The 284,336-nt window shown below is 39.0% G+C and overlaps 13 protein-coding genes and 1 long non-coding RNA gene across 43 annotated transcripts; 8 read left to right on the top strand and 6 right to left on the bottom strand.

Moving 5' to 3' along the window:
* Nucleotides 1–1,344: 1,344 nt before the first annotated feature.
* On the bottom strand, nt 1,345–4,842 carry thumpd1 (THUMP domain containing 1). The gene is made up of 5 exons (XM_028017807.1): nt 4,267–4,842; nt 2,946–3,126; nt 2,775–2,860; nt 2,443–2,605; nt 1,345–2,346 (listed from the first exon to the last, which is right to left on the bottom strand). The coding sequence occupies exons 1-5, from the start codon at nt 4,471–4,473 to the stop codon at nt 2,024–2,026; spliced, it is 960 nt and encodes a 319-aa protein (XP_027873608.1). The 5' UTR covers nt 4,474–4,842; the 3' UTR covers nt 1,345–2,023.
* A 428-nt stretch (nt 4,843–5,270) lies between these two features.
* eri2 (ERI1 exoribonuclease family member 2) lies at nt 5,271–13,164 on the bottom strand. The gene is made up of 9 exons (XM_028017804.1): nt 12,964–13,164; nt 11,806–11,870; nt 11,621–11,701; nt 11,390–11,517; nt 11,148–11,310; nt 9,948–10,048; nt 9,109–9,190; nt 8,935–9,023; nt 5,271–7,721 (listed from the first exon to the last, which is right to left on the bottom strand). The coding sequence occupies exons 1-9, from the start codon at nt 13,053–13,055 to the stop codon at nt 6,351–6,353; spliced, it is 2,172 nt and encodes a 723-aa protein (XP_027873605.1). The 5' UTR covers nt 13,056–13,164; the 3' UTR covers nt 5,271–6,350.
* Nucleotides 13,165–13,417: 253 nt separating this feature from the next.
* Nucleotides 13,418–25,011, top strand: rexo5 (RNA exonuclease 5). Of its 2 annotated transcripts, XM_028017802.1 has the most exons (19): nt 13,418–13,514; nt 14,633–14,902; nt 14,983–15,109; nt 15,194–15,305; nt 15,917–16,024; nt 16,341–16,429; nt 16,650–16,765; nt 17,762–17,900; nt 18,348–18,442; nt 18,511–18,613; nt 18,708–18,793; nt 19,968–20,076; nt 20,231–20,356; nt 20,446–20,583; nt 20,692–20,784; nt 21,512–21,869; nt 21,969–22,174; nt 24,055–24,161; nt 24,260–24,449. In XM_028017802.1, the coding sequence occupies exons 2-19, from the start codon at nt 14,649–14,651 to the stop codon at nt 24,312–24,314; spliced, it is 2,421 nt and encodes an 806-aa protein (XP_027873603.1). In that variant the 5' UTR covers nt 13,418–13,514; nt 14,633–14,648; the 3' UTR covers nt 24,315–24,449. The 2 variants fall into 2 exon arrangements, with proteins under 2 accessions (XP_027873603.1, XP_027873604.1); XM_028017803.1 differs by lacking the exon at nt 13,418–13,514 and having other exon boundaries at nt 14,649–14,902; nt 24,263–25,011.
* On the bottom strand, nt 24,802–36,469 carry parn (poly(A)-specific ribonuclease (deadenylation nuclease)). Of its 2 annotated transcripts, none has more exons than XM_028017805.1 (26): nt 36,350–36,469; nt 36,028–36,105; nt 35,866–35,945; nt 35,679–35,746; nt 35,127–35,208; nt 34,912–34,972; nt 33,730–33,898; nt 33,407–33,469; nt 33,293–33,331; nt 33,168–33,210; nt 32,986–33,066; nt 32,459–32,515; nt 32,049–32,126; nt 31,914–31,957; nt 31,072–31,114; nt 30,909–30,984; nt 30,708–30,818; nt 30,284–30,353; nt 30,131–30,186; nt 29,719–29,805; nt 29,559–29,633; nt 29,311–29,488; nt 29,074–29,195; nt 27,976–28,042; nt 27,746–27,900; nt 24,802–25,771 (listed from the first exon to the last, which is right to left on the bottom strand). In XM_028017805.1, exons 1-26 carry the CDS (start codon nt 36,366–36,368, stop codon nt 25,725–25,727), a joined length of 2,049 nt encoding a protein of 682 aa, XP_027873606.1. In that variant the 5' UTR covers nt 36,369–36,469; the 3' UTR covers nt 24,802–25,724. The 2 variants fall into 2 exon arrangements, with proteins under 2 accessions (XP_027873606.1, XP_027873607.1); XM_028017806.1 differs by having other exon boundaries at nt 32,986–33,063.
* A 1,163-nt stretch (nt 36,470–37,632) lies between these two features.
* Nucleotides 37,633–53,010, bottom strand: LOC114145190 (ADP-ribosylation factor-binding protein GGA3-like). Of its 3 annotated transcripts, none has more exons than XM_028018650.1 (16): nt 52,825–53,010; nt 49,870–49,954; nt 49,425–49,500; nt 48,468–48,566; nt 47,718–47,841; nt 47,485–47,585; nt 47,328–47,408; nt 47,117–47,254; nt 45,835–46,018; nt 45,548–45,718; nt 45,393–45,460; nt 45,185–45,297; nt 41,112–41,260; nt 40,650–40,819; nt 39,932–40,042; nt 37,633–38,916 (listed from the first exon to the last, which is right to left on the bottom strand). In XM_028018650.1, the coding sequence occupies exons 1-16, from the start codon at nt 52,865–52,867 to the stop codon at nt 38,803–38,805; spliced, it is 1,827 nt and encodes a 608-aa protein (XP_027874451.1). In that variant the 5' UTR covers nt 52,868–53,010; the 3' UTR covers nt 37,633–38,802. The 3 variants fall into 3 exon arrangements, with proteins under 3 accessions (XP_027874451.1, XP_027874450.1, XP_027874452.1); XM_028018649.1 differs by having other exon boundaries at nt 45,808–46,018; nt 52,825–53,008; XM_028018651.1 differs by lacking the exons at nt 49,425–49,500; nt 52,825–53,010 and having other exon boundaries at nt 45,808–46,018.
* A 1,283-nt stretch (nt 53,011–54,293) lies between these two features.
* On the bottom strand, nt 54,294–61,926 carry ears2 (glutamyl-tRNA synthetase 2, mitochondrial). The gene is made up of 10 exons (XM_028018652.1): nt 61,581–61,926; nt 60,627–60,782; nt 59,807–59,996; nt 59,555–59,705; nt 59,114–59,435; nt 58,582–58,690; nt 58,259–58,412; nt 56,924–57,054; nt 56,716–56,851; nt 54,294–54,925 (listed from the first exon to the last, which is right to left on the bottom strand). The coding sequence occupies exons 1-10, from the start codon at nt 61,765–61,767 to the stop codon at nt 54,830–54,832; spliced, it is 1,632 nt and encodes a 543-aa protein (XP_027874453.1). The 5' UTR covers nt 61,768–61,926; the 3' UTR covers nt 54,294–54,829.
* A 2,165-nt stretch (nt 61,927–64,091) lies between these two features.
* mslnb (mesothelin b) lies at nt 64,092–133,470 on the top strand. Of its 21 annotated transcripts, none has more exons than XM_028018421.1 (163): nt 64,093–64,180; nt 67,101–67,198; nt 69,969–69,987; nt 70,147–70,180; nt 71,808–71,930; nt 72,157–72,356; nt 72,450–72,553; nt 73,598–73,710; nt 73,860–74,054; nt 75,334–75,408; nt 75,514–75,746; nt 77,078–77,159; nt 77,260–77,403; nt 77,536–77,738; nt 77,824–77,927; nt 78,849–78,967; nt 79,061–79,269; nt 79,915–80,012; nt 80,143–80,165; nt 80,255–80,276; nt 80,377–80,404; nt 80,494–80,572; nt 80,655–80,801; nt 80,884–81,092; nt 81,674–81,774; nt 81,884–82,002; nt 82,084–82,254; nt 82,334–82,365; nt 82,999–83,096; nt 83,415–83,437; nt 83,532–83,553; nt 83,656–83,683; nt 83,767–83,851; nt 83,950–84,096; nt 84,569–84,780; nt 84,877–84,980; nt 85,361–85,479; nt 85,565–85,735; nt 85,812–85,843; nt 86,326–86,423; nt 86,784–86,806; nt 86,904–86,925; nt 87,028–87,055; nt 87,139–87,223; nt 87,322–87,468; nt 87,938–88,149; nt 88,246–88,349; nt 88,737–88,855; nt 88,938–89,108; nt 89,185–89,216; nt 89,699–89,796; nt 90,157–90,179; nt 90,277–90,298; nt 90,401–90,428; nt 90,512–90,596; nt 90,695–90,841; nt 91,311–91,522; nt 91,619–91,719; nt 92,100–92,218; nt 92,301–92,471; nt 92,548–92,579; nt 93,062–93,159; nt 93,520–93,542; nt 93,640–93,661; nt 93,764–93,791; nt 93,875–93,959; nt 94,058–94,204; nt 94,606–94,817; nt 94,914–95,017; nt 95,408–95,526; nt 95,622–95,789; nt 95,966–96,003; nt 96,456–96,553; nt 96,872–96,894; nt 96,989–97,010; nt 97,113–97,140; nt 97,224–97,308; nt 97,407–97,553; nt 98,023–98,234; nt 98,331–98,431; nt 98,824–98,942; nt 99,025–99,195; nt 99,272–99,303; nt 99,786–99,883; nt 100,244–100,266; nt 100,363–100,384; nt 100,487–100,514; nt 100,598–100,682; nt 100,781–100,927; nt 101,329–101,540; nt 101,637–101,737; nt 102,128–102,246; nt 102,342–102,509; nt 102,686–102,723; nt 103,176–103,273; nt 103,591–103,613; nt 103,708–103,729; nt 103,832–103,859; nt 103,943–104,027; nt 104,126–104,272; nt 104,744–104,955; nt 105,052–105,155; nt 105,546–105,664; nt 105,760–105,927; nt 106,104–106,141; nt 106,594–106,691; nt 107,010–107,032; nt 107,127–107,148; nt 107,251–107,278; nt 107,362–107,446; nt 107,545–107,691; nt 108,161–108,372; nt 108,469–108,569; nt 112,265–112,383; nt 112,479–112,646; nt 112,823–112,860; nt 113,313–113,410; nt 113,728–113,750; nt 113,845–113,866; nt 113,969–113,996; nt 114,080–114,164; nt 114,263–114,409; nt 114,879–115,090; nt 115,187–115,290; nt 115,683–115,801; nt 115,884–116,054; nt 116,131–116,162; nt 116,645–116,742; nt 117,103–117,125; nt 117,222–117,243; nt 117,346–117,373; nt 117,457–117,541; nt 117,640–117,786; nt 118,256–118,467; nt 118,564–118,667; nt 119,675–119,793; nt 119,907–120,062; nt 120,191–120,405; nt 121,024–121,109; nt 121,401–121,528; nt 121,610–121,735; nt 121,814–122,004; nt 122,098–122,186; nt 122,765–122,889; nt 122,981–123,108; nt 123,193–123,310; nt 124,068–124,280; nt 124,355–124,525; nt 125,245–125,388; nt 125,493–125,557; nt 125,656–125,785; nt 126,629–126,714; nt 126,794–126,923; nt 128,038–128,228; nt 128,313–128,403; nt 128,503–128,632; nt 128,723–128,913; nt 129,805–129,960; nt 130,036–130,172; nt 131,032–131,165; nt 131,277–131,371; nt 131,551–131,794; nt 132,995–133,465. In XM_028018421.1, exons 2-163 carry the CDS (start codon nt 67,147–67,149, stop codon nt 133,084–133,086), a joined length of 17,007 nt encoding a protein of 5,668 aa, XP_027874222.1. In that variant the 5' UTR covers nt 64,093–64,180; nt 67,101–67,146; the 3' UTR covers nt 133,087–133,465. The 21 variants fall into 21 exon arrangements, with proteins under 21 accessions (XP_027874229.1, XP_027874225.1, XP_027874240.1 ...); XM_028018422.1 differs by lacking the exon at nt 112,265–112,383 and adding an exon at nt 108,957–109,075; XM_028018423.1 differs by lacking the exons at nt 112,265–112,383; nt 112,479–112,646; nt 112,823–112,860 and adding exons at nt 108,957–109,075; nt 109,158–109,328; nt 109,405–109,436.
* Nucleotides 133,471–137,776: 4,306 nt separating this feature from the next.
* On the top strand, nt 137,777–146,091 carry LOC114145071 (bifunctional apoptosis regulator). 2 transcript variants are annotated; one of them, XM_028018447.1, is made up of 9 exons: nt 137,777–138,191; nt 139,626–139,925; nt 140,398–140,496; nt 140,874–140,964; nt 142,292–142,464; nt 142,659–142,803; nt 142,979–143,158; nt 143,823–144,019; nt 144,900–146,091. In XM_028018447.1, exons 2-9 carry the CDS (start codon nt 139,633–139,635, stop codon nt 145,090–145,092), a joined length of 1,371 nt encoding a protein of 456 aa, XP_027874248.1. In that variant the 5' UTR covers nt 137,777–138,191; nt 139,626–139,632; the 3' UTR covers nt 145,093–146,091. The 2 variants fall into 2 exon arrangements, with proteins under 2 accessions (XP_027874248.1, XP_027874247.1); XM_028018446.1 differs by having other exon boundaries at nt 137,778–138,169.
* A 1,082-nt stretch (nt 146,092–147,173) lies between these two features.
* Nucleotides 147,174–159,923, top strand: txndc11 (thioredoxin domain containing 11). Its single transcript, XM_028018445.1, has 13 exons — nt 147,174–147,526; nt 150,028–150,124; nt 150,295–150,414; nt 151,528–151,625; nt 152,166–152,295; nt 152,450–152,543; nt 153,708–153,820; nt 153,924–154,127; nt 155,601–156,303; nt 156,737–156,924; nt 157,737–157,849; nt 157,947–158,027; nt 158,795–159,923. The coding sequence occupies exons 1-13, from the start codon at nt 147,402–147,404 to the stop codon at nt 159,276–159,278; spliced, it is 2,550 nt and encodes an 849-aa protein (XP_027874246.1). The 5' UTR covers nt 147,174–147,401; the 3' UTR covers nt 159,279–159,923.
* Nucleotides 159,924–161,972: 2,049 nt separating this feature from the next.
* Nucleotides 161,973–174,481, top strand: LOC114144345 (zinc finger protein 3 homolog). Of its 2 annotated transcripts, none has more exons than XM_028017063.1 (12): nt 161,973–162,199; nt 165,312–165,459; nt 165,644–166,041; nt 167,649–167,808; nt 169,305–169,357; nt 170,131–170,278; nt 170,372–170,458; nt 170,573–170,647; nt 171,098–171,184; nt 171,539–171,607; nt 172,783–173,025; nt 173,368–174,481. In XM_028017063.1, the coding sequence occupies exons 1-12, from the start codon at nt 161,984–161,986 to the stop codon at nt 174,150–174,152; spliced, it is 2,469 nt and encodes an 822-aa protein (XP_027872864.1). In that variant the 5' UTR covers nt 161,973–161,983; the 3' UTR covers nt 174,153–174,481. The 2 variants fall into 2 exon arrangements, with proteins under 2 accessions (XP_027872864.1, XP_027872865.1); XM_028017064.1 differs by lacking the exon at nt 161,973–162,199 and adding an exon at nt 163,003–163,222 and having other exon boundaries at nt 171,077–171,184.
* Nucleotides 174,482–174,594: 113 nt separating this feature from the next.
* On the top strand, nt 174,595–190,429 carry LOC114144346 (zinc finger protein 2 homolog). 3 transcript variants are annotated; one of them, XM_028017066.1, is made up of 6 exons: nt 174,595–175,499; nt 177,734–177,867; nt 178,536–179,488; nt 179,571–179,754; nt 180,468–180,596; nt 184,277–190,429. In XM_028017066.1, exons 2-6 carry the CDS (start codon nt 177,750–177,752, stop codon nt 184,954–184,956), a joined length of 2,064 nt encoding a protein of 687 aa, XP_027872867.1. In that variant the 5' UTR covers nt 174,595–175,499; nt 177,734–177,749; the 3' UTR covers nt 184,957–190,429. The 3 variants fall into 3 exon arrangements, with proteins under 3 accessions (XP_027872867.1, XP_027872869.1, XP_027872868.1); XM_028017068.1 differs by lacking the exon at nt 174,595–175,499 and adding an exon at nt 175,506–175,812; XM_028017067.1 differs by lacking the exon at nt 174,595–175,499 and adding an exon at nt 175,506–175,899.
* A 581-nt stretch (nt 190,430–191,010) lies between these two features.
* gaa2 (alpha glucosidase 2) lies at nt 191,011–206,151 on the top strand. Its single transcript, XM_028017062.1, has 21 exons — nt 191,011–191,160; nt 191,634–191,744; nt 192,354–192,917; nt 193,856–194,001; nt 195,095–195,260; nt 195,447–195,543; nt 196,868–196,987; nt 197,169–197,287; nt 198,359–198,490; nt 198,565–198,675; nt 199,891–200,004; nt 200,605–200,689; nt 200,779–200,896; nt 200,997–201,130; nt 201,729–201,880; nt 202,457–202,605; nt 202,691–202,832; nt 202,919–203,017; nt 203,717–203,881; nt 204,043–204,189; nt 204,501–206,151. Exons 2-21 carry the CDS (start codon nt 191,649–191,651, stop codon nt 204,561–204,563), a joined length of 2,919 nt encoding a protein of 972 aa, XP_027872863.1. The 5' UTR covers nt 191,011–191,160; nt 191,634–191,648; the 3' UTR covers nt 204,564–206,151.
* Nucleotides 206,152–215,303: 9,152 nt separating this feature from the next.
* Nucleotides 215,304–233,455, top strand: LOC114145041 (MICAL-like protein 2). Of its 2 annotated transcripts, none has more exons than XM_028018364.1 (16): nt 215,304–215,682; nt 217,593–217,641; nt 219,707–219,848; nt 219,931–220,118; nt 220,780–220,904; nt 221,678–222,346; nt 223,890–224,095; nt 227,113–227,176; nt 227,663–227,772; nt 227,875–227,939; nt 229,314–229,437; nt 229,529–229,628; nt 230,455–230,528; nt 230,609–230,723; nt 230,947–230,993; nt 231,538–233,455. In XM_028018364.1, exons 1-16 carry the CDS (start codon nt 215,540–215,542, stop codon nt 231,612–231,614), a joined length of 2,298 nt encoding a protein of 765 aa, XP_027874165.1. In that variant the 5' UTR covers nt 215,304–215,539; the 3' UTR covers nt 231,615–233,455. The 2 variants fall into 2 exon arrangements, with proteins under 2 accessions (XP_027874165.1, XP_027874166.1); XM_028018365.1 differs by lacking the exon at nt 215,304–215,682 and adding an exon at nt 217,376–217,513.
* LOC114145042 (uncharacterized) lies at nt 216,123–217,226 on the bottom strand. Its single transcript, XR_003595598.1, has 2 exons — nt 217,129–217,226; nt 216,123–216,920 (listed from the first exon to the last, which is right to left on the bottom strand). It is a non-coding gene; the product is annotated as an uncharacterized LOC114145042 (long non-coding RNA).
* Nucleotides 233,456–284,336: the final 50,881 nt, after the last annotated feature.

Raw genomic sequence — 284,336 nt, 5'->3', positions numbered from 1 at the left:
TTCTGAGGTATTTTTGGCTTTAAAATGCCGTGTTTGATCACGTTTAATAACAATAATTAAAACTTCTCAATGTTTGACATCGTCTAGCAGAATGTTTTTATGTCAGGCTACATGGCTGCTACATCGATGAGCTGCTCTAAGCTCATCGATGGGGATATGCTGTTTGCTGCTGAGCAAAATCATTTTGAGGCTAAAACAAACATTATTTTTCTAAGTTACTTCTGTTAAAATCATTTGAAGGCTCAGAATCAGTCCAGTACCAATCCACATTCTCAGGGGAGAAAGACTCACCTGGTATAAATAACATTTTTAGCTATTGGAGTAATGCTTAAGAGAAATTTATTTTATCAAAAAAAAATATCATAAATATCTGTGTTGGGCTGCACTGATTGCAGTTTTCTGGCTGATCCCCAGTTACTGGTCTTTAAAAAGCCTGACCTGCCAATTTTGATTTTGGCTGGTATGAATTTCTTGTTGCTAAATGTAGCAAGAAAGTCACTGAGTTTGGAGCAACAGTGCGGTGAATATTGTTCACTGTAAACGTTCAGACCTGATCTGGTGGGTCTGTCTGTCAGTCAAACCTCTCACTGTAGAGCAGACGAGGACAGAGACTGATTTATAAACCTTTACTGACAAAGATAAGATCAGGGGATAAGATGATCTTCACATGTAAGAATCGGCCAATCATGATCTTCACATGCAAGTATCGGCCAATCATGATCCCCCAAAATGAAGGAAATCAGCACCCAGAAATCGACTGGTCGATAAATGTATCCTATATTATACTGTACATGTATATAATGTAAACAGCACTGCCAGAGATGCAATAAGTTTTTAGCAGGTGTGTGAATGACCTAGTGGACGGACTGCTGATTGCAGCCAGTCCACATTATTACCAGAACTAGACGGCCCCAAAACCAAATTTTGCGTAGGGCCCCATGGAGGCTTGTGCCGGCTCTGGTGGAAAGTGTTTCCTTTCAGCCGTTACAACGGTTTAATCAGCTATCATGTAGCAACATGTTTTTCTGAGCCGCCTTTAAACGCAACTCAAGTGCGCCCACAGGCCCCAGTTCTACACCTGTGGGTGGGGCAGCGCGGCCCGACTGTTAGAAACATGGCAGAAAACTAGCAAAAGCTGACAGTTCCCCCCTGACAAACCGAGTAAATTGTAATGCTGTCGAATTCAGACAATGTCAGCTAAATGATTACATTCATGCCAATATCACCTTAGGCTTGTTAGCAAGAAAGGCTACTAATTTTGTCCATATACGTTCTTATCTCACTTAAGCCCCGGCGTTTGTCTTTGTCTTCTTTTGAGTTTAAAATAAGAAAAACATTAAAGAAGCCAGTCAAACACAGAACTTTAATTTGAGAATTAAGAAAGAACTACAAAGGGTAGACGGGTAATTCTTGTAATCTACATTTGTAAAGGTACCATTATGTAATCCTCCTGTTTACGTGTGATGTGGCCCAACCTGCAGTTATCTGAGTAAAAAGATCTAAATTAGAAACTGAAATTCAAAATATAAAAGGGTCAAAGGTGCAACATTTCATTGCAAGAAACTGGACACTTGCCCTCATCAGTGAAGTTGCTTACAAGTCTGTCATTTGTCTTCATATATTAATTTTTAAAAAATGTCCCAAAACATTAAGTTGCATTATTATTTTTCAGACTATTAACAACCAGGGCGTTTTGATTACGACGGAATATTTGGGCCATGCTAAGACAATTTAAAACAAATTTAAGAGAATAAAGACATCATGAGAGTAAAATCATACGAGAATTAAGTCGTAGTATTGTGAGAATAAAATCTTATGATAATAAAGTTGAAATGTTACAAGATTGAAGTCATAAGTTGTAATACTATGACTATATTCTCATAATACTACAATAATTTATTTATTTTTTTTTAGAATGGCCCTAATACTTCGTCGTATTACACAACTGTTAACAGTTAAAAAAAAAAAAAAAAAATCACACTTAAACATAAAGAAACTGGCTGATTTCTTTGAGTCTGAGCTCTTATTCTCCGCCACCTTCGTCCTTATGAACCTCCTGCTCTTCGTTCTGTGCTCCAGTTTTCTCCTCATCTTGTGCAGCTTCCTCCTCCTTGTCCTTCTCCGCCTCCCCTCCGTTGTGCTCGTCTCTCTGTTCGGCCGCGTTCGCGTCGGTTTTCGTCTTGGCCGCGTCCTCTTTTACCACTTCCTGAACATTGTACTTCCTGTACAGCGTATAGTCTCTGGCCACGCTGACGCAGCACACGGCCTTGATGACCTCCACGATTATCGTCAGCTCGGGGTTAGTCAGGTCCACCTTGTTTTTCGGGTTCAGCTTCCCAACGAGGCCTGCGGCGGCGGTGGTGGAAAGACCCAAAGAGAATTTTCGTTTTTAAAAATCGGAAAACTGCCGATTCCAAGACGCCGCGGCGGCTCTGAACGCACCTGCGATGGATTTGATGATTTCCTCTCTCTTGTTATGGCTGCTGTTTCGGGCCTTGAAGGCAATCTGGTAGGTTGCACTGTGTGGCGTTCTGAACCAGGGCTCTAAGAAGATAGTCAGGTATTTCAGCATGTCTTCCTGGAACGCCTTGCACGTTCCCGTTACCTGTAGCAGACAAAACGAAAGATCAGACACAACAAATCAAATGACAAAAAGAACAAATGACGGCAGACTTTATATCCAACATAAAACTGTGCAGAAATTGTTCTTCATCTTTCATCTAACTTCTACCACAATCAATATATTCAGATTAGGGCTGACGGCGTCTTCTCACTGGGAGCATCCGGAGGATCACTCGTGACTTCTTTTTCTTGGTGGAGTGGAGGTCAGACAGAATGTGATGAACCAATTTGTCAGGTTCTGTAAAAGGAAAATAAAAAGTCCCATTAAAAACCCTTCTAAAATCTAAAATAAAACAAACGTTCACCGTTTATAGAAAGCATACCCAGATTGTGAGTTCTGATGAAGATGACATTGTTAGCGCCGCTCTCCAGGGCCTGGAAGCGCCTCTCCCGTTTGCCTGCAGACGACTGAAGCTGTGCGACTTCCTTCTTCAACGCCACGTCTACATCTTCTTCTTCGGCTTCTTCTTCCTCACTGCTGCTGCTTCCTTTGTTGTTCTGAAGCTGCAAGTTGAGAGTGAAACTTTGTTCAGGCTGAAATAATCTGTCTTATTCATTACTTTATCTGTGTAAAACAAAAAAACGGCCTTTCAAACTTTGGCAAAATATCCTTCACTGAAATGGAAACACTTTTTTCGCAAAGTGTTGCTCACAGGTGTCACGTGATCAACAGCCGGATGTCACTACTGGCAGAAACCACAAAGAAGACAGGAAGTAGTTGTTTTTTTTTTTCGTTTTTCAGACAATGTGCATCTGACTCCACCACTGCATCGCACAGTTCATGAAAACTCTCTCATTCCAACGTGTTGAAGCCATAACTCTTCTGTAAAATTACTAACTACAATTTCCCCAAAAAGCTGCATATGCAGCCACTCCCAAGTACAAGGAGTTTGTCGCTCCAACGCCTGACTAAGACACCGATGTTTCCTCCGATGGTTAAATTATGAATATATCACATGTAACTGTTTACATCCATCGCTGCCATGATTTATAGTGACTTAGCGCATGAACAAGCTTATAAACGTGATTTTAATTTCATTTCTAATTTAATGGTAACGCCGCAATAGCAAAATTATGTTTTTTTTCTTTCAACATTGGCAAAGTATTGACAAAGATTTGTGCACATTTGTAAACACAGCTACAGATACCATGGTCACCGAACCAGCTTTTGACGCATTGGGCAGTTGGCGTAGGGGAACAGCCCTGCTGGAAAATGAAATCACTCTTCAAGAGTGAACACTTTTTCCTTCCACTCAACTTTCCAGTCATTTTTTTTAATGGAACCATAATCATCAAAATCGACAGAAAAACACTTATAATATATATTGAGATTCATTTCGTACAAATTTACTAAAATTACATTTCATTTGACCTGATCATTTGTACAAGCAGGTGTTGAAAAACCTCAAAAGAAACAATAGCAGCATCAGGGAATAGAAAAGTGGACTGAACTGGATCCCCGTTTAAAGGATTTTCTAATCAAGTCTGATCTGGTTCAGCCCGGGGGGGAGAATAAACAGCCAGCCGTGTTGTTAGCTCACCAGCAGAGGGAGAGCACGCAACAGGGACCGAGCATTTGAACGTGCAGTTTCGCTTTCTTTAGTAGCAAACCGAACTAAAACGATTCACCACAGCTAGTCTGACCTTCTCTGGTCCGTAGAGCTTGTCCGCGTACTCGTTGAGCAGGTTGAAGGCCTCCGCGGTGCACTTTCTCTCGTTCATGTTGCAGGTGATGAGGATCCCCTGCATTCCCACCTCCAGCTCCCGGGAGCCCTTCCACCGCTTGCCCTGCTGACCGGACACGTAGCGCTTCTTGCTCCGCTTTCTCGACTCGTTCTGCGCGGCTGACATGTTATCGACGGGCTGCCCCCTCCCAAACCCCCCAACAGACGCGAGGTGGAAATATTTTTAACCTCCGCTAGGCTCTCCACCGACAAGGCTACCGTCAAGGTTCCGGTTCTTCTTCTCCTCCGGGTTTGAAGCTCCGCAGGCTAACCGGACCGCAGCTTCCCACCGGATCTTTAGGGTTCAATGAGAAAAATGGATCAAACACGAGCGGGTTTCCGTTCTCGCACGTGTTCAGGTTAAAACCGTAAACTAGCTGGATCGAGTCACAACATTGCACGTTTGTTGGTTTGTCCTCTACGGCGTGTCAGGAAGGACGAAAAGACTCATCGACCGAAGCAAGAAAAAAAAAAAGGCGAACAGGAAACGGGACACCGAGTAAGCTGGGAGGAAAGTGAAAAAACTTAAAATTAAAGTTAGTATGAGTCAGAGCTGGGTAGAGTACCCCAAAATATTTTTTATATAGCCATCCAAGAAATACTCAAGTAAAAAAAGTATTTGGTAAAGTCTACTCAAGTACTGAGTAACTGATCAAAATATCAATTAATATGTAAAAATTACATAATCAGATGGACTAAAATATGAAGTTGAGTGGAAATTTTGTTGTATTTTATGGACCAACTATGACAACCTGGTCTTTGTTCTCATATAAGATGGTGGACATTTTATTTAATCTAACTGGAAAACCAAGTGGAAGAGATTTTATATCCTCCAATAATTAACTATAGGACATAAAACTGTTATTTGTGTTAAAGACAAACAAATATTAGTGACTGAAACAGACAAAACTGCTTTTTAGTATTTTTTTTTGTTTTGGTAATTTTATTTTCATATATCTTGTATTAAAAATCATCAACATGTGCTACTTGTGTTTTAAAATACATGACTTCAAAAAAAAAAAGTATTTATAAGCATAAGATTTACAAAGCAACATACTTTTTGTCTTTGGCCATTTTGGATATTTCTTGTAATATAAAAATGTTCATGGTTGCATATAATCTACACCCCTTTTCTAGAACTGGACAATATATGGAATAACAATCATTAAACTTTCAACTTGGGCAATATTACAATCACAAAAGCCATTTTTGGAAGGATAATACAGCTTCATAACCCAACCATTTCCAGACAAAGACGTCAATGACTTTCTTATCTGTTAAGGTGTTTTTCCAGATTTACTTTTTCAGATTTTTTTACTTTTAAAAAAAAAAAAGGAATAAAGCATAGCTCTTTCATAACTCAATCCTGGTCTTAAAAGACGGGGTCCAGCTGGACTGCTCAAGGTTTTGACCCTGCATGCAGTCTGTATGCGCTTGGGTTTTTTGTGTGTGTGTGTGTGTGTTTTTGGGAACTGACAGGACAACCCACCCGCTTCTCCACTGTCCAACTGTGATATCTGCTGTGCTCTTCCTAAGCGTCGAGCTCTAAAGAAATGACCGCAAGAGGATTAATACTTTTTCACATTAGGCTTCACAAGCACAAATATGTGCTTCAAACCAACCTGGTTTTTATATTTGCCTTTATTAAAATATTACTTAATTTTTTTTCTGGGTTCAAGTTATGTTTATCTGTTATTGAAATGTGTTTAGTGATCTAAGACACTTATGACAAAGCACTGTGAATGTTCACTACAGAACTGCTACAACTCACTCTGGTCATCAAAAAAAAAAAAAGACCAAAGTGAAAAATGGCTACAAAATAACATTTTTAACCAAAATTATTAGTTGCATGTTTCTCTAATATTGTGCAGCCCTATTGCTTCTGTCTGCAAGGTTGTTTTTTTTCTTTTGTAACTCAGAAGTCCTCATCTTTTGGCTGGTAAATACTAGTGGCACAGTGACTGAGGAGCTACACAGAGCATGCGCAGCTGCTCCTCCGCCCGTTTAGCAACTTTTTCTCTGCGGCCGCCTGTATGGAAGTGCAGAGTTGACCTGACAGAGTGAAGACCCAGCAGCAGGGGGAGCCACAGAGCTGCTCTTCGTGAGCGCAGACTCCCATTTAAAGAACCCGCAGCCTCTCTCTTTGCCCCCCGAGCAGCGAACCGGACAGCAGTAGAACCCCCGGCCGTGATTCGGACCGCCGTTTGACACAACCTGCCGCCTCGCACGGCGACCACAGGCGCACAAAGGGGAGGTGACCTTTGAACCCTTTGCTGTGAGAGCCCCACTGAGCCGTTTGGCACAGGAGAAGGGTATGTTTGTTGGCAAAGAGGACAGGATGCTTCTGGGTGGATGCAAAGAGCTATACGTAGCAGGACGAGGAGTTTTTGGATCAGTATAAATAGTAAATGAGGATTTCAGAGGTTTTCTGTGTTTCGCAGTGGTTGGTTTGGGTCTCGTGGTGGATGGATTTGGAGTGGAAGTGTTTTCAGGCAGAAAGGGGTTGGTTAGAACTGGAGAGACCTCGTGGTTTTGATTATTTTTATGGCACGTATCTAACCTTGAATGTCCATTCAGTTTGCTCCAATTAACAACTTTCGGCACAGCAAAACATTTCTCTGACTGTCTGCATGTCGATTGGTACGGTTCTTCTCTTGAATGATTAAAGACTTCAACATTTGAATTGACAGATTTCCACGCCATCGATGAATCTCGAGTATTATTCGGTACGTTTGGGTTTTCTGTTCTCTCGCGTTGTGAAGCAAGGGGTGCTTCGGGTGAATGATCCATTCCGTCCCACGCCTGACATCTGCCGTCGTCATCTGAAAAGTAGCCAACCTCGCAACCTGAGATTGTATCCGTTTCAGTCTGATCGGATATCAACACCACGTCATCGTAAGAACCGCACCGCTCATTCGTTTCCACCAGAAGGTCTCGCTCCTCTTCGTCCACAGGAGATGTTTTGACGACGTGAGGTAGAGAGGAAATGGAGCCAACAGTGGTGGAGAACAGAACATGGCTGCTGCTTCCGTTACCGCATGGCGAGCTGCAGTTTGACGGAACTGTGGACAAAAGAAGACGAGGAGCAACATGTGCTGTCACCAATTTGTCGGTTTGTCCCTTTAGAGGTGCTGGTGTTGTGTTCAACAGTGTTTTTGGTGATATTAGGCTGTGACACGTTTGACCCGAGCTTGAACTCGGAGGCTCCCCATGAGGAGGACGTTTTTGACGAGCTTTCAGTAAAATATTGGACGATGATGAGCTCTTGCTGCTGTTGAGGAAATCTGCCTTTTTCCTGGCATCATTCTGTTTTTCTTGCATTCTTCCTGAAGGAGGGACGTTTTTGTTGAAAAGGGATTTGACCATCGATGGAGTCTGTGGGAAAATAAACCAGATAATCGGTTAGTTAAAAAAGAAATTCAAAATATTCTCTTAAAATTTCAGCTCAACACTTATAATGGTGCAAGTTGTCACATTTAACCTCAAACTTTAAAGTATGTTATTGGGACTTGATGTGATAGATGACAGACCAACACACAGTTGTGGCTAAGCCTGTCACAATAAGCAATTAATCAAAAGATACAATAAAAATGAAGTCAATAATTAAAATTCTCATGATTCATATTTTTTGAGTAATTTTGCTTACAGAAATGTTATAATCCATTGTATTTATGGTTTGGGTTGTATATTTTTTTATTTCTGTTTTATTTATTACTTTGGTTATCTTTTTATTTTGGATATTTCAAACATATTCCAACTCAGGTGCCCTGTGTTCTCTACAAAATGAAAGTTTATTGGTTTTTGAGCGGGCAAACTTGCATTATTATGCCGTCAACATATCATTTGAAAATAGTCTCAAACCAACAAGCTTATCGTTTACCGCAATAACTTGTGGGACAGTTTATCGTCCAGAAAGATTTGTTATTGTGACAGGCCTAGTTGTGGAGAATTATGAGTAATGAGGAAAGATGTTGTGCGTTTTATAATGGTAAGTTTACTCCGATACCCCCGAAAAAAATCCACTGCAACCAATTTATTATCCTAAAGATAGAAATATTTAAATTTTAAATCTTTTTCACAAGAATGTCCTGGCCTGTCTTTAGAAATTATCTCATCAGGAAACAGTTGGTGTGTGTACTTTAAAGTGTAACAAAACCCCCTGAGAAAGAATAACCTGTTTGTAGACAGTTTTTGGAAAAAAAACAACCAAACGTCCATCTAAGAGGGCGGAGCCAAGAAACACTCAGGTGCGTGGCCAGGTGTGGGATGAACAGGTGATGCAGAGCTGTGGTCATTACATATTTTGTTCTGTGACAAATTTGAATGTTGACGCTCACAGATGATTTTCAAAATAAAGCTTTTAAACACACTGTACTATTATCTCCCAGTGTTTTCTTTCTGTTTTCAAGCACAAAACTTTAGAAAGAGGAAGATTATTCTTCATCATTTTCTGAAGTCAGTTTATTGATTATTTCAAATTAAAAACATGAGATCACAAGATTTCAATATTTCCCACATAGAAAAGCCTAAATGCTAAGGAATCTGAGGAGCCTGGGTTCTTTCAGGACGTCATTGGGGGCCCACTCACCCGCTCCAGGCTCCGGGTGGTCTTCAGCACACATCCGTCTCTCATCATTCTGATGGCCAGCCGAGCTGTATTTCGAGCATCATCTAACCCTGAAATGCAAAGAGACACGAAAAGAATGTCGAAAGGACGCAAAAGTTTGAAAAGGCTGAACTAAAGAAATGTCACTTTTGGTACCGGAATGTTCTCTCCCAGAAAACTGTATCCCCAAATCTTGAAGTGCTCCGTTCAGGCCTTTGGGTTTCCGGCTGTAGAAGAGCTGGAGATGAAGAAAGAAGTGAAGCGCAGTGACATAAATAGATAAGGTTCAAATTCATCTATTCTGTTATAATGCATAAAAAATAGGAATGCAGTGATCCACTTTCCACTTCCAATACTGACACAGATATCTGAAATTTATCTTTGGCCGATTCCAACCCAATACAGACAAACAGGGCTGAATTGACTTGAAACTTTTTTTTTTCCCTCCAAACAACCATAAATGTACTGAATTACAAATTTATTTGATAACCCTGCACCAGTATTTCACTTAAATACACCAATAGTTTCACAAGCTTGGTCAAAAATAACTTTAATTTGTTCAGTCACTGTTGGGATTTTAACAGCCATCGTAAAATAAATAATAAGGAAACTGACAAAAACAATAGGTTGATTAAACTGCAACAAACCTTCCTTCTAAATGACTCAGAAAGTGAAATTTTGAGTTTTCAATCTAATGTAAAATAAACAATAAAACATGATGTTGCTCAGAGCACAAAGCATAGAATTAGATTGAATAGATCTGTCCTGATGGATCAGGCACACTGTCACTGATCCCTGATCCAGAATTTTCTTTCAATATCAGGACAGAAACAGAGATTAACATCGGATCGGTGCATCTCTAATAAAATAATAATGTTTTACCGCATAGTTCAAGTTAATATAATACACTTCATATCTGCCGCATTAACCGGAATATTATAAGAAAACATCCCCAAACAGTGGGGACGTTTTGGAATGGATGAGCTGATGGTTACCCTGTATGTGCTTCTCAGGTCTATCCAGCTGCTGAGAACATCTGGTTTATGAAGCTGTTTGCGTTTGCACTCATACTGCAAACAAACGCCAAGATCCCAGTCTGAAAACACAACACAGATGATTCCACTTTAAATGCTTTTAGCTTTATGAAAGATCGGAGACATTTTCAAAACACAAAAATGTAATTGCTAACAGTTTAATCATAAATATAGTGGTTTTAAAAGGCATGTTACATTTCACTGTTTGGTTTTGTGATTTTCATAAGAGCTGCGAAAGCTGGCATTTACAAACTTTCTTGGGAATAAATATGTTGTGAAATTTCCTCCTTTTATGTAAAGCTTTATGCAAAACAGTCGCAGCAGTATTTTTAATGTGATGATGCCTTTTTTACCAGGAAAGCTGAGTGCTTGATATTTTCTATACATTTTATTTTGTACTTATTTTCATTTACGCATTTCATTTTTGTTGATTAACTTCTTTTAGGGTAGCCAGAGTTTATGTAACCATAACACACCAATAATAACAACCCTCTATTACTAAACTCCAACAGAGAAGAAGCAAGTGCCAAAAAACATTTTTTAAATCACATTCTGATGTAAAGGTGTAAGTGGAGCCCCCTAGGGGTCCACTAAAGTATAGGTGGATGATATTTTTAGGGATAGAAAATGAAGTGTGGAAATACATTCCCCCCCATATTTCCTTTTCCATATGTAAAAGAAATATTTTAGATTAAATGTCATACTTCTCTCTAATGTGTATGAAGCATATATATATATATATATATATATAAATAAATAAAAAAAAACAGAAGCTAGGTTGGAGACAATGAAGAAAATAAGAAGGATAAAACTAAATGGGAAGAAGGAGATGAACTTGAAGAGAAAATAACATGTTAGAAAAGAAGGAGAGAAATAATGCATAAAAACAGAAAACACACTTTTTTGTCAAGATTTAACAATTAAAAAACAGAACAGAGAAGGAAATACAAAAATAAGGGCAGAACTTTAGACAACTGGGTAAAAGACACAAAGTTTTGAACTAAAACATTTTTCCAAACTCCATTTCTAATTTCCTTTACAACACTCTTCCCATTCTTGCAAACAAGAATTAAAAAAAAGGAAAAAAAAAACTCAAATCAAATTCCATATTATTTCAGATGGTCCCAGCCGGCCCAGGTGTCGTGACGAACCGACTGTTACCTGACCAGGTGAGGAAAGTGCAGAGTTTCTGGGACTCGTCGGAGGCAGAAGACGCCTGCTGCTTGTTGGGAAACATCACTCCCTTCTCCAGCCGCAGGTTCTGCACCCAGCGGTTGAACTGAGAGAGGCAAATCTGAAGGGGAACACCGGCTTCTACTTGCACCTATTTAGCGAGTGAAAATCAAGCAGTCAGGCGTGTGTGCGAGGATGTTTCTGTATGTAAAAGCATCCGGCGTCACTACCTGTGTGATTCCAGTAAGCTCAGTGCAGAACTCAGAGAGAACAGGATGCTCCTGAGGTTGAACGTACGTATGAAACTCAGACTCGACCTCCCCTGAGGATGTGTCCAGTAGGACAGCAGGGAATTCAACTGCAGGGAGGAGAAAAGGAGATGGACTCAAGTCCACACAAGCAAATGCAGAGGAAATCAAATTGTATCAAATCAAAGTGATAAAAATGCAACCAATACTTACTGATTTCCTGACCGTAGTTATTTTTCTCTCTCCAACAAGTAGACTCAAAGTCGATCACAATCAAGTATGAAAATATCTGATCTGGAAGAAACGAGCATTCATATAAAATAAATACATAAAAACAGTCAAGAAAATATGCTTGCTTGTCTACAGTCTGGGCAAATGAAGTTTAAAATAATACTCACTTGATTTCACTGGTTTCTTCAAACCAGAGGCGGACTGACTTCGCTGCCTCAGTAATCCCAATCTCCTTTTGCAGGAAAAAAGAATTAATAAAAATAAAAAGTAACTACAGAAATTTAACAGAGATTTATGTACAGTGAAGTATCACAAGGCAGGTTTATTTAAAAAATAAAAATAAAAAATCCATATACACAACAATTCGATGTGATTCCTAACATTTTTTTAAAGCCAAAACAGAAAATGTAAGAACAAGACGTACGTTACAAAAACGTATGTGAAAAAGAAAGATGATGTAAAATACTAAATTAAAACAACAAAACAAAAAGCTCACAACTGATTAGATATGCATGATATACCCAACGGAAATTAGAACTACAATATCATGAGAATGTGTGTACAACAAATTGCATGCATTTATTTTAAAATTCATTTATGAAGTCCTACTCTTAACTTCTATTCTTGCACGTATAAATTTACTTTGTACTTTAGTGAATTTTATGTTGTTTTTTTAATTATCTGCACCTTGTGTGCTTTTTGGCCTCAAAAAAACAGATTTTATTTTAAGGGACTTCCTGGTAAAATACTGGTTGAATAAATACATTTAGATAAAAATTTGCTTAATAATAATTGATCATACCAATTCAAAATCTAATCCGCTGAAAACAAGACCACACACACACACACACACAGTTTCTATTATGGTATCTTCAGTCATACGTTTCTTCATTCACGTTGTATTGATAACATGGCAGTATTACACTTCGTATGCCTTTAAATTCAGCTCTCGCTGAGGTTTCTGACGTGCTCTGTAAGTAATTTAATTGAACCCTAATTTCTAACCCTACAGTTTTGGAAATAAAAAAGAATGATTTCTGTGTTTTATGAACACAGAAATCATTGTTCGTTCCATTTGTCCTTGAATAAAACAGACAAAATTATACCCTCATGTGTCACGCTGAGCAATTACAATGCTGATTCTGTCAACAATAGCAAAAACCCAATTGGAAACATACCATAAAATGAACAGTGCACTTTTTTGAGAAATAATATTAATCTTTAATGACCTTAAAAAGTAGGAAACCTGAATATTGGAACTATGCGGTGACGTTTCTTTGTCAAATTGTGTTAGCTTTGGGGGGCTAATGAGCTAATTCACTTACTTTGCTAGTTTTCTTGTGGCCATATCGGTCATTTGATGCAAATACGTTCCAAATTGTATTATCGCAACGTAAATAGAGACTTCTTCCTGCATTCCATGAAAACTCAAAAATTGCCGCTGTTTTTTTCAAACAATAAGTAATCATTCTGAGCTCGATTAGTTTGTTCTGTAAGGCAGCGACGTCGAACGCAGAGCTGCAGGGAAACAGCCGAAAGTCTGAAACATGCATTTCCGGTAGAGCGTTTTACTTCATAATAAAAGAACAATTGTTATCGTAATTGTAAGATTTATGCTAAAAAGAGTGAAAACATGGGGAATATTTATTAATCTGAATACGACAAAAGAAAGAAAAAACTTGATTAACCGTCCGAAAATCTTAAAATCATCCAGTAAAAGCAAAGTGGAAACCCAATGGTAGTTTATTCTGAAAGGCAGTTTTAAGAAGTTGTCACCACTCACCCCGCCCGCCCCCTCCCCTTGGAACAACATCCAGTAACGTGCTCTGAAAGTGTGTTTCTGTCCCTATGGTCTCATCTGGACCCGCAACATCTGGTAATTTACGCTCGGAACTACTTTTATGCGTGTTAAACCTATTTAAATTCTACGTTTCCCTTTAAGGTTCAACATGTTTCAATACTTTTAGCCTATCGTGTTTGAGCTGAAAACGAAACACACGGACTGTTAAACCAATGAGCCTTTGAATGTTAACATTATTTTATATAGATAAAGGCTCGTATCACGTGGAAAAGTCCTATGATGATTGCTATTGTTTAGCAGTGTGATGTTTTTCTCAGATCTTCATTATTCCCCTCTTTACTTTTAGCTCTGCAATGTCAGATTAAAACACTCAATGATCAAAATTAGGCAAACAATAACAACGCGAATTTTCAAAAGTAGCGTGTTTTGAATGACTTGGTCAGTCTCTCCTATCTTTATGGAGGAAATATGGCTCAGGCTTACAGCATTTCCTCAGTTTGTAAAGGTTTCAATCAGTTGCAGGTCTGAATTTCGCAGCACCTTAATTCGATTTTTTTCTTTCCAGTCACTATGTTGTAGATCTGCTGCCGTATTTTCGAATCATTGTCCTGCTAATGACCCAGTTAGGACCCAGTATCATCTGTTGGCTATCTAACAGTTCTTTATCAGCTCAGTGACTGTAAGGTGACTGAGACCTGTAGGAGCAAAACAATGACTGGCAAATCTTCCAGATGAGACATATTTGTTCAAAAAATGTCCAGCTGGACTCTCCGACTTTGGGGTGAATTTTCATACTATTGGGGGAAAAGTGCCATTTCAATGCTATGGGTAAATATTACAATCATTTTGCAGTTGCGTTTAACCTACAACTTGGTCAAACATGTAAAAACAACCTTAATTTGTTCAGTCAGTGCCATCAGAAGTATAACAGCCAATGTCAAATAAATAAACTGAAATTGATAAATAAAAAAAAAAACAGCCTACATTGGTCAAATATGTAAAAATAAAAGGCAACAAACCTTTCAAATGGTTCAGAAAGTGCAATTAATAATTCTAAACACTAAAGTGTGAAAAGCCACAAAAACTGTTCACAGTTCTGCTAACCCACACTAGAAACCTTCCAACCTTCTTCCGTAGTCGCATTCAAACCATGTGCATTTCAAACGCTCTTTTACGCATTTCCTCCACTGTAGAAACATCGGCCTGAGCATGGAGTGCTCCTCGTCTTCAAACGTCCCGGGCGGCAAAAAGAAAAGACAAAACGAAGCGCCGTCCGCTCAGGAGGACGTCAAAAGAAGGAAGACCGAGGAGGAAGGCGATGAAGACCTCCAGCGTCGGCCTTGCGGTTCGGCGAAGGTGTCGGTGCCGCTCGACCGCCTGCAGCAGCCGATCACCGCGGCCCAGCTGATGGAGCTGCTTCATTTCGCCGCTCTGGGGAAATCCAGGGGCGTCAAACAACCGAGGTGGCGTTTCTCCCGTCGGCCGCGTCTCTCCACTCATTCACGATTGACTCATGCCGTTTCCGTATTCCTGTCCACATCAGTTGGTGTCGTCTCCACCATCAGAGGAAGGTCAGCCGTATAAACGTGGCGATCGTGGACGGCGTGACGCAGAGTCTCTTCTACAACCACTACCTTTCGATGGAGCACCTCCGGAGCAGCTACACCACCGTGAGGAACTAGGCGGGGCGACGACAGAGGTTCTGATTATACTGTCGACGCCTCACTTAGTTTATTTTTATTTGTTTCTGACAGAGAATTACATTCACTCCATCATCTGACGATGTGGCATCCGACATCTTCAGCCTTGAAGTCCCTAAGGTGGATTTTTTATCTCTTGCTGCGCCAGAGGAGGCGTTTCATGAAGGTGAGGGGCGAAGCTCCAATGTTGTTGCTTTGGATACAACTAGTAAACAACAAGACGTGCTGTAGCAATTTGTAAAGCATCAATTACTGTTCTACGGAAGGGGATTAGGGATAATGGGGAATAAACAAAAAGTCTCAAGATGACAGTCAGAAGTCTAAGAAAAACGTCAACATTTTGAAATTAAAGTCGGAATTCTGAGATAAAATTCTGAATTCTGTGAAAAAAGTCAAAAGTTTGAAATTAAAGTGAGAATTCTGTGGGGGGAAAAAATCAAAATTTTGAAGTTAAAGACACAATTCTGAGAATAAAGTCAGAATTTTTAGATTAAAGTTAGAATCCTGAGAAAAATGTTCAAATTCTGAGAAAAGAAATCAGAATTCAGATTTTTTTTCCCCAGTGGCCCTAATATACTTCCATACTGTTCAGACTTTTTCTTATTGATCACCATTTCAAACTTTTGTTACTGTATGTAACCATCTTTGCGATAACCCTTTGTAGTATTTATTCACATCTATTTATTTCTGTTATGATGTTGTGTTTCAGGGGGGGGTTCAGTAAAAACAAAACCAAAAAAATGATCAGATGAACTTTGTGTGTTTTTGTTTCTTCAGCTCTGAAGGATCACCCAGTTATCACTACGTATGGCACACAGAGGAGGGGGCTGACCGCATATCTGCTTAGCCAACAACAGATGATAAAAAATCACTATCCAGTCAAGGGTAAAAAAATTTGTTTGATTTCTAAATTTGTAAAAATTCTGATTTCCCCCCCTCATAATAAAACTTATTAAAGGAATAGATGGTGAATCAGTTTTATTCCAGCTGAATCTTTTATAAATAAGCAAACCTCCACATTACCTTCCACTCTTTTGGGGGTTTTCAGTATTACGAACTTACTCTGTGTTGTTTTTAAATTGTATTGATGTGGCGAGTAAAATGCTAAGCTAGTTTTAAATTCATCCATCCCAATGAAACAATAAGTTTTTAAAGTTTTGCTTTTGAACATAGATGTGTTCTGCACCTTCATTTGATCCAGGACTTCCAGGTTTCGAGGACTTCCTGTGCACAGGCAGCGATGTCAGTGTAACTGATGACAGCCCGCTGTACGGACTAGACTGTGAAATGGTGAGTCCGTCTGTCCGCCCGTCCTCGCAGTCTGTGAGCTTGGACAGGGGTTTTACAAGTTTTTTTTTTGTGGTTTTGGGAAGTGACGGTCTGACGGAACAACCTCTCCCGCTTCCCCGCTGTCCGACCGTTAGCATCGCGCTAGCAGCAGAGTTGAGCACTAGACTAATGTAGTGCTTCAGTCTTCATATTGTCCACTCTGTTTCTCGTTGTGTTTCAGTGTCAGACAACGAAAGGAAACGAGCTGGCTCGCGTTTCTTTGGTGGACGGTGATGGGAACTGCTTACTGGATGAGCTGGTGAAACCTCAAAACCATGTCATCAATTACCTAACGAGGTATGCTAGCACGCACACACACACACACACACACACACAGTCGTGTTTTCATGTCTTGTGGGGACTTAATACTGACTTCCATTCATTTTCTACAGCCTAACTTTAACCATAACATACCTAACTCACAAACAGCATTTCCCCTCATGGGGGACCAAGAAATGTCACCACAAAAGCAGTGGTCCCCGCAACCGCCATTGTGAATAGAAATAGGTCCCCACAATGACATAAAAGCCTGCTTCACACACACATACACATTTAAAGGTATACATTACCTCTATATATCTTCATAATAGGTCCTCACAATGTAGTATGTGTTGGAAAAAATGACCTTACATAGTGAGAAATGCTAAAACGCACACATGCTCTAATCAGACTCTCAGCCTACCGTAAGGTGTATGCAAAGATCTGTACAGGTGCATAATTGTGACTAATCATATAGTGTTTGTCATGGCTTACATTTTAATTTCCCTTCCATCCATCCATCCATTTTCTGTTCACCCTTGTCCCTAATGGGGTCGGGAGGGTTGCTGGTGCCCATCTCCAGCTACGTTCCAGGCGGGAGGCGGGGTACACCCTGGACAGGTCGCCAGTCTGTCGCAGGGCAACACAGAGACATACAGGACAAACAACCATTCACACACAACACACACCCCTAGGGAGAATTTTTAGATAGACCAATTAACCTAACAGTCATGTTTTTGGACTGTGGGAGGAAGCCGGAGTACCCGGAGAGAACCCACGCATGCACAGGGAGAACATGCAAACTCCATGCAGAAAGACCCCGGCCGGGAATCGAACCCAGGACCTTCTTGCTGCAAGGCAACAGTGCTACCAACTGCGCCACTTTTTGAATTAATAGTCTTTTTGAATGGAATCTTCAAAAAGATTCCATTCTTTTGGAATCTTAAAAGGTTATTTGGTTTGTTTATACCAAATAAACAAACCAAAAGGTTTGTTTAGGTAAAAGGTAAAAGGTTATTTGGTTTGTTTGATCAGGTTCTCAGGCATCACTGCAGCCATGTTAAGACCGGTCACCACCACGCTGCGGGACGTTCAGGCAAAGATCAGGACACTGTTACCAGGTGACGCCGTTCTGGTGGGCCACTCCCTCAACAATGACCTCAAAGCACTCAAAGTAAGTCACTAAGATTGTTACATGATGTTCAGACTCAGAGCATGTAAACGTTTCAGCACCAAAGTCTATTTGATTGTAATTATCAACCAAATTCAGTTTGGTTTTTTTTCGGAACCTATAGTTTCTTTACAGTTTCCATCTTTTCTTAAGGCTGGTTTATTGTAAGTTTAAAGATTTCTATACTTTATTGGTAGAATTTGTACATTTGCTTCAGGAGGGAGTTAAAGAGCGCAAACATTTTTACCCAACTGTTTCGCTTTGTCTGCGAGTCGCTTTCTTGCTATACTCGGCAACATTTAAGAAAACTAAAATAAAATCGATATCGGCAGGTCAGGCTTTTTAAAGATCGGTAATTGGCCAGAAAAGTGCAATCAGTGCATCCCTACAGAAAAGATTTCCAGAAGGTTGTGGTTTTAAAACCGTTGTGATCCCCGTCCCCGACGACAGCTCATCCACCCTCACGTGATCGACACCGCCCTGCTGTACAGGAAAGAACACGGGCAGAAGTTTAAGCTGAAGGTTCTGGCCGAGGCGGTGCTGAAGTGAGTTCCCGTTCAAGCGTCTCGGCGCATCTGTCGCACAGTTGGTTATTGTTCCGCCCGCGTCTCAGGAGGCAGATCCAAACCGAGGACCAGAGGGGTCACAATCCCACCGAGGACGCCTTGGCAGCGCTGGACCTGGCCCGGTACTTCATCGGAACGGGGCCGCTCCAGGTGACGGGCCGCTTTTCGCAAACAGCGCAGACCAGGTCCAGGTCCAGGTCCTTTACAGACGTTAAAACCTGCGGCTTGCTGTTCACTCTGGCAGGTTGTGGAGCTTCACCTGGAGGAGCTGTGGGGGTGGAGCTTAGAGGAGTCTCCCAGCTACACACCTGAACCCACACCAAGTTACAGGTGAGCGGAAATCTTTACAGCTCTTTGGGTCGTTGACATTTGTTCTGTTCTATTCGGTTTTATGTATATAGTCCTATTTCACAACACGTCATCTCCTGGGACTTTACAAGAAGTTAAGTACATCTCTAATGACTCGTAAGAATTTGAATTAATATGAGGTACAATGACTTTTAATTTCCCTTGTGGGATCAATGAAGTATTTTTGAACTTGAATTAGAAAAAGTCATTTCAATCCAGTCAAACATACATTTCAATAGATCCTAGATATCAAACAGATGTAGTCAAGTTCAGTTTATTACTGAAATTGGTCCAAAAAGATTTTTGTTTACAGGGTTTGTATGGGGGGTGAAATCCTTGAATCTTAATCAGGCGTTTAAGTTTTAAGAAGTCCTTTTTTTATTATTATTTCTCAGAGAAAAGATTGGTTACAGAAAGAAAAGTGATTTTTTTTTTTTTTTTAAATATTGGGTTATTATTTAATTTGAGCAGGAAGATAATTTACCTCAACACAAATCAATTTGTTTAATGTTGTGTATTTGTTATTCCTAATGCCTCAGTGACTTGTTGATCTAATTGAAATAAAGCTGGTCTGATTTTTTATATGTTAAAAGTTGTTGAGAGTTTTTGTTAGTGTTTTGTTCTCAGACCAGTCAGGTGTGTGGGAGAGAATCTTCAAAACATTACATTTTGTTAATATTTTAGTTTCATTTTCCCTGCTGTCGAATGGAGAATACTATCACAATACATTATTAGTGAGAGTAATACATGTCTCATAATAGTGAATTGAAACGGTCTTTTAAAAAAAAAAAAAAAATTCATTCGAATTATTTTTATCTCCAAAGTGTAGCTTTGGAAAAGTTTGAAAACTCACCTTGAAAAATGCTTCAACTTTACGGCAGGTAAAGCGTACGAACGCTGTAACTATGGAAACCCAGCAGGTTGGATGTATTCTATTCTGTTTTATTCTGAAAATAAACATTGGCACAAAAAAGTGCTTTTTTTTTCTCGCCTCATCTGTAAAATAAAGCGTTTTCATCCTGATCCAAACAGGAGCTGTTCCTCTCTCTGCCTCAGTAAACGAGAAAATCAGTGAAACTTTCTTATGTCATATTTTTGCTTCAGTTTTTAACTTTTTTCTCCCCCCCCCCCTTCCCTCCCTTTCTCTCTCACGCAGGTTTGCAGACATTTTGCAGAGCCTCAGCCGCCCCGTCGCATTTCTGGGAAAGCGCGCCAACGTTGATCTGGACCTGTCCCACCAGCGCTGGTACGGATCTGACAAAGAGGTGAACATTTTAAACGGTTATAGTTTCTCCCCTCTGAATAACCAACAGCCTCTTTAGTTTAGCTTTTATCAAGAAAAAAACCCAAAAAACCCAGACGTATTTAGTTGCTTTGACGACCTCCACTAGTACTGTGGTAATCCCGTTCCTTCTGCAGATGCTGTCCTCCTTCAGGAACCAGACGGGTCACCTGTTCCTGTCTGTCCTTCGCTTTTCGTCCCTCTCGGACCATCTGAAAGGAAGCTACGTTCACCGTCACCACCAGCAGCAGCTGTATCACAACGTGAGCTCTTCGCCGCGCTCTGTAGACGTTGTGGTCGTGCAGGCGGTGTAAAACGGTCCCAAAGCGTGCGTGTGCGTTTTCATCCGCAGGTTTCTGCAGTCTTCCGGGACATGTGCACCATGTTTTCAGGGCCGTTCCCAGCCAACTTTTCCAAAAGGGAAGTGAGGCGGCTGTTTGGTTGCTGCGGGCCGGTCCGCAAAGTCCAAATGTGGAACACAGGAGTCAGGGTGGGTTTCACGTTTACGTTTGTTCTGTCATCACATAAAGGGAAAAAAGAAGAACGACTTTCACTGTCTCTGGATGAGGTTCTTCTTCTTGTTATGTTTAATTTCCAGATCCACGCTAAGGTGGAGTTTCAGATGCTAGAAGGAGCGATGCTCGCTTTAGAAGTTCTGAATGGGCTCAGCGTGTCGGGTCAGACCATCAAGGTAGAGCTTCTCCATTTGCTCTTTCTTATTCCTCTATTGTTTATGTATTGAAACTTAATGTCTGTTTGCTATGACAGCAAATTAGGGCCATTGTAGATTTGAAAAAGAAAAAAAATGGAATCAATTTCTACCAAATAACTTAAATCTTCTAGAAAAAAACCCAAGTAATTTCTGAGCTTGAAAAGTTAAAAATTTGTTTAAAAAAAATAATTGAGATCCGACACATTTTCAGGAAAAATGTGGAAATTTTAAAAGTTTCAGATCTTCACTTTTCTAACATTTTTAATCTGAATTGTTTTTTAGGTTTTGGTCAAGCAAATATTTTGCTTAAACTCCTAAATTCTGAGGGTTTTTTTTTTTCTGGAGAATTTTCGACTTTTAAACTCAGAAATTTCTTGGCTTTTTTAATAAAATTTCCCAGATGAATGTCAAAATTGCTCCTTTTTTTCTAGCTAATTTTCAACTTAAGCTCAGAAATGTGCATTTAAAAAAAAAGAAAAACTTCAATGTTTTAAGCTCAGAAAGTTTCTTGTTTTCTAGAAAATTTCTGAGCTTTCTTGGCAGAAATGTACTAATTTCTACCTACAAGTCCTTGTTTGTGAACACAGTCTTGACCAGTAAAGCTGATTCTGATTCCACGTAAGCCTTTAGACATGGCTGTTACACTCAAACCTTTGTAGAGATTTCTAAAAATGTAGTTTTTTTTATGTGTTTGTAAATTTTCCAGGTGCAGAGGCCTGTCAACGAGTCAATGCTGGACTTGGATCTGAATCTGGACGCTCTAATGAGCGACAGAGTTAACGCCAATCAGCTTTACGTCAGTAGACTGACTCAGGACGTGGCTGAGGGACGGAACGTTTCTGCTACGGTTAACGGCCGTCTGTCAGATGGAAAACCATCGGGTTTCCATCCCGGCAGACAAACGAACGGGCCGCTACAGACGGCTAAAGTAAACGGCACACAGCTGCATCCCGGCACCACCGCACCGGACCTGAGCGAGGAGAGTCTCAGAAAGGCATTCAGTCCCTTTGGGTCAATAAAAAGCGTCACCCTGCCCGGTGTACATGCAAGGCATGCACGCATTGGTGGGTTAACGACGTGTAGTTCGTTTTTTTTGTTGTTTTTTTTTCATATTCACGAGACGTTTTGCAGAAATGTACAGCCTGACCGTGTGTGTTCGACAGAGTTTGAGAGTTCTGATGGCAAACGCGCGGCACTCGGCTCCTCGGAGGACCTGCTGAAAAACGGGTACCCAATATGGCCGTCTATGACTCCACCACACTTGCATTCATGGGTTGGCATGGCGACATCGAGGAAGACACAAGACGAAGAGGAGGACGCCGCGGACGAGCAGAGACCCGACTCATTTAACTGCGGTGGGATTCAGAGGGTAAATTTCGCTTTGTTTACCTCAGAAGTCAGAACTGAAAACTGAGAATTAGGACTTAAGAATTTTTCAGTTTTAATTCCAGAAACCAATATGAGGCTAAATGCTGTTATATCATTATTGTTTAAATTTCTAAAGTTGTATCAATATTTTTAAAGCTGGTGTGTGAGTTTTAGGAAAAAGTTGTTTTCCACGTCTTTGTTAAAGTCGTCTCTATGTCCTGACAGTATGAGAAAAGATAATCCACCAATCAGAGCAAAGAGGCGAGTCCTGTCAATCATGCTCATGTGCACGCTGCTCAAAGTGCGGAGAAACGACTTATCTTTACAGGAAAACCGTTTATCTGCCATCATTGGTGGCCATGCTAACAAGCTAGGTTGATTGGCCGCGCTAAGACCCTCCTCCTGGCTCTGATTGGTTGTTCCTGATTGAGCTGTGTATTTCTGTAGTTACCTTGAATTTTTTCACAGATTATCCCATCTACTACTTTCATGACTTAATGACATATGTAACAAATGTTAAAAAAATATTTATTTATTTTTTATTAGAAAAGTTGCATACCACCTGTTCATAACGTCCTCCTTTAATTATGTTCCACAATAAAACCCATCATTCACCCGTTAATAACTCTTAAATTTATCCATTATTAGTTGTAGCAATAGACTTTATTTGATAAATATTTATTTTAGATGTAAAAAAAAATAAAAAAACTGCAAAAATGCTGTAGGCGAGCCTAAATCCACACCAGTCGCGTGCAACGTGACCATGTGATAAAGTTTAGCCTCCCTGTTTTCCCAACCGCGTCATCAACCCAGCTTGCACTGCGTGGGTGACAAAAAGGCAACCTGCGTGGCTGAAAATTGTAACTAAACATTTAAAATTGTTCAGGTAATTTATTTATTTATTTTTAAACGTCATCATGGTCATAAAGTTGGAAGCGCTACTGTTCATACCTTGATGCTACCTTGATGCTAGCGATGGGCGCCAGAGACGGTGGAGTCTCCGTCCGATGAATCAGCTGATAGTTTTGTCCAGGAACACCTCCGTGTTTCACGTCCTTCGCTGTGTCCTCTTCGTAACTGACTAAGGCTCCTAACTGAAGCGCAGTTTTTGACTTATTGGTATAGTGACTTGTTCTTAATAAAGAAAACTAACTTAAGCCACTGAGAGGCTGCCGAGTGACACTTCGTTGACCGGTGGTCCTCCTGGATCCAGTGAATGAGATCATTTATTGATCTTGAGCTCTCCAACAAAATGCGAAATTGTAAATTGCACACTTATAGTGTCAACTTAGTCAAAAAAAAAAAAAAAAAAAAAAAAAGGCTCACGTAATTGCCGCAACGCACTAAATCAACAACAAACAGCAACGACGACGGTCAAAAACTGAGCGCTTCCGGCCGCGCATTCAGCACACCTGCTGAGAGGTTACCTGTGACTCCGTTTAACCACACGATGCCACCTACTGTGACTTTCAGGTATTGCACCAAACAAAAACACACGTAAACCCCCCAAAATACGGTTTTGTGTTGGTGTGAAACCTCCACTTCCATCTTTTTATCAACCTTTATTTATAAACGTATAAGTTTGAACCAAATAAAAATGCAAACCTTAATCAAAGCACACTCTTCAATCGATCAGCACCAGTGAACAACAATGTGCTGCTGACAGGCGAGCATGGATCATTAACATGAAATGGGCGCGACAGTTTAGTCGAGGTGAAAACTGGATCCAACCTGAAGGTCAGGTAACCAGTTTGAACTGTAAATGATTTGGGATTCAGTCCAATTTAATGTGAAATGCACATCAAAAGTAGAATTTATTTTTTTTATTGGTGTATTTATCGTGTTGAGCACATCATTAAGGCTCCGCTTTGTCTCATGTAGAATCAGGAAGTGAGTCTCCTGAATAAGCTGGACCGCCGACTGAGTAGAGTCTTCAGCTCGCTCCCAGACGGGACCTTGTCTGTGGTGCTGCTGCTCGGACACAACAGGTAAAAAAAAAAAAGAATTTAAATGCATATTGCACAGATTGCATAAAAGTTCCCCTCAAGTTTAATATTTCTGAGCATCTCTTTTGTTCTTTTTGCAGCAGAGGTTTTGATCATCCCGGTTTATGTTTGTTGGAAGTCAAAAACGGATTTTAAAGGGAACAAAGAGCAGGTCTAGGAAACGCCCTGGCAACTCCTGAACAGCTTTGGAGCGAAAATCGGCAGACTTTGGAAGAACCTCAGCAAAAGGAGCAGATCTTTGTCAGACCATTAAACATCACGGGGACAGAACACGTTGTTTTTTAAAAAGCTTTTCATGGGTTGAAGAGGCTGTAAAAAGTCTTAATGGCATCACATCTTTAAATCAATTTTAATGTACAAAGTCCTATAAAAGGCTGTTTTAAAGCAATACTAATTAATACATCAGCTATGTTTTAAATAGCTTAATTTTAAAAATATTTTAATTATTTTTTATTTAATGGACATTTAAAAAGGTTTAGGCAATTTTTATTTTAAAATAAAAAAAAAACTGAAGGGATTGTAGTTGTAAAAAAACAAAACAAATGGAAAACATTTTAAACCTTGAGAAAAAAAAAATACATTTTTGTTCCAAGGTAGAAAAAATGCTAACAGAAACAATTACTAAGAAACATTCTTTAATTTTTTCCCTCTTTTAAAAGCAAATGTAAGGATTTTTAAACTCAATACAAAAATGTTTTAAATTGTACATCTTTTTGTGCTGACAGCATACTTTTGACATCGTTGCAGGTTGACACAGTTACAAAACGTTGAACACAAATGGAAAGAGAAACAAAAAAGAAAAAAAGAAAGCACCTTTCATGAAGGGTGAAAATGCCACCAACAATAAATATCACAATCTCAATTATAAGCTCACATTTGTCTGATAAAACTGAAGACGACAATTTTCTTAAAATGAGAGGAAAAAAAAAAAAAGTTTGACTACGTTAAAACTAAATAATCCTGATGGGATTTGTTAAATGGCATTTCTATCTCTTAGGAAAACAGACTTACAGGAATACAAACACTGGGATAACGGACACTCTCTCACACAAGCACAAATAAATTCACTCACAAAAAAAAAAAAAAAAAAAAAAAATATATATATATATATGATTAGAGACATCTCTCAATAAAATTTATGAATGCATTCAAAGTGCCAAATGGCTGTGGAGGCAGATTCCAGTCTGAACACATCAGTGAATAAGTGAAACTCTCTGCACCTTATACATGTTTGAGATATACATCGTCATTTCTGAGGAGGTGCCTGCTCCTCTGGTATAAGATCAGAATATGGCAGCTGCTGTTATGGCTTGTTTTATTTATATTTTTTTGTTTTTTTTTTGCTTTCAAAACTTGTGTTAAATGTCTCGGCTGGTAGCTTTGGACACTTTATCCATAAGTGCTGAATGAGAGCATGAAGGTGGGGCATGCAGCACTCTGTGCTTTATGACCCTGGAGGAGCGTGCACCATGTGTTGAGGAGGAGAGGCCGACCAGGGGCGGCGGCCCAGGGTGGCGGCCCGCACGGGGCGGCTGCCTCCCTGTTCTACCAGACTTCTGGGACTTCGAACAGGGAGGTTGTAGAATCTGACGCTGGAACCAAAGATGGAGACAGGCTCACGTTAGGAAAAAAAAAAAATCCATTGAAAAATCTGAACCTTTTTATTTCCCACAATTTCAGTGTCAAATTTTATGTGTCATGTGTTTTCCAGACAAATACCATAATTTTATAGCACAATCAAGTAATAAAAATGCTATACATCATATACGACTTCAAAAAAATTTGACTTTGTAATTTAACACCTTGAAATTGGGCCTCCGTCTCTTTAAGAAACTCCTGCTCTTTCTGAAACTCCGCCTTCAGGAAGTCATCACAACATGGCTCCTCTATTAACCCTTTAATGTTTTTACCAGCGTTGCTCTGAGAAGTGCACAAAGTCGGCCTTCTATCACCTGAAGAACATTTCCAGGATTAAAGGACTAATGTCTCAGCCAGATCTAGAGAAACTAATTCATGCGTTCATCTTCAGTCGTATTGATTATTGCAACAGCGTCTTCACAGGTCTGTCCAACAAATCAATCAAACAGCTGCAGCTGATCCAGAATGCTGCTGCTCGCGTTCTCACTAAAACCAGGAAGATAGAGCACATAACACCAGTTTTAAAGTCCCTCCACTGGCTCCCTGTAGCTCAAAGAATAGACTTTAAAATACTGTTGTTAGTTTATACATCACTGAACGGCTCAGCAACACAATACATTAAAGATCTGCTGTTGTTGTATCAACCTTCCAGAACCTCTCAGGTCTTCTGGTTCTGGTTCTGCTCTGCATCCCCAGAACCAGAACCAAACGAGGAGAAGCAGCTTTCAGCATCTATGCACCACAAATTTGGAACAAACTTCCAGAAAACTGTAAAACAGCTGAAACACTGACTTCCTTTAAATCTAGACTAAAAACCCACCTGTTTAGGATTGTATTTGAAACGTAATCAATTACAAATTTATTGATGGAACTTGACTTAATGTCGTGTTTTGATTGTTGATTCTATGTTGCTTTGTGTTTCTGTGTTTGTAATGATGTAAAGCACTTTGAAATGCCTTGCTGCTGAAATGTGCTATACAAATAAAATTTGATTGATTGATTTTGATTGAAGTAGCTCCTATGATGAGCTCAGCAGATTGGCAGCTCCACCAGGTGCTTGCTAATTGATGCTTGCTAGTCCGAAGGAGCCGAGTGAATGAGTCAATGGGCTGCTCTGTGAGGCAGAACCTCCGCAACTGCAGCTCTTAGGAGGAGCTCCGTCCTGGTAGGCGGAGCTAGATCCACCCAGGCGTTTTGTACAGATGAATAATTGCCACAGAAGATTAAGTAATTTCTCAAACATGCATGAGAGAATCAAAGCAATACTCCAGGTATGTTTTTTGATGAGGGAACAACATGCTGTAAAACTAAAAAACAAAACAAAAAAACGGTCGACTTTAATTAATACTGCGTCTTTAAAATCAGTTCTGTGATCGATGCCTTAATTTCACAGAATTCCAAGACATCAATATCAGTGTTTAGTTTTGCATCTGAACCAAAGCCAATTCAAGCACCTTAGAAGTAAATGATGCTTTCCAGACTGGAACCCTGGGATAGAAATGATGGTTTCCTTGGGAGTTGCAGGCTGAACACAGGCGTTTTTCAGTTATTCAACATTCTGAATATTCAGGCTTCTCTTTTCTTTAACTTTTAAATAAAAGCTTCATTTTTATTTGTTTTTGCAAAGCAGCAAGTGATATTTTAAATCTAATTTATACATTATTCCAAAATTGTTTGTATTTTAGTTTGCAGTTTCCTATAAATGTTTTATTGGAGGAACAATTATTTACAGTAATTGAGAAATTAGCCTATAGATTCTTTTAAAAGAAAGGCTAATTGCAGCCAGTCTTTGATTAATCTACCCAACAACCAGTCTGCAAAGATGGAGCCCTAGTTATCAAATCCAATACGCTTCAAGTCAGAACATCTACCATGAACCAAACTACTAACCCCGCCCCTTCAGGTAACTACAGCAGTGAATAACTCACCGTCAGACTTCTTCTTGCTTTTTTGACTTTTCCTTCCCGGAGCTGTTGGGGTTTGGCGCCAGGTGGCCGTCCCATCAGCATAGCTGCCTGAGTCGGCGCCTTCTGGACTTTTAGCATCTGGGACTGGGCTTGGTTCGGCCGAATACGAAGAATTTCTGCAGGAGAAAACGAAACGTAAAGCGACAGCAGAGAGAACCTGGACAGCACAGAGGAGCCATCCCTCCACCTACGTCATCTTCAGCCAGCCTTCTGACGTCTTGCTCTCCACGGCTTCAACGCTCGCCTGACCGCCGACATCTGGAGGGAGAAACGGTGCAGGCGAGCTTAGATCAGGAACCGATACACTGCACTTATTACCGGTGAAAAACCCAGCAGAAAGTGAGCTAAGAAAACCTTTAAGGCTTGATTCACTACATTTCCCTAGTGAGAACACTGAAAAACCCCACAAAATCTCACCAAGTATTATTTTGTTTCTTGTGCAAATATCTTTGTACACTTGGATTAAGACAAAACTAATTTACAAATAACTTTTCAGTTTTCAAGTAACTTTAAAAGTGCCAATTCCACTGGCAGGTTATTTCACCTAAAACACATTCTTCCCCATGTTATAAGTGAAATAATCTGCCAGTAAAACAAGTACTTTTTCATCAATATTAAGGAATTATTGACTTAAAATGATCTCATTTTTGCTGAAAAGTTAACCGTAAATAGTTTCGTTTTATTTTAAGTGTATTAAGATATTTGCACTAGACAAAAATACTTGGTGAGATTTTGTTTTTGCAGCAAAAAAAAAAGTTCTCCGTGAATAAACTGTACTTAATCCAAAAAAAGAAAACAAAACAAACAAAAAAAAATCAATGTCTGATACGCTCTGCCAAAATTAGCCTATTTGTTTTTTTAGGGTCAAGACTAGCTAATCAGCTAATTTTCATTAGCTAATTAAATGGTTCAAATATTTACGCCCATCAATATGACCCACAAGTGACAGCCGCTAACAAAAAACCCGATCAGAAAACAATCAGCTTGGACACTGAAAAAAAAGACCATTGTGTTCAAGTTGTGTTAAAGGACATAGCAAAGCTATTGAAGCCTAAAATAGCATCTCAATGCTCAACATTTTGCAGTTAGCACAAGATGTCCCCAATGCGAATGTCAGCATCCAGTCCACATTTTTAAGGAAGAATTTTTTTCAAAGTAGCTACATAACCTGGTAGAATAGCATCTAAATGCTAATAACAGATTATTCAACCATCCTGTCTCCCCCGGTTACCCTAAGCACAGCCCCATCTGTCCTGCCCATACAAATACATGCATATTCTCTCACACACCATCATATTTGATCTTTTTGCTGCCAGTGCTGTCGGGGAATGAGTAGTGGTTCCAGCCATCCCCGCTGACGCCGTCGTCGCCGCCCTGCTCCCCCTGAGTGGGACTGATGCTGCGTTTCCTCCTAGAACAAAATCAGAAAACCACAAACTAAAAACATGCATGCACCACAAGCTACAACCCAGGAAGAAAAACAAAAACAACAAAAAACACTGAATGATGTGTGTGGAGAAAGCCACCTGGAGAACCCAAACCCAGCAGACGCAGTGGAGGAGGGGTAGTGGTGCTTCACCCAGCCGTCATCCCCCCAGGTTTTAGCTGGCTGGCCGAGCTTCTCCTTCTCCTGCTGTTTCCCCTGGATGTAGTCTGCGTACGTCTGGATCTTGTAGCTCTCTGCGTAGCGGCTGGTGTTCATAGCTGGTGGAACAGAGCTCCTATTAACGCCCAACGGCGGTACATCTCTCCGGCCTGGCTGCGCGAGACTTACCGATCTGCACCTGGTCTGTCTGACTTAGAGAGACGAAGGCTGAGGTGTCGTCTATCCACGACACCTGGATGTTACCTGGGTGCGTACGACAAACAAAAAGCAGCATCAACAGAGTAGAATCGGATTAAAAGCAGAATACATACACATTCTGATACCATACCAAAGGCACTGAAGAGCTGGTAGAGGTCACTCGTCTTCCACTCCTTGGGGAAGGTCACGTACAGGACATGGTCTCTCTTCGGCTGCACTGTTGAAGGAAAATAAAAGGGGAGTTAAGGATTTGAGAACGGTTCACTTAGAAAATCTACTTTTTAAAAATACTTTACATTGCTAAAACAATTTTCAGACCGACACCAATGCTATTTAAAGGCCAAAATCTAAAAACCCTAAAGTTGGGGGGTGGGAGGGGCCCGCAAGACATTGTGCAATTAGACATCAACTCCAGTCTAGTTTTTCACCCTTACACTCACCTCCTCAAAAACATCCTACCAAATACTTACAGCTGAACCCACAATAGAAAAAGAACAACTAAAAAGAAATTAGAGAAAGTTGCGTTTCGGTAGTTTTCTTACAATCTGGTCCGGTGATGTTGAGGTAGGGTATGTCGATAATACGCATCAGAAAGAGCCTAAGTAAACAAAAAAAGAAACAAACTCATTTTAAAGTTGCAAAACAAGAAAACGTGATCTTGAGCATTTAATAAAAAAGCAAATAAAAGCGCTTACTTGTTGAAGAAAGGTTCAACTAGTTTCGATCGGGGGGAGATGTGAGATATCGGCGGCATCAGGAAAGAACCTGCAAAAGAAAGTAGAGAAAATTCAAATGTGTGTTTAAAATCCAAATCTAAATAGTTGAGAGTTTACAGACAACCTATTATCAATAGGCTCGTCACCATTTGACGGTAAATTGTTCCTGAAATTATTGCAATAATCAATAATATTGTTGTTTTGAGAGATTTTAAGTAATGTAAAGGTATTGCCGTAATGAAGCAAGTTTATCATCTCAAAGATCTTCATTTTGTGCACAACACTTCACACTGGAACCAGAAGACATTTTAAATATCTATAATAAAACCAACCAAGAACAACAAATGAAATGGAAATAAAGCCCACACACGACCAAAAGTAGAACTGAAATTGGTTGTTTTACCCAGGTGGTTGGCCATGGAGACGAAACACAGGCCGGTGATGTAAGCGTCGTATCCGGCCTCGTGGAGCTGCTCCTGGGCCGTGTCGTAGCTGGGGAACCCCTCGGCGGTTTCTATTGGCGATGAAGGCGGAAAAACGTCCAGCGGTTGACTTTTGGGGTCATTACCAGGCATTTCAGACACTTCCCAATGGACTCACTCACCAACTTGCGGTGGCTTGAATGGAGTTTCTTTCGCTTGTTTTTCGAGCTCTGCCAGAGACGTGTTGTTGATCAGCTCCTGTTGGACAGACGGAAGGTCTTTGCTCAGAAAACAGATTCATCACAGCTGACGGAATCAGAATAGTGAGGTGAGGTTGGTTTGCACCTTAAATGGCTGAGTGGAGGCCATCAGTTTTGTGTCTAGAAGTCTACAAGTGGATAAAAAGCAATCGATAAATCACCCAAAACAACAACAAAAACACACACTAGGGCTGGATGATATGGCTGAAAAATGTACCACAAAATAAGTGTTACATATTGGTTGATAGACAATTATCAATTAGCTTTTTGATTTAAATAGAGGTGGACAATAACGGTGGGCCCCATAAATTATGACATCTTTCTTATCAGTCTGATATCATAAAGAATAGCACCATAACATGTTTGGTGGGGTAAAGTTTTTTTTTTATATATATATAAAATCAAATGCTTGAGTTCAAGTTACATCAGTATAACTGGAGAAAACAACTTTATGAATTTTTTTTTAATTCCCTCATGTCAGAAAACTGTAAATTTTCATAAACATAAATAAAAAGTTATTGTGCGTGCCTAGTTTTAAAAATATAACATCCTGCAAAGCCGGAGGCGTTTGACTCAATTTTCTCTCCAAACCGTTTTTTTTTTTTTAATTTTCATGCAGTCAACTGAAACTGCTGCTGCACAAGTTACACAACAGGTTGTTGCTAAGTAACCACAAATTACTAAAGTTGTTACCAGGTAACCAAAGAGTGAGCGAGTTAGTTGATGCCTTGCTTAGCTCGCCGTGAAAGGTTTAGGTTGCCTACATCTCCCAAAAATGCAGTGCAGTTCTGGATTGGAGTTCAGTGAATCTATCGATACTGATCACGTTTCTATCGCGACATTTATTGTTACTGATTTATCATCCAGCCCTGGCAAAAACCAAGTAGTTTAATACAGAAATGCATGTTTTCCTAAAAGAAACATTACCTTGGGAAAACACACATTGCAACTTCTTTAAAGTCTTGAAGGTCCTTAAGAAAAGAGTAGGGACACAATCAGACAGGTTAGAAGTTTAAACAATTCATGCAACACGACAGGAATGGAAAAAGGATCGCTTTTTACCTCTGGCAGCGGACAGTAGAACTGGTGGATAGTGTGCATCACATCCAGAAGCATGTTGTGGCCAACCACCAGTTTACCCTGAAGTCAGAACCGCAAACCATAACATTAACCCAAGCAAAAAACTCTGCATTCTTCCTTTTAAAACTAAAGATATTAAGGGTTTAATCATATTTTCACATTTATTCATGTTTACGGATACTAATACAGTGAAGAAAATAGAAAAACTAAACAATGTGGACAGTTTTGGAGGAGAGGGGGTTCGAAACATTAACTGACATTTATAACAGCAACAATAAATGAAATTTATAGCGTGAAGAAATTTATGACGATTAATGCTAAACGATATGATAAACTTAAAACTGCCATTAAGCATCAGGTTTGTATGGGATGAAATGAAAGGAGTGACTCACAGATTTAGAAATGGCGTGGATGACCCTGGAGAAGCCAACAGCGTTATTGAGCTCCTCCTGGTGGGGAAAGAGGAGAAATGCGGGACAGAGACCTGTTAGAAAAGCAACTTGTTCCTCAGCTTTTATATTAATGAGACCACATTAATACAGAAAACTAAGCATCTCATGTTAGGGGTGGGCGATATGGACGACTTAAAGTTTTATCAAAAATATTGTGATATATTTTATTGCTTGTTTTTTTTAAGTCACTGTAGAGCTGTGACTGCATCATAGCCTCACAAACACAAATACTGCTATTGAGAAATGTTCTTATGTCATCATCTTTTTATCATATTTTCACATTTATTAAAGCCCTCATTGAACAGTAGGGAAAAAAAAAACAAACATTAAAACTACTACGGAAAAAAAAAAATTTTACAATTTTTTTTAAACACTGTTATTTGGAATTTTGTGCGACAATGATATTTATTCTTGAAAGAAATCGTGATGCATAATAAATGATACAATAAACATAATAATAAACTCACCTGCTCCTTCTCCAGTTTCTGTTGCTCCCTCCTCTTCCTCTCCTCCTCGTCAACTTTACTGATCTGAATGTAGCGCTCCTTCTGCCGACACGACCAGCTGAGTCAGCAACTTACATCCACAAGGCATGAAAATGGAATAAATAATAATAAAGAAATAAATAAAATATCTAATGTATGCGTACCTTTTCTGTTTCCAATGTTTCCACATGAAGACCTTTGGGAAACCTGGGATGTCGAGACAAGACAAACGTCAATTGTCTATGAAGAGGCAATAAAGAAAAGTTAAAGCATGTTCAGTAGCACTCACTTCCAGCTCAGTGTCTGGTATATCAGCTTCCTCTGGAATCTGAGGAGGAAAATATATACATTAAGATGATAAAAAAGGATAGGAATGGCTCTTAGAGAAAAGAGGAAAAATTACCCTGTACATGGGTCCAAGTTCAGAGTTTTCCCATTTCCATTGAAAAGCCTCTCAACTTTCTCTCTGATTTAAAAATGCACAGAAATGGACAGAAAGAAAGATGTGAAAGACTTTAGATAACATCTTCCCACAAGGTTCAAAAGCTCACAGTAGGATCCCCAGCTGGTACTGCATTTTGTGAGTAAATGTCAAAAGTAGGGCTGGATGATACGGCTGAAAAATTTCAAAATTAAAACACACTGCCAAACTGGTGGCGTGACTTTTCATGTTTCATCCAGTTTCCGCCCCACTCTGTGGGAGATCTCCAGAGCAGCTCCACTTACACCACTTTGTTGATGTAGTCTTTCTGTTCGTCGGGTACGTGTGCGGGGACTTTGGAGGACGATGGGGAGATAAAGGAAGGCGTCCCGAGACCGTTGGCGTGCTGGTTTCTCCGTTCCTCCGTCTGCTCTCTCAGCTGAGCTTCCTCGTCTTGATTTAGATACGGGATTCCTGAGAACAGCAGAGAAAAGCGATTAATACCGAACAGGGAACTTCTGATTTACGGCTGCCGTAAACACCAGCAGCCGTCCTCTCCTGAAAGGGGGATTCTGCGGCATCAAAGTGAAATCTGTATTGAGAGGAACTTGTTGGATAATCGTTCGCTTTAATCTAAGCAAGAGGAGGAAAGAACGCCCTGCAGACGCTTTAGTCGAATTACGTTTGTTTAGTAAGAAACTGTTGTGTCTTTGAACCGTGAGAGGCCTTGCATGCACAGGAGAAATGGAAAACTCCACGCACCAAGGCCCAAGGACACAAGGTCAGAGTTCAAAACCCAATTTTTGCTGCAAGTCAACCATGCCAAGAACTCCACCACTGTGCAACACCCATTTGTAATCAATAATCTGCCACAAATAGTCTTAATTCAAACAAAAAAGTGTTCTATACTACATTATATCAGAGACAACAATAAAGTGAGTATTTTAAGTAGTTTTTTTTAATTATTTGACTTCAGTGAAAAGCTTTACAGGCTTCTACAATTATAAAAACAGTTAAGAAGCTAGCATCAGAGAGACATGTTTACATGTTGGGTCATTAAGGCGTGAAAAACACTTTGCTGGAAGAACCAACAATTCTATTTAGAGGCTAGGAAGACGGCTTGCATTCGGTTTGGATTTTATAATGTTTCAGAGAATCTTAAAAATCCCAAAGAATGATCCAAGTTTTAAAATCAGTAGGATTGAGAATTTATAAACCTGACCTTTTGATTTTCCTTTTTAAGAATAGACATCTGCTTTGTACTGAATTCACTTTGATCCATCCCCCATCCCAAAACTTAGAAATACATAAATATATGAAGATTCTTTAAAAAGACTAAACAGCAGTAGCTTGATTTAGGAAAAACCTTTGAACTTTTCTGATTAGTAAGTTGTTGAGGTTTTTTGTTTTAAGTTTTAAAAGGCCAAACGTCTATAGTCAATAGAAAATAGATTTTTGTTCACAAAAACAAAAGTGCTCTTTCTTACCATGACCAAACACCTTGTTGAAGTCAAACCCCTGGCTCGCCAGGAAGTCAATACTGGAACTCTGGAATGGCAAAAGAAAGCACCAAGTATGAATTTTTCATAAAAAAAAAAAAAAAAAAAAGAGAGAGAGAGAGAATATCAGTGACGAGCAGAAAAGCCATTTACATCAGAGGTCAAAGCTACGAGAGCCCCAACAACAGAAAAGCCACGCTTACTTGACAGATGAACTTTATATCAGGAGACGTCCGACTGAATGGTTTCGGGAAAACATAAAAATTAAAAGGCTTCGTAATGTACCTGCGAAAAGAACGGAATAATTAACAAAAAGGTTTATATAAAATAAGGAGGTGTACACAAAAAAATTGACAGCCTCAATAAAACTGACTGTTTTATTGAGTAGATAAAAACACCAAAAATTCACAATTCCATACTTTTGCAGACTCAAATATCCATGGATATTAGTCTCTTTATCATTTTATAAGACATTAAATATCATACCAATGGACAGAGGGGACAGTAAATGGGTATAAAGGTTCATGAATGGATATGCAGAGTGGCAGCAATAAGATAGATGGATAAACTTACATATCGACATTTTTGTTTCTGATGGACTATATTTGATACAGTCAAACACGTTTATATACAATACTCATATGCTGAAACAAAAGGAAAACTCTGCATTTGTTTAGCAGACTACCAACATAATCTGTTCCAGATGTTGTCTGTGTGATCTTTAAGTGTGTATTTATGCAGAAGAGGACACTCACTTTGACTTCGCAGAGTCGTATCTGAATGTACACAAGCCAAACTGGAACATGAGAAAGTCCATGGAATGCTGGAGGGTAAAAGCAAAACGTTGCATAAAAATTTTATTATTAATGAAAAAAAACAAACCTCAGCGTCAAACAGACGTGTTTACAGCACAGTTCTCCTCAGAAACGGGGTTTTAATGACCTTTTTCAGCTTCGTGTATCTCTCTTCAGGTGTATCCAGCCCGTTGGTCAATGCACTGACATTAGGACCGTCGCTTATACCTGAAAGAAAAACCGTAATTTCACACATGTCGTGGTGGCTTCTTGTAATTACGTTTTAGCCAGAAAATGCGGAGACAGTAACCTGAAAATTCTCCATCAATGGCAAGGAAGTCAGCCTCCTCTATGGCGCTGTACACCGTGCTTAAGCAGTCTTTAAAATCTGGGGAAGGATAAAATGGGTTAACGTTTTAAAAGCAGCGGTCTGGGGGAGTTAGCAGGCAGCTGAGCACATTTGATGCTACCTAGCATGCTAGCTACAAGCTGAAACACATATACTGCGTTTTTGGTTTTTATCTACAGCACACACATACTGTGCTAAGTAGCATAGTATGTGTGTGGGCTACGGGTTTTATGGCAAGCAACAACGGGATAGTACTAAAACCAAAGGCGGGCTGTCCGCTTACTTTGTCGTGTAACCTCCATCCCTGCAGAACGACGGCGGCTAACCTCAGCTAGGCTTTGTCAAGTGGCTTTTAACTGCTCAACAAACACTTCCGGTTTCTCACCACGTTCCTCGCAGCCTCGTGAGGCTCGTTGGGTCCTATTCCTATATAATTTCTTTTAATAATTTTTAGTTAAAAAAATGAATAACAAAGCTGAATAATACTTTATTCATATTGTCGGTCAAAAGTTGCATTATATAAGGGACCACAGATTATTCGGAAATAAATGTAACTTTTCTTCTACTCTTAAATTTACATTTATAAATAAGCAGGGACAGCCCAAGTCTTTTTGAGGCCCTAAGCAGATTTTTATTTGAGCCCCCCCAACACCACCACGTCACACCAGATGCTGTATCATTCCTAAGCTACTCCATATCTACATAGTTTGTAATCAGCTTACATCATACCAGTGTTATTATGGTTGTTGATTTTGACCCTACAGGAGCAGCGATCTGAAAACAAAAATGTGAAATTCAGAGTGGTATTTAAATATGCCATATTATTTTAATTATTTGAAAGTAACACCAGCTAATAAACACTGTTTATTAGTGTAAACATTTAGTGTTAAAGCTAAATGCTTTAACACTGAATGTTAAAGCATTTAGTGTTTTAACAGTAAACAACTTAATAAGCAAATAAGTTCATAAGTTTGATATCTTATATTTCCCCAAACGGTGGCAGCAGTCAACATCAGGAAGAGATTAACCTAGTATTAGTGTAACAACTCTAAAAATAATTTAGAAATTGTTTTTTCATGTGTAATAGCATTTAGTTTATTATTCAATGTTATTTTGTATATCTTTAAACATATATAAAATTATACCAGCTTGGTACTCTTGGGAGCCCTAGAAGCTGCTTAACTTGCATATGCCCTGGGCCGGCACTGACAATGAGGGTTGACTTTACTTGACTTTGTAATGTACAATGTACAAGAGAATTTATTCCATATTTTCATATCTCTTGAAGGTTTTCTTTTCAGTGTTGATGTCAATGTCAATTTATTTATAAAGCACTATTTATACAGCAAAAGTGCTGCACAATATTTTTGAAATACTGTGCAATATTCCTGTATGCAATATACACTTTGAAATGGTCAAATGATTCAATAAAATGAGACTAATATCAGAGATTTTGGATGAAAAAATTAAAAAGGGAAACTTTATATCAATAAAGAATCAATTTGCAAATTTTGTTACAATATCAGACTGCATTGGACAAAAAAAATTCAATAATTAAACAACAACTGATGGCCTATTATGCATTCATCAATAATCTAAAGTTTATAGAAGAAAAACAATGCACTGAGCTTTAGATTTGTAAAACCACTGCCCTTTCATTGGCAAATTTCAGCTTCACCACACATGTGATTGCCAATAAGATAATACTACGGTGATGACAGCAACAGTGTTGTGGTTTGGCTGCAAATATTTTAAGCAGTAAAAAAAAAAAAGGAAATAAAGGAAATGAGTTTACACAGGGGTAAAGAGTCACAATAATTACCAGTTCTGACACACTTACAGAATTTCACAGTTTTACCTCATTTTCTATTTTTTTCAGATTTTTCATAACTCTTAATTTCTTAAATTTTATATGGTTTTACGGAACAAATGATAAGAAAGTAACATACTTTCCCACCATTATGAAACACCAGAATTTCTCAGTAAATGCACTTTTTGTAAAGAAGGGACATGAAAAAGTTTTAATGTGCACATCTATAACCAGTTACTTGTATGTATACCATATTAAAAGAATAGGTCAAAACATGAAGCAACAGCCACAGCAGTAGCAGAAGAATTCACAGCTGGATAAAAAAGCCCATAGAGCTCATAATAACAACAATTAAGGCATTTCTAAATTTTAAAACAGCTTAAACAGTTTCTATTATTGCCTAATAAATATTGATGGTTGAATTTTATTCCAGACTTGTTTACAAAGAGGTCTAATGTTCATCAAGCAGTAATTTAAACAAGGTGCAGACATTCATAAGGCTAATAAAACACCATGTGGTTGAGGTTTTGCCGCAGCCTGTGAACTGAGATGCGCCGTCTTGTGGTCTGCATTCCAGATGAGCTACATATAATTTGTTTTGATTTATATCAATCTAATAAAAATCTAAAATCCCTACAAGACAGGTGAATAGGAAGCCACAGATTGAATTCAACAGAGCGTTTTTGTGCTTTCAACATAACAAAAAGCAGTGACTGTACCTTTAACACCTGAGAACTGAAGCACTAAACAGTTGAAAATTCATCGCTGCTGCATTACTGTACTCCACATGAACCTCACCCTCACTTTAGTGGCCTTGTTCTTTTCCCAGCTAGTTCATTTTGCTCCCTTTGCCTACATGTTTGAATTTTAGCTCCAGGTTCAGCAGAGTGAGATTCTTGAGTTTGTGTAGTTTTTTTTTTTTATTTCTATTTTTGTCCAGTCAAAACTGTCCAGTCGGGAAAGGTCTCAATTTCTCCTGCTTCAACGAGCCGCCGGTCACCGTGCGTCAGGGTCAGCTTGTAGCGTAGCCGAACTTTACGCTGAAAAATAGAAAAAAGAATTTAAAAAAAACCAGACATGTCATAATTGTATAAATTCACACACAAGAAAAATATTGGTTGGAAAGTGACAAAACTTAATTTTTCCCCATATTATAAGATTTTAGGAGACTTAAATCATTCAAACCCGTTACAAAATAAATTTGCTTATTGGAAATACACCAATTTCAAAGAACAAATCACGTTTTTCAATGAAAAGGTTTTTGCATTAGGATGAGTTTTTTGGCTGTATCAAAATGAGTGTATTTAAAAAAAAACTGCAACGAAAACATTTTTTTCGCATCCCACGAGTCATGCTACCAACAACCGGATGCGACTACTGGAGGAAAAGACAAAAAAGACGACAGAAAGTGTTAGGAAGAGGATGGCGCGCCGTGTTTTCTTTTCTTTTATTTGACTTATTGCGTGAACAAACTTATTCACGTGTGAGTTTAATTGCATTTGTCAATTAATGAAAACAGATTGTCCACAAAGTTTTGGGCACATTTGGATTGGAAACGCAGATATACTTTTGATTCAACTCAAACATCCAGGCTTCTTGGGTGCAAATCAATCATTTCCCCACTGAGTGGCAATAAAGGTTATTTCTGCTCTTCTAATTCATTTGCATCCTTTTGCTAAAGCTATAATTTGTAGACAGGGTACAAAAAAACCCCCAAAACATAATATGTATACAAAACATGGAACATTAAAAAGTCTAAAATATAACTTTAGAAAATTGGTGCTATACTGTAATGACATTACAGAGAGCGGACATTTCTCCAAAACTGACTGGTCAGAAAAGCTGGCAAGGACCTGAAAGGAACACAGAAGACATGCCACAGGAATATTACGACAATCTGTCATATTCTCTGAATCTCTCTCCAAAAAAAAAAAAAAAAAAATCCAGAAGACTGAGAGGGTAGTAAAAAGAAGCATTAAATTTTAATTTGTGTACCAAGTGTTTGTATACTTTGGGTGAGTGCAAACAGAAACAAACAGACTCTTTTCTACTCACACTTTCAGGATTGGCTAACAGCAGGACTTGTGAGACTGCAGGTGGAGGCAGCAGAGGGTTGTAAGGAGGAAGCCGAGTCTGGGAGGCCGGCTGAAGCTTCACCAGCATGCTCTGAAGTAAGAGTTAACGTCACAATCAGCAAGATTCTCAGTTCAGGAATAAAGATTAGAATATGGATGACCAAAAAGAAGTAGGACAAAGAAAAATATTCTAGGCAGTTTTAAGACTTTTGCTGCATTTATTTATTTATCCAATCCTTGTACCAGTTGAGTATATTGTGCAGTGTGTGCTTAAAAAAAACTGAATTTGGACAATTGTAAGACAAAAGACACCATAATAAGAAAGTTGAAACATTTTCAACATTTGTTGCTGTCACGGAAAACTTTCACGTTTCGCTGTTGTGTCAAAGCGCTGCGGTGAATTAGGTCACCCTCCGCGAGACAGAGAGAGGCTTTAAGATCAAAACAGGTAGTTTGATTAATCTGCGTTATGTAATATTAACACAATGCATTTTTCATATTAATCAGATTAAATGACAACCCTAATTTATACTCACCTAAACTAACCGAACATACATGGTAAGACAAGGAACTATGTCAGAGCAGCTTTAAAGACTCAACAACAAAGTAATGTATTAACTCATTGAGAACTACAAGATTTTAAGCTGATAGACCCCATCGCCATTTTGGATTTAGTGTGACCCGTTTTATTTTTTTACCATAGGGACAGCGACTTGAAACACGAAATCCTTCACGTCGAGTGCAGATGTGTTCACTGCAGACATGACGGCCACCGCCACACCTGGATGACCTGTCGGACAGTCTTTGGCAAAATGGAGGGACACGTGGATCCCAGCCGTGTTGTACAACGTGACTGGCTCCAGTTGACCTACAACACATAAAAAAAAAGAAAAAAAAAGACAGATGAAAAAAATTCTGAAATACAAAAACTGAACTTGTAAATTACTGAAGTCACTAGGTAAATATTGTACTGGCAAAAGAAATTAATTCTGGTGTTTTTTACAATCTTTTTACAATTTGGATTTTGAAACAATAGAGCAGTCTGTGCTGCTTCGCTTTGTATTCAGGAGGAAGATAAGATCATTTACACGTTTAAACCCTAAACTCTTTGGACAGTTTTAGTTCTTAGCTGCAAACTGTGTAAACCGGAGGAGACGTACTGAATCTGATAGTTTCTAAAGGAACAAAGATGTCCTTCAGCGATGGAGATGGATGGCGGCTCTCCTGCAGTATGAGCGGTGATCCAAAGTCTTTATTTGGTTGCTTATGCGATCCCGATCCAGGGAGCTGCTTAGTCGGGGAGTTTGACCTGATAGCACAAAAGGTAACAGTAAAGATCAAAGCAGAGCATGTGATATTGCGAGTGGAATTACTCATTTTGTTCATACAGTATACACTTTTGTTTTTGCATGCTATTTGTTAACTAATTCTATGGTCATTTTTAAACATGAATGTTATAAAACTAAAAATGAGACATTTGAAAATGTTCTGCAACCAGTCTTTGTGAGTTTGAGTTATTTTGCAAAGCAAAAATGGGTTTAAGAATAAGTCAGTTTCCAAATGTGTAAAGCTGGTAGAGACATAAGCCAAAAGATGCGCAACTGTAACAGCAGTGCAAAGATGTTCCACAGAGGGATGACTCAGTGGGACTAAATACAAATCCATGAAACACATATTATTATTTTAAATATTTATAAACCATAAATCAATCAAATTTTATTTGTATAGCACATTTCAGCAGCAAGGCATTTCAAAGTGCTTTATATCATAACAAACACAAAGTCATGCAACATAGAATCAACAATAAAAACATTCCATTAAGTCAAGTGCCATCGTTAAATTCATAATTGATTACGTTTCAAATAAACTCTATAACAAGTGGGTTTTTAGTCAAGATTTAAAGGCACTCAGTTTTTCAGCTGTTTTACAGTTTTCTGGAAGTTTGTTCCAAATTTGTGGTGCATAGATGCTGAAAGCTGCTTCTCCTCGTTTGGTTCTGGTTCTGGGGATGCAGAGCAGAACCAGAACCAGAAGACCTGAGAGGTCTGGAAGGTTCATACAACAACAGCAGATCTTTAATGTATTGTGTTGCTAAGCCGTTCGGTGATGTATAAACTAACAACAGTATTTTAAAGTCTATTCTTTGAGCTACAGGGAGCCAGTGGAGGGACTTTAAAACTAGTGTTATGTGCTCTATCTTCCTGGTTTTAGTGAGAACGCGAGCAGCAGCATTCTGGATCAGCTGCAGCTGTTTGATTGATTTGTTGGACAGACCTGTGAAGACGCTGTTGCAATAATCAATACGACTGAAGATGAACGCCTGGATGAGTTTCTCTAGATCTGGCTGAGACATCAGTCCTTTAATCCTGGAAATGTTCTTCAGGTGATAGAAGGCCGACTTTGTAACTGTCTTTATGTGGCTCTGGAGGTTCAGTTTCAGAGTCCATCACTATTCCCAGGTTTCAGGCCTGATCGCTGGTTTTAGTTGTAATAACTGAAGCTGTGCATTGACTCTAGATCTATAACTCTAGATCGTTCCTCTTTAGGTTCAAAAATAATAACTTCAGTTTTGTTTCTGTTCAGCTGGAGAAAGTTTTGGCACATCCACACATTTATCTGTTCTAAGCATCTGTTCAGTGATTGGATGGGCTCTGAGTCACATGGTGACGGTAGCTAATATTATTTCCTGTCATAACCTGAGCTAGTGGGAGCATATAAATATTGAATAAAAGGGGCCCTAGGATTGAACCTTGGGGTACCCCACATGTGACATTTGACCTCTTTGATAAGAAGAGGTCAATTGAAACAAAGAAATCCCTGTTCTTTATGTAGGATTCAAACCAGTTAAGCACTGGACCGGAGAGTCCGACACCAACTCTCCAGTCGATTCAGTAATATGTCATGGTCAACAGTGTCAAAAGCTGCACTGAGGTCCAACAGAACCAGCACTGTCGTTCTCCCACAGTCCGTATTTATATGGATGTCATTGAACACTTTTACGAGGGCGGTCTCTGTGCTGTGGTGACCATGGAAACCAGACTGGAAGGAGTCAAAGCAGTTGGTTATCGTTAGGAATCTATTTAATTGTTTACACAGAGTTTTTTCAATAACTTTGCTGATGAATGGGAGGTTGGAGATCAGCCTGTAATTCTGCAGTAGTTATTTGTCCAGATTGTTCTTTTTATCAGTGGTTTGATTACTGCTGTTTTCAAAGCCTGGGGGAAAACGCCTGATGAGAGCAATGAGTTTACTATTTGGATCAGATCAGTAGCAATAACAAGCAGGACTTTCTTAAAGAAATGTGTGGGTAAAACATCCAGACAGCAGGAACTGGAGCTTAGTTGACTTATAATTTCTCCTAGGGTTTTATGATTAAGGAGTTGAAATTGTGTCATTTTTCCTGTGTTTTGTTTGGTCACAGCATTGGTACTGACTTTATAGTGGATGTACAGATTAATCCTCCGATTTTTTTGCATTTTCTCTGAAAAGAAGCTGGAAAACTTGTTGCAGGCTGCATTAGATTGAAATTCAGGTGGTAACATCATAAGAGGGTTTGTGAGCCTGTCAACTGTTGCAAATAAAGTTCGAGCATTGTTAATGTTTTTGTTTATGACATCTGCAAAGAAAGCCTTTCTTTATAGATGTCATAATAAACGTGAAGTTGAGTTTCACGCCATTTTCGTTCGGCCCTACGACAGAGTTGTCTTGCAGATTGAACTGTTTGTGCATTTCTCCATGGAGATTTCTTCTTACCAGACACAACCTTTAATGGAGGCAATGTAATCAATGATATCTAAAACTTTAGACTGAAAATCATCTACCAACCTATCTACATCATTACAACTATGGAACTATTCCTTCCACTTCACATTTATTAGATATTCTGTCTTTATCCATCACTACAAAATGTGAAAGGTTCAAGATGTGTGAATAACTGCCCATGGGACTACAACAAAAGCATTTTATTTCTATTTATACTTGGCTGTTAAAAGCTGATGTTTAAAGCAACCTTTATTTAGAAACTGACAACTCATTGGTTTATGAAGTGGAACAAATGTCTGGTAAGGAGAGATTTGAGAAACAGAGAGAAAAAGAGAGGAAAATACACCATCACAAAGCATTAGGTAGGGTTGCACAGTATCAGAAAAGAACTGGTTGCAGCACTATTGCTGGATGTTGAGATCACAATTACTCAAATTAATCAGGTGATTCATTTGTTGAGTCACCCACCACTGAACTGTCTCAAATTTATAGGCTCTCATTTGTGTTGTAAGATTACATAAGCTTTTAAAGGGGCACCGTTATGCATTTTACAGTGCCAGTGTATAGCACAATCAAGTAACTACGTTAACGTAAGTTGTTATAAAAATGCTTTATATATCAAACATGACTATAAACAAATTTGACTTGGTTATTTACACTTTGAAATTGTGCCTCTGTCTCTTTTAAAGCTCCCTCTCTTTCTGAAACATCACTCCTCCATTAACCCTTTAATAACCTTTTCACCAGCATTGCACTGAAAAGCAGCTTGTATAATTGCTGCTGACTAGACTGAAGGAGCTGAGTGGGGGAGTTGTGCGGAAGGGCTGCTCTGAGAGGCGGAAGCTCAGAAACTGCAGTTCTGAGGAGGATCTGCGCCTCGAAGGCGGGGCTAGGTCCAACCAGGCCATTGGCACAGCTGAATGGTTGCCATGAGAGATTAAAAGATTTCTCAAATGTACATAAAAGTATTAAATCAACACTCCAGGTATGTTTATGCTGAGGGCATAACATTATAACATGATGTAACACTCAAAAAACTAGGTTTTACGTAATACTGCCCCTTTAAGGGTGATTAGCAGTGTTATTCTTCCACACTTACATTCTACATGTAGGCCTAAAAGTTCAGTTTTGGTTCCAGAGCAACTTTGTCCACATGTCTGCTGGGATTCCTACATGGCTTATAGGAAATGCCAATTCAATTCAATTAAAAATAATTGTTATTGATCCCAAAGGGAAATTAAATGTTGTTGTAACTCATATTATCCGAGGTTCTTCTAGTAGCTGATGTAGAGGATGATGTCTGTGGGCAGGAAGGAGCTCCTTTAGTGGTCTGTATTACAGCACATTTGAAGAAGCCTCTGACTGAGGACACTCTGCTTTTGGTTGACCCTGCTTCTCTAAAAATAAAACAGGACTCCTTAGAGGTCTCTGTCAACAATGACTCCAGGTATTGTTGACAGTCTTTTCTTACCAGGTGTTCGTCCCGTCTGATGAAACATTGTTTCCATCACCTCCACGGGCTCTCAGGAAAATTTCTCTCCCTCCATTCTGATTACCATTAGTCATCTGAAAGCCTTTGTCAATCTAAAAAATAATAGCAAACACTTTTGTTATGCCATCTTATAATAATAGAAAGATATGCTTAAATCTTTATCTTTAGACTTGTATTGAGATTTCACCTGCATTAGTTCCTCATAATATGACTTTGGATTCTGCTGGATTTGCTTTGTGCCTAAATCATCAAACTCTGTAATTTACACAACATGACTATAAATAAGGCATTGTCTTCCTAATCATCGATATGTTGCAATAAATGCTTCAAATGACATCTTACCAAAGTCCTGCTCTGGTGCTGGAAAAAAGCTGTCCTCCAAATGAGAGTGGAAAACAGGCGAAGAAGATACAAACTGAGGCGATGAATCAGCTTTCCTTTGGATCTGTGGAGAGTCCAGAGCTGACAGGTCGATGAGATGATAGCTCTTAATCTCTCTGCGGTTCGTCGAACCTAAACAAACATGAAAACAAAGTCTGTAGATATACAACAATGGCAGACCCAGGAGTACCAGTAACAACAGACACCAAATCAGGTCTTACTGATGCTTTTGCTTGTCACTTCCTCACTTTTACTTCTTGATCTTCCCAAGTTACAGGTTCCTTTCGCCATCACGTCTTTGTAGGCATTCACTGCCAGGGTCAGCTCGTCATTCGCCGCCAGGATCTGCGCTAGAGCCGCGTCGTCGTCCGTCGTGTCGCTGGCCAGCCTGAACAAGCTGGGCCGCAGTCGGTCACATCGCTTATAGAGCTCCTAGTTTATCACAGAGATTTAATGTTACAGGCAGGAGAGTTATACACACAGAGAGAGAGACAGACTGATCCAGGACAGACACTGAAAGTCCTGTTATATACTAAACAAATAACATCCGACACTGGGAAGGAAGGAAAAACAAGAGGAAGAAAGCAAAGGAGGTAGGACAAAAGAAAGGAAATAAAGAAAGGACAAATAAAAGAAAGAAAGAACAAGAAAAGGATGAAAGCAAGGAAGGGGATAACGAAACAAAGAAGGAATGAAAAAAGGAAGGAAAAAGCCAGGGGTACTATGCCTGTCAGTCAAAATATGATTCAACAGTAAATCAATTAATCGCATGATAAATTAAAATGAGCTGAGTAATTTCCATTTGCATGATTTATTGATTTTCTCTTTTCTCACTTTCTACTAAAAACTGCATGATAAAAGTCTTCAGTTTGGTGCTTTGGTCTCAACTAACGTTTTTTTGAAAGACAATTCTGTTTACAGATACGTCATTCTTCCTTCTATTTGTCGTTTCTGTTGTTTTGTTTATTTATTTTGGATATCTTCCAGTTTAAATGTTCATTAGACTTTAAAAGTTTATTGATCTTTGAGAATGCATTATTGTGCCATTTATTACTTAAAAATGGTCCTAAAACAATGACACTATCGTTTATCGTGATAACTACTGGGACAAATTATATCCAGCAAAATGTGTTGCTGTAACCGGCTGAAAAATCAAAATCAAAATCCCATGCTTTACCAGAAGAAGCAAAATGAACTTCCTCGGCAGACGCCTGACCCCAATCCTTCCGAATATTTATGGTCATCGGAAAAATGATAAAATCCAAAACATTCTTGAAATCACAAGACGCTGGAACAATGACAGATCACACAGGGATATCATGAGACTGAAGTGCTTTGGCTACATGTTTGTATGAAAAAAAAAACTTAAAGCTGCAGCGTGTAACTTTTGTAAACATTGTGTTTTTTGTTTGTTATTTTGCCTATTTGACAGATAAACTGAATAAAATAAAAACTGAGCGTCTTCGCCTTCCCTGCCTTGCTGTTCCATCTGGATCCAGATTGAAACCTGGACCAGTTCCTCCAGCGTACCTTCACGTCGTCGCTGGGCTGTAATGACGTTCCAGTCACTATTTGCTGCTCCAGTATCTCTCTGAGCTGCTTAGTGCTGCTATCCACCTCCGCTAGAGTTGACTCGCGCTTTGCCACTTTCTCAGCCCTTTCCTGCTCCTATAAACACACACCGATAGCAATCAGTTCAGACAATCATCAAGCCAGCCAGAAGCACCACCTCACTCCTCACCTCTTTCATTGTGCTTTTAATGAGCCTGTTGGCCGTTTCCAGGTCTTCTGGACGGCCACTTTTCAATAATCTTTCTAGGAGCTGATAAAGAGCAGACATATTAGCTACATGAACATTCAAAAGGCATATACGTAACTATACATTGTCAGACGCTCACCTTGGCTTTATCCTCCTGATCAAAAACGGATTCTGTGGTTCTTTGAGGGGGAGGAGCCATGATTAGTGTGTCTGGTAGTTTCGGATCCATCTTTACGATACCTAAAATCGGAGAAAAAGTAAAGCTTACATCATTTCAAAGATAGAAACATATTTAAATGAAGTGATTTATTTATTTTTTTAAGCCAGCAATCGTAGTGTAATGATTTCCTGTGTGTTTGTGTTCTAGGTCACCTTGTTTCTTCAGCATGTTATACGCTTCCTGAATCTTTGGTTCTTCTTTGAGCCACAGGGTCCAGCCATAGAGGACCTCTGTCACTCTGTCTTTAACTTTCTGTGGAGTACAGGTGCCAAGATACTGTAGAAAGAAACAAAGTAAAATAAAGATCCAACCTGGCATCTTTTTGCAATTAGATTTGGTTTGTCAATTTCATGCAACTCCTCCAGAAAAGCCAGATTTGTGGAGTGCAGCTCCTCCCAAGTTACCATGGATCTGCCATTTTGACCTACTGTTACAGAACATCAAACCAATTTAAACACAAGTAAACTGCTGTCAATCATGCCCCTGTGCTATGATATAGCTTCTCCCACGAGAGAAGAGCCTGTAGTGAATATTAAAACTAGTTAGCATGGCTGTTAGCAGAGCACACCATGTTTAAAACAAGGATTACATCTTTTTTTTCAGGTGCTTTAAAGGTAAACCAAATAATCTAAAGCAAAACTAGCTACTTTAATGGTCAAATGTGGTGTTAAGAACTACTTGTCTAAATCTTCAAAGCTCATAGTACCAATAAAGCAGCTCACATAAAAAGAAATGCATGCTGCTGCAGAGCTTGCATCTGATAAATTCTTAGCAAGAGAATTCTAAAAAAAATATATACATATATATCAAATATCATAGGAGGCTTATCACAGAAATTAGGATTCATAATGTGAATCACAGCTGATTTCAATACTGAAAGATAAGTCTGTGGCAAGTGGTACCTTTGGTGTTAAGATTTTAATAAGCTCATTTAGAAAGCGAAACTTGGCAGCCTCGCTGTGGAACCTCTTTCCACAGTTGTTCATGCATGCCTCCAGAACCTGGAAAACACCAAAAAAAAAAGGACAGAAAAAAGTGAAAATGAAAGAAAAGAAACAAGAAAGAATCAGATTTTTTTTCATCGCTAACTTGCGGTTAACCACCCCTTACATGTCAGATGATATGAAGCGCATGACCCTTGAGATGTTGCGTTTCATGGCAACTTACTGACCGAAGCCCTGCGTAGGCTTCACAGTGGGTCTGAATGCAGATTTAATTGCCGATGTCTCACATTTTCACGTGGTTAAATTGTGAAATTACACATTTTACTCACAAGATCACCATCCCTCCCCTACAGTTAACACAAAGACAACTGCTCTTTAAGTGAAGTGAGCACGTCTTTTATAGTAACTTTAAAAATGTGATGTCTAAGATGGTCCACTATTTAAACGGATGAACACTATATAAACCAAACAGGACCAGTTTGTTTAGAGATTAAAAGGGGAAGAATTTACATTTAAATAAAATAAACAAAGGAATTTTTAAAATAGGAATTTAGCAAAGATAAATACCTTTTTTGGTATTAAAACATGCTACAAAGTATCAAAAGAAAGACAAATTTGGCAGATTTTGGTTGAATTAAAAAAACAAATTCTAAAGGTTTGTTACTGACAGAGGCAGTTCCCCTAGAGACATAAAACACACTGCATCGTTTTTTTATTTTCATTTTAACAAAAATCTGAATGTCAATAAGTATTTATACCCTTACTGATAACCTTTTTTAGAAGCAATTATTGGCATTAGAGCAATCAAACGCTTTTAAACATTTGCTGAAATAATAATAGAAAATTACCATAAATCTGCCTGTGGGATGAATAATTGTAAGCCTACTAATCTGAGTAAAGAGTTTGAGTACTAACAGTGAGCGCCTGCAGAGCCTCCTTCTCCTGCGGGGACTGGACTTTATGGGCAAGAAGACGCAGAGCTATCTGAGGCCTGAAAAAAAAAAAAAAATAAAACATGACATCACATTGAAACAAGTCACGTAGCAACTCTGTGCTTAGAAATTGCAATATATGCAAAAGAGAAGTGGGATCTGAATTCCTAAAAGACAGGAGAGGTCTCTGAATTTGCATTGTGAGAAGAGTTCCCTCTCTTTTGACAGTTGCACCACCTCTAAGTGGTGCAACAGAAACTATGGTCAAAACCTGTGAAGAAACTGTTTCCCCAATGCCTTGGTGGCAAGGAAGTAACTACCAAAAGCAACTGGTCTGCCCTCAAAACTCAAGCTGGTGCCTAAAACCAGCAGAGAGGCTCTGAGGCTAGCTAAAGTTTAAAAAATGAGAGGTAAAGAAAACTGCTTACCCATCGGTCTCTTGGATGACCAGCTTGTAGAAACCTTCGATGGAGTCCCACCTGTCCTCCTGATTATGTGGATCTGTAGCTTTGTCTGATCAAATTAGACAAAATAAGTGAGTTAAATACAAAAAGACGACTACTTACTGAGCATAAAAGACAAATACAGATGCGTTTTACGACAAAATTCTCCAAGCAGCGTTCTGTCTGTTAGCGCACTCGTTTCACCGGGTGGAAAACGGATCATCATCCTGATTTAAACCAGGGAAGGTTTGTGTTAGCTTTCTTGTTTAATACTCGGATTTAGTGTAGCCGATTCTCTTGATTCTTCTAAACATTTTCCAACATCCCTGTCAGATTATTTTATAAACAGAGACGGATGAAATGTCAGTGCTTAACATCATGTACTTAATAAAGCTAACTAAAAATCCCTTAACCAAACAGAGCTTATTCAATTTTCTTAAATCAAAAACTCAGAAAAGCAGTGTTTGAGGAAGTAAAAGTGTGCACAAATAATCAGGGAGTTGTACTTTTGGAGAGAGAAAAAAAAAAAACTAAACAAAAAGGGTGTCTAAAAAGAAACATTTTAAGTCAATTGACATGACGCCGGCTCCGCCCCCATGCGGAAGTAGAGGAGTCTGTCAAAAAATGTCAAAAAAATTACATTTTTTGAGTCATTTTTGCCTTATAAACTAACACTGAGGCAAAGACGGCGGGCAAGAAAATTCTGTAACTAGTCCTACGTCAGGTCTGTAAGGTTATTAGCGGGAAATAAGGGAGACATCAACGATAAAGCCCAAGAGGAAAAATGAGGGACAAAAAAGTCTGATTGGATGCAAGTGTGAACTCTGCGGGACAAAATGGGTGAGTAATTACTTTAATAGTACCGGCTTGTGAAAATCTGCCTTCAGGAAAATGCTTAGAAATAAACAGTAACATGAAACGGTGTTTAAATGCCGATATAGCAGTTAGCGCAGTCTGTTTTCATGCTGCCATAGAGCTACCGTTTTAATCTACACGCACAAAATCCAGCATAATTACCTTCACTTATTGATCTGGAAATTATTAGATGTTTAGCATTGTTATTTTAATTTAACTGAGTTGTGTTTATTTGACGCTTAGCCGTTAGCCGTTAGCATGAAGCCTGAGCCGTTACGAGCCCTGAGTGGTTAGCACGGAGCTATCAGTAAGTTTCGTTATGACAAAAAATGCGATGTTTACTACCGGTTACCTTCGTGGTGCAGGGCTGCAGTCCATGATCGATTTCTTGCGTTATTCCAGACTCCTTTTTATTTTGGAAATGTAATAAATTGTATTCCGCCCTCTGTATGTTCTGGGTGACGGTTGCTGGAATTGCATAAAACCCACTGACAACTTCGACCGTGATTTTCTATTATTTTCCTCAAAATCTCTCTGACTGCAGCATCTTTTCTATGATGGATACTGTCAATATTGTACTGTACTTGGAACGCTGATTGGTCGGTTGCTGACAAGTGCCCTGGAATGATTGGGGGAGGATTGCTCTGCGTCAGCATGGGGGCGGAGCCGGCGTCATGTCAATTCAGTTTGTCTGCATTGGCCGATACAAAACCTCAGATATCTTTATTGGTATCAGAAGAAAATTGATCGGTGGGTAAATATTTCTAAGTATTCCTCGGGATGTTCACAAGTGTGTTTGAAATATTACGACAATATGCATGAATCTTTTTTTTTTTAGGCATTAGTGGAAACAATTGATTGTTTATTTAGTCTATTGAATAGGAATAATGAACAAGAGCATTACTCTCAAAGTAAAATATGCTTTCTACCAGACTCCAGCTTTCAGAGGTTTACAGTCTTGTCTTGTACTCCCATTTAAGGAGTTCAACAGAAACTCCATCCAATGAGAGCCATGACTCAAAACCACCCATCAAATCAATGGCATTTAAGTGAGCTTATTCACAAATAGTCTTACGTTTTGGGAGAACTTTTGATCCAGTACTGTTTACATTACGAAATTAAGGCAGAGGATGACAGTTTATACTGGGCCTGTCCACTGGAGGTTTCTTCCTGTCAAAACGCAGTTGTTCCTTTTTGGTGTTGCCACAGGCTTGCTTATTATGAGGGATTGCTGCAAAGTTAACGGCTGAATCAATTAGACAATTTTTTTACTGCTACGGTATGATAAACTGAATTTGACTGCCAAGTATGTGATTCTATTCATATGTGTCCATGTTAATAGAAACTGTATGATTTGACATTTTTGTGTATGAATTAAGATTCGCTCATTTTTGGTAAAGTATTACAAAAATTCCTGTTAGACGAAAATGCTCATCTAAATCTACATAATACCGTTTTGAGTGTTGGTTCGATTTAAATGAACCAAATTGAATTAAATTAACTTTTAAAAAAAATTCAATTGTTTCGCAAACTAAGTTCAGTTTCTATTTAGATATTTTAATCTGAGGACTGAATGAAGGCATTCATGAGTTTCTTCACTAGGTGTATTTAGTTACGGTAAATATGGTTTGTTTACTCTGTAAGCTGTGCTTACTTATGCACAAGTGCAGGAAACTACTGAAAACACGTTGAGTGGATTCCTTGTCACCAGATATTAAACTAATAACTGAATTTGTTAGAGCTCGCGCACAGTCGGGTGGGGTGTCAGCTTCGGAACAAAACCGCTGGAGCGCTTCTCGGGCACGCGCGAGACCTCAACAACTTCCTGTCGAAGCGAAAAGTTTGTACTAAGACTACTTTTTAAGAAAAACAAATTAAACTGATGCAAAGATAGCCAGACACGGCCGAGCATTAACCCGTACATAAAATGAGCTAGTGGGATCCCAGAGCTCAAATGCTGACGGTTAGTATGACGTTCAACAGCGGCAGTTAGTGGGAGGTAAGTGACCAGATGCAAGCTAAGAGCTCCTGCACGAGCAGCTGAAAACCACAACTTAACTCTTTCTATCTTTATTTTTAACTTACTGAGCCACGACTCAAAGGTGTCTCGGCTGTCATCACTCGCCATGGCCGCCCAAATTCCTCCGCCGGTCGGGAGACAGCTGCTGACCTGGGAGCGTCTGTCTGAGGGTTGAAGCGGAGGTGTCAAACAGTCGCTTGTTTATGGTGACATGTGACACTCACGCACCATCAGTCACACTTCTGCCGCTGCGACCAAGTTAACCGATACACCCTCCAACAAACTCCACCCTATTTTCGATTTAGACGAAAATGCTCGTCTAAATCTACATAATACCGTAAAGCGTTCCTGTTGTTTTAAAAACAACAACCATATTCTTCGTAAGAAGGTTTAAACCTCAAAAAGTGTATTTCTGTATTTTCTTTAAGTCTAAACAGAAAGAAGCATATTTGACGTGAAAAAATATTATGCCCCTAAACTTTGACGATACGTAATAACAAAAACACAGTTTGCAAATTAAAGCATTTTTACTCTATATAACTTACAGATTACTGTCTCGGAATACAGCAGAAAGTTTAAAAAATATATATATTGTCACCTTTCTAAAGTAATGGCAAAAATACTTTTGGCAAAAAATGACATAAGCCAATCTTTTTAGGAAGTTGACAATATAATAGAAATATTATTATACAGTAGTAATAGCAGCAATAACAGTAGTAGATATTTTTTGTGATATGCAAACCTGAAAGTGTGACATTTGTGTTCAGCCCTATTTAATGATAGCAATAAATAACATCCACACTTTCCTAATATATGATTTTTAAAAGTCATAGAAGTAAACAGAATCCTCCAGTGTGCAATATAATATCAGTATAAATGAAGCGATGTGGAGGACTTTTAGCAGAATATTAGTCAACAAACAACATGAAGACCAAGAAAGACCACAGGCAGGTCAGAGAGAAAGTTGTGTAGTAAAATGTTAAAACAATGAAATTTTAGTTTCACATAATCATATAACATGTCTCCAAAATAAGGTTGGAGTTGCTTTAAAATAATAAAAAAACATATTTGAAGCTTTCAAAGCATGCCATCATTTGTACAAAAGGGCTTAGTAATCCTAATTCATGTAGATTTCTGAATTTGTAGACAGCAACAAAATTATCTCATTATTTTGGCCTTTAGAACAGGAAGGATTGTTTGTGTTACTCTTGAATGGCATAAAACAAGAAAACTTTAATCTGATTTAAAGCCAAAAAGTGAGAAAATAGCACGTTTTTTTTTTTTTTACTTTTACAGAAGATGTAAATACTTGGCATGCATCTGGAATGTCTAGCATGTTTTGAGATAAGAGCTTGAAATGCAACTACTGATACTAGCTTTTTTTGTTGCTGTTGTAACCTGATCAGAAACTTAAAAAATAACTAAATAAAACAAAAATTAGATATATATATGAAAAAAGCAACCATTTTTGGAGCACACAGAGTCAGAGTGGAAAACGTGACACAAATTGACGCCCGAGAGAATTTCCACAGAATGAATCCAACTGAAGCATTTTCTTTATTATTTTACTCTTTTTCAAAGTTTTTCACAGTGCCAGTGAACCTTTTCTTTATCTGTAATTCACAACTTCCTGTTCCTCTGTGGTAATAAATATGATGCAACATCTAAAAAAAGACGAGAGACTGTTGCATTATGTAGCCTTCAAAAGCCAGAAAACAGTCACAATAAAACCGCTTGTCATTATTCTTGCTAATATTGTCAAATTAAAACAAATTATTCCATCCATTTCAAATCAGTGGAGCATACACACGTTATTTTTCTGAAGTAAAACATTTACATAAAAAAACACCAAGGTACTTCCCATGCAGGTGTGCATAGTCTTTTTCTAGAAAAAAAAAAAAAATATATATATATATATATAAGACACCTGACAAAATCAAACATTTATAATGTTTAATCGGCTGAGTCTCTTTCAAGTTTGACGGAGTAATCAAGTTTGATGCAAGTTTTGTATTTCTCAACATACAGAACAGTTCGCCAGCTGAGTAAGACGTTATCTGTGAACCATCTTTAACAGGAATCTGGAGGCAGCAGAAGCTTCTGGAATCGATGTCTGATCTCTGCGGGGCCCAGAGATACCATCATCTCAGCAACACTGGGTCCTTGCTGCAACGCAGAGGGCAACAAATGGAGGCAAGTTAGGTTTCCTCAGAATACCAGACTGATTATGAAACTGAATCAGAAGCAACTTCCTCATTCAGTAACCCTCCTGAAAATGTGCCGCTTTACAGTCGCCACAGAGTTTATGAAGCGCTTTGCCATCTTTATAAAGCAAGACATGACAATTCTGCTTAGTCATGAAATAGATGGAAATAAAAGAAGTTACATAATGTATGTTTTTTTTTTTTAGTTTTTATGTGTCAGCTCATGAAAGTGCTGAAAAAATTTGAAATATGCAATTTTAGAAGAATAATAGCAGAAATGAAAGCCCTGGTCTGTAAAAAGTCTAAATGACATCCGAAGTCTCACAGGGTCAGGGTTATTTTCAAACTTAAATGCAAGGTTCACAAAGAGAAAAAATATTGTTTAAATTTGTAACAATCTCATTTTAGAGAGATTTTATATGCAAATCCATATTTTTTTTATTTCATTTGAAATTTGTTCTTGTTTCAGAAACATGCAGAAGCCAGAATAAAAGATTGCTTTGTAAAATACAGACTTCTGAAGTCAGATTAAAATATCGCTCTTGTTGCGGTGGTTTTAAATATGGCTGTGTGATAAAACTTCCTGCTGCCAGCGAGAACTGAGATGAAGCAAAGCCCTGATGGTGTCAAAGATATACCCAATAACATTCCAAAAATCACGCCATAAGAGCTGTGCTTTTCACGAAATATATTTTCCAAAACAAAAGCACAAGCTTCAGACCTGACACAGTTTTATTCTAGTCTACCAGACTCATTGTCAGACCCTCACTACTTATTGCTTACATAGAGTGGAGTAAAAACTTCTTCTTTTTTTTTCCCCCGAGGACTGGAGTTGGTGACCCCTGGTCTATAGAGACTACATTTCATTTCAACTTAGAAGAAACATTTTCTGAGTACCAAGTTGGAAATACTGAAGTCAAGATTACAGCTGGCAGGTCATTGGCAGCCCTGAGGTCAATATCAATACTGCAGCTGTGAGGAGGAGCTTTGTCCTCGAAGGCGGAGCCGGGTCGGACCAGGCGTTTTGCACAGCTGAATGGTTGAAGATTGAGATTGAAGGATTTCTCAAACATGCATAAAAGAATCAAAGGACGACTCCAGGTATGTCTCTGAGTGTTCTGGATATCTGTCCACTCAGCAGACTTCCCCATGACTGTGTGGTCTACTGACCCAGACTGAGAGACCACTGAAAGGCTGACGAAAAATTTGCAGGTGTTTTGTGTTCATCAGTTGATTAGTGTGCGACACCACCAGTTTCCAAGAATGACATTCTTCACAGTATTCTAATTTTCTGAGCCATAATCATTAAATTACAAGAAGCAAAGGCTTGAAATATATGCGTGTTGATTCTAGATAAAATGTACGAGCTTCACTTTCTGAGATGACGGGGAAGAAATATTGCACTTTTACGCAATATTAAATTGTTTTTTTTAAATGTACCACTATAGCCAACAGGCAAACAAACTTTCAAAAATGATCTTTTCTTTTTTCTTAAAGATAAAAAATAAAATCTTTATATTCTTTGTATTCTGAAGAATGAATGCAGAGTATTTTAGCTCATCAGTTAGATTTTAGACTTTACTCATAAGACTGACAAATGACTCATTGGCAGAAAGTGTGAGACCTATGCATCATGTGAGTGAGCAGGTCTCTGTGGTGTGGGTCTTATTAGCCTCAGTTTGAATCAGCCAACATCTGTTAAACATAACATAACACACGCATTTTAGAGCTCAAAGCAACGTAGACTGGTACCTGCAGGCCGCTGAGAACCAGGCGCAGCATCTTCATCACCTCTCTGTACTTGGTAGCTTTGGTCTGCTTAGGCAAACTCTTTAGATCTTTGGTTAGTTGGTCCACTGACAGCTCCTCTCCCTGCTCTTCTATTAACCTACACACACACACAAATATTCATAAACTTGACAAAACACTGCTGATATGCCATAAAGACCTGCTTTCAAACCTCAGAACTAACGACGCAATATGAGAAGCCTCCTTGGTCAGTGCTGCCACCTGCTGGATGGACAGGGAAGGGCGCACCCACAGATAGGAATAGGTTGGGCTCACAAGCTCCTTCATGGAAGTTATGTGACCCTGTGGAAGAGAAAGCAATACATTACTACTGAAGATATTACTTTAGACATGCAATGTCTTGAAAAACAATTTAAATCGGAAAATAAACTATATGAAACTTCATGTTGATCTATCTCATAAAGTCACACTAAGGTTATTTTCCCACTTGATACTCTGGTAGCCTAGGTTTGATTGGGGGCCAAAATTGCGACATTTGCTGCATTTTCAGCTGGTGCAATTTGCTTTCACACTGCACTGTGTCAAACAATCCAAACTTATTGAAAGACCTGCTCCCCTCCACATTCTGTGGTGGCACTGCACCAAGAACCACCGAAGGAAATGACACAAAGATCTCATAGGAAGGCCAACGCAGCTTCCTTCTTCACAAAACGTAAACAGAAATGGACTACAGTCAGATTTTAGCAGTTGCAGGATCTCTCTTTCATATTTTCTAAAAGACCACTAGCTACTTCTCCTGCTAGTGCATTAATTGTGGCTCTATTGACCCAGAATGCCCTGCGCTGTAGTCCACTTCCTGCTTTTGGACGGCCTTCGGTCCACTTGCATCCACACGTGCATTTGAACTGCGCCTCAGTTCACTTCAACTGAACCGCGGTCCAGGTTTTTAGGTGGATCAAAGTTCACTTTTTTGCTCTGAAGCAGAGTTTACAATTGCGCATTCACATCTCATCAATCAAACCGCACTTTCAGGACAAACAAACTAGAATTTGATTTAAGCGGACTAAACAGGGCTGGTGTGAATGCACCCCAATGGACAATAAAATTTGTGATTGTACAAGAGAAAATTTAGAAAGTTACGGGATGTGAATATTTTCACAAGCCACTGTCAAAGTCAAATAAGCTGGTGACTTTAGTTACTGTGATGAAGACAGATAGTGTTGAAACATTAGCCTTTACAAATTTTGCACAATAAAACTGAAAACTAAACTGAACTTTTGCAAGTTCAACGTTGTTCATTGAGGTAGCTGACACACAAAATCCTGCACAACAGAGGGTTTCGGAAGATGCAAAAAGCTTTCAGTTTCTCAAAACATACTGCTTTTTTAATAAAAAAAAAACACAATACAAAAATTAACAGACAACATATATGTGAACATAAAGGATTAGCTTATACTACAATGGAAACAGATAAAATAGCGTACTGAATTGCACCAGGCCGTGGTGTACCGCTCAGTAGAAATAAAGCAAATGTAGCTGAGATTACCTTACGGAGATGTAGCACACGTCTAATATAATCTCCTTCAAGCACTTCTTTATCCTGGATCTCTGCAGCGTAAACCTGCTGGATTTGCTGCTGTAGATCTTTTATAAGCACACAACACTTCTGCTCATCTTCAATTCGCTGCTGCAGATGAATTCTGTCCAAAGTCCCAAAGAGAAACGGAGAGCAATCAATTTATGATTCTTCAGAAAAACAATAACTTCCGGTTGAGTAATTTCCAGAATAAGTTTCATTTTAAAAACAGTCTTTGTAATATGGTTGGATGGATTTAATACAGATTCGTATGAAGTTGATTTCTCCCCCACCTGTTGAACTCTGGTAGCTTCTCTAGGTCTAACAAAGCAGAGTGAGTTGTGATCTTTGAAGGATTAAACTCAGAAATCAGTTCCTCTAACCTCCGTCCCATTCGATTGGCTGTAAAACAAATGACAAATAATTATTATTACTTAAATTAAGTTAATATTGACAGCACTCATCTTAAGCTTATTGCTACTGGGGTGATCCTGATCTGATATTGATATCAAAAACCGATCCGATATCAGCCAAAAAACAAGTATCGGATTATATCGGCCTGCATCTAAAATCTCAGCTCCAGCATTTAATCCACCCTAGCATTTCTACCCATCAACACTTATATCCCGCACGCAGACTAATTAGTTAATAATAAATAGGTCCGTTTTTCTCTTACCTATTGTTCTCTCAATAATATCACTTGATCATGTCTTTTCAATATCGTTATTGGGCAGTACTCAAAGCTGCGATATCGATATCGTATCAGAAGTGAAAAAGTTGTATCGGGACACCCCTAACTGTTACATGCTGACCTTTGTCACTTACAGGTAAATCCAGATCCACAGTTGGTTGTGATATCCAGCAGAGCCTCAGGGAGAACCCCATCCCTACAGAAGTTTTCAATGAATATGTCCCCCTGCCTCTTGGACAGCTTGCTGCCGTCACTATTCATCAGAAGCGGCAGATGTCCGAAGGTGGGCGGTGTCCATCCCAGCGCGCGGTACATGAGGAGATGCTTGGAGGTCGAGATGAGCCACTCGGATCCTCGTAGAACGTGGCTGATCTTCATGTAATGATCGTCTACGATGTTGGCCAGGTGGTAGGTGGGGAAGCCATCTGCTTTAATCACAACTGGATCGCCCTCCACCTGAGGATAAGAACAAACAGGTTGAAGAAATGTACTTTGGTGTCCCCCCAGGTCCAGAGTAACGGCATGCTGCCGTTCCCAACCCACACCTTTCATGGTGAATTCCCCTCCAGACCGACCTGGGCCACCTCGTGGCGGTTCCACCCGAAGATCAGGTCCTGGAAAGACTCGACGCCAGCTTCCAGTCGAAACCTGACCACATGCGGAGCTCTCTGAGCCAGCTTCTCCTGGACCTGGTCCGCTCGCAGGTGACGGCATCTGTTGTCGTAGCTGTAGACACAGGCAAACACTCAGTTCTGTGCAAAAATCCTGCAGACGTCTTTGATCCATTTTGGTTGTTCAGGAACAAATTTTCGAGACCGTTTAGGTACCGTGGTGTCTGGCCGGCCCTTAGAGCCTCTTTTTTCAGCAGCTCCAGCCTCTGGGGGCTGCAGAAGCAGTAGTAGCCATGACCACTCTCTACAAGCTTCCTGGCAGTCTCATTGTAGAGGTCTAATCTTTGGGACTGCAGGTATGGACCCCGGGGCCCTCCCCGACGAGGACTCTCATCTGGTGGAATACCTGCAGGTGGAGGTAGACACTAGAGACTAGACTATCCTTTATATAGTGATAAAATAAGGGTTTAAAATGGTAAAACAAACAGAAATAGATTCCAAAGTTAATGTTTTTAACTGTCTTTACCATATTGTACTGGTAATTAGAGTAGATAGCTTTGCTACAACAGTAATCTAAGGGTGTTTTCACACCTGATCCTCTGGTAGACTCGGTTTAATTGGGGACCAAAATTCAGGGTTTCCCCCTAATGTATTAGAAGTCTGGTGGGCCACTAGGCTACACTTACTTCCCCACCAGGCTAAGTGTTGTTTATTTTAAAAAGGGGTTTTATACACCAGTAACAGTGACACTAAAGCTTGATCAAGCTAGGTTTATAGTTGACACACTGAACTGGGTGCGAGAAGGTGTGAACCAATTGTGCTGCACCTGCTTGTGTTGACCTAATAAGCTATTATTTCCAAATTATGATGCTTGCTCGTCAACCTCTACATTTTTTCAACTTTTAGCATTTTTTCAACACAAAAATCTGACTGCCCTAGCGGCCCTACCACTGGGCTTAGGTTTTCATTTGTTATATTTTCAGCTGCTTCGCTTCGTCTGTGTCAAACAATCCAAATTCTTTGAAAAACCTCTTACCAGCCCACTCCAACATGTCCTCTATGGACTCTGCTGCTCCTGGAACCAGCCTGCTCTGATCCGTGTCCTCCAGTCGCAGGATGAACTCGCCTCCATATTTCTTAGCAAAAATATAATTGTAGAGAGCAGTTCTGAGACCTCCAAGGTGCAAAAAGCCTGTAAACCACAGCAATCAAGAACCAGACCTAGATAAGTAGATCTATAAGCAGGTGGTTATAAATTAAAAAATATAGTTCTTAAATCAGACAAAAAGAGGTTTCCATAAAAGAAATCTCTCATTTTCCAAACAGACTGGAAGTCTAAATTCCCACATGGTCATAAAACATACAATGCACCATGCTTTTATTAAAATAGTCTACAAACCTATTAAATGATTACATTTTCCTAAGTAAATATCCATCTAGCTAAGAACTTCAGAAGTACTTAGCTAATTATTTCTTGATGAAAGACAATAACTTAACTAACGTTATTGCCTTTAGTTACAAATTAATTTTGAAGATTTGGACAAAAAATTGTCTAATGTTCTACTTATTGTAGAAATACATATTAACACATATAAACCCACTAATCCGCACACACGTAAATATAGTCCATCTGCAGGAAGAATTCACAGCGCTTCACTTTTGGCACATTTTGTGATGTTACAGCTGTATTCCAAAATGGATTAGATGTGTCCCCTCTCCCGGCCAAAAAAACAAAAACAAAAACAAAAACTACACACATAACACCACATAATGTCAACAAATTAATTTTAGAATAAGGGTGTAAACTAGCATGTGGGAAAAGTGAAGCATACTTCAACTCTTGGCACAATCTGAAACTCCAAGTTTTACACTTGAACATTACAAGCATGTTGTTTAATGCGTGTATGCTTTACGACACACAAAGAGGATGATTAAGTAACTGCTATTACCTCCCAACATAGAATAACTCCACGTTAACTGAGGACCTTACCTGTGGGGCTGGGGGCGAACCGGACCCTCACCTCGCCCTGAACAGTGGAGCACCATCGGTACACAGCGGCTGAGTTTACCTGGGGCTCAGCCCGTCTGTGTCTGACTGCTGTAACAGACTGAAACCCTCTTTGAAGAACAGGACTCCGCAGAAAACACCGTCTGCAGGTCTTCAACCACACCAACATGGCGGCAACACGGTTTAATTACTAACTAACAACCAAAAAACACACATTGCGAGAAAGAACATGATCACATTTTAGCAGAAGCTCCCATTTGGCTTCTACTTTCTGTCAATGTTTGGGTCAAACGTGACTAATATTCTTCTTCGTGTGCGTAATACGACTGGAGAAACCACTAATGTTCCTAACACTGCCATCTAGTGAGCGGGCAGCTCTCTTTATGGCCAAGTTCGTATTTTTCAGCTTCTCCCTTTAGAGGGCGCCAGAAGGCAAGACAACACGTTGCATTAGTTTCTTTGTTGAGAGATATGGAGAAAAAGATTCATCTATGCGTTGCGTTCCTGCCATATTCTGAGTGGCATGTTCACTTTAAAAGCCCATAAAAGTGTTCTTAGAAACTGCTTTGTTTTATATTATACTACATTACATTATATTTATTTTTAAAATCTTTTACTGTGTTTTATTATTTCAGGACTTCTTTCATTGAGTATCTGTGCCTTCTACTCCAGTACATCTCTATGTGTTATATGTTGCATTCATGTCACACATTGCGTTTTTTGTTTTGTTTATTACTTTGAAAGTACATATTCAAGTTAATTGGCTCAAAAGACGACTCCATGTGGTGACACTGGGGTTCAAAACATGCATTGTTTGCAGCACTGTTGAGTAAAACAGTAGGTAGCTGTTGTACACTCCTGGTTGAGGAACTGAACGGTGCTCTTTAAGACGTTCAACACTTGGGATATCATCACATAACCCATGGCTGCCTCACAATTCCCTACAACGTTTTCTTCTAGCCTGTGTGATGTGTGTTTCTTGGTTTAACACTGAAAATCGTGTATCATTTCCCTTTCACTTCACAGCTATGCACCACTTTGCGTTGGTCTGCCTCACGAAATCAACGTTAAATGACATGTGACGAGAAAGAAACTAATGTCTGTCTCCTGTTTTTAGAACAGGAGACAGACATAAAATGTCAGAATGTAATTCTGACATTTTACCTACAAGGGACAATATAAGGAAAGAAAAAAATCTTTAGGCTTATAGTTTTCCAATGCTAAGAACTCTAGTATGTCATAAATTATGAGTTTATGGATGCACCGAAATGCAGACTGGAGCTGGGAGCATGCTAACTGCTTTAATGCAAAAAAAAGGATCCAAAAAATGTACAAAAAACCACAGGAACCACAAGGAGCCAATGCAGAACAAAAACCAGGAATCCAGTAGCAATAAAAAAAAAAACAAGATTAGACACAGAGGAACAAGCAAGGAGGTACTGAGAATGAGTTTTATATTTACTGGGGAGGTTGATTACTGAACAAGAAACAGACAGCTGAAATGGGTTGCAGGTGTGAGGGGAGAGAGCAGAAGGGAAGCTAGGGCCAAGGGAGAGTACACAGGGGCGTAGGAAATAAATCTAACCCTACAGAATAGCCAGACCAAAGAAGCATGCTTGAACTAGAGTAGCAAAGAATAACTAGACACAAGACATAAACACAACTATGAACACCAAGAAGGACTGAACAAAAAGTAAAACAGAAACCAGACTGATCAAATGATAGAACATGAGGAAGACAGAATAGTCAAACCTCCAAAAAACCTCAAAACAACCCAGAACATAACGCAGTGAGCCACTATTGACCATGTCAGGAACCGTGAGTCAAAAGTCTACTGTAATACAGACCTCAACGTATTAAGTCGTGAGAGAAGAAAACCTGTTAAACTTGATTTGGGTATGCTCGCAATGTGGTGTGCATGGGTGTGGGTTTGTATATGTGAATAAATTTAGTTCCCTCAAATGTTGGGGTTAAACACATTTTCTTGCAGCCCTAACAGAGCATGCCTGCATTTTTCCGTGATATGTTTGCCTTTTGATGAAAGAACAACACAGACTTGTTTGAAAAAAGAAAGGCACATAGCTCGATAAAGGCATTATCCATCACGGTCACCTGTGATCAACGTCAGACCAGCTCACCTTTATTTTGGTGTTTCTTGGAACTGCAGTGGGGGTGGTGACAGATTACTGTTCAGCATTCAGAATAAATCCACGTGAAATTTGTTCATCTTTGAGTTTTCACATGGAATTAAGTTTTATTTTTACTTTAAACAAAGCTCAAGTAAATAAAACAGTATAAAATTCTGCTGAAGAAAACATGAAACATGAATCTCTTTTTTTTTTTTTGCTCACTTTCTCAGTAGCACTGATTTGCTGAAAAGCCAGCTGTGACTGCATCGTCACACTACCTTGAATCCTAGTTTGGCTCTTCCCCCTCGAGCCACGGCCGAGGCAGCCACCTTCCTCACCTGTGACATCGTCACAAGGCAACACACCCTGCGCAATTAACACAGCAGTCTCAGGTATCAGGAGGGAGAGAGAGAGACGCTCCACAGCACCTGGAGGACTCAACATACAAACAAGGTAAAAGATTTCACTCTGATTTCAGGGACTTCTTGTTATACTTTATTTCTCTGCCAGACATTTTCTTAAAGGAGAGATCAATGCATTGTAAACCTTTAGGGTCCACAACATACAGTTGAGCGTCTTTTAAATGTGATCCATCTTTCCAAAAAAGAAACAAGAGAAATGCTGATTCATGCGTGGTTCACACCATCCGGACCGGTTATGAAGTGAAAGATTAAAAGCTCATGAAGAGGGGGAAAAAAGGGAATTACAAAAGCAGCGACAATCTGATCCTTCATTGCTTGCTTCTCATATATAAATGCAAACAACGCCGTGAATTAACCGGCTCTGTTAGCGCCTTTCAACATCAATGGCAGTTTTTCCAAAAGTTCTATTTATATGCATGTCTATTTGTAATGGGAACTTTGTAAGGATAATTACATCAGTTTTATTTATTGCTGTATGACTCATTAGTTGTCAATCCGAACTCTCATGTTGTTCTTTTAAACATCATAATTCATTTTATTTCTTTTCTACACATTTGAAAGTTTCTCATAACTTTTAATTAATATGTTTGTCTTTACAGAGAATTTAGTTTTTTGTAAAAAAGAAAAAAAAAAAAATCTATATTATTGTTTAAAGTAGCAGATTTTTTTTCACCTTTCAAACTTGACCTTTGAACTTGGGGGAATTTCTCTTTTAAATAACCCGAGTGATGTTTGCCCTTTCTCTTCTGTATTTACAAATGTTTCACGGAGCGATCCTGAGCAAACACCCAGATTTAAACCTGCCTGTCATTTATCCTCACGGGCTCAACACAAGACGAGCCTTTTTGTTTTCAGAACTGCTACATTAATTGTCTATTAGACAATTAGAGAAAGTGGGGTTATTACAGTGTAATCGCTTTTACAATTAGAGAAAATTAGAGAAAGTCACAAAAACCAAACAAACCCACACGTAAAGAAAATTTGCCTTAAAATTCAAGATTTGTGGTCTCGCCACCCAGTGATTTCTCTTCAGAGAGACTGAGACATGTTTGTGCGACTGCACTCACAAACTATTTTAATTGGTGTCATTATGTAAGCCTATTAATGGACGCTGGTAAACTGTGGACATAATCTCCCATTTATGTCAGATTGATGTTAATTGTAAATTAAATACACAATCAGTGTAGTGTTAGTGAGTGGTTCAAACTGATACCTATTTAAAGGGGCTTAAAAAAAGAGAAAATATTCGACATTAGCACAATTAATAAATTATTGATCACATGTTAGCATAATTGTTATCTACCACCTCAATCTTTTTCATATCTCTTGATGTAGACATTGTGATGTTTAAAGCTAAGTTCTGTGCCCTCAGAAAGGGTTGAAACATGGAGAAAGATCTGAAAGGGCGATATTTGGAAGTCCTAAAAGAGACCTGAGCAATAATTTTGACTTTTTGTTTGGTATATTTTGCTGCAGTTTTTTAAACGGTTCTAATTCATCAACATCATGTATTTTCTGGGGGTAAAAACAAATTATGAGGGAAGAAATTTACTCCAGGAAAAAAAGACCATGGTGTGGAAGTACTACTCATTTTTTGATGTGGTTTTGTATAAGGAAGATATTTCTAAGTGGATTATTTTTTTAAGCTTGTCTTTTGAGTTGAAAATAGTCGACAGCTTATACCTTAAATTTTACTGTAGTAGAGTAAAAACTCTGCAAAAGAGCCAGTAAATACTTCTATCAAAGTAATAATTTTGGGGTTTGTGTCTACAAGTTATAACCTAAACACCTGGTAGTAATTAAAACACAGCTTTCTTTCTTTCCTTTCTCCAAAGTGAAGAAAACACAGAGACCGGTGTTAGCAAAACTGAAGTGTAATTGCTTTGACAGAAACATCAGCGTTTGTTTTACTGCTGAAAATCAAGGCTTATTTATGGCTGTTGGGAGCTTCCGTCCCAGATTTAATGACTGAACAAGATGTTGGATGAAAACAAAAACCCTTCTTATGCAGCCTTATTTTGTTCCAGCTGTTTTAAACTCCTTAAGAGTTGTTTAAATGTAGATATGGTGAAACTTAGGCCAGTAGCTATTTTTTATTTATCATTTATTTGCGGCCGTACGTTGAGGATATGCACAAAGTTAAAAACAAATAATATGAACAACAAAAATGTTTCAGTTCCATGTAAAAAAAAAAAAGAAGGTATGTTTGGGGTTATTAGTCAATATTTAATATGTAGAACAGTCCAAAAACATATTAAACACAATTTTGGTGGAAAACCTTATTGTTCAAGCTCAAAACATTGAGAAGAAGTTGGTCCCCACCGGTTAATTATCCCATAAAACCAGAAAATTAAATAATAATTCAAATTTTATTCTCTGTTTGCCCCACGCCTCCACTGCTTGCCTTCAAAATAACTCAGATAGTTTTTATCTTTTTCTGACAGACGGAGAACCAAGAGAGACAATAAACGCGAAACATTTTTACAAAGATTTACTAGATGTCCCAACACCCATTGTCAGAGAGCTGAACGGTGTAAAGTTTCAGCATTCTTTCCACAGATCTATTATTGTCTCTGAATGTGTTTGTTGTGGCGTTAAAGGCCTCTTTATGCCACATTGACTGTAAAATATCTGATTGCCACTCCCCAGCTCCTGCTCAAAAGAAAAACGCAGGTATTAAGGTGAAAGGACAACGACAATGGATGGACAAAGCCTTCAGGACGGCTGTCATTTATCAGGCTTTGAAATAGCTTGATAAAACCTCAAAGTCAACACCTTGACTTTGAGGTGTTCCACCTCTGTCACTGTGCTGTGATGTGTTGAGTTTAGTAAAAAAAAGTAAATAGTGCATGTTTTAATAGCCAAAGGCCGGTTTCTAACCCTGTAAAATCAACAATTGCTTTTCAGAGAATAGTGACTCATTGTCATCTTGTCTCTTGTTCTCTCTCTAGTGATTTTCAACACAAAGCCCTCTGATCCCATGATACTGGTCACATTATGAAATCACGCTACCTATTCCTGCTGGTTTACCTCGTTGGAGCCACCACTGGTAAGAGCAGGTTGTTTGTCTTCAAGCAAAACACAGTCAATCAAACTTTACAGACATACAAATAAAAAAATCTGCCATGATTTGTTCTTCACATTCTATTTAAAACTCAAAACAAACAAATGACTCATTCTAACACAGTATGTTGTTTTTGTAAAAATAAATTCCCCCATTAGTAAAAGATACAGTGTTGCGCAAATGTTTCGATCCAAGATGGTTCCGATGAAATGGCTCGTCAGTCTTTGCTAAGGTCGTAACTCCAGTTCCTGAAACCACACAAGACACAAATCTTGTAGAAGCGCTCGCGGGGTCAGTACCAACTCGCTGGGTAAAAAGGGTAAAATGCTCATTTGGTCCCATTTCTTAAGACCGTGGGAGGGTTGCATGTTTTTTTTTTTGAGTTCGGCTGCTTCTTGGTTCACCCGTCCTTTAGCTGTTGTCTCTGACCAACAACTAGAGGATTTTGTTGAATCTGCTAAAAAAAAAAGGGGGAAATCAAAACTAGATGAAAGTGAGTGAATGAAGGCTAAATAAAGAAGTGTCAGGCTTAAAAAAACCTAACCCACAGTAAACTGTATCTGAAAGTCATACCTTTAAGAAGTGTCAGGCAAAGACCTGTGGCAGAACATTAGAGAAATGAAATGAAATAGAAATTTTAAATTTTTTTTCTCAAAAATCAAACTTTTGATTACGTTTCACCTTGTTCTGCGTGTCTTTCTGCTCTGAGTACAGTGTCCTGAAATATGTGGCCGTAACAGGAAGTGAGTCCATGTGTTTGTACACAGAACATATCTGATGTAGAGATGACACTGTTTTTTTATGTTGTTTTTTTTTAAAAATCTGCTCCTAAAATGTTTTTCTAGGCTCTACAATCTTTTTTTCTTCTGCGCCTATCCGCAGGTCATTTGGTCGTCTCCTTGATGTCAATCTGCTGTCTCAGATTGAAGTGTGCCTTCTCCAAACGGATTTAGATCAGGGTTCACAGAAGCAGGTTCAGAATAGTCCAAAGTTTTGCTCTTAGTGTTTCTTGGCTTTTTCTACCGGTGTGTTTTGGGTCATTGTCCTGTTGGAAGACCCATGACCAAGCTTTAGGCAGCACGTTTCTCTCCACAATTCCTTGATAGTCTTGAGATTTCAAAGGTCCCATTGTGCTGCTTTTGAGCTTTGACCAGGCCATTGCCTTCCTGCGCTAGTCCGCTCGATTCAAATATCACTTACAGCACAGTATGGGCTTTCTCCTGTTTACAAGGATTCCCTCTGGTACAATTTCAACTGGACCCATCAGTGAACCGAAGGTGAAGTTGTGAACGATGACGTTGATGTTCTGAGCTCTTTTAGAATTGTAGTCTGCCTGTGCCTCCAAAGGCGGTGGAGGAAGTGAACAAAGCTGTTCAGTTTGTGTTGACCACGCTGTCAAATACTGAATTAACATTGACAGTTTGGCTCAGCACGTCTCTCTTGACAGCACAGTCAAATTCTGGTAAGCTTCTTGCCGTTGATTCTGGGCATTACATACGTCACGGGCGAACGTTATTGATTGGGTAAGTTTTAAAACTTCAGCAGAGTCCACCATGCCTTCAGGAAGCAATCGTTTTTCTGTAGCAAAGAGTCCAGAAACTTTGGATGAAGCAAATCGCGCAGAGTAAGGGCCTGGTCTGACCAGGCTACCACCAAAGTAGGGACAGTCTTCTTCTCTTGCTATGCTTCATTTTTGCATTTCTGACCGTCAAGCCGGTGAAGGTTGCCAAAATGTTCCAGTTTTGTCTCATCCGTGCAAAGGATAATCTCTCAGAAGCTTTGTAGCTCATCATCATCCATTTCCAGTCGTGCTTTCTCTTACGACTTTCTTCAAAAGTGGTGTCTTCCTTTATTGTCTCTCTTGAAGTCCACATTGGCTCAAACAATCAATGGATGGCGTTCACCTTTAAAATCAATTTGACCGTAGCCAACAACACCATCAGCAGGCCTATGGACTTTAAACATCTGGATAATATGTACAACTGTAGTCAAAGGAGCATGAAGCTGCTTGGAGACGCTCTTATAGCCTTTACCTTCAATGTGATTCTCTATCAGTTTCTTTCTAATCTCTTGGGAGAACTCTCTCCTTTGGTGACATGGTGTGTACCACACTGAAGCCAACAGCACAGTGATTACTTATCACCCTTTGGATACACAGACTGACTAATTAGAAGCTTTAAGACACCTGCTGTGCTAATTAGAGGACACACCTTAGTTTCACATGTCCCTTGGGTCAAATTATCTTCTGTTTCTTTTTTAGAGGAATCATCATTTTTGCCCAGGTCTTCTTCTTTAGTTCAGCTGTACCACTTTAGAAAAGCAATGTCTTATTTTCATTGGCCAATCTCCAGTAAATTATTTTTATTGTCGCTTGTCAGTTTCAAGTTACTTCAGTGGCCCTTGTGTGTTTTCTGGTCATTAAAAAGGGCATACCAGCAACTTTGTCCACCTGCGTATATTTTTAATAACGTGGCGTCGTTTCTCACTGGATGATCACAACATAGCTGATTCATATCAATAACATTATAATACATTAAGTTTGAGTTTTCATACGAATGGTCTTCACTTTGCCTTTCGTTGGGCAAAATCATGTGTCTGTGAGAGATTTGTCAGAATAACCTAGCAACACAATTAACCAAAAATCCTTTATTATAAGAAGTTTTATTTTTATTAAATAGTTCTTTGACAAAATCGAATCTGTGAACATTATCTTGCGTATAAAATCTAACCAAAAAACTCTATTTCATTCTATCAGGAAATTCAAGGGCACAAGGGTAAGTCTAATTTCTTATCTTGAAAGCACATAAAAAATCTCTAGCTAGAGGAGCATTAAATGTTCTTTTAGATTTGCAACTATATCAGTCTGTTCTAAGTGGGATGAGCTGTGACATATTTCAACTCTAAATGTTTTTATCCATCTATTTAACTTGCAGGACTACAACATGTGGGGCAGAAAGCTGCGGTCAGGTGAGTCAGAAACCAATGAGTTCTTCACTTGTGTGGTTTTTCAGAATAAAAAGTGAAATCTGTTTTTATGGCAGCCACCAAATCTCTTCATCTTTACTATGGGTGTTTAATTAGTTATTTCAGGAGATATATGTCTTTTAGTGTTTACTAATAATTAAATGTTATTTAGGTATCTAATCAAAACTTAAAGTTACTTCAGTTCAGTTCAATGTTCCATCATTGTTCTCTCAGGATTTATGAGTCAGAGCTGTTTGTTTTCTTGCAGCTCATAAATATTTGTGAACCTAAAGCTTATTTTATCCCCAATTTCTTCTGGAGAATAAAAGTTTAAGATCGGACAAAGATAACCTAAGGTACACAAAAAGCTGTCTTCCACTGATGATTTCACTTAAGAGAAAAAGAAATCCGGCCAACCTTGCTCCACAAAAAAAGACCTCTTCGTCTTGGTAACTAACGAGTTAACTGTCATCGTCCACATTAAAAATAAAGCTGAACTTGCACCTGTCCTACCACATATAGTAAGCTATTTAAATTTAAATAGCTTACATTTAAAAAGAAACTCATCATACTCCACACAAATTCAAGAGGAGATGGAAAAACAATGTCATCTCTTTATATCAGACTGGAAAGGGTTACAAAACCATTTCTAAAACAGCCTTTTCCAATTATTTACGTTATTTAAACCAGTTGAAACCAGTTTGATCACCTGAAACATTTAACTGTGACGAGAGCAAAGCCAGAAGAAATGGGCAAAAGATTTTTTACCGCACTGTAATTAATGATAAGGTGAGGAAGATGCATAAAGTGCACTCAAACTCTAATAAAAATAAATATATGTGTGTCTGTGTTTGATAAGGAGTCCATTTTTGAAGTTCAAACTCATGTGAGGATGTCGTAAGCAGTTGGCAAACTGCCCCAATCACATACCAACAAGATTTTTTCAAAGTGACAGGATCGTCACTCATTGAACTTGATAAACCTTTTTTTTTTAAACCAGGATTACTGGCTTAGTAGTGAACTCTGACAAGGTGAACTCTGAATTTCCAGTGTTCACTTCCTCTTCGTTGCATGAGCAAGACAAACCTGTTCTGGAAAAAACTTGTGGATGATTTGACAAATCAAGAACACAAACATAATCTCCTAGAATAACAGTTCTGCTGGGAACATCTGTAAATCGACTGCTGGAGAATCTCCTGGCTCCCCTAAGACTGTACACACCCCCAAAAAAGCAAGAATCACGGTGAACGCTACTTGAACATGATTAAGAGGAAAATGCATTTATTCTACTACTTATATTTAATATTTTACATGTTTTTCCTGACATTTATGGTTCTTGTGGTTCTCATATATTCTGAGAAATATTTAAGAAATATCACAAATCAAATCAATCATTTTGATTCGTAAATGGTTTTATAACCATTTAAATTTTAATTTGTAGAGGTTTTTTTTAAAAAAAAAAAAACATTGACTCATTTTCACATACTTTTTCTGATATCAATAGCAAATAGCATGGGTGATTTGTTGTTGTAATGTGAAAAACAAGTCAAAATTCAATAGATTTAGCAGGGAACGGCATAAAGCTGTTAAATGTTGTAACCAAAATGTCCTTTCTGTTAAATATCCCAAGGAGGCGGACGCGACCTCCCGCTTCCTGCAGTGTGTCGGCTTGCTGTCCACAGACACAGGAAAAGACCACATGCAGAGGCTGAAAGTGATCCTTGAGGCCACAATGGACGTGTACACCTTCATGGTATGACTTCTACCGACACGCAATGCCAAAAAATGCTGCACGCATTCCAGACTGACCAGACCAGTTGTTACTGTTATTGTTTCTGCTTTTTTTTTTTTTTTTTGACAACTTCATGACACTTGTGCTTTCAGACTGTGACAAACTTCTAGGAAAGAGACTTACGGCCTCTTTCTTGGAACCTTTTCAGAAGCCTGTAAACTTTAATCCATTTTAACTGTTGTTACAGAAATCCAGCATGACCGGCGTGCCGGTCCTGAGCCTGGAAGGAGCTTTGAATTTCAACCCCGGAGCAGATCCTCTCCAGAATGAAGCCCTGGTTCAGATGTGGCTTGAGGTCAAAATCAAACCTCTGCTGGGTTCCATCACCAAACACTTCCTGTCCTGCCTCAGCACAAAGAACTTCAGCTGCTCCACTTATCAGACTGTGTACGTCTTTATTTTTTTAATTCTCAACTTTATTCTTAGTTTTGATCGTAGCTGTTTGGAAATGTCTTTTGATATTTCTGTCTTGCCTTTCAGAGTGGGAGAGCTCAGCCAATATTTTTCAGAGATGAATCCAGTCAGACAAAAGTGGATCTACACATTCTTCATGTACCCCTTCCTGTCTGGAGAAAGAGTTACAGGTACATAAAAGCAACATAAGAAAGAAATGCATATAAAAAGAGAAAAAGGCAAAAAGTTGTCAAAATGACCAATTAAAGTCAAAGTAACGTCTAAAGTTACCAGAAAAACATAGGACGCTGCATTAGCAGAACAAACAAAACGCCCAACACCAACAACAATGAAAAGAAAATATTTTTGCGTTATGACTCAACCAGCTTTACACTTGTAGAGAGTATTGTCTTTTACTAGCTAAAGTTCAGTTCTGTTTGCTGTTTCTTGGTCTTCATCATGTTGTTTGATCCCTGATGTTTTCCAGCTAACCTCTGAAGCCTTCGCAGAGCAGCTGCGTTATCCTGAGATTAGATTCAACACAGATGGAATCCAGATTAGGTTACGCAGGACGGCATATTGGGACCATTGTAGACGGAAGGAAAAGAGATTCGGCTACTGCCAAAAAACTCAAATTTTGGAATTAAGTTCAGAAAGTTTCGAGAAAAAATATTGGGAGTTTCTGAGTTTCAAAAAATCCAAAATTTATGAGAAAATAACTCTAATATCTTGAGATTAATGTCAGAAATATTCTACAAAAGACTTGGTGAATTATTGAGTTTCAAGAGCCAAATATTTTCTAAATGTTTCCTAAATTATTTTTCACAATCTCATACATGTTTAGGTGTTTGGCAAAAATGTATTCCTTTTTTTTATCTGCAGTGTCCCTAATATGCCTTTGTAATTACATCTTAAGCTAATCAATGGTACTGTTTCTTTTATAATTTTTTTTTTCTTTTTAAGGGTTGCAAGGAGTTGAATAGAAATGCATGGCACACTAGATTGTTAATTTACAAAAAAGAAACCTATCTCCCTCTTCACAGTTATGTACTGCTTTTTGTTGCCAAGTTATTCAAAATTTACATATACATTTCAAAAATCAAAAAATAAATCGGGGTCCAAGGGATCCAAGATGCCATAAATGTTATTTTCCTGCCCTTATTCTGTCCTGATCCTGACAAACCGTACATCTACTCCTATTTCTTGATGCGTATTTATATGTACTTCATTTGTAGGTTGTGTAAACGGCAATGAAAGCAGCGAAGAATGGCTGATGAAGAATTTTGGCGCCTTCAGAGCGATGGCCCAAATGAAGGACTTCACCAGCCTCAACATGGTCTTCAGTGGGGTGAGTCAGACTCACTTCCTGTAAACGACTCGAATGGCCATCTCACTTTACATAACATTTAACGTTATCATATATGAGTTTGAGGACTCGTGCGATATGAGTTTTTGTTTTTTGTCCCGTCGCACCGCTCTGTCTGTTTCTGGCCACAGCTGGAGGTTCTCCACCTGCTCTCTCCTGCACAAAAGGCCGAGCTGCTCTTAAAGCCTGAGGTGGCTGGTTTGGACAACGGCACCCTGACCCTGGTCTTCAACAGTCTGCTGCCCGGTCAGCAAACCACTCCCAGCCCTGGAAACTCGTCTGTGGTGCCAGTTGGTTATTCATCTCCACACAGCACTCTCAAAGAGGTAAATGCACCTCGTTGTATTTAGTTGAAGTTCTGCTTCACAGGAATAATGTAGCCGGATTTGGCCCGCAGGCCTTGACTTTGACACGTGTGTTCTAGAGGAGCTATGTTTCTGTTTATGTTTCATTTGCAGACGGAGCAGAAAGCCTGGGAAAACTGGGGCAAATTGTTTCTGTGAATAATGAAACATGTTTGTTTTCTCTAAAATACATCATCATAAAAGCTCTTCCTGCAACATATCACACGCAAACGGTGTCAAGATCAAACAGGCTGTTAGACATACAGCTTCCACACTCAAAGGCACGCAAATGCCAAAAAATACCTTGTAATAAATTTATCTTTTATTCCTGTCACTCTTAAATATCTCCAACTTTTAATTTGGGTTTTTATTGTGTAAATCACAATGTTTCTAAAAAAAAAAAATTAATCAATGTACATTGACACATGTAATTATTGCATCCTCAGCTTTTTTTTCTTTTTAAGATGGTCTGAGTGTCATGGAACTTTTAAATATTCAGTTAATGGCTTTTTGTTTCTTTGTGGTATAAACATTAATTATCATATGTTAGATTCAACCAGTTTAAACTCTTGTTTGTTAGTTTGATTGGCATATGTTCAAAATGGAGAGGTTTTTTTTTTTTTTTTTCCGTACAGTCTGTCAGTTTGAAGCAGTATCGGTTTCTGATATGGGGGATGTGGGCAGCTGCCCAGGGCGGCATCTCATCTAGGGCAGCATGAGCTCCTGGAGCTGCAATAGTACACACAATTTTGAAAATACTTGACTATTGTTTCAATTAATAATGTCTTACTTTATTTTTATGTATTTTAAATTGTATTTTTTGGTATTGTATACTTTTAACTTCATGGTATACAGTATGTTTGTGCCTTGCTATGGGTGTGTATAGTATTATTCTAGTTGGTTCCAAATTTTTCAATTTGGAACAAAAACATCTGAGTGTTTGCATTGTCAGATGATGATTTAAAGGGGGGTGCAGGGCTTGTTTGCCCAGGGCACCAAAGTGGGTAGGACCTCCTCTGGTTTGAAGCCATTAAACAAAAGTATTGATGTAAATGCCTTCATTGTCGACTCCTCTAAAACATGGGTATCAGAATATTTCTTAATACTGTACCATGATTCCTCAGGTGGACATGAGTAATGTGTTCATCCACATACCCATAAAGTAGAAATGGGGGAGGGGGAAGAAAAGAGAGCGCTGTCTAAAGAAACAAGAAACTTCCTACAGAACTTTAATTCCCAATATTTATTTTAAACATTACAGATCGCAAATGGATTCATGACGGCTTTCAGACCGATTGGAAGTTTTGCTCATGAATTTGTTTCTTTTACACGTCAGGTAAATAAACTCACGCAAACACATCCTGAGACGTTTAAGCTAACCATTTCATTGTGACAACAGGAAGTTAAATCCCCCTCCCCTGGCCTTGTGTGTGTCTTACAGAGAAATGTTTCAGAAATAAAAAGCACCACTTTGACTCAGTTCCTGCTCAACTGGACTCTTGCTGAGCTGGCAGACGTGTATGAGCCGCCCATGGTCCCAGACATCCCCGAGTTTGACGTGACCAACGTGGATGACTGGTACCAGCAGGTGGTGCTGCCGCTGCTGCGCAGGTTCCTGCCGAACGACGAAAACTTGATGCACCAAAACATCACGCTGGCTTTTCACGAGCTGTAGTAAGTCAAACTAAGTTTAAACTAATTACTGACTAAGTTTAAACTAATTACTCGCTTATTTGACTTTATGTTCACATGCTTCCCTCTCAAACAGCTCTTTGACAAATATTTTTCTCTTTTAGTCTGTTGGTCCATTTAGCTTTCATCAAAATTGATTTGGTTTGTGTTTTGGATTTGATATTTTAATTGACAATAATGTAGTCCAGACATGGATAATAAGTAAAAAGAAATCAACAACAACCATAAATGTCTGCTACAGTCATATTATTTTAACCAAAAGTAACTTTTACTTGAGTATAATTTCTGGGTAACCATTCAGTTATGTCACTTAATGAAGTACAAACATGTTTAAGCCATAAATGTATGGGGAAACTTTTTGTTTATCAACAGTCTTCATTGTTTTAATTATATTTTATCTGCTCAGGTGAATATTCATACAGTAAACAATAGATATTATCACCAGAAGTACTTTCCATTGGGTTTAACATGTATTCAATATTAACTGTAAGTAGGTAATATATGCCTACTTGGTAGGTAAACATGTATTTATAACTACTTGCACTACCTGGGTTCAAACATTTTATGTGGTGAAAAATTGAGATTTGAAACTCAAGTTTCCTCTATTTGAATGTGTTATTTATTTTTACTCATTTTTAAAATTATTTTTCTGAAAATCAGAATGTGTACATACATTATCATTTCCTTTTTGCCTCCTGGGAATCTACAGCTATCACCTGGTCTCAGATCTTTTGTCAAAATGTGAATTGCATAGAAGCCTGGTATCATTGCTACTTTTGTGATTTTTTTGTGTGTGTGTGAACACATTTACTGTGAATTTCATCTAATCAGCCTCAACTACTATGACTGAAGGGTGTAATCATGAAAGCCTGCAAATAAAATTAAATAAAATCAAACAAACAAAAAAATAAATAACATTTCAAAAATGTAAATTATATATTAATCACAAACTAAATGGAATGTATTTATTTTATTACACAAATAATGCTAGAGATAGTGAAATATTTGTTTAGTCTTTTTCTGTGGTGTTTTAATCAGATTTTCTAAATATGCCTTTCAAAAGTGATGTAAGAAGGGTACATTTTATTTATTTATTTTTTTTAAAAACTTCAACTTAAGAAAGCAAAAAGAATTGACCGTATAACTTTAAATGGAAAAACCTTCTGCCATTTTGTTTGTGTGTGTAATTGAGACCCTCTAAGTGGCCTAGTGCAGCTTTAATTGCTCATCCACAATCTGGCCATTTTAAAGATGAAAAATTGTAATTTCATTGGTCATCTTTGTCTGAAGCTGTGTATTCTGTTTTCATGCAGTTTTCTGGAACATGGTGGGGAAAATGAATACGATGAACTTCAGGATGTCTGCAGCGTCACTCTTGATAAGAGCCCTTGTGGGGTGAGGTTCTGACTTGTATTTTAATTTACTCTATATTTTAGCTCGATAAAAGAATCCTGCTTTACCTTCCGTCCCATCTTGTTGTTTGTGATGCCCTCAGCTGACCAATGCAGTGGAGAACGTAGCCCATATTATGCACTGCGCTGCTAAAAGTGAGCTGACAATGACTGAAGAAACCATCATGAGGCTGATTACTGAGCTGGCTGAACGTCTGCACCTCCTGATAAAAGAGTTTACCACAACAGTGAGCATATTAACCTCTCTGACCTTCTAAACATAAGAGACTTCAGTGTGAACTCAGTCACTCTGATAATTCCTCTCTGTTGTCACTGCTGCGACAAAAACTCAAGTCAGTGCTTTTTTGTTTTCCTTTCAGAACTTTGCAGGGCTGGCATCTGACATTAAAGAGATATTCAACGAGAATGAGCCTCCAACTCTGACCCAACATCACCTGGACGATCCCGAATTCATCAAACTCTGGTACCAGATCAAACTGCTCCCTCTGCTGCCAGACGTAAACCCAGACCTCCTCTCCTGTCTGAGCACCAAAAACTTCTCCTGCCCCGTTTACCAAACCCTGTGAGTTCACACATTTTGTGATTTCAAAAATAAAAATAAAAATTCTAGGTTTAGTCACCGTCCTCTTTCTGTTTTCGACTTGCAGGGTGGCAGCACTTGGTGAGAGCATGAGGCAAATGGATGCTGACATGATGTACAGTCACATCTACAGATATTTCATCTACTCTTTCCTGAATCACAACGCCACCGGTAAGCTAAAACATCAGCTGAACAATGGGGAAAAATAACTCATACATGAAGGAAAGATAATGGTGCCCACAACCACATTGCCGATATTATTCACCATGCTGCTAAAAGTGAGCTAACAACGAATGGCGCTGCTCAGGGCGGCATGTGATGTCATCAGTTCTGTTGTTGCTAAGATACAGACATAATGCCTGAATGCGTTTGTGGCCATATCTGGTGATTTTATGCCATAGATGTTCTCTTTGTGTAGCTGGCAAAGAGAAATCCAATCAGTAACCTCAAAACAGCCTTATTTGGGTTCCTGTGATCACTTTCTTAGTCACTTTTCGAACAGGTAGTCTTTGAACAAAGGGTTTACATTCAGAGCAGAGAAAAACAAGACTGTGATCTGATTTCCCCAGACGAGGTGTTTGGTTTTTGATCATTTCCAGGAAGTAGGTGCCTGCCCACAACCATCAGCATCTATAATAACTGTTTGGATAATTTTGAATTAATATGAGTTACAACATTTAAATTCCCTTTGGGATAAATTAAGTATTTTGGAATTTGAATTTCACTGGTGATTTCCCTAATGTTGTGCTTAGTTGTATTTGTTCCAAACCTACTTCCTGGAAATCATGATTACAAGCTTGAGTTTGATTTATTCAGACAACGAAAAATCTTTCAACAAGTCTTTTTTTTTTTTTTTGTGGAATTTTAGCCAGACACAAACCAGACGTGAATTTTAACCAGCAGCTTATTTCGTAGATTGATTACCTGTAAGGCAATCGTTATTAGTCAGATATATGTTGTTTATTAACTAATAGTATATTTGAAAAACTATGTGTATTTACTCGTGTATTATATGTAAATGTATTTATTTCCAATTTAAGCATCAAAAGATAAATGTAACTTAACATGTGTTATCGTGCAACATTTTTTCAGAACCCCAGTGCATCTCCTCAGCCAATCAAAGTGCAGAATGGGTGAACCTGAACTTTGGGTTCTTCTCAAGCTTTGCCTCTGTCATCGACTTCTACCAGCTCAACCCCAATTTCTCTGCGGTAAGTCTGGGAGCCGTCAACGAGCTGGATTAAAAAATCAAACCCTCGTGATAGTGATTGGAAACACTTCTTTTTCCCCTTTTCCTTTCTCAGTTGGAAGCTCTGCAGGTCCTGACCCCGAAGCAGCTTGCAGAAATGCTGCTGCTGCCTCTTCCTGGTCCAACAGATAAAGACACCGTTATCAACGCAGTGTTTGACTTCTTGTTGGAGTCGCCAGAAGACAGAAAATTTACCGACGTTCTGCACTTCGTGGTCCAGCTTGCCAAAGAGGCTAATCCTCCCTGCAGTGTCTATCAACTCATGTGAGTACCTTCTAATGTTTTTAGGTTACACACCTCTAGGTAACTAACTTACACACATAATAGCTGTGTTTCCATTACAAATGTGCAGAAAACTTTATCAGTATGTCAAAAAAAACTGTGGTTCTAACGGAGAAAGACGTTAACCCTGTTATGAAATGCAATTAAAATCAGGCGTGAATAAATCATAAGTCATTAAAAAATAAACGCGCCATCATCATCCAACCACTTCCCATCGTCGTCTTCTTCATGGTTCACGTCAGTTGCAACACTGTTGATTGTGTGGTGCGAAAAAAAGTGTTTCCACTGCAGTTTTTGCAAATTAAACCAATTTTTAAAAAGTGGTCCTAAAAACCATCTCATCATAGCGCAAAACTTTTTATCAATAAAACTTCAGGGTTTTTTTTTTATTGGAATGTTGGCTTTTAGTGAATTTATCTTCAAAACATCAAATTCTGCTATGCTATGGTCAATGGAAGCCAAAATATAGACAGTAGAACATTCAGTTTTGATTAGATATTTATTTATTTATTTATTTTTTGCAAAACATTTTTCATCTTTCACTGAACCTAATAAAATCCACTTTTTTTTAAATTTATGTTCTTTTTTCCCTTGCGGCTTAATTTGTTTTGTTTGTCATTGCGTCAGTTTTGAACGAATGTACGGAGCCCTAACGATGATACCTCCAGACTTGGAGCCAGTTATTTGGGCCCGCATAGATGATCTCATGGGAATTGCGCCGGCGGGTGAGTCTCTCCTCAACCTGAAACACCAAAACCAAAAACGAACTAACACCCACACAAGCAACAACAGGCTAAAAGTTCAATTATTGTGGCGTTGTTGACTGAATATGTTGTTTTTGTTTGTTTTTGACAGAGTGTGTACCGGCAGAAGTCACGGTGAGTATTTTATCCTGAAGTCATTTTCCAGTAACTTTTTTTTTTTGCATGTTGGTAAGAAATTAAAAATTATAATATATCGTTCACAGTGCCAAGACACGCAGATCAACAGTAAGAATTATGTGCTAAGTTTTATTTTATTTCTCATCAAGTTATTTTCAAGGTAGTTTTAAAATATATGAAATCATATTTTTTCCCTGTTGTTTGACAGGAACTTTAATCTGCCAAAGCATCAACAGGTAATTCTGCCTGATGAGTACAAAATGAAATAAAATCTATCTAGCTCGTATTTAGACTTTAATAACTAACATGAAGTGAACTTTCTCAGCTCCGTTCTTCAGTCATACCTCAACGACCACGCGCCTGTTTCATGTAGCTTCACCTTGGAGGAATATGCTTGTGCTCAGGTAACTACGACTCAATGAGTGACAGTTGGGGTGAAGGTGTTCTGATGCACTGCAGGTTCGTCTCACTGTCTTCCACTCACAGCTGGAGGACTTCACGGCTGAACAGCTGGCTTCCCTGATGAGGTGTAATCTGCCCGGCAACGGCAGCCATTCCAGGGTCCTGTGGAAGTTGCTGCTGACGAAACTCTCCAGCGTTTTGAACCCAGCGCTGGACATGCTGGCCAACACGGTCAGCGGCTTTTGGGAGTATGGTCTCATTTTCAAGCGTCTTTATTCTTGCTTTACGTGAAACTGGTTTACTCTTCTTACAGTCGGTGGGAATGATCCCGTCAGCGGAGGAAATTTTGGATGTGATAGAGGAAATCAGGCTGTCGGCGCTGACCGATGGGGAGCTGACGGACAGCGGCGTGATCCACTTGTGGTTCACAGAGCGTCTAAGCGTCTTCCTGCCATTTGCGTCGGGGCGCTTCCTGCTCTGTCTGACCAGCAGGAACTTGAGCTGTCCATCATATCAGCAAATGTGAGTCAGGACACTTTAAGCAAAACAAGCCGTGTCAGGTGTCTTATGTTTCAGTAGCATAGCATGTTAGGGGCGAGCGATATGGGTTTAGAATTTTATCGCGATAGTTTGGGGTACAATTGTGGCAACGATAAAAATTCTGTTAAAAAAATTGTTACTTCTTTTTTAGGTAAGTGTATGACTGTCAGTTTTGTTTTTTGTTCCAACATCATTAATTGACTTTATTGAGACAACAATAAATGAGATTTCTTATCACAATAAGAAATTTGTCATTAGTGCTAAAAGAGATGATAAATGCCCACCCCTAATAGCATGTTGTGTTTGGTTCTTGTTTTTTTTAATGGAAATATAAGAACTTAAAGTTTAATAATAAAATATACAAACTTCCCAGAGTTGCTTCTAAGTTGAACTTATTAGAGTTCTTGCTTTGTGACATGTCTGAAAATAGATTTCATCCTGTCAATCTAGTTGTTACATGTTTGACATGTTTATGTTCTAAACCCAAAGTATTTACTTTTAACTGCATCCTTTTGCATCTGTTTTATTCTGAATACATTGTGGGATCTGACATTCGTTCTCAGACTGCAGGTGTTTGTTGGCCACTTTGAGGAGATGCCCTTCCAACAGCAGCTTGTGGTCCTGAAGGATTTCATCCTTCGTTTCCTTCTGAACGCTCACTCAGGTACGCACTCTTTAATAAATCTGCATTGATATGTTTCAGTTATATTTACATTAAGATGCACATCTTTGGGTATTTACGGACCTTTCTGCTTCTTCCTGATCGGCTCCAGATCCAGGATGTTTGTCCTCCTTCAACAACAGCGCACAGTGGCTGACTAACAACTTCGGTCCATTCTCACAGTTTGTGATCATCAGCGACCTGATCCGTCTCAACCCATACTTCAAACCAGTGAGGATCAGATTGTCAAAAACAAATCAGTGCTTTTTAAAAAAGACAAGGCCAAATAACTTTTTTTTTTTTTTTTTGTAGCTCGAGGCCTTACATCTCCTCACACCAAATCAGACTGCAGAGCTGCTGGGACTGATGCTTCCTGAAAGCACAGACGCCGTCATCAACATGATCTTTGATTACATGACCGAAGCACCAGAGGAAAGGAAATTCACAGAGTTCCTGTCATCTTTGGTCATGATTTCCAAGACGGTAAGAAGTTTGTTATGATTCAGGACTTTTGTTTTTAAGGTAGTAGCTCATTTGTCATCTTCTTGTTTTTATCCAACAGTTGAACCTTTCCTGCTCATCCTACAAAACACTGTGAGTTCAGATCAAACCTGCAATATATACGATGAAAGTTGTAGCCAGAAATGCCAAATGAGGTTGAAGTGATGGTAGTTCCTAGGAAACTAGTGTGTGCCTAGGAAAGATAAGCATGATTATGTCACATCATAGAGTAAAACAGGACTGGAGGGCTGTCGTCAGCAGTATTGTTTTCTTTTCAATGAGTGTCCTATGAGCTCATAAGCTGCATTTTCATTACAATTGTGCGCAAAACTTTGTTGATATTGGATAATGTCAAAAACACAATTTCACAATTGTTTTGTTTCCATTAAATAAGAAATGCAATTAAAATCACACGTGAATAAGTTTGTTCACACGACAAGTCATGATCCTATATATACTTCCAGCATCTAGAAAGTAGATGCAGGTAGACACTTCGTGCATCTATGTCTCAGGAAGAGAAGTAGATGCAAAACTTCTCTTTTTGCAAGACGTTTTGCAAACATCTTGCAAAGTTTGCAAAACTTAAGCATAAAAAATGCAGAAAAAAATAAAGTAATGAAACTTTTTAAAAATCATCTCTGATGTATACTGCTGTTTGCCTCACATCAATGACCGAGCACAGGACAAGTTTAGTTTGATTCAATTAAAAATATTTTTGCCTTGCAGGTTCACCAGACTGGACGACGCCATGGCAACAGCTTCTTCTGACTTGGCTTCAGCCATTACATACACTAAAGTGGCTTTATTCAAACGACTACCATCTGGTGAGATTTTTATATATAAAAACAAAGAGAAACATTTTTAGGCTACAAATTGTGTTAAATCTCTCCCCAGTTATTTCTACTTTCATTTTATTTAACATTTTTCCAACTGTTACATTTTGAATTTCGATCAGCTGTAAAGACTGTGGCAATACATCTTTACCATGTTAAATACAAAAAGACATTCAATATCCAAAATGCAGCTTAGTGATTATAGATTGAAGAATTGATTTCATAATTGTCAATTTGTGTCAACTGAAAAGTCATTTCTCATTTGTTTAATAATTAACTAATTAGATTTTTTTGTTGCTTTTATTACAGACTGCATCATATACAGTGGGCAGGTAAAGATACGTTACTGTGGACATTTTATTTTATGTTTTCGAACAAATTAGTTTTTGAGGCTTACTAACCATTTTAATCGTTTTCTCTACCTAGTGCAATGAAACAATGACAAATGGTTAGTTTCCTCTCACTGCATAACCACCCTTTATCTACTTTTATTTAAAATTATGTATTATTTTTACATTAATACCTTAACTTGTCTTGCAACTTTTCACAGAGACAGACATATGCATGGGAGTCAACAGGTAGGGATAAGAAAGACTTTTTGATATTCCTCCCTAAACATTTCATGTAAAATAAAGGAAACATGAATCACTTTGTGTTACAGCACAGAGCTTCAGATCCTCCTAGACAGATCAACGATGGCCGAACGGCACTGCAGCTTCTCTGTGGAGGAATTTGCCTGTGCCTCTGTAAGACGTCGCATCATCATCTGTCCTCAAACTGCAGCTGAGGGAAAATGGTTTCATGTTTGGTTCAACATCTGGTCTGTTGTCATTCTCCTCTCCAGCTGTCAGGTTTAACAGCTGGGGATCTGGCAGACATGTTGGGCTGTGATAGGGTCTCGGACTCAAGCGGCTCCAAACCTGCCTGGAAGCTGCTGCTATCCAAAGCCTCCAAGGTCCTGGATCAAGCTCTGGATCTGCTGAGCAACACCGTAAGACTGGCTTTTGGTTCCAACCAGCGGTGCTCCGCTTGCAGTTTTCAGGCTCATCACTGATATTTGGCCTAATACTGATTTTTATATTTTTTTTTTAACCTGAAGGTTGGTTAATATAGTGTCAAAGTATAAGGTGTTAAAATTCCAGCAATTTGAAACTTAAGACTGAATATCATGATAAAAAAATTTCTAAACATTTCCGATCTGTTGTATGCCATGTATCCTATATAATCCAACAGAAAATCCAAATATCTGCTAGTCTTGAAAATGTATTATTGTTTTGCAAAGGTACAATAACCTGCATAGAGATATTGAATTTTAACAGTAGTGCGTACACCCTGACAGTTCGTGGTCAGTATTTTATGAGATGATTAAAAATAACATATGATGAGGAATCTTTGTTTAATTTTAGTTTATTCTGATTCTTTCATTTAGCTCAAAATTTACCGTGGATCATTTCTTGTTGCAGACGCTCCGTCCTGACCATCCTTCTGCCCCCATGATCCTGGACTCCATACGAGAACTCCGGCTGCTTGTCGTCAACATGACCGTCCTCAATGATCCCGCCTTCGTCCAGATGTGGTTCGGCCGTCGCCTTCGTCCGTTCCTGCCAGCTGTTTCCAGCGACTTCCTCTCATGTCTCGCCACCGAATCACTGGACTGCAGCACCTACCAATACATGTAATAATGAACTCATTCATTCTTTATAATCACTTTAGAAATATGTTTGGATTTCTTTTACAATCTGTGATAATAAAATATCTTTGTCATTTTCAGCGTGAAGACATTTAGCGAGCTTCAGTCAGTCATGTTGAAAGAAAGGCAGCTGTCTGTCTTGACACACTTCATCACAGGTTTTCTGACAACAAACAACACTGCAGGTAGGAACCTGCAAACACAATGATCCTTATCGTGCATGTTAACATATTAATAAACATGTTATGTAGATCTGAAGAAGTTAAGGAGTTTTGAGAAACACTATTGACCCGTCACTTCTATAATGATTGTCTAGTGTTTCCACGACAACACCCTTCAAATCAATGTCATCTGTTGAGTTGTTTTCTTAATTTATTTATCCAAACCCTTTGTCTTGTAGCTCTTTGTGCTCGTTGATTTTTTTCATTACTTTCCATGTTAGACATATAAACACACAAACTTTAGGATATTATTTCTTTTAAAACAGTAAATGCTCAAAGCAATAAACATTTTTCTTTGTTTTTGGTGCAAGCAAACAAATCTTCATTTTCTTGACCTTTTCCAGATCCAAGATGTTTGCCATCCTTCAACAACAGCGCACAGTGGCTGACCGACAACTTCGGTCCATTCTCACAGTTTGCGATCATCAGCGACCTGATCCGTCTCAACCCACTCTTCAAACCAGTGAGGATCAGATTGTCAAAAACAATCAGTACCTTTTAAAAGTAAGGCGAAATAACTTTTTTTTTCTTCTTTTTTTTTTTAATAGTTTGACGTCATTCAGCTCCTCACGCCAGATCAGAGAGTGGAGCTGCTGGGACTGACGCTTCCTGAAAGCACAGACGCCGTCATCAACATGCTCTTTGATTACATGACCGAAGCACCAGAGGAAAGGAAATTCACAGAGTTCCTGTCATCTTTGGTCATGTTCACTAAGATGGTAAGACAATTATAATTTAGGGTTTCTGAGGATTTTGTTTTTAAGGTAGTAACTCATTTTTCCTTTTGTCCAACAGTTGAACCTTTCCTGTTCATCCTACAAAACACTGTGAGTTCAGATCAAACCTGCAATTTAGAAATATGAACAAGTGAAGAGAGAGGCTTGGAGGACAAAGAGCAACATTTTTTGAGGCATCATGTGGATGAAACCAAAACTGAAATGTTTTGTGTAACAATATTTGTTTTATTTGGATAAACGAAGAAAAGCTTTCATGCCTAAGAATGCCATGTCTTATGCGGAGCCTGGCGGTAGCAGCATCAAAATAAATGGCATTATTAGAAAAAACTAACGTGTAAACAACATGTAAGAACATCAAATAGAATGTTAAAGACAATTCTACCAAAACACTAAGAACATGTACTAAAACTTATGAATGTATAAATGATAATAGCATGTTTGTTTTAAATTCATCTTCTCTCTGATTATTCTGATTATTTTTATTTTTTCCTACACATAGATGATGTTGGTGATTCTTGTAGACCACAGAATGAGTTTAGTTTGACTAAATTTAAAATATTTTTGCCGTGCAGATTCACCAGACTGGACATCACCATGGCAACCACTTCTCCTGACATAGTTTTAGCCATCACAAACACTAAACTCTCTTTGTCCAAACAACTACCACTTGGTGAGTTTTACAAAAAAAAGCAACATTGTTGAATACAAATGCTGTTATGTTAAATCTCCTCCCAAAATTCTCTTCTTTAATTTTATTTTCTTTATATAACATTTTCCCAACAAACTGTAACAACAATGATGATTTTAGTTGCATGTTAAGGCCGTTCCGCTTAGATAATAATTTTCTTGTATTTCAATATAATGTTAAATACATAGAGACAATATTCAATATGCAATTTGACTGATTGTTGCCTTTTGAAAAGTAATCAAGAAATAACTTTGTGAATTAAGTTTGTGTCAATTAATTTCTTATTTCTTTAATAATTGACAAGAGGTTTTAAATAATTCATTTTTTGTGCTTTTATCACAGATTGCATCATATACAGTGGGCAGGTAAAGATATGTCATTATAGAACTTTTGTATTTTTATTTTTCAAACAAATCAGTTTTTTGAGGATTAATAACCATTTTAATCGTTTTCTCTACCTAGTGCAATGAAACAATGGCAAATGGTTAGTTTCCTCTCACTGCATAACCACTCTTTATCTACTTTTATTTAAAATTATGTATTATTTTTACATTAATACCTTAACTTGTCTTGCAACTTTTCACAGAGACAGACATATGCATGGGAGTCAACAGGTAGGGATGAGAAAGACTTTTTGATATTCCTCCCTAAACATTTCATGTAAAATAAAGGAAACATGAATCACTTTGTGTTACAGCACAGAGCTTCAGATCCTCCTAGACAGATCAACGATGGCCGAACGGCACTGCAGCTTCTCTGTGGAGGAATTTGCCTGTGCCTCTGTAAGACGTCGCATCATCATCTGTCCTCAAACTGCAGCTGAGGGAAAATGGTTTCATGTTTGGTTCAACATCTGGTCTGTTGTCATTCTCCTCTCCAGCTGTCAGGTTTAACAGCTGGGGATCTGGCAGACATGTTGGGCTGTGATAGGGTCTCCGACTCAAGCGGCTCCAAAGCTGCCTGGAAGCTGCTGCTATCCAAAGCCTCCAAGGTCCTGGATCAAGCTCTGGATCTGCTGAGCAATACCGTAAGACTGGCTTTTGGTTCCAACCAGCGGTGCTCCGCTTTCAGTTTTCAGGCTCATCACTGATATTTGGCCTAATACTGATTTTTATATATCTTTTAACCTGAAAGTTGGTTAATATAGTGTCAAAGTATAAGGTGTTAAAATTCCAGCAGTTTGAAACTTAAGACTGAATATCATGATAAAAAATTTCTAAACATTTCCGATCTGTTGTATGCCATGTATCCTATATAATCCAACAGAAAATCCAAATATCTGCTAGTCTTGAAAATGTATTATTGTTTTGCAAAGGTACAATAACCTGCATAGAGATATTGAATTTTAACAGTAGTGCGTACACCCTGACAGTTCGTGGTCAGTATTTTATGAGATGATTAAAAATAACATATGATGAGGAATCTTTGTTTAATTTTAGTTTATTCTGATTCTTTCATTTAGCTCAAAATTTACCGTGGATCATTTCTTGTTGCAGACGCTCCGTCCTGACCATCCTTCTGCCCCCATGATCCTGGACTCCATACGAGAACTCCGGCTGCTTGTCGTCAACATGACCGTCCTCAACGATCCCGCCTTCGTCCAGATGTGGTTCGGCCGTCGCCTTCGTCCGTTCCTGCCAGCTGTTTCCAGCGACTTCCTCTCATGTCTCGCCACCGAATCACTGGACTGCAGCACCTACCAATACATGTAATAATGAACTCATTCATTCTTTATAATCACTTTAGAAATATGTTTGGATTTCTTTTACAATCTGTGATAATAAAATATCTTTGTCATTTTCAGCGTGAAGACATTTAGCGAGCTTCAGTCAGTCATGTTGAAAGAAAGGCAGCTGTCTGTCTTGACACACTTCATCACAGGTTTTCTGACAACAAACAACACTGCAGGTAGGAACCTGCAAACACACTGATCCTTATCGTGCATGTTGACATATTAATAAACATGTTATGTAGATCTGAAAGATAAAGAAGTTAAGGAGTTTTGAGAAACACTATTGACCCGTCACTTCTATAATGATTGTCTAGTGTTTCCACGACAACACCCTTCAAATCAATGTCATCTGTTGAGTTGTTTTCTTAATTTATTTATCCAAACCCTTTGTCTTGTAGCTCTTTGTGCTCGTTGATTTTTTTCATTACTTTCCATGTTAGACATATAAACACACAAACTTTAGGATATTATTTCTTTTAAAACAGTAAATGCTCAAAGCAATAAACATTTTTCTTTGTTTTTGGTGTAAGCAAACAAATCTTCATTTTCTTGACCTTTTCCAGATCCAAGATGTTTGCCCTCCTTCAACAACAGCGCACAGTGGCTGACCGACAACTTCGGTCCATTCTCACAGTTTGCGATCATCAGCGACCTGATCCGTCTCAACCCACTCTTCAAACCAGTGAGGATCAGATTGTCAAAAACAATCAGTACCTTTTAAAAGTAAGGCGAAATAACTTTTTTTTTCTTCTTTTTTTTAATAGTTTGACGTCATTCAGCTCCTCACGCCAGATCAGAGAGTGGAGCTGCTGGGACTGACGCTTCCTGAAAGCACAGACGCCGTCATCAACATGCTCTTTGATTACATGACCGAAGCACCAGAGGAAAGGAAATTCACAGAGTTCCTGTCATCTTTGGTCATGTTCACTAAGATGGTAAGACAATTATAATTTAGGGTTTCTTAGGATTTTGTGTTTAAGGTAGTAACTCATTTTTCCTTTTGTCCAACAGTTGAACCTTTCCTGTTCATCCTACAAAACACTGTGAGTTCAGATCAAACCTGCAATTTAGAAATATGAACAAGTGAAGAGAGAGGCTTGGAGGACAAAGAGCAACATTTTTTGAGGCATCATGTGGATGAAACCAAAACTGAAATGTTTTGTGTAACAATATTTGTTTTATTTGGATAAACGAAGAAAAGCTTTCATGCCTAAGAATGCCATGTCTTATGCGGAGCCTGGCGGTAGCAGCATCAAAATAAATGGCATTATTAGAAAAAACTAACGTGTAAACAACATGTAAGAACATCAAATAGAATGTTAAAGACAATTCTACCAAAACACTAAGAACATGTACTAAAACCTATGAATGTATAAATGATAATAGCATGTTTGTTTTAAATTCATCTTCTTTCTGATTATTCTGATTATTTTTATTTTTTCCTACACATAGATGATGTTGGTGATTCTTGTAGACCACAGAATGAGTTTAGTTTGACTAAATTTAAAATATTTTTGCCTTGCAGATTCACCAGACTGGACATCACCATGGCAACCACTTCTCCTGACATAGTTTTAGCCATCACAAACACTAAACTCTCTTTGTCCAAACAACTACCACTTGGTGAGTTTTACAAAAAAAAGCAACATTGTTGAATACAAATGCTGTTATGTTAAATCTCCTCCCAAAATTCTCTTCTTTAATTTTATTTTCTTTATATAACATTTTCCCAACAAACTGTAACAACAATGATGATTTTAGTTGCATGTTAAGGCCGTTCCGCTTAGATAATAATTTTCTTGTATTTCAATATAATGTTAAATACATAGAGACAATATTCAATAAGCAATTTGACTGATTGTTGCCTTTTGAAAAGTAATCAAGAAATAACTTTGTGAATTAAGTTTGTGTCAATTAATTTCTTATTTCTTTAATAATTGACAAGAGGTTTTAAATAATTCATTTTTTGTGCTTTTATCACAGATTGCATCATATACAGTGGGCAGGTAAAGATATGTCATTATAGAACTTTTGTATTTTTATTTTTCAAACAAATCAATTTTTTGAGGATTAATAACCATTTTAATCGTTTTCTCTACCTAGTGCAATGAAACAATGACAAATGGTTAGTTTCCTCTCACTGCATAACCACTCTTTATCTACTTTTATTTAAAATTATGTATTATTTTTACATTAATACCTTAACTTGTCTTGCAACTTTTCACAGAGACAGACATATGCATGGGAGTCAACAGGTAGGGTTGAGAAAGACTTTTTGATATTCCTCCCTAAACATTTCATGTAAAATAAAGGAAACATGAATCACTTTGTGTTACAGCACAGAGCTTCAGATCCTCCTAGACAGATCAACGATGGCCGAACGGCACTGCAGCTTCTCTGTGGAGGAATTTGCCTGTGCCTCTGTAAGACGTCGCATCATCATCTGTCCTCAAACTGCAGCTGAGGGAAAATGGTTTCATGTTTGGTTCAACATCTGGTCTGTTGTCATTCTCCTCTCCAGCTGTCAGGTTTAACAGCTGGGGATCTGGCAGACATGTTGGGCTGTGATAGGGTCTCCGACTCAAGCGGCTCCAAACCTGCCTGGAAGCTGCTGCTATCCAAAGCCTCCAAGGTCCTGGATCAAGCTCTGGATCTGCTGAGCAACACCGTAAGACTGGCTTTTGGTTCCAACCAGCGGTGCTCCGCTTGCAGTTTTCAGGCTCATCACTGATATTTGGCCTAATACTGATTTTTATATATCTTTTAACCTGAAAGTTGGTTAATATAGTGTCAAAGTATAAGGTGTTAAAATTCCAGCAGTTTGAAACTTAAGACTGAATATCATGATAAAAAATTTCTAAACATTTCCGATCTGTTGTATGCCATGTATCCTATATAATCCAACAGAAAATCCAAATATCTGCTAGTCTTGAAAATGTATTATTGTTTTGCAAAGGTACAATAACCTGCATAGAGATATTGAATTTTAACAGTAGTGCGTACACCCTGACAGTTCGTGGTCAGTATTTTATGAGATGATTAAAAATAACATATGATGAGGAATCTTTGTTTAATTTTAGTTTATTCTGATTCTTTCATTTAGCTCAAAATTTACCGTGGATCATTTCTTGTTGCAGACGCTCCGTCCTGACCATCCTTCTGCCCCCATGATCCTGGACTCCATACGAGAACTCCGGCTGCTTGTCGTCAACATGACCGTCCTCAACGATCCCGCCTTCGTCCAGATGTGGTTCGGCCGTCGCCTTCGTCCGTTCCTGCCAGCTGTTTCCAGCGACTTCCTCTCATGTCTCGCCACCGAATCACTGGACTGCAGCACCTACCAATACATGTAATAATGAACTCATTCATTCTTTATAATCACTTTAGAAATATGTTTGGATTTCTTTTACAATCTGTGATAATAAAATATCTTTGTCATTTTCAGCGTGAAGACATTTAGCGAGCTTCAGTCAGTCATGTTGAAAGAAAGGCAGCTGTCTGTCTTGACACACTTCATCACAGGTTTTCTGACAAACAACACTGCAGGTAGGAACCTGCAAACACACTGATCCTTATCGTGCATGTTGACATATTAATAAACATGTTATGTAGATCTGAAGAAGTTAAGGAGTTTTGAGAAACACTATAGACCCGTCACTTCTATAATGATTGTCTAGTGTTTCCACGACAACACCCTTCAAATCAATGTCATCTGTTGAGTTGTTTTCTTAATTTATTTATCCAAACCCTTTGTCTTGTAGCTCTTTGTGCTCGTTGATTTTTTTCATTACTTTCCATGTTAGACATATAAACACACAAACTTTAGGATATTATTTCTTTTAAAACAGTAAATGCTCAAAGCAATAAACATTTTTCTTTGTTTTTGGTGTAAGCAAACAAATCTTCATTTTCTTGACCTTTTCCAGATCCAAGATGTTTGCCCTCCTTCAACAACAGCGCACAGTGGCTGACCGACAACTTCGGTCCATTCTCACAGTTTGCGATCATCAGCGACCTGATCCGTCTCAACCCACTCTTCAAACCAGTGAGGATCAGATTGTCAAAAACAATCAGTACCTTTTAAAAGTAAGGCGAAATAACTTTTTTTTTCTTCTTTTTTTTAATAGTTTGACGTCATTCAGCTCCTCACGCCAGATCAGAGAGTGGAGCTGCTGGGACTGACGCTTCCTGAAAGCACAGACGCCGTCATCAACATGCTCTTTGATTACATGACCGAAGCACCAGAGGAAAGGAAATTCACAGAGTTCCTGTCATCTTTGGTCATGTTCACTAAGATGGTAAGACAATTATAATTTAGGGTTTCTGAGGATTTTGTGTTTAAGGTAGTAACTCATTTTTCCTTTTGTCCAACAGTTGAACCTTTCCTGTTCATCCTACAAAACACTGTGAGTTCAGATCAAACCTGCAATATAGAAATATGAACAAGTGAAGAAAGAGGCTTGGAGGACAAAGAGCAACATTTTTTGAGGCATCATGTGGATGAAACCAAAACTGAAATGTTTTGTGTAACAATATTTGTTTTATTTGGATAAACGAAGAAAAGCTTTCATGCCTAAGAATGCCATGTCTTATGCGGAGCCTGGCGGTAGCAGCATCAAAATAAATGGCATTATTAGAAAAAACTAACGTGTAAACAACATGTAAGAACATCAAATAGAATGTTAAAGACAATTCTACCAAAACACTAAGAACATGTACTAAAACCTATGAATGTATAAATGATAATAGCATGTTTGTTTTAAATTCATCTTCTTTCTGATTATTCTGATTATTTTTATTTTTTCCTACACATAGATGATGTTGGTGATTCTTGTAGACCACAGAATGAGTTTAGTTTGACTAAATTTAAAATATTTTTGCCGTGCAGATTCACCAGACTGGACATCACCATGGCAACCACTTCTCCTGACATAGTTTTAGCCATCACAAACACTAAACTCTCTTTGTCCAAACAACTACCACTTGGTGAGTTTTACAAAAAGAAGCAACATTGTTGAATACAAATGCTGTTATGTTAAATCTCCTCCCAAAATTCTCTTCTTTAATTTTATTTTCTTTATATAACATTTTCCCAACAAACTGTAACAACAATGATGATTTTAGTTGCATGTTAAGGCCGTTCCGCTTAGATAATAATTTTCTTGTATTTCAATATAATGTTAAATACATAGAGACAATATTCAATATGCAATTTGACTGATTGTTGCCTTTTGAAAAGTAATCAAGAAATAACTTTGTGAATTAAGTTTGTGTCAATTAATTTCTTATTTCTTTAATAATTGACAAGAGGTTTTAAATAATTCATTTTTTGTGCTTTTATCACAGATTGCATCATATACAGTGGGCAGGTAAAGATATGTCATTATAGAACTTTTGTATTTTTATTTTTCAAACAAATCAGTTTTTTGAGGATTAATAACCATTTTAATCGTTTTCTCTACCTAGTGCAATGAAACAATGGCAAATGGTTAGTTTCCTCTCACTGCATAACCACTCTTTATCTACTTTTATTTAAAATTATGTATTATTTTTACATTAATACCTTAACTTGTCTTGCAACTTTTCACAGAGACAGACATATGCATGGGAGTCAACAGGTAGGGATGAGAAAGACTTTTTGATATTCCTCCCTAAACATTTCATGTAAAATAAAGGAAACATGAATCACTTTGTGTTACAGCACAGAGCTTCAGATCCTCCTAGACAGATCAACGATGGCCGAACGGCACTGCAGCTTCTCTGTGGAGGAATTTGCCTGTGCCTCTGTAAGACGTCGCATCATCATCTGTCCTCAAACTGCAGCTGAGGGAAAATGGTTTCATGTTTGGTTCAACATCTGGTCTGTTGTCATTCTCCTCTCCAGCTGTCAGGTTTAACAGCTGGGGATCTGGCAGCCATGTTGCGCTGTGATAGGGTCTCCGACTCAAGCGGCTCCAAAGCTGCCTGGAAGCTGCTGCTATCCAAAGCCTCCAAGGTCCTGGATCAAGCTCTGGATCTGCTGAGCAATACCGTAAGACTGGCTTTTGGTTCCAACCAGCGGTGCTCCGCTTTCAGTTTTCAGGCTCATCACTGATATTTAAAAACCTGACCCGCCGATTCTGATTTTGGCCCAATTTTTCTTTTTTTTTTGAAAGACGCTAAATATAGCAATAAAGTCGTGAAGTTATGAATGGTGGATTTACTATTGTCATTTACAAACATTTCCCACCTGCAATGTGGCAAGAAATAAATATCTATTTGGGATGAACATTTATTTTAATAAGAAGTGCAATAACCCGGATGGATGCATGTAAACACACCCAAGACCAATTCTTTGTCGAACCACCTAAACTCATCATTCTGCTTTCTTTGATCTCCAATCAAGAACTTTCATTTAGCTCAAAATTTACCGTGGATCATTTCTTGTTGCAGACGCTCCGTCCTGACCATCCTTCTGCCCCCATGATCCTGGACTCCTTACGAGAACTCCGGCTGCTTGTCGTCAACATGACCGTCCTCAATGATCCCGCCTTCGTCCAGATGTGGTTCGGCCGCCGCCTTCGTCCGTTCCTGCCAGCTGTTTCCAGCGACTTCCTCTCATGTCTCGCCACCGAATCACTGGACTGCAGCACCTACCAATACATGTGACAATGAACTCATTCATTCTTTATAATCACTTTAGAAATATGTTTGGATTTCTTTTACAATCTGTGATAATAAAATATCTTTGTCATTTTCAGCGTGAAGACATTTAGCGAGCTTCAGTCAGTCATGTTGAAAGAAAGGCAGCTGTCTGTCTTGACACACTTCATCACAGGTTTTCTGACAACAAACAACACTGCAGGTAGGAACCTGCAAACATACTGATCCTTACCGTGCATGTTAACATATTAATAAACATGTTATGTAGATCTGAAAGATAAAGAAGTTAAGGAGTTTTGAGAAACATTAAGTCTCTTCACTTGTATAATGATTGTCTAGTGTTTCCAAGACAACAAATCTTTATCCTTCAAATCAATGTCACCTGTTAACTGCACATGTCAGCTGTTTTATTTCCCCAAGCTTTTCGTCGTTTAGCTTATTATTTTGTGGTTAGCCATTTTTAAAACTGTCTTTCAATGTTAGATAAACACACAAACTTTAGGATTTGAGTAATTTAAAAATTTTGTGAATAGTATTCAAAGCAATAAATACTTTGCCTTGCACAAATCTCCAATGTCTTGACCTTTTCCAGGACCAGGATGTTTGTCCTCGTTCAACAACAGCGCACAGTGGCTGACCGACAACTTCGGTCCATTCTCACAGTTTGTGCCCATCAGGGTGCTGATCCAACTCAACCCACTCTTCAAACCAGTGAGGATCAGATTGTCAAACGCAATCAGCATTTTGAAATAAAAGGCCAAAGTGACAATAGTGGCAAACAACTTTATTCTTTTGTTTTTTTGTAGCTGGAGGCCTTCCAGCTCCTCACGCCAGATCAGAGAGTGGAGCTGCTGGGACTGACGCTTCCTGAAAACAAAGACGTTGTCATCAACATGCTCTTTGATTACATGATCATAGCGCCGGAGAGAAGTTTTGTAGAGTTCCTGTTATCCTTCGTGAGATTCACCGAGATGGTAAGAAAAATCCATCATGATTCAGTGGTTTGCAGATTTTTGTTTATGTAAATGTGACTTTTTTGAGCTTTACACCATTGATTGTGCTATAAAATTATGCTACATGCCTGGAAAATGCATAATACTGCCACTATAAGGTAGTAACTAATTTTCCACTTTTTCCTCTTGTCCAACAGGGAAGTCTTTTCCTTTCCTGTTCATCCTACAAAACACTGTGAGTTTATATAAAATGTGTATACATGGGCTGACCACTCTGTGAGGAAGAAGCCATGACTTTTAAAGTGATGCACAAATGCAGAAATGTTTTTGTAATTAAAGTCAGGGTCAATGACCAATATTTTTGAGACGTTTCCTGTGGATGACGCTAATGCTAAAGCGTTTGGGTGCAACAATATTTGTGGTATTTGGATAAAAGGCCTTCACGTTTTTCTTTGTCCCAACAAATTATTATGAAGTCACAGTTAAAAAGGCAGTTCTACCAAAGTACCAAAGAATATACTGCATGTACATGACTGAATTTGAAGATTGTAATGCATTTTTCTCTCCTAATTCTCTCTGACTGTTCTGGTTATTTTGGTGTTTGCCATACATGGATCATTTTAGTAATTCTAGCCAATCACAGAACAAGTTTAGTTTGACTGAATTAAAAATATTTTTGCTTTGCAGGTTCACCAGACTGGATGACGCCATGGCAACAGCTACTTCTGACTTAGTTTCAGCCATTACATACACTAAAGTGGCTTTATTCAAACGACTACCATCTGGTGAGATTTTTATATATAAAAACAAAGAGAAACATTTTTAGGCTACAAATTGTGTTAAATCTCTCCCCAGTTATTTCTACTTTCATTTTATTTAACATTTTTCCAACTGTTACATTTTGAATTTCGATCAGCTGTAAAGACTGTGGCAATACATCTTTACCATGTTAAATACAAAAAGACATTCAATATCCAAAATGCAGCTTAGTGATTATAGATTGAAGAATTGATTTCATAATTGTCAATTTGTGTCAACTGAAAAGTCATTTCTCATTTGTTTAATAATTAACTAATTAGATTTTTTTGTTGCTTTTATTACAGACTGCATCATATACAGTGGGCAGGTAAAGATACGTTACTGTGGACATTTTATTTTATGTTTTCGAACAAATTAGTTTTTGAGGCTTACTAACCATTTTAATCGTTTTCTCTACCTAGTGCAATGAAACAATGACAAATGGTTAGTTTCCTCTCACTGCATAACCACCCTTTATCTACTTTTATTTAAAATTATGTATTATTTTTACATTAATACCTTAACTTGTCTTGCAACTTTTCACAGAGACAGACATATGCATGGGAGTCAACAGGTAGGGTTGAGAAAGACTTTTTGATATTCCTCCCTAAACATTTCATGTAAAATAAAGGAAACATGAATCACTTTGTGTTACAGCACAGAGCTTCAGATCCTCCTAGACAGATCAACGATGGCCGGACGGCACTGCAGCTTCTCTGTGGAGGAATTTGCCTGTGCCTCTGTAAGACGTCGCATCATCATCTGTCCTCAAACTGCAGCTGAGGGAAAATGGTTTCATGTTTGGTTCAACATCTGGTCTGTTGTCATTCTCCTCTCCAGCTGTCAGGTTTAACAGCTGGGGATCTGGCAGACATGTTGGGCTGTGATAGGGTCTCGGACTCAAGTGGCTCCAAACCTGCCTGGAAGCTGCTGCTATCCAAAGCCTCCAAGGTCCTGGATCAAGCTCTGGATCTGCTGAGCAACACCGTAAGACTGGCTTTTGGTTCCAACCAGCGGTGCTCCGCTTGCGGTTTTCAGGCTCATCACTGATATTTGGCCTAATACTGATTTTTATATATCTTTTAACCTGAAAGTTGGTTAATATAGTGTCAAAGTATAAGGTGTTAAAATTCCAGCAGTTTGAAACTTAAGACTGAATATCATGATAAAAAATTTCTAAACATTTCCGATCTGTTGTATGCCATGTATCCTATATAATCCAACAGAAAATCCAAATATCTGCTAGTCTTGAAAATGTATTATTGTTTTGCAAAGGTACAATAACCTGCATAGAGATATTGAATTTTAACAGTAGTGCGTACACCCTGACAGTTCGTGGTCAGTATTTTATGAGATGATTAAAAATAACATATGATGAGGAATCTTTGTTTAATTTTAGTTTATTCTGATTCTTTCATTTAGCTCAAAATTTACCGTGGATCATTTCTTGTTGCAGACGCTCCGTCCTGACCATCCTTCTGCCCCCATGATCCTGGACTCCATACGAGAACTCCGGCTGCTTGTCGTCAACATGACCGTCCTCAATGATCCCGCCTTCGTCCAGATGTGGTTCGGCCGCCGCCTTCGTCCGTTCCTGCCAGCTGTTTCCAGCGACTTCCTCTCATGTCTCGCCACCGAATCACTGGACTGCAGCACCTACCAATACATGTAATAATGAACTCATTCATTCTTTATAATCACTTTAGAAATATGTTTGGATTTCTTTTACAATCTGTGATAATAAAATATCTTTGTCATTTTCAGCGTGAAGACATTTAGCGAGCTTCAGTCAGTCATGTTGAAAGAAAGGCAGCTGTCTGTCTTGACACACTTCATCACAGGTTTTCTGACAAACAACACTGCAGGTAGGAACCTGCAAACACACTGATCCTTATCGTGCATGTTGACATATTAATAAACATGTTATGTAGATCTGAAAGATAAAGAAGTTAAGGAGTTTTGAGAAACACTATTGACCCGTCACTTCTATAATGATTGTCTAGTGTTTCCACGACAACACCCTTCAAATCAATGTCATCTGTTGAGTTGTTTTCTTAATTTATTTATCCAAACCCTTTGTCTTGTAGCTCTTTACTTTGTGCTCGTTGATTTTTTTCATTACTTTCCATGTTAGACATATAAACACACAAACTTTAGGATATTATTTCTTTTAAAACAGTAAATGCTCAAAGCAATAAACATTTTTCTTTGTTTTTGGTGTAAGCAAACAAATCTTCATTTTCTTGACCTTTTCCAGATCCAAGATGTTTGCCCTCCTTCAACAACAGCGCACAGTGGCTGACCGACAACTTCGGTCCATTCTCACAGTTTGCGATCATCAGCGACCTGATCCGTCTCAACCCACTCTTCAAACCAGTGAGGATCAGATTGTCAAAAACAATCAGTACCTTTTAAAAGTAAGGCGAAATAACTTTTTTTTTCTTCTTTTTTTTAATAGTTTGACGTCATTCAGCTCCTCACGCCAGATCAGAGAGTGGAGCTGCTGGGACTGACGCTTCCTGAAAGCACAGACGCCGTCATCAACATGCTCTTTGATTACATGACCGAAGCACCAGAGGAAAGGAAATTCACAGAGTTCCTGTCATCTTTGGTCATGTTCACTAAGATGGTAAGACAATTATAATTTAGGGTTTCTTAGGATTTTGTGTTTAAGGTAGTAACTCATTTTTCCTTTTGTCCAACAGTTGAACCTTTCCTGTTCATCCTACAAAACACTGTGAGTTCAGATCAAACCTGCAATATAGAAATATGAACAAGTGAAGAAAGAGGCTTGGAGGACAAAGAGCAACATTTTTTGAGGCATCATGTGGATGAAACCAAAACTGAAATGTTTTGTGTAACAATATTTGTTTTATTTGGATAAACGAAGAAAAGCTTTCATGCCTAAGAATGCCATGTCTTATGCGGAGCCTGGCGGTAGCAGCATCAAAATAAATGGCATTATTAGAAAAAACTAACGTGTAAACAACATGTAAGAACATCAAATAGAATGTTAAAGACAATTCTACCAAAACACTAAGAACATGTACTAAAACTTATGAATGTATAAATGATAATAGCATGTTTGTTTTAAATTCATCTTCTTTCTGATTATTCTGATTATTTTTATTTTTTCCTACACATAGATGATGTTGGTGATTCTTGCAGACCACAGAATGAGTTTAGTTTGACTAAATTTAAAATATTTTTGCCTTGCAGATTCACCAGACTGGACATCACCATGGCAACCACTTCTCCTGACATAGTTTTAGCCATCACAAACACTAAACTCTCTTTGTCCAAACAACTACCACTTGGTGAGTTTTACAAAAAAAAGCAACATTGTTGAATACAAATGCTGTTATGTTAAATCTCCTCCCAAAATTCTCTTCTTTAATTTTATTTTCTTTATATAACATTTTCCCAACAAACTGTAACAACAATGATGATTTTAGTTGCATGTTAAGGCCGTTCCGCTTAGATAATAATTTTCTTGTATTTCAATATAATGTTAAATACATAGAGACAATATTCAATAAGCAATTTGACTGATTGTTGCCTTTTGAAAAGTAATCAAAAAATAACTTTGTGAATTAAGTTTGTGTCAATTAATTTCTTATTTCTTTAATAATTGACAAGAGGTTTTAAATAATTCATTTTTTGTGCTTTTATCACAGATTGCATCATATACAGTGGGCAGGTAAAGATATGTCATTATAGAGCTTTGTATTTTTATTTTTCAAACAAATCAATTTTTTGAGGCTTACTAACCATTTTAATCATTTTCTCTACCTAGTGCAATGAAACAATGACAAATGGTTAGTTTCCTCTCACTGCATAACCACCCTTTATCTACTTTTATTTAAAATTATGTATTATTTTTACATTAATACCTTAACTTGTCTTGCAACTTTTCACAGAGACAGACATATGCATGGGAGTCAACAGGTAGGGATGAGAAAGACTTTTTGATATTCCTCCCTAAACATTTCATGTAAAATAAAGGAAACATGAATCACTTTGTGTTACAGCACAGAGCTTCAGATCCTCCTAGACAGATCAACGATGGCCGGACGGCACTGCAGCTTCTCTGTGGAGGAATTTGCCTGTGCCTCTGTAAGACGTCGCATCATCATCTGTCCTCAAACTGCAGCTGAGGGAAAATGGTTTCATGTTTGGTTCAACATCTGGTCTGTTGTCATTCTCCTCTCCAGCTGTCAGGTTTAACAGCTGGGGATCTGGCAGACATGTTGGGCTGTGATAGGGTCTCGGACTCAAGTGGCTCCAAACCTGCCTGGAAGCTGCTGCTATCCAAAGCCTCCAAGGTCCTGGATCAAGCTCTGGATCTGCTGAGCAACACCGTAAGACTGGCTTTTGGTACCAACCAGCGGTGCTCCGCTTGCAGTTTTCAGGCTCATCACTGAGATTTAAAAACCTGACCCGCCGATTCTGATTTTGGCCCAATTTTTCTTTTTTTTCTGAAAGACGCTAAATATAGCAATAAAGTCGTGAAGTTATGAATGGTGGATTTACTATTGTCATTTACAAACATTTCCCACCTGCAATGTGGCAAGAAATAAATATCTATTTGGGATGAACATTTATTTTAATAAGAAGTGCAATAACCCGGATGGATGCATGTAAACACACCCAAGACCAATTCTTTGTCGAACCATCTAAACTCATCATTCTGCTTTCTTTGATCTCCAATCAAGAACTTTCATTTAGCTCAAAATTGACCGTGGATCATTTCTTGTTGCAGACGCTCCGTCCTGACCATCCTTCTGCCCCCATGATCCTGGACTCCATACGAGAACTCCGGCTGCTTGTCGCCAACATGACCGTCCTCAACGATCCCGCCTTCGTCCAGATGTGGTTCGGCCGCCGCCTTCGTCCGTTCCTGCCAGCTGTTTCCAGCGACTTCCTCTCATGTCTCGCCACCGAATCACTGGACTGCAGCACCTACCAATACATGTAACAATGAACTCATTCATTCTTTATAATCACTTTAGAAATATGTTTGGATTTCTTTTACAATCTGTGATAATAAAATATCTTTGTCATTTTCAGCGTGAAGACATTTAGCGAGCTTCAGTCAGTCATGTTGAAAGAAAGGCAGCTGTCTGTCTTGACACACTTCATCACAGGTTTTCTGACAAACAACACTGCAGGTAGGAACCTGCAAACACACTGATCCTTACCGTGCATGTTGACATATTAATAAACATGTTATGTAGATCTGAAAGATAAAGAAGTTAAGGAGTTTTGAGAAACATTAAGTCTCTTCACTTGTATAATGATTGTCTAGTGTTTCCAAGACAACAAATCTTTATCCTTCAAATCAATGTCACCTGTTAACTGCACATGTCAGCTGTTTTATTTCCCCAAGCTTTGCATCGTTTAGCTTATTATTTTGTGGTTAGCCATTTTTAAAACTGTCTTTCAATGTTAGATAAACACACAAACTTTAGGATTTGAGTAATTAAGAAATTTTGTGAATAGTATTCAAAGCAATAAATACTTTGCCTTGCACAAATCTCCAATGTCTTGACCTTTTCCAGGACCAGGATGTTTGTCCTCGTTCAACAACAGCGCACAGTGGCTGACCGACAACTTCGGTCCATTCTCACAGTTTGTGCCCATCAGGGTGCTGATCCAACTCAACCCACTCTTCAAACCAGTGAGGATCAGATTGTCAAACGCAATCAGCATTTTGAAATAAAAGGCCAAAGTGACAATAGTGGCAAACAACTTTATTCTTTTGTTTTTTTGTAGCTGGAGGCCTTCCAGCTCCTCACGCCAGATCAGAGAGTGGAGCTGCTGGGACTGACGCTTCCTGAAAACAAAGACGTTGTCATCAACATGCTCTTTGATTACATGATCATAGCGCCGGAGAGAAGTTTTGTAGAGTTCCTGTTATCCTTCGTGAGATTCACCGAGATGGTAAGAAAAATCCATCATGATTCAGTGGTTTGCAGATTTTTGTTTATGTAAATGTGACTTTTTTGAGCTTTACACCATTGATTGTGCTATAAAATTATGCTACATGCCTGGAAAATGCATAATACTGCCACTATAAGGTAGTAACTAATTTTCCACTTTTTCCTCTTGTCCAACAGGGAAGTCTTTTCCTTTCCTGTTCATCCTACAAAACACTGTGAGTTTATATAAAATGTGTATACATGGGCTGACCACTCTGTGAGGAAGAAGCCATGACTTTTAAAGTGATGCACAAATGCAGAAATGTTTTTGTAATTAAAGTCAGGGTCAATGACCAATATTTTTGAGACGTTTCCTGTGGATGACGCTAATGCTAAAGCGTTTGGGTGCAACAATATTTGTGGTATTTGGATAAAAGGCCTTCACGTTTTCCTTTGTCCCAACAAATTATTATGAAGTCACAGTTAAAAAGGCAGTTCTACCAAAGTACCAAAGAATATACTGCATGTACATGACTGAATTTGAAGATTGTAATGCATTTTTCTCTCCTAATTCTCTCTGACTGTTCTGGTTATTTTGGTGTTTGCCATACATGGATCATTTTAGTAATTCTAGCCAATCACAGAACAAGTTTAGTTTGACTGAATTAAAAATATTTTTGCTTTGCAGGTTCACCAGACTGGACGACGCCATGGCAACAGCTACTTCTGACTTAGTTTCAGCCATTACATACACTAAAGTGGCTTTATTCAAACGACTACCATCTGGTGAGATTTTTATATATAAAAACAAAGAGAAACATTTTTAGGCTACAAATTGTGTTAAATCTCTCCCCAGTTATTTCTACTTTCATTTTATTTAACATTTTTCCAACTGTTACATTTTGAATTTCGATCAGCTGTAAAGACTGTGGCAATACATCTTTACCATGTTAAATACAAAAAGACATTCAATATCCAAAATGCAGCTTAGTGATTATAGATTGAAGAATTGATTTCATAATTGTCAATTTGTGTCAACTGAAAAGTCATTTCTCATTTGTTTAATAATTAACTAATTAGATTTTTTGTTGCTTTTATTACAGACTGCATCATATACAGTGGGCAGGTAAAGATACGTTACTGTGGACATTTTATTTTATGTTTTCGAACAAATTAGTTTTTGAGGCTTACTAACCATTTTAATCGTTTTCTCTACCTAGTGCAATGAAACAATGACAAATGGTTAGTTTCCTCTCACTGCATAACCACTCTTTATCTACTTTTATTTAAAATTATGTATTATTTTTACATTAATACCTTAACTTGTCTTGCAACTTTTCACAGAGACAGACATATGCATGGGAGTCAACAGGTAGGGATGAGAAAGACTTTTTGATATTCCTCCCTAAACATTTCATGTAAAATAAAGGAAACATGAATCACTTTGTGTTACAGCACAGAGCTTCAGATCCTCCTAGACAGATCAACGATGGCCGAACGGCACTGCAGCTTCTCTGTGGAGGAATTTGCCTGTGCCTCTGTAAGACGTCGCATCATCATCTGTCCTCAAACTGCAGCTGAGGGAAAATGGTTTCATGTTTGGTTCAACATCTGGTCTGTTGTCATTCTCCTCTCCAGCTGTCAGGTTTAACAGCTGGGGATCTGGCAGACATGTTGCGCTGTGATAGGGTCTCGGACTCAAGTGGCTCCAAACCTGCCTGGAAGCTGCTGCTATCCAAAGCCTCCAAGGTCCTGGATCAAGCTCTGGATCTGCTGAGCAACACCGTAAGACTGGCTTTTGGTTCCAACCAGCGGTGCTCCGCTTGCAGTTTTCAGGCTCATCACTGAGATTTGGCCTAATACTGATTTTTATATTTTTTTTTTAACCTGAAAGTTGGTTAATATAGTGTCAAAGTATAAGGTGTTAAAATTCCAGCAGTTTGAAACTTAAGACTGAATATCATGATAAAAAATTTCTAAACATTTCCGATCTGTTGTATGCCATGTATCCTATATAATCCAACAGAAAATCCAAATATCTGCTAGTCTTGAAAATGTATTATTGTTTTGCAAAGGTACAATAACCTGCATAGAGATATTGAATTTTAACAGTAGTGCGTACACCCTGACAGTTCGTGGTCAGTATTTTATGAGATGATTAAAAATAACATATGATGAGGAATCTTTGTTTAATTTTAGTTTATTCTGATTCTTTCATTTAGCTCAAAATTTACCGTGGATCATTTCTTGTTGCAGACGCTCCGTCCTGACCATCCTTCTGCCCCCATGATCCTGGACTCCTTACGAGAACTCCGGCTGCTTGTCGTCAACATGACCGTCCTCAATGATCCCGCCTTCGTCCAGATGTGGTTCGGCCGCCGCCTTCGTCCGTTCCTGCCAGCTGTTTCCAGCGACTTCCTCTCATGTCTCGCCACCGAATCACTGGACTGCAGCACCTACCAATACATGTAATAATGAACTCATTCATTCTTTATAATCACTTTAGAAATATGTTTGGATTTCTTTTACAATCTGTGATAATAATATATCTTTGTCATTTTCAGCGTGAAGACATTTAGCGAGCTTCAGTCAGTCATGTTGAAAGAAAGGCAGCTGTCTGTCTTGACACACTTCATCACAGGTTTTCTGACAACAAACAACACTGCAGGTAGGAACCTGCAAACATACTGATCCTTACCGTGCATGTTAACATATTAATAAACATGTTATGTAGATCTGAAAGATAAAGAAGTTAAGGAGTTTTGAGAAACATTAAGTCTCTTCACTTGTATAATGATTGTCTAGTGTTTCCAAGACAACAAATCTTTATCCTTCAAATCAATGTCACCTGTTAACTGCACATGTCAGCTGTTTTATTTCCCCAAGCTTTGCATCGTTTAGCTTATTATTTTGTGGTTAGCCATTTTTAAAACTGTCTTTCAATGTTAGATAAACACACAAACTTTAGGATTTGAGTAATTAAGAAATTTTGTGAATAGTATTCAAAGCAATAAATACTTTGCCTTGCACAAATCTCCAATGTCTTGACCTTTTCCAGGACCAGGATGTTTGTCCTCGTTCAACAACAGCGCACAGTGGCTGACCGACAACTTCGGTCCATTCTCACAGTTTGTGCCCATCAGGGTGCTGATCCAACTCAACCCACTCTTCAAACCAGTGAGGATCAGATTGTCAAACGCAATCAGCATTTTGAAATAAAAGGCCAAAGTGACAATAGTGGCAAACAACTTTATTCTTTTGTTTTTTTGTAGCTGGAGGCCTTCCAGCTCCTCACGCCAGATCAGAGAGTGGAGCTGCTGGGACTGACGCTTCCTGAAAACAAAGACGTTGTCATCAACATGCTCTTTGATTACATGATCATAGCGCCGGAGAGAAGTTTTGTAGAGTTCCTGTTATCCTTCGTGAGATTCACCGAGATGGTAAGAAAAATCCATCATGATTCAGTGGTTTGCAGATTTTTGTTTATGTAAATGTGACTTTTTTGAGCTTTACACCATTGATTGTGCTATAAAATTATGCTACATGCCTGGAAAATGCATAATACTGCCACTATAAGGTAGTAACTAATTTTCCACTTTTTCCTCTTGTCCAACAGGGAAGTCTTTTCCTTTCCTGTTCATCCTACAAAACACTGTGAGTTTATATAAAATGTGTATACATGGGCTGACCACTCTGTGAGGAAGAAGCCATGACTTTTAAAGTGATGCACAAATGCAGAAATGTTTTTGTAATTAAAGTCAGGGTCAATGACCAATATTTTTGAGACGTTTCCTGTGGATGACGCTAATGCTAAAGCGTTTGGGTGCAACAATATTTGTGGTATTTGGATAAAAGGCCTTCACGTTTTCCTTTGTCCCAACAAATTATTATGAAGTCACAGTTAAAAAGGCAGTTCTACCAAAGTACCAAAGAATATACTGCATGTACATGACTGAATTTGAAGATTGTAATGCATTTTTCTCTCCTAATTCTCTCTGACTGTTCTGGTTATTTTGGTGTTTGCCATACATGGATCATTTTAGTAATTCTTGCCAATCACAGAACAAGTTTAGTTTGACTGAATTAAAAATATTTTTGCTTTGCAGGTTCACCAGACTGGACGACGCCATGGCAACAGCTACTTCTGACTTAGTTTCAGCCATCACATACACTAAAGTGGCTTTATTCAAACGACTACCATCTGGTGAGATTTTTATATATAAAAACAAAGAGAAACATTTTTAGGCTACAAATTGTGTTAAATCTCTCCCCAGTTATTTCTACTTTCATTTTATTTAACATTTTTCCAACTGTTACATTTTGAATTTCGATCAGCTGTAAAGACTGTGGCAATACATCTTTACCATGTTAAATACAAAAAGACATTCAATATCCAAAATGCAGCTTAGTGATTATAGATTGAAGAATTGATTTCATAATTGTCAATTTGTGTCAACTGAAAAGTCATTTCTCATTTGTTTAATAATTAACTAATTAGATTTTTTTGTTGCTTTTATTACAGACTGCATCATATACAGTGGGCAGGTAAAGATACGTTACTGTGGACATTTTATTTTATGTTTTCGAACAAATTAGTTTTTGAGGCTTACTAACCATTTTAATCGTTTTCTCTACCTAGTGCAATGAAACAATGACAAATGGTTAGTTTCCTCTCACTGCATAACCACCCTTTATCTACTTTTATTTAAAATTATGTATTATTTTTACATTAATACCTTAACTTGTCTTGCAACTTTTCACAGAGACAGACATATGCATGGGAGTCAACAGGTAGGGTTGAGAAAGACTTTTTGATATTCCTCCCTAAACATTTCATGTAAAATAAAGGAAACATGAATCACTTTGTGTTACAGCACAGAGCTTCAGATCCTCCTAGACAGATCAACGATGGCCGGACGGCACTGCAGCTTCTCTGTGGAGGAATTTGCCTGTGCCTCTGTAAGACGTCGCATCATCATCTGTCCTCAAACTGCAGCTGAGGGAAAATGGTTTCATGTTTGGTTCAACATCTGGTCTGTTGTCATTCTCCTCTCCAGCTGTCAGGTTTAACAGCTGGGGATCTGGCAGACATGTTGGGCTGTGATAGGGTCTCCGACTCAAGCGGCTCCAAACCTGCCTGGAAGCTGCTGCTATCCAAAGCCTCCAAGGTCCTGGATCAAGCTCTGGATCTGCTGAGCAACACCGTAAGACTGGCTTTTGGTTCCAACCAGCGGTGCTCCGCTTGCGGTTTTCAGGCTCATCACTGATATTTGGCCTAATACTGATTTTTATATATCTTTTAACCTGAAAGTTGGTTAATATAGTGTCAAAGTATAAGGTGTTAAAATTCCAGCAGTTTGAAACTTAAGACTGAATATCATGATAAAAAATTTCTAAACATTTCCGATCTGTTGTATGCCATGTATCCTATATAATCCAACAGAAAATCCAAATATCTGCTAGTCTTGAAAATGTATTATTGTTTTGCAAAGGTACAATAACCTGCATAGAGATATTGAATTTTAACAGTAGTGCGTACACCCTGACAGTTCGTGGTCAGTATTTTATGAGATGATTAAAAATAACATATGATGAGGAATCTTTGTTTAATTTTAGTTTATTCTGATTCTTTCATTTAGCTCAAAATTTACCGTGGATCATTTCTTGTTGCAGACGCTCCGTCCTGACCATCCTTCTGCCCCCATGATCCTGGACTCCATACGAGAACTCCGGCTGCTTGTCGTCAACATGACCGTCCTCAATGATCCCGCCTTCGTCCAGATGTGGTTCGGCCGCCGCCTTCGTCCGTTCCTGCCAGCTGTTTCCAGCGACTTCCTCTCATGTCTCGCCACCGAATCACTGGACTGCAGCACCTACCAATACATGTAATAATGAACTCATTCATTCTTTATAATCACTTTAGAAATATGTTTGGATTTCTTTTACAATCTGTGATAATAAAATATCTTTGTCATTTTCAGCGTGAAGACATTTAGCGAGCTTCAGTCAGTCATGTTGAAAGAAAGGCAGCTGTCTGTCTTGACACACTTCATCACAGGTTTTCTGACAAACAACACTGCAGGTAGGAACCTGCAAACACACTGATCCTTATCGTGCATGTTGACATATTAATAAACATGTTATGTAGATCTGAAAGATAAAGAAGTTAAGGAGTTTTGAGAAACACTATTGACCCGTCACTTCTATAATGATTGTCTAGTGTTTCCACGACAACACCCTTCAAATCAATGTCATCTGTTGAGTTGTTTTCTTAATTTATTTATCCAAACCCTTTGTCTTGTAGCTCTTTGTGCTCGTTGATTTTTTTCATTACTTTCCATGTTAGACATATAAACACACAAACTTTAGGATATTATTTCTTTTAAAACAGTAAATGCTCAAAGCAATAAACATTTGTCTTTGTTTTTGGTGCAAGCAAACAAATCTTCATTTTCTTGACCTTTTCCAGATCCAAGATGTTTGCCCTCCTTCAACAACAGCGCACAGTGGCTGACCGACAACTTCGGTCCATTCTCACAGTTTGCGATCATCAGCGACCTGATCCGTCTCAACCCACTCTTCAAACCAGTGAGGATCAGATTGTCAAAACCAATCAGTACCTTTTAAAAGTAAGGCGAAATAACTTTTTTTTTCTTCTTTTTTTCAATAGTTTGACGTCATTCAGCTCCTCACGCCAGATCAGAGAGTGGAGCTGCTGGGACTGACGCTTCCTGAAAGCACAGACGCCGTCATCAACATGCTCTTTGATTACATGACCGAAGCACCAGAGGAAAGGAAATTCACAGAGTTCCTGTCATCTTTGGTCATGTTCACTAAGATGGTAAGACAATTATAATTTAGGGTTTCTGAGGATTTTGTGTTTAAGGTAGTAACTCATTTTTCCTTTTGTCCAACAGTTGAACCTTTCCTGTTCATCCTACAAAACACTGTGAGTTCAGATCAAACCTGCAATATAGAAATATGAACAAGTGAAGAGAGAGGCTTGGAGGACAAAGAGCAACATTTTTTGAGGCATCATGTGGATGAAACCAAAACTGAAATGTTTTGTGTAACAATATTTGTTTTATTTGGATAAACGAAGAAAAGCTTTCATGCCTAAGAATGCCATGTCTTATGCGGAGCCTGGCGGTAGCAGCATCAAAATAAATGGCATTATTAGAAAAAACTAACGAGTAAACAACATGTAAGAACATCAAATAGAATGTTAAAGACAATTCTACCAAAACACTAAGAACATGTACTAAAACCTATGAATGTATAAATGATAATAGCATGTTTGTTTTAAATTCATCTTCTTTCTGATTATTCTGATTATTTTTATTTTTTCCTACACATAGATGATGTTGGTGATTCTTGTAGACCACAGAATGAGTTTAGTTTGACTAAATTTAAAATATTTTTGCCTTGCAGATTCACCAGACTGGACATCACCATGGCAACCACTTCTCCTGACATAGTTTTAGCCATCACAAACACTAAACTCTCTTTGTCCAAACAACTACCATTTGGTGAGTTTTACAAAAAAAAGCAACATTGTTGAATACAAATGCTGTTATGTTAAATCTCCTCCCAAAATTCTCTTCTTTAATTTTATTTTCTTTATATAACATTTTCCCAACAAACTGTAACAACAATGATGATTTTAGTTGCATGTTAAGGCCGTTCCGCTTAGATAATAATTTTCTTGTATTTCAATATAATGTTAAATACATAGAGACAATATTCAATAAGCAATTTGACTGATTGTTGCCTTTTGAAAAGTAATCAACAAATAACTTTGTGAATTAAGTTTGTGTCAATTAATTTCTTATTTCTTTAATAATTGACAAGAGGTTTTAAATAATTCATTTTTTGTGCTTTTATCACAGATTGCATCATATACAGTGGGCAGGTAAAGATATGTCATTATAGAACTTTTGTATTTTTATTTTTCAAACAAATCAATTTTTTGAGGATTAATAACCATTTTAATCGTTTTCTCTACCTAGTGCAATGAAACAATGACAAATGGTTAGTTTCCTCTCACTGCATAACCACTCTTTATCTACTTTTATTTAAAATTATGTATTATTTTTACATTAATACCTTAACTTGTCTTGCAACTTTTCACAGAGACAGACATATGCATGGGAGTCAACAGGTAGGGTTGAGAAAGACTTTTTGATATTCCTCCCTAAACATTTCATGTAAAATAAAGGAAACATGAATCACTTTGTGTTACAGCACAGAGCTTCAGATCCTCCTAGACAGATCAACGATGGCCGAACGGCACTGCAGCTTCTCTGTGGAGGAATTTGCCTGTGCCTCTGTAAGACGTCGCATCATCATCTGTCCTCAAACTGCAGCTGAGGGAAAATGGTTTCATGTTTGGTTCAACATCTGGTCTGTTGTCATTCTCCTCTCCAGCTGTCAGGTTTAACAGCTGGGGATCTGGCAGCCATGTTGCGCTGTGATAGGGTCTCCGACTCAAGCGGCTCCAAAGCTGCCTGGAAGCTGCTGCTATCCAAAGCCTCCAAGGTCCTGGATCAAGCTCTGGATCTGCTGAGCAACACCGTAAGACTGGCTTTTGGTTCCAACCAGCGGTGCTCCGCTTTCAGTTTTCAGGCTCATCACTGATATTTAAAAACCTGACCCGCCGATTCTGATTTTGGCCCAATTTTTCTTTTTTTTCTGAAAGACGCTAAATATAGCAATAAAGTCGTGAAGTTATGAATGGTGGATTTACTATTGTCATTTACAAACATTTCCCACCTGCAATGTGGCAAGAAATAAATATCTATTTGGGATGAACATTTATTTTAATAAGAAGTGCAATAACCCGTATGGATGCATGTAAACACACCCAAGACCAATTCTTTGTCCAACCACCTAAACTCATCATTCTGCTTTCTTTGATCTCCAATCAAGAACTTTCATTTAGCTCAAAATTTACCGTGGATCATTTCTTGTTGCAGACGCTCCGTCCTGACCATCCTTCTGCCCCCATGATCCTGGACTCCATACGAGAACTCCGGCTGCTTGTCGTCAACATGACCGTCCTCAACGATCCCGCCTTCGTCCAGATGTGGTTCGGCCGCCGCCTTCGTCCGTTCCTGCCAGCTGTTTCCAGCGACTTCCTCTCATGTCTCGCCACCGAATCACTGGACTGCAGCACCTACCAATACATGTAACAATGAACTCATTCATTCTTTATAATCACTTTAGAAATATGTTTGGATTTCTTTTACAATCTGTGATAATAAAATATCTTTGTCATTTTCAGCGTGAAGACATTTAGCGAGCTTCAGTCAGTCATGTTGAAAGAACGGCAGCTGTCTGTCTTGACACACTTCATCACAGGTTTTCTGACAACAAACAACACTGCAGGTAGGAACCTGCAAACACACTGATTCTTATCGTGCATGTTGACATATTAATAAACATGTTATGTAGATCTGAAAGATAAAGAAGTTAAGGAGTTTTGAGAAACATTAAGTCTCTTCACTTGTATAATGATTGTCTAGTGTTTCCAAGACAACAAATCTTTATCCTTCAAATCAATGTCACCTGTTAACTGCACATGTCAGCTGTTTTATTTCCCCAAGCTTTTCGTCGTTTAGCTTATTATTTTGTGGTTAGCCATTTTTAAAACTGTCTTTCAATGTTAGATAAACACACAAACTTTAGGATTTGAGTAATTAAGAAATTTTGTGAATAGTATTCAAAGCAATAAATACTTTGCCTTGCACAAATCTCCAATGTCTTGACCTTTTCCAGGACCAGGATGTTTGTCCTCGTTCAACAACAGCGCACAGTGGCTGACCGACAACTTCGGTCCATTCTCACAGTTTGTGCCCATCAGTGTGCTGATCCAACTCAACCCACTCTTCAAACCAGTGAGGATCAGATTGTCAAACGCAATCAGCATTTTGAAATAAAAGGCCAAAGTGACAATAGTGGCAAACAACTTTATTCTTTTGTTTTTTTGTAGCTGGAGGCCTTCCAGCTCCTCACGCCAGATCAGAGAGTGGAGCTGCTGGGACTGACGCTTCCTGAAAACAAAGACGTTGTCATCAACATGCTCTTTGATTACATGATCATAGCGCCGGAGAGAAGTTTTGTAGAGTTCCTGTTATCCTTCGTGAGATTCACCGAGATGGTAAGAAAAATCCATCATGATTCAGTGGTTTGCAGATTTTTGTTTATGTAAATGTGACTTTTTTGAGCTTTACACCATTGATTGTGCTATAAAATTATGCTACATGCCTGGAAAATGCATAATACTGCCACTATAAGGTAGTAACTAATTTTCCACTTTTTCCTCTTGTCCAACAGGGAAGTCTTTTCCTTTCCTGTTCATCCTACAAAACACTGTGAGTTTATATAAAATGTGTATACATGGGCTGACCACTCTGTGAGGAAGAAGCCATGACTTTTAAAGTGATGCACAAATGCAGAAATGTTTTTGTAATTAAAGTCAGGGTCAATGACCAATATTTTTGAGACGTTTCCTGTGGATGACGCTAATGCTAAAGCGTTTGGGTGCAACAATATTTGTGGTATTTGGATAAAAGGCCTTCACGTTTTCCTTTGTCCCAACAAATTATTATGAAGTCACAGTTAAAAAGGCAGTTCTACCAAAGTACCAAAGAATATACTGCATGTACATGACTGAATTTGAAGATTGTAATGCATTTTTCTCTCCTAATTCTCTCTGACTGTTCTGGTTATTTTGGTGTTTGCCATACATGGATCATTTTAGTAATTCTAGCCAATCACAGAACAAGTTTAGTTTGACTGAATTAAAAATATTTTTGCTTTGCAGGTTCACCAGACTGGACGACGCCATGGCAACAGCTTCTTCTGACTTAGTTTCAGCCATTACATACACTAAAGTGGCTTTATTCAAACGACTACCATCTGGTGAGATTTTTATATATAAAAACAAAGAGAAACATTTTTAGGCTACAAATTGTGTTAAATCTCTCCCCAGTTATTTCTACTTTCATTTTATTTAACATTTTTCCAACTGTTACATTTTGAATTTCGATCAGCTGTAAAGACTGTGGCAATACATCTTTACCATGTTAAATACAAAAAGACATTCAATATCCAAAATGCAGCTTAGTGATTATAGATTGAAGAATTGATTTCATAATTGTCAATTTGTGTCAACTGAAAAGTCATTTCTCATTTGTTTAATAATTAACTAATTAGATTTTTTGTTGCTTTTATTACAGACTGCATCATATACAGTGGGCAGGTAAAGATACGTTACTGTGGACATTTTATTTTATGTTTTCGAACAAATTAGTTTTTGAGGCTTACTAACCATTTTAATCGTTTTCTCTACCTAGTGCAATGAAACAATGACAAATGGTTAGTTTCCTCTCACTGCATAACCACCCTTTATCTACTTTTATTTAAAATTATGTATTATTTTTACATTAATACCTTAACTTGTCTTGCAACTTTTCACAGAGACAGACATATGCATGGGAGTCAACAGGTAGGGTTGAGAAAGACTTTTTGATATTCCTCCCTAAACATTTCATGTAAAATAAAGGAAACATGAATCACTTTGTGTTACAGCACAGAGCTTCAGATCCTCCTAGACAGATCAACGATGGCCGGACGGCACTGCAGCTTCTCTGTGGAGGAATTTGCCTGTGCCTCTGTAAGACGTCGCATCATCATCTGTCCTCAAACTGCAGCTGAGGGAAAATGGTTTCATGTTTGGTTCAACATCTGGTCTGTTGTCATTCTCCTCTCCAGCTGTCAGGTTTAACAGCTGGGGATCTGGCAGACATGTTGGGCTGTGATAGGGTCTCCGACTCAAGCGGCTCCAAACCTGCCTGGAAGCTGCTGCTATCCAAAGCCTCCAAGGTCCTGGATCAAGCTCTGGATCTGCTGAGCAACACCGTAAGACTGGCTTTTGGTTCCAACCAGCGGTGCTCCGCTTGCAGTTTTCAGGCTCATCACTGATATTTGGCCTAATACTGATTTTTATATATCTTTTAACCTGAAGGTTGGTTAATATAGTGTCAAAGTATAAGGTGTTAAAATTCCAGCAGTTTGAAACTTAAGACTGAATATCATGATAAAAAATTTCTAAACATTTCCGATCTGTTGTATGCCATGTATCCTATATAATCCAACAGAAAATCCAAATATCTGCTAGTCTTGAAAATGTATTATTGTTTTGCAAAGGTACAATAACCTGCATAGAGATATTGAATTTTAACAGTAGTGCGTACACCCTGACAGTTCGTGGTCAGTATTTTATGAGATGATTAAAAATAACATATGATGAGGAATCTTTGTTTAATTTTAGTTTATTCTGATTCTTTCATTTAGCTCAAAATTTACCGTGGATCATTTCTTGTTGCAGACGCTCCGTCCTGACCATCCTTCTGCCCCCATGATCCTGGACTCCATACGAGAACTCCGGCTGCTTGTCGTCAACATGACCGTCCTCAACGATCCCGCCTTCGTCCAGATGTGGTTCGGCCGTCGCCTTCGTCCGTTCCTGCCAGCTGTTTCCAGCGACTTCCTCTCATGTCTCGCCACCGAATCACTGGACTGCAGCACCTACCAATACATGTAATAATGAACTCATTCATTCTTTATAATCACTTTAGAAATATGTTTGGATTTCTTTTACAATCTGTGATAATAAAATATCTTTGTCATTTTCAGCGTGAAGACATTTAGCGAGCTTCAGTCAGTCATGTTGAAAGAAAGGCAGCTGTCTGTCTTGACACACTTCATCACAGGTTTTCTGACAACAAACAACACTGCAGGTAGGAACCTGCAAACACACTGATCCTTATCGTGCATGTTGACATATTAATAAACATGTTATGTAGATCTGAAAGATAAAGAAGTTAAGGAGTTTTGAGAAACACTATTGACCCGTCACTTCTATAATGATTGTCTAGTGTTTCCACGACAACACCCTTCAAATCAATGTCATCTGTTGAGTTGTTTTCTTAATTTATTTATCCAAACCCTTTGTCTTGTAGCTCTTTACTTTGTGCTCGTTGATTTTTTTCATTACTTTCCATGTTAGACATATAAACACACAAACTTTAGGATATTATTTCTTTTAAAACAGTAAATGCTCAAAGCAATAAACACTTTTCTTTGTTTTTGGTGCAAGCAAACAAATCTTCATTTTCTTGACCTTTTCCAGATCCAAGATGTTTGCCCTCCTTCAACAACAGCGCACAGTGGCTGACCGACAACTTCGGTCCATTCTCACAGTTTGCGATCATCAGCGACCTGATCCGTCTCAACCCACTCTTCAAACCAGTGAGGATCAGATTGTCAAAAACAATCAGTACCTTTTAAAAGTAAGGCGAAATAACTTTTTTTTTCTTCTTTTTTTTAATAGTTTGACGTCATTCAGCTCCTCACGCCAGATCAGAGAGTGGAGCTGCTGGGACTGACGCTTCCTGAAAGCACAGACGCCGTCATCAACATGCTCTTTGATTACATGACCGAAGCACCAGAGGAAAGGAAATTCACAGAGTTTCTGTCATCTTTGGTCATGTTCACTAAGATGGTAAGACAATTATAATTTAGGGTTTCTGAGGATTTTGTGTTTAAGGTAGTAACTCATTTTTCCTTTTGTCCAACAGTTGAACCTTTCCTGTTCATCCTACAAAACACTGTGAGTTCAGATCAAACCTGCAATATAGAAATATGAACAAGTGAAGAGAGAGGCTTGGAGGACAAAGAGCAACATTTTTTGAGGCATCATGTGGATGAAACCAAAACTGAAATGTTTTGTGTAACAATATTTGTTTTATTTGGATAAACGAAGAAAAGCTTTCATGCCTAAGAATGCTATGTCTTATGCGGAGCCTGGCGGTAGCAGCATCAAAATAAATGGCATTATTAGAAAAAACTAACGTGTAAACAACATGTAAGAACATCAAATAGAATGTTAAAGACAATTCTACCAAAACACTAAGAACATGTACTAAAACCTATGAATGTATAAATGATAATAGCATGTTTGTTTTAAATTCATCTTCTTTCTGATTATTCTGATTATTTTTATTTTTTCCTACACATAGATGATGTTGGTGATTCTTGCAGACCACAGAATGAGTTTAGTTTGACTAAATTTAAAATATTTTTGCCGTGCAGATTCACCAGACTGGACATCACCATGGCAACCACTTCTCCTGACATAGTTTTAGCCATCACAAACACTAAACTCTCTTTGTCCAAACAACTACCACTTGGTGAGTTTTACAAAAAAAAGCAACATTGTTGAATACAAATGCTGTTATGTTAAATCTCCTCCCAAAATTCTCTTCTTTAATTTTATTTTCTTTATATAACATTTTCCCAACAAACTGTAACAACAATGATGATTTTAGTTGCATGTTAAGGCCGTTCCGCTTAGATAATAATTTTCTTGTATTTCAATATAATGTTAAATACATAGAGACAATATTCAATAAGCAATTTGACTGATTGTTGCCTTTTGAAAAGTAATCAAGAAATAACTTTGTGAATTAAGTTTGTGTCAATTAATTTCTTATTTCTTTAATAATTGACAAGAGGTTTTAAATAATTCATTTTTTGTGCTTTTATCACAGATTGCATCATATACAGTGGGCAGGTAAAGATATGTCATTATAGAACTTTTGTATTTTTATTTTTCGAACAAATTAGTTTTTGAGGCTTACTAACCATTTTAATCGTTTTCTCTACCTAGTGCAATGAAACAATGACAAATGGTTAGTTTCCTCTCACTGCATAACCACTCTTTATCTACTTTTATTTAAAATTATGTATTATTTTTACATTAATACCTTAACTTGTCTTGCAACTTTTCACAGAGACAGACATATGCATGGGAGTCAACAGGTAGGGTTGAGAAAGACTTTTTGATATTCCTCCCTAAACATTTCATGTAAAATAAAGGAAACATGAATCACTTTGTGTTACAGCACAGAGCTTCAGATCCTCCTAGACAGATCAACGATGGCCGGACGGCACTGCAGCTTCTCTGTGGAGGAATTTGCCTGTGCCTCTGTAAGACGTCGCATCATCATCTGTCCTCAAACTGCAGCTGAGGGAAAATGGTTTCATGTTTGGTTCAACATCTGGTCTGTTGTCATTCTCCTCTCCAGCTGTCAGGTTTAACAGCTGGGGATCTGGCAGCCATGTTGCGCTGTGATAGGGTCTCCGACTCAAGCGGCTCCAAACCTGCCTGGAAGCTGCTGCTATCCAAAGCCTCCAAGGTCCTGGATCAAGCTCTGGATCTGCTGAGCAACACCGTAAGACTGGCTTTTGGTTCCAACCAGCGGTGCTCCGCTTGCAGTTTTCAGGCTCATCACTGATATTTGGCCTAATACTGATTTTTATATATCTTTTAACCTGAAAGTTGGTTAATATAGTGTCAAAGTATAAGGTGTTAAAATTCCAGCAGTTTGAAACTTAAGACTGAATATCATGATAAAAAATTTCTAAACATTTCCGATCTGTTGTATGCCATGTATCCTATATAATCCAACAGAAAATCCAAATATCTGCTAGTCTTGAAAATGTATTATTGTTTTGCAAAGGTACAATAACCTGCATAGAGATATTGAATTTTAACAGTAGTGCGTACACCCTGACAGTTCGTGGTCAGTATTTTATGAGATGATTAAAAATAACATATGATGAGGAATCTTTGTTTAATTTTAGTTTATTCTGATTCTTTCATTTAGCTCAAAATTTACCGTGGATCATTTCTTGTTGCAGACGCTCCGTCCTGACCATCCTTCTGCCCCCATGATCCTGGACTCCATACGAGAACTCCGGCTGCTTGTCGTCAACATGACCGTCCTCAACGATCCCGCCTTCGTCCAGATGTGGTTCGGCCGTCGCCTTCGTCCGTTCCTGCCAGCTGTTTCCAGCGACTTCCTCTCATGTCTCGCCACCGAATCACTGGACTGCAGCACCTACCAATACATGTAATAATGAACACATTCATTCTTTATAATCACTTTAGAAATATGTTTGGATTTCTTTTACAATCTGTGATAATAAAATATCTTTGTCATTTTCAGCGTGAAGACATTTAGCGAGCTTCAGTCAGTCATGTTGAAAGAAAGGCAGCTGTCTGTCTTGACACACTTCATCACAGGTTTTCTGACAACAAACAACACTGCAGGTAGGAACCTGCAAACACACTGATCCTTACCGTGCATGTTGACATATTGAAGTGAAGGAGTTTCGTAAAATAAAACCAGGAGACATTTGAATAAAATGACATTAAAGTGACCATAACATTCAACTGAGAAATTGTGGTCTTAGAGTAATTGGTGGAGTTATTTCTGAAAGATAGCCCTATTTAGTATTGGGACAGAACATCTATCTATTTGTTTAAAAATGGCTTAAAAATTAATGTAAGCAAAGTAAAAACAAATAATTCAAGAAGCCCAACACCAAATAGATTTATAAAACCGTCAAGAGAAAGACCAGTTTTTTAGACCCTGTAAGTAATTGCACCGTGAAATATACACTTCTTATTTTTAGTTGTGTGGAGGAAAGTGGGGAGCTAAATACATTTTGTCACGGTAAATGAGGAGAAGATTTTAAATCACTATATAGTTCAACCTACTAACTAACTAACTAGGCAAGACAAGACAATTTTCTTTGCCTAGCGCATATCCGGCAATGATGCGATTCAAAGTGATTTACATAAAAAGTGTTATCAATTCAAAGTGTCTAAGATAATATCAACTCGTTGCAGAATGGTGCTGTTAATGAAATAACCATGTTGAATAACATAGTATTACAGCTGTGTTTTTTTCTTCAACTTTTTGAAATTAAAATTAATATGAATAACTGCTGTATTTCAATATAATGACATAGTTGATGTGATGGTTGTAATTTTTGTATATTTTCACCTTCAATTGAAACACTAGTTTGTTTTGTTTCAAATAAAATCAGTAAGACGATGATTGTGACACGAATCATCATTGTGAAATCATTTTTGTCAGTTTTGTGAAATTTGTGCTTTTGCTCAAGTCAAGTCCCAACAAATATATCGTTCTGCAAGTTTGAAACCTTTCTGAACATCTTTCTTGTCTTATGTGATGAAATACGAAAGTCTATAGAAGTAGTCGGCGCCTCCTAAGGGTAACGATTAGCTCAAAGTGTGTTTGCTTGGCTCAGATCCCGCCTGCAGCTCCAACACAGTCAGCAGCGGCGACTGGCTGCAGAAGAACCTGGGAGGCTTTTCTGTCTTCCTCTCCATCCAGGAACTTCAGAAGCTCTACCCCAACTTTTCACCTGTAAGTTCTGTCGCATGGCTTCTTTTCATGTTATTTCAAGGCTTTTTCATTTCTGTGTTTATAGTCAAAGCTCTGGCGTTACTGTAAACATGGATGCATTTGGATGTGTGCAGATGGAAGCCTTGGCCTCTCTGTCTGTCGGACAGCTGGTGGCCTTGTCCGCCACACCTGGGCTGCTGACGACTCCTGACCAGGTTGCCATGGTGATGAAATATGTCCCAGACCAAATGTTGGCCATCTTCTTTGATGAGTTCTCAGTCGCCATTAGGGTACGCAAAACATCTTACCTTAACAGCAAAGTGTTGGCTGGCGTAATTTAATCTGTATTAAAAAAATTTCATTTGCAGATAGTCTATGATTGTCAGTGGTTTTTTTTTTTGTTGTTTTCTTCCTGCAGGGCAATGAATACATGATGCCCTCCGCAGTGAGGTCTGCCATGCTGGAGGTTGTGTTCGACCGTGCAAACCTGTCCCATCCCTCAGTGGAGGACTCGGTGGTATCTGTGTGGCTCAATAATCGACTGCCTCCCCTGGTCATAAGCCTGATCCCCTCCCAAGTCAACCCATATTTCCAGATACTGGTGGGAAGAAACTGCAGCATTGGGCATCAGGGGTGAGTGGGAAGCCAACAAGCACTAGACTCAAGATATACATATATATATACTACTTTACACAAGTATTCATACAAGTAGAATTTCTGACGTTTTATCACATGACGAGCAGTATTTTTAAACTGGAATTATCATGCTTTTAAATCCACTTAAGTCATTGTTCTGGCACTGGAAGGTAAAGAAATTAGGTCGAAAGATTCTGTTCTCTATTTCTCTGGTCTGAATTCCTCGTTATTGTAGCTCCACTGGCCCCAATTTTAAAAATTATTTTGGTGCCTTTAAATATCTCTTTAAATGCAACCGAGGCACTTCAGACCCCTAACATGAGCAGAAGGCACGATGCTACTGTTATCAAAACAGGCCACAACAATACGCAATAAATTCATGTCTAAAATAAAGTTTGGTGTTATTTTAGCATTATTTACTAACAACGGTTTTCTGTGGCCGACATTTCTACGGACAAAAGGAAATGAACACTATGGGTGCAACGGGAGAATGTGTAAAATAAATTTTCAAGGAAGGACACTTTCACATTGGTGCTGGGTTTCAGTAAAATGTTTTATTTTGATTCAAATCTTCTCCGAAAATCCTTAGAATTTTGTTTTACTTGTCTATTTCAGTGTAACACTTCTTAATTCAACAATCCCAACACTCACTGCGGCCTCCCAGAAAGAAATCTACAACCAAATCGTTCTGGCACTGAAAGGTAAAGAAACTGCTTGTTGAAAGTCAAAACTCGAGCATACGTATGCAAAGATCTTTGTTAAATCTTTACAGTAAGCTTGTTTCACATCTATAAAGTCAGAAGTACTTTGTGGTCCAACACAGACTGCAAACCGTTTAGCTGAGCGCTACATTGAGGCTGGTGGGAAATAGACTTAAACAGTCAGGGTGAACAAACTACAGCGAATCATTGAAAATCAATTTATATAATGTTAGTGATATGTCTCCAAAACCAAAACCTACAAGTCACCTGAAAATCCTGTTTTGTTGATAGGACCTCCAGCTCTCCATTGCTACGGTGACGGCAGCTTCTACAGATTCGTCGAGGACTCGTTCTTGGGATTCCAGTTCCCCAACCTGACCACCTTCCTGTCCCTCATGCCTCGTGACCAAAAGCATCTGGTGTGTTGAGATAAAAGCTTTCAAGTATTAGCAGAGCTAAGGACGACCAAGTGGACTTTAATGTAACTTCTGATCTTCCAGCTGGTGAACTCCATGCCTCTGTCACATCTGGGGAACCTGCTGCGTCGGCCAGGCGTCGTCGACAACGGAGCGCAGCTCTGTGATCTCTACAGCAGCTATGCCCAGACACCAGCGTTTTTGGAAACTGTATGTAACACACCTGTTGGAGACTCAAACACATCATCGGGATGATGTATGCAAACACAACTTGTTAATTCACTGCAGGAGTCCCTGCCGGTAGACGTCAGGCGTCCCACCCTGCCCTGCGTTTGGCCCATGGCCCTCAGCAGCACCAGGAGGTCAGAGGTCAACGCTTGGTTTGACCGAAGCCTCCAGAACTACTTGGTCTTCCTCTCAAAGAGTCTGATCAGTCCAGATGTTACACACAACACCTCGTGTCTGGCCTTCCAGAAACTGTATGTTTCCAAGCAGCTTTTTTTTTCTCTCTCTTTCTTTTTGAAGTTTATGTTTTTGTTTCTGTGTCCTGATTGAACCTTGTGCCATTTCAGTGTCTCGGTTCTTGGTCAATACAACTACACCGCGGTGGACTTTGTGCAGGAAGACGTGTTCAATACCATCAGGAATTACCTCCAATCAGGTGAGTTCGAGCGCAGCAGCAAAGTAACCTTAAATTCGTACTTATTTTGCTTTGTTTTTGAATCATTTCACTTTTAAGTTGTCAATTTGTAATTCTGATACCTACAAAGGGTGCATGTAGGGTAGATATGAGGTATTCTGTAGACGGTAACAAGTTTTCTGATGGTACAGGCAGGTTCCTATCAATATTAAGTTTTTATATCCATAGCTGTACTATGGGTATCGCCATGGATACTTGTTAAATGCAGATGGAGAAAGTTCCCTCTGAATACAAGTAAGTCCTCAGAAATGCCTGTTAGTCAAACCCAACCTGTAACTCTTGTAACTACCCTGCAGACAAACTCAATTACCCTGCAAAAATATATTCTATAGGTGTCTCCTGTAAGTACCCTTAATGTTTTTCATAAATACCCCTCTCTGGACCCAAAAAGTATAAATGTTTTTATAAACAAGTAACCTTTAAGAACCTTGTAAGTACACACCTGTATCTCAAAAGTACCTCATAAGTTGGTGAATTACTCTTCATTTGTCATAAATATAAAACACCTGAACCTAAATATTTTTAACCTGTCACCGTAGCAACACCAAGATGTTACGACCCCAACAACCCAGAGCTGAACTCCACGGCTTGGTTTGCTGAGTACATCGGCCCTTTCATGCCGTTCCTCACTCTTGAGATTTTTCATACATTCGGATCAGATAAGGTACTGAATCTGGAGTTGATCTCTAAAATGAGAAATAATAAGAGACACCGATTTATATTGTCCCTGCTTTTATTGTTCCTGCTCCTTATAGTCCCTCCAGGTGTTCACAGTGAACCCCCTGAACATTGCACTCCTCAACCACTCGGTTTTGCCTCAGAACCTCACCAACTACTACACTGGGCTGGTCTACCAACAAGACAGTAACTTCAACCCCCTTCTGTGCGTTTATCACCAATTACCAAGATGTTGCAAAGTGTTTGTTTTTTTTGTCTTTATTGTGTTATTTTGATATATTCTCTGCAGCCTTCCTCTGCTGTGCCGGTGTGTCGCTCCTGGCATGGCATTCACCCAGCTGACTCCAGCAGAAAGTTTGATAGTGTTGCGGAACCTCACCATTGTCTGCCAAGATCTTAATCCACAGGTAACAAGAACACAGAGGGGGAAAAAACTCTGTTTCTCCATAGGCTTTTTTTTAGGCATATGGTCATCTTTTGACAAAAACACCGGAGACGATGTAAAGAACTTAAAAACGTGAACAGTAGCTGCATTTCCGTTACAACGGTATGCAAAGCTTTGTGGATCTTCCGCTTGCATTGCAATTGGAGTGTTTCTGTTAAATACGAAAATATGTATGTTCACGCAGCAAGTCACACGATCTGCACCATAATATTCCTACTACATCCTATCGTCTGCTTCGTCTTTTCCGGCAGTAGAAATATCCGCTTGTTGTTCACTACTCATGATTCGAAAAAAGTGTCTCCGTTGCTGTTTTGCGAAATACGCTGAAGCCACAAAACCACCTAGAGCAAACATTTTCTATCAAAATTCTTTTTCAAAATGATTTTCATTAAGCAAATTTATTTTAGTAATTCCAAAAGGCACAATTATATTGAATTGAAATATAGCTACTTTCCAGCATTTGCTCTTTTCTATTTCAATAGTTTCTCCGTGGTGTTACGTGGTGTTTGTCCATCATCTCAAATGGGAATCCACATTATCCCACTAGCTTAAAAAGTTTCTCTCTAAGGAAAGCCAGCAGATTGCATCGAGTCAGTTATGAATAATATTATTATGTACCAAAATAGGAGCTACACCAGGAAAATCTGCTGCACAATACGACTTCCTGTCGAAGAAATGAAAAATAAGACGTGAAAAGGTTTTTTCCTTTACATCTGTAGATTTCTGCTGCTCTGACGAGCAACTTCGGTAATAACATCGACTCCAACACCATCTCTGCTCTCGGCAATGAAAGCACCACCATGTCCACGGGGCAGATCAAGGCCATCAATCCACAGCAGCTGATCAACGCACTGTTCACACTCAGCAACGTGAATGGCTGGAAAGCAGGACAGGCTAAGAGCATCATAGAGTCTCTGATGACAGTGATGCAGGTATAGTTTCCCGTCGCCCGTTCCATCTAGCCCATGACCAATTTTATGCTTAACATTCTTCTTTATCCCGCCAGATCAACGACTCTTCGTCACTTTTTACGCTGGGTACTCTCATCATCGGTGTCCCCTCCAGAGTTTTCAGGAAAATTCAAGGCTCTGAGATTTTGGTTGCCTCCAGAAACCCCTCGCTTGTGGGACACATGATGTCCGCTCCAAATATCGTCCAGCAGATTTTTGTCACCCAGGTATGCCTGCTTGATTTATGGTACAGGTTTTCATTATCAGGAAAAATAATGAAAGGGGCAGAATTATGTAAAATCAACTTTTTTTAACTTTGCATCATGTTGCATTGCTTCTTTCATGAATGTTTGACAAAATCCTTGAATCTCCATGGCAACAATTCAGCTGTGCAAAACGGCTAGGTGTACGTAGCTCCGCCTTTGAGGATGAAGCTAATCTGAGCTTCACTTTCCAAACTTCCAAGTTTCCGTCTCACAGAGCAGCTCTCCTCCACTCAGCTCCTTCAGACTAGCAAACAGCAATTAGCAAACACCTGGTGTGGAACTGAGCATCATCTGACCTCATTATATGAGCTACTTCTCAGTGAAATGCTGGTTAAAAACATTGTTAAAGGGTTAATAGAGGAGCCATGTTGTGATGACTTCCTGAAGGCGGAGTTTCAGAAAGTGTAAGACTTAAAGAGACAGAGGCCCAATTTCAGTTACAAAGTCTAATTTTTCTTTCAAGTCATATTTGAAATAATACCGCATTTTTTTATAACAACTGAAGTTAACAGAGGTACTCGATTGTGCTATAAAATGGCGCTATGTGGCTGGAAAATACATAATCCTCTCCCTTTAAATGAAACTAAAATGGATTTAAACAAAGTTTGATTTGAGTCTTAAATTTGGATGTAGTTGAGTTTGGATAACTTACAACTGGACGCTCACCATTCTTCTGCCAGATTTTATCAGTGAACAGCACCGGTGAGGCGATCATCCAGAACGTTCCAGACGAAATGGCCACTGAGATCCCTCGGGTTTTCCTGCAGAGCTTTACAGCCGGCAGCATCACAAAGCTCAACAAGAAGAAATGGAAACGCCAGCAGGTAGAGGAGATATTTCTTCACTAAAAACCTGCAGATTTTTTTCCCCTCTCATTTGTATGTTATTGGAAGAACAGCTACTTGAGTTCACAACTTTGTTTCGTCAGGCTGAGGTGTTCTTTGACGTAATAGCAGTGGAAAACGCCACGGCTGTCCTGGGAGGTGTGGACAAGTAGGTTTAAACAATATTTTTAGCAGTCTGGTCTGAAAACGTTGTCTTTTCTCTGTGTGTGTTAAGTGATCACAACGTGTATGCGTGTGTTTGTGTAGCCTGTCCTCCTCTGTGCTGCAAGGATTCACATGCACAAGTGTGAGAACGATTGAGAAGGAGCAAGTCAAAAAACTGGTCAAAGCCTGTCGGCGCAAAGGCACAGACAAAGTCAAACTGGTGGAGTCTCAGGTGAGAGTCTGGGAGTATAACTTTACTGACGGTGTTAAGAGAAAAATCTAAACACTCTATGAATGTTAATGACTATTTGCCAACTTGATCGAAAATCAGGAGGTTTATTATCAATCGTTTTTGTTTGTGGTCTGAAAAATCAGGCTTTTTAACCCTGCGGCCTTTTTTGCTTTTGCATGAGACTTAAATGTCCCAGATTATCAGACAAGTTAATATTAGACTAATGTTACCTAAATAACTGCAAAACTCTGCTCACAAATGAAGTTTTTATTTTATGGAAAAATCTATCCAATGCAATCTAGTTTTGATTAAAACTTCCTTATACACCCAGCTAATTTATTGTTTTATATTTAAATGTGTTTTACAGTCTGAAACATTTATGTGTGACAAACAAAAACGAGAAATCCCTTGGGTTAGAAAAGCTTTTTTTAATTTTTTTTTATTTTAGAATTGTAATGCAAAGCGGAGCAACAGCAACAGACAAAACAATTTCGCACCAAAACTCTTAGTGTTAAAACCAAGATATAAAAAGCAAGATTGTAGTAATAACATATTGTACAAGACTATAGCAGAAAATAATGTACAGTTATTAGAAAAAGGCATATCAGACCCACAATCCCAGGCATTTGCCGGTGAGTCAAATTATTTATCCATAAGTGTGCATATTTTTTCTAGAACTATAGGAACACAGCATACAGAACTCTACATCTGTGCAGACCTTGTACCCAGATGTTTAATGCTGTAATACCTCCAAATTAACTTGGTCGTTTCTATTTCTGATTAAGCGGTGACGGGAATATGCAACACGAATTGGTAACAGGTAAATGCATTTTGTCTCATCAGTTGACCTGCATGTTCAACCGCATCAGAGGAGAACCAAACATCACCAGCTTTGATCTTTTCCCTCCAGATGTGCTGCTGTACTACGAGTAAGTCCTCTTGAAATGTCTAACTAGTGTTGGACTCCTGATTAAATGCTGATGTGTTCATGTCCTTCTCCCGGCACAGCTACTCTCTGGTGTCACAGAGCAACTGCAGTTTCTACTTTGAGCAGCTCAGCGACGCCGACTTCTCTGTGTTCTCCTCAGAACTCAGCTACAAGCGGACCGCGCTGTTCGATAACGCCAGGAACTGCCTGGTAAAGTCACCCAAAAAACTATCGTTGATCACGAGAATCAATGTACTCAAAATTTAATGCTCTGTAATTCTAAAAAAAATAGAGAGATTAAAGAAAATGCTGTTAAAAGATATTACAAATCACATCTACATTGATTTTAAAAGCAAAAGATGTTTGAAATTGTTGTTGAGTCTCAACAGGGGCGTGGCCATAGACAGTTGGGGTTGGAAAATGTGATTTTGTCGTCCCCCCCCAACCACCAACCACCAAAAGTCAAGTCATTTTTGCTAAAATCATTTTTGTTTTTTGGGGTTTATTTAAAAAAAAGACTTAAGCTATCGTTTTTAGGAAGGTGACAAAATCGCACATTGATTAGCATTATGTCCACACTGCATATCAGTAGATGACAGAAATTCTCCTTTTGTTATTTTACAAAACTGTCCAACTGGCTGGTTGATGTATGTGATGTTTAATAACAAAAAGCAGCCTCAGACTACTGCTCCAAAAACCTCTTCATAAAGTAAAAAGGGGGGTAATTATACAATTGCTTGCCATTTGTGGCTTGTAGTGGTTCAAAAATTTTGACTTTAAGTTTATAAGTTGAATAGAGTTAGCATAACAGCGCTAAAAACAGAGTTGTACACGGTTAAGCTGCGCTAAGCTAAACAGGCTAATTGTGTGGCTTGCCATGGCCTCATAAACAACATTAGCTTCTTTGCAAACCTATAGACAATGTTTTTACAAATGTGTAAAAGTTTACTTTTTAATAATTTTTCTCACTTTTGTGCTGCATTTTCAATAATTAACATAAATGCAGCCTCGATGTGAGTAAGCTATGCTATGCTAGCTTCAGGAGCAGAGCCTCTTGATAAAATTTACTGGCAGCCAGTCAGAAAGATGAATATGCCAAAGAACATTTCAATAAATTATTTTAATTTATATTTTATAATAATGATTAAAAAATAGGTTGGATTTGGTGATTTAAAAAAAATTCTGATTTAAAAAATACGTTAGAATAATTTCCTTTTTTTCCCCCCTCATCTTCCCTCAATTTTCTGAGGCCCACCTTAGCAGCCCCTGTAGGTTTATTTATTGTTCTAATTCTATTTTGCTCATGTCTGACTTTTTATTTCAGGGCATAACAACCACAAACCTGACTAAAGCTCAAATAACAGTTCTGGGCAACATGTGCTGCTACCTGAACGCTTCTTACATCCTGAACTCTGATGAATCCATCTTGGAGAAACTAAAGACCTGCCCGGATCTGTCTGCCGCTCAGGCGGCCGCAGTGCAGACCCGTCTGACCGGTGGGACCTCTAGATATCGGTAAAGATCTGTGTCTTTGGCAGAAATTTGTTGCCTTTGTTGGCCTTTAAAAAAATAAATGACCTTCTTTTTTTTCATATCCAGACTTGCTTCGACATGGACTGAAACAACTCTGAGGAACCTCGATACATTTCCTCTGTATATGTCTTCAGATTTCTATGATAACTTTGACAAAGTAAGTCACTGCTTCAAAAATGATCCTGTGTATGCAGATGAAAGAACATGAATGATTAAATTTCTTTTCTCTTGATTTTCCTGTTTTCCCCGCTTGCAGACCACGAAGCGCTCGTTCTTAAAGTACTACCTGAAAGTCCTCAGTGCTAATGGAGTCAGCAGAGCGAAGATAGGGGCAATGAAAGCAGAAATAAGACAATCAATTAGTAGCAGACTTAAGCGACAGACAGGTCAGTTGATAATCCTTTCATCTGTTTTTTTTTTTTTATGCTTGTTCATCCAGTAAGGACTGATTTTCAAATTTCCTCCTCTTGTTTCAGTCACTGAATGCACAGCAGGAGTAATCACCAAGGTCACCATATACAATAGCACCTTCCCCTTCGACTACCCCAACATCAATCAGTTCAACAGCTGTCTCAGTGCTGCGGTCGTCAGGGACAACCTGGAGGTCATCACCCAGAAGGTGCATCAGCAGGACTACCTTAAGATTGTTCTCAGCAAGCTGCAGGAGGTGAGCACATAGAGCATGACGATGTATCAACTGGACCAGTTTACTGATGTGCTAGGCCAGGGGTGGGCAATCCTGGTCCTCGAGGGCCGGTGTCCTGCAACTCTTGCAAGTCTCCCTGGTCCAACACACTTGAATCCAGCAGCTGAATCACCTCCCAAGTGCAGTCAGGTTCTCCAGAGTCCTGCTAATGACCTCATTATTTGACTCAGGTGTGTTGAAGTGGAGATGCATCTAAAAGTTGCAGGAGTCCGGCCCTCGAGGCCTGGAGTTGCCCACCCCTGTGCTAGGCTAACTTTAGCATGCTTGCTCTTCATTTTTGTACAACTTGTTGATAATTTGACTTGCAGCATATTTCAGTCCAGCTCAGGTTAAACTGTGGCAAAAACTCCCACTGACAATCCCATCTGAGGTGAATTTTCCAGTCCATTTCCTACTCACCAGGGTCACACTGTAAATGTTGGGCAGCAATCTTTAATTTGACCAGATTCTCTTTTAGTCTTTTTTTTTTTTCTTTTGGTGGGGGAGGAGAGACTCAGTTTGTGGTTGTTTAGGTTACATTTTGTGTTCTTTCTGATTTGTGTCTAATTTAATAACTCATCTGTTGCTGCAGCCATGTCTGTTTACTGTGTGTTGCGTGTGCCATCAATCTTTCCTTAACTATTTATGCTGTTCAAAAATAAATGTTTACCGTTTTTATTTTGTTCACTATGACGGAAACTGACGCACCATGGAAACAAAACCTGAGGATTTTCATTTTAACTTTCAATAAGAGCACAATTAAAAGCCGTTACCTTATATTGATTATTCGGAGACAAAGATAAACCCATCCTCAGTCTGTATCTTAATTTGGATGTTTCTCTTTTAATTCTTTGTATAACTTTCTGTATCTAGGCATACAGCACCACCGTCCCTGAAGACCAGGTCCAGGTCTTGGGCCCGGCGTCGCGCGTTGCCTCGGCAGATCAGATCAATACATGGAACATCACTCAGGTGGACACGCTTGCATCTCTGATGAACACAACAAACGGAGAGCTGGATCCAAGCTTGGTGGGCAAACGGTTAAATGTGCTGTGCTCGTATTTGCCGACTGTTTGTTCACATCAGTGCTTTCTGCTGCTTCAGGCTAAAGCTATCATCTCTAAGTATCTGAGCGTGGAAGGCAACAAACTTGAGAGCGCGGAGCTTAATGCTATCGGAGGACCAAACCTGTGCTCTGTGAACACTGAGGTACTTAGCAACATCTCTCAGCAGAGCTTGAGGTAAGTACTCATTGTTTTGGGTTTGTTCGACTCTTAGTCTCACTGTATTGTCTGGGTTAGGTTGACGTAAAATTGAGGATTGCAGTGATATAAGTATAATTAAAATGTAGCATAAATGTATTTCGGCATGGTTTTAGTAATAGATGGTATAAAAGCAATTTTGTAGTATTTCAGCTGGTTAACATGGAAGTTATTTTATTTTATTTTGATTTTTCTTTTTGGTATCAGTTTTTTTTGCCATTGTGGATAGAAAGAAATCAGTAAAATTCCACAAAAAAAGAAAAAGCTCAAATTTTGTGATTAATCTTAGAAATTGTCCAGAAAAAACGTGAAAATGTTTTTGAGTTTGAAAAGTGAAGAATTTACGACTTTTAAAAGTCAGAACATTTACAAAAGTCAAAAATGTTCAACTTCTGAAACTCAGAAATTACCCCGTTTTCTTTTTTTTTAAAGAAAATTTCTGAGATTAACCTCAAAATTTCAGCGTTTTTGGCAGACATAATCCTCCTTTTTTCTGTCTACTATGTCCTTAATATGCCATCGTAGTTTGCTGGTTATTTTCTAAAGTTGATGTGATTGTTGTTGCATAAGTAAACGTTGACTTGACTAAATTTACTGCATCTATTTTTGTTCAAGTTAATAGTTCCTGCCAAAAGGAACACAAGCACCGAGTTTCAGGCGATATTGAAGTTCTTGCTGGTTGTTCTGGAACAACAAAAACAACTTTTAAAAGCATTTACCAAAATATTGTTACTCTGATTAAATTACATGTTCGGACTTGTTTAAGTCTGATTTATTGAAAATATAATGTTTCATTGACACATTTCAAACATATTTTTTGCCATTTCTGCTGCCTCAGAGATGCCAGTGCTTTGGATGTGTCCAACTGCACCAGTGACAAACTCAAGGTGCTCTTCAACATAACCCTTCAAGCGTTTCAAACTAACTCTAGAGCAAGCGTTGCATTGTACCAGTTCATACAGCCATACCTGGGTGAGCAGACACACACACACACACACACCCACACGCAAACCTGCAGCAGTAAATAGAAAACATCTCTTAAAGATTGAGCTAAACGTAAACACCATTTTTTTTGTCCTGTAGGGGGCGCACCTATTGAGTTTGTTAAAAGTTTGGCATCTTCCAACATCAACATGGACCTGCAGACATTTGTTAAGCTGGACGAGAGTGTGGTACAGGTCAGTGTCATCTGGGTTTGGTTTTTTTTATTTGTTCTGGTAATGGTGTAATGTTATAATGAACAAAAATGGATGCAAATACTGTGCTTGTGATTACTTAATTCTTTAAAACCTTTTATGTCTTTGTCTTTATGTCTATAATACCGAGTATAAAATGTGACCTGCTTTGCTCTCCATAGAGTCTGCTTGTTGGCGAAGTTAAAACTCTTCTTGGTGACAACCTGCCTGACTTAAAAAGCTATGAAAATACACCGATAGTACGCAGCTGGATCTCAAGGCAGACACAATCAGAACTCAACACACTAAACATTGGGCTTACAGGAGGCCGAGTTGACAGCTCCGTCTCTACCAACTCGACTTCCAGCGCAACCACCCCTTCTGCTACCACAACTACAACAGTCACAACTGTCAAAACCACCAAAGGTGAGTCTTAGTCAAGCACGTTCTCAGTGGAAGCAATAGCCAGAACAAATGATTTCATTGACAGAAAACCGTGTCGTTGGCATCAATGGAAGGATGTTGCAACAAACTTATTAGTAGCTGCGTTGCCATTACAGATGAGCACAAAGCTTTGACAATATTCCACTAATGTCAAAAAAATAAAAAATAAACAGTGTAACATTGCAATTGAGGTGTTTCCATTAAATGAGAAATGCAGTTAAAATCACATGTGTCCACTACAGGGGGATAGAAACCAACAGTAGCTGTAACCGCTCCTTAGCCGTATTGGATTCTCCCGAGATTGTCACACACCATCCGCAGTTTCATTAAACATATAATTGCACAAATTCAAATTAGGGAAATAAATTTACTGATACTTTTACTTTTTTTTGATAAAGTTTTTTGTGCTAGGATGAGGTGGTTTTTCATCTGTATGAAATTTTATTTCACATCATACGAGTCGTGATCTACAACCGGATGTTACTACTGGTGGAAAAGACGGAGAAGATGACAGGAAGCGGTGGGAGGAGGATGGCGTGGCATGCTTTTTTTTTTATGAATAAATGTATTCACAAGTGATTTTAACTGCGTTTCTTGTCAAAAGAAAACACTTCTATTGCAAAATAGTTTTTTTGACAGCAGAATATCAACAAAGTTGTGCGCACATTGGTCAACATAAAAATAGTGATTAATCTTTAACATTTTTATCCATATTAAATAGAGAAACACACAATATTGCATGTTATTAAATGCAAAGTTTGAATGAAAAACAAACAATTTTTGTCAATCTATATTTCTAATAAAAAGCAGAACCAGACTTTAGTTGCAAATCTCTAATACGGTGTAAGCATTCCATTACTTTTTTTTTTTTTTTGTGCAAAATTATGCTTTGAACCTTTTTCAGTGACAATTAAAAAATTTGACAAGCTGCCCAGATGTTTATTGAAAAGCATAAAGCAGTTTCCAAATGTCCAGGTTTTTTTCTTTAGAGCCTCAAAACTGATTCAGCATTTCACCAGATGACATGGCAGATGGCTGCGTTTTTTTTAGCAAACGGTTCCTAGGAAATGCATATCATACAGGATATTTTCTGGTTAAAATGAGGTCATTAGTATTCTTATGTGAAACCACTGGAGGGAAATTTGAACTGTTCTGAGTGTCTAAAACCCGTTTCTGTTTTAGGCGCCGGGGCCCGGATCCATGGAGACGTCGCCGGCTTCACCTTCTTTGTTTTCCTTGCGCTCCTCGTCTCGTCCAATCAGGTTTCGATCTGAAGAAACGCGCGGCTGATTATCAAACGCGCACCGTAGGCTAAAATGAATGGTTGGATTAAAGGGTGAAATCATTTTTGGATATATGTCTAATTGAAAACAAACACTGTTTAATGTTGTTTATAATGAACAAAAATATTTCCTGAACAGAAATGGGTGCAAATATTGTGATTGTGATTACTTAATTATTTACTTAAAAACCTTTTATGTCTTATCTATAATACAAAATGTGCTTATTTGCAATTTGCTGTAGGTATTTGTGAAGGGGGAGATATTCTGTATTTTTATCCTCCATATTTGATTTCTGATACCTCATATGAAGAATGCTTCTGTTAACACTTATTGAAATAAAAGGCTTTTCTTGAGTAAACTCTCCACTTTACTCATCTTGATGCTTCGTCTTTGCATTTCCCTGTGTAAACCTGTAAGTCCTCTGAGCTGCAGTTTCTGCCTCACAGAGCAGTGCTCCCTTCGGTCTCCCCCACTCAGCTCCTTCAGACTAGCCTGCAGCGATTAGCAAACACCTGGTGGAACTGCACATCTGCTGAGCTCATTACACGAGCTACTTCTCACTGCAACTCTGCTAGAAACGTTAAAGGGTCAATAGAGGAGCCATGTCGTGATGACCTCCTGAAGGCGGAGTTTCAGAAAAAGAATGGATTTCTTAAAGAGACAGAGGCCCAATTTCATGGTGTCAAATTACAAGGTCAACTTTCTTCTAAGTCATATTTGACATAGCATTTTATAATAACTGAAGATAACAAGGTACTTGATTGTGCTATAAAAGGACACTATATGCCTGGAAAATGCATAGCACTGCCACTTAAAAAAAATCTAATCAAATGACTTAGAAAGGAGACAATCCTCTGCTTGTGGCAAATGGACATCCAGAGAAATATCAAAACTGGAATAAAACAATATTGATCATAAATATATCTCATATCGATCAAATATGGCTGAACCACAGCCACCTACCTGCATTTCTAATGATTTACTTAAAGAAATCAAGGTTACAGTTTCTGTTGTGTCTGTTTTGTTTAACTGAACCAAATCCCACTGTCCTCTACAACACACAACTCAAAGGTTCATTCTGTGATAATAAATGAATGAATGCAGAAAACCATTCATTGCGCCCGATTTACTTGCGGTGGAAAGAGTGAACATTTGTAGCAATCACATTGTTTAATTGTTGCAAGATAATCAAAAAAAGGTTTATTAAAAAATTCTCCATGAACAGGAGAGTCTTGACATTGAGGGTTTAGATGGCATCTGCTCAAAAAAGGACAAGCGTTTTAATCTATCTAAAATTCTCTGTTGACTAGAAAAAAAAAGTTGTTGCAGATTCATTTTTATTTAGAATTAGATGACGTATCAATGAGCCGCCGGCGTAGAGCTGCGGCGGCTATAAGCGTCTATAAACTCCCAGGACGGTCTTGCAGGTCGGACAGGTGTGCTTGGCATCTTTCAGGCGGTCCACGCAGAACGGGATCAGGCAGCATCCGAACACAAACCTGGAGGAGAAAGTGGACGCATTCAGAACCTCCTGCTCACATCGGCGCAGAAAATTCACAATCACCACCTGGCAGAGTTATTTAAACCCGCTGACTTTAGATCCAGGCCCAGAAACTATTGGTTTTGTTTGTAACGATCTGTAAACCTGTAAATCCTCTGGAGCTGCAGACATGACATTCAAATTAGCATTGAGTATTCATTTCTAAAACAAATATGAAAAGTATGTATATGTATCAACATATGAACAGTACTTAACAACAGTACTTAAGACAAAGGCTGTTTATAAACCCAAACCCTTTCCACAAAAAGAAAATAACAATTAAATAGGAATGGGGGGTCAGTGCACATTGTGACAAATATGAACTGAAAAGGAAACCTTATGTTAAATATTTGGGGTAAGAAATCCATCTAGATAACGAAAGTAAAGTTCCCAAATCTTTAAAAAGATTTTGTTGTTTTTTTTCCTTAGGTTATATGTGATTTTTGTCCCAAGGGGAATACAACTATTCATTTCTGAAAACCGTTTCGAAACATTTCTGAGTGAATATGACAACAAGGGGTCTGATCCGGTCGACCAGCAAACATTTTGCCTTCCAACACGCAGCCAGAGCGATCAAGTTATTAAATTCATAATAGATCAAAGATATCACGAGAAGAAAGTCAGGAAATCAGAAAAAATAGCCAGCTGAGAAAGTGCAATGCATTGTTACGCTGTAAAACTTCCTCGTGGACATTCCTTTTACCCATATTCACTAATCAAATGAGAATGCAAACAAAAATACTCACAAAAGGAAGCAGGTATTAAAGGAATTTGTTGAATGCCGTTGAAAAGCCAAAGGCATTTCATAGTTCGGTACTCATCTCATGAATTTAGCATTTTCATGAGATGATAAGTCTTTAGACTTCACAAGCATTGTTGAAATACATGAATGAAATTTAGAAATGTGGCTTTTTATATGCGTTGAGGTTGTCAATTTGAAAACTAAAAAGATACAAATGTCGGGAAAATGTGCTTTTTAATTGGGTTTTTTTCCCTATAAGAAGCATTAAAAATGAATCATTTGACACTTATTTAATCCCCCCCCTGCAGCCTGGCGCTCAGGAGGAGCGCGGCAAATGTCACGGTCGGACAGCGGGGAAACGGGATGTTATGCCCAAGTTGTTTCTCTGTCAGCAATTTTATACTTAAAGCCCCACCTCCAAAAAATATGCACTACCTAAACAACAGTAGCGTTCCTCTTACCCACAGAGAAAGAGTCCTCCACAGAAAAGGTAGGTGAATAATCCAGAGGAATATTCCACCTCAGAGAGGACAGTCCGATGGCACTTTGGGCACATAATCTGAGCTGGATTCTCTCCTAAAGGGGAGACAGTCTCTGCATACAAAAAGCCATTTTAAGAACATGTTGGCACTACAAAAACGACAAAAACATCTTTTAGAATCTCTCAGAAACTGAACTTACTCACCAACAACCACTACTGGGTTTGACATGTTCCTGTAAAGTGTGAACATTGTTAGCCACACCAAACGGCAAATAATAAAAAGTAATACAAAGACGTGATTTAGCAAATGTCATAAAACTATGAATAAAGAGAGAAACCGTGTCTCAGTGTAAGCCATGCGTCAAAATAAAATAAGTCTCATAAACAGTGGCATTAGTCGAATCGTTGTCAGCGTTCATGTGTATTCATATCCAACGTTGTTTTTGCTAATAAACGGAGCCCTTCAGTCTAAGTGATGGAGAATTATTGAATGATTACAATATCTAGAATATTAAAATATTACTCTGAACTTACAGTCTGCGTCGGATGATTTTTGGCTTGAGAGTGGCCGGGTTTCCCACAGAGATGACATTCTGCAGCGCCGCGCCTCCTCTTTATTAAAATCACAAGACGCTCAGGCGGAACATGTTAAAAATTGAACTTTTTTTTTTTACATGTTTTCTTCACTAATCTCCAGCCAAATGTTGGGTGTTGCTTGTAGGTCAGCGTGGATTTATTTATTTATTTATTTTATTATCTACTGGCTGTAAAATGTGAACATTTTGCAGCTGGAAATTTTGTGAGAGGCAAAATACTTATAGAAACAACTTTCATTAACCCACTCACTCTTTTTGGGTTTTTTTTAGGGTTATTTATTATACTTTAATTTAATGTATAGAGGAAATCAAGTTGGTGGTTAACATCAGTCCAGCAGCTTCTGTCTCTATACAATAAATAAAATATAATAAACACTAAGCAATAGCATGGTTGCTATGGTAACCACCAACCTTCAAGAGCAGCATTAACAGAACTTAATACCTCAGTAAAAGTTCAGTTCAGTTCAGTTCACTTTATTTTGGTAAATTGTCAACATTATACACAGGAAACAAAAAAATAATAATTGACCAAAAAAGGAATAGGCTAAAGCCAAAGCTTATTGTTGACCCTGTTCACATACTTAGCAGCCTAGCATCATAAAAGATATCTTCTGGCCATTTACATACAAACACGCATGTACTGTATATACATATATAAATATGATTTTTTTTTTTTTTACAAATATGATTACACAATGCATATACACATCTACATAACATAACAGTATAAGATTTTTATCATTTTACATTTGAAGGCTCTCTTAGAGCTCACCAAGAAAGGACATCATTTCAAATCAAACTCAGTTGTTGTACCAGTAGCTCGAAGATATTTCAACGTTTGCGTGTTGTTCATGGTACAGCTCTTGCAGATATGGCTAAAAACAGTAGGAGCAAGCGGTACCCGGAAACGATCTATGTGGCGACAATTTATAGGCTATTCATTCCACCCTCAATAAAATCCTGTTACATATATATATAATTTTTCTGAGACAAAAAATTATGTTAACTGATGTTTGTTCCTACAATATCGTACAATGAAAATAAAGTATTAATATTGACATTTAATTGATAAAGATCGGTATCGGCCCAAATGTTCATATCGTTCATATCAGCTGATTCAGGTTATCAAAAAAGAGGAAAACACAGCAGGATATTTCCAACTTTCCTAAAAGCAACAGGAAGTAACCTTTTCTACTTAGCTCTCAAACAATAACAATTACACACCTGTAGACCTGGCATAGAGCAGCAAACACTGTGACGTCATACGTGTCAAGCCGTAAGCACTCCCCTGCATCATGCGGGCCTACGTGTAAGGTAATAGGTTACTTTCATTATCATCACCGAGGGAAGTAGTCACAGGTTACTGAAGGCCAGGAGCTTCACTTACAGTAACACCTGCACTTTGATCTGATCTCAGGCAACTTTTTTTTTTTTAAAGCGCCAGAGATCAGATCAGTTGTGACGCAAGCTTTTATCTCTGGAAGGATACGCACGGAAGTGAACTTTTCTTCTTCAGGTGATCCACAATTGACGCTGAGAACGCAGGGGGAGGCTTTCCACGGCAACAGGAGCTATGGCGACGGCGATTCTCGAAGAAATATCGCTGCTCTGGCCGGACGCTGAGTTTCATTGACTACAGGAGCTCACAGGACGGTTAGCCGGGCAGTCATGTCACCCTTCAGCTGATCACCGACCCCAAGCCGAGAAAGAAGAGGGTCAGTCTTCTTAACCACTGTAGTAAGGGGTTAGGTTTCCACGTTAGCGTCGCTGTTAGCTTCTATAAAGTTATGACCAACAGGCTAACTAACGTATCCAAACGACAGGCTGATGCTGACATATTTTCACGTGTATAAATCAGTTGTTGCGCGTTGTTTTGCGGGACAGCGCAAAAATGTTGTTACTGATTTACCTCGTAGCCAATCAGTTGTTAGCTTAGCTACAACTAGCAGCGCTGTTAGCCAGAGAATTTGGCTAACGTGCAGTTTTGTTGTGGATGTGACGGTTAACGTCACAAAGCGTAAATATTTTTGTTTAAACTGTTTTCCTTTTGAATGCAGAATTCAGAACAGATATAGCGCTTATTCTGCGCTTAACTTCACTGTAAAGGGTTTCCATTTAAATTAGAATTGAACCAATTAGCTCGAATTTCTTTACATGCAAATTGCTGTGACAAAGTCACAAGTCAGGTTTTTTTTCTCGTTTTTTTTTTATTTTTATTTTTTTACAAAGGTCGACAGGTATTGTCTTTTCCAAACTGGTTAGTCTAAAAGACTTAAATAGTATTCTTTGGACTTGAGCTGCATTTACACTTATTATTTCAATTCAGCTTTAGTTTAAATAAGGTCTTTTGGTATTTTCCTTTTATTTTAAGTTTGATTAAAAATATCAATGGACACTACTCAGTTTGTCCATTGATACTCACTCATATATATATATACATACAGTATATGTATATATATGTGTGTGTGTGTGTGTGTGTATGTATCACAAAGTACCATTTGCTGTGCATTAACTGCTGGTTAATATATTCCAAGTGTTATGAACTTGCATATTAAATGCTAATGTAACGTTTAGCTACTTGGTCATAGTCTAACAGCTACGGTTGCTTACACTGGACACAAATGACATTGCCCAAAATGCTGAAGGTCACAGAGTATAGGAAGAAAATATGCAGCGAACGTTTTGAGTGGTTCGAATAGGTCTTTGGGACCCCATACCATGTTTACTTGGTTGAACAAAAATAACAAATGTAGAAATATTTAAAGGGTTGCAGTACATATTTTCTAGGCACATAGTCCCAGATTATAGCAGAACCAGGTAATGATTTACAGCTACTTCAGTCGTAAACTGAAATTGTTGTACATATGAAAAATAACTTAAAATAAATTTGACTTTGCACGCACCGGGAGCTGGCTCCTTGAAATTGGCCCCCGTCTCTTTAAGAACATCCTACCCATTCGCCCCCAGGACGTCATCACAAAAGTGCTTCTCCGTAATGCCGACTGTCTCCATAGTTTGCGCGTGTATTTGTATTTTAAAAGACAAAAACAAACAAACAAAAAAAAGCAGCTTTTGAAAAAAACTTTGTAACAAAGATAACAGTTCCAGTGATAAGATTTCCGTTCCGCAGCAAATTCTTTCCTTCATTATCACGTGCTTGCTCCTCTTCAGTTTGCATATGTTACCCCCCATGGAGTGGGACCCAGCAGATGGAGGCCTGGATCTGCTGGCGGACGAGCCTCCTCTCGCCTTGCAATCTCTTCAGTCAAAGCCCAGAACGAGCAACATCTCAGAGAATGAGTTCTCGTGCCACTGTTGCTACGACATCTTGGTCAACCCAACCACCCTGACCTGCGGCCACAACTTCTGCCGCCACTGCCTGGCTCTGTGGTGGGAGTCTTCACGCAAGAACGAATGCCCAGAGTGCCGGCAGATGTGGGAAGGCTTTCCTAAGATCAACATAATGCTAAGGTGTGCTCTTAATAGCTCAAGGCTCGCTCTGTTTGAGGCAGGAGTGCTTTAAACTTTGTATTCGTGATGTTTTTTTCGGGGGGTGTACCTGAGAGTCTGTATATTTTCGCATCACGTAGTAACCCAATGATACTGGTGGTGGAAAAGAAGACAGAAAGTGGCAGGAGGATGATGTTTTAATGACTTAAGATCACTTATTTACATGTGATTTTTAACTGCTTTTCTTATTTAATGCAATTGCAATTATTATTTATTGATTTTTTTACTAAAAAATTACAATTTTTGCCACATTGGTAGTGGAAACACAGTTCATGTTACTGCCATTAAAAAATTATTTATTTGAATAGTTTTTCCTCATCATTACCAGGGAGACCAGTAACTGTTGAGGGTGTTTATAAATATATTTTATATGAAAAAAAAAAAAAGCATCTTCCTGGTTGCACTCAGTTTCACTATCTCTTTCTCTTCTTAGGGATGCAATTGAGAAGATTTTCCGAGAGGTTGTACACAGGAGGAGAGCAGAGATAAAGAAAAACCCTCAAGTCTCCCGGAGCTTGTTGGCTTTTCAGAGGTCATTTTTGTTTTTTCCCATACAGAACTCTTTTTTTTTTTTTTTTTTCTTTCCTTTTTCTCTTGTATCCAAAGGATTTGTCGGGAAGTTGATTTACTCTCAAGAAGCTATAACATAATCTATACTGTTCTAACTCTTGAAATGTTGCTTTTTGTTGCATTATGTACAACTTGTGTGTTTTGGTGGATTTCAGTGTTTTGTGCTAGCCTAAAAAATTGGATTTAGCATGATATGTCCCCTTTAAGAATGTTCTATTGTTGGGAATTTTAGACTTTACATGCTCACAATATTTAGGGGCTCAGCTTGATAATTATTATCTCTTTATGTTTTAAATTAAAAAATTAAAAACACCTTTCGTCTTTGCTTATCTTCCTTAGGTATGGTGACAAGTTGGGTAGACCCAGGACAAGGCAGTATAAAGGAGCAGGTTTCTTCTCTGGAGTCTTAACTGCACTGACATGTGTGGCTGTAAGTGCGACATGGAAGAAAAAAAACCTGTTTGTGTGTTTAAGGTGGCAACAAGCAGAGCATGAGGGTTTTGTAATTCTCACACTTTGATATGTTATGCACAAATATGGTCTTACTTCCTACTGACTTACAACGTTAAATTCTTAAATGCTTATTATACTGTTTGTTAACTACATTAGACATGCATGAGCTATGCTGCTCCATCTAATAGTTGAATGTTATCACAGCAGTCGCTCTAAGGGTCAGCTGTGCATGTTTTTTGGGGGAGGGTTTTTTTTGCTGACAAAAGAACATGTTTGTTTTGTCCGTGTGGCACCTGGGAGCAATGTCACTGTGTGCCTTGCCACGTGGCAGTAACATTGTTTGTATATTTGAGTATTCACTAGTATTATGTAAATAAAGGTCCTTGTAAATAGATGACATCACAAGGACAGACTTCAGTCAGGTTATGTAGAGACAGTTCAGTGTTGATGTGTGTGCAGTTTTAGGTAGGTAGGTAAGTTTCTTTTTTTTTTTTTTCAATTTTCAGCTCTTTTCTCTCTTTTGTTTTTTAAATGGGAGAACTTTCCCTGCATCCGCTGGTGCATCTCTATCAATAAGCATCAACAGCGCTTGCTTGACCAAGACTTATGTTGGTTTTAATCAAGCAGCTAAATGCTCTGAACTGTAATGACATTCCAGGTTACAGATGCACTGAACAGAGTTGTGTGTCTTGACTTTTCTAAACACTTTTTCTTGCCATTGTAAATGTTGCGCTTCTCTGATTATTCTCTAAAGGTGTCTAATATGAGATTGCATAAAGAGACCACCCACCATATTTTATTCTAGTCCTGTTTATGAACCTGCTTTTTTGTTTGTTTTGTTTGTTTGCTACTGCAAGCATATTAATGAAATCAGAAAACACAACATGTGCTTGAAATCATCTCTATTTAATGCAGGACAATCCATTTTGGATTTGTGTAGATGTTTAAAAAATGGGTCTTTACCAACACCGCCATACAGTGTAGTATATGTACACTGAACATGCAATAACAAACACGATTTCATATGTTCATAATGGGGATTATTTGTATTGCACATTTTTAGCAACAAGGCAATTCAAACTACTTTACAATCTAAAAAATGTCATGTTCAATAACTGTGTGACATTATTTCCTTATGTTTTAAATTTGCCCTTAGTGTACAGTCTTGCTATATTGTTTTCTGCTTTCACGTTGCTTCTTATATATTACATTTAATCCCCTTTGGGGAACAATAAATATTTCTGTTGTGATTCTAAAATTGGTGACTGGATTATAGTGTTTTTGTAATTTCCTATTGTGTCCAGGTGATGGTGCTGGTGTACCACTGGGGCAGCGGAGTATTGGAGCAGCACGACTTGTTGATTAGTAAACCGGTGTCTCATTGGACACCAGAAGAGGTCATTTCATGGCTGGAGCAGCTGGGCCCGTGGACCGAGAACTACAGAAAACTTTTCCAGGTGGAGAATGTCAATGGAAGGTAGAAACATTGGACTGGTTCGTTTTCTTTGTTTATTTTGGTGTCGTAATAGTTTCATCCGGACACGTTTAAACCCGGACGGCCTGGTTTGCTCCCGGCAGCTAATACTCGACACAAATACGCGTTAGAAGATTTCAGCTTGTTGTCTCCTGTCGGTGTTTTTCACCGTTGCGATGCTAATTCCTGTGTTTCAGGTTACTTTTGATGCTGGAAGACGAAGATCTGGTAAAACCGCCGTTCAACATAGAGAAGCAGACACACAGACGTGCTGTTTTAGCAGAACTGGAGCGAGTTAAAGCGCTGGGGGTCAAACCTCCGCAGAACCTCTGGGAATACAAAGTAAGCTCCATGTTTGAACAACGTACAGCTGAAACTAGGCAGCTACATCCAAAAAAAAAAAAAAAAAAGATTTGATGACATTGCAGATTGCTACTTGCAGTAATAGAGATGATCTTGTTTTCAGTTATTAACATGAACGACTTGTCCTCTCGCTGCTTTTCTTGGTCTCTTCCAGGCGGCCAATGCAGGAAAATCTCTGTTCTTGCTGTACGGACTGAAACACTCCCCTCGTCTCACCATTTTTTATTTGTATTTATTCGATTATTCTGAGACGTTTCTGCCCTTCCTGCACACCTGCTGTCCGGCCATCACACACATCAACAACACCGTGGAGAGCCGATTCCTCCACACACAGGTAACACACTTTATCCAGTCAGAAGTGATTTAAAAGCAGTTGGTAAATGGATGCTTGTCGCCCGTTTACCCCTACTGTTTAATGATGGCACTGTTACTATTGATATACTATGTTGTTTATAAATCAACCTAAAATAATGCATTATTGTTCTCTGTTGACAGGAGGTTGAACTGAAAACCGTAAACAAATGTGATTATAATTTGAAAATAGGAATTTTGGAGCCAACGTTTAAGGCGAACGGAGAAAACTGATGTATTGTTGAGATAAAAACGTTAGTTCACTGAGTAGTTTTTGTTTAAATGAACTGTTTGACTGTTTTAAGTTGTCTGAATGTCACACAATGTCAGTCAGAAGTTAACACACATTGTGTCTGGTCACACATTCCTCATGGCCAAGATAAACGATATTGAAGAAAGAAGTATACAAGTTGCATGGTTATATAATAATTTTACTCTGGAAAAAATAGTTCAGACTAATAAACACCCAAATGAAGGTCTAATAATGAAACAGTGAGTTGCGGATGAAGACGTGGGGGCTGAGCGGTTTTCCTTCTGCTTCTCCCACATCGTGACGCCAAATCACTTCTACTGTTTTAGCTCCGCGGGTTTTACTGATGTCAAACTGGCTGCATACTCAGCTTCTGTCGTCTCCCTGTGTGCGTTAGGTGGAGCCCAGCTGGCAGCAGTGGGGGGAGTTTCTCGTCAAGTACTTCTTGCTTCCATACCAGCTGATCGCGGAGTTCGCCTGGGACTGGTTGGCGGTCCACTACTGGACGTCCCGCTTCATTATCGTCAACGCCATGCTGCTCACTATGCTGGAGGCTTTCTCTCTGTGGAGGCTCTGGACCACGGCCCCAGTCAGGTACTGTTCTGTCTGTCTGCTCCTTGACGCTTTGTTCCCACTGTGGGATGGAAAAGTTTCGGTTTTATATGACACCGCTTATCCTTTTTATTTATCGGTGCCGATTTCCTTAATTTTGGGAGATCGGTGATTGGCTGATTTTACATAAGAAGCCGATCTTATCCACAGATCTTATCTAGCGTGGCAAAGGTCTAAGAATCAAATACTGTAATCTATTGCTCTCCGGTGAGAAAGGTTTGACTGACAGACCGGCCCACCAAGTTATGTCTGCACATTTATAATTAACTCAACAACTTTCTTGCTATATCGAGCAACATTTCAGACAAAACAAAATGGTATCGGCCAAAATCGGAATTGTTTTTTTTTTTAAATCGGTGATCGGCCAGAAAACTGCAATTGGTGCACCCATACTTTTTATTGCTGGCTTTCATTTCCCACATGCTTCTTGGATCACTTTTGGATTTGCATGGCACGAAGCGGAAATCAGGGGGATCAGGAACGGTTTTGCTCCGCCAGTGAAATGTGCTGCACAGCGCAGCAGAGCAGAGACGTGTGTAGTGTAAATCCAAGGTGAAAGTCAAGATGCACAAGATAATCTGTATGAATTCTCTTCTCTTGGCACAAAAGGAGAAAGTAGGCTGGTTGGGTCTGCCTACTGTGCTGTAGTAGCAGTTTCCCACAGATGTGTGGCTCTTCATTCATTTAGCTTACACACACACTTGGACTGGTGCTTTGGTTTGTCACTTTATCTTTCAGGTTCAGGTTCCAAAGAGAACATGCTCAAAACAAAGGGGGCCTAACCACCTGCCTAGGAAAAGAAAGTTACTTAAAAAAATGATACTAGCATTCTAGCTAATTTGTACCATTTTGTTTTTTGCAGGACTCTGCCACAGAAGACGTGGATCCACCTGTGCAAGATGCTCTATCTGGGATTCGCCTTTGCCCTAGTGTGGTCTTTTATCCCACAGTTTGTGTGCAACTGCTTTTTTTACTGGGCCCTCTACTTCAGTCCCATCATTAACATAGACCTAGTGGTGCAGCAGCTGATGCACCCTGAGACACGGGCCCGATAACAGACTGCATATGTCAGTGCCTACGCTATGCTGTAGAGTTGACAGCAACATAAATAAAGCCCCGTCTGAAGTCCAAGTTGCAGGACTGGAAGGTTCTTTTTGGGGGGGTTTTAGTTCCATAATCTCAGATGAGTGTTTCTCATCTAATGTTTGAAAGGTTTTCTGTCTTCCTGTCTTTAGTCTTTGCAGTTTGGAACAAGAGGGACTCCAAGCCGTTTTTGGAGAAACAACTGATCACTGCTGCGATATCTGGACGTCTTCTGCGTATTAAAAACCACAATGCCTATTGGATCCCAGTGACAATACCACGAAGGGACGTCAGGACTGAACACTGTTTGTATTAAAGAGTTGAGCATGACTAGCCCTATGGTCACTGTTGAGGACTCAAAACAAGATTTTTTTTTCTTTTCATTATGATTCTTTGACTTCTGTAGTCGAAGACTTTTGTTGCCGAGCTTCTAATCATTGAGGAAATGCACAACTACTTCATCAAGATCAAAATATTTTATTTGAATTTTCAGTTACTCTGGTCCACTTGCTACAAATCTATCCCAAAACTCCATATTATGAGATTTGGTGAAATTATGTGGTGTTAACTATTGCAGTTTATAGTTTAGCATTTGCTCTGCTCAGAGTTTTCAACAATCTGTTGAAGGCTTCTTTAGCAGATTGCTGTGCTGCAAGGTCTGTAACACTGAATTTAAAGATAAAATCTTGAAATTTGTTGAGATGCTGATGGAAATTGTTATTTTAAAATGTTTAATATGCTTTTTTTTAGTTGCCTATACTGCTGATAAATACAGTTGCACATCTTTGATTGTTCAAAGAAAAAATGTTGCAGTGTCTTTTTCCATTTTTTTTAATTGTTGGACCAAGCCAATTAAAGAATTATTAGGTTGTTGTTGTTTTTTTTACTAAGTTTATTTGCACTTAAAAATTTGACACTGTGACTGAGCTCTTTTATGTTCTCGAATGAATAAAATAGTTTTTTTTAAGGCATTCAAATGTCTTTTTTTCTGATCTTATGGAAAATACCCCAGGAATACAAACATTGGATATTTTCACTCCCACAGGAATAGGTTAGGTAAAGAAAATCAAGGGTTGGTTAAAAATATTTAATGCTCAAGTCCTGATATAATATGTATCATTATTTTTATAATTTACTGCATTTAGGCCAGTTATCTCCTAACCTGTTTTAAAGACATCTGTCTTTGCCCCCCATTTTTTAGCATTTCAGGATGATTTTCAGATGCATTTTTTTTTTTCTTTAACACTGTTAACTTTGATGTTTTTCCATATTGTTGTCTTTTTCTTTTATATTTTTGCTCTACCTGATTATTTTCAGATATCTTGTTTGTTTGAGACGGTTAACGTTTGAAGGCAAATGCAGTTTTAACTATTCTTACGGGGGAATTTTTCTGCCATAAGCACACATTTTCAGTCTGAAAGCAGGATTTCATGTCTTCTGTATGGGGAAAATCCCCCCATATATTCTGCCAAACAGGAATTTGCTGTAAAACAGTAAATTATGCTGAGCCATGTCCCATTTCTTTTAATCTTTTCTTGTGTAAAACATTAAGTATTTTTAGCGTTACTCTGTCCTTTTATAGATTTTTATTAATTTGTTTGTTGTTTGGGTAAGCCAGATAATTCTGATTGAATCTGTAGCATTTAGACATGGCGCTTTTAAAGAAATTAAGAGTGGATTTTAAAAAATCTAAACGGCCACTGTCTATGTTAAATATAATTATGAACAACTTTTGAAGCCATATTATCATAAATGGCTGGTTTTAATCTGGTTTTAAAACCAACGCCCCCTAGTGTTTAAAACGTCTTAGCGAGCGTAGCAGCAACGTCACTGACGTCAAAACCATTGAAGGGACTTTCTTCAAGAAGCAGATTCGAGCTTGTACGCAAAAATACACAAACGTGCTTACGCAGAGGGGATAAAAATAATTTTGTTTATAAAATGGTCGACATATCTTCGACGTTTTTTGTCGTGTCGCTTTGATGAAGCTTTTAATCCGTAATATTATAAAAAACCTTCAGCGTATTTCACGTTTTATCCAACGTAGTGCGCTTTGTGGACTCTCCCTGACGCCGTTGTCGCGGAAGTAAAACGTCTACGTGGGGAAGAAAGGTTGGACTGGCTGTGTTTGAATACCTTAAACTCTAACATCACCCATGTCCAATCCAGCTCCACTCTGCCCCTGGTCGAACCAGTCACCCTCCTGCCCTGGGAGGCAAATGAAGGCGTTGAGCGGCATCCGGGGTGTATAAATGGTGAGGCCAGCAGACCTGAGGCGGTAATGCTGCGCCGGGTGCGGCAGTCTCTCCGGCAGGTGCTGTTACTGATGGCCCGGAGACCAGACATTCTCTGCGGGGCCATCGTGCTCAGCGTCCTGCTCGTGCTGGCGGTGAAGTTCACATGCAGGTACTCAAAACTTTCTGTTTCTGTGGGGCAGGTTTGTGCTTTTTGGGGGGGGACTAATTTAAGCCCAAACTCCGAACAGCAGAGACAGGGACGTCTTTGTTTTGCTGAGTTGTGATACAGTTTGGTTGTAATGAGCTACTATTGCCCGGTCATTGTGGTTAATCTGACGTGTGCTGACAGACAAGAGGATTAACCATCGAGTTTATCCCTTTTAAACAGTTAGTGTCTCTGGTTCTTTTGTTCATAACTTCATTTGTTTGTTTGTGTTATTCATCTGATTCGAGCAGAGCCGTGTATTAAAGCTATGACTGTTCTGTTAGACAGGTGCTTTTTCATTCTGCTGTAAAACGCCAGTTTCTCAAGAACTAGCGTTAAGAGGTCGTGAGTTCAAATCCCCATCAGGTTCACCCTGAACGATCTCTTCTTGAATGAATGGGTTCTCACCGGGTACTCCGGCTTAATTTGTCTGTGTAAATTTGTATCGTTTATCATTTATCGCGATAAATGTCTTAGAACGATAACAATTTTGATTCCAATTAATTGTGCTTACCTCCCTCAGAAATAAAACTGTCGGTGTCGTTGGGATTGTTGGTTTTATTATTTTCTCCACTGTTTGTTCAATGAGAGCATCAATATGTATGTAATAATTTGAAAACACAAATAAATGCCGTTTCTGTGTGGGGTTTAGTGATACAAAAAGACAATACTTTTTGTGACTAGTGTTCTAAAGAAGTGTATTCCAATTGGGAATGTTTTTCTAAAGCAGTATTTGTGTTTGTGGGGCTGTAATTGCTGTGTCATGCAATCGCAGCTGTAGAGTAATCTAAAACAACAATAATGAATGGTTATTATAATTATAGTCACTTTTATTATTACTACAATATTGCCACAAAAAATATTGTGATTAATCTTTAAGTTGTGTGTGTGTGTGAGGGTCTGGCGGACCTGTCTGTGGTACACTCCGCCTCCGTCCCACTGACTGCTCAAGATGGACACAAGCACTGCTGGTTTTTTGTGGCTTGGAGAGTGACAGAATCCAAACTGTAAAATTGGACACCTTGTAACTAACGTCCACCTTGAGGTCTGCAGAATTTGTAGAAATGTCTTGGAACGTTCTCCTATAATTGTTCACCTATGCTAGATAATTTGTTTGTTTTTTGTTTTGTTTTGTTTTTGAATCAGCACAGAGATTTTTATTCTCAGCCCAGTATGGAGTCATTCCTGTCATTTCCTGATCAGTTGATGCCACACTGACCGACTGGAACATGGAGAGCAGACGTTGTCAGGCTCCTGCTCTGGTTATCTTTCTGATGGTGCAAGATAACATGAAAATGTTCAGAAAGGGAATGCAAAAAATTAAAAAAATAACAATGTTTCCTCTAGTACAGGGTTTTCCGAATACAATTCTGGTTTTACTATTGTCCCCCAGCTTTTAGCTCCATCTTGGGCTGGGCTGTATTGCTAAAAAGATCAAATCTCTGATTTCTTTATTTTTATTTTTTGTCAAGCGTTATCAGGATCTGATGCAACCAGCTGAATTTGTGTGGCGCTTTCTTTGTTCAAAGTCTTGCTATGATGATAATTTGATGCTGATGTGTTAAAAGATTAAGTATTTCTATAAAACTGTAAAACTTATACCAAACGTATCACTTCCCAAGAGGCTCAACATTCCTCATTTTAATGTTTTAAATACTTTTCATGGAGAGACTCTCGTAAAGTTATGACTTCATTGTCCTAATATTGCAGCTCTATTGTAACTTTATGACTTTATTCTCATAATGATAAAAATCTTAGCCTGGCTCTGATGCAAGGTTCAGGTGGTAGAGGGTTGTGTCATAAGCAGTGGCGGTCTATTCTCTTTCATTTCTAGAATTGCAGTGAGTTTGTTACCATTTATGTACAGATTTCATGTTCTTGTACACCTTGATGGAGACATTAACACACATAGTTACCAGAAGAAGGAGCTGAGGCAAATTGCAGTTTGCAAATGATCTGCAGCATATCCTGTTTTCTGAGCTCGTTCAGTAGTTGTGGTGATGCCGTTTGATACAACCTCAGGACATGAACGCAGCTCAGCTTAGCACAGATGGCACAAACGCTGAGGTCCTTTTATAAGCATAAGATAAAAAAAACTATTTACGTCGAACTGCAGGTGAAGGAAATTTTGTTTGTCGTTTGTTTTTTTGTGTTTGTGTTAAATGCATCAAACCTGAAAATCCCCACTTTTTCTAGTCTGTAAACGCATCAATGAATAGCATATTATTTATGCACATTGTTTTGAATTTAGTAAAGTACAAGTTAACCCGCAGTGTGCTTTCTGCTGGCCAATGTTTACATTTATATACTGAATTAAACAGAATCTGGGTTACCCCGGTGGTATATGTGCCACTGACCAGTTCTGACTGATGCAGATTTGCGCTGTTACTAATAAAGAGCTACAACCAGTTTATGTTATTGTTCATCATTCCTCACACTCCTCCTTTCATTATTTCCATGTGTAGCCGCGCTAAGGATGTGGTGGCGGCGGCGCGGCCTCCGGTCCGGTTCTTCTCTGTCGATGCCCCGGTAGTGGACCTCTACTTGGGTCAGCTAGACCAGGTGAGGCTCAGTAACGCCTTGTGGTGACTAAAGCGCAAAAGTAACAAAAATAAGGCTCGCTTTATTAAATACATCGGCTCCTGCTCTGTGGGTAGATTTGAGACTAGCATCACATGAAGTAAACTCTGTGCCTTAGATAAATTACTGAATTACTGAATTTTTTTCTGCAGGTGGAACGTCTCAGGAGCATGGCTGAGGTGTCTTTTATTTTCTTCTATGCTCCCTGGTGTGCTCACTCCATGGCTGCTCGACAGGAAGTGACACAGGTTGCTAAGAATCTGGCCAAACAGGTATGGAGGCACAAACCGCTGAAAGCAGGAGGGCTTAAGTAGGAACCAGCTGTTAAAACGGGCAGTGAAGGGGCAGCTTCGAGCTGTGGATCTTTCTGTCATAATGTACTGTAAGCAACTACAGGGGTAAATATATCTGCAAAGATATAAATATACCAATATATCTAAAATATATATATATATGCACGTCTGTAAAATATGAGTACATATATTCCAAGTCAGAAGTTTAGAGATAAACTTTCACATATTTGCAGCCTCAGCTTTGTTTCATGTTTTAGCTTGATGTTTTTATTGTAAACTTATAGGGGCGGCACTATTGGCTTCGCATCATGTTATAATGTTATTCACTCATCAAAAACCTACCTGGAGTGTTGCTTTGATTCTTTCATGCACGTTTGAGAAATCCTTTAATCTCCCGTGGCAACCATTCAGCTCAGTGAACCTAGCTCTGCCTTTCAGAACGAAAGGCGGACACAAAAATTTTTGTAAAACTGCACAAGAATTGGTGCAGTTTGACAAACTTCTGAGCTTCCCCCTCACAGAGCAGTCTTCCCCTGTGGCTCCTTCAGACTAGCCAGTAGCAATTAGCAAACACCTGGTGGAGCTGAGTATACTGAGCTTATTATAGGAGCTACGTCTCAAAAACACTGTTAAAGGGTTAATACACTGCAGGTGCAGTGTTAGAAAGAGCAAGAGTTTCTTAAAGAGACAGAGGCCCAATTTCAAAGCGTTAAATTTCAAAGTAAATGTTTTTAAGTCATATTTGATACATACATTGTTTGTATACCATCGTTACTTGATTGTGCCATAAAGCAGTACTCTAAGCCTGAAAAATACATAACTGCCATTTTAAATTTTACCTGATCACCTTGTATAGCAACTTAGACACAGTGCAATTTGCCATCATAAAACAAAAGCAGTAAAGTTTGTAAAGAAAATGTAAATTTGTCAGTCTCAAAACCTTTGGCAATTGCTGCGCATTAGAAAAAATTCGGACTCCTTCATTTTTCAACCAAGTGAAGGAGTCCTTTCAGCACGACTGGAGAAATTTGCATCAAAAACCTCATTTGGTTTAGTTTCTCTGGTGCAGCTTTGTTGGTTTCTGTGTTGCAGGTGCAGTTTGTGGCCGTTAACTGCTGGTGGAGTCGAGGGAAATGCAGGAGGCAGAAACGTTTCTATCACTACCCCATCATCCATCTGTTCTACAGAAGGTAAGGAGGAACCGTGGTCTGGGGTGTGAAAACACAAACCAGTGATGTGAGCGAATGGCAAAGCAACTTTTATTGCATTATATTTATTTATTTATTTATTTATTACCATGTCAATAAACTAAGTACTTGATATTTTGATGAAACAAAGAACATTTTAAACATCATTAGACAAAAAAAAAAATTATGGCCTAATAAAATTTTTTTATTTTTTTGTCCAAAATTATTTGTGTGAATTTTCTTTAACAAGCACAGGATATTGGTCAGTCTTTCTTCAAAAGCTCTTCCTTTAATTAGCCAAGTTTAATGGATGGAGCGCCTGTTTGTAAGCGAAGCATGTCATTAGTTTGTGTTTCCCCATTTTAGGAGGATTTTTATTGTATTTGTTTTTCAAAAAGCCAAGTCAAGTTTGTGAATTGTAGGCTAGGAACACTTTGGACACTCCGTCCATGGCAATAGAAATAGATTACCAATAAGGTATGTTTTATCTAACTTTCCAAACTGTACCTAGGAGTTGTTCATGTGTTGCTTCTGTTGCTGCAGGTTTGGGCCAATCGAGTACAGAGGACCGTTTGTGGCTCCATATATTGAAAGTTTTACCCTCAGAGTCATCACACCACTGACTTACCTCCCGACCAGAGCGCATCTCGAAAACTTCCTGTCCCAGCATGAGGTATCCTATGGCTTCAGGTTGTTTAATGAAAGCCGTCTCTGCAAACATTGGAGCTTCGCCAATGCTGTTGAATATTGTATTAAACCCTGTTTGTCCAGTTGTACATTGGTTCATTCTTACGTTCTCTAACCATCTGTGTCTTGTGTTTTGGCAGTCTGGTGTGGTGGGTTTCTTCCAGTTCAATTCCTCTCCACAGCCTCCAGGGTACGTCACCTACCTGTCCTCTGCCCTGCAGACCCTAAGGAGAGGTAAAAGTTTTACCATCATAGTATCCTCCCCACATTTTGTTGACATTTTCTGTACAGTCACAAGGAAAAAAAAACTAAGTTTAAATGATTGTCAACACAGTAAAGTGAAAGCTGCAGAGCACCTGTAGCTGGTTGGGCCAACTTCAGAAGCAATAATTTATCAACTGTTTTATAAACTGAGTGTCTTTTATCAATAACAAAACATTATTCGGTTATTTGAGGCTCCTGACAAAACCAATGTTTCTACAGTCACTTACAGACCGTTTATTGTTGATTCCCTTTAATTGTACTTGATCCTTGAATGCTAACGTTTAGCTTACTAACAGGCCTCTAGCGACTCTGCATTGTACTGCCTGACAATGGGAGGCATTTGCCGAGCCCCTTACTCCCGGGAATATAAGCGGCCGTCTTTTTATTCTACTTCTGACTTTCTCCGATAGTTTAGAAGTAGCCCTCTAACTCTTCCTATGTGAATGAATAGCAACCAAGGTTGCTTGGTCATTAGTCATGTCTTTGCTCCAGAGCCACAACCAACCAAAATTTCTGCTGTTACAGTGTGGGTTGACAAACAGTAAATCAAGTGTATGTATTCAGCAGTGCCTGGCAAAAGTAGCTGTAAACTACACCACTTTGTGAATTTACCTGTGTTAGATTAATTAACTTGTTCAATTGACTTTTGACGTCAGTTTAAGTCAAAAACAACCAATCAGAGCCAGGAGGAGTGCCTTAGCGCTCTCAGTCATTCTAGGAAATGTGCTGCTCAATGTGCTAATAGTGGAAAAACAACTCACCGTTCCAGGACTGCCGTCATCGGTGGTCATGCTAACTAGTTAGCAGTCACGACGGGCTCCTTTGTGTTGAACCGGCTGCCACATAGCAGAGAGCAAACAGGAGGACATGAGCGGGCGCATACATGAGGATCAGTGATGGCGCTAAGACCCTCCTCCTGGCTCTGATTGGTTGTTTCTGATTTAGCTGTGTGTTGGGTCAGATGACAGCAGGACGGTAGCGAAAAGGCAGTGGAGCTTTTTTTCCCCTCACAGATTATCTGTCTCTTGTTACATAGTAATAATTTTAACAAATATGTAAAAACAAAGAAAACAAAAAATATATATTTTTTGTACAAGTTGCATACTGTGGCTTTAGCGGTTTTACCCTGTGCAGATGTCCACGGCGTTGTGCGGTTTGGAGTTGTGACGAGCAAACACGTGGCAGAGGCCGTCTCACTCAGAGAGGATGAAACGGTTTACCTGCACAGAAGATTCAACTCTTCTTTGGTAGGCAGCGTCACTGGGCCAGCACAGCCCTGTTCCAAACACAAACACTGAATGTTGATCGCCTTCACAGTCGTTCACACTGTGGGTATGTTTTCCCACCCAGATTTTTCCAAGAAAGAAGCTAAACTTTACATCGGAGGCCGTCTGCAAGTGGGTGTTTGAGCACTACGAGACGGTCGTCCAGTGGCTGCTGCCTCCGGGGACGAAGTCCCGCCTGCTGGAGGGCGAGTTGACGAAAGGCCCTGCACTGCTTTTATTTATGCCACATGACCCCCTGCAGTCTGAGCCAAGTGCCATACTACAGCAGGTGAACACTCATGCACCAAATGGTTTCAGTAAGAATTGGCGTGCTTTCTGCAGTGAAAATGTTTCCCAGACTAGATACAATGGGTAGTCATCTAGCTGGCTGAAACTTTGTTGGTTTAATTCCAGCCTCATGTTTGTGTGTGGGTGAATGTGGCCCTTGTGTAAAGTGCTTTGAGTGGTTGCTATGACTAAAAAAGAAATCCTATATGATTTCAGTCCATTTACCATTCTGTATCACCTGTCGTATGCCACAGGGTTCACAGTTGGTTACCTTCTGATTTGATTATTTGGTTTAAAATTTTAACCATGTCTCTTTCAAAGACAACTTTGAGAGAGACAGTCTAGTGTATTCTAAACCATCTGTCAGTTTTGACTGGTTTTCAAAGAAATATGTTCTTGGTTTCTAAACAATATTGCAGTTCATTTAGGATGTTTGTTTTATTTTTTGGTTTTGTTGTTTTTCTCAAAGATAGATCTATATTCCAGTAAGGAAATGTTATTCCCGCCATGTAGAAACAAGTAGTTTGGGATGTTAATTAAAGGGCCGGGACATATTACTCGTTTTCCAGCCAGACAGTGACATTTTATATCCTAATCAAGTAACTGTGATCTTCAGATGTTCTGAAAATGCTGCATATATATCAACTATTATATGATATAATATATAATAGTTTCTGTATATATCAACTATTACATGGATGATTTCAGAGTCATCAAAATTTGAAATTGCTGTACAAATGACTACTTTCTTAGGCAACTAAATGGTGGCAACGGCGTGGCAGAGCATTCGCACCGCCACAACACCAATACTGCTCTTGAGAAACACACCACCATCAATAATTGTGATTTATATCACCAAAGTGAATACAGTAATTGCATTCAATCTTCTTTTCACATTTATTGATGCACCTTTATTGAACAAACAGCTGAGAAAAATAGCAAAAATATGGACAGTTTTTTTTAAATGTTTTTTTTTACACCATTAATTGGAATTTGTTGTGACGGTGATAACTTGGAATTGAAGAAACGTATCACGATAAATGATACGATAAATTCCTGCCCCAGATTTGCATCATGTCTTTCACATAGACATGTTTGAGTATTTTCTGTATTAGGTGAATTTTTCACAGTGAGGTTTACTTTGGACATCTCGGGAAGTCCACTGTCGCTGTTTTTTTGTGTTGACAAACGTTAAGTTACAGAATTTGGAGGTGCACAAACAGGCATCATAATTGGGAAATAATGGCATATGAGGGCAGGTACAGGGACAGCGTATTCGGTGCATCAACTATGAACCTACAGTAGCTTAAACCATCTTTACTGTCGCTGTTACTGATGTATAAAAAAATCCTATTTGAAATACACAAACAACTCTTAGCCTGGTGGAGGGCCAAGCAGAGCCTGGTGGCCCGCCAGGCTGATTATGATTCAGTTCATGATTAGCTTCTTCTTCTTTTTGTTTGTTTCTTTTCAGTTTGCAGACATTGCTGTACGTTATCACTCCTGCGAGCGCTCCAGCGCAGACGACTGTCTCCCCTTCTACACCTCGCTGTGCTGCCGATCCGTTCCCGTTCCGGAGTCCAGAACCAGCGCATGCGAGGTCTGCCTCAGGTTGTCTGGGCCGAGCCTCCCCGTCTCCTCGGCCCGCTGCTTGTTTCCCTCCGCTTCGCGAGAAGGAGACCGATTCGGGACTTATCTGAACCGCTGCTGCCTTCACCAGCCACCCTCTCCCATATCCATGATAAGTGCGACCTCAGAGGGCTGCAGCCACTACGTGAGCAGCTACAGTCCCTTTACTCAGTTCAGTGCCTGCTGTAAAACATTAGGACCTCAGCTTAATGAATCACAAGCCAAAGAAGAGCCGGGACTTCCTCCTCCTCCGTCCGTCCCTCCATCCTCTGCCCCCATCCAAGAGGAGGAGGAGAACGACGGCATCACAGGGCTGCATTGTCGGACTAACAGGACTCTCAGGTTCTACGTGCTGGACATTGGCCTCAACTGGCCTCTGGCCGAGCGACTCGGAGCGTCGAGCCAAAAAAACTCTCCTGTTCACAAAGGGGCTTCCACAGAAGGCGACGGCAACCGGGACTGGTCATTTGTGGCCATCGTCAACCTGAAATACGAGGTTCATTACGTTCTTCAGCACAACCCAGACGCCACGCTGACAGAGTCTCTAGGTAAGGCTGACTGTTAGTTTTTTATGTCTTCTCAAAAACGGATCAGGTGGAGTTTTAGAAATAAACAAAAAGCAAAGCAATAAAGAAGTGCCTTGAAGAGACTCAGTTATTCTCTTTTTCAGGGCTGCGCAATAAATCAATAGCGATATATATCGTGATTAGACAGGTGATCAATATCAATAGATAACACATCCAATTCTGGGGGAAGTAGGCCAAGGAAAGACTTTAACTGCTCAACCTCTCACGGCTAGCTTAGCAAGGCTAACTCATTGCTTGGTTACCTGGCAACAGCCTGTTGAGTCACTTGCGGAGCAGCATTTTCAGGTTTCGCCACCATGCCTCGTAACTGCTGAAAAATAAACAGTGATTTGTTGTCTTTTTATTTTAGTGTTTTTAATAAGACGCAATGTGTACTTATTTTGTCACACCGAAGAGACGTTCATCAGGAACTTCAGCTCACCGCACAGCCATCTACAGAGACATTTGGTCGGAGAGGATGACAGGAAGGAGGGTGGAGGCGGAGCCAATCCTCCGGAGGAACAGCAGCAGCAGAAGCAGCGCCGCCTCGTCACCGAGTTGACCACTTCCTCCTTCGTGTCTTCCATCATGGACCATCAAAAGGTTTAAAAAAATAAATATTCAGATTGCCTGGGATCATCTTTTTTTTTTTTTTTTTTTATGGAAATTGAGCCATCCGCACAGTGGAATATTATTTTTTGCTCTAAACTTAATCAAAAGATCAAGGGAGAGAAGTTGGATCATCAGCTGCATTTCTTTGACTATACCATTGCGTCATTTTACGTTTTGAAAATAAATTTGCTTGATGGAAACTAGTCAATTTCAGAAAACTTATTTTTGATAAAAAGATTTGGCACTAGAGTCCAGTGTCTCTTTTTTTGTGCATTTTTTATTTATTTATTTATTTTTGGCCACATCAAAATTGGTTTATTTTGCAAACTGCAATAGAAATTTCTTTTCACCTGATCAAAAAGCGGATGTTGCCACTGATGTAAAGCACGAAGAAGAAGACGACAGGAAGTAGTTGGAGTCATTCTTCGTGGCGCGGCATGTTTTTTCTTTACCGACTTATCGCACGAACAAACGTGTTCAGCTGCGATTTTATTTGCGTTTCTCATTTGACGGAAACAACGCGATTGCGAAATTGTGGGAGAGGTTTTTGTCGGTGTCAGCGAAATATTGCCAAAGTTTCAGTCACTTTTGTTCTGGAAACGCAGCCACAGTGGAGCTGAAGTGCTGTCTGAATCAGAATCATAAACCCTTTTAATGTCATTGTGAAAGAATAAAGCAAGAACTTTAAAAAATGGCAACTCTCAAAGAAACCCAGAACAAGTGGGACGTTCAGAAAAAACAAATAAAGATCAGTTTTGTTTTGTTTCTTTTGTAAATGTGGTAATGTGAGTTTGTCGTTGCAGGACGTGCTGCTGTTCTACTACACTCAGTGGTGCGGCTTCTGCTCCGTTCTCAACCACGTCCTCATCCAGCTGGCCCGACTGCTGCAGGGGAACCACACCATCACCGTGGCCAGGTGCCCTTTTCTCTGACCGTTTCCCTGTCAGCCCTGCTGTCAGAGGCTCGTTCCACGTGGAAATGAAAACACTGTAAGCTCCCTGTTCTGTGTTCAGGGTGAATGTGGCTCGTAACGACCTTCCCTGGGAGTTCATGGTGGATCACGTCCCTTCCATCCTGCTGTTCCCCAGACACAGGTCAGGGCCTGTACAGCTGGTCAGAATCACTGGCACAACAATATTTCATTTCTGCTGAATGCAGGTTGTCCCTTTCAGAGTGGGAGAGTAATTATAACCTTTTGTTTCTGGTAGTAAATCTGTGTTTTAATAATCAGAGGGATGGTATGTTGTGTTTTCCAGCCACAAAGTGCCATTTTACAGCAGAATCAAGTAACGATATTAAGTCAAGTTGGTATAAAAATACTACATATATCAAATATGATTTTAATTTAACATCTTCAAGTTGGGTGTCTTTTTAAAAACTCCAATTTACGAAACTCCACCTTCAGGAAGTCATCACAACATGGCTCCTCTATTAACCCTTTAACAAAGTTTTTACCAGAGTTTCACTGAGAAACAGCCCCTGTAATGATCTCAGCAGATGTGCAGTTCCACCTGGTGTTTGCTAACTGCTCCTGGCTAGTCTGAAGGAGCTGAGGGGGGAGATATGAAAGGGGCACTTTGTGAAGCGGAAGCTTGGAATCTGTAGTTCTGAGGAGGAGCTGCGTCTCGAAGGCGGAGCTATAGCCTTTCTTTTCCTTTAAGTCATATTTTATATATATGACATTTTTATAACAACTGAAGGTTACATGGTTACTTGATTGTGCTTAAAAATGACACTATGTGCCTGGAAACCACATAATACTGCTTCTTTAATGAGGTTTAGTTAAAACAGGAAAAGGAAAAAAAGATTGCCATATTCTCCAACAGAGTGGTCGATGACTATCTTTCTGCTTCTCTTTAAGGAAGCACCTCAGTGTGAAATATCCCGCCGACCTTCCCATCACCTTGCCAAACCTCCTCCGCTTCATCCTGCAGCACTCCGACTCTCTGCGTCAGGCCAACGGGTCGTCCTCCGCGGCGCCGGGGTCCGGCGCCGTCCTCCACGCGGAGTTCCTGGCCCTCCAGCACGAAGTCCAGGCCCTGCACCACGCCCGCCAGCGGCTCTCGCAGCAGCTAGCGCAGCTGTGGCGCGAGAACCGCCAGCTGAAGTTCGACATCCGCGGCATCGAGCAGAGCCTGGAGAGGCAGATGCAGGAGAAGAGCCGGCGGCTGGCCGAGGCGCTGAAGCGTCTGCAGGAGCTGGCGGACGCCTCGGAGACCCTGCTGAACGAGAACGTGCTGCTCAAAGTCCTGCTGAGGGCGCTGAGGGACAGGACAGAGGCCGACGAGCAGGCCGAGGCGGACCGAGAGGAGGCGGGACAGGAAGACGGCCGCCGAGCTTCCTGATGACAGGGCGGCGACTCAGGAGGAGGACGTGAAGGCCAGACTGAAGGCGGAGGGAGTAAAAGCTGTGATTAGACTTTTAACAAGTGCAGAAAGAAGAGGAATGTACGCTTCTGCAAACAGGATGTCATGTTAAACCTAAACTTAAAAAAGGTTGTTGGTTTGCTGTTAACACTGAGATTAACCTGGGCTGTTTAAAAAAGAAAAGAGAGAAAGATGGAAACATGATGCACTTTTATAAAGTGCTTTGATTACAGCCACTCATGGAAACGCACCGGTTCATTTCTGATAAATCGTTTTCAGCCATTTTTGATTCCTGTACAATTTAAAGCTGTGGTAGGTAACTTTTATTTTTTTAAAAACAACCAAAAAAAAAACCAAACAAATGTCTTTTGTTTGCACATTTGTTAAAACTTTCACCATGTCAAGAATTTAGTTTGAGACATAAAATCTGAGAAAATCAGAAAAAGAGTTTGCTACTCTGGTGTCCCCAAAATAACTGTAAAAATACGCCACTCGGTCAGAAACAGCCAATCAGAGCTTGGAGCAGTGTCTTGGTGCTGTCAATCATGCTCATGTAGGATTGTGATGACAGCAGAGCCAGTTGTGAATGCAAAGGCTTGTTAGCATTGCCACTGATGACAGAGGATAAAAGGTGTTTTTCAGCCATTTAGCAGTATGTATACGGGATTGATTGGCAGCGCTAACACCTGGCTCTGATTGGTTGTTTTTGAATGGAGAACGGTGCTTTTTTTTTTTACACAGCAATAGCACATCTCTTTTATATTATTACAACCTAGTGACAATTTTAACAAATGTGTTATATATATATATATATATATATATATATATATGTATATAAAATCAAAGTTACACGCTGCAGCTCTAATGATAGCATTAAAGCTAAACACTAGTATCCAGGAATAATTACATGTATTACATGAAATGGACATCAAAAGGTTTGGCTGACGTGGGAAAGAATCCATCCGGTCAGCTTGTTGGCTCCGATAAAACCAGTCCAACTGGGATGAATTCCAGTTGCTTCCTTTCATCTTTCACAATAAAAGCCATGTCATAAAACAAAGACTGTTAATTTTTATCAAAAGGATTAGAGGAGCCGTCATGGTTCAGTCGTGGAGGACCTTTCTTTAGACTTGCTGATGGAGGAAAGATCTGTGAGATAAAAAAAAAACGAAGGGCCTTTTGTTTTCCACCTCCTCTGTGTGAACTCACCTGCTGTCCAAGTGTCAAATGTAAAACCATCTTTTACTTCAGTGTGTGTTGAAGTGTGAGCCTTTTAACTTTTTCATGAGGAATTACAACCTAAATATAATTAGTAATATAAAAAATATATTTTTCTACAAACTGTCCACCTGTTTTTTGGGGGGTTTTTTGCATTAATTCGACGCTTCCATATTTCTCACACAGTTAAGTGGGTGTTTTCTTAATGATTAGTATAAATCCACAGATTTTAAGCGAAGCGTTGATGTATTTACCAGAGGAGAGAAATCTCTCGTCTCATCCTACCTTTTTTTAAAAAAATATATATATAATTTAATTCGAAGCATGGTTGTACTGATGGGTTTGCTACACTGATTTATTTTTACAGAAATCTTTGACTCACTAAGATATTTCTATGTAACTATTCAGGTATTCAGAATGAGATGCTGCAGTTGTTTACATGTGAGATATTGCACCGGTTTTTACTGATTAAACGTCTCGGCCTTTCTTGCGGTGCTGTTTGTGCTTCATTTTTGATCGGGCATCACTACAGACAGCCCTCACTCCTCACCTGTCTGCCTGTCAGAAGAGTAGAGATAAAACATGATCTGGTACAGATTTATTTAAAGAAATAATCCACATTTGTGGAAAAGTCTTTTACCTTTGCTGGTGTTTTGTCAGGATGGGTACAGCGGGGACGATAAACGGTTTTTCTGGAATGTTCAGATGTTTCTCTGCTGTTTAGCAGCGTGTACACACGATTGATTGTTAGTGCCAAGACCCTCCCCCTGACTCTGATTGGTTGTTTTTGATCAGGAGCGCTACGTTTCTTCAGAGGGCAAAAGGAACTTGATCTTTTCACACAATCTATTATACTGTCATGACATGGCAACAGTAAAAAAAACAAACAAAAAAAACCTTTTTTTTGTTTAATATAAAAGTTACCAAACTCAAAATGAAATGTTTACATCTAAATAAGTATGAGTTAAGTTTATGTGCTTCTCTTAATGCTACATTCTTCACAATTAAGCACTTTTTTTATGGGTTTTGTTTTGGGGGGTTTTCCATAATAAAATACAATAATTGGAGTGGTAACAAAATGCGACACTTTTGCAAATCACTATTTCTATGACAAAGTTTAGGAGGCTGATGCACTTTTGTGCCCGGAGAAAGAATTACAAGCCTCCTCGTCTAATTTGGGTCAACAGGAACATGTGCTGCTCATTCCAGACCGAATATAGCAGCTTCTGTCTTCTCTAAGGATCACAAGTCTGTCATAAACAGAGAGTGGTACGTGAGCCTAACTAAATACAGAAGATCAAAATGTTCTGTATCAACACTCTGTGTGGCTTCTATACTTTGGGCTGTGGTGAGTTTTTTTTTTTTTCCTTGGGCAAATTGAATTGAGTCATTTAATTTCAAACAGGCTTCTGTTTGATAGGCTGCAGGCCTGTTTTCTTCTAGGATGACGGCATTATTATGAAAGCATGCTATCCTTGTATATCCATGTTATATTCTCTCCAGAACCTCCAGAAAGTGAGTCCATCAGTTTAAACCCCTGTGGACCTCCTCCTGAGGGTTCAGAGGTCACCCTGCAGTGTTTTGTACTGAACGTCGCTTCTGCTGAAAACTTCGCTGTGACCTTTTACAGAGGTCAGATGCCACTGGGTCACGTGAAAGCCAACAATAACCGAAACGAACCGGTTAGTGAGACATTTTTTTTTAGACAATGCAGTCCAGTTCTGGTGCGAAGCGAAGCTGGAATTGGGAGTTGAAGGATCACAGCCCCCTCTAGTGGGGAAGTCAGATAATCACTGCTACAGTTTATTGTAAATTCAGAGACACATTTGCTGTGCGTGTTACTGAAACGTTTGTTTATGTCAGGAACCCAATTTATTAAGTGACACATTATATCGATTAATTACACACAGACCGATTATTCACGTTTTTAGTTTGGTTAATTATGATAATTTTCTATTCAATTAATGAAAACAAAACATTTAGGAGTAGAATATTACATCAGACTAATAAAGAAAAAACCTTTAAATACTAAACTTGAAGGTTTTAAGTACTAAAAATACTTTTAATCTGACAAACAAACCACTTCAAAACATTTTGTAATTTGTTAAATATGACTGCATTCTTTGTCTTCAGATAACGTCAGGTAAACATCCAAATAGAAATATGTTTTTTCAGTCTTTGGCTACATGGCTAGTTTTTAATAGGAAGAAATCCACTCATGATGTTGATTCTTAAAGTCTTCAAATACAATTTAACCAAAACCAGCCAACTTTTTAACAAACGCCAGAAAATACAAATATATATTTAAAACAAATATTCATCATTTCATTTACTTCATTACATGGACCTGAATTTACTTCTTCACGTGTAGAACAAAGGAGGCGAGGTGACTAAATCTGCCAGACAGAAGGATGCAAGTCGGGCTGAAATGATGCGTTCAAACAAACCTCGGAAGACTAAAAGCAGGAGGCAGTAAGCAGTGATAAAGATACCTAAAGCCTCGAAGAAGAGGAGGGAGCTGAAGAGGAAGGCCGACTTAACATAAATAAATAAATAAAAAAATAAAAAAGCAAGCAGCACAGACTAGTACATGGGACCTGACAGCTGCTGCTTACATCTGACACGCCGCTCCAAGCTGGCTCTTTATATCCCGTTTATATCCCGGGTTTTCCTATGACGTCCTCCGACAGCGCAGTATGGTGGAGGTAACGTCGCGAGCGGAGCTGCGGTTTGTTTGGAATTAGCCAAACAGTTAACAGTTAACGGTTAACTAGCTCGGTTAACCGTGACGACAGATGAGAAATCTGTTGTTTCTGTTGTCAACCTGCATTCATTCATTCAGCGAGCTTCAAAGTGATAACTGGCGTTTTATTTAGGAAGTCCAGGCTTCAGGCGAACTAACGGGGCCGTATAAAATGTCGCTAATTTAATCTAAATCCGATGTAAACGCAACACAAGCAATATAGTCACATAATGAAGCGTTGTCACTTCGTAAATGGTAGCTGGATTATGAGTAGTGAGTAATTCGCATGCCGTTGTGAAATAATGGTTTAGGTCATATTATAAGACGAATATTTATTTTACTTCATTTTTTTAAAAAAATATGAGATCACATTTTCATCACTTCACCCCAAACTAAAAAGATGCCTGACATTTAGACCTATAAGACTCAAACTTTGGCAGGGGAGGTAGTGAGGCTAACGTCAAACTTTTAGTTAAACACAGGTGGAACAACTGTAAATAAGTGTAATTTTACATTCTTCATAAAATTTACCCCGCTAAGTATAATGGAGAAATTTAAGAGAATATTAATCCCAGTTTTTGTGGTGGTCTTCCAGAAACCCTAACATCTGTTTTTTTTTTTGGCACTGCCCTTTCAAAAACAGCAGGTTTTGGAAGGAGCTTAACAGGTTTGTTCATAACATTTTGAGGGATCTTTTTAAAAAAAAAAAAAAAAAATTTGTTTTACTAAATTCCTCAGAAAGGATGCAAAATGTTTTTGTTTTAATTATAAATGTTATATTTTTTTAAATCAAAATTGTATACTCATTTATGTATTGATGAAATGCCATACTTTCTTTATTTTCTTAAAAATATGGAATTATATGTTAAATCAATAACACACTCTACCTCAGGACAATTTCCATAAGTAAATCTTTCCATGTCTTTGTCTAATTAACTCACCTGGTTATTCATGTAAACGCTGTGTTCTTCTGTATACTTCGTTTGTTTGTTTGTTGTGTACTTGCCATTGGTTTAAATAAAGCAAAAAATAAAAAAACAAAAACAGGTTCAAATGAAATTGTTAGTGTGTCAATTTTGAGAGGTATTGCAACTCAGTTAATTGATATTTATTGTAACCACTGGCGTACATAAGACATTCATAGAAGAAAAATCGCAAAAATGTTTAATGGCAATGTCTAAATATGAAATTATGCTGTTTGTGGTGATTTTCTTTGTGTGAAAGCTGTTCACGTTTTAGTGCAAATCCAGAACTATGAAGTTCTTAAGTTTGTGAGGTTTTAAAATTCTGTTCCTCTTCATAATTTCCTACATAATCTTGGTTTGTGTGAAATTTTCTTTAAAGGGGTGGTGTTACGTAAAAACAGCTTTCATGTTATAATATTATTCTCTCATCAAAAACATACCTACAGTGTATCCTTTGCTCTTTCATGAAAGTTTGAGAAATCCTTTAATCTCCCATGGCAACCATCCAGCTCTGTAAAACACCTGGGTGGACATAGCTCCGCCTTCAAGGAAGAAGCTCCTCCTTCGAACTGTAGTTTCTAAGCTTCTGAGCTTCTGCCTCACAGAGCAGGCTTCCTCCATAACTCCCTATTTAGCTCCTTCAGACTAGCCAGCAGCAATTAGCAAACACCTGGCGGAGCTGCGCCTCTGTTGAGCTCATTATAGGAGTTATTTCTCAGTTCAACGCTGGTAAAAATGTTGCAATGACTCCCTCAAGAAAGAGGAGGAGTTTTTTAAAAGACGCAGGCCCAATTTCAAGGCGTTAAATTACAAAGTCAAATTTCTTTAGTCATATTTGATATATAGCATTTTTTTATATAAAAACTGCAGTTAACATAGTTACTTGATTGTGCTATAAAAAGTCACTGTGGCTGGAAAACACATGATGCACATGATGCTGCCTCTAATGCGCTTTGAAATGAAATCCTTGGTTTTGACATGAATCGCTTGAAAATGTTGCTAACATCCCTATTAGTAGCTGTTGATTGAAAAATGTTTCTGTTTTTTCTCTTCTTGTCAACCATATTTTTTTCCTGGTTCAATTAGGATCCTGGACTTCAAGATCCACTGAAGGAAAACCGTTGTGGGCAGACGGCTAGGCAGCAGCAGGAGAGAAAAGCGGCAGGAAGCGACACGCCAGAGATCCAAGTCATCATCAAAGAGGAAGAGGACAGCTGGACTGTGAGTGAAAACTGTGAGTGGGAAAACCAGAAATGTATATATTCTTATTTAAGCGGGGTCCTATGGAGAGGGCATTAGCTGTCGACATCTTAGCATCTTCCTTTTGATTAGCTAAGCTAAAGTCTTTACTCTGAACATGGGGTTGCTTACTGGTACTTTTTCTTTTTCCTCTTCTGATGCACCTTTACGAAATTCAGATGAGAGCCTCGGTTCAGAGGAAGGGAAGAACAGAAGCCCTCCAGGCGCTGGTTTTCTCCTCGGGAAGGAGAGTCGTGCTCCATACGGAGTAAAGGCGCATCAGAGTGAACATCCAGACCAGCCGAATGAGCCTGAGCCAAATGAAGGAGAGCAGAGACGCACGCTCACGGTCTCTAACGAGAAACTCTGTCGTTCTGATGGTGATGAAGGAGAAAATGTCCGTCGGTGCCAAAACGCCAGAGAGAAGCCGTTCTGCCGCCTAGCACGGGACGTCTCGCCGAGTCCCAAACCTGACGTGAAATCCAGCCAGAGGACACCTGAGGAAGAGGAGGGTAGCAGGTCTTCAAATGTGGCAGAAGAACTACATCGTCCAGAAAAACCAGCACCGAACCAAACTGTACGAAACCTGTGGGCCAGATTTTTTAAAATCATTTATTTAACACTGGGCCTCATGCAGTTTATACTTTTATTGTTTCAGAATGATAGTTTTATAGCACTGGTTTGAGTATATAGGAATAATAACATTTAAACAGGATGTGATAAGAACCACAACTGCAGTTATGTATTCACAGTCATTTTGTTAGAAAACTTGGAGTCACGGAGTGCAAAAAAACCCCAAACTTTTTTTAAGTATTCAATCTCTTGTTTTTCAGACAAACATTTTCATACCACTTTTTTAGGAATGGACAATATGGCTGAAAAACCTATCACTATATAAGCGTTTCATATCAGTCAATATCAATAACTATCAATGAGTTTTTTTGTTTTAAATATCTGAAATGCTGCCAAACGGGTGGCGTGACATTTCCTGTTTTATCCACAGTTTTCTCTCCAAGCTGTTGTTTTTTTATTTTTAAGCACTTATGAAGCACAATGGCAAAACCTGAAACTGCTGCTGCGCAAGTTACTCAACAGGTTGTTGCTAGGTAACCAAAGAGCAAGTGAATTGATGCCATCAATCTAGCTTAGCTGGTCCTGAGAGGTTGAGCGGCTGAAGCCTTTCCTCTCCCTACATGTCCCAGAATGCTGTGCGGTTCTAGATCAGAGTTCAGAGAAATGATTGAAAATTCAATCAGGTGTAATATCTATTGATACTGATAACCTGTCTATGGTGATATATCTTATTATTGATGTATTGTGCAGCTATACCCCTTTTTATAGAAACATATCTGAAAATGCTTAACCAAACATCAAATTTGTCCAGATAATTTTATAAAAAACTTTGTCAGTATTCAGCACAAATAAAATATAAGTAAAATATCACAATGTTAGTTTCCTCGCTGGTTGCAGGTTGAAATAAATCCTCGTTGAGAGCTGAAATGTTTTTCATTTTTTTATTTTTAGGCTGCATTGGAACGTATTTAGTTTGATACAAGCCGAGAAAAATATTATTTGACGAAGTTGTGACTTCATATAAAATTTAATTTCTATTTCCAGTGTTTGGCTGTGTGTCATGGTTTACTAAAAAAAGTCCAGGCCTGCAACCATTCTTTATAATGTCAAGTAACGTAAAATCTGACTTTTGGATTGTTTGCAGCCTTACAAGGGAGTCTTGTTTTTGCTTTCAGTGTCTAATCAGGACAAATTGAAGTATTATTATATCAAACTGTAAGAAAGAATATCTGTAATTATAGACAATTTTATTTTTATATAAAACCCTCAAATAATTGATTGCAATATTTTGCGAATTATTGACTATTTTCTAACTGAAGTTTTTAGTATCAGTTCCAGGAACAAAATGTAAAAGTCAAGGTTAAGTTTCAGTGATTACGTCAATGATAGTAAAGCTCTTTTCGTCTTCAAGAGCTGCCATTATTGCAGCTGAAGCAAAGCACTTTACAAAGAAGAGCATTGAAATAATCTCATAGTAAAATAAAACAGGACATACAAATATAGAAATAATTTTCTGCAGAAGGCCCGTAGATGAATTGCATTGAGTTTTGCAATTGTCTAAAGACGACATTTTGGCTTCACTTCTTGATGCTACCTGTGCTCTGTGCTCAGGTTTCCTCGGACCCGAAGATGACCTCGGCACACCTGGACGGCCGAACGCTCCACTTAACAGTCAGGCTTCAGACCGGACCGAAGGAGGACGAGGAGGAGCCGGCGGAAGAAATCGGAGGTTTAATCAACTCGGACGGAGAGGAGGTGACATGGGATGGACGTAAGTTGATTTACAAGTTCGCTACGTACGTAGCAACCCAGTTTGATACGTATGTGAATTTTCTGAAGCATTTTGAAAGTAGCAGTGGACATCTATTGGTACCAAACGTGGAAAACAATGTTGGATACAGTGTGAAAAAAACTCCACAGTGTATCAGTGTAGCTGCTTTGAAACGTCGGCAGCTGGGGTTGCCATAATTCCACTGTAAAATTAGCGTATTTTAGAAAATACGGTAAAGTTCTGTCGACAAAAACTGACAATATTTTACCGTATTTGCTAAAATACGATAAATGTCTGGCAACCACAGCTGCCGGTATTTTACCGTATGTCCTAATATAGGGTAAATTACCGTATTTCTTAAAATACGGTAAAATACCGGCAGCTGTGGTTTTCCCTTTGTAGAAACGGCCATATACAATAATGCCCTACTGAGGCAATATTACGGTATAATATTTTGGCAACCGTGACTTTAGCAATTTAGAACTGAACGTTTTATGCAACTTACTATAAAAACAAAACATATACCGTACTAGATAAGTGAAAAACACGGTAGGACTTTATGATATATTGACATTTAATTGTAAAAAAATCTACTTTATGGTAAATTACTGGTAGCTGTTGGTACCAGAATGTTACCATAAAAATTACAGTGCAACATACAAGGAAATGTAGTTCATCATCATTTCAATATGGAAAGTTATAAAGAAAATATGTCCAAATTAAACAAAGTATAGACAATGAGTAATCTGCTGAAAAGAATAATTTCTATTTAAAATTTTGTAAAAAAAAAAAAAAGAAAGAAAAGAAAATCAGCTAAAAAAATGTTTCCTGTCCAGTTTCCTCACAGTATTACTGAGATCTGAAAAATAGGCAGCATATGTGTGTAAGAGATAACCTATTGTAGAAGAAAAACATAATGAAAGGATTCTTGCTCTGGGTTGAGAGTAACAAACCACTGAGTCCAGGCTTTGCAACATGGATATGGTCTTCCCAGTCACAGGTTGAGCTTGAGACTCACATGTTGTCAATGAGATGTTTACCACAAAATCCTCTCTGCAACCAAACAAAAAACACAGATAAAAAACATCAGATGAAGACCTGTTGTTTCAGGGAATTTTCTATCTGTTGGTATTTTACCATTTTATACCGTGAAATTTATGGACATTTTTTTACAGTGTACAGTTGAGGAATTATACTATTCTGCAGTACAATAGTTTCAGCAAAGTACGACAGGGAAGTGATGGGCTGAGCATCATCCAAACTCCATAGTAATTATTGTTTATGAAATTAGTTAGTTTCACTTAGTTAGTTTAAGTTTCTTCTAAAAAAACGTAACATTTAACCCAGTTAGTTAGTTTCACGCTGAGGGCCGGGTCTGTTTACCAAAGCAATCCCTCCTATTCCAACACAAAAGGCCAGGACCCAGGGTTAATCTCGCAAATACTTTAGTTTTCCTCTAAATCTGTTGTATGTCTCTCCTTTATCCATTTTTGCAGGAAACGTTTCTGACCAAGAGCCTGATTGCACAGAGGTTTCCCAGTCTGAGAAGGTAACTTTTTGTTGTCTTTTTTAAAAGACGTAACATTTAACACCAGAACTTCCCGGGTTGCATGGACAGACAGACAGAATGTTACGTAGTGAAAAAATCATTTCACCAACTGTTCTGGCTTTTCATAAAACTAAACGACCTAAAGTAAGAAATATCTAGTCTGATTTAAAGAGGTGGTATTATGTATTTTCCAGTCATAGAGTATCATTTTATTGCACAATCAAGCAAAAATATCACCTTCAGTTGTTATGAAAATGCTATATATCAAATATCACTTAAAAGAAATTTGGGTACCTAATTTATCGACTCGAAATTGGGCCTCTGTCTCTTTAAGAAACTCCTGCTCTTTCTGAAGTTCCACCTTCAGAAAATCATCACAACATGGCTCCTCTATTGACCCTTTAATAACGTTTCTATCAGTATAATGAGCTCAGCAGATGAGATTCCACCAGCTAATTTCTGCTGACTAGTTTGAAGAAACAAAGCAAAACTCCAGGGATGTTTTTAATGAGGGAATAAAATTATAATATGATGTAGAGCTCAAAAAAGTTTTACATACTTTTACATAATGCTTCCCCTTTAATGTCAGAGAGGATGGAAAAAAGTTGTTTTTTTATGACTGAGGATGTAGATATTTGGTTTAAACTGCCACCTGTCTTCCACTATCATAATTTAATACCGTTTTCATACAAATATAAAATGCACTTTTGTGCTCTGATAACGGATTGTGATGTTTGTTTGTTTTTTTTTTTTTAAATGATTGTGCCAAACAGGAAGTCATCCTGGTGCATTCTCAAAACTCGAGGGACTGCGACAGTCCAACTCTCATCATGGAAGTTGTAGGAGACGAGGAAGAAAACAAGGAAGAGGAACAGGAAGAGGGAGTCGTGAGGACGACGAAGATCTCAACTTCACATCCTGGTAAACACGACATTAGACAAAAATGCATAAACGTGCCGAAAGAAAACTTGATTTGGTTTTGAGGTTGTTCTCTTCTTAATTTTTTTTTTTTAGCAAGAACGCGACGGAGACGAGCGAAAAAGGTCAGAGGGCGACCTTTGGCAAACCCAGACAAAGGAGAGCGTGTTCCTTTACACTCTGGTAGGTGATTGGAAACAGGAAAGTGGCACAAGTGCAAATGGATGCTGAGATGTTGTTTTATTTAAATTGACATACAGTGTAAAAATGGGTGATTTTTGTCCGTCGCTGTTACAGCGAGGAGAAGAGTCCGAAGACAGGTTTCTCAGTCTCCACTGCTGTGTGAGGGAGACTTAGAGACACGTGAAGGAGGTGAATCTTTATGACAGTTCCTATCATAAACATACGGTCACCGATCAATGACATGCATGCTTCAAGGACTTTTAAAGATGATTCGGAACTGTTTCCTTGTTTATTTTTAGTCGTTACTTTTAAACAAATATCTGAATTCCTTCAAATATCTTAATTCCTAGGTCTGAATTCAGATTTTCTCTAATTCACACATGGTTCAAGCTAAACTAAATATTTACATGTATATGCTGATATTTTATGTTCCTTAATTGGAGACAAAACATCAATTTAGAAGAAAAAAACCCAACATCTTAAAAAGAAAATCTGTTACAAAAACAGCATGAGAATTTCATTCATTTCCATTGTAAGTGTACATAAACTTCTCCCTAACGCTTTGTGGGCAAGTCTAATTCAAAATATCATTATTGCATGCTGTTGTTTTTGTTATAGTCTCGCTATTTTATTTTAAAGTATCGAGACGTAGCCGAAGAAGGAGAAACATCTGCACCTATCCCGAACCACAAGAAATAAACTCCGACACTACCCTCTGTGTGACTGGTGAGTCCAGAAAACTTTTCATCTTGATTTGTTGCAGAGTTCGTGAAAACAAAATAAATAATCGTGATGTAAATGTATTTTTCCAGTTTTTTGGGGTTTTTTTTTGTAGTTCCTTTTAATGTATTGTAATGTGGGGTTTTTAAAAGAACCAGTGAAATGATATCAGAGGAGTTGCGGGTGTCTGACTCATCAACCAGACCTTTTTTTTTATCCATTAATCTGCAGGGGAATTAAAGCCCTTCCCAGTTTTTGCTTTACTCTGTTGATAATTGTCTCATAAACAGACGTTGTAAAATGGTTTATGCTGGTGTTGGCCATGATTTCTTTACAGCAGGATCTCTTTTCTTGTTACAGCAAAGCAACCCTTACAGAAAAAAGATGCCAAACACTCTGCTGAAGGAGAAAATGAAAACGTTTCTACTGGTAAGAAAAGTAAATGTATTCATGCTGTCAATGTGTTCTGATTTGTTTGCTGAGGGGAAAGGAAAGTGTGTACATTTACTATACGGTTGCCCAGTTTCTATTTTTTTTTTCAAATAATTTTTTTTATCTGCCACTGGTGGCAGATGTTCTGACTATAAAATGCCAAATAATAATCAAGTACCTTTTTAAAACAATAATCGCTGTGCTCAAGTAGGGAAAAAACTGAATTCAAAATTCAAAACTTCTGTGTTCGAAAAGTTGAAAATTTGCTAGAAACATTCTTAGAAATTTGAAAGAAAAAGAACAAATTTCCAAAAGTCGAAAATGTTCTACTATTGAAACTCAGAAATGTCCAAGATTTTGTTTTCTCCAAATTGAGAGACAAATCTCAATTTCAGTTTTTGAAACTTTTTTCTTCTTCTTTTTCTTGCTAGAAAATTTCAGATTTTTTTCTGGCAATTTTTTGACTTTTCAAACTCAGAAATGTATTTACTTATTTATTTTAATTATGGCAAATAACTGGAAACTACCGGTTAAAAAAACCCCCTGCATCACTCCTTCTTACAAGAGTAAACATTTAGTTTCATCTTAGGCAGAAAACCGTGTTATTTGTATGCTAATCATGACACGTCAAGGATATCTGCCATGTGAAATCATCAAAAATGATGTTGCACTCTGGACTTAACAGTGTATTCGCATGAATTCAGCTTCTTTTATTCAAGTTTATAATTAAATACAGTATATCTGAACATAAATAAAGGCTTGAAAACATCAGTTTCTGTGTAATTGATTCATATAATATGTTTCACTTAGTAAACTGAGTGACTGAGTCAAATGAAGTTTTCAGTAATGAATAAGATTGTATTTCTGTCCACTTCAAACAGTAATGCAAGGACATGCTCACTGAAACAGATGGTGTGTGCGTGTGTCACCGGTTTATTGTAAAGCAAAGTGTGGGGACAGCAGGTGAACAGGTAACTCCTGCAACTGCCTCTGTTTTATGAGTTCGCCATGTTGAATCTGGAATTCTGACTTCCGGGAATGAACCAGCTGGTTTTTCAGGTACTGGAACGCACACCGAGGCGAAATGGCACAATAAGCACTCGTTGGAGCAGGTCTGGTTGGCATCTCTTTGTTTTCCCCACTTTTACTTGACTGTCATTCCTTCCTTACAGGGAAGAGGCGTCCTCGGAGGAAGGCGTCGCGTGTGCCGATAGAAATCCCCCCGGAGCTCCTGAAACAGCCCCGGGGGAGAATCGAGCACCGCTGCTCCGTTTGCAGCAAACAGTTTCCCCACGCATACAAACTGGAGCGGCACGAGCTGATCCACACGGGGGAAAAACCGTACTGCTGCTCCATCTGTGGGCGGGGCTTCAACCAGAAGGGGAATCTCAAAACGCACTACAAAGTCCACCTTGGTGAGAGATTGAACAGTTCTTTAAAGGCGCATGTCAATCCATTGGAAGATCATCAGAAAGTTTATTTCTGCAATCATGTTCAAAAGGTGAAACTCATAAATGATAGAGCCATTGCTCACGCACTCTGTGTGTATATTTAAAGCTTATATCTGTGATTTTGATTGTTAGGTCTTAAATGTGCAGTATGTAACGTTTATGAAAAATATTTATTTACATATCTCTTAAAACTGTCAGCATGTCGTGACAGTATTTTATGAGACTTTACTGGCATATATAGTCTATATAAAACTTTCTGATGAATGAAGGATGAAATGGGTGTTTGTTTGCTTTTTCCTTCCCGAGGTCGAAAAGACGCTGTGGACTTCGAGGACGAGGTGAATCCCTCCGCGTCCGAACTCTCAGAATATCTGAAGTCCCTGCCGGGAGAATCAAAGATCCGTTCGTCCCTCCACTGCCTGGAATGCAGGAAGGACTGCAAAAGCCAGTCGGCTTTGCAGGCGCACCACGTCACGACGCACAGCGAGGCCGCGGCCGAGTCGGAGACGGCCGAGCGCGGCGCGGCGCGGTTCCTCTTCTGCCGCCGCTGCTGCGTTCAGTTCGACGACAAAGACAAACTGGAGACGCACATGAAGAGCCACGTCAAGGAGAAGCGCTACTCGTGCCCGGACTGCGGTAAGATGTTCATCAACGAGAGCTACATCCAGATTCACCAGCGCATCCACACGGGCGAGCGGCCCTTCCTCTGCTCGCTCTGCGGCCGGGGTTTCCACACGGCGTCTTCGCTCAAGCTCCACGAGATGCAGCACTCCGGGGAGAGGCCGTACGCCTGCTCCATCTGCGGGAAGACGTTTCAGATTAACTCCTACCTGAACGCGCACTACCAGACCCACATCAAAGACAGGCCGTTCGTCTGCAGCGTCTGTGGGAAAGGCTACTCCCGAGCCGAGGAGCTGAAGGTCCACCACCGTCTCCACACCGGGGAAAGACCCTACAAGTGCGGGGAGTGCGAGAAGAGTTTCATTTACCGCCAGGGGCTTCGGCAGCACCAGCGGACGCACGCCGGCAGACGAATGGGACCAACCAGGCAGCTTGGCAGACCCAAACAGCAGAACAAGCTGGAAATCTGACAATACTTCTGTTCACGCATTCCTATTAACGGTGTCACAGTAAACTGCTCTTTGCTCTTCTATCTTCCGTTCCTTTGGAGGTGGTTTCCGAGCTGGGGAACAGTTTGGAGACTTACTGTGTTTTCTATGTCTGTGTTTTCTGGCTGTGTTTAAGTTCTGTGCCTACGTCTTAATGCTTCCTCTTCGGTGGTAGCTCTTCTGTTCTATTTTAGTGCCTTTTATAAACTGCATGCCAAATAAAAATACAGTACATGTTTTTTTTTAAAATGCACTACATCGGTGTTATTTTAAACTCCTCGTTGTTGAAATACAAGCTTTTGTTAGAAACACTTCAGTGATTTTGTTTTCTTCATATGAAGTAATACGGTGTTTATAAAAGATGGAGAGAAATATTGCCTTTTTAATGCTTTAGTCCTGTTTTACAAATTTTAAACTAATACATAAAGCTTTTTTTTTTTTTTTTAGATGTGGAAGGTGTCAGACTGCCCCAGGGCAGATGGTCCTGCAAAGAAGTTTGCAATGGATGAATGGGCGAATAACTGAATGTAGTGTAAAGCGCCTTGGAGTCCTCTGGACTAGATAAAGTGCTATACAAGTACAGACCATTCTTATTTTTAGGCCTTAAAAAGTCATGAATACAGTATTTATAGATATAATATTTATTTTAGTAATAGTTATGACTGATATTATTCATACCTCTGGCAGATTTAGATGTAAAGTCATTCTTCTATATTGACCTAAAGATTAGGGTGATGGCAAAGAGGCCTTCCAACCTCAATTGTGATGCTCATAATCAAAGAGAAACATCAGCACGCGTCAAAAATACTGCATTAAAATACAATAAATACAATCATTGAATTTTAATTTGTCAAAATTTTGATTCTGAGAATGCAAATGTGTTTCTCTTATTTCTCTCTGTATGGTGTGCAGTTAGCATGGCAGTTATTTAAAAGAACTTTTTTTTGATAGATTTGAGAAAAATAAACGTTTTATAAATGAAGCCAGAGAGACTTTTAAAACAAACATTATCAAGCAGTCTTTTCATTTGCTCCATTGACTTGGCCACATTTGCCTGCCATCCGCTGCAGAGCTTTAGGAATAAACGCACTGTTGCGCTGTTCGGGGGCTTTTATTATGATAACCGGAAGTGCCGAGGGTCTGTAGCACCAACTCGAGCTGAAAGTGTTGTCATCGGTCGTGTTTCTAACGTGACTCATTTGTTTGTTTACAATCATTTGACGCGCCGTTGTAGCACCCTGAGCACGGAGCTGACGCGTTAACGCGCTTATTGCCGCCATTAACTATTTCGAAGCGGCTCCTTTAACCAGAGGAACAATCCATGCAGAGGTTGGTCAACATGTCCATTGTCTGTCGTTAGCTAGTCGAGTTAGCGAGTGTTGTCCCCAGCTGAGAGGGGGGGTCTTGTAGAAATCTGGTGAATTTCTAGCGGGCTGTGATGATTAATGTCGCTTGATTTTTTTTGTCAAAATGTGGGTCATTATCAGCTGCTTGTTAAGATAAATGATGCCGTGAAACGCCACCCATGTCTCCGATAGCTGGCTATCAGCGGTCCTCCCCCCCCCAGAGGAGGCGGAGGAGGTGGTCGCTGACCAGCTTGGTGGTGACCGCGGCTGTCGCGATTAAAACAAGTCATTTCCAGGTCAATTGCTGTCTGCTCAGCTCACTAGGTCTGGTGAGGGTGGTGTATTTACCCCCCATTCCAGCAGAGAGTCCTGTCCTCTAACAGGTTAGTCATTTAATTGATTGAAAACTGTAGATATGAAGCAGCAGATGTGCAGAATTAGCAGCCTGGAGCTAATGCTACTGGGCCGGCTGCTCTCTTCACGTTGAATTATCAAAAGTCCCAGAAAACACAGGCGACACCTTTCCGTCAGATTTGTGGCGCGAGGAAGGTTGCGCGTGTCGTTTGGAGTCTGTCTTCCATCCGCAACACCTGCTGCCTGTCTGTCTGTCTGTCTGTCTGTCCTTGAGCAGGACCGTGGATGTCCTCCAGGGTGGGGACAACAACAGTGCCTCACTAAGCCTTTAACTTGTTAACCTTTTGTACCTTAACAGTCACAAACTTCAATATGTTTCAGTAGGATTTGTGAAGTTGAAAGGAAAATGATACATTATTTTTTAATTAATTTATTTTATTTATTTATTTATTTATTTTAAACAAAGATACATCTTAAAAGTGTGGCTTGCCTTTAAATGTAACCTCCATGCCCTAAGTCTATAATTTGTCATAATGCCCTCAACTCCAATTGCAATGATGCTTATTTGGAGGTATGTGTCAACAAGCTTTAAAACTTTTGTCCATTCTTCTTAATAATAATCCCAACTCAATCAGTTTAGATGGAAAACATCAATTTCCAATCCTCGACATGGAATGCTGGTGATTTCATATGCAACCTGACTTTTTGAACAAAAAAAAAGAAATACAGTTTATCTATACTTTTTGAAAAAATCAGTTTACCGAAAATGTATCATTTATTTAAAAAAAAAAAATTTATTTCTATTTTTCATGTTTTAAATGAAAAAAAAAAAAAACAGAAAACCTCTACAAAAAAAGACAGATACATTTTCTGTATGTGATGTTGACATTTATGGTAAAATAACACATATAAAATAATATCACTTGTACTTTAAATGTCATTCTTTTGTTAGCATTTAATTGAATTACTTATGGAAAAACTGCTAAAACCTGCATTTGGTATTATTTTTTAAAGACATTAATTTGTTCTTTATCATTTTAAATGTTGAAATGCTTGTCTGACCACCAACTGGAAAGGTAGACGACCTGTCTTGCCCAATAACTGAGACAGATGGTCAGGGGTTCGAACCAGCAACCCTCGGGTTACAAGATGAACTTGCGCCACCGGAGCCACTTGCGGCTGCAGATTGGCAGGTTGCAGACTGCCGAACTAAATCCATCCGTGTTTCTGCACTTTCAAATCTTTTGCAGTCTTGTAATGGTTTTCTTCATGGCTCATCCTACATTTGTTAGATTTCTCAGTTCTCTTTCAATGTTTTTCTTCCTGTAGCTTTATTTTATTTTGATAAAAGTTAGATTTTTTTGGAAGTGTGCTGTTAGTAGCCATCCTGATGACACACTTCACTTTTGACAGAATACCGATATGTGAGGTTTAGTATTGACCGGTACAGAAAAACAATTACTAATTTATTTCATAACTCTGCACCAGTAAGCCGTTGTTGAAAAATGTGGAAAACCATTTTGTTGTCTCAGTTTCTGTTGTTTTGATGCTTGGTCTGCAATGCACTAATAACCAAAATCCTCACATCATCATCATTATATATGATAAAATACACTTGAGGAAGTGAGGATATTTTTTACCTAACCCAGCCTCTACTGATTCACATATACAAAAATCTGTGATTTTATTTGATAAGGCAGTAAACAGTTAAATCTTCGTCTTATAAATGTCATTTTACTGGCACCTGACTTTGAAACTTATACCTAGTTGTACTTTGACAGTATTGACACAAAAATTCTTCACCTTCACAATGAGCAATTTGCCCATATTGTTACAGTCAAACATGGATTTCTCTTTTTTTAGATCATATATTTGAGCGATGGGTTCAGAGAACTCTGACCACTTTGGACCGGCGGTGGGCCTTGTTGACGAAGACGAGCAAGAAGTAGGTGGTCTAATCAACTCAGACGGGGAAGAAGTGGAGTTCTCCGAAGTCAGTAAGTAAATAAAGATTTTAAAGTTTAATTGGCTGTAAAAAAAAATTATATTTGTGGTTTTTTGTTCTTTTTAAAAAATTTTATTTGAAACACCCTGAGTGGTAGAAATCAGCATGCAACGTTGGTAGAACAAATAAAACTGGCTATTAACAAAACATGACTCAACTTTTTTTTTTTTTTGAAAATACAGGCGCATCGATTGTAGTTTTCTGGCCTGACCTAGCGATTCCAAATTTGACCGATACCAATTTTAATTTATTTACTGAAAGCTTATTAAGTACAGCAACAAAGTTGCTAAATTGGCGACACTCCACTAGCAATAGTCACAGTGGGGTGACTATTGCTAATCGTGCAGGTGCAGACATGATCTGGCGGGTGGGTGTGTCAGTCAGCCGTCTCTCACCACAGAACTAAAGGTAACAGTAGCTGATTTTTAGCACAAGATAGGAGTTAGACAAGATCGGTTTCACAGGTAAGTATTAGCCAATCGCCGCTCTCCCAAATTTAGGCCGATGCATCTGTGTACTCACAATTGAAAATGTAAAAATATTACATTTTCTCATTTGTATGTCATGAAAATTGTGTGGAATAGTTGATGCAAAAAAACACTCTGGGATCCACTGAATGTCACTGAATATTGTACTTTTCCTTAACTTGTGTTCACACAGGAGTAAATCCCATCGCAGGCGTCGTACCTGCAGAGACTCCCTCCAAGAAATTGATTCAGAGCGAGAGTGAAAAGCTAGCATCCCTCCACAGCTGCTCGGTTTGTGGGAAAGACTTTCCTTACGCCTCTAAGCTTCAGCGACATCTGCGCACTCACTCGGGAGAGAGGCCCTTCCCTTGCTCCATGTGCGAAAAGAGATTTCCAGAGAAAGGGCTCCTCATGATCCACGAAAGGGTCCACACGGGCGAAAAGCCGTTCCCGTGCACTTTCTGCGCCAAGAGGTTTGCCAGTCAAGGGGAGCTGCGGCTCCACCGGCGGACTCACACGGGCGAGAGGCCCTACCACTGCTCCATCTGCCTGAAGAGCTTTTCTCGGCACTGGCACTTGAAGACGCACCTGGAGGCGATGCACTGCGAGGTAGTCGCGGGCTTCACGAGGAAGAAGTTCCCATGCTCGGACTGCGAGAAGAGCTGCAACTCGGCGGCCGAGCTGAGGGACCACCAGCGGACTCACACTGGAGAAAGGCCCTTCCAGTGCTCATTCTGTGACAAACGGTTCGCCTTGTCTGGAACACTGGTGAGGCACGAGCGCCTCCACACCGGTATCACCCCCTACCACTGCAACGACTGCGGCAAGACCTTCGCACAGCAGTGGACGCTCACCACGCACATGAGGACTCACACGGGAGAGAAGCCATATAGCTGCTCTCAGTGCGACAAGTCGTTTGTCGCTCCTGGGGAGCTCCGGAGGCACACCAGGATCCACACAGGAGAGAAACCATACACCTGCGGTGACTGCGGACGGCACTTCTCGTTAGCGGGAACTCTGAGAAACCACCGGCGGTCGTGTACGTCAAGCAAGAGCGAGTCCGTCCCTGATGTCGTCTTGGGAGTGAGTCGAGCATCGGCAGATGAGTCGTACCTGGAGGGCCAGGCTAACTCCATCATCTGTGAGGTAGTAACAGGACACAGCATTTTGAAACTTGTTTCTTTAGTTTGCTCAGTTATTTATTTTTTTTATGAAACTGTATTTTAAGGTACCTGAAAGTGAGACCTCCCCAAATCCTGCTGAGCCTACTTCCTCAGAGCGTCCTGACTGTGTCACATCGCCTCAGCCAGCGGTTACCCCAAGGACAATGGAAAACCCTTCAGAGAACCACGTTTCCACTCCCCATGTGAACGTTATAGTGAAACAGGAAGAAGAGGAGGAACCTTTATATGGTACTTCAAAGTATTCTCAATATCCTTCTCAATATTTGCTGAATTAAAGCGACAGTATTATGTAAAATGCACTTTTTTGAGCTTTCCATCATGTTATAATGTTATTACCTCATCAAAATATACCTGGAGTGTTGCTTTGATTCTTTCATGCATGTTTGAGAAATCCCTTAATCTCCCGTGGCAACCATTAAGCTGTGCCAAACGCCTAGTGGACCTAGAGCCGCCTTGAAGGACGAAGCTCCTCCTCTGAGCAGCAGTTTCCAAGCTTCTCAGCTTCTGCCTCACAGAGCAGCCCTCTCGTGCCACTCCCCCGCTCAGCTCCTTCAGACTAGCCAGCAGCAATTAGCAAACACCTGGTGGAACTGAGCATCTGCTGAGCTCATTGTACAAGCTATTTCCCAAATCAAAGCTGGTAAAAATGTTGTTAAAGGGTTAGTAGAGGAGCAACGTTGTGATGACTTCCTGGAGGTGGAGTTTCAGAAAGAGCAGGAATTTCTTTAGGGAACCAAGCCCCAGTTTCAAGCCGTTAAATTACAACGTCAAATTTCTATACATGCAGCATTCTTATTACAACTGAAGGTAACGTTGCTACTTGGTTGTGCTATAAAGTGGCATTATGTGTCTGAAAAATACCTAATACTGCCCCTTTAAATGTAAATTTAACTTAATGATATTATGTAATGTTCATACGGGTGGTGTCCTTACATTGATAGAGGAAACTCCAGACCATGCATCAGATGGGGAGAATTGTGAGACTCCGGAAGAAAATGAAGAGCTGCATCAGCAAAGCAACAAAGAGATTAGGATTACAGTAAAAGATGAAGAGGAGGGGTCAGTAAACGGTAAGGAGACACCAACCCTAACGGAGCACTTTGTCACACAAATAAAGCTAGAGATGCACAAATCAGGCTGATCTCCAGTTTATCTCTGGGGTCTGCCATGCCAAGTCCAACTTTCTTTCTAAGGACGGTAATCCATGGTTTTATCTGTAAAACCATGGATTAATTAAAATGCGATGAATCAATTGCAATTGAGTCAAAGACTAAAATAAGCAAGATTTTCAATTAAAACCCCTGAAATTTATTTTTCATCTGTTATTTAAGTTCTTCAACCATCAAATTGGTACTTAGTGCAGTTCTAGCCAATCAGCTTTCCAGTGTTTCAGGACTCCGTAATCATTCATGGAACTTCTTTAAAAAAATCCTTCTTTCAAAATGTGGGCTGACTTTAATGTTGGGACGTCTGTGGTGCTACATCATGTTTAGCATTGAGATGCTATTTCAGGCACGAATAGCGTCTGTGATAAAACTCCTTTTAGGAAGTGGCTTTGTTGTCTATCGTCATGCTTTTTTTGGTTTTGTGTAAGTTGGATGAACTTCACTTAAGCAATGACCGTACCCACTGTTGGGTTGAACTATGTTTGGGTTGTTGTGAGTTATGAAAAATAACTTTTATTCTAGGAGACAGACTGTTCAGAGCCAGGGAGAGTGGTGGCAGGGACGGAGCCCTAAAGAGCCGACGCCAGAGACAGGGGCACAGCAGGACAGGATGGCCCTGTTGCCAGCACAAGTACGGGATGTTAAAGTTCAGACCCTAGTGACTGTACAAAGCCTTAACAGTTTGGAAAGTAAATTTGTGGACTTGCTTTCCACTAGCAAGTCCACAAACACTTGCTAGTGGAAAGTCATTGTCCTTCCAAGAGAAATGGTGTGATGGTTTTCCTTGGTTACATTACAGTCCAACATTGAGAGGAGTTTTGTGTTTTTGTTGTGGCAAAGGATTTTCAAATCAGTCCGTACTGCGATGAAAACCAGATGCTACTTTCATTAGTGCAGCATTCAGAAAGCCAGGAGGTGACAAGGCATTGCTTGCAAAAATTTGTTAGTTCTCTTAGACGAGGCAAGATGGGGACAAGCCTTTAGTAACCCCACTCATAAAAGTGGCTGTTTGTATCAACTTCTCTCATACTGATTAGGATTACCCCATTTTGTTAAAGAGGTTTACAGACCATTATGTACACAAGCCTCAAAGCACAGAATGAACTTCTAAGTGTCCTGGCCAATGCAATAATTCAAGGCATTGCAAACGATCAGTTTTCAGTGATAGTTTTATGGAACCCAGGATGTTTATGGCACTGAACAAGAAAGTGTCTTGTTCAGTGGGATGTGTCAGGACAGTATGAGTGGGTAGTCTGCAAGTTGGAGGACATGGCAAAAAATGCTGCAACTGCCAAGTGGCTGGGGAGAGGGAAGTCTGGGCCTCTGTGACCTGACAAAGCGGAAGAAGATGGATACCAGTGGCTTCTTTGAGAATTTCAGCAAAGGAAAGACTACGTAGGGCCTCACACCTGCGTAGGCTGTTGTTGGAGGGTTTGAATGCCTTAATATTTCACTTCAGAAAAATCTTAGACTGTCTGGTATGTAGGCTACAGTCGTCTCTTCAGAAAAGATAAATGACGGGCGCTACCTTGCACTCTATGAGAAAGCAACAACATTGGTTGACTGTCTTGATTCCTTTGACTCCATTGAAAAACAAGATTGAAGACGCCTTTTTGGCAAAGCAGTGGATAGAGGTGTTTAAAGTTTCGGATGCTAGAGGTTCAGTTTGAGGAGCATTTTGAACAGGACAGCATCAAGACTTGGCTATAATTGGAGAGTGCACTCCTGACTAAAGACATAGATGATTACTCCACACCTTATCCTGAGCAAAACACAAGGTCCTTCCCTTCACAGTTCTCCAAACACCTCTGTAGCACAATTGGAGAGGCAGTTGCGACCCTCCTCAGACTTGTGTTGTTGGTGCCAGTGTCTTCATGTGAAGCTGCAGGGAATTTTAGTGCACTAAAGACAAGGCTATGTGCTAATATGACCCAACGCAGACTCAACAATGCAATTGTTTGTAATATCCTTAAAGATAGACTGGTCAAGCTGGACAAGAAAGTAATCTGCCAGATATTTGTTTGGAAACATTGGAAACATCTTTGGCCTTTTTTGCCTGAGCCTTCTGGCTAAATGGTCAAATATTTCCCCTGATGTAAGGAATTGTTCAATCTTGTTCGTCTTTGTGCCTAATTTATAATTATGTTGTACAATACAATACAGTGCAGTGAATGTATATTCCATTTATTAACTTTCATTTTTTTAGATTATAATTTAAATGACTCCTAACTTGTATTGAGAGACACTACAATAAATCGACGTTTGATTAGTGAGGTTACTCAATAAAGTATTTCTTCTGCTTGAAAAGTTGTTTCTGTTTAGTGCTTTGAATTTTTGTAAAAGTATTGGAGCAGGGATTAGATCAGTGACATTGACCACATTGAATACAAGCGAAACTCAAATATAAATAATATTTAAATTAGAGTTTGGCTTCCATGGGTCTCAACACAGATAATGACCATCATGTGACTTAGCCCTCTTGGACATTGTTTTTTTCTTCTTTTTAATTTTTTTTTTTTTTTTTTCAAAAACTGCAGATCTATACAAGATGGTTCTTTTTTCATTTCTGGCATATTATGGAAATTCAGTTTTAAACGGCTGATTCCAAAGATTCAACATGGGCACATTTAGCTAAGCACATCAGATTTGCCTGTATTTGATCTGTTAAGAGGTCAGAGCCAATTAGGGATCAAATGGATATTGATCACTGTCTGATTGATTGGTGCACTGTGCAGGAAGGTAACTTATCTTAAAACAATATGTTTGGATTGTTTCAATGTAGTGTATGTACTATTTATTATTCCTAATGGATCAACGACTTAAGCCTAATTGACATAAAGGTTGCCTTATATTCTATACGTTAAACGTTATTGAAATTGGGGTACTTTCTGTTAAATTAAAATTTCGTTCTTGTACCAGCTAGGTGTGTGAGAGAGACATTTCATAATTTAAAATGTTGTTTATTATACCGGTGCTTCCATTGACCATATAATTGCTCTAATTGGATTTTTGAAAAATAAATGTGCTCATCAGAAACATGGCAATTAGAAAAGCAAAAATCACGTTATTCGGAAAACTGTTTTTGCACTAGGATGAGGTGGTTTTTCGGCCGCATAACGATTAGTGTATTTCCCAAAACTGCAACGTTGACACTTTTTCGCATCGCACGTGATCAAATACGGAATGTCACTACTGGAGGAAAACACGAAGAAGACGACAAGAAGTGAAAGGAGGATGATGGCACAGCGTGCTTTCTAGCGACTTCTCGCGTGAGCAAACTTTTACACGTGTGATTTTAATTGCGCTTCCTATTTATTGGAAACACCACAATTGGGAAATTGTGTTTTTTGACAGCAGCAGAATACAGTAATAAATTACTTTAATATATCATATACAATAGTGAATTGAAACAGTATTTTTTTTTGGTTCATTTGTATTGTTTTTGTCTCTGAAGTGTGGTACTGGAAGAGTAGGAAAACTTACCTTAAAAATGCCTGGAGTTTACTGTAGGTAAGGTGTACAAACCCTGTTTGTGCTCCTACGACATGTCAGTTTTAAAGTCTTTCCATCCAAATTGTCTACAGAAAATCCGGATGCTGACGAAGTCGTTGGAAAACGCGGTCTTCCAACGTCGCCTGAGAAAAAGCAAAGTCGAAGCAACTCAAAGAGTTCCTACTGCTGCGGGCTCTGTGGAAGAGACTGCCACAAGATGTCGGCGCTGCAGATCCACATGCGCATTCACTCGGGCGAGAAACCCTACCAGTGCTCCCTCTGCGGGAAACAGTTCACACAGAAGGGTCAGCTAAAAGGTCACTTTAAAGTCCACACGGGAGAAAAGCCATATTCCTGTCCGGACTGCGGCAAGAGCTTCGCCCACTCAGGCGCCATGAACCGACACCGGCTCACCCACACGGGTGAGAAGCCGTACCACTGCTCTGTGTGCGACCGCAGCTTCAACCAGTCCGGCCGACTGAGGGAACACGAAAAAATCCACCTGGGGGAGAAGTTCGACTGTCCTGAGTGCGACAAGAGCTTCACGCGCGCTTCCAGCCTCAAAAACCATGTGAGGCTGCACACCGGTGAGAGGCCGTACGGTTGCGACGTCTGTGGGCGGGGCTTCAGCCGCTCGCAGAGCCTCAGGCTCCACAGGAGGAAACACTTTGAGACCGAGGGAGCGTCTCCGGCCGCCACAAAGAATGACGACTTCTACGAGAGCGACAATAATTCCCCCATTAATATGTGCATAACGGAGAAAAATGACTGAAAAAACTCTTATTTATTTAACCAGATATATATTGGTAGTGTTTAGTACGAGATCAAAGTCTGTAAAACTGAGAAAGTGGAACGTAGCGACTTACCTCTGTGAATTTATTGTTACCTATCTGTGATGCTTCTATATAAAAAGTGTTAAAAACTAAAATATTTATCTCTGAAGTGTAAAAACAGCCTTATGAACAGAAACACAGCTGTGGTCTGTGCTGCCAAGCAGGATTAGCTGCTCATCAAGAAACACGAAGCTGGGTTGCTCCTTACTTGGGTTCAGCACTATTTATTTATTTATTTTACCTTTTGTCCACAGTAGGGAATTTATACTGAAACAAGTTTTAGTCAATGCCATTTGAAAATTAAAATAAAAAAACAAAACAGTACTTCTTTCCTCTGGTTTTCTGAGATGCACCATTTCACTTTGTTATCGTGTAAAAAAGATTTTGTTTTGGAGTTTCACGTCATGTTATAATGGTTTTCGTTCATCAAAAACATGCCTGGAGAAAGAGCCCCAATTGCGAGGAGTGAAGTTGCAAAGTCAAATTTCTTTAAAGTCATGATCGATATATAGACACGTAGCAACGTGACGTCACGTTGCTACGTGTTGGAGGACAAAACAGCTGCTCGCCTACAATGACTATCATTGGTTTTACTGTCACCGTGATGTATGCTTGATATATATTAAAGAAAAAGGGACGCAGTGCTTTGCGACTAATTGTCAATGCTATGACAATGAGATAATGAGGTCCGAGGATTTCACAGGTTAATAAAAAGTATTAATTGGAGAAAAAAAAGTGAGGGAGAAGGAATTAGTTCATTTATGCTAGCTTGACTTTGACAACTTTAACATGTAGGTGTGCTGTGGAAACGATTCTTTTTTTTCTTTTTAAGACGTAAATGCACTGAATTACAGATTTATTTGATAACTCTGCACCGGTACAGCACACTTAAATACACCAATAGCTTCACAAGCTTGGGCAAAGATGTAAAAACAACACAAGTTTAATTTATTCAGTCAGTGCGATTAGAACTATAATAGCCAATGTAAAATAAAGAAAAAAGGAACTGACACCTACAAAAACAATAGGCTGACTACTTTGGTTAGACATGTAAAAATAAACGGCAAGAATCCTTCTATCAAGTGATTCGGAAAGTGTAATTAGGAATTTAAATATAATGTAAAATTAATAAGTAACATCGCTGAGAGCACAAAGCATAGAATTAGACTAATTAGATTTGCCGTTATGGATTAGGCACATTGTCGCCGATGCCCGATCTTTAATTTTTTTCAATATCTGAACCAATACAGATATTAATATCGGATTGGTGCATCTCTCACTCTGTCCCCTCAGTTTACCCTGGCCTTTTTGCTTTCTGCATTTCGACTGGCTGCTTTCTGTTTACGACCTTACATTATATACACGATTTGCCCAGATGGCTCCATCTAGATCTTGCTGAGCAGCGTTGCCCAGTGTGTGAGAGAAAGGGAAAAATAAAACGTAGAGTTACAGTGATTAGGCTGAATTATAGTGATTCTAATGTTTTCTTTTTAAGGACAGTAACGCATTAATGTGCTGGAGCATTCCTCATTTATGCATTAGAGGATTCTTGTCTAATTTTAAATTAAATCACATATAAAGAGCATCAAAGTACATGTTATAAGTTAATGCAGTTATAGACCTAACATGGTGGGAGTATGTTGATACAAAGTTGGCCATTTTAATGGCGCGTCTCGATGAAAAAGCTGGGATTTTTCGCCATTAATACTTCAACTGATGAATTTGTAGCAGTAACTCCACTCTGTACTTTATGTAAAGTGGATTCATGATTGCAGCAGCTGTACTTTCTGATTTTATTTTTGTTGAAATGGTAAAACTGTTTAATTCTGAAACATATTTAAAAGAAATTGCAGACGTTTAGTAAATACACAACCCATTTGCAGCGGTGTCCAAAGTACGGCACCGGTGGGCTGATTGGACTGATTGGGGCTCCAATCTCAGCTGGTTGATGCAAATGGAGGCTTTTTTTAAAAAATGTTTAATTAGTGCAAAATTATTACAGACAAATTAGAATCTTCTGAGCACCCACACAAAGAATTTGTCTTTTAATAATCATAATTTTTGCTTCCTCTAATTTCAGCACCGTTTCCATTTGTAGCTATTCTGCTAACGTAAAAAAGAAAAACACACAAAACACGTTTAGCGAATTTATTTTTGTAAGTTCAGTTTGTACCATTTGGTGGTGAAAGGAAGCACAGCTGGCATAAAACGGACCACATCCATCCTCTGACTTTTACTCTGAAACCAACTGTTGGGCACCAAAATCTGTTTTGATTTTTTGATTTTTTATTTAGTTGGATAAACTTATTTGTTTAAAGTAAGTGACTTAAATTCTGTTTTTGTTACTGAGAATTAGTCAATTTAGTATCCAGAAGAATGTTCAAACTGGATTCTTTTCTTATAATGAAAACGTGCAAAAACCCTTTTTAAGTTCTGGATGTGCAATGATTTAAAGTTTCCTTTCCTCTGAAAAATTCAACCCCTTTATTTAAATAATTTTTTTGCTTATCTTGTTAAGTAGTAAAAAATAAAAAAAAAAATGCTGTAAAGTTTTGGTGATTTAAATGTTTTTAAAAATGATTATCTTTTTTTTTTGTCCTGTAAGAACTTTTGCTTTGATGATTTTAGTTCGTGACTAAATCTTCGGACACCCCTGCCATGGTGTGCTTTTTCTCTTTCAAACTCAAAACCTCGCAGTGATACACATTCCTGCGGGACTGGAAGTTTTATTATTATTTGTGCCTCAGAACGTAGGCGCTGTAAGATTTTAATGGCTTAAAACCCAAATTATTAACTTCAACGAAGAATTTACACCTTCTGTCTTCAGCAATCTCCACAAACCGCCACCGGTACGGTTCAAACCCCAAACACTCCATTGTAGGACTGAAGTAAATTTCTAACTTTTTTTTATCTGTTTTTATTTGTTGTTTGTGTCAAGAGAAAAAGAGATTAATCACTAAGTGATATCAGCATTGTTATAGCTGATTAAAACAGACTTCTTAAAGAAACCTCTGATATGTCAAACCTGCTTTTTAGTACAGGCCTCAGTTGTGTTCAGAGTTTTAACAGCATGTGTTTAATACATTTCGTTCAGAATTCTTATAACAGCTCATATTTACACACACAAATGTATTGAGAACGCTACATGTTCTATCCAGAATCAAAACCTTAGGAAAATAATAACATCTCTATACAGAAAGTAAAGAAAGTGGATTATTAGTAAGTTTAAAAAAAACAATTAACAAATGTTTACATATTTCCTTCTACGCAAAACGTTTTCTGAAGATTCAGTTTTCCTCTGAATCTGGACGAATGTTTCGTATTAATATTTATTTGTATAACCGCCGTCTCTTAAAACGACTGGAGTCGAAGTGACTTCGTCCTGAACGGGTGACCATGATCGGACACATTCCAGGGTTCGTTTTGCCTCTGCAGCAGCTCGTTCAGTGGCGGCCCACATGTTTTCATCTGGATTAAGCTCCAGAATCTGGGCTGGCATTTTCATAACGATAATCTGGTTAGTTTGGGACCAAAACGCCGCTGCTTTACTGCTGCGTTTGGGATGTTGTTGAAACTTCTGCCTTAAGGGGATTTTCTCTTTCCTCTTAGCCTAAAGTAACATGACGTCTTCGGTTCTTTCCGTGTTTTTAAACTGATCAGTAACCTCTGGTATTTGATGAATAGGTCTGACGACATAAAATAGGAAACATGACCACAGCATGATATTTGAGTCACCGTGCTTTAATGGATGGTAACCAAAACTAATTCTTTGAGGACTTAGATCCAAAACGAAGAATCTCGTTATTGTTCAACAAAATGTTGGACCAATTCACTTTAGGACAGTCAGTCAGTTTGTTCTTTTTCAAATTATAACCTGCTCACTATTTTATTTTATTTTTTTCAATAATGTAACTTTTAGGCGCTAGTTTTCTTGCCAAAAACTTCTTCACATCTTGGTCTTGTCATTTTTAATGTACAATATATGTGAACTCTGGAGTTTTCCAAAGTTTTGGCCATTTTGGCAATTCTTTGATCCATTCAAATGACATCTTTCTGTTTTCTTCCAGGTCTTTTATGTCACAGCATATTAGGGTCGCTGGAAAAAAGGAGTAAATATTTACCAAAAAACTCTGTGTCCTTTTCTAGAAAAAAAAAAGTAATTTTCTGCCAAAAAAACAAACAAAACAAAAGTAGAAAATTAACTAGTTTGAAAAGTCAAAAATGTTCAACTTTTGAAATTCATACAGTTTTGTGTTGTTTTTGTTTTTTATAAATCAATCTAAAGATTTTGGAGTGTTTTTTCTAGCAAACTTTTGGCTTTTCTAGTTGAGAAATGTCCTTGTTATATCTCAAAAATGTCTGAGTTTTTTGGCAGACATTTGCTCCTTTATTTTCTACGTAGTGCATGGAAAATCAGTACTGTGTCGTACTTTTCAGGCTCTAGTTTTCCCTTTTCTCTTTATATACTTTCACCTCTTCAGTCAGCTTTTTATTCCAAGTCTGGTGTTTGATTCGTAGGGATTCCCCTATTTCCAACATGTGCTGCCTCACTTTGAATTAATGATTTAATTAGACAGAATTAGCAACATACACGCTATGTTGGTCTTCTACTACTCAACAAAACCTACAGCTGCATTGTTTTCCATGCAGAATGCTGCTTTCTGTCTGGTGAACTGATATTATTTTGAACACGCTCAAAATCAGCTCCCACTGCAAACGCAAAGTTTCATGTCGCAAAGCCTCATTTATTCAAACTTACTGTTTTCTTGTGTTTAGAGTGGCCGGCGATTCCACTTTGTCCAAACAATGTTTCTCATATCATTAATTTTGAATGTGAACATGGAACAGATAAGTATATTTGTTGGGTTTTACAGCGGACGTTAGCTCATTTTGTTTTTAAAATGAAAAATGAGTAGACTTTTTAATTTTGTTTTTAAAAAGTCTACATTTGAATGTTTTCAATACGATAAGGACCAAACGCGAATGGGACATGAAACATGTGTTCTTTTATTCTTGATAATTTAATGACTCTTTTGTGTATAAGAAAATGCATCGTTATTACGTGTGTCTTTAAAATTATGAAACATTACTGAGAGCGCACACTTATTATAAGGTCTGAATTGATTAAACAGTTCAAGAATCCAGATATGTTTGTGTTAAGAAGACAAAAGATTGTCCTGTGTGTCCCATACTCCTTCTAACAGTTAAACAATTTTGTGAAATGCTTCAAATTTGCTCTGTAACGTTGATTCGCGTCTATCAAAACAGCTAACCAACCACAAACAGGATACTGTCACCAAAAGGATGCATTATCCAAAGAGGAAATGATTTTTATGCTGTGTTGATGGTGGATATATTTACCGATGTAGCTGTATCAGATGTGTTGCCTTACAATAAAAGTATTTAACATTGCATTGTGCTCCTGTTTGACTGTGTGTAAAGGAAAATAGTCAAGTGTGACCGAATCGGATGAAAGAGTTAAAAATACTTCCACAAACACTTAGTAATTTTGGACATATTGAGAAATGTAACATTTTTAGGCAGGTTTGCAGGGTGAGAACACGTCATTTACTATTTTGTATTCTGGAGTTTTGTAATCTCAAAACTACTTTTTTTTTTTTTTTTGTTTAACTTTGTTGACTTATTAAAAAGCTGCTCATTGACAAACACATTAGATAGAAGTAGTAATAATAATAATAATAATAATAAGTCGTCATTATTTTTGGAATATTTTAACACAAATTAAACAATAATTATTTGGTGGGTATTTTAATAAAAATGATGTGGTGTACAAGTTGCATCTGAACGCACCGCGGTGTTAAAACGCCACCACGAGCTGCATAAAACATTTTTATACAGATAAAATTCCCTTTAAAATTATGAACTATTCCTCACTATGTCGACGGGAATAATAATGTCGAGCTTAGCATATGATATTCTTGTTTTTTAATTTACAAAACACAAACCGGAAGTTGAAAATATTCCGAGGGACATTGAATGCAGCTTTCAGATAAACAGACGTGCAACATGCAGACAGAGGACGAGTCTAAGAGTGCAGGGAAACACTTTGTAATGCTGACATTTGTTTAAAGCGGAGGCTGCTTTGGCTGCGGTATTTTGTGCCTGAGAAGTTCAAAGTTCAGGTAAGAGCCTAACAATATGACGCTCCTTCCAGCTAAAGCCAGAATATTAGCTAAAATGACTCTGCTGCTGAAGTTAGCCGACATTAAAATGCACTGAATGCTACATATTAGCACACCTTAGTCTTCGGTAGCTATCTGCTGCACTTAAAGCGATAATACTTGAACATACGTTGCTATTAGTAACAGAGGCGGCATTTCTCTTTGTTGTTGTTTAACCTCCTTAACAACAGCAACTAGACACGAGAACCTATCCGCAGTACATGAAAGCATTTTTACTCCTGTCTTTTCGCTTCCCATATTATGCAATTTATTAATCACAAGAACGGGTTCAGTTGTAAATAAATGTGTTTAAATAAGTAGTTTTAAAGCACTAGGTTTTCAGTGATGCTTCATTTTTGCTGCTTGTGTTGGGTGTCGGATCATGTGACCATCCTAAACGGTGTTTGGTTTTTGTCCAACTCTGTGTGTGACAGACTAACATTATTACAATGGTGTCTTATAAGAGGCTGAATCCTGAAAACGTTCAGTTTTCTGGTGCACTTTTATCAGAAGAGCATCATCGTCCGGCTCAAGAAGATGTGGCCGTGAGTAAATTATTGTTTTCCTTGTATTTTTGTGATTATTTGATGGACCCCCTGTTATTAAATGGAAACTCCGAAAACAGAAGTTGGTCTCTTTATTTGTTTACACGTAGACAATTTCTGTTTGCAAGTATGGATTTTTAAGGAGCAGATATTACCTGGGATATTGCACAAACAATCATTATTTTAAATGACAGCTTAGTGTAGTAATTTACATGTTTTATTTTTTAACATATCCTTTCTGGCAGCTTGTCATTCAGTGCTGTTGTCCGGGTGTTAAGGTGAGGCCCAACACATTTACTGTCACAAGTGGAGCTTTACAGCTTTTACCAAGATGCTCCACTTGCTTTAGATGTGTAAAACTTAGCTAGAAATTTATTTGGGTTTATTTCAAATGTAACGGACAAAGAGATGAAAAAGAAAGCGAGAAAGGTAAGGAATAGGTTCAAAAGTAAAGGAGATAGGAGTAGAGGAGAGACCGAAGTACTGGGAGAACAGAAGTCACCATCCTTGAAGTCTGCCTCTAAACCTGAAGAAAAGGAAACAAACAAACTGAGAAACAACAACAACAAGCCACTGCATTAATTTATTATTTTCTTTAACTCTTCTCAGGTGCCACAGCCAGACAGCACCTCTCTGCTCCCCAGAAGGCTGTCATGCTCAATCACCAAAGCTGTGCTGATACTCGGCAGCCTGCTGCTGGTCCTGTTCGGGGGCTGGCTGCTGCACACCATTTACTGGCTGCGCACCACATCCGGCCAGGCGCACAGGCCGCCGCCGCCAGCGCCAGGGCAGGCTCTGGGCCCCGTCTTACAAGCAGACATAAACGACACGGCGACCGCTGCACGTTCCAAAGCTTGCAGTGCTATCCCAGAGGCGTGGAGGTTCGATTGCTACCCCGAGAAAGCGGTGGTTGTGACCCGGGAGTTGTGCCAGGCCAGGAGCTGCTGCTTCATCCCCGCTTCTGGTTCAACTAGAGGCAGATCCAGGAAAAATGGTATCCCCTGGTGTTTCTATCCCCCTGACTTCCCCTCATACTCTTTGGTGTCATCGAAAGAGACGTCGATGGGACTCAAAGGCACCTTGGTAAAAGATGTGAAGACTTACTACCCTGGAGACATCCTCACTCTGGAGATGGAGATAAGACACGAAACGGACACGCGCCTGCGTGTCAGGGTGAGTACAGGAGCAGTTTTAGTCTTCCAAACCGGCTCTGGAGATTCCTGGGTAGTGGAGCATGCTCTATAAGATTTAGGGATCTTTGTTCTGGAGATTATCCTGAGAAGTTTTGGGGTCATGATTGGTTTTATGAAAGCGTAGTTTGAAGAGATAAAGAAAATGCTGAAGGAGGAGGTCATTAAATTTGCCCCTTTTTGTATTACAAAACAATATCTGTTTGACTTTCTAAATCAATGTAGACTTTGTTCTGAACTGCAGTTAGCGGCGCAAACTTTAGATGTTTCTTGACAACAAAATGTATTTATTTTGTTCTTTATCTGTATCACGCAGACTGATACTTACTCACCATTTATCTAAAAGAGGTTGCAAAGACGGTTCAAAGTTTGAACAATGCCCTGTGATGCTACTGTGTCTGTGTCTTGTGTAGGAAGATAATCAGCTTAAAGCAGATAATACCCCAGCGTCACTTACTGTACTGTATACTGTAACATATGATTTGATCTCCAGCTAATGGCACCTGACCTGAATTCATTTAGGACAAGTCAGAAAATGTTGTGACACGAGCGTCACAACACAAAGACAGCTAATGGAGGCGCCACAGAATTGATTGATTTATTTATTTTTTACCGATAATGGTTCCCTTACTTGTAGTAGAAACATGTCATTTGACCCTGAGCTTGTTGGAAAAGGATGTTTGTGAGTGGTGGAAGCTAGCAAGCCTCAGAGCTGGCAAGTTAAACAGCTAGCAACAGCCTGTTCACATCCACTAAAAGTGATGTAAACGTTTTTCAGTTGCATTAAGTTGGATGAATCAGTAAAAGAACTACAACCAATATTAATGTACCAGAATCTGCACCAATCAGATGCTCTGTGTGCAATGATGAACAGTCAATGTTTTTCTACAAACTTAGGTGAACCTTTTTGCTGAATTTCAGATAACAGACCCCTCCAGTTCACGCTTCGAGGTCCCACTCTCTGTCCCCACTGCCACCAAGAAAGCAGAAAACACCAAGTACGTCGTAGAGCTTTCAAAGCAGCCCTTTGGTCTCGTGGTGAAGAGGAAGTCTACAGGAACCGTGCTGTGAGTCTGACCCTAAAATATTTCAGTTTTGCTTTTTTTCCCTTACGTTTTTATTTATTAACACCTCTGTTTTGCTCGGTTATCATGAATTCCCTCCACTATCTTTCCTTGTGCTGAGAATGTGAACAAGATAAGAAGATCCTAAGAGAACTAAACAGAAGAGGTTTTGTTTTTGAAAGATCCTTTTCTCTTTATCTCTTTGTTTGCAACAACTTACATGGGTAGCAGTCCAAAAATAATAAAAAATTTTTTTTTAAAATTACGGTTCAGTCCTTGCATCAGTTTTAAATCCAGGCTGCAATTTTGGTTTGTTTCAATCTAGAGTGTTGGTCTAGTCACTGACTTCATGGATATTCCATCAATAAATGTTTAGGATATTTTAAATGACATTGTGCAGACATTCAACAATAAAAGCAGCTTAAACACTTGGTTTTTAATTTTTTTTCAAATTAAAGTTTTGATATACGAGATGTACGTGAATGCACCATTAAAGCACCGCTGTTGGGAAAACCGCTTCCTGTTAATGTGTTGTCACATCTCATGTTCATATTCTGCTTGACATTGTTTCAAGTAGGGCTGAGAGAATAAAAAAAATTATATTAACGATCAACTAATTTAGTTAGCGATTAACCATTAGCTGGAGCATAAAGTCTAAAATAAAGGCAATTTCCTGAAAAAACACCAACATATTCAGAGCAGTAATTAAGGCAAAACTGTACAAAAATATATACATTTAGTATTTAAGATAAAAACACATCTATCTGTAAATATGTCTTCCCCAAAACTCCTCAAGTGGCCTAGTTTTAGTGACTAGTTCAGATTTCCTGAAGAAACGCTACGTTATTGCATTTTAGGTAAAAACATGTTTATTTTCTCATTTAAATGTTTATTATTATTATTATTATTGCTTAAAAAAGATTTTTAAATGAAGAATCTGTAGACTGTGCCATTTTTTAAAAAGTGGATTGATCATCAGAATAACTGATTATATTTGCAACCCCTTCTACAAAGTCTCCGTTATATGCTTCCATAAAATCAGCCTCCACGGAGTAATGAATTTTTTTTGTTGTTTTTTCTCTCCCTCCTCCATCAGCCTGAACACCACAGTGGCGCCGCTCTTCTACGCTGATCAGTTCCTCCAGCTCTCCACCGCCCTGCCAAGTCAGTTCATTTATGGCCTAGGTGAACACCGCTCCACCTTTCTGCACGACGTCCAGTGGAACACACTCACCATGTGGGCCAGAGATGTTCCTCCCACGGTAAACGCGCTAATCGTTGCTCTGTTTATGTTTCTCATCGCTACGGCGGCCTGGCCTTTGATCAAGGTAACGCAAATGATGCTTTACGGCCTTCGTTTTATTATTCTAACAGTGCCCGTATGAGTTTGGCTCTTATCTAAATGACCAGGCTGAAATTGTTTGTTTATTTGTTGTCCTGGTTTGCAGGAACAGACGAACCTCTACGGGGTTCATCCGTTTTATCTGGTGATGGAGGACGGTGGGGATGCACACGGCTTCTTCCTGCTGAACAGCAACGCCATGGGTCAGATGTGCCGTCGATTAGATCTACAGTACTAGTTACTGTACACAAAGCGGTGAAAAGCACAGAGTTTTGCAACAGTGTGAATAATGCAGTGTGAAAAATGAAGAAATCCTAGAAAAGCGGAAGTTTGTTTTTCATGTGTTTACTTTCAGTTATGTGATTCAACCTCAACTTCCCAGTGTTGCTAAAGAGCCTCGACATTTGACATGTAATCGTTTATTTGTTTGGGATCATTCCAATTACTGCAAAGCAGACATAAAATGGAAAATGATTCAAATTGTTTTTCAGGCAGATGTTTTTTTTATGTCTATTCCTCTTCTGGCTCTAAATGTGAGCCATTACTCTGAGAGAGTAATAATCACATTATTTCAAATATTACATTTTATGGGGAAAAAACTTCCACCGGTTCCACGTTGATATGTTGGTGCACAAATCTTATTATTAGGAATGGCTAATAATAATACATGTTGGACTTTTACCGATGGATTTTAACTGTTATTTTCGTGATTAAAATTAAACACAAAGCTCAAATATCTACTGACACAACCCTATTTGGTCTCCCCTAGTAATGCTTTATTAAATGCCAACATGTGAGAAAATTTAAATGAACTGTTTTAAATTAGTTTGTGTCCATTTCAAGACCACTAAATAGTTATGTAAATTTTACAAATTATTTTACTTAAAAAAAAAAATTCTTTGTGGCTGTCTTGACAGTAAAGTCTGTGGGGAAAAAATAGAACTGCTCTGCCCTCTCCCAGTACTACAGTTAACGTTTAAAAAAAAAAGAACCGCTCCCAACCAAAAACAACCAATCAAAGGCAGGGGGAGGATCTTAGCGCTGTCAATCAACCTCTTGTGGTTGCTGCTAAATGTGCCACTGGTAGAGAAACAACTTAACGGCCTAAGAAAACAGTTTTAACGTCCATCATCGGTGGCTATGCTAACTAGCATTAGCATTCATGGAAGACTAGTGGTCCACCTTCATTAATTCTATGACATTGTACAATTTCTACTAAGCTTAAAGTGGCCAGGATTTCTACCCATAGAATTAAGTCTGGCAGTTCAGTCGAGACGAGTTTCGTCTGAGGGACATGTGCATCCAGTTCTTGTTTTTAAAATTCAGTCTTGTAGTTATTTGTTGTCTGTTGATCACCCCATTAGAGCAAAAAAACCCATTTCAGATGCATAATTAAGAGCCTAAAAATAATGACATTTAAGTCCATTTTGAGGTTGTGACTGTTGCAGCTCTTGTTAGGTTTGCTGCGGATTTGTAAACGAAGGCTTTGTTTTCAGTTTCAAGCTACTTTCTTTTGCGTTTGATCAGATGTGGCCCTCCAGCCGGGCCCCGCCCTGACTTGGCGTAGCATCGGAGGAATCCTGGACTTCTACGTGTTCCTCGGTTCGGATCCCGGTTCGGTCGTTCAGCAGTACGTGGAGGTCATAGGTCAGTGAGAGTGCTTTGACGAAGACGCATGACTGAAACGACTTGTAGCTGGTCGTCTTGGAACACTGAAAGAAAAAGACGGAACAACGACTTACAAAAAACAGACAGAAATGGTGAAATGTATCACTTTGAGATCTGTTTGTTTTCTGATATTTCTTCCTTCCAACTGATTTTCTCACAGGACAGCCAGCCATGCCAATCTACTGGGCCTTAGGGTACCACCTCTGTCGCTGGGGCTACAAGACCAGCAATGCCACCTGGGAAGTTGTCAAGAGAATGAGGAATTATGGGATACCGCAGGTGAATATTTATTAGTATCAGTCGTCCCTTTTTGCTGTTGTTGTTGTTGAAATTATGCTATGAATTGTTACATAACAACAAAGGCCAAAAGTAATTCTCAAACAAGCCTTCTCTGAACTGTCACATGTCTTCTGTTTTGTTTTTATTACATACAGCTAAGACTCTTTGTTTCTATAAAACCCAAAATAGAAAATTTCTAGTTGTTTCTCTTAATTTCAGTAATAGTAACTTAAAACCTTTTTGGAAAATTCAAAATCTATTGTTTCAGTTTTTAATTATCCCCCAGTGGGCCGAGAGAGGCAGCTCATCGTCCATTGATTTTCTTTTATTTTTTAAAAAAAGGTAATATTTTCAGTTTGTTAAAATTTATGTCATGAATTCAAATTCCTTTGTCTTTGTGGATGAAAGCACAACAAAATCTAAAAAAATTGCAGTTCTACCTTGAAATTAGAGCTAAATAAATAACTAAAGAGTAAATAAAAATATGTTTAAAACAAATGGAAACAGCAGGGATGTTATGTTGAAGATATTAGAAACATTGCAGTTAATATGTATTGATATTGTACTAAGAATATTACGATTGTTCAGGGTATAGAGGAAGCTGCGGTGGTCGGAGCAATTAATTGAAATGAACATGTTAAAGTCCAGGCCAAAAATGATTTATTAATTCATTTGAGGCATGCTCACTGCAAAGCATGGTGGAGGATCTGTAATGCTGTGGGACTTTTTGTCCTTCAAAAGCCGAGGGAGGTTTGTAGGAGTTCATCATGAACTCTCCTTTGTTTTATACACCAGAAACACTTGCAGGTATAAATGCTTATATAGTCACACTTCAGTATTTTCCCTGTGTTCTTCGGTAGAAAGTTGTTGCCAAATTCACTGTTGTCTTTGTTCACAAAGACAAAACAGTCACTGAATCACCAGGACATTTTGAGTAAAGACCATTTAAAAAAAGACATTAAAAATGGCTTGTCGGGTCACCAGCATAACAATCCAAAACAGCTGGTTATGGTGCATTGGACACATAATCACCAGAGTTGTATATTGTTCATAACGACTCTCTGTTTCCAGGACGTCCAGTGGAATGACATCGACTACATGGACCAAGCTAAAGACTTCACCTTTGACCCGACGAACTTCAACACCCTTCCGGACTTGGTGCGGGACCTGCACGCTCACAACCAGACCTACGTCATGATAATGGTCCGTAGAAGCGCTCATTCGCCGTGGATCCGATTGGAAGCGTGCGTCTGACCGGGTTCTTCTCCCGCCTGCAGGACCCAGGAATCAGCAGCACACAGCCGGAGGGCTTCTACTGGCCCTTCGACGAGGGACTGAAGAGAGGAGTCTTCATCAAGGACGCTGAAGGGAAGACGCTAATCGGGAAGGTGAGAGAGGAGCCGCCTTATGACATCAGCTGGTCACGTCTCCACTCGTGGTTTTCACAAGACTCGATCAGACTGTTTCTGCAAGATAAGAAGCTGTCGCTGCAGCTGGAGGTTTGGACAGGCAGTTCAATGCCGTGATAGCTGTTCCTCCCAGATTAGATTTAGGTGCGCAAGACTTCCAGTGGGTTACATTTAGACAGCAGCATCAGTTTTAAATACCAGGCTTGATGAGAGGTGTTTGTTTAAAGGGGCGGTATTATATAATATCAACTTTTTGAGCTTTTTGAGCACCTAAAACACACCTGGAGTGTTGATTCTTTCATGTTTGAGAAATCCTTTAATCTTCCCGTGGCCACCATTCAGCTGTGCAAAACACCTGGGTGGACCTAGCTCCGCCTTCGAGGACGAAGCTCCGCCTCAGAGCCGCAGTTTCCAAGTTTCCGACCATCGGCCTTATGCCCCACTCAGCTCCTTCAGACTAGCCAGCAGCAAACAGCTGGTGGAAATGAACATCTGCTGAGCTTGTTGCCGGAGCTGCTTCTCAGTGAAACGCTGGTAAAGGAGCCATGTTGTGCCTTTTTATGAAAGCAGAGTTTCAGAAAGGAGTTTCTTAAAGCGACAGCCAAGTTTCAAGGCGTTAAATTATGAAGCAAAATTTCATTTAAATCATATTTGATATAAAATGCTGTGTATGTCATATTTGATATACACAGCATTTTATATCAAATATAATTTGATATAAAATTAGATTAGATTTAGGTTGACTGGATAATTGGAAAAACATGCAACCAGCGATTACTGGTGCTGGAAGTTTAGATTAGTTGTTCCAGATTCTTCCTGACTTTTTTTTTTTTTTAATTTGCTGTTTACAGTATTGACTCACTGATACTGCTGGGTCAATATATTGTGCAGCTATCATATATTTGTAAACCCAGCCTGTTACTTTGAGCTCGCATATCTTTAAGAATATCTTTAGCCCAGTCATGAGTGTTTTAAAAAGGTTCAAATGATTACATCAGACCAATAGTAGAAGATTTTTAAAAACAGAATCGCGGGCTTAGTGAAAAGTGTGTTTAATACTTGCTTAAAGGTTGTTGTTTTTAATCTGAGACTCATCGTAGAGCCATTATTTTCTCAGCTGAGGCCTGGTGGGCGTGATTTTTGTTTTGTTTTTTTATCCCTACAGATGTTTCTTCTTCTCTGCTTTCCTTGTAGGTGTGGCCTGGTCTGACAGCATTTCCGGACTTCTCCGATGAGGCGACGCATGAATGGTGGTATGAAAACCTGCAGAGGTTTCATGAGAAGGTGCCATTTGATGGATTGTGGATTGTAAGTAAAACAAACAAAAAATATATTGTTTTAAATTTAAACATTTTATTAATCGGTGCCTTGGGTTTGTAGTTATACCGTTTGAACTTGTTCATATTTTGTAATGTCTTAGCAAAGGCTATTTGCTCCTTGTAAGCATCTTTTTTTCTACCCAACTATTAGTTGGTTAATGCAAAAAGTCATCCACAGATCGGCCTACACTATATTTATGTTAAGTCTAGGAGAAAGAGCTCAGGTTCTGACACTTTATTAGAAATAATATTTTAGCTGCAGATGCATCCTTAGTCTCGAACAATCAAGCGTACAGTAAAGAAAGATTACGTTATTGCATTTTAGGAATTAAAATGTTTGTTTTTCTTGAGTTGTCATTTTTTAAACTGATTTTTAATATTCTGTAAAATCAGCGCAAGTGGTTAAATAAAAAAAATTAGTAGATTGTGTCAATTTTTTAATCTGATTAATAGTTAGAACAACTGATTACTAAAATAATTAGTTGCAGCCCTACCCTGTTGTAGAGAATCCCAATAAAATATGATAAAGTCTGAGGTTCTGTTGTGACTACACTTTTTTTTTTTTGACACTGTTTTCGTTTTGCTTTAGGACATGAACGAGCCGTCAAACTTCCTGGATGGATCTACTGTTGGCTGTCCGTCAAACAGTCTGGAAAATCCTCCGTATACGCCAGGTAGAAGACGACAAACCGAAACGTCCTCCAACGTACGAGCCGTCCATACGCCGCCACACAACCTTGTGTCGTCTTCTTTTTTCTTCCAGGTGTGCTGGGAGGTTTGCTCAGATCTAAAACTGTATGCGCCTCTGCACAGCAGAAACTGTCAACGCATTATAACCTGCACAGTCTCTATGGACTCATGGAAGCTAAAGCCACCTCTAGGTCTGGACTTTAGATACGGAGCATGGAAGTTGCCAGGAAGCTACGCATACACGTTTTCTTCCCCTAATCTTTTGTTTTCTTTGTTTTGTGTTTTATTCAGTGCTCTGAAGAGGATTTTAGCAAAGAGGCCGTTTGTGATCTCACGCTCCACGTTCCCCAGTCATGGCTCGTATTCAGGGCACTGGCTGGGAGACAACAGGAGCCACTGGAAGGACCTTTACACCTCCATCGCAGGCTAGTCACGTTTCCTTACATTTACAAGAGTATTGTGATGTGTTGCTGTAAACGTTACTGTAAAGGACAAACGTCTTCCTCGCCTTCACCATCAGCCGTGTTACTGCGGGATTTCTGGTGAATAATTAAAACGGAAGTTCATTTTTCCTTCAAACGACGTATTAGGGGCCATTGTAGATATAAAAAATCTTTTTAAAAAAAGGAGTACATTTCCACCAAAGAATTCAGGAATTTTAAGATAAATCTCTGAAATGTTCTAGAAAAAAGCTTAGCTTGTTTCTGAGCTTGAAAAGTCAGAGATTTGCTAGAAAACAAATCTGAAATTTACTAGAAAGATAGTGGAAATCTGAGTTTCGAAAATCTAAAATGTTTTACTTTTGAAACCAAAGGTTTTCTAGAAAAGATCTGAAATTGTTCTCAACATGTCAGAGTTCTTTTTTTGCAGAAATTTACTTTTTTTTTTTTCTTTATCTACCACGACCCTAACGCACTGCATGTTTTGTAAATGCAATTTCCCCACCAGGTGGCACTAAATTCCACACTCTCTCCTTGTTATTCATTTTGTACTTATTTTTATTTCTCTCTTCATTTCCACCAGGTATGTTGACCTTTAACCTTCTGGGCATCCCGTTGGTGGGAGCAGACGTCTGCGGCTTCAGCGAGGAGCCGCAGGAGGAGCTGTGTGTCCGCTGGACTCAGCTGGGAGCTTTTTATCCCTTCGCAAGAAACCACAACTCCCTTGACATGAATGTAAGGATGAATGAAACCGGCTTTGTTTTGGTAAAAAAAAATGGGTGTAAAATGACAGATATCTAAACAGGATTTTAGCAAAACACTCAATGCTGCAGATAATATTTCAGTTATTAAATTTAACAATAAATTGGTTTAACAGGCTATGTTTATAGTTATGTAAGGAAAGCAAGGTTTTGATTTCAGATGGGGGAAAAAAAACAAAACGTGTGTCGGTCAAAATGACAGATGGTCTTCAAATCTGAGTCTGTAGAATAGAGAGAAGTACATCGTGATCAGCTTGAGTAACTTCTACTTGTTAGCATCGCAACAGTTTAATCTCTCTGGGTGTTTTTACTCATCCATCTAATAAAGTTTTATTTAGCTGAAGCTGCTAATAGCGCAATACAAGAAACGGTGGAAAAAACCCAAAACATTCTGTCTGCTTCTCCTTATTTTTTTCTCTTTTCTTTTGCATTTCTTTATTTTTTCCTTTATTTTCTTTGTTTCCAACCTTATTTCTTTCCTTATGTATTTATTTTTTTGTTATTTTTGTAAAAGTGACGAATATATGAATAACGTTTTGTTGTTTTCCAGCCTCAGGATCCGACCGCTTTTAGCCCGTCGGCCCGTACGGCCATGAAACAGGCTCTGCTGCTGCGTTACTCCTTCTTCCCGTTCCTCTACACCCTCTTTCATCACGCTCACGTTAAAGGGCACACTGTAGCTCGGCCGCTCATGTTTGAGTGAGAACAACTTTTCGCTTTTCTTAATATTTATTTTACCCTTGTACTGAACTCTGATTGACCCGTGGCCCTGTGCAACCACCAGGTTTCCCAAAGACGTAAAAACTTACGGCATCGACAGTCAGTTTCTCTGGGGGAGGAGCTTATTGGTGACTCCAGTGTTGGAGCCTGGAGTGGACTATGTGGACGGGTACTTCCCAGAAGGCCTGTGGTATGACTATTACACCGTAAGTCTACTTATCATAAACATAAGTAAGCAGTTATTACATAAAGGGTAATAACTCATCTCTGCTCGTCCCGTTTTACTTCCCAGGGTGACTCTGTGAGCAGCAAAGGGGAAAAACTTCGCCTCAGCGCACCAATGGATAAAATCAACCTGCATCTGCGTCAGGGCTCCATTATTCCAACACAGGTGTGGCACTTTAGTTGGACTTGTTTTGTTTTCCTCAACCTTTAGGGCCTGGAAGTACAAATATTCTGATATTTAGTGTTCCACTTTCACTGAACAGACTACATTAGTGGTTCCTAGTAACGTTGGGTACAAATAGAAAGAAACCTGGTAATGTAATTTAAATGCAGATGGAACAACAAGTGCAGGTTTTTAAAGGTCATTCAGTTTTTCCCTGCAGTATTTGTGTTGAATTTCTACAAAGAATGATGTTAAAATACCAGTAATACTTCTTTAGATCTGTTTTCCTCATTAGTTTGGAATCAGTTTTTTGTTTTTTAAATCCATCCTTTTTTTTCTTATCTTAATTCTAAAAGTAGAAATAAAAAGCTTGTTCTTTAAGAACATCTTTATACAATCTGGAGATGTTTACGCGTTTTCCAGATTTTGGATATGTGTAGAAAAGCAAGAACTTGACTTTATTTGTCCATCCATTGTTCTGTTTTCATGTCTGTTCATCCATCTGTCCTTCTGTCTGTCCATCTGTTGACCATTATCCATTTATGTTTTACTGTCTAAAAGATCTGCCCATTTGTCTTCTCTTTAGTCTGTCTGTCCTGTCGCTCAGTCCATTCATCCATTCACCCTATAAACATGTGAGGAAGTTGGAGAAACCTTCCTCTGATCATATTTCTGTTGCTTCTGTTTGGATCTTCTGCTCAGGAGCCCAACGTGACGCTGTGGATCAGCAGCGGTCAGCCGCTGCACCTGGTCTCTGCTCTGTCTGACGACGGCTCGGCCAGCGGCGATCTGTTCTGGGACGACGGCGAAACCATCGACACCTACGAGACGGACCGGTACACATACGTTGTGTTCAACGTCTCCCAGGTGCAAAGAGTTTGTCCACCACTCTGGTCTAACCTTGCTTCACCTGGTCCCACTTTGTCAGGAGTTTTATTTCGCATGACATTGATGAGGCGTCCAGGTTTGATTTAAAGGAAGTGAGTCGACTGCAGTGAGTCTTAGCTGTAGTTGATCTCGTTTTCTAGAACACGATGACGTCCAGCGTGCTTCACAGCGACCAGGAAGGCTTGTTCCTCAGCATTGACTCGGTCTCGTTCTACGGGGTGAAGCAGAAGCCGAGCGCGGTGCTGGTGAATTCCCAGGAGTTTCCCTTCATCTACAGAAACAACCAGGTGAACTATGGGGTCACGGGAAAGGTCACATTGATAGCTGCGGCTGTTTTTTCGGGATGTGTGGCCAACGTTTACTACAGAAGCATTCTCATTTACGATCCTGATTAGATGCTCAGTTTACTTTAGAAACCATCTCAACCACTCGATACATTTCAAGTAGAAAGGCTCAATTTAAACTAAGCTCACAAAACAATGAAGCATAGTCCACAGATTGATGAATTTCTTAAAATAATACATGCTGTTTTTGACTTGAAATCCTGTTTTGAGTTATTTTCCTTTTCTTTGTCCCCTTTTTCATTTCCCCCCTGCAGGTCTTATCGGTAGCGAGCCTGAGCCTCAGACTCACCCAGAACTTCACCATCAGCTGGATGTAACAATCAGATCCAGGATTTTATTTCACACAGTACTGTGTTTTATCCTTTTAAATCTAAGACACTGGCTATATATATATATATGAACATGCCTGTAACTGTGACACTTCATTGCTGAACTACCTTTTAAAGCATGGGGTTTGATTCTTGCTCAATGCTTATAAACTACTCACTCAGCTCTGAGGGTCAGCCACTAGAGGGCAGTCTTTTCAAACATAACAAGCCTGTTTTTTGGACGTGGTCCCAAAAGCTCAGGTCAGACCCCAACTTTGGGTTATAAAACAGAATATGGGGGATCTTAGAAATGATTGCGCGTGTCATCGTTTACTATCATTCTCAGAATAGATTTAAAAACTCGTCATGGAAAGATAAAAAGACAAACTAACATTAAATTAGGCTGTTTTTGATGTATTTATGCTTTTCACAGAATTGTATGAAGTCAGAAACCAAAAGTTTGGGATTCGCCGATACAAAAAAAACAAATAGTTTTTTTTGTGATTAGTTGGAGGTGAAATGAATTGGAAGTGAGTTAACGTGCGCTTTGTTTTGAACAAGTTTTAGCCCAAAAAGTGTTCATGTTTTATACACTAACACTGATCTGCAAACTGTAGTTTGTGAACACTGCTTTTATTATTAAAACTATTCTAAATTAAAGCTTAATCGCAATTAAAAGGAACCTTTTAAGAACGAAATGTGCAATAAAGACAGGAGGATCATCCTCCTTCCTTACAATGTGACGAATCTCCATATAATTTTAAAAATTTCAGTGCAAATGAAGTTGCATGAGGATTTTATTTTATTTTTTTGGACTGTTGTTGCTGCAGTATTTTAAAGTTAGGAAGGAGATGCCTTATAATGAATGTTTTTTTTTTTTTCTTCTGTTAAAAGTTTTATTAGTTTTTACTGCTGTTCCCCACTAGAAGCCGGAGTGAGGTCGAGCAGAAAGACCTTTTGAAAAATGTTTTGTCTTGACTGGACGCAGTTCGATTCAGATTCAAATCCAGCTACGCTGATTGACATTTAAGTGACTTTAATGCTCATCTGAGTTTTGTTCTCACGTTCCTGTGTTTTAGTTTTGTAATGTAACGTCATCAATTATAAGCATTTTATGAACTTGTTTTGTTTTCATTTCCTTTCTCTCCTCAGAAACCAGAAATTAAACTATTTAAAACAGAAAAAGCCATAAAAGATCAAAAACAAATGGAGCTCTTGCTTTAGCTTCAGATGGCTGCTGTTTTCTTTAGGAAATAATTTTATGAATTTATTCTATCTGGGCGTTTCTTAATGTCGGGGGACAATTCATGTCGACATGAATTGTCATTTTAATTCTTTTCTTAAATTTCTGTGTTTATTTGATTTAGAAAATGCATTATTAGATTAACTACAACCAAAGTTTTTATTGTTTTTTGGATTAATAGATGTTTGGACTAAAAATTAAATTTTTTTCCCCCTTTAACAAAACATGTTTGTGTGGAGCAGTAGGTCAAAAGAACAATTCAAGGTGGAGAAAATTTATGTTGTTTTTTTTTTTTACTTCACAAGTAATGTCAATAAGCAACAATTTTGTTTTAATAAATTTTATTTTAAAATCTGCTGTGTTAAAAATGAATTTGTGTGATTTAGTGCTTCTGGTGTTTTGTGTATAAATTTAAATGTATTGGATCGTTTGCCTTTGCACACATCTTTATTGACATTTCCATCTTAATCCAATGAAAAGTCTTTTGCGCTACAATGAGGTTGTTTTTCAGCTGTATCAATATAGATGTATTTTGCAAAACTGCAATGGAAACACTTTTTCACATTACACGAGTCACATGAACAACACCCTGATATTACTACTGGCGGAGACGACGAAGAAGTGGCAGTAGGACAATGGTTTGTTTCTGGGGAGAGGTTCCGGGGGTTTTGTGTTATTCCAACATGTTGAATCCATAACTTTATAGTCGACTATAATTTCCCCCAAAACACCGCACACCTTGCCGCTCCCAAGTATAAGGGGCTTGTTGCTCCAACGCCTAAATGAGATGCTGACGTCTCCTCTGATTGGCTGATAGATGATGAGCGCTAGCACCATGGTTGAGTTATGAATATATCTCATGAACAAGCTTATTCACGCAGGACTTTAATTTCATTCCTTATTTAATGGAAATGCCGCAATTGTAAAATTGTGTTGTTTCTTTTGACGCTAGCAGAAAATAGCTTTCATTTATTCCATTTGTCTGACAGGTTAAGGTCAAAATTGTGCAAAATATTGAAATTCTTCTGCACCAAACTTTGCATTTAACACATCGATAGCTGTTTTTCTTGCAACTGCCAAACCCAGACTCATTTATGGGATTGGCAGAAAAAAAAAAGTGTAGGATGTATCACACCAGAGATCCATTTGCCTATGGAGTTTGTGTCTATCATTTTCATCCTTCTATTTATGGTTTTGATTGGAGAAAAAAAAGAATGCGTTCTTTCATGGTACTGGAACCTGACACAAGAGGGCACAACTTCCAGTGATTATTGTTTGACTTTTTTCCCCTCAACATTTTTTGCATGTTTCTTCTTATTTGTGAGTCTAAATCCACAACTCCTTGAAACAAAGCCAAACTCCTACTTTAGAATCTAATTGCTGCTTTATCTCTGATATCTATCTGGACATAGACATTCTAGTTAATGTTTATCTTTTTTTATATGTGCCACCACAGTCACTCTTGCTGTCATTAACAGTGTTGATTCCCTGCTGTGTTCTGGTATAAATCATACAAAGGCTTTCTCTTCATTATGTCCTTCCTCAGTTGTCCTCAGATGAACCTTCCACCACTTTCCCTCTTTATGACCTTTTCCTTTTGTCTATTGTTCTTGTCGCTGCAAAGGTACCGTTTTCCAGATAATTAGGCTTGTCCTTTTCCTCTTCTCTTCTCACAGAGCTGATTCATCTCAGCATTTTCCTTTTAAAATCCTGAACAATTCTCCAGAGCCTAATAAATGCCATCAAACCAGGAAGAGTTAAAAAAAAAAAAAAAAGGAGGGGGGAACTTGATGCAGAATTTTCTGAAAGTGTTCATGAGTCGTGACTCAAAAGCACAGAATGCACGCGGCTCCTTTTAAAAAGTGAAAGCAGACGTCTCATGTTCTCCTCCCCTCCATTATGGCGCAATGGGGCCGTTGTAGGTGGGGGGAACAATTTGTAAATTTCCACCAAACAAATCTCAGAAATTTAGTAGAAATAAAAAGGAAATTTGAGTTTAAAAAGTCAAAAATTTTGAAAAATGTTTTTTTTTTCTTGAAAATTTGTGAGATGAATCCAAAAATGTCGGGTTTTTGGGGGTTTTTTGGCAGAAATGGCCTTAATGGGGCGTCGTATTCCTCTGATAGCTGGCTTCAAGGTACACTCCACAACTGATCAACTAGACCTGCTGCAGACACGTTGTTGTTGGCAGCGTGTGACTTTTCTCAGGCTAAATGTTTCCAGATGGGCGTTTTGAAGGGGGCACATAGATCATTCAGCCTGTGGGGAGGAGAGAGAGAGAGGGAGAGAGAAAAGGAGCAGAGGGGGTCTGTTGAAAGCATTGTGCTCCACTGACGAGGACATTTCCTGTCTGGATTTGGGAGGATTAAGTATTTGTGGGGGAGTGTAAGCATGGACGGCATGTGGAAAAGAGAAGCGAAGAACAAAACATGTAGATGTTCACCACCGGGCCTGCGATGTGCATTTATGAAATGTGAAAAGAAAAGGCTTAATGCCATTAGAAACCATTTGTGTTGTTTCAGCTGCGGCTCGGATGTCGTTAGAGAAGAAGTTCTTTTCAAGTTGATTTTAAAGTGAAGCATCATTTTTGACATGTGGTTATTGTGTGGGTGAGTTTTGGGAGTCATAAAAGAAAAGCTGAGAGCAGTTTCATTGTTCTGTCCTATTTTTTTCCTCTGAAAGTTTTATTTTTGTTTTGTTTTTTAGCATTAGCTGGTGGTTGGATTCCTCACGCCAACAACACTCTGGGGCTTTTAGCTCGTTTTGTCTGTGTGAACGTAGAAAAGCACGAGGTGTTTTGTGGCTCCAACGTTTATGATGTAGCCACAGGTATGTATACTAAATTGAATACATGTTCTGATGAGGCTCCTCTCTGATTAAAAAGAACCCTTTAAAAATGAACGTTTCATATAGTATGTTTTCTGTGCTAGTGTCTTTTTACAACACAATAACCATGTTGACTTCAGTTGTTATAAAAATGCCGTATACATCAAATATGACTTTGCAGTTTGACGCCTGTGTTGCTTTAGGAAGCTCGCGCTCTTTAGCACGTCTTCGCAACAACGCTCTTCAATAAATAACAATATTATTTATTGCCTTTATTAACATGCACTCCATTTTGATTAGTTAGTTCATTAGTTATAAAACAAATGCAGTCAGGGTTAATTTATTATTCAGATAGGTAGGAAGTTTTCTCTCTTAGCAAAACCAATCAACAGCGTAGCTTGTCTAATTTCCCCGAATAGCAAGGAAAGAGTGCTCACTGTGCCCACTTGCTGTCACTAAGCGTTCATTTGACAAATTCCTCTTAAAGAGGCCTTTTTTAGTCAAGAGAACAAACCATTGTTGTATTCGCAGCAATAGTTAGTCACACTCTGCGTCTCTCGACAACACATCATACATGTCGACCTTCCTCCAAAGATTATTGCATCAGAAAAGTCCATTTAAAAATACGAGCCTGTTTGGAAAAATTTGTGAAGAAGAAAAGATTTAGTAGTACAGGTCTGAAGGATTTGGAGCTCAATAATCTGATCGACTATTGTCCTTAATATTGCATATTACTAGCTCTGTCCAACCCTCTATACAGTGGACAATGTGCAAAAATAATTAAATGCTTACTTGAAGTTGAGTTGGTAAAAAAAAAAGTGTGCTCACTTTTTGTTCTATGTGATGATAAAGTTGGATGAATGCAGAGCTGAATGGCATGAGTTTGCTTAGTCACTTGGAGATGAACGATTAAAAAACACTCAACTTAATAATATATAAATGTGTCCCTGAGCAAACTTCTATTGAGAAGGGTTTCTCCATCCAGCTTGAAACTCGGCTAAATAATGTTTCTGCCATCAGCTGTACTGTTTTATTTTTTGTTTCACTCTGGTGACAAAACACAAACTTAACATTCACATCTTGTCTTCAGAGAAAATACATTTTTAGTTTAAAACTCCTCCCCCAGCTGGCAGCGTCCCAAAGATGCCAGAGACTTTAAATTGGTTTGATGATTCATGTGACGTCCATTTAACTTCTGACTGTGACTAGGACAGTCAGATGACCAGATGAAATATAATGTGACATTTTCTTTAGGGAGGAATACATGAAGATGAAGTGGGAGAGCATGACTCAAACATGTCAAAAGTCATCTTGTAACCAGAGTTGGGTAGCAACTAGTTTCATTTACTTGAGTAACTTTTGGGGGGGGGGAAGTTTACTTTTAGGAGTATTTTTGTAACACTGTACTTTTTACTTTTACTCAAGTAACTTTATAATAAAGTATTACAACTTTCATTTGAGTAACATTTCTGGATCCTCTACCCACTGTGAGTAACAAAATGTTTTAACCAAAAGATCACCAGACAAACACACACCTACAGTCTTCGCTAAAGTTTCATCAGCTTTCTACAAAAAAAAAAGTGATTTGGAAAAAATGTTTTACAGGCAAACATTTTCTAATATTGTTTTCTAATAGACCAAGAATAGGAATCTGCAGCTCTCCTCTTCCGCTTTGACTCTGTTTATCTCGTTTCCTGGCTTGCACTACCAAAAAAATACCAATATGTTTCAACATACTCGAGGCAAACTGCAGAGGAAAAACAAGAAAGAGGAGTTTTGCTTAATTACCTAGATTCTGAAGACTAAAACAAAACCTCTTGCTCCTCCCATGTTAAAGTATCCCTGTTGCCTCTAATCTGTGTGGGTGAACGGTTTACAATCGCCACCCAAGTGCATTATGTCGACTTTTAGAGCCCGAGTTTTAAACTGTCATCATCAAACACAGCTTGTTCTTGTTAGGTTTTTGACCAGCGGTTTGAAGGAACACATGGCTCTTTAGCTGCTACATAAACTCCTCTTTTTGTGTTTTTCCACTCTATGCTAAAAGACTGGATCTACTTACATAATAACAGGTAGTAAGGCATTTCCACTTCTGCTGAACATCGATAGGCTGTGAATAAACTGATCAAATATGAGAAAATGTGTTTGCACAGTCAGTGAGAATAGAATTTCAAATTCTCCTTCTCACATATAAAGCCCTTAGTGAACAAGCTCCATCGTACTCCTTCCTGGAGGAGGCCATCCACTGAGAGAATGCTGCAATCAACTAATGGTTCTCCTCCTGCTTTTTGACTCTTCATTAACATACAGCACACTCCTACATCAGTTCATCTGTTTCTTCTCAAACCCCCAGTTGCTTGTACTGAGCCAGGTTCTGGTTCTGCTGGAGGTTTCTTCCTGTTAAAGGGCAAATTTTCCTCTTCACTGCTGCTACATGCCAACTCGGTATGAGGAATTGCTATAACGTCAACGACACAAATGCAAGCAACTGCCGCTAGTCATGTGACTCTATGCAGTCTGCTGGGTTTCCTTAGACTCAAAACTTTTTAAAGTACTTTGAATATTGAACTCAGCTCAATTGAATTGAGACCGGAGATGTGAGGTATGTGCTTTAAATGGACACGTATCCCTGATTAGCTTTGGTTCACAGCACTTACACAGAAACAGCTGACCTGAGCTAAAGGGAACAGTGGAAAATCTACTTGTGTTTACTAGCAACTCGCCTACTTTTCCTGCCATTTAGATGCTGCGTAGGAGACAGTTCAAGTCCCATAGAGCCTATCCACTGAAAACTTCATTTCTGCTCATTACTGAAGGGCAAATCAGGACAACTGGAGTTGTTCACATTATGAACATTTTTTTAATTTACTAAGTTTGGAAGCAAACGTTTTTCTCCTGTCACAAACTTTAAAAAAAAATATGCAACACTTTGCACATGGCCCCGAGGCTGAAAATACTTTTCTTTTTTTTTTTTGAGAAAGTGCTTAAGAGCTAGTGAGAAGATTTTCAGTTCAGAATATGAATGCCTCTCCTCATCTACAAAGAATTTCACATTCTTCCCTGACTGTCTCTTACAAGGTGAAACTCTTGCTTTTTGCAAATTCGTCAAGGCTACCGTAAACGATTCACCTTAATTCGGGAGAAAGAAAAAAAAAACCCTTCCCCTGGCACAACTTTGTCCTGAGTTTTATGTTCATGCTTTTAAAAAAAAAAAGTACTTTTAGCTTTTATCCAAAGCTGAAACTGGAATGTTGGAAATCTGAAATTCTTTGTTGTCATTTGTGTTAGAATGCACCAAAAAAAAAGAAAGAAAAAGAAAACAGAATAAAAGAAAAACTTAACAAATACTGTATCAATGTATAACATTGTAAGCAACCTCAGCCCCTAGAAAGTGAGTCTAAATTCCCTTTGGGATTAATAAAGTATTTTTACATTTGAATGCAGGAACAATGATGCCCACACAGCAGTTATCCTGACTGGTTTATCCATTGGTGATTTTTTAAAATTTTATTATGTCTGCCTAAAATAATCACAGTTTTCCATGAGTTTATTAAATGATATGAATTCCCCATTCTCTAATATCTTTCACAGTGATAATATGTTTTTGTAATCACTAATTAAAATGTCTGCCCTATACTAAGCTAACCGTCACTGACCGACGTCAAGGAAGTACGAATCACGACAGACCGACTTAGTAACTAAACGGCACAAATAAATATCCTTATTAATAAATTCTACGATGCTTTATTAACAATTTATCAAATTTAAAAAACTATTTTACCTTCTTACTTCCGGTTCCACGGACGTCCAGCAATGGCGGTCGCTTCAGTTGACTTTCTTTCCCCGTGGAAAGTTCGAGAACTCCAACACGTGACGTGATTGGTCGATGGTTTAACATATTCTGTGTGTCTGGTTTAAACAGAACAACGCATAAAGTCTAGGAAACGACGGAATTTGGGAACAATATTTGTTTTTCAAGAACGTCTGAACATGTGAAAGACGTTACTCCATAAAATCAGCTGCGATGAAAGGAAAGAGCTCTGAAGACACAACAAAACGTTGGGCTTCAATACGGTAAACCTGCTGCATTTCTACTAAAGTTTAGTAGAAATGTTGTTTAGTAACTAAACAATGACTGAGACGTTTGATTTCAAGATTGATCTTAAGAAATGGGGCAATTTGTGACAAACTGAGCGTCATATCTCCACTTTTAAAAGAAACTGGGCATTAAAATTAGTCAAATAGTAATGACAGTTGTTCAGTTTATATATATATATATATATATATATATATATATATATATATGTTAAAATTTAAGGAAATACATTCCAATTAGATCATATTCAAAAAATTGTGCACTCAAATTCAGCTCATAAAGTTTTAAGGCCAGGCCACTACAAAACCAGAATTTCCGGTTTCCTATAATTTGTTACTACATGCTTTAACTGCTCAAATATTCAGGCCATCATGTGAATAAAAAAATATTGTTAAAACCAAAGCTGGCGTCTTTAGAAAGTTAATATAGAAATTTAATTTAGAAACTGTTAAACTTATATAGTGGTTCTGTACCATTCTAACCATTGTCATTTTAAGGCATTTACTTACAGTGAGATAATTCCTAAAGGAAGAAGTAAGCCACTTCTGAAAGTTTGACAAAGGAAAATTGAGCCATCTTCATAATGTTCATGTATATTTCTGTAAGCTTGTCAGGAACCAGTTTAAGTTCAGTTATGCAAATATTTCCTGTCAGTTAGCTTAGAGTCTGTACACTCTTCCTCATAGCAATAATGTGCTTTAACAGTCAATTAACATAAGTTTTGACTAGCCAACCATTTCAAAACAGAAATTTGTTGATGTAAGCCTTTTGTTTTTATAACCAAATTAAATTTAATTGACCTGAAATTCGATCAAGATCCCAACAAATAAGGTCAGCTTAAGGAACTGGAGCCATCATTTGTCTTCCTTAGTAAAAAAAAAAATTAAATATTAACGTTTTACATTTACTGCGTTACCTGAGACATAAAGGCTACATGAGATTAAGCAACAGAAAATATGGGATATTTTAAAGGTTGAATGTGTTGAGAAAAACAGAAGCGGCCAGCCTTTTAAATAACTTGAGACGCTTGTGATGTTTTACAAAGTCTGAACTTTGTGGCCCGGTCTGCACCACTGTAACATTTCCTCTGTTATTGATTAACAACAATCCCTCATTGGACTGACGTCCACTACATTCTGCTGTCATAAGAAACGGGCAGATGAGGATTAACTGTGGAGAAGCTGCTAAGGTTGCAGGTATACACATGTCTGAAGTACCTAAACAAAGCCGCCGCCTCCTCTTTGTTGTTACTCTGATGAACGCAGAAGGTGTCAGGTGACTTTAGCGGGCCAACGCCGCCCGCCGCCTTTAACACGCCCACCTGAGCAGGACCAGACAAGCTGGATCTCACCCGCTCAACCGCACCCGACTAACTGCTTTCACTGCTTATCCCAGGGCTACCAAAATAGCTGCACAATGCATCTTATAAAGTATTGTGCACATGAGTTAACCTTGACAGCTAATAATAGATTTCTGTGAGGCCTTTAAGATGATTACAAACTAGGACATGAAGATGATTTTAATTTTAAAAAATGAATTGGGAACATTCCCATATATTGAGATGAACGGATATATATCAATCAATCAATCACATTTTATTTGTATAGCACATTTCAGCAGCAAGGCATTTCAAAGTGCTTATATATATATATATATATATATATATATATATATGTGTGTGTGTGTGTGTGTGTGTGTGTGTGTGTAATTACATGACTCTATCATCATTTGAAGGCAGAACCAAGAATGAAATATTAAAAATGCACTACGAACAACGGGGGAGGGAAGGAGGTAGGATTAATTTGAAATAAATCAGACGTTGGAAGTTTTTGAACCCTGTGCTCTACAGTTTTTAATACAATAAACTAATAAGACTGTCCATCTGAGTGGGTTTATATTTGATGTAATTTTTATTTGTTGAGTCAGCATAGTTTGAGACAGATAATGTGTGAAAAAAATCAATCTCCTCTGCCTTCTCCTACTGCTAATTAGAAAACAACTAATCAGAGCCAGGAGGAGGGTCTTAGCGCTGTCGATCATGCCGGTGTGTGCTACTTTGATGTCAGCGGATAAACTGTTTTCCTGTAACAGCGAGCTGTTTCTCCGCCGTTAGTGCATTCCGCAGCATGTTCACGTGCAAGGTTGATTGACGGCGCTAAGACCCTCCCCCTGGCTCTGACTGGCTGTTTTTGGTCAGGAGCAGCACACTTCTTCAAACAGCAGTAGCAGCAGGGAGAAGGTGGAGGAGCTCAACTTTATCACAGATTATCTGTCTCATATTATACTGTCACTAGATGGTGAAAGTATTAAAAAACATGTAAAAGTTACATACATCAGCCCCCCCACTCCTCCGCTGCCACTGTCGACCCCATGCAAACTTGCTCCGCCCCTGCTGTATTCCATGTATCAGTACAAGGAGTTTTATTTGAAAAGAAAGTCTGAATTATGCATTTAATCTTGAGATGATTTCTGTGGTTTCAACTTCGGGATTGGCCCACGCAAAAACCCCCCAAAACACCTAAAGAAGCTCCGTGGAGCTCCACCCACACCACGTCATACCCGACCTTCCGCAGGTGTCACAACCAGGTTATTTCCACTCTATCAGCTGAGGGGGAACAGGGTGATTCCCAAACGACGCGCTTGTCTGAGTCAGGCTCTCATTAGATCCAGCGTGTCCGTGAGGCCGCGGAAAGTTGCCTGAAGTTCGCCGGGTAGAGAGAGAGAGAGAGAGGCAGGAGGGGAAGCGGAGGAGTGAGCGAGGAGGAGCTCCGGGACTTCCACCGCCGATCTGCGGGCTCTGTGCGGGCTCTGAGGTCTGGGATGGCGGCCGTGAAGGCTCTGCAGCAGTGGTGCAAGATCCGGTGTGAGGGCTACCGGGATGTGTCCATCACCAACATGACCACGTCCTTCAGGGACGGCCTGGCTTTCTGCGCCCTCATCCACAAACACAGACCCGACCTCATGTAAGTACGGCGGCTGAGGAAGCAGGACCCGCGGCGAGGTCTGCCGTGTGTCCGGAGCTTTAAAACACAAGGGAGGATCTGTTTGCGCTTTGTTTTATTACTATTATTATTTTTTTACTGCTCAGACTCTATCAGGGGTTTTATTTTCATTCAGTTTTATGATGGATTTAATAAGAAGGCATTTACGAGAGAACATCCGCGTGGGTCCGTGGAGGAGAAGTTTGGAGAAAAAGTTGAGCCGTGGACTCGGTGGAGCTCAGGGTTCAACGGGACGGATGTGCTGAAAGAACCGATTAAACTTCAGCATAAGTGTAACTCTGTGAGATTAATGTTTAGATATTACAAAAGTTAAATGCTTAACAAAAATGCACATCAGTAGGATATAATTGAAAAGCTGATTTCAGTAATTTGATTCAAACACTGAAATATGCCTAACTTAGATTCCTGACAGTGATATAAATCTATTTCAATTCATTTTGATGATTTGGATTATTTCTAATTCTGATTGCCAGTCAATTTGAATACCGCATGAAACCAAAACTAAACCACTGATGGGTAGTTGATAAGAAGCAGACTTATCAACTACATATTATCTAAGCACAAGCTTAGATAATATGCTGCATCTGAGCATGTTGTTGGAAAGTTGAGTGGAAGGAAGACAGTGTGGTGAAAATGACAACTGCAGTTGTGGCCACTACTTAAAGAGTCATTTGTGTAAAACTAGGACCAGTCAAGTATTGAGTTCATATACTGTACAGTACATAGTAATACTTTACAGTTACTGACAAATCTGTAGTAAAATAATGTTGTTGTTTTTTTTATTTCTTTGTTCTTCCTCGTCATGACAACATAGATCTTTAGATACACAAGAACTCTTGGTACTGTTCAGAATAGAAGTGAAGATTTGAGGATAAACTTGTTGTTAAACTTTGACAGTAAAATGATCAGATTATAGGTTTGTTTTTTAAAACCTGTGTATAAGAATAAGTCACTTCTTTCCATTTTACAACATTTTACAGTTCTATTGTATGTTTTAATCAGCGCTTCATCTGTAAAAATGGCTTTTTAGACAAAGTAAAAACTCCTGTGAAATGTGCAAGAAGAGGTTGAAAAACGCAGGATCAGTTCTCAACAGTTCCAGAAAGCAGGGAGAAGATTTATTTATAAATCTGCCTTATTGGAAGCAAAATGTAACTTCTGCAGCGTCTCTCTCTCTCGCATTCTTTCCTTGTGTTTATCTTTGGAGAAGAAGAAGAAGAAAAAAAAAGTCAGCTCTTGATTCTGAAGACATTTTTCAAAACAAGCAGCTTTCATTAGGGCAGAAATATGTAAATATTGTCCTCTGTAATGCCGGAGTATCGCCGGGACACGAGTAAACTCGACATGAGCTCATTCTCAGATTAATTATTTAGCTATTACAAAGCCTTTACTTATCACATATTGAACCTTGGCCGGCGTCCACCTTGGTTTTTTCTTCCTTGTCGTGTTTCTTTAACGGCAGCGTCGTATCAAACGGAGATAAAACTGCCCTCAGTGTGTTCTCCATCCCAGCCTCCACCGGCTGCCAGACCGCAGAATTGCAGGACGTTTTAATTTTAGTCGTGTTTCTGGAGCTCTAGACGGTGGTTAAATGCGCTGCTGGAGTTGCTCAACAACGGCCCGTGTGATTTCTGCAGCCTGAGCTTTGTGTTGGTTTCAGTTTTGGATGCATGGGATCAGTGACGGAGTCGACATACATCTAGTCTGACTCACTCGCACTGTCGTGTCATGGCGAAGTGAGGAAACTATGCATGACTAAACAACACATGTCACTGCTAAAGAACTAATAAAGGTAGCTGGGAAAGTTTGATCTCATGTTTCTTTCTTCTTCTTCTTCTTCTTCTTTTTTATTTTTTATTTCTCTGTTGCAGCAATTTTGATTCCCTGAAGAAGGAAGATGTCTACGACAACAACAAGCTGGTGAGACATGTTGTCTTTGACATGAATGCTATAAGTGTTTTGTAGCTCTGGCTGACAAGTATTGTATGTATCATAAATATTCTTCCTTGTATTTCATTACATTTGGGTGAGTCCCAGCAAGTGCTGTTGCAGCACAATAATGGTTTTGTTTTGGAAGTCCAAGCTGGGAACAATTGTGGGAAGAAATGATCTACTGCATGTCTTAAAGGATGGCCCAATGTTTCATACACAAAGGGAGATAATAAAGGAAGCGCTGTAGCTTTTAGACAGTTTCAACATCTCTTATCCAAGCTGCCTGTTTGATACTTTTCCTGTCATTTCACTCACTTAGGAACCTACTTAGCAAAAACGACTGCCAGAAAATTCCCAGAAGAATTGTTTGGCTTTATAAATAAGGAGTCTGGCCCAGCATGTTGGATGAAGCCAACATGTTGGTGGAGGACAGATTGTCTTCTTCAGAGATATCTTAACTCTTTGTTTTGGATCAACAGCAAAAGTCTATTGTTTTTTTTTTGTCACTTAACGTTGTGTTTGGTTTTCCTTTGTGAACCTATTGAAACATTGTTGCCTGATTTAACTTCTCCAGTCCATTTAATTTTAGCTAACTGACTGCTAATCCTGGTGTACTGTCGCATCGCTAGCAGTTTCTTAAAGGGGCAGCCTTCTGTAAACTTGACTTTTTTTAGCTTTACGTCACGTCATGACGTCATCAGAGAGGTCATTCAAACCTACCACGCACGACTTTGGACTGTGGAGGTTGAAGTACGTGGAGGAAGTAGAAAATGCTAACTTCCTACATAAAAACCTAGGCTGAGATTTGAACTCGGCAAATTCTTGCGCAGAATCGCCCCCTGGATGTTTTCAGTAAAAGATCCCCGTAGTACAGGGTTTTATGAAGCGATTGGACCTGCCACTGCCAATGGACTTGAGGTGGTGCCATTACCTTGTTCTGTTTGCTCACCAGCATCTTCGCTAGCTTTTCTGTTTCTTCACTAAAGCTTATCGACCGTTAGCTCAGGCTAAGCACAGCTAGCAAAGGGTGATACTCCCAAGCTAACATAGGCTACCTATTATTTGGCAGGATTTTTTATTTTTTATTGCAGCTACTTCTTTCTCCTCTTCCTTTTTTGTCTTGGCAACTCTGTCCATTTTCTTCTAATACGAGTGAGACCTGTGGCTAAAACGGGAAAGGCCACTCCACCTGTTTGGCAGTATTTCAGATATTGAAAACAAAAAAACTCAAACAAATTTATAATTATTGGATAATTATTGATATAGACTGAAATGGAACGCTTATTGTGATCCATTTTTCAGCCATATAGTCCGGTCCAAATCTGGACGACAGATGGATGATAAAACAAAGGTGTGCGTTTTGTTGAGTCACTCTGCCCACATTAAAACGTACAGTTTTGTCAATCTGATTCCGGCTGCATTTATTTGTTTAATTATGAACGAGGGGAAAAAACGAGAAATGAAGAATGGTATGTATTATGGGAAAGGTCTGCTATACTCTGAGTGAAACGGATTCCAAAGCTCAGCAGCCAGTGTGGTGAAAGACTGGCTCCACTGAGCATTTTTAGAAAGTGGCAGGGCAAGTCAACGACAAAGTGAGTTTTGAAAGGCTCTGATTTGCCGATGATCTGATTTCTGATCAAGTCGTGTATCTGGTGGTCACTGGCAGGCCTCAGCTTGTTTCGTTTCCATTGAACTGGTGAGTGAGAGTCAACGCTCGAGTTGCCAAACTTCTCCTGGCCGCCTTTCGTTCTGCATGAGCTGTGAAAAAACAGGCTCGGAGATGTTTTCAATACCAGGCGTGCAGGAACAAATTTCTTTCTAAAGATGAGAAAGCATGATCACTTTTCTGCTGATATTTAAACTTATAATAATATTCAATATTTTTTGCTGCACCAAGGCCTAAAAAAAAAAGCTCACAAAGAAACTCATACACAAAGTCAGACAGCCTCCTCTTTATTACTTTGCCAGTTGTCTGGTTTTGCTTAGCTAGAAAAATGACATTGTTTTTGTTGTTTTAGTGATTAAACATCTTTTTTATTATTATTTCCAGGCCTTTAAAGTTGCAGAAGAACAACTGGGGATTCCGGCTCTGCTGGACGCGGAAGACATGGTGGCTCTCAGGGTCCCTGACCGCCTCAGTATCTTGACGTATGTCTCTCAGTACTACAACTACTTCCATGGACGCTCCCCTAGTGAGTTCTAACCCTGCGTCATTAAGTCAGTCGACATTATTGTCCGTCTTTTCTCGTGTAATTCGTTTACGTCTGCGTTCAGTTGGCGGCATGGCGGGTATAAAGCGTCCGGCCGAGGGCGCCAACGACGAACCTTCAGGGAAGAAGAACCAGCCGGTTGCTGCCAAGGTGTTTCCAGGATCTAAACCCAGCAGGGAGAACAGTCCTCCCCGCCCTGCCAATGTTACGAAGCCGTCTCCGTCACCTAAACAGATCAGAAATTCAACGCAGGTAAAGACACTTTTAGGCTGCATTTGGATCTCGCGGGCTGGATACTTTTTTCTCGCTTACTTTGAGAAGTATTCACTCACAAAATGCAAAATTGTAAGTGAAATCTATTGTAACAATGACATAAACGACTCCAGATGAAAGATTCTTCATGTTGCCGTTGTCATCAGAAGGCCTGTCACAAAAAACTATAAATTGTACCAGTCGTTATCGCCATGAAGGATAACATTGTTGACCATTTTCATGTAATACAGTCATAATAATGGCATAATAAGAATGCATTGTCAGAGATCGATGAACTTTAGAATCTAGTGAACATTTAACACTAAAACTGGAAGGCATTTGAAATATCCAAAACAAACAAAACAACAGAAACAACAACTAAAGTAAGTTATGATGAAGCTGTAAACAAAATTGACTTTAAAAAATGGCTACTACCAGACTGAAGACTTTTAACATCCAGTTTTTGGTAAAAAGAGAGAAAAGAGAGAAACAATAAATCATGCAGATGGAAATGATTAAGCTTCTTTTATTATGCAATTTATTGATTTATTGCGACAAGCCTAATCATCATGTAGAGCAAAAATGAATTTCCAAAAAAAGTAGATGTCCTCACTGCTGTCTTAAAAGAAGTTTTTCATTAACTGACGTCTTTGTCTTTCAGGAGCATCATGTTGAGAAATCTCAAGCAGGAACTTTAAGCAACAAATGTGTGTCGTGTAACAACCACGTTCACCTGGTGCAGCGACACCTAGTGGAGGGAAAGCTCTATCACAGGAACTGCGCAAGGTAAGGACACTAATGGGAGAATGGATTCCTGAAATTCATTTGAGTCGCAATAAATGATATAATATAATAATATAAAGCTTGATGAAAAGAAAGAAATAATTTGGAAGTCTGGAAATGAGACTGAGTTGTTACGAATTTTAAGTGTAGATTTGGAAAACTTTTCATAAATAGTTAATTATCTGCAGTGCCAGCTGTATTATATTTGGTTGGACTCAGAAGACGCATTGAAATAGAAGTTTCTTGTTTCGGTTTGAAAACCACTTGGATTTTTCTTACATTTGTTTTTAGCAAAGAGCGGTGCTACAAACTTGTTTTAATTCAACCTTCAAGGCTTTATTGAATTCAAGTCCAGTCTTTGACAAGGCCAATTGAAACCTGTAACAATTTTTTTTATTTTGTGCCATTCACAAGTGGAGCTGCCTGGATCATTGTCCAGACTGCAAACCTCAACTATGTATAATAAACTACATAATTTTGCGATTGGGAAAAGTTTTATCCAATCCTTTAAAACTTCAACAGAGTCCATTCCTGCAGGAAGTAATTGCTTCTCAATACCCGGAGGTCCAGGCCCTCTGCACCTATCTGTACAAAGCAAAGCGCAGAGGGGTGTTTTGTTTTTTTAACCACGCTAAGTCCTTTTTCTGATGTTAAAATTAGTTTGATGCTCTGAAACATTTAATTGTGGCCACAAAAGTAAAAACAGAAGAATTCTGTACGACCAGTCCACAAAACATATCGTCTATTAAAACCACGTTTTCTTTCCTGCATTTCAGGTCTCTTTCGACGAACACGAGCTCCCCGTTTCGCGATCTTCCCACAAACACCCACATTTCCAAATTCAGTCCCCAAGCTGAACCCAGTAAACCCGCCACAGTGGCTCCGGCTAAAACACCGTCCAGACTGGGGCCGACGTGGGTGACGGAGAAGCCCGGCTCTCCTCCGAACGGCTCCAGTTCGCTTTCTGCTTCACCTTTCTCAGCTCCTGCTTCGGAGACCCCGAAGGTTCCCGTGTCCAAAGCGCCTGCCTTTACAACGGGCGTCAGCACCAACCCCACGGCCGCTCCCCGGACCTCCGTCACCGCGGCCAAAACCTGGGAGTCAAAAATGAAGTTTTTACAATCTGATGACAGCAGCGCCAACCACGAGGAGAAAAAGACGTCAGTCTTTAGTACAACTGTGAATAAAGGTCAGACCGCGAACAGCAAGGGACAGGACGTGTTGCCGGGTCAGACTGTAACCGTGGTTGTCAATGTTAAAGATGTGGATAAAGGGGGCGCAGCTAAAACAACTGCTGCGGGTAGCAAGGCGAGTACAAATGCTAAAGAGTATGACGATAAGACGAGAGCATCAGCAGCAGCTTTCATCTCCAAGAAACTTCCTGAGGAGAACAACAACAACAACAAGCCATCGTGGACAAACGTAGCGCTCCGAAAAACTGACAAGTAAGCCTGATCAGAACGGAAGATTTATGCTTAACCCTACAGTACTTTGACTAAAACATGTTTTTCACATATTTGTTAAAACTAGCTATGTTTGCGTTAACAGCAAAATTGCACAATTGAAATTAGGAAGATAAATTCACTCTATGGAAACAAGCCAATTTTGAAAAAAAAACAAAAAAACCTCCCGATTTTCAATAAAAGGCTTTTGCACTACGTTAAGGTGGGTTTTCAGCCATATTGAAAAACATTTTTCTCATTACATTTCACATGATCGACTGCCAGATGTTACTACTAGCGAAAACCACAAAGAAGAAGACAGGAAGTAGAAACTGGATGATGCTTTGTTTGTGCTCTGACAGCATCACACGGTTCATAAAAAGTTGTGCATCATTCCAACCTGTTGAAGCCATAACTCTCATGTAAAATGCCGTTCTACAATTTCCCCAAAATGTCGCAGAAGTAGACGCTCCCAAGGTTAAAGGGCTAGTTGCTTCAACGATTGAATGAGACGCCAACTTCTCCTCTGATTGGCTGAATTATGGATATATCTCATGTAACTGTCTACTATTCACACTAAATCTGCTGCTGACATGATTTAGTGCTAATAAGCTTATTCATGTTTGATTTAAATTTTATTTCTTATTTTAACAGAAACACCTCAATTGCAAAATTGTGTTCTTTTTGACATTAGTAGAAAATAGACAAAGGTTTGCGCACATTTGTAATGGAAACGGCTCCTGTCAGTACGACATGAGATAATCTGTGAAAAGATTACCTTCTGCCTGAGCTACTATTGCCATCTGAAGAAATGCACAGCTCCCAGCCAAAAACAACCAAGCAGAGCCTGCAGGAGGGTGTTAGCACTGTCAATCATGATCGTGTACATGCTGCTCAATGTTCTAACGGAACTTTAACTCACCGTTAAAGGAAAACCGTTTATCCACGTCATCGGTGGCCATGCTCACTCGCTTTAGCATTCACAGCAGGCTCCGTTGTGGTGAACCAGCTTTAACGTAGCAAAGAGAGGAGGAAGTTGTAAGCGGCTTGTAGGCGAGGTTGATCGACAGCACTAAGCCCCTCCTCCTGCTTCTGATTGGTCGTTTCTGACAGAGTGGTGTATTTCTTCAGATGGCAGAGGAGCTCCATTTCTTTTTTTTCACAGATTATCTGTCTTACACTTTACTGTCACAGTTTTAACAAATTTTTTTAACAAAAAAAAAGAAATTTATTTTTTTTTTAACCCCTCCAGGGGGGTTTTTGTGGGCTCTAGTGTCCCTTATATGAAAGTAGGCTGACAGGAAATGGGGAAGGAGAAGGGGGAAGACATGCGGCAAATATCGTCGGGTCCGGGAGTCGAACCCGCGACGGCCGCGTCAAGGACTGAAGGCCTCCAAATATGGGTCACGCTAACCACTACGCCACCACGGCACGCCCAGGAATTTTTATTTTTATAAAAGTTGCATTCTGCTGCTTAAGCTCTTGTTCACGTCGAACGTCTTGTGATAAAGAATGACTTTGAATGAGTTTAATTTGTTGTGTTCAGACCTCTAGAGGAGACCCCAAAGAAGACTGAAACGGGGGGCGTCCGGGGGAAGGTGAAGCTGAAAGCAGACCCGTCTCTCCTGGCGGACCTGCAGACTCCAGAGCCTGAAAAGTCGGCTACCAGTGCGGCGGGTCGGAGCGGAGGAGCAGACAAGACTCCAGACAGGGGAGGCCTAAAACCCCCCCAAACCTCCCACAACACATCAGGTTAAACACACTCTTTCAAGGAGTTATTATCTCATCTGACATGGCAATCTAAAGGTTACATTCAGGTGTGGAATGTATCTTATTCATTTAAAGTCACAATGTAAATAACTTAAATCTTTGAGAGGGACATTTTTTGTGACGGAAATAAAAAGGGAGTGAAATGACACTTGGACTCAGCAATGTCTCCTCGTTGGAGAGTTTTCTGCAGCATTACCTTCTACGACGGAATATTGGGGCCAGGATAAGAGAATAAAAGTAAATAAAATTATAAAATTAAGTCAAAAATTTATGAGAATAAAGTCCTAGTATTATAGTATTGTTGCTGCATGCGAAATAAGACAAAACAAATGTACAAGTACGTCTTCAGCATAATACAGGAGCTTGTTTGTAGTAAATAATTCTTATTATTGATGAAAAAGTCCTTGCTTATCTCACTTATGAGAAGACATTTTTCCAGTGTTATAAGTGAAATAATCTTTCAGTGGAACTTGTAATTTTTCATCAATATTAAGGAATTATTGACTTAATCCAGGCTCCTATATTTTGATGAAAAGTTACTTGTAAGTTAGTTTTGTCTTCTTTCAAAATTCACTTACAAGTTGGTTTTAAAACTAACTTACAATTTTCAAAGTTTTGACCAAGAATACTTGATCTGATTTTGTGTTCCTGCAGTGTAGACACAGTGAAGGAAGCTGTTCATTTTTATTTTTTTAACTAGTCAAGCAAAAAAGAAAAAAAGGAAAAACTTAACTGGCTGAAGCGTCTCCAATTAGTTGCCTGCGGGGCCATCTGCTGGTTAAAATTGGTTTTGGCACCATGTTGCACGCCCTACCTCTCAGCCACTAACCCGTGCATATGCATGTCATTGGAACAAAAATCAATTAATTTAGAAGAGAATAAATATAATGCATAAGTAAATCCATTGCACTCACCTAATCTTGGATGGAACGAAACTTTCTTCACCTCAATCAAAGTAAAACTCAAGTTATATTATTTGGTCAGAGTCTTCGCACTACAAATCCAGATCTGATTCTTGGTTCTTTAGCTCGGTTTTGTCAGACCTCTATTAGGAATCTCGGTTTTACTTTTGATAGTTGTTTAAAGCTAGATAAACAAGTTAGCTCTGTCGCTAGATCAAGTTTTTATCAAAAGTTAAATCTTTCTTTTGTTTTAAGGACTTTGAAGGACTTATCCATGCCTTCAGTACATCTCGTTTGGATTATTGCAATTCATTATACAGAGGCATAAATAAACCGCAGATGCAGCGACTTCAAATGATCCAGAACGCAGCAGCACGGCTTCTGACAGGAACCAGGAAGCGTGACCATATAAGGCCCATACTGGCCTCTTTACACTGGCTGCCTGTTTTTTTATCGAATAGATTTTAAGATTCTTTTATCAACTTATAAAGTTTTAAATGGATTAGCTCCCCCTTATCTTCGGGACCTTTTAAAATTTCAGTCCGTGTCCAGAACCCTACGATCAAATAATCAGCTTTTACTGACAGTTCCTCTGACCAGACTTAAGAGGAAAAGAGATCGGGCTTTTTCTGTTGTTGCTCCTATTCTATGGAACAATTTACATTTCCAGATTAGATCTGCCCACAGCCTGGATCATTTTAAATCGCTTCTCAAAACCCATTTTTATTCTTTGGCATTTATTTTGAAGTAGCGTTTTGTGTTATTGTCTGATTTTATCAATTTGTGTTATTGTCGTTCATGTACAGCACTTTGGTGCAGTTTTACACCTGTTTTTAAAGTGCTATATAAATAAATTTTACACTGACATTCACATAAGGCAAGATGAGAATCCAAATAATAACCAATAAAAGTCATAAACTTGTCAGGGGAACATTAGTTGGTCATGTGTGAAATCACCCACTTAGTATTTTTTTCCCCTCTGGGCTACATGATCTTAAGCCCATGAAATGGCTGCATCATTAACCTGGCTGTGAGTAAAGCGAAGCTTCAGACGCTTCATTGGTCCATTAAAAAAAAAAAAAAAAAAAAAAAAATTAGTTGAGTTCTGGATTATTCCAGAAGGTTTAATGTTGCGCTGCTTTATCAAGATCTCAGAGTAGATTTAAATGCCAGTTTGGCTGCGTCAAAGTTTCAGATGTCTAGAGTCTTATTTTGAAGAACCTTTATCCCTCTGGTAACTAAATCAGCGTCATACCGCCACGCAATGTTTGATGGTTACAACACTGTTCTTAGTTCTGGAATTATTTTGACCTCAAATTTACTTCTTTTGATTTCTGGCACCAAGTTTAATTATTTGTTTCCTGACTATAACAAAGAATGCATTTGGCTTTCCCATTACTTCAAGATCGCCTTAGTGGCAAAATATTTGTTTTTAATTCAAAAATTTATTATTGACAGAATACTTTATTTATTTTATTTTTTTTGGTTATACATTTTGCATAAATTCCCAATATTCTGTGTATGTGTATTATGGACTTGAAACCTTCATATACTGGTACATCACAAGTTTACACTGCAAAAACACAAAATATTATCAAGTATTTTTGGTGTAGTTTCTAGTAAAAATATGTTAGGGTTCGCCTAACCCTAACCCTTAGACAAAACTGAATAATAAGTAACTTTTCGGTGAAATAGAAGAGCTTGTTTTAAGTCAATGACTCCTTAATAATCTGGCAATGGAAAAGTACCAGTTCCACTGGCAGATTATTTATGTATAAGATGGGAAAAATGTCTTATTATAAGGGAAATCTGCCAGTGGAACAAGTAGCTTTTCATCAATATTTAGGATAAACTGACTTAAAATAAGCTCTTACACTTTGCTGAAAAGTTACTTGTAAGCTAGTTTTGTCTTATTTCAAGAGTTAGAAGATATTTGCACCAGAACCTAGACCAGAATTACTTGGTAAGATTTTGTATTTTTTTTAACTTTAGTGAAAGAAGATGACCAGAGAGATAAAAAAAACAAAACAAACAACAAATGTATTTGATTTTGTTTGTTTGTTTGTTTTTAAACTTTTTTTGTTTTTTGTTTTGCAGCGTCAGAAAATGAGTCTCCTGGAGCCTGGAGGTCAAAGCTCAAACCTATCTCCAAAGAAGCAAAGTAAGCCATTCTATGAACTAACATGTATTTATTTTTTAATCGGCTCGTTTGTATCTGCTAACGTCTGTCCACTGGTGACTCCCTTCCTCTCTGTTCTAACAGCAGGGAGTGTTTGTACATGGGTGTCCTCTCAGCATACTGACACGGAGCGTTAATTGTTGGAGATCTTTCTTCCCTCCTCATGTCTTGTCCGTCCCTCCTGTCCATCCATCCGTCCTCCTGCAGGACGCCTGAACCCGCTGCTCGGCCAAATGGCCCAGCCGTCATTTGTTGTCGCCGCTCTCCGTCTCTCCCCTTCCGCCCCAAATGGCGTCAGGACGGAGCGGAGTCCTCCGCGGTGCAGCATATGCTCCTTCCAAAGAATCCTCTCTCCTCTTCCTTCTCCTTTCATAAATCAAAACTCAGAACCGCGGTGGATTGAAGCAGATGAAATGAGGTCGATTAAATTCTCGGTTCCTTTGCCTAATTTTAATCTCGTCTGTTCAGACCTGCAGGTCTTCCTCAGTCTTCGCCTAAACCGTACAGTAATGGAGCGACGAGGACTTCAGAGCCTGGTGGGCCTTCGGCGGTCAGCACCGTTGTTTCTGTGTCAAAGGGTAACGGCGACATCAGCTGCACTAGTATTTCAGTTTTCAATTGTTAAAGAAGTAGAGAATAATCAATGTTACATTCACATTTTGAATTTGATCTCTTATCAGAATCTCAGAACGGGCCGAAAGAGCAAATTCCCAACGCCGCCAAGTCCGAGTCAAAGAATTCTAAGGTATGCGCCTTAAGAATTGGCCCTGTCACAATAATCAGAAAATCAGTTCAACGCTTGACAAATTAAAACAAACTCAATCATTCCCACTTGCATAATTTATTGTTTTTCTCTTTTGTTTTTTTCTATCCAAAACTGGATGACCAAAGTGTTCAGTTTGGTTCTTTGGTCTCAACTAGTCTTTTTTTTTTCCAAGGACAGTTTTGTTTAGTCTTCACTGTCCATTTTATTTGATGTTTCTGTTGTTTTTATTTCTTCATTTTGGACATTTTAAATATGTTCCAGTTCAAGTGATGAATGTTCCAAGGCTTCCCCCCAGGTGACTTGCTCAGCCTGGTGTTTGGGTCCTAGGGCAGTCATTCATCCAGTGACTCGTCGTGTTTTTGAGTTTAAAAAAAAAAAAGTTTAAAATTGACAGGAAATTTTAAAATATCACTTGATAATTATGTATTATTGAAAGATTGGAAGATTAATACCTGAATAACAACTATAAAGTCTTAAAAAATGCAAATATTTTAAAAAGACCTGAATAAATAAGCAATGCTTAGCCTGGTGGGGGCACAAGAAAAAGCCTAGTGGCCCGCCAGGCTTATAATACACTAGGGGAAACCCTGTGGTCATTAGAATTGAAAGTTTATTCATCTTTGAGAATGTATCCTTGCATTATTGAAAATGGACTCAAAACAGCAATATTATAGTTTATCGCGGTAACTTCTGGTACAATATATCATCAAGCAAAATTTGCTATTGTGACAGGCTTATTAAGGATACAATGTAAAAAATCAACAAAAAAAAAAATTACTTTAAAAAAAAGGAACAAGGACAGAAAAAAATAACCAATAAAAAGAAAAAAAATCAGGCATGCACATTAAATGTCAAAATGACTGAAGTTTTATTACTGAACAACACAGCATACATGGAGAAGGGAGGGGGACAATATTCTTAGCAAGCAGTGCAAAAAGATTTCTATGTATAATTTGCATTGGTGGGATCCAGCTGATTATTTAACTTCAACTTGGTAATTTTGGACAAAACAGAACTTTGTAAATACATCAGTATTTACAATGTTGTCGTTCTTTGGCACATTCACACATGGTTCATTTCAGCTTGTTAATATTTCATCTGGTCTCACCATTTTAGTAAACAAGTGAAACGTTTGTGAAGATAAAAACTGACTAAATGTTAAACAAAAACAGATGTAAAAAGAGAATTTTTTTACATTTGGAAAGACGAGTAAAGTCTGAGTACAATCTTATGTCGTTAAAAAAAAACAACAAAAGGGCACATGTGGAAAAAAAAATAAACGTGTTAAATCTGTCAAAAATTTTTTTTTTTAAAACTGCACAAAACTTTGCTTATGTATGCGAACGTCTGCAGACGAAGCCCGGCTACATCCCCAAAGAGGACATCGCCCGGGAGCTGAAGGAGATTGAAGAAAACCTAAACGAACTGGAGAGGAGAGGAGTGGAGCTGGAGTTGAGGCTGCGCAAGAGTGAGGAAGGTGAGCCAGCGACTCCCAGAATGCACGTCTGGAGGGGAATGTAAGGGGAGGGAGCGCGCCTCTGATCGGACGCCTGTCTGTTGTGCCACAGAGGGCGGCGACGACGACGAAGACGAGCTCATGGTGGAGTGGTTCACCTTGATCAGAAACAAGCAGGTGGCCATGCGTCGGGAGTCGGAGCTCGTGTATATGTGAGTACACACACGCCCACACACAAACACACGGGTTAGGAAAAAGGGGTTTTCAGTAATTAGCGGAACAGACTTGTGGCCAGAAGGTCGACAGTTTGAGGTCCCAGTGTCCTCCCTCCTCTGTCCCACAGCGAGGAACAAGGCAGCTGAGGCCCCCCACTGGCCACGCTGAACAGACAGTAGCTGGAGTCAGGATGTCGTTCAGAAAAACAAATTTACGACCTTGGACGTATTGGGCGTCAACGGAAATTCTGGAATCTAAAAAGCACTTTGCTGTAATCGCTTTAAAAAAAATAAAAAAATCACATCAAAGAATTGATAGCAGATAAAAAAAATAAACAGTCTGCTGTATCGTAGCTTGGAAAGGATCATAGTAGAGAAATATATTTTTACAAAGGTGTCCACACATCCTTAAAACTGCAGTACGTAACTTACAAAAATATGTTTCTTCCATATTTATTAAAACTGTCGCCGTGTCATCACAGTAGAAGCGACAATCTGTGGAAAAGAAATCAACTCCTCCAACACCTCAGTCTGCAAAACTGTGCCACTACCTGGTCAAAACAACCAATCAGAACCAGGGGGAGGGTCTTTGCGCTGTCAACCAATCTCATGTATATGCTGCTCAATATATTAATGGCAGAGAAACAACTTACTGTTCCAGGAAAACCGTTTATCCACAGACATTGGTGGCTATGCAAACTAAATAAAGGTTGTTTAAATTAGAGCAGTTCATAATAACTTCTGATTCAAGGCGAGAAATTCTTTGCAATTTGTTTTAAATGATGTTGTTGGGTTTTTTTGTTTCCTTTTCTCGTGTCTGCAGAGGACGAACTCAGGATCTGGAAGAAGAGCAGCCCAGTGTGGAGCAGGAGCTCAGGAGGCTGATGGAGAAACCAGGTGAGTTTTTAGAGGAGCAATCTCAGCGAGAAACTCCCCCCGAGTTCTGCGGCGCGACTGAAATACTGTCGTGTTTGCAGAACATTTAAAAACGTTCCGGGACAGACAGAGGGAAAAGCAGCTCATGGACAAACTCCTAGAGATTGTCAACGATAGAAACGCTATCGTAGAAGGTCTGGATGAGGACAGGCTCAGGTATGTCCTCCTTTTTATTTATTTATTTTTTCTCTTAAAGTTACAGTATGGATCTGATTTAGCAGATGAAATAAAAACTTTAATCCACAGAGCCCTGAATACGATCCTCGTATAAAATGCTCATGTTCCTCGTTACTTTACACAAATGCAGTGTTTCCACACACAGGTATGAGCTCATTCTAAACTTGTTTGCTCTTTGTGCTTTCTTTTTTTTTTTCTACAGGGAGGAAGAGGAGGATGAGGAGCTAAACAAGATGATGATGAATTTCAGTGAGTGTCTCCACCACCCCCTCTCTCCATTATGCTCATTATTAATCAAAGCCTCGTTGTCGCTGTGATTTTAGTCGGCGTCCGAGGGAACAGATTTCAGGTTTGGCTGAAGTGGATGGAACTTGGGGAAAAGTTTGTCTTTGTGAACTTGCGGTGCATTTTTAACGATTGTTGCCGGGTGATGTTTTCAGCTAATTTGATTTAATGTCTGCTAATGGAAAATGGCATCAAACATAAAAAAAAAAAAAAAGCTTTTCCTGCATCTTTGTTAGACAAAATGGTTAATGCGGCCGGTTAATTTGACCCTTTTGAAAACTCTGTTGGTCATTTGCAATTCATGATCGGGAACCCGGAGCGGAACGTTGTGGAGATTTATTGAAACTCGGTGAGAGGTCGGCGAGTAAACGTGGAACGTGGGCTAAACATTAGCCATTTCGCTTTAATGTATTCATGGAGTTCATGACAAACTTTCAGTATTTATTTCCTTTTTTCTTTGCTCTGTCTAAAGGCCTGTTTTGAGTTTGTTCTTCTCTTGTCCTCCCAGACATAAAGAAGGACAAAACCAAGAGAAAGTCTCAGAAATTCAAACTGTTCAGCTGGGGAGGCAAGAAGGACGAATGACGCTCCTGGAAACCGACACCACCTTGTTTTCACAAGCTGCTTCCTCTGATCACTGTCAATTCCTGGGATGACATCGATTCTGTGTGTGTAGGGGTGTGCATGCGTGGGTGTGTGTAGGAGAGAGAGAGAGAGAAAGATCCACCATTCTCTGCCTTGTGATGAGATTTACTTCAGTACTCCAGTTGTTTAGTTCTAATCTTGTTCTTGTCTTCATCTGTTGACTTTATGCCCCAACATTCTCAGTATCTGACTCGTATTTCCTTACTTGCATAATGTATTCAATACTGTATGTATTCTGTAACGCATAATGGGTAAAAAAACAACAAAAACAAACAAGATTTAATTCTGAGTTATTTTGCCCAGACTCTACAAAAAGATTGTCATCAGAAAAAATTATGACCAGGAATTTCTGTGCTTTATCTTTAGGAACCCGCCACAGTTATTGGCACCCTGGTGAAAATGTTTACGAACAACTTATGCTAGCATGTTCACATCAAGACACGCCTTGTTGCAGTTCCCTTAGCACTAGCGCTGGAGATTGAGCATGAATTTTGAGATTTCTCATTTGTCTGATGTGCGAGTTTTGGTTAGCTGCTGTTTTCTTTTGGCCGTTTCCTGCATTTCCTAAATCGCAAGTTCACTTATCTTTCCCATTTTGGAGAGTGGCAATTAGAAATTGGGGGTCGCATTTATACTCAACTTAATGTTTGCTGCACAATCTGTTCACTTTAACCAAAGTGTGCTTCAGTTAAATTAGTTTTTTTTAAGTGCTGAATATTGTGGCAAATTTGGTGCAGATTGAATAAATGTTCTCAAATGAGTTGTTTTAGTTTTAAGGTGGATTTTTTTTTTTACCTTGTGTGCCAGTAATTTTGCTGAGTTCTGTGTATCTTTCGGTTTCAGGATAAAGACATACATTTTGTTCTTCCACTGGTTCAGTTAAAACCCAATCAAGTTCAGACTTTTCTGAGGATTGAGTCTTTTGTCACGTTTCAGTTTGGTTGTTGCTGATGTACAAGTCTAAAGTAGATGACAGGATGTGCAGCGCGGTCTGCCGAATGGGAATGTTTAGTTTTGCTGGATAGTGCTTGAATGAGGTTCATTTTGTGGCAAAAGACTGCTTGTGGTTTAGTTCAGCTAGCTGTTAGCTCTGAAACAGCTAGCTGATGTTAGCTAATATCTAACAGGAAGTTGGCTAACAGCATGCAGATGTTGGCTAATAACAGCCGAATCTGCCGTTAGCTAGTGCTCACAGAGGCACTAGCTAACGGCAGATGTTAGCTGTTAGCAGCTGGTAGCTAACACGTAACGTGCTACATCTGCTGTTAGCAGATGTTACGTGTTACCAAACAGCAAACATCTGCTGCTAGCTAACATCTAACAGCCTGTTAGATCTGCTCTTAGCATATGTTAGCCTTCAAAGGGAAGCCACTAAGAGAGCTAGCTCCTGCGTTATAAGTTATTGACTTTCCGTAGTTTCTACTTTGTTGAAATTATAATAGTATGTAAAGGCTGGTCATGTGGAAAATCATCCGGTTTGTTGTTAAATTCCTCTATAAGTGAAATATTTATAATCGTTTTGGAATGATAGCCATCCAAATAACAGTATAATCTAAAGATTTTTATGCCGTGTAAAAAGAAAACAAATAATAATTCAGTCTATCTGCTACATTATTGCTGCTGCATTAAGAAAATGACTGGTTTGTCTCATGTGACCTTCATGTGTAATTACATGTAATTCATTAATGAGTCAGGAGAGCACCAGATGCGGTTCACATTGGACCTCCATATGTGTATGTTTGTAATATTTTTATTCTGTATTAAATGTATATGGCCATAAATAATGGTTTTGTTTTTTGTTTTAAACCAACAAACATTGTTTCCTTTTTTTTAGGTCGACCAAACAAAATTAGACGTTAAACTAAGTTGGTGTTTAAAAAACATACATTTGTAGAATAATGTTAATTCATTTGTGTAGTGTATAATATTATAAGTTTATATAATATTGAGTTGAGAAGTATTAAAGTAAACAACTACGCTAAGTTTCAAACAAATGTATTTTTTTTTTAAAAGTGCTCTAAATACATGAATATATAATATCAGAAACTACATTCATGCCAATATCGCCTGTCATGTAACAAGAAGATAATTTGAACACAAATCGTAACCTATTATGTTAATTTGGTTTTGATTTTATTATCCCGAATTTTGAAAGCGGAAGATAAATTGCTGTGCTGCACGTGCATCGTCTCCAACCACCAGGAGGCAGCACGCGACTTTATGAAACCAATACAGTTGGCGCGCTGACGCTTTGGTTAATTTAAAGAACAGGCTGGTGGTCAATCACAAAATCTGAGTGACAAAGTATTTCTGGGATTTGTAGTAAATTCATTTTGGATTTTGTTTTTATTCCCTGTAGTTAAAGACACACGTTCCAGCGTTCAAATATTCCCATAGATTCCTAAATATAAAAATTGAAACATAGAAGGAAAACAATGATAAAATAACATGGTATTATTGGAAAAATCTTAAAATCCTCCATTACATCTCACTCAAACAATAATCAGAACGTTATTATTAGTGTCATCCAATCATCTTGTCTCATACACTCAAAAATATACCGAATAGCTTGAATCCACACACTGCAGAAACAAAATCTTACCAGGTATTTTTGGCCTATTTTCTAGTGCAAATATCTTGGCACACTTGAAGCAACACACAACTAACTTACAAATAACCTTTCAACAAGATATAGGAACTTGTAAGTCAATAATTCTTTAATATTATTTCACTTATGGAAAAGAATGTCTTGTTATAAATGAATTCATCTGCAAATGAAGTTATGTTTTCATCAATATTAAGGAATTATTGATTTAATACAAGTTTCTATATCACGCTGAAAAGTTACTTGTAAGTTATTTTTGTCTTATTTCAAGAGTATTAAGAAAATGCACCAGAAACAAGTTATTGCTTTGTTTGGTTTTGTTTTTGCAGTGCAGACAGTATACTAGTTGGATGCTACTGTGTTTTAGGGTTGTAGCTGTAAGTTCTGGATCCTTTTTGTCTCTTCACAAAAACTTTGCATCAAGCTCTTCCTGGTCAATTCCAAAAGCCACAGGTGAAGTTATGCAGGTGTAAAGCAAACATTGCATTGCAAAGCTGACGGCAACCAGACGCAGCAATAAATCATTTTCCGCTAAAGTTTAGTTATTCTGCAACAAGAGAGAGGGGGCAAGGGGAGGGAAAATCCAGCAGAATCTTTAAAAAAAGAACAAGGAAAAGGGCTTTTAGGTTCTCCTTGACTTGTTTCATTTTTTTTGTGTGTGTGTGAAAACACAAAACAGTGTAATCTTCCTCTAAAGGCAACATCTGTTCCTGTTGTTATGTGTGAAAATGTTTGTTGATTCCTCCCTCAAAGCGTGATAAAATGTCCCATCACTGCGCAGCTGTGTGTCTGAATCAATCATGTCTCAGTTTAACTTGGGAACATGTTTATCTTTGAGGGGAGAAAACGTGCCTTGAAGTCGACTCGCTGAGGTACAGTCGTAATGTCCCGTTTTAAACTCGGAGCAGCGTGTTTTTAAAGTGTGGCGCTCTGCACGCGTAGAGGACTCCTGGTTAAACTGGAAAAAGAGTCTGCTGGTGTATAAAAAGAGGCTTCACCAAGATAAAACTGTATATTTTAAATAACTAATAGGGGGAAAGGAGAAAATTTTGATTTTTTTTTTTTTTTAGTACAATTGCCACACTTACACAAAGCAGAGGCTCTGTAGAGCCATCAATTTCTAAAGCTCTCAGCAGTAAATGACCTAATAAAGTTCAATGTGATAAAAAAAATAAAAATGCTTGGCAATCCTCCTGAATGTGATGGCTTCATCCGGCGCAGAAGGTAGATCCGGATCTGTGTTTGGACTGTTTTGATTCAGTCGAACTTTCTGAGTTATCAAAGATATTAGCTTCATCTAAATCTGTAAGTTGGATGTTAAGACCCTGTCCCAATCAAATCGCTGAAGGAAAGTGTTCCCCTGGATCATTTTGCAAATATTACACATCCTTCTAAAAATAATGGCCTAAGTCATTTTCTTTTTGTTAAAAGAGGATTTAGGTTAAAAGAAAAGAAAAAAAAAACTTTAAGCAAAAATGATTAATCTAGCTTTTGTACATGAGCTTTCTAAGGTAGCTGTAAGTACAGTAAATGTTTACTCAAGAAACTTTCTTTTGATCAACATTTCTTTTCATTTATTTATTTTGAACATGATAGAAGTATAAAATCACCCACATGAACAAGGAATGCAAAAGACGTAGTTTTGGTACCATAATAATCTTAACATGGTCGAAAAGGAGTAGGAAGAAATAAGAAACCTATGAACTCCTACCCCATAAACTCATACAATATTTTCAGATAGACCTTCATTATTAAATAATAATAATAATAATAATAACAAATTTTAAAAAGGCATAGTTTAATTAATATCAATCATAATATTAATCTTGAATATCTTCAAGATTCAAAATTTTCTGCTTTTAAATTCTGACAAGATAACAGTTGTCTGCTTAGTCAGTCACTTAATCTGGATGGCATTAATTTGGTCTCTTTTTTTCCCCCCCTGATGTCTCATTTCTCTCATCCCATGATCAACAGGCTTATGGGATTTCTTTCTTTTACCTCTGGAATGTTGCCACAATTTGAACAGGAGTGATGCTGAAAAGCTAACCAGTTCACGCATTTGTTACTTCAAGGCTGGACTACTCTAATTCTTTACAACCAGGAAGTACAAAAACAAACATAATAATCAGCCCCATCATGCATAAGAGATATGATTGGTCCACATGTTCCTAACAGAGAACTTTGCTCTCAGACTGAAGGTGTGCTGCTGGTTCTTAGAATTTCAAAACGTAGAATGGGAAGCAGATCCTTTAGACAGACACCCTGTCTACTTTTAAGGCGGGGCTCAAAACTTTCTGTTTTGATAAAGCTTATAGTTATTGATTCACTATAAATAAACTGAATTAAATGTTCTGTGATGGGTTCATTTACACAACACCATTGGTCCTTGCAGATTATTCACTCAGAGTTTTAAATGGTTAAACCTGATCTGTTGTGATGTGCTGTCTGTGGCTCGTATCTGTTTGATCTTAACTGAAGTCTGGCATATCTGCCATCAGCACAACTCAAACGAGCCGCTGCTGTTGTTTCTCACAGCTTCATGTTCTTTTCCTCGCTTTTTTAATGTTGAAACTGAGGCTGTGTTCAGAACTGGACTGTTCAAATGACGCTGTCCACACTGACTGGATTGTGCTTTTTAACTTTGTCTTAAGTTAAAAAGCGTTTGTTTCAGTCAAACCTCAGATGATTTTTACTGAGGTTTTCTCTTTATATGAAACCTGATGAAGCACATTAATGATAATATAAATGATGTGGTTATCAAAGTTGGCAAATTGTTTGTTTACAATTATTATTCCCAATTACTTTTTAATTACTTTTCAAAAATGTTTAGAGTTAAGCATCATACTTGTATTACAGTAGATTTTTTAAAAATCAAATATATATATTTTCGTTAATATGCTTTTTAAACTTTTTTTCCCCCTTGCATACATATTGTGGTGCGGTGAGCGGGTCACTGTGTCTACAATGTGACTTGTGGGTCAAAAGGGCTAGTTTAATCAATTAATTTATTTATTTGTAATTTTTTGGATCGGGCTGATGTAAAGTCATGGCACTGGGTTGATCTCGTACTCTGCAACGCTTTGTGCTAAAAAAAGCTACATGTTGTAATGTCTATGACCACTAGGTGGCACGACTGTTGCTTGAACGCTGTTATTGCGCCGCGAGTTAAAAACTAGACGCTGCGGTCCACGCTTCTTTCCGGTTGGTGGCGGTAACGCTTCCTTCAGCTGTTTGCTGACCGCCAATATAACTTGAGACGTCAGAGCCCCTTTGTAAAAAATGAAAAGCAGAAAGAGCAACGGTGAAGCGAAGAAGGAAAACAGGAAAGCTCTGGAAACATACGCAGCTAGACGCGCGAAACTTAGCAACGTTTTCACAAAAACGAGCTCGCGCTTGGAAACGTCAAATGAGACAAACCGGTTCACTCAAGTCAATGAATTGTGTTGCACTGTGGCTTATAACATTACATAATTTAAATAGAACAAAGTTACAAGTTTCTGTGATAAACGACCCTCTGGTCTGTAAAAATTCCAATCTTTATCTAAATGTATCTAATTTCAAATAACATTTTCAAAGTACTGTAGGAGATACTTATCAATCCTTCACCACCAAACAGGAAGCAGATACAGCTTCCACTGGGAATAACAGTGCTTGATTAGCCAGCAAGCGACCTGACATAGTCCTGATAGAGAATCTATGGAGTACTGTCAAAAGGAAGATGACAGAGACAACAAAGAAAACAAGCTGATTGATTAGCCCTGGTTGCTTTATTAAAGCAGCCTCGACTAATTAATTCTATGCCAGGCGTTGCAATAATTCAGGCAAAAGCATCCATGACACATTATTGAGTGCATGAACACATGAATACAATTTTCAGTTGATTGACATGTCTGTATCAAAAATCCAACAGTATTCAGCTTTTCAGAGAAACCGAATGTAGGGTTCTCCTCAGTTTTAACCCAACGACTTATCCAGGTGGTAAAAGAAAAAGAAAAAAGAAGAGAATATACATTTTTATTCTCTTCTATTTTTATTCAAATTCTGCTGGTTGCATATTGCATATGTTGGGTATCTCGCTGGCTTAGTTTTGGCTGATAACAACCTCGAACCAAAATGTGTTCTCCTGGTTGACGGAAAAGTTAAAATTCACTCTCTCTAGAACATCATACTACTTTCTCCAAAAACTACATTGGAATAATAAACAAAAGCAGCAACAATGAAACCGCAGAATAATAAACCTGCTTTTATGGAAGCAAAACGTACATTGTAATAGTTTTAATCTAAACTTTTCTGTTTTGTCTCTTTTGTCTGATCATATTGGTTCATATGACTTCTTACTGGATATTATGAGCAGCATGAGGTCATACAGATAATTTTTATGAACTTCAGGATGTTCTTGCAAACCAGCAAGAGGTCATGACAATGAACAAAGAGGAGCACATAAACTATTATCTAACATACTGTAGACTGTTTAACTGAAAGAAAAAATAAAGCATTCTGACATTTAATGTTGGCAAAATATGTTCCACTTTAGTACAAAAGTCACCATGTTGTGTTAAAGTGAATACGTATTTTTTTCTTAAAGTGTTTAGAATCCATGACGGGGTTTTATTTTTGTGTTTCTTTGAAAAATGGCACGATGGAGCAAAACGTAAATGTATTTTTTAGCATGAGCATGTGTTTGTGATAGAGCTGGAAAAGCAATCACTGCCCGGGGACCCCCTGAAGTACCTGTGGATGTCGCCCGTGGAAACCCTTTGCCTGTGGTCTCCACCAGCAAAAACACTCAGGAACGGCAGAGGCGCACACGGACCTCGGCGGCGACATGAGGGAAACTCATCGCAGAACTTCTGCCTCAGCTGTTCTTCTTTATGTTTCTCCAAATGACTGTGACAAGGGAGCAGCATAATGACCAATAGGCTTGTGCGTGTGTGTGAGGTTAGCTTCTTCATAAATTCACACTGACGTTTCAGTGAATAAGTAACTGCAGAATACAGCGGAAATGGGCTTTGTAAATCTTAAACATGAAAGATTTGAGAGACTTTTTGAAAGCTCAAATGTAGGCCGCCACCTTAATAACTTGCCTAAAAGCACGTAAACAAATGCCGTCTGAAAACTGTTTTCTGTTGCCTGGCTCCCAGGACCAGCCTGAGACTGAATAGGGCCCCGCCCCAGGCAGAATCTGATGTGGGAGCCGACTTGCAGGTAAGACCTGCGTCCATCAGTCACCTTTTTACATATTGTGCCTTTAAAGGGGCAGTATTATGTCATATTGACTCTTTTAAGCTTTAGATTATGCTCTAATGCTATTCCTGGAGTGTTGCCTTGATTATTTCATACATGTTTGAGAAATTCTTTAATCTCCATGGCAACCATTCAGCGCTGCAAAAAGCCTGGGTGGACCTAGCTCCACCTTCGATGCACAGCTCCTCCTTAGAGCTGCAGTTTCCAACCTTCTGCCTCACAGAGCCCCCTCCCCCGCAACTCCTCTACTCAACTCCTTCAGACTAGCCAGCATCAATTAGCAAACACCTGGTGGAACTGTGCATGCTGGTAAAATCTTTATTAAAGGGTAAATAGAGGAGCGATGTTTTGTTAACTTCCTAAAGGTCGAGTTTCAAAAAGAGCAAGAGTTTATTAGAGACAGAGGCCTAATTTCAAGGTGTGAATTTACAAAATAATATTTCTTTTGAGTCATATTTGATAAATACTATTTTTTTTAACAACTGTTAAAATAGTTACTGGCGGTAACTATGTAGCCTTCAGTAGTGCCATTTTTTCTATAAAATGACACTATGTGCCTGGAAAATACATAATACTGGTCCTTTAAGAGAACAACTTAAAGTAAGCCTGTTAATCTGTTTTCAACATTTGTTGGATAAATTGCACTGAGGAAAAAAAAAACATTTTAAAAGGCTTAAATCTAAACTAAGTTAGCCTCTTGCAAAAAGCTAATCAATAATTGCATGATAAATTAAAACAAGTTCTATAATTTCCAGTTTCATGATTTATTATTTTTCTCTTTTCTTTCTGTCTTTCTACCAAAAACTGGATGACAAAATTCTTCATTCAGTCTGGTGCTTTAGTGTCAACTAGCCCTTCTTATGAAGCCCAAATTTGTTTAAAGAGATTTAATAATTCCTTTTATTGGTTGTTTGGGTTGTTTTGCTTTAATTTATTTTGCATATTTAAAGTGTCTTCCAGTTCCAGTGTCAAATGTTCCTTAGAATTTAATGTTTATTGATGGTATTATGATTATAATACTTAAAAATGGCTTCAAAGAAACAATGTTATTGTTTATCACGATAACTATTGGGACAATTTATCGTCCAGCAAAATTGGTTACTGTGACAGGCCTAAAACTAAGTAAATAAATACATTTTGTCTCCAATGTGGACATGTAACTCAGTGCTTTCTCAATTTTTAAAACCCATTTGTGTCGCAGTTCAATGTTGTAAGATTGTACTGTGTACACACATTTTGACGCCAATACACACACACAAAAGGAACGATGCACAAATAAGTCAAATCTTTACAGTTTCATAATTTGCTCAGTGACGACGGTGAAAAAGAAGGTGAGCAAAGTACTTAAAAACGTGCAGATGTGTGCTGCTGGCTCCACGGTCATTAATCAAGTGGAGCTAAGATCACTGCAGAAAATGAAGGAAACACTCATGACGTTTCAGCTCCTTTAAACGAACGAAGGGGAGAAACAAGGGATGAAAGGAGGTGAATTAGAGCATAAATCCGTATTGAATTACGCTATCATCTCTTCTTCTGTGGTTTTAATTCCCGATTCCGTTTCAGACATCCACTTCACTCGTTGTTTGTTCCCTTTGAGTTTCAGAATAAAACCTGAGTTTTGCTGGAGCGGGGGTGGGGTGGGGGCGTAACATCTGCCGGGTTGATCGATACGGATGTGTTTACAAACGCAAAACTCCTGATGATGAACAAACATTAACCAGAACACACCGGTTCGACTCTCGTTCCCTCCGTGCTCTCCCTTTCGCCGTTAATAGTGCAAATTAGCATATAAATGAGAGATAGCACGTGAATGAATCCGCCCTGCTTCAATCGGTCCATTGGGACATATGATTACCATTTTCACCTAATTTTTTCCCCCCCTTCCCTCACTCACTATAACTTATTTCCTTCTCTCTGTCTTGCCTTATTGCTTTATTTTCCTCCCCGATATTGTCGCTGCCAGTTCATTTCTGTAGTTTTTTTTATTCACGTCCCCTTTCTAAGTAATTAATCAGTGAGTCTTCCCGTTTTTGTGATTATTTGTTTACCTGAAAGTGTGTTCAGCCTGCCTCTGTGTGCAGTTAGTGTAAGTGAACTTAATTGCTCCTGACTAATTAGCGGATGAGTCGAGGCATTTGGGATGTTGGCGATCGCGCGGCATCCGAACGTCCTCGTAAACGCGCGCGCACACACGTGTTTTTATATCAAAACGGGCACACAAACATTTTTCTTTTTTTTGTGTGTTGTTAAGTGTTCGTCTTTGGCTCCGTTCCTCCCCCCTACCTCCCCACCCTGTCTTTGCTTTGTGTCCCCAGACGGCTGGAGCCCGGCGATACACAGCGGGAGGTGTTAATGATGTGAGGGCTCAGTGTTCTCTGCTGGGAGTGATCTGTTGTGTGTCAGCTTCTGTCTGTCACCACACAAATGGGAGAAAAAAAAACATATTTATAGTTTCCATATGTGTGTTTTTCACTTTTCTGTCATTTATAGGATTATCTCAATGAATTAGAATATCTTGGAAAATGTATTTATTTCAGTAATTGAATGCATATTAAAGTGTATCTCTAATTATTATCACTATTATATTACTATTGTTATTGTTATTATTATATTCATTCCACACAGAGGGGTGTGTTTCATTTATTTCTAAAATTTGGATGATTATGTCTCACAGCTAATGAAAATCCCAAATTAAATTTCTGAAAATATGAATACTTCCTGAAGCCAGTAAAACACACAGGCATTAATGCTCTGCGATAAGCAGCAGTGGGTTATTGGTAAAAAGGCTATCCATTCACAGAGGGGATGCAGCAAAGCAAAGACAGTTTTATGTAAAATCAATGGGGATTTTTTAGCTTTACATCATGTTATAATGTTATTCCCCCATCAAAACTTACCTAGGGTGTTGTTTTGATTCTTTCATACATGTTTGAGAAATCCTTTAATCTCCCGTGGGAACCATTCAGCTGTGTAAAATGAACCTAGGTCCGCCTGTGAGGACAAAGCTCCTCCTCAGAGAGGCAGTTATAGGAAATGTCCTGTTGAGGTCAGAGTTCAAAGAAGAATGGGCAGGCTTGTCAGAGATGATGGGAAGGCAACAGTAGCTCAACCCGGTTAACGGAATTCAGTCTGTAAAGGTCACAGCTTGCTGCATCTCAAAGCAACTGGACTGCAGCAACAGCGGGGAGCTCATGTTGGCTAAGAACAAGGAACAGGGGCAACACGCCTGGACTGTACAAGTCCCCAATTCAGTTACAACATTCAGGTGTTTGGGTCAGAAATGCGGATCAAATGTAGGGTGATTTTTTTTTTTTTTTCTAAAACACTTTGGGCCCTTCACTACCAACTGAGCATTGTTTAGCTATTATTCTTCCTTGAAACAGTTAGGATAAGTCTATAAGCTCTACATTTTTTTGCACAAAATAATTCTTAAAAAATAATATTTCAGTCTGTCCAGTTCTGCTTATTTGAGCTCCTTTCAGAATGAGTTGTTTTGGGGTTTCCTGTCACTTTAAACTCAAAAAGCATGTGAAAATGGCTGCAAACAGATTATTAAATTATACTACCACTGATCTTTGAAAAGCATTAGTAGATCCTCCTATACAAACAACAAGAATCTAGCAAGTGGTTTCTGGCTGGCAAGTCAACTACAAAACACTTTTTTCCCCCCAGGAACCATTGTACAGTGCTCTCAGCAGTAAAACTAGCTAACCAAAAGTCCTAGAATTCTGCTTGGGCTGCTAGCTGACGGGCTAGGCTTTGCTGGGGTTGCAAGGTGACGGGCTAGCAGTGCCAGCTGTTTTGTGACGTTACATTTCAGAGGCTTTTGAAATGGCTCATTTTCTAGACAACTGAGCCAGCTGCACATTGTCTGAAAACCCCCCCCAAACCATCAATCACCTACCGCTTCCTGTCATCTTCTTTGTCGTTTTCACCAGTAGTAACATCCGGTTGTTGATCACATGACTCATGCAATACAAAAAGGAAAAGTGTTTCCATTTGCGAAATACAGCTATTTCAGTGCAGTGGGAAAAAGAACCTGATTCTAGCGCAACAACATTTTAACAAACAGCAATTTTTTCAACATTGCAGCTTTTCCATTAAGCACATTTATTTTTGTACTTTGAACATGCATGTTTTCTATGTTTTATGGAAGCGCAGGTTTAGTTGGGAGTCTCTTTTAAAGCCTTCAATATACTGGAAACCTGTCCAGTATACCCTACTTTTGACCTACTCATCACTTGACATAGTCACCATCTCGCCCTGAAAGCCTGCGAGGATAAATGAGGACAGACGATGAATGGACGGAGTTTTGCTTTGCTTGCATCCCGGAGACGGCATGAATCAACTATGGGACAAACGGCAGCTTGATGCGTCCGTCATCGGGCCGATTAGTTACTGTTAATGTTTGGAACTGTGGTGCGTGCTGACTTGCCATTTTCCCCTGGAAAAAAGTACTCCAAACTGGCAAACGGTTGATACTCACACAAACAGATGTCAGAGTAAACATTTGAAGAGTTTTAATGATTGCCCCATGAAGCCATTTTTAAAATTTTTTTTCCCAGTGACTGAAAAATGATGACATGCCAACTGAAACAAGCTCTTTTTTTTGGCACCTTTCTTTAAAACCTGATTTATCACTTTGAGGAACACAAGCGCTTCAGTTTAAAAGTGGAACGTGAACATTTGATTCATGTCTTTATATTTCTGGGCACTTTTTTTTGTGTGTGTTGTTTTGTCTCTGCAGCATGGATACGGTTGGGAGGCAGCATGTTGCTGGAGCAAGTGAATTAAAGTGAATCATGACCGTTTGTCTGTTGGCTTCTCGTCGGACAGGAAGAGCGTTTCGAGACATTCACACTGAAACGCACACACATACGATCCGACACCCTTTCAGAGATCCGCATTAGACCCCATAATGTGATTCCTGCCTATCGCCTTACAAATCTAATTATGAAACACCACTCATATTCAATATCACCAAACCTCCAGCCTTTTAGTTTGGCCTCTCAAACCACCGTGTAAAAGCTTCATCATGGGCCACGCTGATGAAATTAGGCTCTATTATCCCCCCTCTCTCTTTCTCTTTTCTCTCTAACTCTCACCACTTCCATTCTGTCTTACTTGAAGGAGTGTGCAGATTTAATTTACAGCAGGACTCATGAGCCACTTAGTGCAATCTTTCTCTGTGTGCAAGGATTGATTGATTAGGTCTTATCTTGTTATCTGGGTCTGTGGTCGTGTTGATAGGCCTGTTTGTTCTCTCACTAGTCTCTCAGTCTTTCCTTCTCTATCTCTTTCCACAATGTAATTTTATGCTTCTGTCTACTGTTCTCTGTGTGTGTGTGTGTGTGTGATGGCCTTCAGCTTCTTCTTTCCCTCGAGTGAGCAGATCAGACACCGATAAGGACGGATTGTCTTGCAAGATCAGAATTAGGAAATTACATGTTTCACCCGTCGCAGACTCGCTACCCCTCCCTCCACATTGGCAGACTGCGATCTGATACTGTTTCTGAGAATTTTCCAAAGTGTCTCAGCTGCAGCTAATGGGCAGCAAAATAAAAACTTAATTGATGCTGTTTCAGTCAGAAAACATGGCGTTCAAAGAGCATGTCACGTTTGGTTACTTGAAATGCTTTCTTTTACTAAGATTTACTCTGTTTTTACCAGCTTTTGCTTTTAATTAAGAATCACATTGCCTTCCAAAAATATACCCATCCAACATTTGGACATTTGCGATATTCCGCTAATGCCAAAAAAGCATTTTCACAATTGTGCTATTTCCATTAAATAAGAAATTAAATTAAAATTACACTTGAATAAGTTTCTGTGAAAAGTCAATAAAAAACCAACTTCCTTCCACTTTCTGCCGTCTTCATCTTTTTCGCCAGGAGTAACATCCGGTTCTTGATTACGTGATTCTTGCGATGCGACAAAAGTGTTTCCTTTGCAGTTTTGCAAAATACACTAATTCCAATACGGCTGAAAAAACGCATCATTCTAGCGCCAAAAAGTTACCAAAACATTTCTAGTGCCAAGACGTTTCTTCAAAATTAGCTTGTATCCGTTAAGTAAATTTAGTTTAATAATTCCAATTTGAGCAACTATATGCTCAATGAAAAGGCAGCATTCAACATTTTATGTGACGGACCGATATGAAATGAAGTGGAAGGAAGCACGGCTGCTGTTTTAGTCATGCACCACACTAATCTAGCTTCTATTTTGGAGTAGCAAGACAATAGTTATGGGAAGTTCTGTTTGGGATTTATGTAGAGGGCATAGCAAAGTTGTGGAAAGAGTTGTTCTGGTCAGATGATAATAAAACACAACTTTTAGGGCAACAGGTAAAATAGTCAAGCCTGGCCATTGCCTTCCTACACAATTCCATTCAGCGTTCCGACTGGGATTTCTACCATTGAGCTCAATTTCTCTTTGAATTACATTTTTTCTTTCTTTACCAGGCTAAGAATTTTCCACCCCCACGATAAGACACAATGGCAGAAGCATCAGATCCGTGGGATTACTTTTCTACAGTACAGTGGGAAAAAAACAACTCTATGGTGATCTTAAGATATCGGATCACTTGTGCGCCGACCAGCAGTGTCACACTGACCTTTTGTGGGCTTTTACAAGGTTTGTTTTTTGCGTAGCTTTGGGAAGTCTTTTTTTTTTATTTTATTTTTTTACATTTTTTCTCCGAAGAGTTTTTGCGGCGCTAGTGGCTCGTATTTGTGTACAGTAGGCAGACAGGAAGGAGGAAGACATGCGGTAAAGGTCATCGGGACCGGGAGTCGAACCCGCGACGTCCGCGTCGAGGACTAAGGCCTCCAAACGTGGGGCGTGCTAACCCCCTGCGCCACCACAGCACGCCCCAGCTTTGGGAAGTCTGATGGGACAACCCTCCTGCTTCCCCACTGTCCGACCGTGACATCTGCGTCACGCTGAGACTGCGGTGGAAGTACCCTTTCTAGCAGGGTACATGTCAAAGTTCAAATCTAAATTCAGCTGAGATCCTATGGCAACACTTTGAAAAATGTTCACAGATGCTCTGCTTTCAGTCTGAATAAGCTCTATCCATTTTGCAAAGAAGAATGGGCATAAATATCAGTGTTTAGATGTACCAGGTTAGTAAAAACAAAGACCAAGAGACATACAGTTTTGTTGCTCTCAAGAGGTCTGAATGCCAATGTTCACCACACTTCTTATTGGTCTTATTTATAAAAACATGGATCCTTTTCCTTCTACTTTACGGTGATACATTTAGTGTTCTTATGTCACAATGAATGTTTGTAATATAAAAAAGTTCAAAGGGTTATGAATATTTTAGGAAGGTATTGTATTTGATGTGACCAAAACATTTTTGGACTTTAAAATTAGTTTTTTTTGTGTGTGTGTTTTTCAGATCTAATGATAATAAATTTAAACAACTCAAGTGATAGCTCAGTGTAAAGTTTCCTCTCATGAATGCAACTGTTACATTTCACCTCTATCCTACTGCATCCACTTCTTTAAGCTATCCTGTGTTAACTTTTTTTTTAACTATGTTGCATGGATTGGGTCTTTGGAATCATATTTTACCATAAGCGTAATGGTCAGATGCCACACAATCTCCTTAATAGGGATTAAGGATTAAAGTTGTACCAATCAACTTATAAAACACGCAGCCTAAACACTGATGATTTAGCTTCTTTTTATAGTTGCCAGGAGCAGTCGAAATTCATTAAAAATCCGGCTTATTATCAGACACCCTGGCTTTTTTTCCAGTAATGTCAGCATAATAATGCCAGACAAAATCAAAACTCGCTACTGTTGTACGCCTTGTGCCCTAAAACAAATATATTTCTTTGCAGTATGAAAAGGTCTCTGGATAAACTGCACTGCTGTCGGTATTCATATAATGATAATTAATTTCGACACGGCAGGCATCTCCAGCTTCCTCACCAGCCCCTAATGATAATGGAGTGCATTAGTTCTGGTTTTGAGCACTTCTAATTTACGTTCCCACAAACAAAGTCAGCCAAGCAGCAGACACGGCTTCGTACGGCTGATTGCAGGAGTAAAATGTAAAACTCTATTAGTGGTGAAATCGCACAGACAAAGAAAACCAGAAAGCCACAGGACTTTTGCTGAGATTATTAGTAAAAAAAAAAAAAGGTTTCCCCACACCTGGCCTATTTCTCTTAGAATGGATTTCCCAATAGCAATGTTTGTTAGCCGGTAGCTAGCTATGTGTACAAGTACCTAATGGTATTTAGAAATCAGGGAACAGCATCTTTTACAGCTCATCTTTACAGTCCGACCATTTCTATCATATTTTCAGAGCATTGTTACTCCTCAAATGTGCTAATGCTATTGCTAATGGGCTTTCAATGTGATGCAACAAGATATACATCATTCATCAGAATAAATTAACATTTATTGCGTCAGTCCAAAAATGTCATGAAGAGGAAAAAAACTAGATCCGATATTAATGTCTTTATCGGTGTAGATATTGAACATTTTTTAGATCGGGTATCGGTGACAATGTGCCTGATTCAAAAAGGCAGATCTATTCAGTCTAATTCTGTGCTCTGTTATGCTTTACTTTTTTTTTTTTTACATTATATTTAGAATTCCTAATTTCACTTTCTGAACAGTTTGAAAGGAGGTGTTTGAAGTTTATCTTTACATCTTTGACCAGAGGAGTCAACCCTGTTGTTTTTTTCAGTTTCTTTATTATTTATTTTACATCGGCTGTGACAATCCTACTAGCACTGACTGAACAAATCAAAGTTGTGTTGCTTTTGCATGTTTGACCTAGCTTCTAGAGCTAGGTCAAACATGTGCAGTGAACTGTACTGGTGCAGAATTATCAGATAAATTTGTAATTGAGTACATTTATGTATGTTTTTTTTCCTTTAAAAAAAAGGAAAAAGTTTCATGCCACTTCAGCGCTGTTTTTCTGCAACAGATCAGTATCGGCTGATACTAAACCTCAGATATCTGTGTCGGAAGTGAAAAACGTGAATTGGTGCATCCCTAAAATAAGAAAAACATACATGAGTCACACCAGACCAAGTCTTAAGACAGGCCAGCTAAAAAAAAAAAGAAAAAAAGACAGAAACAAGGGATAATATTTGCTAGGCGAAAAAAGTAAGCTTCTCCACTAACTGTCTTTTTCCTGGACCATTAACGTGAAGACGTCATCAGTTTTTCAAACGTGTTCCTGACTTTGAAAAATCCTGATGATAAAGATGTCAACTGTTTTGCTTTGACATGTGAAAAGTTTCCCTCCTGCCTGCACCCAGGACCTCGTTTCTCGTTTGATATGGCAACCCACCTCTCTTCACCTGCGCCCGTTTCCTCCCTCCGAGCGCCCGCCCTCCCTCCCTTTCCGTCTGCCCCTACCTGACTTGTAAACACACTCATTGACACAAACACACTCATCCGCTAATGCACACAGAGAGCGAAGCGGCGGGTTCTCTCCTTAATGACGTCCTCCGAGTATAATTAGTCTGGCCAATTAACAGCAGTAACGATGCTTGCATTCATTATGTCAAATTACATTGTGCTGACAAAGTGTCAACTCAGCTACACTCACCTGCTGAGGGTGTCTGCATGTGTGGGTGTGTGTGTGTAAATTTATTAAATCCTACTTCATCATCCCAGAGATGAAAAATGTCCATTCTCATATATTCATTCAACACACACACATTCAATTAGCACACTTGGCGTAGATCTATTATTCTGGAGCTCCTTGTTGTGGGGAGGCTCTGGTGGCCAGGAATAAGACCTTTGGAGCCAGTTGGATCAGTACATCGCTTTATTAAATCATGGATATTGATTTTTCTGCACACACGTGTGTGTGTGTGTGTGTGTGGCATTATTAAAGGCTATATATTACAAAGAGTTGGAAGGAATGGTGGCGGGCATGTGATCCGTGCTGCCTGAGATTTTGCACGCGCTCATTTGCATAATACCGCCGAATGTGGCAGAGAGAGACTGGAGGTGGATTCATCTTAATTAACATCTCAGGCCTCTCGAGGTAAACTACTCAGCTGGGGACAGAAACGGCAGACGAAAACCAGACAGAGGTAGAAAATATACCACAGCAGATACACAACAACTTTGTTCCTGCTTCAGAAAAATCCATTCTGCCTTAAAGTTGTGGCCGTTGGTAATTACTATCGAAGCACAGCGTCGGTGCCTCAGAGGGCCGGACGCAGTTCATTTGTGCCGTGTGTGTTTTATGGAGTGGTGAACTGTCGGCCTTCAGGCTTCCAGAGGAGGTTCTGAGTGAACCCAGGGCTGAACAAAGTAATTTTTTTTATTTTGATGTTTTTATTTTTCTTAAGAAAAGGAAAATATTTAAAGGGTTTCTTCCTCATGATCCCGTAAAATTTAGTTTTCCAGTCTCAGCAGAGCAAATAAATTTTTGCAGAGCAGATTTGGTCTACACTCATTTTTCTTCCTTGTTAGATACTGTACCATTAAAGCTCCAGTATGTAAGTTTTATATATATATATATATATATATATATATATATATATATTTACATATATCATGACAGTATGAGAAAGATAATCTGAGAAAATCAAGCTCCTCTGCCTTTTCTCAGTGCTTACTATAAAATAACCAATCAGAGCCAGGGGGAGGTTCTAAGCATTCTTTTCATTATGCTTGTGTATGCGCTGCTCATCCTTACCCCCTTCAGAATACCTCTTACTCTGTTACGCTGCAGTTTCTTCTTGATAGCAGAGTCTGCCATGATTGCTCAGACTAGTTAGCATGGTGACAGGTAAACGGTTTTCCTGTAAAGGTAAACTTTTATTTTTATTTTTTTTAAATAAAAGTTATACACTTGATGTGTGTTGACGTTGGACCCAAATGCAGCAGGCTGACACTTTTATTTAATAGAAAATTACACAACAAAAACCATGGAGAACACAGGGAACCAGAGCAGATAAAAAATAACAAGAACCAAGCACAACATGGAGGTAACTGGATTAGGCATTATTTAACAGAAGGAACCAGCAGGGAGGAACTGAGAATGAGTTGCATATACTGGGGACGTTGGTTACTGAACAAGAAACATATGGCTGATCAGAAACAAGTTGCAGGTGCGAGGGGAGAGAGCAGAAGGCAGAGTAGAATATATTCATATTGTCACCTTCCATTTTTTGCCAAAACTACTTTTCCCCTTTCCCAGTTCTCTGTAATTGTGATGTAGCTCAACGTACCCATAGACGTCCAGTCATCGGTTGTTAGCCATGCTGTCTACCTCTTTCAGTGTCTGAACAACTTGCAGTGCTTGCACATTGTTGGCGTCGTGTCTTTCGCTCTATTGCCATTTATCATTCCTATTTTAAGCCCAAAACGCTGCCAAACAGATAATCTAAGAGTTGTTGGGGCATCTTCTTTTACAGCTTCATCAGGCGAAGTCATGACGACCACAAGTGGTTAGTGCTGGCGAGATGGCGGTCACCTCAACGAGAAATACTGTGATGTTTTAAGATCTTGTATGACAAGATGTCATTATGCACCGAGTACTTATCCATGGTAGAAGGTCAGAATGAAAGAAAAAAATGGAATGAAACAGCTTTGAGTTTAATTGCCAGACAGTGTGTTTACGCTGGTGGGATTTCCGGTTTGTACTGTCAGGTGAATACTCAATCTCAAGAGTTCGATGGTCCGTAGAGGGACTGTCGTCTCGGACCCTGTGTGTCAGATAAAAATCTGGTTGGAACGGGTGATGTGATTTATACGTAACCTGCCAGTTCTCTGTCCCTCCACTTTGGCAGAATATCACTAAGGAGTTGACTGTGGAATATTTAGTATAGAGGAAATTGTAATAGAATAGAATAGAAGTACTTTATTCATCCCAGCAGGGAAATTACTTCGCAGTTACAGCATAGAGACAAGACACAATAACAACTACCACTGAGTAGTAGTTGTAGATAAAATAAAAATAAAAAATAAAATATAGTAAGGCTGATCTTTTTGTACAGGGGCCACCTTATGTCATGGTACAGTGGTGGAAATCAATAAGCTCCTGAGAGCAAACCATTGTATGGTAAATGTTTGTGGAACAAGGACTTTATGCCGCTATGAAAGTGATTGGAACCCCTGAAATGATTTGGATGGGTGAATAAATACTTGTACTGTACAATGTGTATACGTACACATTCTTATTCTTGCTGACATGGAGATGATTTTTGTCAAACGTACAGAAATCCTTAGCAACCCAAATATACAGATGCAATATAGCAGTGGATTTGCTAAAATTCGGGATATTTGATATGATGGCCAAGCAATAATGATAATAAAGAAATGGACTTCTGAAATCCAAATAGAAAGACGGGAAACTCCCATAGTTGTTCTGAGCTGTGGGACATTCACTATCTGGGAAAATAAATATGGGTTTTACATGTGTTCTCGCTTTGTCCTCGTGTAATTATGAGAATTGACCTTAACTGAACCAAGTGAGGCCTGCAGTGCTTTTTGTTCTTGGTTCTTATGGGACATCCAGGCATTAAAGTATGTTCTATTTTTGCTCCAGGGTCCTTTTTGAAAATTTCTTTCTGAAACAAAGACAAAACCATGTAAAATGATATATACCCCGAAGGAATATGAATACATTTGCTCAGTTATAAGACAAATAGATTCACATTTGAGTATCATGCTTTCCCCTGTGTGCCAACACATGCACATAAACAAGCACTTGATCTAAGCAAAGGAAAAAGAACCAGAGCAGTCCTCTGATAGGCAATTAGCTTGCGGAGTGACTCAGACAAGTACACAGAGGCCCTGACAAACATCCAAACCCAAACGAACACACACGCACACACACACATGTGGAAGAGCTGAGCTGGCTTGCTCTCTTGATAGGCAATTAACTTTCCTCAGACACCTCATCAGCCTGTGAACAAAAATCCCCCCTCTAATCGGACACACAAACACACACACACACACACACACACGCCGTCCTCACAGCTTTTGCATATGCAGCGTTCATCGCAGCATTGACATGCAGCGAGAGCGCGAGAATCTGTTCCCGTCGCAAGGTCCCTCAGCGTAGCTGAATTTCAAATGCGCATACGCAAACGCGCGCATACGCCTTCGTCTGAGGGATCAAGGGGGCAGATGACTCGTCAGGAGTCCTGCTGAGTTAAGTAATCACACTCGGGTGTTTAATCACTAACGAGAACCTGATGATGCTCTATAATTAACACATCACTAATTGAAGAGGTCTGGTGAATCGCAGCTCTCAGGCCTGCCTGTTTTTTCCCGAGTAATCAGAGAGAAAGGAATTGTGAGCGAGGGGCTTCCAGCTGCAGCTGGTCAGAAGAGCGTTTTTCATCCTGGAAACGATTGAAGTGGAGGATTACTGCCTTTAATAAAAAAGAATAAACCCCCCATCAGTGTTATGGAGGTGTTTTTGATCACTGTGAATAATGAAAACAACTCAAGAAGTGCATAATTCTGATTACCTCAGATGATTATCATGAAAGCTACAACAAAAGTGACAAAAGTGAAAGTGACGAATCTTTTTTTTCCCCTGGCAAACGTAGATTAATCTCCATAATTAGGATTCAAATAAAAAATATACATGAATGAAAGGTAGGATTTCTAGCAGGAAAGAACCGATCCACTTTTTTCACTTCCAATAATGATATCTGAGCTTCAGTATCGGCCGATACCGATCTGATACAAAAAAAACAACAAAAAAACAATGTTGAATGACTTAAAAAGTTGTTTTTTTAAAAAACACAGACATAAGTGTACTGAATTCTAAATTTGGTTCATAACTCTGCACCAGTACAGCACGCTTACATACACCATGGGCTTCACAATCTTCAAACATGGAAAAACAACTTTTAGTTGTTCAGTCAGTGCAATCAGAAGTATTATAGCCGATGTAAAATAAATATTAAAGAAACTGACAAAAACAATAAGTATGTGAAACATGTAAAAGTAAACTTCCACAAACCTTTCAAATGACTCAACGCACAATTATGAAGTTTAAATATGATTTAAAATAAATAATAAAGCATGGCGGCTCTCAGAGCACAAAAAATAGAATTAGACTGAATAGATCTGCTCTTATGGATCGGGTGCATTGTCATCAATACTCAATCTTTTTTTTTTTTACTGGGACGGTACAGATATTAATGCAAAAAACGTGGCCAATTCTGAGATCAGAATCAAACATTTTCGACTTTTGAAACTCAGAAAATTTCCAGGTTTTTTCTAGAAAATTTCTGAGATCAACCTCAAAATTTCTGAGTTTTTTTTGTGTGTATATTTACTCTTCTCCCCCTCCCCCTTTTTGTTACACCGTCATAAATTTAAGTGTATTGCAGAGAAGAAGAGTAACTTTCCAGTACCTCCTGCATTCTCATCTTACTTCTCACACTTTTTCTCTTTTCTTCAGCCACTCGGCGCCAAGAAACAAGCTAGAGATGCGTCACAATCCTTTGTTAAACAGAGATTTTCATGGTTTGCAGATTGGAAACAGGAACAGAACATCCACAAGCCAGTGTACCGTGAAAGAAAAAAAGAAAGTCAGGCTGATAGGTTTTCTTTTTAAACTGCTCCACATGAGATGGGTATGTTTGGCAAATTTTAAAATGGCTTTTACAGGTGTGAAGAAGACGTTTTATAATACGGATCCACACAGAGGGTGTGTTTTATTGGGGGACGGCGGGTTTGCTAATGAGGATTATTGTTTGAACAGGAGAAAGGCAGCTAAGCTGAGCGTCATTGCTATCACCCTAATTTAGTTCCTGGCCTCCTTTTTCCAGGGATTACGACACAATGTTATTGTGATTACAATTGTTGCAGCCACGACAATGCCAAGGCTGTTCTCGTCTGCTTGTCTTACAATGCACTGCCAAGGTACAGGTTTATATTTGTAGTTTTAGAGATCGCAGTTTCATGTTTCACATGTTAGCAAGATTTTCTTTTATTTAAAAAAAACCCCCAACAACCTTACGTTTTAAAATGTCACAGGTAAATATCATCCAACCTATAGATCCTTTCTGTGCTTTCTGGGGAGAAAGATTAACCCAACTTTTTCCTCTCGTGCCTTGCTGCTGCTGCTGGTGCCTGTTTAGAGGCTGCGCGTGGGAAAAAAGGACAAAGATTTAAGTAGAGGAGGGATTTCCAGAGATAATTAAGAGGGAATGAACGGGCAAACCGAAGACAGAGGAAGGATTGGGAGCAAAGGAGCGGATGCTCTACCTTTGTCGCGTCTCGAAACAAGTGGATCTGCTCAGCTGCCTCTCGAATGCCATGAATATGCATTATGTGAGGTTATTCATCGTCTGCAATTGTTTCTCTTCAAATTAAGTCCCATCTGAAGCACACAGAGAGAAGACAAAAAAAAGGAAAATGGATGCAAATAAAAACGTAACAAAACAAGGGGAGAACTGAGCTGTTCTTTTTATGTCCGAGTGCTTTCCTTTGTGGCGCGGCAGAAATCTTCAGAAGCGACTCCCGTTCATTCAGAACGATATTGCCAATTTTTTTACTGAAATGCACTAATTAACATCAATTTGAATAATCTGATTACTCTACAACAATCTTTGAAATTCCAGGCGAACAAAGAGAACCTGTATAGTTTAAATGTCTTTGTCACCAGTGATACACAAGAAATTGAGAATTATGAACAGAATACGGGTACTAAGCTAATTAGGGAGTTTGTTGCTGGTTGGCTAACTGGCTAACACTAATAGACACTTTTGTTGTGAAACACTAATTTGTGTTGCTACCAAAAATCTTAACATTTTCAGCAAATATCTGAATTTAGACTTTGTTAGGTGTTTTGAAACTGGGGTAAGCAAATAAATTATTGAATATATTTTCATTGTATCTTGCACAAGTCTGACACAATCAAAAATCAATGTTTAGTTTTATTAAAGCTTTTTGGATTTCCCGAAGAAAAAGCTAAATAAAAATCTTTGCCTTAATAAAACTCTCTCCATCCATCCATCCATCCATCCATCTTCTTCCGCTTATCCGGGGTCGGGTTGCGGGGCTAGCAGCTTCAGAAGGGAGGCCCAGACTTCCCTCTCCCCGGCCACTTCTTCCAGCTCTTCCGGGGGAATCCCAAGGCTCTCTCCTCTCTCCTTAAAACTCTCTCCTTAGTCTTAAATATGAGGAATGTTAGCATGCGCTGCCACACATTCAGATAAAGATTTAAGTATTTTTATGTTTTGAGATCCTGGGAAGAGTTCAATAGTCCTACGATGCCATTTGGAGCAGCATGTAAAAACTGTTCTGTAGGTTTAAGTTCACAGCTGATGTGTCTGAGCTTGATAAATAATGTCACCAATCTTAGAAACCACACATTTTTTTTTTACCATCTTACTTTAATCCTTTACTTTTTTAGAGCTGAATGTTTTGATGTTTGAACGTCTATCAAACATCAAATATTTCTAGAGAAACTATTTACTCCATAAGAAATCTATTCTGTTTTTCTTCTTCTTTTTTTTTTGCCACACTTAAATGTTTCAGATCATAGAAAAAAATAATATTAGTGTCTCTACATCAATATCTCAAAGACATACTAGCTCAGAATGTGCCTTATTGTTGGTGAGAGAGACTGCTTTAATGCTTTTGAAGCATAAACGTGTAGAATATGAAGTCACAGCTGAGCATCGGGATCTACGACCAAAATGCAAATCACCTGTTTGGTTATGCTTTGCACTGGAAAATTAGAATAATGTTTAGTTGGGAGTTGAACCAAAGTTTTCACAGGTTTATGTTTAAACTAATTTATGGTTGTGAGATTTATGCTGAAATATTTAGGGCAATTATTTTCTCCAGACAATCTCATTATGGCTGAAAGTTTTGCAACCGAAGTTAATTTAAGTGGGGAAAAAGTGAATGGAAAGACAATAAAATCCACCTCCAAGTGTGTTTAAACATGGAAAAGAAGAAATGGTTTTGGATTTCTGTTTATCTCCGCCTACACACATATAACCTTTTTGACGAGTGAGAAACCAAAGTCTTACTTTGTGTGTCAAGCAATAAGATTCGAGCATCAGATGGCTGCAAACAATGCCGTTGGTTTTAAAATTTAATATAAGTGTTATTGTTCGCACTACGCTGTGTAAAGTGTAAATTCATATAGGGATAACGCAGTCTGTGTGCAGCGCATGCAAACACCATAATCAGAATCTTGTTCCAGCTGTGAAAAGGTCAATAGTTGGACTATTAATACTAAAGAAAATGCTGCTCTTGATGACAAAGTCTTTGCGTTTGTAGATAAAATTTATTTAACAAGAAAAAGGGAATTAGTCAGATGTCTAAGGTTTGACATGAAATTGTGGCGTCCGAAGACATGAGAAGTTCGGACAATCCGTTAAATTTCAGTCCTTAAGACGTTTTCGCATATTTATGCCTAATGTTTTGTTTTTCTGTGGAAAAGAAATGAGTACACTTGCACTTGAACGACAAAAAATAACTTTGTTTTACTAAAAAGAAATGTGTGAAATGAAGTTGAGGAAAAAGTTTGTACCCCCCACTGTCTGTTGCCGTTATGAAATGCTTCCTCTAGTTGTCTATCATACTCTGATGATGACGGTTTGACACCCCTCCTCACTTCCATCTGTGAGATATTTGAGGGATCTCTTGCAGGTACATTTCAAATCCTCCCACATTCCAGAAGATCAAGATTTGACCTTTGCCTTAGTCCAGGACTTTATGTTTCTTCGGTTCCAGCTTGTGGTTGTTCACTGGTGCCAACTGGTTTGTTTCGGATCATTGTCACTTAGGCTCCAACTCTGATCCAGCTTTATTTTTTAAAGGTGGTCTCAAATTTCTTAGGAAATTGACGGTAATTGCGCAGACTAGGGCTGCGCAATTACCTTATCATTTGTCATTTATTGTGATCAATTTCTTATTGTGATAAGGACTTTTATTTATTGTTGTCAAGATAAATTCATCACAAAACTGTCCGTATTGTCAGGATTGTTAGTTTTTCAATCAATAAATAACAGTAAGTTAGAAATATGAATGCAGTTAATGTGCGCTGTTTATTGATAGAAATATGATGACTGGTGTCCTAGAGTGTGTGTTTTTCAAGTTTTTGTCTTTGTGGGGCTATGATTGCTAAAAAAGGAATAATAAATAGTTCTTATGGTCACTGTTATTATCACAATATTACCACCAAATATCCTAATAAATCTTTTTATCACCCATATTATTCACCCCTACTCAAACCTCTCTGATACAAAGTGGAATTCATCGTGGTTCTGCTGCCCCAGGCCATAATACTTCCACCTCTATGCTTTGTAGATAGTATGTCGTTCGTTTCCTGGTTTGCTGAATTTAGATTACAACAAATATGTCCTTTGTTACACATGATTGGATTTTTGATTCATCTGTCCAAAGAAGGTTGGTCCAAACGTCTAAACATCTGGCACTTTCTGTTTTTCTTAGAAAGTAAAATTGTTTTTCCTTGCACACCTAAAATTAAGGTAAACTGTGTACAGTTTCTTTTTGACTGAACCTTTAAGGGATCTGTGAATCTAACCGAGGTGTTCATCATTCAGGAGCACATACAACTAAACAGACATTTCAACAAATAAAGTAATGTGGTTCTAATCATGCACCTCTGGTGCAACATGGCTGTGTATAACCTCATGCCATTCTAATTAGACATAAATATTTAAAGGCATTTTCTTCACTGTTCATATTATTAGAATTTTTCGGTATGATAAAAAAATGATTGCAGGTCCATACATTTTTAAAAGACACAAACTTTCTTGTGGTGTCCTAATTTTTCACAGGACTGTCTTTTTTTCTTTTTTGTTTCAGGCTTTTGTAATAAACACTTTAAAACAATGATTTTCACACACAATCTCATTTTTTGAGTCAGAAGGGGTGTTAGATCTAAGATGGGACTCCTTATTCCCACGTCAGACGAGAGAAAAACATCACATAAACACAATAATGTAGGTAGGATTCACCTGAGGGGAACAGGGGAAAAGGGGCTAATTAGTGATGATGAGAAGTTAATTTAGTCCGACACCTCTGGTAATAGTGTGTCTTCATTTCTCCTCTTCTCACTTTCTCGCTGTGCCGTTGCCCACTCTGCATATTCCTCCATTCTCCCGCCTTGTCCCCCAATTTTCATCCTCAGACGAGGTGTCAAACGTCCCGCTCTGTGCTCCTCTGTCCCCCTCTTTAATGTGTCTCGGTAGTTTCTCTCCGTCACAGTTTTATTCTTTAGAGAGCGCCGCGGCTGCAAAGCAGTTGAAGTTGTCAAGCGGACAAAGTGGGAAATCGCTTTATTTCCTGCTTTGACATTGCCGAGTCGTAGTTCGGCTAGTGTAGGTGTGAGCGGGTGGATGAGAAGGTTCCTGAACTAAATGTTTGCTCGCAGGTGAGCCTGTTGTTGACAGATGGTGTTTGTGAGAGAAGCTCGGCGCCTGCAGAGTCTCACACCAGGAAAACGCTCGAGCTAATTCAGACGGCCCCACTGTACAAACACAAACACATGGAGAGAGGGCTCACCCATACACATACACACACACACCCAGAGCAGGACCACAAAGCCTCAGAATGGATATGTGAGGATCATTTTTGCATTGATCACAGGGTAAACAGGTGAGATTGACCATAAATTATTATTTTTTTTCAAAGTGTTGCCTATGATCAATGAACTGAGTGAATGAGAGCTTCCACCTGAAACCCATTTGATCCCCAAATCTCCAATTTAATAAAGTGTTAATCCACACTTTAATCCAAAAATTTAATCCACATGATTAACACATTCTCCAGGTTGGAAGTTTCAAATTGTTGGCTTTGCAACTTTTCTAATTTTATTTTCTGAAAGGTGATAAAGCACGCCTCAAACGAGCTGAAATATCGTTTTGAGAATTTACTGTCCTTGCGTTCCTCCCATGCGCATCATGCAGGGAGCCGGGGGGGAGGTGCCTTCTGAATTATTTTACTGTTGTAGGCTAAAAACATATATCAAAGTTTCACTTGACATAATTCATTTTTACATTTTACAAAAGCAACGACAATAAAGTGTTTTGGCCCCCGTAAGAAGAGGTGCTGGGCTTGGTTTAGGACTGAGGTGTGAACTAAGTTCAAGTTGGGGATGTACTGGTTGGTAACGCGTAGGTTTAGGGTAAGGACCAGTGTTAGGATGTAGAAACGAATGAAACATGAATGGAAGTTTGTGACTCCAAAATTAGTTTAAAAAAAGCGTTTAAAAAAAATCTATTTTGATAACCAACAATTAATTGTGCCAAAATTAGAAATAATGATTGTCCAAATAAAAGTGAATTATTTTTTGTTTTCATGAGTATGACACCTAAAATCTTCCAAGACATTCAAAAGACTGGGTTCATGAGAATCACCTCAATGTCCCTGAGTGTTTGTGTGGGAGAATTAGCATATAAATAATCATGCCAGGGCTATTTTTGGTCTCAGTCAAGCAGTGCTGGTATTACTCTACCCTGAAGAAAATGTATTTAAAGAACATAATTTGAAACAAAAAGGGAATTTTCATGCTTGTCTATTTTTTAAATTTTTTAAACTAAAACCACCTAAATCAGTCCTGGAAACCAGGAAATATGCAGGTCTTGCATTTTTTAGACGTTTCCCAGCCACTGCTCACCTGACTTAAATGCCTGTGTGATTAACAGGTTCTGGTGGACTCCTGAAGACGTAATGAAATCCTCTGAAATAGTGTGCTGGGACAGTGGGGCTTGAGGACTGTAGGATTGAGAACCAGATATAGTACTGGTTTTAAATGGTAAATGGACTGAACGTATGTAGCACTTTTCCTGTCATTTTGACCACTCAAGGCGCTTTACACTAGAGTCACAGTCACCCATTCGAACTCACAAACGCGCACACATTTATACACCAATACGGAGATCTGTAGGCAATTTGGGGTTAAGTACCTTGCCCAGAGGCACATCGGCTAGAAAGTCTGGTTCAATTGGGGAGGTGTGAATGCACAATTGAACTCTAATGGGGACCATAAAAGCGAACTCTGGTCCCTCTAAAAACCTCGATCTCGGTTCAGCTGAAGTGAACTTTGAAGCAGTTTCAATGCATATGTGAACACCAGGCGGACCGGAGACTGCTATAAAAGCTATAACTGTGCAGGGTATTCTGGGTAAATACAACAAAAACAAACATGCAAGTCTAACGCTAGCAGGAGAAACGACTCATGGTCTTTGTCCAACGACAAAAGAGAAGACCTACAATTGCTAAAATCTGACACTACTCCATTTTGTGTACATTTCGTGAAGAGGAAAGTTGCGCCCAATGTCTTCTTCAGAGGCTTTCATGTCATTTCCTTTAGTAGTTGTTGGTGCGGTGCCACCACAGGTGAACAGGTTTTGTAAAGGGTTTGGTTTGTTTGACACAGTGCAGTGTGAAAGCGAACCCCGCCAGCTGAAAATTTAACATATGTTCCAACTTTTGTCAACTATCGAACCGAGTCTACAGCTCTGACACCCTTAGAGGACCTAAGTGGATTGTTGAAGTTCACTCTCCAATCCACTTCAAGTTCAGGTCCTTGAAGACAGGTAGACACAACAGGCACCAGGTAAGAGGTGAAGTACACAGTGAGAAAGACAACCTGTAAACTACGTCTTTTCAATTCTGATATAGGCGATTGTTGGGCCACGGGAGGAAACTTAGAGAACCTAAACAAAACCTACACATGTACAGTGAAGATCATGCTGAAATCTGAAACCTTTTTGCCCTTGGGGTGGCAAATTACAAACCCCAAAGCCCTGAGATCGCATTCGCAACAGTAAAAGAGAGCCAGTGACTCGTTCCACGGCGTTGAAATCCTCCACCTTGTGACACCATTTTCCTCCGCAGATGACCGCCCCCCCATTTACAGGAACCATTTTGTCCCAGCGAGATCAGATTAGTAGTCTGGTGGCAGCTCTTCGCCATCAGCAGGCCTGCTGGAGCATGGAAACAGAGCGGGAGTCTCTATTAGAGCTAATGGCAAGCTAAACAGCCTTAAAGTCAGCCGTGTTGTGTCTAATGAGACTTTAAGTGTAATGACAAGAAGAGAAGGAGGACGGAAGAGGGCTGAACGGTGCAGACGGCGCGACGCTAAACAAAAGCTAACCTGGAGGCGCGTGCCAGAAGTTTGCGGGCCAAACAAATAGTTAGAGGAAGCCAACAAGCGACGCGAAAGATGGCGGGGTCAAGTCGGAGAGCGTGAAGCTGAAGACGGAGAGCGGCAGACAGTCAAACTGTCAGACACAGAAGAGAGATACAGTGAGAGGAGCAGGAGCGCATAAGAGCTCCTGTAATTAGTCACTTAATTACATCTGGATGCTGATCTGCTCGGGGGGATGGATGTTGTTTGAGCTGAGGGTGTGTGTGAGTGTGTGAGCGCCTAGCCTTGGCGGCTGTGTACACTCCAGAAAGCGTTTACTGAAATGGGAGCTAATTCTCGCTGTCTGAGGCCATTACGGTATTAATTTAATTTAGGTTAGCTGTCGCTAGCTCATTAACACATCTAATTAATTCATTGACATCAGAATTAAGTTGTTTCACTGAAACTGACACCTCTCTCTCTCTCTTCTAAGGGGAAAGTGGGAGGAGAGGCAGCGACAGATTGAACGAGAAGGGCGAGGAGAGGAGATGGGAAGAAGTGATGATAGATTGAATCTCTTATCTACGAGAAAAATGCTATTAATAAATTTTGTCAGCGGCTGTGAGAAGTGCCAATCTGCTACGTAGGAAGTAAGGAAGAGGAATGACGGGCGGAGCTGAACAGCGCAGAGCAGATAATGGCTGTTAGGAAAACAAGATAACTGGTTCTGTGGTGTTTTATTGGAGCCATTCAAGAGTGGAGGGATTCTGGAAGAGATTCAGGACTTCCGGGAAAGATGAGGGGAGAATTTATGATAATGGGGAGGAAAAAACTGAAAGAGATCCTATGAAAGACACTGGAAGGCAATAGCTGCGTTTCCATTAACCATAGAATTGCGCAAATTGAAATCCCGAAAATAAATTTGCTTAATGGAAACCCGGCAATCTAAAAATAAAAAAATAACGTTTTTTTTTTGTTTTTTTTGGTAAAGCTTTTATGCTAGGATGAGGTGGCGTTTCATTCATATCAAAATAAACATATTTCACAAAACGCTTGTTTTGCATCACACAAGTCACGTGATCAAAAGCCGGATGTTGCTACTGGCAAAAATGACAAAGAAGACGACAGGAAGCAGTATTAGGATGATGGTTTGTTTTTGTTTTTTTCAGACAGTGTGCACCTGGCACCACCAGAGGTCATAAAAAGTTGTGTGTCATTCAACTTGTTGAATCCATGACTCTTCTATAAAATGTCCGACAACAATTTCGCCAACACATGCGTAGCACCTCCAATGCCTGAATAAAACTCTAATGTCTCCTCTGATTGGCTGAGAGATGATGAGCTTTAGCGCCATGACTGAATTATGAACGTATCTATCCATCAGTAGTTGGAATGATTTTCTGTTTTGAATAAAGGCAGCTATGTTTTACATTTTCACTTTAAATATTTTTGTTAATACCGTAAAAACATTTTCACTCAAGGTAAATGTTCAGAAACACATCACTGATCCATACATGCTGATGAATGGAAATATATAATTGGACTGTTTAAATGAGCAGTTTCCAATACAAATGTTAATATTGGTTTAGATAACATTGATAAACATTTTACACTGAGGGCAAATAAAATGTTTTTTTAAGTAACGTGATATCCATTCAGTCCTGTTGTAAGGAAAATTAAGCTGAAAATAAAATTAAGCAAGTCCTATTGTTTAATTCTGATAACAAAATGACCAAAACATTGTTATAGGATAGAATAGAATAGAATAGAATTACTTTATTCATCCCAGCAGGGAAATTATTTTTAAATTTTTGTTAGTGCTATTCTGCTTTGGAAAATCATGAGGGGAAAAAAATTTACTGCAGAAACAAGTCTGCTTTATTATGTTTACAATGAAACTAGAATCTTGTTTCATCCAAAGTTGTAAGGATAAAATAAAAAGCCAAATGTGGGAAGGAAAAAATCTGAAAATCCCATTCGTCATGAGGAAATCTGTCACATAGCAGCACATATAAATATAAAATAGTTTTCCTTATCATTGATCACGTTAGCTCAATAATCACATTACCAACCTTTAGCTACGTCCGGGTCAGAACACGTGTTTCTACATGTAGAAAAAAATGATTGCGGAACGAAATTTTGGTTGTGCAATAAAAATACAAGATGATAGTGGGCATGTACAAAGTTAAGACATCTTGATTCTCCAAAAAAAAAAAAAAAAAAAATTAAATTAGAAAAAAAAAACAACGTGATTTTTGAATAGCACTTTCCCCCTCCCCCAAATTGCAGTTTTTGGGGGCGGGGGGAACTGAGTAATGTTTATGTTGAGGTCCAAAGAACTTGCAAAAGAGCATAAAGCAGTTTACAAGCTGCGATTGAAAAGTTTTGTGCAGATTTTATGTCCTCAGTACCTGATTCCGATCTCAGCGGACCTGCCGAAAGATTAAAAGTACATTCACAGTTTAAACCTTCCCGTGTTCGGACACCGGCCAAGTTAATTAGAGTGTGGAGAGGATTATTTTGGCGAAACCTGGCAGAGGAGCGTTAGTGAGAGGTGGGACACCTTTAGAAGTGGCGCGCAGTGCGAACCTGTAGAGAGGTAGGGATTATTTGGATGTAACACGCAGTGGGTTTCTTGTTAGAGGGGGGCGTCGTCACAGTCTGTCTCTGTGGTAAATTTGATTAGGGCTGGCAAAGGGAGGCGATCCGACCGTGAACAGGTGCCCCTCACAGCTGAGTTGGGTTCACCCCACGGCTCCTCTCCGCCTTCTCCCCTAACGTTGGACTTCCTCCTCTTTGTTCTGCCTCGGCCCGTCCGTGTAATCTCTCTACATTTTCGCCGCCGTCCTCCTTGCGCCGTCGCTGCCGCTCGGGGTTCATCTGTCTCTGTTTATGTGGTAATCAGCTGTGGGAGTGGAGGCTCCGGAACATTCAGGAGGTCCACCTTGAAATGCTTCTCCGTCGCACGACTTTCACTGACCTTCTCAAACCCCATGAGCTTGTCTCCGGCCCCCCCCTGCTGTGCACTGTCTCCCAGCTTCCTATGTGCTCACCACCCCCCCTCAGCACCCTCTGCATTACCCACCTGTTTGGATCAGTCCAGCCAAACTCAGGCCACAGGAAAACACAGACCCACAGGGTAGAAATATTTGTCTGTTACAAGAGGAGAGACCAACAGGATGTTGTTTAACATAAAAATCTTTTTTTTTTTTTTTTTTTTTTGAGAACTTAAGGTTTTTGTTGCGAATTTAGAATCTTCTTATTGCCAATGCCAGTAACTGTCATCAACATATCTCTCTAATTTAGCTATTTAAACTAGGGCAGAGAATTTAACACGTTAATTTGATTGAAATAGATTTTAATGCACTAAAAAATTCTTTGCTTTTGAATTTTTAAATTTTTTTTTATTAATCCTACAAAGGTTTCCATCAGAACTTTTATTTTTCCACGTTTTCAGTGCACCCTTAAATCTGATGCAGAAGTAAAATTCGTTAAACACCGATGGACGACGAAGTCACTTCTCTCCGACCACTGGCTGTTTCTGTGACGTATGTATCGTGCCAGGTTGAAGATTACCAGATATGCCATTATTAAAACTACAAGCGGACTGCAATTTTAAAACAGTGCAGGAAATCGACGTCATTGTTCACGGTTTCTCGTTCTGTTCTCTGATTGGCTCGGTTAAAATTCTAATGGAGGAAATCTAAGTCAATGTGAGAAAGCCCAGACCGAGCTTTTAGCGAGATTTGAATCAAGTGGAATAGCACGGAAAGGCACCTAGTCGGAATTCATGTAAAATTGATTAATATTTTGTTCATATCTGTTGAAAAAGAAATATTTACTTACCTGTTGAATGTTTCATTTCACCTCTTGCTTCCATGAATGCCATGTCTTTGCTTCACCAGAGCTCCTTGCTCTGTGTTTTTGAAAACCATTTGGTATGTTTGCCATTTCATGTGCCGGGAACTTTGTTGGCTAACACAAAGAGTACAATGTGAGCCTTAATTCACTTCTCCTCGGCCATTACCCATAATTCCGTGGGAGTAAAAATTCAGAATTGAAGCGCAAGGAAATGCATTTTTGTATGCTGAATGGGCAGCTACGTTGGCTACATTTCCAAGCAAAATAACATTTCAGGAGGATTATCAGCTAAAGTGACCTTGCTGAAAATACTGATGATATCACAATGACCTGTTTGTGTTGGAAAGTAAAGTTCTTTTTAAAGTGGTGAAGGAGCAGCGTCAGTCCTTTTCCTCAACGCAAAGAGCAAAGTGATGGACAGAGGCGGCTCACCTCCTCAGGACCAGAGGCTTTCATCACCAGCTGTAGCAATTAACCCCTCATTCCTCTGGGGAGCCATTAAAGGGTAAAATAGCCTTTAAAATTACATATGGCCACAATTAGAGCAGAGAAAGTGATAAAATGATTTGACTCTGATTTTTCTTTATAGATTTTTTAGGAAATGGCTTTTTTATTGAGCCATAAATTGGAATTAGACAAGTAAGGGTTTTTTTTGTACTTATCTCCTTTACTGCTTCCATCTCCCTACTTGATGTACTTTTACTGACTTCGAAGTTTTTATGAGCCCTCTTCTCTGTGCTTAATTCACGTCTCTTATTATTTTGCCTCGCCCATCATTTCTGTCTAATCGCTTTTGTTCAGATCTCCTTTACAAATGGAAACTGGTGAAGTAGCAGGAAAATGATGCATGCTATTCAACATTTGTAACAACTAAACATCTGAGCGGCGCTTTGGTATTCAGTGGCTTTTACTCTGATACCCCTAAATTAAATCTGGTTTGACCAAATGCATTCAGAAGCCACTTAATCAGTAAATAGAGTGAATATGTCTGAACTTAATTCTCAGTATAGAAATAGGTTTTCTAGGAAACAGAGAAGCAAAATAAGGCCCACAGTAATTCAAGTCGATTCCTCTTATTTCTATGGCACCAATTCACAACTAATGTCATCACAAATCATTTCAATTCAATCATACATATAATGCCATTGATCCTAGTTATCAAACAGTACACGCAAAGTCATTTAAAAAGTAACCAGAGGAGCTGCAAGGATCCTTATCTCAACGTGGAGAATCTATGAAGACCACAACTATCAGTGTGGTCACTGTACAAACTCTCAAAATTCCAACTTTAATTTTAGAATTCAGACTTTTTCTCAAAACTTTGACTTTTTGTTCTTGAAATTCTGACTTTTGTCTTTTGTTCGGACAAAAGAACAAAATTCTGACTTTTTCTCAGAATTCTGACAGAAATGTCAGAACATCACTTCTGGCTTTTTCTTCTGAGAAAAATCTCAGAATTCTGAATTATTTATTTTTATTATTTATTAATTTTTTCCAGTGGCCCTAATCGTGTTCAGTAGTTGTACATTACTTTTGTACCAGCTTGTAGAATTAAAGTTTTCTTCTTTTGCCCCTTTACCAGGTCCGCTTTACTTTTCACTTTCTCCTCTTATTCTAAGAGAATTCTCTCTCTCTCTCTCTCTCTCTCTCTCTCTCTCTCTCTCTCTCTCTCTCTCTCTCTCTGTCTCTCTCTCTCTCTCTCTCTCTCGCTCTCTCTCTGTCTCTCTCTCTCTCTCTCTGTCTCTCTCTCTCTCTGTCTCTCTCTCTCTCTCTCTCTCTCGCTCTCTCTCTCTGTCTCTCTCTCTCTCTGTCTCTCTCTCTCTCTGTCTCTCTCTCTCTCTGTCTCTCTCTCTCTCTGTCTCTCTCTCTCTCTCTCTCTCTCGCTCTCTCTCTCTGTCTCTCTCTCTCTCTCTCTCTGTCTCTCTCTCTCTCTGTCTCTCTCTCTCTCTCTCTCTCTCTCGCTCTCTCTCTCTTTCTCTCTCTCTCGTCCATGTATTTCCTCTCTTCCATCCTCCTCTCTCCTGCCTCCTCCATCCTCTCCCCCTCTCTGGCGTCTGATCTCCCTCTTGTCGTCACTCGCCTCGGTTCCGCCCGCTTTCCTCGCCTCTGTTTCACTCCTACAATAACAGAAGGAGATGGCATAAGCATCTGTGTCATCGGCGCAGATTAATGTTCAAATAATATTCACAGATGCCATTTCAAAATTCTCCATTTGTTTATTCTTTGCTCTCAGCTTCTCGTAGTTTCAGTCTCTCTCTCTCTTTTTTTTCCTTCCCTGTCAATAAATCACAGGAGCAATCACAGGCTCATCATGGACTTCAAAGCAGCCACTTAAGACATCCCGTGTCATTCAAGTGACACACACACACACACACGCGCCCACAGACACTGCTCTCCAGCTGCGGTGTTTTTGAGTCATTCTTAATCGGGATAATTACACATGAGAGGAACTAAATGAGCGAAGGGTTTAGTAAAACGAGGTTGTGAGATAGAGAGCGCGAGGGGGGGAAAAAAGGAGCAGGGAGAATCCAGCATTCATGACACATTTATTAGTTGCTTATTATTTTTGCTGCTGTAGTTGTTTGTTTACTCATTAAGGATAATCCAATTAAAGCACTTAAAGAGGGGCTTAAAAACAAGCAGACACACGGAAACCTCTTGGAGAGAGAGGACAGGTTGCGGTTTCGGTCTGGCAAGCCCCCTCCCTGCCTCTACAAACAGGGCTGGAGGACGGAGTGCCAGGGACTCGGGCGGGGGGCTGAGACCACAACATGCCACCATGGCGACTTCATATTGGCTTGGGAGCTGGTCAGCCGCCTCTCCCCTCTTTCTCTCTCCTCCCCCCCGCGGTGCTTTCCTGTCGCGTGTTGGCTGACCGGTTCCCCAGCGCACATATGGCCACTTACACTGTGTTCTCCTCTAATTAGCTGCTCTTGTCTACATGGACGCTGTGACTTTGTTAAAACATCACTACGCTTTCACTGGCACGTTAGCGTCTTGTTAAAAAAAAAAAAAAAAAAGGGATCCATCAGAGTGGGATTGGTTGGGAATCCCGGCATAATAAAGAGAATAATCACGACTCGTTTTACACCAAGCAAGCAGCGGTAAGCTAAAGATGGGCATTTTTTTTAACTTTCTTTTTTTTTGTGTGTGTCACGTATTCAAATTGAAATATCCTGCGATGTCTTACAGTAGAAAAAAAAGACCCCTGAACGCTCGTCTTTGTCCAATCAAATTTCATTAACCCACCTCGCCAGATTCTGTGTGACGGAGACGGAGAGCGATGAAAGAGGATGTGAGTGAGTCTCCTTTAGAGTTTCATCATTAATTATTAGTCTCTGGTTCCTCAGAGGAGAGAAGCTGATGACAGCTAATTAAGGATGAAGTGATGTATTCCCCCCCCCCCCCACCTCTCACACACACAATCACCCCTCCATTCTCCTTGGGCCTCGTCCCCTCCCTGTCCACCTGACAAATCATGCGCCAAAAAAAAGCAATGTAAAATGAGTATAAATGTTGAAAAAAGAGAATATGCATTAATAGCTTCTTGTACTTGCTGACCAGCTTTTACCATGTTTTCGCTGGTATTTTCACATTTTGTCTTTGAGGTTGGAAGGTCTGATTGCCGTCACCCTAATCCTCAACTCCCTCCATACTGTAGGTTCTCTATCAAACTCAATTTATTTCTCTCCCAAACACAAATATCACTTCTAGGCTGAAGAAACACATTGATACAACTAAAAGATTGTGTTAAAGCTATATTTGCTTTGGATCATTTTTGTTGTAAGTTATCTACTCAGGATAACACCCTGATTCCAAAGTCATATTTTCACCATGTTCATTCAATTATTCATTCATAAATGTCACAGTTTCAAACAAAAGTTCATTTTCACTTATCGGCAAGAACATTTAGTTTTGACGTTCTAGCTTAATATGTAGCTCTGAGATCTAGATATGAGTCTCTCAGCAAGCTAAATATTCTAAATAGCTAGCTATACCAGCTATAAATAGCTATAAATATAAATAGCTATAAATAGCTAGCTATTGACCTGAAAACTATAGCAGCTAGCTATTTAGAAGCTAGCTGCAGTTATAGTACTCAGCTATAACTCCAGCTAAGCTACAACTTCAGCTAGCTAATAGCCACTCACCAGCCAGCTATTTAACTAGTTAAATATCCTGCTAACTAAATATTTAGCTGGCTAAGAGCTTTATATTTTGCTTTGAGCTCATTGAATATTTATGGAGTCTAAATATTTACCAAGTAATTATCTAATTAAATATTTATTTTGGAACCATGATGTTTATAAATGACTAACATGGTGAAAATCTAAATATGACTTTCATTTCTTTTTGCTTATGACAGGCTAAATAACCAAAATTATTGCATCCCAAAAATTGTGAAAATCTTTTACTTTTGTACTAATGCGAACCACTGAAACAGGTGCTAACTTTAGCATGGCTAGCGGCTCATGGTAAGCCAGTGTTCACAGTACATAATAATCCAGTCCATATTTTTTCTGTCACTCTGTTAATCTTCCTCAGTTCACCAAATGCCCAAACCATGTCCTAATAAATAATTTAAAAGAAAACAATTGTATGGTTTTATACCCAAATTTTTTATTTAATCAAACTACAAGAGAATAGCATGCCTAGGTTAACGCTTTCAAATTCACATCCACAACAACGTAGTATCAGTTTCCGCTCACTTTCCGAGACAAAATCCGATGCTGACAGCGTCTTCGTGAAGCTTCTCAACAATGGTTGTGGTGTTAAAACTGCAAAGTAAAAAATGTTAATATGTCAAACCGAGTAACAGAATTCAGTTGTTGGCAATTTGAGTCAAAACTAAATGGCTAAAAACCAACCATAGCTGAATTAAAGCATTCAGAAAAGGTTCAAGCAGGTGATCTGCTTGAACCTTACAGATACCCAACATTTCTGGGTATCTGTTGCTCATATGTTGGCTGTTTGTATTACCCTGACGTTACAAAAACTACAAATCAACAGAAAGAAATGTCATATCTGCTGGGCTGTTCTGTGCTCTCTGCTTGGTTATGGCTTCATCTTTCACCATTGTTGGTGTCGATTCAGCTGCACTCAGATCCACAAAGAAACGACTGGTGGATAGATCATGTAATCCCTGACTTTTTTTTTTCTTTTTTTCGTCATCTTCTCTCAAACAAATGACGATGATGATGTCTTTATGACACGTCTCTTCCCCCTCCCCAGGCGGGGAAGGGGAAGGAACCGGAGACGGGCGCCGGGAACAGCAAAGGGTTGACTGAGGTGTCATTTGTTTTTAAGGTTTGTGTATTGAAAATTGTGGCACATGATTGCAGATGGACAGCAATTATGGCGGTCCCAGCACGGCAAATGACCTGAAAACTTGATCTGATCTTTCGCAGAGGAGGGAGAAACCAGAAAGTAAACCCAACCCAAATTTTCGTATTGAATCACTTCATATAGATTTTTAGGAAAGATAAATAATAAATAACCTCCTTTTATTTCATTTTAGCATTTCCACCTCCTTTCGTTCCTTCTTGTCCCGCCGTGCCCCCCCACCGCCCCTCACCTCCCTCTCTCTCTCTCAAACCTCTCTTGCTTGAATTCGTGGCGACTCCGGCAACAGTAACACCAGTGGAGGAAATCATTTGTGCCTCCAGGCGAGTCATTACAGAGGCAGAGTGTGAGATTGCAGTGACAAAACTCTGTCTCTGGCCTCACGACCAGCCAGAGACCAACACGCTTCTCCACACTCATTACTTCATACCTTCCTCTCCTCTAACGTTGCCTTCTTTTCTGTGTTTCATCCTTGCCCTTCACATCTCATTATTGCGCCCCGGCCAAACTATTCCTATTTGAACGTCATCGATTTGTGTCAAAATCGAATCATGTAAAAAAAAAAAAATAATTGTTAGATTCTTTTGGTTCAGCAGAAAATGCTGAGGCCAAGTAAACAGACAGGGTCATAAAGAATCAGGGCTTCCAGCCACAGAAGGAAGAGTCCCTCAGCAGATGGTAAGGCCCCAACTGAGTCCCCGTCTCAGCATCATGGAGTCAGTTTGTGTTTACATGACGAGATGCGGGGGGGAAAGTGAGACAGCTGCAGCAGGTTCTCCGTGATACTCGACCCACCTGGCTCAGAAACGCGTGAGTTGATGTGAAATGTTTGACTTTTTCCCTTTGCCTGTTTCAGTGGAAAGGATTCCACCTTATTGTTGGCCCCTAAAAGTCTTTGGACAAACTTGTATTTTCTGCATGAGTAGTGACAAATTGGCTAAAGGGGAGGTAGTATGTGTTTTCCAGGCCATTTTACATCACTTTCAAGTAACCATAGCTGCATTTTCATTACAAATGTGCACAAAACTTTGTCCTAATGTTGAAAAAACGGAATTTTGCAATTGTGGCATTTTCATTAAACAAGAAACGCAATTAACGTCACATGTGAATAAGTTTGTTCACGTGATGAGTCATTCAAAAACATACCGCATCATCATCCTCCAACTACTTCCTGGTTTGCGCCAGTGGCAATACCTGCATGATTATCATGTTACTCATGTAAAGCGATAAAAGTGTTTACATTCCAGTTTTGTGAGATTTTGATACGACCAAAAAAACCCACCTCATCCTAGCGGCAAATCTTTTTATCAAAAAACTAGTTTTTTTTAAAGAATTAAGCAGTTATTTTCAAAATGTCAAATTGCATAATTATATGGTCAATGGAAAGGCAAATTATGTTGCCTTTGATTGTTATAAAAATGCTGTATATGTTGATGATGCCTCTAGTCTGGAGCAGCTGTTTGGGGGTGGTGCTTCTGTGATTGGGGAGGAGCTTTGGGTAAATAGGCGGGGCTTTGTATGAGGAAATGTTTTAGACACTGAATGGTTGCCATGCGGGATTTCTCAACCATTCATGAGCGAATCAAATAGACAAATCTGATTGGTCTATTTCAAAGGTCAGTGAGGAAGTATAGAAAAAGAACATAGAATATGTAGAAATATTTGGGTTGCCAGACTTTGATACTGTCCCACTGTTCATCCATCCGTCACAATTAACTCATGCATTTCTAAATTACCTAAAAAGGATTGACTGTGGAATTTTGACAGCAAGGATTTCTGAAAAAGACCAAAGAAAACAACTCCTCTGTGTAGCTTGTTTATGCACCTACTGACCAGAAGATGTCAGCTGTGTGTTAGATAGGGCTAACACACACACCCACACACACACACACACGCATGGATGCATGACCCACTGATGTCCAGCTGCTCCTGTCAACACTGTACTACAGCGTGTAATTCACCCTCACATACAACGGCAGCTGAGACCTTACAGGAGCCCCAACCCAACCCCCCTGACAGACACACCCCCCCCCCCCCTCTTCCCCCCCCCACACACACACTTTACACAGAGAGACGGAAGAGCTCTTAGGAAATAAAAATATAAAAAGCTGGAAAACTGAGAAACTCTAGAAGAAATGGAAGTGGACAGAGAAGAAGTCGGGGATGTGATTTTGGTCTTTGGGTCAGAGCCACACAGAGAGACTGTGAGACAAAAATAATAATAAAAAAAAAAACAGACAAAAAAAATCCAAAAGCAGATGAGGGTGTCTGTGGTGTGTTTAAGTGGCCTAATCAAGGGACCTCCCCTTCAAAGGGAGAACTGGTATGTGTGTGTGTGTGTGTGTGCTTAAACAGGGAGGGGAGGGGGGCACATTGACAGACTGAGTCCAAGTTCCCCTGCAATTATCAACTTACCCATACTCCCTCCTCCTCTTCACTCTTCATCCCCTGAGAGACCCAAGCTGCTGTACCCATCAACAACTCATTCAGGCCTTAACAAAGCACCACCACGCCTACCCACCCACACAACCACACACACACCCACTCGCACACACCCGCACACACACAAGTTTGTGTTTCTGTCTTCACAGGGACTTTGCATTGACTTCCTTTCATTTTTTATTTAATGCCATAGCCTATCTCTTACCCTAAACCTAAGCATTACCAGTACATGCCTACCCCTAACCCAGGGGTGTCCAAACTTTTTATCACGTGGGCCAAAACTGTCAAGTCAGAAGCACTCGTGGGCCAAGAAAAAAAAAAAACGAACAAACTCTAAAATCAAGCAAATGAAGCTGTCAAAGTTTGTATTTAGTTATTTTGTAGGAAATGAGTGTTTTTCATCATAGAGGATACTAACTTAATTACACTTATTTAGCAACCCAGAACAGGGATTAGTACTTAGAATCCAGAAAAACTACCTTAGCAATCACTTTTTAGACTCCTATTATTCCAAACCAGAAAAGGAATTAGACCAGAAGATACTTACTTATACTGATCTAGCATCTAGAATAGGAGAATCTAGTTTATTTACTTTGGATCAACATTATTAGCTTTTTCTTCCTTTGCTCTTTCCTTTAGTTTGTTATTTTGTTTGTATTTCCTTTTTATTCCTGTAAAGCACTTTGTATTGTTACCTTGTTGCTGAAAATGTGCTTTATAAATAAAATGACCTTTACCATAGATCCAAAACGTAAAAAGAATTTTGCACGTTTGCTGTGTTAATTCCTCTAGTTTTTAAAATTCCTTTGGGCTCGGTTGAGCAAATTTAATCTCAGATCTAAGAACAGGATTTGAGTGACTTACTTTCAAACCGATTGAGTTTGAGTTTTATACATTCGATAAAAGTTGATTTATGTGCAGCAAAGTCGACTTTTCAGCGACAGTCTCTGGATAAACGTGACTCTACTTATTATACAGGCTAGGTTGAAAAAATACAAAAACTTTGTGTTGTACTTCAAATTTTCCACTGTAAAAAAATGATGGCAATAACCTGGTTTAATCTGGTTAAAAATAAAATTTGATCCAAAACAAATTTGTGCCATTCATGAACTGCGTTTGGGGGTTACAAAAATCAGATCATGGGCCACAAATGGGCCCCAGGCCCCACTTTGGACACTCCTACCCCCAACGTAAGTCCTAAATCTAGCAGAACCCAAAACCACACCTCTTCTTGTGAGTAATCATAATGTAGTATTTGTTGGAAAAATGGTTCTCATGCTGTAGAAGATGCAAACAGGCCACAAACAGAGTAAATTCTACGTTGTGCTTCAATTTCACCATAACAACGATACAAATATTTCTTCTTTCTTTTGCTAGTCATAGCTGTCATTATTCTATACATCTTGTGTCCAGGCCTGTAATCAGTTTTTTCATATTTTCCATGTTAATTTTTAAATTGTCTGCATTCCCTACATTCAGTTGTGAATGGAAAAAATGTGAAAACTTTGTCAATACTATAATAAGAAACACAATTAAAATCACTCACGGATACGTTTGCTGATGTGATAAACCGTTAACAAACATGACATACCATCATCCTCCAACTACTTCCTGTCGTCGTCTTCTTCTTCGTGGTTTCTGCGAGTTGCAACATCCGGTTGTTGATCACATGACTCGTTTGATGTGGAAAAAAACGTCTTTATTGCAGTTTTGCGAGATGAAGCAATTTTGCTATGCACCAAAACTTTTTATCTACAAATTAGTCCTTTAGAAATTGTTGTGTTTCCATTAAGCAAATTTATTTTCTAAATGTTTAATTGTGGAATTATATGGTTAATGGAAACGCTGCTACTGAAGCATTTTGACTGAAAGCGGACGGATGGACTTTATTTTCTTTGTATACTTTAAAAGAAATATGCTTATAAAGATATTTTATTTTCCACTTAAATTCCATATTGATCCATAACCTTGGATAAATAGAGTCGACACAAACACTTGCGTTTTATAATCTTTGATCTTCCTCCATGCAACATTTTCCATCTCTGTTTTACGATTGGACTGTAGTAGTGTGAAGCAAAAGGAAGACTGAGGTTGTGTGTGTGACGTGTGTGTGTGTGTGCGTGTGTGTGTGTGTGTTTGATGATTGTGGCTGGCGCGCGCTGCTCCACATGCTGAACATGCCCTGAGGCCATAGTCTCACCTCCGGCTCTCTTTATTGTGGCTCCCTGCTTGAACAATATATGCATTTATGCCTCCCTCTGCACGTGTGTGTGTGTGTGTGTGTGTGTATTTATTCTCTAAGCCCTGAGTAATAAGGCTGGCCATGGTGCATCAGAGATAAGGCATTAGGCTGTTGACCTCTGACCTTTCCCTCCGTTTAATACGGAAAATCGTTCGCTAACACCCAGGAGAGGCCATGTTAAGAGGCGCAAACTGCCTAATGAAATTGGCACGTGGGGGCGCGTGTGTGTGTGTGTGTGGGGTGTGTTGGGGAGGCGTTAGTCGGCATTATAAAGCAGCTGTGTTCGGGGTATTGTCCTGATTTCTAAATTAAAAAATGAGCTTTTTGTGGAGATGAATTAAAAAGCTTTTGGCAAACATGATAAGAAGTGTATTTCTGTTTCCTTGGATGCAGCTTCATGGAGCGTCTGGTTGGTGAGACCCCTTTTAATATTTGTTAAAAGGGGTAAAATCTTTTGGATTATTTTAAGTGTCACTAATTGGAAAAGATCCAGCAAGATCAAACATGACAAGGCAAAAAAAAAAGTGAATGCTTGAGCTCTAAATTTCACAGCCTTCCAGCTTGAATATGGAATAAGGTCCAGATTTAATGGTTAAGCTGAAGCTTCAGCTTTCATGCTTGCCTCGTAGTCACTCACCACGCTGATTTTATTTTTCAAAATTTTTAATTTTAGTATTATTTTTCCAGCTACACAGAGAATTAAATCATATCAAATGCTTTGACCACTTAGTCAGCCAGAGCTAACGCACGCAGCCGTGCAAAGATCTGAAAAACTCGTCGTATACAACTCGGGCAACCAAAACAGTTTCTGTGGCGCTTATTAAAAACTCAACAGACAGAAAATGGAAGAGCTACTAAAGCCACATTAGCAGCATTGAATTAAATCTCCTGTTTGTTGCGCATCTCTGCGCAGTGCAGCGGATTTAACTCATCATGCAGGGCCGGTCCAAGGCTGCATGAGGCCTTGAGTTGAATTTGGCTTAGGGGCCCCTCTTGCTGCTAAAAATATGAACAGAATTTCAACATAGATTTAGTGAAATCTGGGAGAGGAGGCCAAGTTTAATTGGCCAACCTAAAAAGCAATAAGTTATAATTGCAGAGCTCAAACTAAAAGATTAAACGCACAGCATCAGATTGTTGCTATGGTAACAAAACAATCTAACTATGAATATTGTTCTTTGAACTTTTACAAAGTAAACTTTCCAGCTCCTTAAAATCTTACATTTCACAATTTAAAATCTTTTCATTTATGTATACTGAAACCATTTAATAAAATTTAATCGCATTGATCATCTCAATAAACAAATGTTATATTTATCTGTGGTCTCTGTTAAAATATTAGCATTTATGGACCACTGAAGCCCTGGGGGCCTTATGGAGCTGCTTATTTAATTTAGATTAAACAGAAGTGCAAATAATTGATACTCATTTTAATTGTATTTTTTGATTTGTTGTTTTTAAGACTAGTTGCGGGTTTAAATAGTGTTTCACTGGCGATGTTTTCCAGCAACGTATAATTACCCAGTAATATTTTTACATTTCCTGTCAACTTGACGTCTTTTAATCCAAAAACACGGTGGACCGCCTCGGCGCCCCAACCACCGGGCTTAGCAGGTTTTCTGGGGGAAAACCTGATAATCGTATGTGTTAATGCCTTAATATATATACTGTGCATATACAAAGGACACAGTATGTTGGTGACATTCTTGTAAAAGTCACCTCTAAACAAATCCAAATAATTTCAATTTCGAACTGCAAATATTAGCCAGTTATAATACAACCCAACCATGCTACTAGAATCAAACTTATTCCTATTCATCTGTATAATCCATATCGATGCTTTCTAACTACCTTGATCCTGTTGAGTTCGTCTCCAAAGGTTATGGGCGAGAAACCCCGGCTGTAGGCGGCCAAAGCCCACCCATTATCTTCCATCTTGTTGTTAATACGTGACATTGCTTCATGATGTTGCTGGAAAAGACTAAGGCAGCATTTCATTTGGCTGTCTGTCTGTCTGTCTGTCTGTCTGTCTGTGATAGTTGTCAGGTATTTTAGTGGACAAGTCCAGTCCACTGAAGACATCCTCCTCCAGCCACTCCTCCTCTCCCATTAGACCGTAAGTGAAGGCGGAAGTTTGTCCGATGTGTGTGTGCGTGGGTGTTGTGTTGATGGGGGTGTGTGTGTGTGTGTGTGTGTTTCTGCTGCGTGGGATATCACTTCAGCTGTATTGGGGTCAGGTTGGGAAATATAGAAGCTTCCAGGCACTCAACACGTAATTGAAAATCTATTTCGCTCAAAGTGAGAAGAGGGAGCGAAAGAGTGGAGAACAAATGAAAGAAGGAAGCAAGACGAGGGGAAGGGAAGGTGGCGGAGGACGACGAGGAGGGGGAGGCGGAGGAGGAGGAGACAGAAAAAAAAAAGATAATAGGGAGGAAGGCTGGAAACGGAGAATGAGAAAGATATTATTTTAAAAGGCGGAGTGAGAGACAGTGGAGGAAGTAGGTGGAGGTGAGGGAAGGACAAAATCACTTCTTCTTTGCCACACTAAGTGGATAAAAAAGTGAAGAAGATGGCTGAGAGCAGTTCATTTTTCCATCCAGGTAGAGTCGTCCTCCCTGGTTTTATCCAGTCCCTTCTGATCCGTCACAGTTTGTGATCTTTACGGTAACACGTGAACCCCCGTTTTCAAACGCCTCATTACAATTTGGAATGAATCTGTCACTTTTAGACGGCATTCGCAGAGAGGAAAAAAAAACAAGTGCTGAAAGTCGCATCAGGAGCTATTTAGAATTAGCATTTTTATTGGCACAAATACAGAGACAGAGGCGTCGTACACACACACGATGGAATGATACATTTTGAACATGGCTCCTGCTAACAGTGATCAGCGTGCCTGTTAGCAACTTTTCGGCGCGCCGCCTTCACCTGTCGTGGTAACTAGAGTAAATATGGCCTGCTGGAAGAAAATTCTAGCCTCTTAAAAATAACCAGTTCTTTCTGAGATCTACACGTGTTCCTTATCATCACCTTCCTAAAATAAAAGCTTAAGTCATTTTTTTTGCCAAAAGTGAAAAAATAATTCAAATGTACATTTAATTTTTAATACATCTGTACAAGTAATTAATGTATTAGCTTTTTCCTGATGCTTCTGTCTAGATGGCTTTTTAAAGGGACATTGTTATGTAAAATCGACTGTTTTGAGCTTTACATCATGTTATGATGTTGCTCTTTAATCAAAAACAGGAGTGTTGCTTTGATTCTTTCATGCATGTTTGAGAAATCCTTTAATCTCCATGGCAACCATCCCGATGAGCAAAACTCCTGAGTGGACCCAGCGCCATTTGCTACTTCTCAATGCAACGGCGGCGCAAAAGTTATTATAGGGTTAATTGTGGGGGAATTTCTTAAAGAGACAGAGGCCTGCCTAATTTCAAGTTGAATTTTTCTTATTTGTCATATTTGATGTATACGTAATTTTTTATAACTACTGAAGATAATATGGTTACTTGATTGTGCTATAAAATAGAACTATGTGCCTGGAAAAAGCATAATGCTGCCTCTTTAATATCAATATCTCAGTTTCATTTTCAATGTCTCCATCAAGTCGTCATGTGAATTTCGAGCAAACTTTTAAAATGCAAAAATCACAACTTCCCTCTGAGTGGGAGGAGTGTACTTCTGCCTCTGGTGAAGCACAGACCCACCAGTTGATGGAAAATTTCGCTACTCTGTAGCTAAATTAACTACTTAATCGGGAGTTAAGTAGTTAACTCTGTTCTGAAGCTTTTTCTGTAACCATTTCAAGTGAGGGTAAAAGTTTCTTTGCGAGGACGTTATTCCAAATATTACAGTTTCCGTCAACCTTTTCTAAATGCGACATTTCAGAATTTGCGTATGACAATATTGATAAAAACACGGCTGCTGTCTGCCAGTACTAAGGTTATTTTTTCATCTTTTTCTTTTGTTGCTTTTCTCATTGGGACTCATTCATCTGTTTATTGCAAACCACAAACATTTGTTTAAATCCTCCGTAGATTTTCATCATAAAGTCTTCCCTTAATAATTCTTTCCTGAATTGTGCTGACCTTGCCAACAGTTCATTCACAGCTCCATGATTATATGTTAAATATATTTACTCAATAAAACCCATATATAGATAATATAAAACGCTTGAAATCACAGATCTTTTTTTTGGTCCATTGCTTCACGTCTGTATGTGTGTGTGTGATAGATGGGAAGGGGTGAACAGGCGTGCGTGTGTGTGTGTGTGTGTGTGTGCCTGAGGCATCTTCATCTCATCAGTAGAAATCTATTCTGCTCAGACTCATCCAATAAGGGTCGTAATGATACTCCAGTCTAATATTGGGACTGTCCAAATTGAACACATTTAAACTTTAATGCAAGTCAAGTCCTGGAGAGAATGTAATCTGCTCCACTCAGTGTGTGGATGCGTGCATGTGTGTGTGTGTGTGTGTGTTTTACAGGTTGAGGACCCATGCACATTTGTTTCTGTGCTTATAGTAGCACTTGGGTTAGCTTCCTCTGTCGCTGCACTAATGAATTTAAATATGTTGAATTACTTTAAAGGGGATGGAGCGGTGAGATGAGAATTAGTGTCAGGTGTTGTGAGGAGGTCGTCTGAGCAGTTAAAGCAACTTAAAATCCAGCAGAGATGAGTTTTACACACACACAAAAACCCACAAACGTTTTGTAGTTTGGGCGCTTCTTCTCAAATTTATTCTGACATTTAATCCAAGAAGACTTTGTAACTGGGTATCAATGAAAAAGAAAACATCATGTGGATCCAAATTGATTTTATTTATAAAGCACCAAAAAAAAAAAAAAAAAGTAATAATTTTTACAAAGTCATGGAGATTAAAAGATTTCTCAAACATGCATTAAAGAATCAAAGCAACACTGCATGTAGATTTTTGATGAGGAAATTACAACATGATGTAAAGCTCGAAGAAGTCAATTAAAAAACAAATTACAATGAAATAAATCATTGTTTGTTTCTGAGTCTCTTTTTGAATTGGATCTCATTGACATTTTGCTGGATGTACAACTGGACACTTTAAAACATGCATTACAATACATAAAGTTCTGTCAACTTTATGTATTGTCAGAACACATATTAGCCAGTATTCTAGTTACTGTGAGAAATTTGCGGAAGGAAATTCAAAGTGTTTGACCCAAGTCATAATACAGAATTTTCCCTGATATTGACCAAATGTGTGCAAAAATTTCAAAAAATTGTAGAAATGCAGAATTTGGAATAAAGAAAATGCTAATAATTCTGATAATTCTAACTAACCTGAAACAAGAGAAGCTTGGTCTGGTTTCACTTCAGAGAGATAGAAACAAAATGTGCTTGTCCTTTTATTTGCTTTATGTAAATATCTGGTTTTAACTGTGTATAGTAATGACTTTATCACTTTATATTAAACCATATTTGTATGCGTTGTGAAAAGAATACAGACCTCTCCTTAAAAAAAAATCTAAAGTTTTATTAAATTATACTTGGCTATAAAATTCTAGGTTTCATAAATTTGTCAAAAACACGCTGTTTGAATGGGGGACAGTGTTCTCCCACTTGTCCGTGAAGAATTCTCTTCCTCCTTTATTTCCTCTTCCTTCCCAGGATGTCGGGGTCACATCAAAGGGGTGGCAGCGACTTCTGACCGCCTGACCTCTGTGTACCGGCTTTTTACGAGCTAACAGGGTGAGGATCCATTAGCCACCGCAGCAACAATAACAAAAACAAAGATGGAGAAACCAGAGCCAAAGGTGAAGGAAATAACAGCTATCATCAGCATAGAGTTCTGATAGGTGACAATTGATGCACTAAACAGTAATTGTGTATTTAAAAAAAATTTTTTTTTAAATCATCGATTGAGATTTGTAACAAAGCGTTAATACTATAGTAAATTCTTTTCAGATTAAATTCAGGTCCTTGTTTTCACAACTAATGAAAATTATCGGGTAAACCGAGCGTTCCCAGAGAGCTGCTTACTGCTGTGTGAAGTGCATAAACGGGACTAACCTGCACTTTAAAACGTCCCTCGGCAACTGCTCCCTCCCTCCCTCCCTTTTTTTTTGTGTGTGTCTTTCTCACAATGAGTAACTTATCTAAACCATCTCCTCTCCAGCACTCGACTTCAACCGCCTATTTATCCACTCCGGAGCGCGCCGCAGCCGCTTGTTAGTATTCCGGTACACACCTCAACAAAGCCATTACCATAAAAAACACACACATTCACATGCAGATGTATGGCTCTTAGCCTCTTAGCTCTGCAAGCTAATGGTGCCAGCCACTTAATTAAGGTCACTTATGGACAAACTGTTAGCACGGGCGCTAATAAGTATTGCCCAGACAATGGGAGTGGAAGTGTGGTGCGTGTGCTTTTGTGTGCGGTAATGATATTGCTGTAAAGCCTGACCTGCAAGTCTCCATTACCTCCAGCTTATTGAGTGGTTTGTTTTGCAGAGTGGCTCTCTGAATTGGGTATCATTGAAGGTTCCCCCCACCCCCGGCTGGACAGACTGCTGGACACTTCAAAACATGCATCACAATACGGTTTTTTTGGGGGGGGGGGGAACAGTTGTGTCTGTACATGTGGTCGGGTTAAGAGGCATCCAGAAAAAAAAGAAAAGAAGTAGTGTTTGCCGTTTTCTCATTTTAACCCACGTGGAAACCAAATATCCGGGACGTCTTTAATTTACGGCCGCAGTCCTTTGCTGTCCGTCCTCCCTTTCCGGAGCCTCTCCTCAAGTTGCCTCATCTAAAAACAATTAGTTCTCCGAAGCAGACTCACCAGCCTGTCAGGTCGTTAGGTGTGTATCTTGAGTGCTTTGTGTGCTGACATGCACTGTGTGTTAGGTGATGTCCCTCTGGAGGAGGGTAACATTACCCCCTTCCGCGCGTCCCAAACATCACCGCACAAGACGCTTCCGAAGTCTTCCCGACCTTTCACCTTCAGCAGGGAGGATGAGAGGAAGCTGAGTAGAGGAGGGGGCACCACCGTGCAGACATGGCAACCCAGCACAGGCCACAGGAAAACGTTTTTGGCTAAGTTAATACATTAGATCTGCTCTGGCGGTTCACTGTAAAACTGTGGTGATAGCAGTGGAACGTAGCAACTGAGCACAAATAACACATTTTATTAAAAGATCAATTGTCCCAGAAATGATTGTGATAAACAATATTGTCAATTTGAGACTATTTTTAACTTGTGTAATAATGATAATTATAATAATAATAATGGCTTATTAATTCAAGTATACCCACTCAAAGGTAAAAAGAAACTTTAATTTCTTAATAACATTTAACGCTGGAACTGGAAAACATTTTAAATATCCAAAATAGGTGTGGGTATTTATCATATTATTTATCGTGGAGTTTTCTTGCTGTGATAAGAATTTTTATTTATTGTTGTCTTGATAAATTTGCATTAATGGTAAAAAACAAAAGTGATGTTATTGGAGATGTTAGTGCTGCAAAAATATCGTGATAGAATTCAAAGTCCATATCGTTTACCTCCAGTTCAAAATAAACAAACGAAACCGCCGCAACAACTATAATTAAAACAGATTATGACGTCTCCGTAATCAAAATTGCATTTAGAAAAACAAAATCATTCAGCTTAGACACAGAAAACAGGCAAAAGAGGCAAAAGAGGCAGGTAGTTCAAACCATCTACTTGGGTCTCAAATATTTGCAGCGTTTCTCAAAATGGCTGCTTTTCAACAATATTAAAAGGGAGCCTCTCTTTACTCCTATTGAAAAGTTCAATAATTTCAATTTGTGAAACTTATTATATTGATTAATTTCACAGAGACTGATGTTTTCAAGCCTTTATTTCTGTTCTCTAGGATGACTTTTCAGATTACAGCTGATGAAAACAAGATGGATCAATAAAACATTTTTAATAAAGTAATGTGGGTTCAATAAAATGTGTGTTTAACATCTATTTAAAGGTTGTTACTTCTGAAAGATACTTTTAATCTGTCAAGCCTTTTTGACACACATTTTTTAAATTTATTGGATATGACCATACACAGAAAAATACAATAAAAGAATTGAACTGTACCTGAATTCACATTGGCAGTTTTCAGATTTTTGGCCTTTCAAAACACTCTAGCTAACATAATCTAACCCTGGAGTTAGATTCCTTTGTTAAATGCCACCTTTGCATATATAACACAAAATACAGAAATTCTTATTGTACAACAACTATAAAAGGGATAATAATAAATGCAACAGGCTTCTATTCATTTGTTTAGCATACATTCACAGTGAGGCAGTGGCCTATCAGTCCCCAGGTAAAAGCGGTTGATTATGTCCTCACTGGGACTCCAAAGAAGAATTATTTCTTCCCCTTTTCTTCACTCACTTCCACCACAAACCATCTATCTTTCATTCCTGCTGCCACTGACTCTTACCTCCCGTCTTCCTCTCTCTTCCAGCCAAAAGTGTAGACTTCACCTGTTCTCTTTCTGTCCATATGTTTTCTTTCTCTTAATCTGTCGTGAATTTCCCCTGCGTTCGCAATTTCCTATTGCAGATTTGCTATGTAAACAGACATGAACTTGGTCTCACAATCAAGGAGCCCAAAGTTCAGAGGTCAGATAAATAGTTGTCAGCAGGGCCCCGTCCCAGGAGAAAGAACAGGTTGGTTTTTAGCTGCGAAGCTCAAAACTCCAGGTGAAATTAGTGTCCTGTTCAGACGAGAGCACCACTTTCACATCGTGCTTCATTATCCCAGAGGTACACATCTGTTTATTACACTGTGCATATTCAAATAGGCAACATTTTCCCACATGTTGAGATCTTATTATATAGCAGAAATG

This window comes from Xiphophorus couchianus, chromosome 5, assembly GCF_001444195.1.
Source record: "Xiphophorus couchianus chromosome 5, X_couchianus-1.0, whole genome shotgun sequence".
Classification (NCBI taxonomy): domain Eukaryota; kingdom Metazoa; phylum Chordata; class Actinopteri; order Cyprinodontiformes; family Poeciliidae; genus Xiphophorus; species Xiphophorus couchianus.
This window is presented reverse-complemented; position numbering and strand designations above follow the sequence as displayed.

Bases quoted from the DNA above. Each gene is read 5' to 3' on its own strand.
- rexo5 (XM_028017802.1), top strand. From the start codon at position 14,649: ATGGAGTGCTCCTCGTCTTCAAACGTCCCGGGCGGCAAAAAGAAAAGA. The intron at 16,025-16,340 runs GTAAAAAAATTT...CATTTGATCCAG, and splicing joins AAATCACTATCCAGTCAAGG to GACTTCCAGGTTTCGAGGAC. The intron at 21,870-21,968 runs GTGGGTTAACGA...TGTGTTCGACAG, and splicing joins TGCAAGGCATGCACGCATTG to AGTTTGAGAGTTCTGATGGC.
- LOC114144346 (XM_028017066.1), top strand. From the start codon at position 177,750: ATGGGTTCAGAGAACTCTGACCACTTTGGACCGGCGGTGGGCCTTGTT. The intron at 179,489-179,570 runs GTAGTAACAGGA...CTGTATTTTAAG, and splicing joins CTAACTCCATCATCTGTGAG to GTACCTGAAAGTGAGACCTC. The intron at 179,755-180,467 runs GTACTTCAAAGT...TTACATTGATAG, and splicing joins AGAGGAGGAACCTTTATATG to AGGAAACTCCAGACCATGCA.
- parn (XM_028017805.1), bottom strand. The intron at 33,067-33,167 runs GTACGCATACAT...TCGTGTCGGCAG, and splicing joins AAACATTGGAAACAGAAAAG to AAGGAGCGCTACATTCAGAT. The intron at 30,354-30,707 runs GTAAAACAACCA...TTTCTTTTGCAG, and splicing joins CTCCATGGCCAACCACCTGG to GTTCTTTCCTGATGCCGCCG.
- LOC114144345 (XM_028017063.1), top strand. From the start codon at position 161,984: ATGCTATCCTTGTATATCCATGTTATATTCTCTCCAGAACCTCCAGAA. The intron at 169,358-170,130 runs GTAACTTTTTGT...TGTGCCAAACAG, and splicing joins AGGTTTCCCAGTCTGAGAAG to GAAGTCATCCTGGTGCATTC. The intron at 170,648-171,097 runs GTGAATCTTTAT...TTTATTTTAAAG, and splicing joins CTTAGAGACACGTGAAGGAG to TATCGAGACGTAGCCGAAGA.
- gaa2 (XM_028017062.1), top strand. From the start codon at position 191,649: ATGGTGTCTTATAAGAGGCTGAATCCTGAAAACGTTCAGTTTTCTGGT. The intron at 198,676-199,890 runs GTGAGAGAGGAG...CTTTCCTTGTAG, and splicing joins GGAAGACGCTAATCGGGAAG to GTGTGGCCTGGTCTGACAGC. The intron at 202,606-202,690 runs GTGAGAACAACT...TGCAACCACCAG, and splicing joins GCTCGGCCGCTCATGTTTGA to GTTTCCCAAAGACGTAAAAA.
- txndc11 (XM_028018445.1), top strand. From the start codon at position 147,402: ATGCTGCGCCGGGTGCGGCAGTCTCTCCGGCAGGTGCTGTTACTGATG. The intron at 147,527-150,027 runs GTACTCAAAACT...TTCCATGTGTAG, and splicing joins GCGGTGAAGTTCACATGCAG to CCGCGCTAAGGATGTGGTGG. The intron at 154,128-155,600 runs GTGAACACTCAT...GTTTCTTTTCAG, and splicing joins CAAGTGCCATACTACAGCAG to TTTGCAGACATTGCTGTACG.
- thumpd1 (XM_028017807.1), bottom strand. From the start codon at position 4,473: ATGTCAGCCGCGCAGAACGAGTCGAGAAAGCGGAGCAAGAAGCGCTAC. The intron at 2,861-2,945 runs GTATGCTTTCTA...TTCCTTTTACAG, and splicing joins CATCAGAACTCACAATCTGG to AACCTGACAAATTGGTTCAT. The intron at 2,606-2,774 runs GTGAGAAGACGC...TGTCTGCTACAG, and splicing joins TGATCCTCCGGATGCTCCCA to GTAACGGGAACGTGCAAGGC.
- LOC114145041 (XM_028018364.1), top strand. From the start codon at position 215,540: ATGGCGGCCGTGAAGGCTCTGCAGCAGTGGTGCAAGATCCGGTGTGAG. The intron at 217,642-219,706 runs GTGAGACATGTT...TATTATTTCCAG, and splicing joins TCTACGACAACAACAAGCTG to GCCTTTAAAGTTGCAGAAGA. The intron at 230,994-231,537 runs GTGAGTGTCTCC...TTGTCCTCCCAG, and splicing joins CAAGATGATGATGAATTTCA to ACATAAAGAAGGACAAAACC.
- LOC114145190 (XM_028018649.1), bottom strand. From the start codon at position 52,867: ATGGCGAGTGATGACAGCCGAGACACCTTTGAGTCGTGGCTCA. The intron at 45,719-45,807 runs GTAAGACCTGAT...ATGTTTGTTTAG, and splicing joins AGTGACAAGCAAAAGCATCA to GTTCGACGAACCGCAGAGAG. The intron at 40,820-41,111 runs GTACGTCTCCTC...TATGTGTTGTAG, and splicing joins TTTAGAAACTATCAGATTCA to GTCAACTGGAGCCAGTCACG.
- eri2 (XM_028017804.1), bottom strand. From the start codon at position 13,055: ATGCAGGAAGAAGTCTCTATTTACGTTGCGATAATACAATTTGGAACG. The intron at 11,311-11,389 runs GTAGTGACGCCG...CTCGCTAAATAG, and splicing joins AGCTTACTGGAATCACACAG to GTGCAAGTAGAAGCCGGTGT. The intron at 9,191-9,947 runs GTAACCATCAGC...CTTCATCTCCAG, and splicing joins ACCTGAGAAGCACATACAGG to CTCTTCTACAGCCGGAAACC.
- ears2 (XM_028018652.1), bottom strand. From the start codon at position 61,767: ATGTTGGTGTGGTTGAAGACCTGCAGACGGTGTTTTCTGCGGAGTCCT. The intron at 59,706-59,806 runs GTACCTAAACGG...CTGTGTCTACAG, and splicing joins AGGGCCGGCCAGACACCACG to CTACGACAACAGATGCCGTC. The intron at 58,413-58,581 runs GTGGGGGAGAAA...GACTTTGGACAG, and splicing joins AAGCTACCAGAGTTCAACAG to AATTCATCTGCAGCAGCGAA.
- mslnb (XM_028018421.1), top strand. From the start codon at position 67,147: ATGAAATCACGCTACCTATTCCTGCTGGTTTACCTCGTTGGAGCCACC. The intron at 83,852-83,949 runs GTAAGACGTCGC...TCTCCTCTCCAG, and splicing joins AGGAATTTGCCTGTGCCTCT to CTGTCAGGTTTAACAGCTGG. The intron at 97,011-97,112 runs GTTAGTTTCCTC...AACTTTTCACAG, and splicing joins CAATGAAACAATGACAAATG to AGACAGACATATGCATGGGA.
- LOC114145071 (XM_028018447.1), top strand. From the start codon at position 139,633: ATGTTACCCCCCATGGAGTGGGACCCAGCAGATGGAGGCCTGGATCTG. The intron at 139,926-140,397 runs GTGTGCTCTTAA...TTCTCTTCTTAG, and splicing joins AAGATCAACATAATGCTAAG to GGATGCAATTGAGAAGATTT. The intron at 143,159-143,822 runs GTAACACACTTT...TGTGTGCGTTAG, and splicing joins GCCGATTCCTCCACACACAG to GTGGAGCCCAGCTGGCAGCA.